Here is a 265,309-nt window from a genome sequence, read left to right on the forward strand (position 1 = left end):
CAGAAGCGAATGAATGTCTTTGTCCCCAAGAGGGAAATCCCAGAAGCCCCAGGGTGTCCTTGGGGAAGTGTTCCTGAGTTCTGCTTCTGTTTATTATTAATGCTAAGGTTGGTGTTGTTTGTTAACCTGTGTATAAACACCAGAAAGGAACTATTATTATAGTCCCATATCTTCACCTGAGAGCTCCCTAATTTTCAAAATTACAATAATTCAGAGGGAGAGAGTTGGAATTCTTCATTCCAAGGGTGGCTCCAGCCTTCCCTGGCAGACACCTGTCTTTCAGACAAAGACAGGACCATTTTTTTGTTATCATTTAGAACTTAGTTATAATATACTCATAACCGCATTTTAACATTGTGCAGCTTGTATTCCAAGATTTTGTTAAAACCTATGATCAATTTAATATGCTGCCATTTCTGTCGGCTATATGGTGCACACACAGATCGATTATGTTGTGCCAAAATATTATTCAAAGGAATTATAAATTGCACCATATCAAAACTGTTGTGATTAATATCTCTAACTCCAAAATGAGAAGGTCCTTTTCAGGTATTGCTGGCACTGAGGCTGCGATCTGGACCAGGGAACGAGGGTGGATCCATGCCAGCAGAATCAAAGGACCTGTGGAAAAGCCTAAGGAGTGGACAATATCATCGGAACCGGGTGATACGAAATTAACCCTAAAACGGGAATGAGAGGTGATGAACTGGGGAGATCCACATGATCCAGGAAACATACACAGGATCACACCAGACTGGGAAGCTAGACCGAGTTTGCACCAGTGGTTTCAAATACCACCTGGGAAAACTTTGAGACACCTCCGGTACCCTCCCTGGGGAGGAATACTTCCACCACAGACAGGAGGATCGGGATTGTTTCGGACAGAAAACCCCTGTGTTTTTGCCTTAGCCTGTGATTTATATAAAGAGGAGGGGGAATTACAACCTCATACATTGCCAAGCCAAATACCCTGTTTGATTCCCCCAAATACTGGACATGCTGGTTGGTGTAAATGTAAGTGTTTGAGCTGTGGGAAAATTGGTACTGTAATTCACACAAACGACGCTCTCGTTGCATGAAGTGTAGAGTGTCATCTGAGCCCCCTATCCAAGAAGAATTTGAAACAACTAAAATAATAACTTTGTTGTGTGGATGGGAATTATTAGTGCCTGTTGAACGAGAGGTGGCTGAGGAAAAGTGGGAGACCACGGTTAAGGAGTGTCAAGAACGATTTGCCTGGAAATTAGCTAAGAGAAAGTGACAATAGAGGAGAGGGCAAGACCAGATTGGCCTCTATAATCGCCACTGAGAAGATCACATACACCTGCTGTGGGCTGCAACCCCATAGGCATGGGAGGTGGGACTATAAGCCATACTGGACCTCTCCTGGTTCTGTCACTCATTTTCTGGCTCTTCCCTTTTGGGATGCCGACCAGGCCATGCTACAGGTGTTACCTAAAACTGTGTATGGAAAGACACCGAGGCTCCTTCTTTATTTCTCACACTCATATCAACAATCACTGTTATAACCCTTCCAGATTAGGAAACTGCATGTACAATTGGAAAAGTATTGGATTGCAGAGAATTTAGGGGGAAGTGAATATGCAAAAGGGGAGAAATGGATGTGTTTCACCCACATTACTGAGAGTAAAGCAAATGTTTTGGTAAAAGAACAATTGATAGACAAAAAAAAAAAAAAAAAAAAAAAAAAAAAAAAAAAAAAAAAAAAAAAAAAAAAAAAAAATTAGGCCAACACCACCACCTAAACCTGTACCAATTTCACTTGACGGTTTGTATAAGAAATTGGAACAACAATTAGAAAAAGAAATAGATATTTCACGGATGGGTAAAAATCTGTTTGTAGAATTGGGAGAAAGAATAATTAAGGAACTTAACGTAACCAATTGTTGGGTCTGTGGAGGGGCTTTGATGTTAAAAGAATGGCCATGGAAAGGCAGCAGCTTAGGCCCAATCGAGCTCCTTAAGTGGAACCAAACAAGTATAAGGGGGAGAAAATCGGCCAAGAGGATGGATTTTAAGTTCAGTAGTCATAGGGGAGGAATGTCTTTGGTGTGAAGGAAAAAAGTTCCTTCATGAAGTAGGAAAAACCCCTTGTAAAAGATACAAGGTTAGTAATAGAACCTCTGTATGGTGGATCCCAGAAGAACCTACCATGTACTGGACCCAGAAAAAAGAAAAAAAACGGAAATTGTGAAAATAATAATAAAATCAGGTTTTTTTCAATGTAATGATACAGAAAAAAATCCTTATGTTGGCATCCCAGAGATTTCTAAATTTTGGGAGAATATGGATAAGCAAAAATTGGACTATGGGAAAGCTCCAGACGGTTTGTTCTGGATATGTGGGAAAAGGGCATATCCAAAACTTCCCTCTCAGTGGAAAGAGAGCTGTATTCTGAGAATCATACAGCCAGGAATTTTTCTTTTTTGCCTAGACCTGAAGGGGATCAGTTTATGAATATTTCCCCCTTGTTTGATCCCTTGTTTTATCAGATTAATTACTAGTGTAGTTCAAGGTATGCAATTAGTAACCTTGGATTAAAAGATGGATACAACAAAAACGGTACAAAAGATTATAGTATTAAGGAAACAAAACAGAGTAGAAGACCCCCTCCAGGAAGCTAGACTGATTTATGAAGAAAATGAACATAGAAGAGATGCAAGAGAGCAGTAAATATCCGCTCGAGCCAATTTTATTATAAAAAGAAAGAGGAGGGATTGTGAAAAAGGCATATTGTGTGTGTGGCTCTACGCAGATATTTACTATATGTAATATGCTAGGTAGAAAAGTTATGCAATATTAACATTTTAAATAATATAGTAAATGTAGTTTTTAACATTGAATCTAAGTAAGAAGTGTGTGTAAGGTATTGTCCTTAGCTCAAGAGCAAAGAGAAGATAACCCAGAGGTTTCTACACAGAGAGAACAATTACAACAAGCCAGACTAAAAACCCCTCTTGGATGTTTCAGAGGGAAAGATACATATCTCCTCGAAACCACCCTGGTCAAGCCAGACCATGCATATCTCCTTGAATCCACAAAGCTATCTGGTTAAGCCAGACTCCAGGACGCCAGGGGTTTTGCAAAAGGCTCGTGGCAAACGGGCTTTTCTTAGATAAAGTATGCATAATCATTAAAGTTGGTCCTCAAAAATAGAGAGGCTTCTCTCTAACGGGGCCCTTCTCCTTCTCAGCCTTTGTCTGGGAGGGAGGGGGGACGGTAGACCCGGGCTACCTACTTTGCTCTTATTTGCCTCATTATTTGTCCTGTCTCTGAAAACTTTTTAAACTTTTATTATTGTATTAATTTTTGTAACCAATTTTTATTCTTTAATAAATTTTCATAAATTTCAAAAAGCGAGTTATTGGCATTTATCACATACTGTAATAGATTTTGTTCATTTTTTAAAAAATTGATAAATGAAACATTGCATTTCTTCTGTTTTTTGTTGTCAGTAACTTTTATATTTGAATGTATTTCCTGATCAGTCCTACATGATCTGTTATATTTAAGCAATCATCATTTTCTGAATTTGACTTTGTTGCTCATTTTCCTGCTGGTGACAATCTTTCTTGCTGGATATTGTGTTGAGGAGGATTATTAATTCCATTCATATCTGAAATCTATGTTTTGTGAGAATGAGTTATAAAAAAATGGGGATTTTTTTGTGTATACCATATATGTGTAATGTGTCATTACCTGAGGTGATGCATTACTGTGAGAAAGTCCAAGTAGTGTTTCCTTGTCTTTGTTTTAATTGTTCTTTTCATTTTTAATGCTGATTATTTTCCACAGGAAGAGAATCTTGCTCTTTCCAGGTAAGCTCATTGTATGTTTTTAGGTATCTAGAATTAAGACATTTTACTAAAGAAAAATTTGGGGCAAAATGCAACAAAATACTTGGAATTTATTAGATCATATCCTCTGCTTCAGTTGCTGTCCAAAGTTCTATTCAGTTGAATTCTTAACTTTTTCTAAGTATTTCTCAGCTGAATTTATAACTCTTTCTAGAAGAAAAGAGCCTGTCCTGACTTGCCATTCAGTGCTTGTTCTCGTTCTTGAATGTCTGCTGCACATTTGCATCCAAGAGTAGACATGGCACCTTAACTCGTCTTCAACCTGCCATCATCATTCTGACTGTAATTAGCCATATTCATTTCATTAGTGATTTATAGCTCAGTAAGAATTGCTTATATGCTAAAGATATGTTGGTATTTGCTGCCATAAGTATAATTTTTTAAGATTTTTTTTAACTTTGTCCTTATTGTGAATATATGAGCCCAAATATAAATCATTTATTCAAATATTGTAGCAAATGTTTTAAAGTAGTCTTAGTTTTTTATATGTTGATGTTGATATTTGTGTGTGATTACACTGAATACAGTTCTAATATATGGTTTTTCCAGGCAGTTTGGAAAAGGTTGTTTTTTGTTTTTTTTCTTGGTATAACACTGCTGAACACTGGAATGCATCTTACATGATAGTCTTTTAAATCCATATTGATATAAAATACTGTATTTTTTTTCTTCTATATGTGTCTTTATTAAGAATATGATTTAAAAACTGTTTGAGAGCTTTGTTAAAAGGAGAGTCTTGCCTTATGTGTATTTTTGCAGAAATAAAACAATGTTTTAGCTATCATTTAATATTTCACAGTATTATTTTAGCATAATTTTCTATAAATTCTTGAAGGGTGGTGTCATGTTTGTTAATGGTATCTTTTAACATACATCTTACTGAATGTTGCCAGCAATTTAATTTTGACTGAGACGTGCTTCTTTTAGCCCACTGTGTCATGACTTCCTGTGAATCCATTCAGGAGGAGTGTTTGTGACACTCTGTGCTCTTCTGGTCTGAAACCCCACCCTGCCCCGACCCAGGGGTGTGGGGAGCACCTGGGTATCAATGGCAGGTTACAGTGTGGGCTGTGGGTGTGAAACACTGCAGGAGCTGGGAATAGCTGTCATTTACAATGGATCAAAGACCTGAACAGAGCTCACAAGCAATTGCTGTAGATGATGGATAACGTGTTTCTCTGCCCTTTCTGCAGATTCATATAATAAAACTGAGTCGTTTCACCAGTTTTCAGGACACTTTATTTCTATCAAGTTTTTTTGTCAATTTTGCCCTTTTCTTAATGTTAACATGCAACATGATGAAAATTTTATGCCATTAGGTAACAAATTGATCATTCATCATCTAGGGACAGTGTTCTTCCAGACTGGTGTAAAAGCACTCGCTGAGAAGTCATGTGAAACTAGTGAAACCATCACGTGCCTGTGCCTTGGAATCCCCCTAGGGAGAGAAGTGCTGTCCTTTTCCATCCCTTTTCCGAAATGATGGTAATGTCTTCTGTGGATAGCAGGTAGTAGTACGCATTCACTTGCTATAGAGGGTTGAACACTGCAGGTGTTTAGATGTAACAGACCATTCTTGTTTCTCTTCCTCAGGAGTTTGTGTTAAATACTCTTAATATAGGATTAATGTTATGTTAATATATCAGTTAAATAATGTTAGAGCAGATTCTGTTGGGGCTTGTGTAGGTCAGTGGAGTTTAATATTTGAGAACATGTATCTGGCTGAAATTCATGACAGCAACAGCACGTTTATTCTACATTCTCATTTATTTGAGTTTATTCTACATTCTCATTTATTTGAATCATCTGCTTTGTCTACATGAGCAAACTTGATACTTAAACACATTTATTTTGAGATAATGACATCAATAACAGATGTTGGTCTAATATGAAGATGTGGATAGAAAACCATCTTGTCACCTAGTTACCAAATGACTTTGCTAACACTGTAGTTGTGTTGACCTTTTAAGTGAGTCCCTTACCTGTTACATACATGTCTGTGTGTGACTTTGCCACCAAATGTAACAGCGCTCTGAGGAATAGACTTGAAACTATGTCAACATTTTATGACCCCTCTCCTTTTCAAGTAGAAGCAGGTCAGACTTGTCAAATACTTCATGTGACAGCCTAATACTTGTAACAAATGGCTGATAATAGCCAACATCCCAGACCCGCTGGATGCACACTTTGTTTCATGAGCTGGAGTCTGCGTGTCTTTGTCTCACCGTGACTAGATCTGTTTATCTGAGTAGGGCTGTGCTTCAGTACGTTCCAGATTTCTTAAGAGGTGCATTATGATGAGATAAGAGGTGCTTGATCTTAAGGCTAAGGGTTTAACTTAAGCCCACACGACCTTAAGTGGTGAGTGACACTTGTTTGGTAACACGGTGAGAGCTGCAGTCTGCACCTCAGGGATGAGTTCCACTGTGGGTAGGGACAATGAGCTGCTCATGTGTAGCTGAGGCTTTGGGGGAAACAGGGATGTGACAGGAGCTGGGGAGATGGCGATAAGCAGCAGCAGGGCTGAAGGGTGGAGGACTAAGAACACAGAGAGCAGACTGATCTGTGGGTACAGCCATGGGGACTTGTGTCTGTATCGTGAATGTAATAGTACCGCATGGACAGTTGTTGCTCCTTAGTGGTGCCAGACATCAACAGCAGATGAATTTATAAGCCACAGAAAACAGAATAATGCCAGCAATATGTTTCTAAAAGATTTTCTTCGCTGATTGGCTTGCTGCTGTGGGGAAGCTGATCCTTGTTATCTTGTTACTTGCAGGTGCTGTGGTGAATCAGAACCTGGGATGACCTACCCGTTTGAAGGTGGGGGAGCTTTCATAAACTAAGCTTACAACTTGATGGAAAGGAGAATATCTGTCTCCAAGCTGGATCTTTAGGCTGGATTATATCTGTGTTGGTGTACTCTGGCTCTAGGAATGTCAGGTATATCCCGTACGAAATGCCTTCCTTCGTTCCTTTTTCGCGGGCGCCTCAGCAGCTCCGGGAGGGAAGAAGCGGGGCCGGGTGTTTCGATTCGGGTGGGAGACGCGGCTGATGCTTCGGGGGCCGGATCAGAACCTGAGGCTCCCGCGGGGCCCGTTCGGTGCTTTAGCCCGTGGCGTTTTCTGGGGGTGCCGAGCGGCGGGGGTGTCCCGGCAGTGCTGCCCGCCCTTCCTGGCGCGGCGGGGCCGGGCGGGGCCGCCCCGCGCACGTGACGGCGCGCGGCCAATGGCGCGATCGCGTGATGCGCAGCGCCGGCTGCGCGCGCGGTGGGGCTGCGCAAGATGGCGGCGGGCGCGTGAGGGGTGGCGGCGGCCGCGGCGGAGGGACGGAGGGAGCCGAGGCCCGAAGGGAGCCGGGAGGGGCCGCTGGTGCCGCCCCCGGGGTGCGATGGTAAAATGACCCAGGCGGGAAAGAAGAAGAAGCGCGCCGTGAACCGCAGCATCATGCTGGCCAAGAAGATCATCATTAAGGACGGCGGGACGGTGAGGCCTGGGGCGCGGGGCGGTCCGGGGGCCGGCTGGCGGCGGCGGGGGGCCCCGGGGGGCCCCGGGCTCCGTGGCTGTGCCGGGGCCGGCCCCGGACGGGTAGGGGCCGGTAGGCAGGGGCCGGTGGGCCTGTGGGCCTGTGGACCTCGGGCGGCCGCGCCTATGTCAGTCGCGGTGCCCTCACGGCCGCCGCAGCCCCGATGGCCGCGCTGGGCAGCCCGGGCCGGGGTCCGCGGGGCGGCTGCCTGTGAGCGAGTGAAGCTGCTTTGCTCCTCCCGTGAACGCAGTTTGTTCCTCGCGTGGGCCGGGTCCGGGGGCGCGGGAGCAAGTGCGGCCTCCGGCGCCGGGCCTGGGGCACGGCGGGGGGTTAGGGCCGCCCGAGGTGAGCGGAGCATGGCCGAGCCCGCCTCAGCGAGCGCGCCTCCCGTGAGCGGGGCTGCGGAGCGCGGCTCGGGTGCGGGGCTGGCGGCGGGCAGGGACCGCTGTCCCCGCGGTGCCCTGGTCAGACAGAAGGGGCCCGCAGGGACAGACGCCACCGCCTGAGCAGTTCCGCAGAGGGCGCCTGGCAGAAAGGGTTTGCGGTTCTTTCTTCTGTTTTGCTTCCTCGTAAATACATAAATTTGAAAAAGAAAGGAAGTTAAGTGTTTTGGCTGCTGGAGCTTGGAGTTGGTTTGGGTGGGGCTTTTGGTTGTTGTTTTTATTTTTTTTTATATATATTGATGAGCGCCATTACTTCCAGTGTATCATTGCCCCTGGATTTTTTCCACTGTGTAACTTCGATGTGCCTTGATTTAAATATAGTGCCATTATTTCAAATAAAGAGACATCTTGACAGACTAAATTGCTGATGGCCCTTCATTTTGTCTTTTTGGAACAGTAATGGAGAAGAGACAGGTATCAGTCACTATACTTGTTCATTGCAGTGGCCAGCTGGCTGGATTGCTGAAGTGTTAGGAAGCAAAACGAAGTCTGGTAACGGTTCTTGGTGTTTTCCAGGATGTGTTCCCGCTGTTTGTAAAGATAGAAATGTATGAGATTACCTTGGACAAGTGTTAAATGCAAGTACTTTAGATTGAGTAGTACAAGCGGAGTAAATGTTGTTGCTCAGGGGACATGGTGTTGTATTGTTTCATTCTGGAGTATCATTGATTAAGATACAGTGTGCTTCCAAGCATCCCTAACCTCTCAACTTTGACTTCCTTTTGCCAAGAGAGGAGAGAGTCTGTTACAATTAACTGCATTCCGTGATACTTGTAGCACATCATTCACTGCCTGCCAGCAGTTTCGAAAGCTGAGTGCAAACTCCTGTGAGTTCTTATTAATTTAATTTTTGGAAAACACGGAAAAATGAGCCATAAACATTAAGATCAAGATATGTAGATGTTTAGGCAACAAAAACTTTTGCCTGCTTGTAATACTTTCTGCCTTCAAATAAATGGTCGGTAATTCATTTGTTTTAAATATGTATTTTTAAGTTATGAAGTCTGATATAAGAGTGTTCTTTGTAGCAAAAGCTACATGGATTTTTTAAATATTTGCTAAAATGTTAAGTTGGCCTTCAGTGCTCAGCATCCTCAGGGTGACACTTGTTACCCAGGGTGGTGTGTGACATTGTGGGAAACAGATACCTGAAAATGGCCCCCAGGTCTTCAGTGTCTCCACTGGCAAACCAGTAATTAATCAAGCATCTTTGCTTGCCTGATTGGTTTATTTTGGAACTGTTTGACATCGGAGAAAATTGTGAGCCAGAATGAATGCACAGATGGTTAATGAGGTAGTGGCACAGGCAGAAAGAGTTTCTGATTAGAAACAAAAGAAAAACCCAAGCAAACCAAAAGGAAAACCCACCCATTGTTTCTGCAAAGCCTCTCCTCCCACCGTGTGTTCTGCTGGGTCTCCTTGACAGGGCAGTGGGTGGTGCAGGAGCTTGGGTTGGTGCGTGGTGGTATTTTTGTGTTTTACTATTTGCAGCTTGAGTGGCTGTGAATTAGAAGGGATGTGTAATAGTGTGTTGTACTCAAGTTTGTGTTGTCAGATATCACCAAAGGAGAGGCAGTAACACCAGTGATGTGGTTGCATAGAATCACAAATGGTTTGGGTTGGAAGAGACCTTAAAGATCTATTTCCATCCCCCTCTGCCTGGGCGGGGACACCTCCCATGGACCAGATTGCTTAAAATCCCATCTAGCCTGTCACTGAACGCTTCCAGGGGTGGGGCAACCACAACATCTGTTTCAACACTTTTTTTTCCCCCAACAAATTTAATTTTTTCCATCCTTTATGTATTCATCTCATGAAGCAGTCATGAGATGAATTAGAGATTAGGACTTCACTCGGTGCCTTTTTCTTTCCAGCAGAGAAGCTGTGGTCTTACATGTCATGCCTTTGTCACTTTGATAGTTATTCTGTTGTTGTCAGATGTGTTCTTAGGCTTGCCTGGCATGAACACTTTTTATCAGTGGCACGACTGACAGTACAAAGTGTTTGATTAACGCCATCTCTGTAACCAGAGGAAAAGGCATTCTCGGAGCCCTGTCGGTGCCACAGGTTTAGCCGGGTGCAAACGGGCTCTGCTCTGGCTGCTGGTAACAGAGGAGGGTTGTTGTTGTTCTGATCGGAACATCTCAGCTCCAGCTTGTTCTCACCAGGGCTCTGTCACTTTTCTCTCCAGGTCTAGCGCCTTCCGATTCGGTTGCCCTGAGGCCGTTGCCTTACAGTGTGTTAGCCCGCTGGGGAAGCACAGCGCCGGTCTGTGGGTACGGCAGGGCTGCACCCAGCACCTGCACTGCCCCTGTGGGCCGGTGCTGAAACCTGCTGGGCTGAATGCTCGTAATGGCTCTGAATACACTGCAGTGCAACTGCTTGTCCTTCCCTTGCTCTCACCTCACAAGCATCCTTGCTACTTGGTAGTTACTGCCACCTTTAGACATGGCTATAGAGGTGATGACCTAAATGTGACTGAATACCTTCTTTTTAATAGATAAGAACAAATAACAGTCAGTACCCATGATAAGTGAGCACTAATAATAAGAAAGCAGGGGAGTTGCACCGTAGTGATCTAAATGTCACTTCTGTTTTTTGTCAGCGTGTTGGAAAGCTCTGTTGATGTTGCTTACAGGGTGACATGGCAGAGGGCAGCAGTGACCGCCTCTAAAGCCAGCAGCAGTTCCCCTGTGCAGAACAGCCCCTGCTTTCCTGCTGCTGTTTCGCTTTGTGCGCGTGGCCTCGGGGCTGCCTGGAGCTGGACGAGGGCAGCACGGGCACAGAGGCCTTTGAGCTCACTCCTGTTTGCTGTGAATGGAGGTGCTCTTGCCCCCCATGCTGGGAGGGGTGGCCTGGTTTGTGACACCTCCCTCACTGTCAGACAAGCCAGACACGTGACAGGAGTCTGGGGGCTATCAGAATGCACCTGGTTTTATGAGACTGAGTCAAACAGCTAACAGTGATACTTGCAGTTTGTGCAGAGCTGGGTACATTTTTAACCCAAAGCTAAAATAAGGACTGTGGGTGGAAAGAGAAAGGAATTGTGGGAAGAGAGGATAATTATAGCCACTCTCTGTACCTACAATGACTGTTAATTTACATCCTTGGGAGAGTAGGCAGAAAAATAGCAGAAATATCTGTATGGTATGTCTGTATTTACTGAAGAGGGCTTGGGAAAGAAAAAGGACACTGCTGAGGTACTTTTGTAATTCACCTTTTACAGACTGATATGGTTGCTTTTGAAAAGTATGATCTTTTCTAGCAGTAGGAGTGAGTAGGCAGTGAGGCTTTCTGTATTTATTTCCTGCATTTGTTCAGTAAGCTTTTTTTTTCTATGTTGGAAATGTGGGAATCTGGAAAGAAAAGCTAGATATGGCTTGCATAAATCTTGCCAGTATTACTTAACAGCAACGTAAAATTGTGTAGTATTTGAGGTGGAAGGCACCTGCAACATCACTAATCCAACTACCCCAGTCTCTCACCCCAGACAGGGTCAGCTGGAGCAGTTTGCTCAGAGCTGTGTCTAGTGGGGTTTGGAGGATGGCAATTCCACACTTAACTGAGCAGCCTTTTTCAGGAAGGGTTGCTTTTTAAAGGTGCAAGTGTAATTTGTTGTATTTCAGTATGTGCCTCCAGTCCTGTCACTGACAGCTCTGAGAAGAGTCTGGTTCTTGTATTTACTCTTCCATCAGCTACTTGCTCACACTGATAAGATCCCAGTGAGCCTTCTTGGGACCCAGCTGAGGTCCTTAGGTGTGTGTGCTCAGTGTAAATGCCAGGTCTGACCACATCAGGGCCGCTCTGTTAGTAACTCGCCTGTGCACAAAACTGGCAAAGTAGGTGTTAAGGGAGCATTTCTGAGCTGAAAGAATGCATATGAGATTTCTGAGGAGTTATTCACGATGCTTTCATATGAGAATAATTAGCGAACCCTGTCCTTAATTTGCAAATACTGAACTGTGGCATGCTGTTGGACAGCATTTACCGAGTCTACGAGATGAGCAGGTTTTCCCACCCATGCTCTTTTTGTTCTCTTCAAAAGCTACTTCTGATTCTACCAAATCACTGAAGAATTTCAAGTTCCTTTTGTCAACTCTTTTATCCCATCTCTTCCTGCATTTGAAGCACACTGTAACTGATAGGCCTGCACTCAGTGTTTGGGCAGTGATCAGTGCTGTTCCTGAGATTTGCTTCTGGTGTTCATTATTCTTGTTTCTTTCCTGGTTTAGAGCCATGTTTTGTATGGAGCACTGGTGCCTTTCAGTAAGAGAAGAGCTGTTTGATAGACCGGGTAGTGAGACCTGGGGATAGCTGAGTGTGAGCACTGCTGTATTCTGAAACCATGGAAACCTGGTTCTATGTGGCTTTGTGTAGACTTCAGCACCTTTCTCAAGGAAAACAAACTAGTTGTCAGAAGAAGAGTCTGTTTTCCCTGTAGCATCCTTGTTTCCCAGACTGGCAGTGTAAGTGGTTTATATTTTGAGATGGCAGTGAAGGATTCTGCAGAGTAAGAGTACGACACTTCAGGACATTAGCATCAAAGGGTTAAAAAAAGGAGTTTCATTCCATACCGGTTAGTTGGGTAACTGTTCCCAAGTTTTGAGTCCTGTTTCATTATTAACCGTTCTGTTTGTAGTATTCAGATGCATTTCCCATGACTGATAGCAGATCAGCTGTTTGAATCACCTGTCTTTTCTCCTGTTTCAGCCTCAAGGAATAGGTTCACCCAGTGTCTACCACGCTGTTATTGTGATCTTCTTGGAGTTTTTTGCCTGGGGACTCCTGACAGCTCCCACTCTAGTGGTAGGTGATCCTGGGGAACTTTTTCTCGCTGTATTGGAGGTGGGGCAATTACTGCAAAGGCACTGAGCATCTTCTGAATTACATGAAATGAAAACTGCATATCACTGAGCTGCACTGTTGTGCAATTGCAAAGTGATTGTATTTTTAGATGGTATCAGAAATTTCATTTATTTCGTTATAGCAGTGTAATGGTGTAGCACAGCTACATGCAAGTCTGCTAACACTCAAGCTTGTGTGTAAATAGTTTCTGATTGAAACCAGTAAGATGGTAATGAAATTATCTTTAATTTCAAGATGCCATAAAACATTGGCATATTACTAATGTAAGGGCAAAAATACACTTGAGATGTGGTAACATTACACAAGCATGTGTGTAAGTAGGGAGGTCTTTGCTGACCTGGCTGTGTTTCAAGCAGAAGCTCCAGAGCACAGACCCTGTTACACCCATCACAGCATCCCTGCGATCAGTGAAACAGTCATACCAATGTATTTGTACCAAGGTACTTTCTCATGTAGTTGATTGGTTTTAATTTGGATTTAATTCGTGAATGATACATGGTGAGAAAAGGAGTGAAGGCTTAAAAATCTCCCAAGCCAACTCCACTTTAAAAGCAGTTTTGGTGCTGCTCTGCAAGCTGATGTTACCCTTCAGCAGTCTCTTGGGTATGAACTGCACATCGGCACTGAATGGAATCCCTCTCATCTAAACAAATCAGACTGAGACAGCTGCATTCCTGGACTCTGCTCACCAAACAGAGCCACTCCAGCATGGTGACGTCTCTCCTCTCTCTCTCCCCAGTCCCCAGCAGATGACACAGTAACATTTGGAGAACCTGGTCAGACAGAATTTTCTGGGTTCTCTGTGGTTTATTTATATTTCAGGCACTGAAATCTCAAAATGCCTTCCACGCAAATTAACGCTTAGTCACATTATTTGTGGCTTGCCCTTTTTTCTTCTATTTTTTCCTCTGTATTCTGTGAAAATAAAAAAAAACCTGCTGTGCATCGTGAAGTTGGATGTATCATGAGGAATATTTGTAGTTCATATTGAGTAAGAGACTGTATTCATATTTCCTCTCCAGGTTTTGCATGAAACCTTCCCAAAACATACATTTCTAATGAATGGTCTAATTCAAGGAGTAAAGGTAAGTTGACAGAAGTTTATCACAAGTAAAATTTGAAGTGAGTGGTGGGAGGAATATAGAAATAACTGCCAACTGAAACAGTCAAGTGGTTTTTCAATATGGCTTTCACAGAATGAATCAAATGGGAATAAATTACTGCTGAAAGTGCAAATGTGCATCTTTTTACTTTTAGTAAGGTATTGTTTGGTCTGTATCTTCTGTTTGTGTTCAGCAAATAAAAGGGTAGTTGCTTAATCTCAAATGATGCACATGGTACTAAAAGTGGATAATTTTTCACTTGGAGTTTGTTGCTCCAGTAGACTGTAAAACACAGTTCATGAAACTGCTTGTATGACAGGTCATCTGCATTTTGAATTTTGTGTAGCTCTGAGATAACAGATCTCTAGCTTTATGTAACCAGACATGGGACGCTTGGCTTTTGGTGCATTGCACTGTAGCCATTGGCTTGAATGAAACCAGAACCCGGGCTGGTCTCAGGCTGTGTTGTGGTCAGCTATCACGAGTCTGCCCTCTTAGTCCTAACTTCAAATGTTTTGTTTCACTTAGGGCTTATTGTCGTTCCTCAGTGCCCCGCTCATAGGTGCCCTGTCTGATGTGTGGGGACGAAAGTCCTTCTTGCTGCTAACAGTGTTTTTCACCTGTGCACCAATACCACTAATGAAGATCAGCCCATGGTTAGTAAATTGTTTCATGCCAGATTGGCCGTTGTTTTTCAAGGTTACTGTCTAATGCTCATGTGTGTAGCATTGCTGATAAAATGCTGTTTGTGCTTCATGGAGGGCTGGGGGAACAGTCAGCCTGAAGCAGCTGCCATGAGGCCAAAGGCCTTGTTCAGAATTTCAGCACCTGCTGATTTTGATCAGTGTGCTGTAAGCTCTGTGTCCAGCACATCTGCCAGACCTGAGGAACGCTGTCCAGTGAGCTCTGCAGGCCTGGGGTGTGGCCACAGTTCTCACTCAGATACCAGCCCACAACACTGAGATCAAAACCTTACCTAATGCGGGTGCCTGCCTAAGCAGCTGTAAGCTACAGTGTTGCAGCACTGTTACACTTTCGTTTCTCAAACTCTGCAATGGGCTGCCTTTGGTGCTGTGTGTGCACCTCACTGACTGCCTGACTGGCTGCAACATTGCCCGGGCAGGGCAGGAGTCAGCCCTGGGCTTGCTCCTGAGGGTGCAGCAGCAGTGGCACAGCCTGCGCTGCACAGGCTGCTCAGGCAGCTCCATCAGCCTTTCCCATTTCCTCTCTGCTCACACAGGCTGCTCAGCCCTCTTCAGAAGGAGCTTGTTTTCTAAGTGTTCATGAAGGTTTCCAATGCTAAGTGCTAGTGTCTATGGCATAAAGACATGGCTAATGTGGAGGCCTTTCAGTGACCAGGTTCTCAAAATACTGATGTTCCTAATTTGCTTTGGGTCACAGACCAGTTAAGTTTATTAGCTGAACACCTTGTTTCTGAGCAGTACTTAATCAACAGCAGCTTTTTGTAGATGTTTCAAAATCATGCTGCTTGTCCTTGGTGCACACAGGAGTTACACAATTCTATCAAGACACAGTCGCACTGGCATTATCCAAGATTATCTCAATAAATTGTCAGGATAAGTTGGACAAGGTGATTTACTGTTTAACTGCACTTGGATTGAATAGACTTTTTGTTTCTCTTTAGCTGTTCTAATTTTTTTGTCGTGTTCCTAGGTGGTACTTCGCTGTAATCTCCGTGTCCGGAGTTTTTGCAGTGACATTTTCTGTAGTTTTTGCATATGTAGCAGACATAACCCAAGAACACGAGAGGAGCATGGCCTATGGTTTGGTAGGTATTGTTTGGCTCTTTTCCTGTGGTATTCAGCACTAAGCCCTTCAGTTTGTAATGCTTTTCAAAGCTGTGTCTTTGTTTCTTCTGTGGGAAGTTGATTTTAATTTGGAGTCAGGTTTTTCTGTTTAATTGTTCCTGTCATCCAGTCTTGTATCTCTTGAACATTCTGCTTCCCAATGAAACAAAACATGGCCATGTTAAAAGCTGTTGTGCCTGTCTGTTTCCAGGGCTGTTGTAATCTGAGAAGCGTTAGTTATTCCTGCACTGTTGCCCATACTGGTACTGCTCTGTCATCTTTTCAGAAATCTCACCTTTTGTTCTGAACTGCCACTGTGTGATTCTTTACTGCCTCTCCCTGTGTCTCCAGCCACTCTGCTGAGGTGCAGTTCAGAGCAAACATAGCTGAGTTGTCTGTCTGAAGTTCTTACAACTCTCCTCTGTTATCTCCTGATAACCTGCCCGGTCCCAGGAGCCCTGACAGCCTCATGTTATTGTGGATTAGCAGAATTATTTGTTGTGTTTAAGTTACAGAACCCATTGCCATTCAGCAGGAAGAGCTGAAAGCAATGGATATGAACTAAATATAGGGTTTTTTGTGCCTGTAAACATCAGGGACTGAGATATGCTGAGAAAGTTCTTTCAGTTTTTAAGTGACTATCTTTCACAAGGCTAGCTGATTAACTGACAACTACTGAGTTGGATTAACCAGCATATTACATTTAATATACCCTTTATACATGTGGGCTTTTTTTAACAGACATTGCCCGTTTCGCTAGTATGAAGATTAAATACAGCTCATTGTTTCCCAGGGGTATCAGAGGAATCTATAGTTAATTAAACCTAATTATATCAGTACATGCAAGACTGCCATGAGCCTCACATTGCTGTCCAGATATCAGAAAAAAAATTCTTGAAAAGTGGTGATTGTCTAAAATACCCAGCTGCTACCATACAGGCATAGGAAAAAGGTTACTTTTAATCACGATGTGATTATAATGGTTAGGCTTCTGAAACGGAGGGAATGTGGGTAATAACACTGCTGACTTGCCTCACTGAAAATCTCACCAGCTGTTATTTATTTCAGGTTTCTGCAACTTTTGCAGCAAGTCTGGTCACCAGCCCTGCTATCGGTGCCTACCTTGGCCGAGCGTACGGCGACAGCCTGGTGGTGGTGCTGGCGACAGCGATAGCCTTGTTGGACATTTGCTTCATCCTTGTTGCTGTGCCAGAATCGCTGCCAGAGAAGATGAGGCCAGCGTCCTGGGGAGCACCCATTTCGTGGGAACAGGCTGACCCCTTTGCAGTAAGCTACTTCAGTAGGGAATGTTTCGTTATTTGGAAATACTGAGCTTTGGCTACAGGGAAGAGATGAATTTACAATAGCTCAGGCTTGAAAAAAAAAGCCTTGAGTTTCTTCAAGCTTGACCTTGTTTCACTGTGATACTTTTGCCAATAGTCTTGCTGAACATACAGAGAATGCTTTGGTGGTGCCACGTAACAACTTTGTTAGTTGTCAGGATTTTCAGAGCCCAGCTGGGGATGCTTTTTGGAAATGAAGGTGGAATGTTTTGTAATTCTTTTTTCTTGCCTAGTCCCTGAAGAAAGTCGGCCAGGACTCCATTGTGCTGCTAATCTGCATAACAGTGTTTCTTTCCTACCTCCCAGAGGCAGGCCAATACTCCAGCTTCTTCCTATACCTCAGACAGGTAAGGTAACATTTTGGTATGAATTTGAACAAAAGTAAATTTACAGGATTTAAGAAAGCTGAACTAATATGGAAAATACAGATAACTCATGTAATTTAGAAGCTCCCAGCAATTTATTAATGTCTCCTTGTTCTGATTTTCTCCTTTAGATAGGCAAAAAGCGAGGGGACTGATGAATGAGTTATAAAACAATTTCTTGTACTTATTTGCTTTGTTCTTTGACTACTTGTTATTTTTTGAGGGAGCAATTTGGGGTTTTTTTATGCCCCTATTTTAATTTACTTGTTTGATGTAATGGAAAAAAGATGAAGAGCTGAATACTTTTCTTCTGCATTACATGTTCCCTCAGTGAGGTTTGTGACATCATGACACGTTTTATGGTTAATAATCAAATTGCCTTTTTTTTAATATAGATAATGGGATTTTCATCTGAAAGTGTTGCAGCATTTATAGCAGTCCTTGGGATTCTTTCCATTATTGCACAGGTGAGTTACTGCTCTGTGTGTCATTGATTTGGGAAGCATTTACTTGCTAAATGACTGCTTTTTTTGGTAGAGGCAAATACTGCTTTTGAAGAACACTACTTTGAAATAATTCTTCTGCATGTATTTGACATTGAGAATAAAATGTTTTCAGATTTTTTGTTTTTTGAATTCATTAACTCATCAGCTTACCTGTGTTTAACATTTAGAATGAAATGTTATTTTTCTGACATTTTACTTTTGCTGTCTCTGTTAGACAGTAGTGTTGAGTTTACTGATGAGGTCCATTGGAAATAAGAACACCATCCTGCTGGGCCTGGGCTTCCAGATACTGCAGCTGGCCTGGTACGGCTTTGGGTCAGAGCCATGGTATGCACTTTTCCCTTTGGTCTGCACTCTGTCCCCTCTCTGAAGGATGCACTGCAGCACCCTGTGCTCGCAGGGCAGAGCTGCAGCCCCAGAGCAGTCACTGCAGCGTGTGTTTTGCAGGATGATGTGGGCAGCGGGCGCCGTGGCCGCCATGTCCAGCATCACCTTCCCAGCTGTCAGCGCCCTGGTGTCACGAACTGCTGATGCCGACCAGCAGGGTATGTTTGCTCCTGGTTCTTGCAGTTCTAGTTGAGGAATGCTCACAGACATGCTGGGGGCTGGGCTTAGTGCTTGTCAGCCAGGTGAGTCTTGGCAGGGGGCCCAGAAACCTGAGCTTGGGGCACCATGGTAAATCCAGGTTGCTTGGAAGCTGCACTGTGCGTGCACCACGTGCTTCTGTGCAGAGAGAAAACTCAACAAGGCCCTGCAGCTGCAGAGCATTCAGCAAACTCAGTGCACTGTTCCTCACTGTGGCATGCCGTGCTCTCTGCTGTGTGAGACAGCGACAGCAGGGACAGTGTCCATGTCCTCTGAGAGCTCAGCGTGGTGGCACTGCCCTCTGCTAGAGGCAGACGGAAAAAGCACTCGAATATGTGATAATGACAGGCTCTTTGTGCCCCTTGTTTACTGTGACCCGTAGGGCTTGCCTCAGTTTGAAGTCAGTAAAGTCATCAGAAACAGTTAATTATATAACTACAGATAGATAAGAACTTGTATTTTGCTTTTCCCAGGTGTTGTTCAAGGGATGATTACAGGAATTCGAGGCCTGTGTAATGGTTTGGGACCGGCTCTTTATGGTTTTATATTCTATATATTTCACGTTGAATTGAATGAACTGCCCATGCCCGAATCATCATCTGGAGGTAGTGTGGTTGCACAGTACCATCTACAACAGGTAGGTTTCTTAATTGCTGCTTCTGAAAGGAGTTAGGAAGGGCTCCTGTGCTCTCCAGTGTGATGCTGTGGTACATTTTGTGACACTGACTGTAAATGGAGGATATAGAAAGAGGTTTCTAAGTCCCTCTAGGGGAGGGTTGTTTACCTGATCTGTGTAATTACATGCACTAGTTTAGTTTAATTTTCAAATAGGGACAGCTGACAGTCATAGACAACTGTGACCCTTGTGAGGAGAATACCTTTAGGGAGGGATGGACAGATAGCAATGGTGAATGGTTTTGTTGTCCTTTTACCAACTTTTTTTTTTTTAATTAAGTTTTTGGGGAAACTCAGCAAAAGGAACTTGCACTAGAAGAGGAAGTTGGCAAGAATTAATAAGAATCATGTGGCCCTTTGTCCTAAATTTTAGGATGTAATGTTCTTTCACATTCCTTCTCAAAGCCTGCACTGTATTCACTAGTGTGTCAGGCAACAGCTCTTCAAGTGGGTAATTAGAAATTTTAGGCTGTTCATGTGTCAAAATCTCGGTAACACTGTGTTGTTGTTGTTTTCAGAATTCCATCATTCCTGGACCCCCATTCTTATTTGGAGCATGCTCCGTGCTGTTGGCTCTACTTGTTGCCTTGTTTATTCCTGAACACACAAACCTGAACGTAAGATCCAGCAACTGGAAGAAGCACTGTGGCAGCCACGGCCATCCCCACAGCCCACAGGCTCCTGGTGAAGCTAAAGAACCCTTACTGCAAGATACAAATGTATGACAAAAATCCAGGAAGACTGTTCGGACTCTACTTTCATCAGCAGTTTGGGATACACCTTCCAACTCCATCAAAATGTAATTTCTTAAGGTAATCTTAAGAAGCATCTTTTTGCATGAAATCTGTAGGAATTGAAACAGGAACTTTCTCCAAAGATGTTGCCATTGAACGAAAAACTTACTTGCTTTTATAAACAAACTGTTACATACTTGTCTCTTGCCATGAAATACTGTTACTGCTAAACTTTACATTCTAGTTCAGAGACAAACGATAGAGTCGAGGCATGAGCATGTGTCCTTCTGTTTCCTTACGGTGGTGAGCTTTAATTCTAGTCACGCTAAGTCTCAATGAGACAGACCGGCATCCGTGTGGACCCATTTGTTTTAATGTTGTAAAATCTTGGGTCAGATGATTCAAAGCCTTAATGTAAATGTACTTCAGTAGGGAGGTGAATTGGTATCATTTCTTTTAAAAGTCACATGGCAGGTTTTTTTAAGTTTGTACTAATATAAAAATCACACGAGCACGCTTGCTGAACAGTAAAAGTTATTTTTTGTAAGTGCATTTACTCTTTCTATTTTTGAAGAAACGGTCGTATCAAACACTTGGTGAAATACGAAGTAGGTGTTTCGGGCCTACAGATTTTAACAGCGGCTCCAAACCTCTGCTTTCCTCTGTACCGTTTATTAAACCACTCTCTTGCTGATGTTTGCGAATCATAAAGGACCTCAACACTTGAATACACAGATGAACTCTATAAGCTGATAGCCTTGAATCTGTCCATGTGCTATATAGTGGCCTTTGAGGACTGTCACAAGAACCCTTTTGCATTACAGAGCTAAAGTTTTAGTCCTAAATTTTCAGGACCCTTAGTACAGAAGAGAGCTTTATACAATTACTGATGTGAATTTCTCTAAAAGTGTATATTTTTGTGTCCAGTTGTATTATTTAAGTGTTCCTTTGTATAAATTTGTGTATAAAGTATTGTATAGGTTTAAAATGTTTTCATCTTGTGGTTATTGCTTAATGCTTTTTTACCTTTGAACATTCACCATGGTTGACCAAGAGCAGGAAAATAATGTAAATATACTGTTAATAAAGTTGAATATTTTAATGAATTTTTAAATAATTGTGGATGTCTCTTCAGGCCTTTAGTGCAGTTCAGTAGTTGCAGGTGTGTTGTACTTCTGCAGGTGGCAAAAGGCAGCTGGAGCAGAGATCCAGCACGGAGCTTTTATGGCTGCTGGAGCTGCTCCTGCTCTCCTGGGGCTCCAGCCTGCCCCGCTGCCCCTGGGGTTCGTTCCACTGCAGTCACCCCTGTGCCAGCAGAGCCTCTGCAGGGCAGGATGAGCACAGCCTCAGGCACTGCCCCTAACACAGCCGAGGACAGGAGCGCCGTGGGGCCAGGCCCAGGCAGCAACGAGTGCCATGGACAGCTGCAGGAAAGGTAAAGAACACAGAGCTGTGCTGGTGCTTACCTCAGCTGGGCAGGACAGGGCACTGGAGAGGGTGGTGAGTACTCCTGAAACATTAACTCCTCGGCTTTTGACAAAAACCATTTAATATTTCCATTAAAATGTACACGTTACAAAACGAGGCACTATACATTAACATGGTGCTAATTTATAAACAAATGTACACATTTCACACAGCAGAACAAACCACTGGAATGTACACTCCTCTTGAGTAAGGTGCACTTGAGTAACTAAGGTAAAAGGAATGAGATGTCTGTACCAAAAGTAAGGAACAGCCATCGTAAGGGTCCTTTGCCTGCTCGTTCTGCAGGGGACACCAAGTAAGGTGGCACAGAAGGAGCTGTGAGATGATCCTACCATTTGAACTCAGACAGTAGAACAAGATGCACAGATGTGAGAGTATCTAAAATTTCTGTAGACTTACAGTTGTAAAGTATGATTATAAAAATGAAGGAACCTCTAGGTGTTGGTAACAGTTAACTATTCAGCTACTTCACCTTTTAATGGTTATGCATGGTGGTCTGTGGAATGTAAAACTGAGAGCTTAACAGAAAAGGTAATGGGAACCAAGACTGAGAATTTTACTTTTTATTTTATAACTTTGGTGAATTAATTTACCATTTTTAGTATGAGATTATTTGGAAGTCTATATGCAATTCAAATAAGCTGCTTCCAAAATTAAGCAAGTTTTTAAAACTAAACTGTGAGGGAAGGTTAGTGAGGCAGTCATGCCCCCATATGAGCCTGACCATTACTAAAATGTACAGCACAGTGCAGTTCTCCTATGCTTTCCCTTCACCTCATCCTTTCTCTGAAAGGAGTCCAGAAACAGAAATTCAGGTAATTAATTGTTCTCAGGGAATGTACACTTTACCTGTTATAAAAAAGTCAGAGCACTTTGGTGAGTTTTTAGGAGGATTTACAGGGTAACAATAGACTCCAGAAAATTCTGCACAGCCCTGGTGAGGTCAGTGTTGGTTCCCACTGAGGCTCCTTAAGGCTTTGTCTTCTCCTTAGGCTCAAGCACCCTGAAACATCACCCAAGCCAGTCAAGATCCCCTCAAAGAAAAGTGGCTCATAATTTTATGTCAGTTCACATTGATACTTCACTAACACATGCTAGCAGGACACTCAAAAATCCCCCCATGGTTAAAAGAGGCCTCTTACTGGAAGAACCCTGTCTATGATCCAGGAAAATAGGCCGAGGCCGGTGTTCCAGCAGCTTTTGGGGACGGCTGGGCTTTGGCTGGCACGTAGGGCCTCAGGTACTCTGCAGAGGAGCACAGGACACTGCATTGAACCACGGCTGTCCTCGCCCTTCAAGCACGTTCCAAACAAGGCCTTGGTCTGTTTGGTACTTACCCGAGTTCAGTGTGTTTTGACTAAGCCCTCGTAAAGGAATGCTGTCATCTTTTTTCTTGAAGTACTTTGGTTCCAGCCCCAGCTGATCACCACTAGAAATAGAAGGCAACTTAACATTTAAGGCAAATGCACTTTGTCATCAGTGCACTAGAATGAGGGCAGCTACAGACTTGCTCAGGAAAACCTTCACTAGAAGTGCAACTACTGCATTTCTCTGACCTTACCAGGTAGAGTTAAACCAGCCCTGAGAAGGTTAAGAACAGCCTGGAACTCATTTTTTCCGTGACCCAGCACCCGATGGCCTGGATGTGGCAGCAGGAGCAACACTGAACTCTTGTTCTTTGGGCCCGCTCCTGCAAGCACCGCTCTGCCTTTGGTTTCAACAAACCAACACAGAATTCATCAGCATGGTAATGAAGAAAGGCAGATCACAGACCCAGGCTAATACCAGAACTGTCAGTTCCAAACACAAGATGACAAAAAGCTTTTTAAGTAAAATAATAAAAATCCTAAATTGCAGTAGCTGACACTCACTTCTCCTTGTTTGCTGCGGGACCAGCTGCAGGCATGCTGTGAGCTTCGGAACATCGGCTCAGTTTTGAAAGCTGTGAGTTCAGCTGACCCTGCAGAGACAAAGAGCTGCAGGTTCAGAGTTACTCCAGGTTTGAGTCCCCTCCCTGAGGGCACTCACAGAGCCAAGCACCCGGGGGTTCCATTTCTACCCCTCCCTGGCCCTGCTGTGCAGCAAAGCCTGTGGGAACAAGCACCTGAAGACAAGCATTAGCTGTGAATAAGGCATAATGCTCAAGGCAGGGAGCCTAGGAGTAAATACAGGAAATGTTTATGCACTTTAAGAAATAGTCAAAACATTGTGCTTTGATATACTGTCACATTCTGAATCAAAAAAAAGTCGAAGTGCTTGCCTTTGGTACTGGATATTGGGAACTCCCATTTTTGATGTGTGTGGGTTCCAGAAAGTTCTGGAAGGCATAGAGAGGAGAAATGGGATGACCGATTCCTGAGCTGTGAAAGAAGGGTCGGTCAGGCTGTAAAGGAAATAGAAACACATCCATAAATGAGAAACAATATTTCAAGTAACTGTAGAGACTTAAAATTCCTGAACTAACAAGTCACTGCCATTACAGCGCTAACACTTATGTGAGTCTTCCTGATGGGAAGAAAACATCACTGTTCCAAGGTTCGCACTCAGAAAGGATTTAAGGAAAACGTAACTTTAAAAACATAGATGAGGTGAGCTCTCTTAGCTAGTAATAAGCTACGCACTCTGTCATTGATTAAGGTAATTAATGTATCCAGCTACAAATCCAGAGACCTCTCTGTATGAACATGCCCTTCTGCTGTGAACCAGCAGCTCCTCAATTCCTGCAGCCGCTGTGACAGCAGCGATCTGAGCAGCACAGAGTGAGAGGCAGCAAGTGACAGCATTCAGCAATAGCTGCAGGCAGCGTTCCTTAGCCCCTGGCCTTCCTGTTTCTAAAGAGCACTAGTTAGAGTATTCAGGCAGTACACTTTAGGTCTTAACCTTTAGAAAGAGCACTAGTAAGGTAACATCTCAACACAAAAATGCCTTCTTTTCTTTCCTTCACTCAGCATTTCATCTTTTCCAAGCTAAATCTGTATTGCACGTAAGCAAGAGCCTAGAAGGTCTCACCTACAAGGCCCAGGATATCAGGAAGCACCCCACAGGGTTTCCTATTGTTGAAAAACAAAGAAACAATGCCGAACCACACCCACCCAGAGCTTTAAGGTCAGAAGATGAAAACACCTTGTTTCTTTTTTAAGCAACTGCAGCCCACCTCACCAGCCTGTATTGACAGCTCTGCCTTACCATGCCGAGAGGTGAGGCAGCAGCCCTCCCAGCAGCATGGGCACTGGCAGGAGTGTCCAGCTTCTTGGCCATCTGAACTTCACTCAGCTGTCTGTTCAGCCATGTGATAACTGCAGAGAGGAAGAAAAGCTCAGGCTGGTTGAAGTGGCAGCAGCCCTTCCTCACAGAAAGTGGCAGTCACTGGCTATTTGTCCTCCCCAGTCCCATACAGAGCCAGTTGTTGAAGCTTCCAGCCCAGCTCCAGGCCTCTGAGCAGCCAGCCCACCCCTCAGCCCGGGGGGAAGCTTCCCTCCGTGCAGCTCCTGGCTGTGGCACGCCCACAGCAGCCAGAGGCTCACTTTCCATACATGACAGCTCTTCACAAAAACCCCAAAAGCTGCTTCTATCAATTTCAGTAGCAGTGAGATCACTGGGTCATTTTTACAGAGGGAAAAACAAAACTGTATAAACCTACCATTTTCATTGGTTTTCAGTAACTGCTTACTCTCTTCAAGTTTTTGTATTGTACTTTCCAGCTGTTCTTGTAGCTTGCAAACCTGTAATTTCCATAACAATTGTAAAACCAGCAGCAGTGTTCTACTACGACTAACTACAAACAACAACAAAAAGATTTATGAGGTTACTCTAAAATTAAAGAAGTTGGAACTCAGTTTGTCACAAAACCAACACAGTAATTCTTTCAAAGGAAGCCCTATTTTCAGCTAGGATTTTGACAAGGGGACAGCCAGAATCCCTTCTGACCTGTATTCTTCTACGATAAAATAGCACAAGGACTCTAAACAGGGGAATGTCCTGTCTAATGGAAGAAAAGAAGTTTCATTTTGTTCCTGTTCTTGTTCCCTTCACCAACTTACACATGAATGTGCCTTCTAAAGGGTGCTGATTCATCCATTACATTGCTTTGTTCTCTTAAAACAATTTTGGTTGCCTTCCATATAAATGGATGGCTTTTACAAATCAGGTGAACTTTAAAAACCCTGAAAGTTGATGACACATTTAAATGAACTATTTAAATAAACACGTTAAATTAGTAGAAGAGTATATTCTATTGCACAGAAAGATTTAAGACCTTATTGCTGTAACCAAGTTAAACCCACAAAACCCAACACAGTCCATACAACAGCATTTCCAGCACACAAGGTGAACCCATCAGTACCTCCTGCTCCTTCATTCGAAGGGATTGTCCCATCTCCTGCAACTCCTTCTGCTCTTTCTGAAGTTTCTCTTCTTTTTCTGCCAGTAGTTTTTCTTGCTGAATTGTTACTGTATTTTTCAATTTTAATTTACTCATTAGAGTTTTCAAATCTCCTTGTAACTTCTTGATAATTTCATTAGCCTGTTAAAAAAACCCAAACCATATATTACAAAAACAAACAGCTAAGAATAAGGGAGATGCTGCACACGGGAAGTGCCATGTTCAAACAAACCTTAAGGAGTTCAGCTGACAGTGACTTAATTGTTGTCTCTAGTTTTTCAATATGCCTTTGTTTTTCCTCGGTACTCTCTTCCAGTATCACCTTGAACAGAATTTTACAAGAGATCATAAGGCTGTGAGACACATTGTTTATGATTTCAAGTATAATGTTCTCTATCCTTACAAGAAACCAGTCAGTGCTTTCCAGCCAAATTTTATAGGATCTGGATTAATCCTTTTTTTTTTTTCTACCAAAAATACCATAAGTATCACAACATTAAATCTGAACTCAGTACACTTTTGATGCCATAATTTAGAATCTTAACTACATTTGAAAGCTGACTGGTTGTATTCATAAAAATTGTTCAGTAGCTACTCTATAGAAACCACAATTAGGAAGGTTAAAAATTTTATGAAGAAACCTTTTGCTCCTGTGTTGCATCCAAGACTTCTTTTGTTCTGGTGACGAGCTGATCTTTGTCTTTGATCTCTTGTTCCAAGACAGCAACTCGTGTCTGCAGCTGATTTATGAGCTTCTCTTTTTCGTGACATTCAGCATCCAGAGTTGTGTTCTCCCGGCGCAGGGACAGCACCTCCTGCTTTGCTCTTTGGCATTCCTAAATGTTGGGAAGGAATTCAGTGTTATTCTTCAAGAAAACCCATAACAGTAATTTAAACAGACATATTTAAATAGTAAGCAGAATATGGAATGAAGAGGAAATAAATTAACTAAATATGCTGTATTTCCTATGACGTGCCCAGGCAGGCACTGTTAATGCTCTAACAGAGGTAAGCTTGATTTTGGGTATTGGGAAGCCATACCTCTTCCAATCCAGAAAGCTTTGCTTTCAGCTCTCTGACTGTGGAGTCTCCTTTGTATCTCCTCTCTGTGAGGTCTTTATTGATGACCTCGAGTTCCGAGAGCCTGTTCTGCAACTGCTGAATACTCTTCTGATGCAAATTTTCCAGTTCCTTTTTCTGCTGCTCGTGCTGTTGCTGGTACTGAGTTTGTGCCTGTGAGAAGCACAGAAGTGAAGCAGTTATTCCATGAATGTGACTATCCCAACCAAGAGCTGTTCCTTCTTCCCAGCCACTGTACCTGCAGAGCTCTTTCCTTCTCACTCGTCAGCTCCTGCGAGTGTTTGTTGCTCAGAGCTGTGGTGTAGGACGTCCATTCGTTTTTCAGCTTGTCAAGCTCACGGCTCTTCTCTGACAAGGTCTGTTTAAGTTTGACAAAGCACACAGAGTTAAAAAATGTAAGCATTTCACCCGATACTGAGTGATTCTTTACTGTTACTTACTAAAAGGACATGGAGTTATTTTAAAATAAGTCCAAATTTCAGCACCAGATGCTGAAATATATTAATTCTGTAACCAGGAAAAATAAGGCACTGAGAAGCTGAAGAGCACTGTTCTCATGTTGTGGATAAAATAATTAATTTCCAATTGCATTTTCTTCCCAACCACTACTTAAGAGTGAAAAAACAGCCTGCTGATGCTCCCTACCCTTTTAACACAGAGCACCCTACTAGGGGAAAAAAAAGAAATAAAGCTCTCCAGCAGCATCTTTTTGATTTGTAATTCTGCATTCCAATTCAGCAAACACATTCCAGTAACTCAAACTGAAGCTGCAGACATGAGGCAAACAAGTATTCCATGCAAAAAATATTCTTAACAGTTTTTAAGGAATTGTTCTGTTTCATTATGGTCAAAAAAGTCACCTTGGGCATTCCAGAATCTGACCCAAATCATTCTCTTGAAATACAGAAGTGAAGTGATTATTATGCTGACTGGAAAAATCAAAAAGGAGTAATTGAAGTCCAAGATTTCCAATTTATTTACCATAGTTTCACAATTTTTCCAAATAAAAGGATTTCCAACAATTCATGAAATATATAAAATATATAATCATTTATCTTCACATGACCATATATTTAGTATTCAATTTGTGTGTGCATACACAGACCTCTGCACAAAATGAAGTAAAACTCTGCTTGAGTACTGCAAGAACTCAATTCTTCAGCTGCAGACTTTACTCACTCTCTAGCAAAACTACAGTAGACTGTTCTCTTCCCTCAGTCTCCAGTCAATTATCTTGGCTAACCAACCAGCCTATAAAAAGGGACATTTTTCCATAAATCAAAAAAAAGCACAACACACAAAAGTTAAAAATTTATGTTACCTGTTGAGTGTAGCTCAGTTGCCTGGTAAGATTCTCTTCAGTGTTTTTAAGTTTTTCTTCCAACATCATTTTGTCCTCCTATGTACAAATTGACATCAAGTCAAATCCTTAGCTCCCAAAACACAAGTAGCATTTAGCCCCCATTCAATCAGCACAGCCTGCCTAAGCACCCATACACTCGCTGTACTTGTGAAAAGATCACCTTGTTAAATAAGTGTCATACTGAGTAAGATATCGTTAGTGAATTCAAAAGAAAAGGCGTTATCCCACAATGTAAAAATTTCAAATTAAATTCTTACCAAATTTCTACAAAGAAACAGTATCTCATTTACAAGACTTGTGTACAAAGGAGGTACATAAACAAGAGATCAACTCAAATACTGTAAATCTGTATTATTAAAATGGCTTATTAGGTGCCTAGAAACACAACAGCACAGTAGGAGAGACAAATCCCAGGCTACAAAACTGAGACAGACAACAGTCAAATGATGAGAACTTTAATTTCTCCTGAAATCAAACCTAGCGTGCTGCCAAACTGCATCAGCATTCCGCCTTTATTGGCTATTTATAGCTGTTGGTCCTTTGAAGCCCCCCAGCCCCAAATCCCCAGCAGCCCCTTCCTTCCTACAGCCAAGTGCACACCAGGCACCGAGAGGCTGCAGGGAGCTGTGCAGCGGCTGTGGCCTGCAGCACAGGCCGAGGGCAGGGCAGGGCAGCAGCACAGGCCGAGGGCAGGGCAGGGCAGCAGCACAGGCCGAGGGCAGGGCAGGGCAGCAGCACAGGCCGAGGGCAGGGCAGGGCAGCAGCAGCACAGGCCGAGGGCAGGGCAGGGCAGCAGCACAGGCCGAGGGCAGGGCAGGGCAGCAGCACAGGCCGAGGGCAGGGCAGGGCAGCAGCACAGGCCGAGGGCAGGGCAGGGCAGCAGCACAGGCCGAGGGCAGGGCAGCAGCACAGGCTGAGGGCAGGGCAGGGCAGCAGCACAGGCTGAGGGCAGGGCAGCAGCACAGGCCGAGGGCAGGGCAGGGCAGCAGCACAGGCCGAGGGCAGGGCAGCAGCACAGGCCGAGGGCAGGGCAGCAGCACAGGCCGAGGGCAGGGCAGGGCAGGAGCACAGGCCGAGGGCAGGGCGGCAGCAGCACAGGCTGAGGGCAGGGCGGCAGCAGCACAGGCTGAGGGCAGGGCGGCAGCAGCACAGGCCGAGGGCAGGGCAGGGCAGCGGCTGCACAGGCTGAGGGCAGGGCAGGGCAGCAGGCAGAGCACTCAGCAGCTGCACACCCAGCGGCTGCACACCCAGCGGCTGCAGTGCGTGTCCAGCACCGCCGCTCCTGCCCCACACACAGAACACGCGGCCACTGCAGGGGCAGGAACCGTTCAGGACCTGCACCCAATGACACCCCCGGGCTAAAAGGGAAAATAAACCACAGCACACAGCTCCGTACACACCGCTGAATTATTCAGAAGGAAAAAAATGCCTAAGTATATACAGCATTGAGGCTTAGCTGCACTTATGAGAAACTTTCATTTTACCTTAAGACATTTCAAACAGTTGGCTAAAAACTTCTTTATTTCTGCATCAGTTCCTGGCAGGAATTTCAGAGAAAGATGGGTAAGGTGCTTGAAAGGGTTGGTCTCAACTACATTTAAGGAGACAGGTGTGTGATCTAGAGCAGGTGCTGAAGAAACTAACTGCAGCAAAAATCTAGGGGAAAAAACAAAATAATCAAATGTTTAGCATTTTTTCTGAAACTACCTGTAGAACCTAAGCTATTTCTCAATAAAAAGCATTTCTATATGTGGAGTAAAAGACTGTCCAGTTTTTGCTCAAGAAAGCTCTCCCCAAGATTCAGGTTTTGCCAATTACATCCACCAACTTATATTCAGGTCAGGGTAGCTCAGATTATCCTTTTCTACTGATTCTTCTCAGTCTGAGTGACTGACAAGCATTTTAAGAACTCAACAGGTACACACAGACTAACGTGGCACACACTTGTGACCTACCTTGGGATATCTTTGTTCTGCTCCTGAATGCATTGCTGAAGCAGATCTATAAATTTCTGTGGGAAAGCAGAGAAGTCCACCAAGAGACCTTGCTGGGATTTCAAACTGTATAAACACAGGAAAAAAATGTTAACAATAAAGAGAATTGTAACTTATTTGCTATAAAATATTTTGTCTACACTAGTAGAAAGAACAGTTCTGACCATGTCACAGAAGTTTCCTAGCATGTTATTTCATTTAGAAGTGTGTCCAGCTATCACAAAGTCACAGAAGTGGTCAGGTCAGGGACCACAGTGGGTCAGCTGGTCTAACCCCTCTGAGCAGGGTCACCCTGGAGCACATCTTGGGTAACAACCCCCAGAGGATGCTTCTGATCACAGGAGTCCTTGCAAATGGGCTGCACTCATTAAAAACCAGAAGGTGCTGTGGGGTGACAAATGGGGACAGGCAGAGAACAAGCACAGCACAAGGAGGGGAGCCTCACCATCACCTCCATGCCCTGCTCGCCCATGCCTCTGCCCCCTGCCCCACAGACACAGCAGGCTCAGGCAGGAACATCCCACAGGGCACACACAGAGCTGGGCCTCCGTGCTGCAGAACACTTCTGCACATCTCTTGCAAACACTAATTTGCTTTTGCCTTTTGACCCACACACTGATCACACCTCCCTTTTTAAAAACAACACCAGAGCCACTCCTCCCATCCCACCAAAACCCCAAATAAATAATAAACAAAATCACAACAAAAAAAAACCCACAACAAAAAAAAAGCAAAAAATAAAATAAATAAATGCCCGAAGAAAGCAGAAAACTGAACTGTTCATCTGTTCATGCCTGGAATCCAAATTTGATGATTTACTCAAATTCTGAGCAAGCAATTGAGAGCCAACAGTACCATTATGCAAGAAACCCCTCAGATACAGGCTGAGGTCTGTTAAACCATGTCCATGCACACAGACTTTCTTCTCATAATTACTTCCTGAACTAGTTCACACACACACACAATAGTCTGTAAGAAGCAGTTAGGATAAACAGAAGATACCAGCAGAAATATGAACTGTGTCCCTGCAGGGAACTGGGATCCCAACATTCCTCTGTGTAACCTGAGCTGGTCACCCTCCCGAACCGGCCTGTTTCACTGACTGGTCACTGACAAAACCCTCAACTGAAAACGGCCAAAACCTGAAAGCTAACATAGATCACTCTAAGCTAAAAATAATCCCTTGTTCTATTTTGCCATTTAGAAATGTTTCCCAGAGAAAATACTAATTTCACTTACCTTTGAAAATCTTCCTCTGATATGACAAGGTTATAAAGGAAAAAAGGATCAGTATCATCAGTCAATCGAACAGCTAAGTCCTGAAAAGATGGACAGTTAAATATTATTAAAATACTATAAGCCACTCAGGAGTCTTTAAATATTTAAACCAGCATTGCAAAGTATTGACAGTTCAACAGTATTGAATGTTCTTATTGTTTAGTCAAAAATACAATAGAACTGTGGCAACTCATTCAGAAGGTGTTCAGCATTACCATTTAACACAGCTTCAAGTCTTACAGCAGGAAAACAAGGAAAACTCTTTCAGAAAAACAAACCAACTCAAAACCTTAAACTCTGAGCAGCAAAAGTTTTGAAATTCAGTGTGTATCCATCACTTCTCAGAAAAAAAGCTATTTGCTATTTTTTCTCATGAAATAAGTGTAGCACTAGCATTCCACTGTCATGGCTTACAAACTCCTCACTCCAATACTGGAAGTCTTTCTGAGCACACTGCTCCTGCAGTTTATGAAACCACCAGCTGATTTTATACACTTTAACACAGCTCTGCAGATTGGATCCAGCTGCAGTCCAGGAATGCCATATGGCAAACTGCAGCATTATGCTGCTTAGCCTTTAAACAGACACTCATTTGTTCACTGGGGGTCTACAGAGTGCTTTGGAAAGGCTTCCTTCTCCATGAGCACTAAGCCTTGCATTCCAGGGATGGGGTTATGCAGTACACTAGGCCCAGGCTCCCTGTAACAAGGCTCGCCCCTGTGGCAAGGATACTCCCAAGCAGAGGCACAAAAGTAAAACACAAACGTGGCAGCTGTTCCAACCTACTGAGGTGTGACACAGCACTGCACACAACTGAAACTAGTTCCAGTAATTCAGGTGCCAGTAACACAAACAACTCTCAGCTGGACACATAAACAAACTCGGGGATTTACACACAGACAGTTAAAGTTAAAATCGATGCTACCCAAGGCAGCTGGGTGGACTGAGGGGTGAGATAACAATGCCTGCTTGCTCTGGTGGCCCATTAGCTGAGCAAGCACGGGCAGTTCTGTTTAGACTGATCGCTCCCTGATGGACTCAGTGCAGTTCCAGTCCCCAGGCTCCCCCGGACCCAGGCTGCAGCTCAGCACACGCTTCTAACTGAAGAGCTGCTGCTTGGAGGGAGTTACCACTGCCACCAGAACAGCATCTGACCAAAAACTGCTGAATTCCTTTAAAAACAAATCCTTACTATAACCAACCCATGACTAACATTAACATCATGCTGGGGGCATGAACACTGGGGACAAGTTGGACATACAACAGAAGAGATTACAAAATCTCCAGTGGTGGTCACATTGCTCTTTTCCCTGAGAAAGATTATGGTTTTTACTCCCAATTTAGTACCTTGAACTAAAGGTACCCTTAAGCTCTCGTGTTGCCCTGAGCATCTCTAAACACTTCTAGTATGCAAGTTTGCTAAGACTCATCAACAGCCAAACTAAAATAGAGGGCTAAAAAAGGCTGAGGGAGAGGGGGCAGGGGTGGAAAAACACAATGTCAAACCAACTAAGCTACTCAAAAATTAAATAAAGTGAAATGGAAAACACTTGAATCCCACTTTGCTTTTCCTATTTATCCTTTTATACAATGAAATTCAGGTAACAGCCAATGAATGACAAAGATATGATTAATTTACAAACCTTTTTATGAACAGGATTAGAAATTGACAGTAGTTCAATATTCACTCGAATATTTAATGTCCTGTGTACAAAAAGATGAAATTCAATAATAAATCAAGAAAACATTCTCCAAATAACACGTGTTCACCGGTGCACCACAGCAATCAGTGACATTTCAAAAATAAAAATTTAGGCAGAAACATCAAGTTCCCACCGATTACTACACCTAAGATAAGAGCTTCAGTCATTGCAGCACCTCAGTCAGAGCTGGCTTTTTGCTGCTTGCTTTTCTGCTTGTTATCCACCAGACTTTAAACAGCAAGGCAGAAGTTTTGAAACTTTCTCCAGAAACTAGAATTTTTGCAAAAGCCTGTTGAAATTTATTAACGATTGCTCAAACTCCTGATACTCATTTATACAGTGCTACCTTGTCTTCAATGATTTCTTGTCGAGTTCTAAGTCACTTATATTACAACGCACACCACAGACATCAGCCTCTCCGCGCCTCTCACACAGGTGAGTCGGGTACACACTAATTCAGACAGGGCCCATAGTGCCGAAATTCATTATTTTGAAGAGACGCTTCACATACAGAATGTCTGGGCTTCCCCAGACACCACTGCCCTGCGCAGCCTCGCACAGGTGGCTCAAACCCACGGGTCCCTGGGTCGCTGAGGAGGAGCCGCGCCTGAGGAGGCCGCGGTCCGGGGCTGAGGCGGGAGCGAGGCGGGAGGGCCCGCGGGCGAGGCTGCGGCCCGGGACACGCCGAACCCCGCGCGGGGCCGGCAGCCGCCCGGCCCTCGGATCGCCTCAGCCCCGGGCACAGCGGCGCCTCCGCCGAGCCACTGCGAGCTCGCCCCGCTGCCGGAGCCCCGCCGGCTTCACTCCCTTGGCGAGGCATCCACGGCGACCGCCGGCCCTCACCGGCCGCCCCGGGCCTCGTCAGACCCGGCCCCGCCCTCAGCCGGAGGGTGCCCGCAGCAACCCCCAAGCGCAGCACAGCAGAGCTCTGAGCAGCAGCCCTCAGAGCACGGGGCAGGCAGGAGAGCCTGCGGCTCGCAGCCCCCCTGACGAGCGCAGCCAGACCCCCGCCCAGCGGCCCCACTCACCGCTCCTCGCAGCCGCAGCCGCGCACTCGCACCGACACCGCCCGGTCGAAGATCCGCTCCGCCGCCATCTTGCTCCCGCCCGCGGGGAGGGGCCGCAACATGGCGGCGCGGGGGCCGCCGGGAGCCGCGATGGCGGCGATGGCGGGGCCGGGGCCGGAGCCGGAGCCGGAGCCGGGGCGGTGCGCGCACTTCGTGCTGAGGAAGGGGCGCTTCTGCAGGATGGTGCCCGCGGCCGGCAGGCGCTTCTGCGGGGAGCACGGGCACGAGGAGGTGCAGGGACCCTTCTCCGGCCGGAGGGAGGGCGGGCGGGCTCGGGGTGGCCCCGCTCTGGCGGCACGGGTGGGAGAGGCAGCGCCCGTGCCTTCCCTTGAGCCTGTGTGCGCCGAGCATTCGCTTCAGACCAGCAGTAGCGCTGCCCTTGCATTAGGGGCTTATTCTTTTAGGATCCAGTCAAGTAAGTTAAGTTCTCGCCTCAGTTTCTCCGTTCCGATTAACTCAGCTATTCTGAATAGATGTTTTATGAGGCTGATGCCCCTCAACAGCTTCTTTAAAACACAACACTGAATGCAGGCTGAAGTGTTTTCTAAAACTTTTCTAACTAGGAACAAAATGACAGAAAAAGAATTCCGTGCCCTCTTGATCCAAAACAGTGAGTATGTGTAAATGCTTCTCCCGTTCTTTGTCAGTATGCACATGATACTTACTTTTCTCTCCATTTGGCTTTTAGCACTGTATATGAAGACCAACTACAAAAGCATTTAAAGAAATGTAACTCAAGAGAGAAGCCAAAGCCTGTAAGTGCAGTGTAGTCTCAGCACTTCCTCTCAGATTTAAGACCTTGAACATTACAGCCCTGCAGAGAATTTTCTGTGCTGACAGTAGCTGGGAGCTGCAGGGCAGTATTCTCTGTCCTCCTCGTTGTAATTTGGTACCTTTTTTCACTTCTTTACAAATAAAAATGTTGAATTCATTTTTTCTCAGAAACACACCCAGGGAACAGGCTCTCAATATGCCATTCATTTCAGAGGCCGGGTGAGAGCCTGTCCTGGCAAAGCAAAACCTGCAGGGAGGCTCTGGGTGCTGCAGCCCAGTGCGGCCAGGCTGGCAGCGAGCCCGGAACGCTTGGCTGGCAGCTGAGGGAAGGGACAGCACACGTGTTAAACAGCCCTGCCAAGAAAGCAGAGCATGGCTCCTTCACTGCCTGCCTTCTCTGCCTTGTTAGAATTGCACCTTGCATATTCCCTGGGAAACCTGAAAATGGTCTCTGGAATCTGTCTAGCAAGCACTGACTGCTTAACTCTCACGAACACGTTCAGTCTTGTAAAGCTGTGTCAGAAGAGTCACTTCTGGCTGGGATTCAGGATCAGACTATAGGAAACAAAATTACTTGGAAGATCTTACTTTGCAGTGGATTGCTATTGCTACATACCTTACCATAAGAACACTGAAGAATTTAGCTATTGCTTCCTGGTAATTACCTGAATCAAATTTATTTTCTTTTGGTTTTTTTTGGTTTTTTTTTTAAGGTCTACTTTGTTCAAGATATTAATGCTGGTTTAAAAGACATAGAAGAAATACCAGAAAAACAAGTGAGTACATTACTTGGTTTGGGGTTCAGTTCTTACATGACATGTTGCAATTTATGACTACCAAGATACAGAAAATTTCAAAGGTCTCATATTTGTTGGTGTCACTTTCTTTTTTCCTTAAAAAGGTTCCTCTATCTTCTCTATCTATCGAAGAGCTGCAGAACTTAATTAGCAAGTTGAAAAAAGCAAGTAATGGTGAGCTTAATACTAAATACTTAAGATGCTTTAAATTGAATTGATTAAATATTTCATTGTTATTTTTGTTGTTAGATACCTGTAAAAATATGAGATAGGTGCCATAAAACACATCGGAAATAATTATCAGGCAGACCTCCAATAGCTGAATTTTACTCCAAAAAGAAATCTAAATTGAAAGAATGATAAAACTCTAATCCTGTGTTGCCTTTCTTTTGTTTTTCTTTTTTCCCTCTCTCAAATATGACTACAGATAACAATACAGCTCTGTTATAAACATACGAGGATAGAATTAAATTCCCAGCAGACTCTTTTGTTGGTGCTACAAAATTGTAATAATGTGTGTTACAAACTAGGAACTCTTGGAAACTCGAAAGCTATACCTGAAAGTTTTGCATTTGCCTCCAGGCGTGGAACTTCATCTTAAGGAACAAATACTGTCCCACCAGGCTTTACAAGAAGCCTTAAATGACCCAAAGAATGGGGAATCTGCTTTCAAACACCTGAAACAACAGGTTTGGTCTCATTTACTATTAACTGTGGAAGGCTTTAGACATGGAATAGTGCTGCTGTAAATTTGAGTGACTGGGTGCATAATGCCAGTTCCTTCCCACAGAGGAAATCTGATATGGTAAAACAGGAGATATAATCCTTTTCCTCTGGACACACATCATGTTTTCCTTGATCCCTCACTGAAAGGAAGGCTTACAAAAGCCTTCTGCAGTTTGGTGAAGGAGTGATTTTTCTATAAGGCATTACAAAACACAGGGTATATATTTTCTTGGTTCACAAACAATCTTTTGATGTTTCTAGGCTTCTATTTTAGGTAACATGGAAAAATTGCATTTACTTGGTCCAGGAAGGTGTTTTGTTGAGTTTGGAGCTGGGCGAGGAAAGCTGTCTCATTGGGTTGATATTGCCTTAGAGAACGTTGAAAGTGTTCAGTTTTTGCTTGTGGAAAGAGCAACCACAAGATTCAAGGTAAGAGGATATTGTTATATCAGTAAAGTATCATTTTTAAACCATTGCTATTGAAGCTGTTAGTATTTATTTTTTATCCTCAATAAATTTAAATTTTACAGGTTATACATTCCATATATCACCAATAGCAAATTTATTAGAAAAAAATCCTGATAATTCACGTTGGAAATGCACAGATGTTGACATGACAAGAAAAAAGTCTGATATTAATACCTGAAGCAAAATTATAATTATTAGTGGCCAGCCCTATGTAATCTTCTGTTCTATTTAAACAGGTGGATGGAAAACACAAAAGGAGAGATTCTGTATTTGAGAGGCTTCAAGTAGACATTCAGCACTTATGTTTAAGTAAGTTCCTTCTTGACCTGAGTCATTCTGAAATAGAGGTTTATTTCTTATTTTTAAATTTTGAATTCGAGTTCCAGTCAGTTTGTGTGTAACATGCTCAGATGTACTTGGTTCTGAAGATTATTCTCAGTGGTTGCTTGGACATGTTGATGCTGTGTTTATACACATATATACACACAGGTATATGTGAATATACATAGAGACGCATATACATATATTTTAAATGGGGTTTTAAAGTTTTCTACTTTTTTTGTACTCATAGGACATCAGGACAGGTGAGAAGTACCAAAACAAATACATTTTGAAGGTTTTTTAGCACTTGCAGAATTATACACGTTTGCATTGTTTGTTTTATGTGTAGAATGATGCAATTAAGCAATGCACCATCAATGCTTCAGAATTTTTGGGAGCACCTGTCAGCAGGAGATGCATTAATGTCATGTTTACCTTTCATAGGCAGCACAGAAAGGCTGAAATGGTTAAATGTGCTTCCCAGCCACAATATCCTATTCTTTTGTCTTAAAAAAGACTCCTTCCTTTGAATATCTTATAACAGAATGTGCCAATCACTGTATTTTTAGGAGTAGCAAACATTTCTTTCTAAGTGTGCTGGAATTATATTATTCAGAAAATACAGAGGTGCTGGGGTAGTTGTGGATTGGATGAGGTTTTGATGGTTGGTTTGGTTTTTTTCCCTCCAGATAAGGTACCTATTTTGGAGAAGAAAAAGCTACCAGTGGTAGGAATTGGGAAGCATTTGTGTGGTGCTGCGACAGGTATGAATTACAGACGTGTGAACTGCAGAACGGCAGGACACTAAACCTTACAGTCTGAATGGACTGATCTTCCAAACTGGCCTTTTAAGCTGTTCTTGCCCTCAAACCCTTTGTTGGTGTATAGAGTAATTAATAGTAATTAATAGAGGTAAGGATACTTTAGGCAGAAGTGAAGCCCTTCTTGGCTTTAATAGATTAGAACAGAGGATAGTGTGTGGTGGTATGGGTCCTGTATTTGAAAGTACCTTTTTTAGCATAGTTGCCTCGTCTTTGAAACGATTTTCTTTCTGAATTTTTATTGGCTGCCTGAATAATGTATCCCAAACACAAATAAGATTGTGTTTCTGTCCTGATAACTTTAATACAATAATTAATAAATTAATACAGTGTTTCTAATGTTACTATGTGGAGAAAGACATCTCAAATGTGACGCCTTTATAGGTAGCGTGACAAAGATGACACAGTTAAGCATTTAAGAAACACATGTACATATTAAATAGATTGTGTCCTAGATATCAAACTTTTAGAGCAAATACTTGTATGTTTTACAGGGAGGAGATTCTCCTACAATATGCCAATCTGTTAACCAAACTACTTTAAATTCACTTTTGCAGAACAAATATTTCAGACGATAAGCTCTTAGAAGCTTCAGGGAAACCATATTTAGGGTTTTCATGTTTTCAAAGCATGTTTGTAATTTTTAGTTATCACTGAACTTGCTTTCTGGCTTAGTTTGTGATGTGTAATTTTCTTTTTCTTTGTGGGAAGCACATTCCCAACCACAATATAGCCTATATAAATAATGGCATGGCATTTATGGATATTTTTTGTTGGGGGTATGTATTTGTTCATTCCCAGATCTTGCTCTGAGATGCTTGGTTGAAAGTTACACCACGTGCTGTGATGGAGAAGATGAAGAGCCTGCACCAAAACGCTGCAGGGCTGCTCAGACAGAGGTGGCTCCTCACAAAGCTGCTGGTAATGAAAGCACCATAGAAGACCATCATAAGCCTGTAGCTGGAATTGTTATTGCGCTGTGCTGCCATCACAAGTGTGACTGGACACATTATGTAGGCAGAGATTTCTTTAAATCAGTAGGACTGGGACCAGTAGAATTCCATTATTTTCAGAGAATGAGTAGTTGGGCCACTTGTGGCATGCAAGAAACCACAAGCAAAGCTTCTCCAAGTGAAGACACCAAAGATCAAACTAATGACCCAGAAGAAAATGAGCAAACGCTCAGCAGGACAGAGAGTGGTTCTGATACTTTACAAGGGTATGTACATTTTTTTCCTAGCAAATTGACTCCAGCAAGAAAGCTATGTATAGTGGCACATTTAATTGTCTTGGGTCCTCCACAGGACTCACTTTGCAGAAACATTTAATTACTAAACTTACAGAAATATTTTACTTTAAAAATACAGTTTTCATGGACATAAATTTCAAACTATTTCAGCAGTCATGCTTGGTAGTTTTTCTAAGCTTAACTACTAATGTTAATTACCAAACCTGTTTTCTGGCAGCTGTTCATTCCTTCCTTCCCTCCCTTCTCTGGAACTAGGGTCCTGAGTGTTGAGGAGCGGAAGGAGATCGGTTGCCTGTGCAAACGGCTGATAGATCATGGCCGGATCGAGTACTTACACCAGCAAGGGTACACGGCTGCACTGCAGTACTACACAGAGCCTGCTGTGTCCTTGGAGAATGTCCTGCTGACAGCTGTCCCAAATCCTCCTTTGATACCAGAGCCAACTACGTGATAGGACATAGATTTGGAATTGGTAGGGAAAAAAACAAACCCTATAAAACTCATCTGAGCTTTTTTTTTAAAGCTAATTAATTTCTTACAAAAAAACCCTTTTTATCATCTTTCCTGTACTCAAGAAAAAGTTTTACATTTTCCAGTTTCACTGGGAATTACAAATATGTCAACCAGTTCTCATCAGTGGAAAAATAAAATCCCTAAGAAAATTTGAAACCTGTTGTAGCCTCTTTGCTGTGAAGAAGTGTACTTGATCTTTTCTTTAATCACAGTTACATTCTTTATTCATCAGGATTCATGACAGGAGGAGAACCAGAAGTACAACTTTCCACGTTTCCTGAAAGACAATAGGTTAAAGTAAGAGAAATTGACATACTTTATTTTCACTTTGAAGTTCAGAACAGTTTTGTATTTCCTCTAAATATTTAATGTTTAAACATTTCCTAAAAATCTTTAAGTAGGCCTAAGTACTTTCATCAGCCTGTGCTGCTAGGGAATCTATTCAGAAATAAAACCTATGTCTAAGGTGTCATCTTGGTATATTTTTGCTAATTTGCTTATTCATTCATGAAATATTGATAAGAAAAAAGCTGGCTTAGTGTTCTAAATCAAGAGCATGTTGTTCTTTTTTTAAGCCTTCACAAAACACAGACTGAAGATCAGAGAGAACATTTTATATCTACAGTGAAGTGCTCTCTGCAAGTAGCAGCTGCCAACTGAACATCTGTTCAAAAGTGCTTATTTGGCTCTTACTGCAACATTGAAACTGTTACTCTGGAGACAAGGAACAGCAAATTTTTGTCATGTTTTAGAAATGGGATGAAACTGGAGGTATTTTTTTTAAGTGACTCTATTTTATGTCAGGGAAAGCAAGTTGTGAAAAACATCTATTTATCTGGTGTTGATAGTTCATTGCTAAAAGATGGATCTTGGGAACATAGCTTTTGTCCCTTAATCTTCCTCTGGAAGTACCATCTGGATACCATCCAAAAATAGGAAAAGTTGAGCTTCATGAATTAAAGGATGCTAGAAGACCTTTACTATGTAAACTGATTAAATTGCAAATACAAAAAACAGTCATCAGCTACTAGTTATCCATGGTGTAGGTAACTCAGGCACATTTATTACAGTGCTCCATGGTTCCAGTGTGTTCCCACCAGAATCTCTGCTGTTTGTAGGGAGACCTTACTGTGCCAACTCCTGTTGAAAGTGCCCCTGCCCTCAGCAAAAGCCTGTTTACAGGTTTTTTGGAAAACATTACTTATTTATTAAGAAGGTTATTCATGTTTCATTTCTATACATATCCTAGATTTTATTTATCCAGTTTATCCCTCTCTTCCTCACTGTATTGTGGAGAGATGAGAATTGATAAAAAAGCCATGCCTGTTTTCTTGAGTGACTCCTGGATGTACATGTGCATAAAGTCAATACCAAACATTTCTTGTTGCTCCTCCTCATCTGTGTTCTCACACGGAGGGAGTGTTACCTCTAGCTCCAGTGGGTTGTCTCTGAAGTTGACAAATCTAGGAATTCACCAGAAAAGGTTACTCTTGCAGTAAGTTTTGTCCAGAGAAAATAATTCTTTTGAAACTGAGTTAAGATTTCTCAAACACTATTTTAAGCAAAAGGAAATTAAGTTCTTGTTACACTAAACTCACCATGCTATCACCAGTATTAGGAAAAAGTAAGCTAAGAAGATGCCTTTGAACACTAATTCAGCATTTTGTTTCAGTTTCTGACCCCGCTGTCAGAGGTATTGAGCTTTCACAAAGAGGTGAGTGGATGAGAACAGTGCAAGTGGCTCCTCCCAGCTTTGCAAGGCAGGTGCCAGTCCTGTCTCTATTCCTGGGCCATCCTCGGGCCTATGCTTGTATGTATTTAGTTAAGGAGGAGCTTCCAGAAGAGCTGAGAACAGGAATTGTCTTTTTGGTTGGTTTACGCAGACTAGCATCTTTTCCTTTAAGATGGCCAACATCCAGTAATCCAAATGAAAATGCTAACAACAGCAAAGTTTCTGTCACAGTATACTAAGGAGTAGTTCAAATTTTACCAATTAAGAATTTTCATTTTTTATTTTACATATCAAGTACATGAGAGTTTCATCCATGTCCTTAAGCCTAATCTTTTTTTTTTAATTCTGAATGCTTGATTTCTCAATGGCAAAGTTCTGCTTTTTGTCATTTTTATGCCTGCAAGCTCTTGCCTTTAGAGACTGATATGAAAGGGCAAATATAGGGGAGGGCTATGAAATGAGGAAATGTATTATAGTCTACTTTTCCACGTGAGACTATCAGAATTTACTTCTTTAGCTAAGTTCCACTACACAAAGCTTGCATGACCAGATCCTTAATTGTTGTGAATCTGTGTAATTATGCTGATTTATTGTGTCCACCTGTACAACTGTGATAATACCTTTTCCTCTTCCTTGCTATCTATGATACACAACTCAAGGGAGGCTTTAAAAAATATCTTCTGGTATTTTCATTTATATTTCTGGTGCTTTTTCTTACCTCAGATTTGTCATGTCCTTCATACAAGCTGGAATATCCTTAAGTTTGTTGTTGCTAAGAACAAGAGTACTAAGATTTTTCATATTACCAATGGTTTCTGGCAAAGAGTTTATTTCATTCCTTTGGAGCCATAAAGTGTGGAGGTTTTCCATTCTGAAAAATAGGTATTTGTGCAATAAATCAAGATTTAGGATATTAACCTTATCAGTCATTACTATAAAATAATTTTTCAGCCACATAAAGGACTCATAATGTAACAAGTCTCAAAGGAAACCCCATATCCAAGATAATCACCCAGTCTCTGTTGAAAAATGTCATTGACACTAAATATTTAACCTTATAGTTGACACTGAATGTATTGTTAATTGAATGGATTATTCCAGCTTATCCAAAACATCACATTAAGGCTGATAAAATCTTGACTTTGGAGTGAGGTTAACATAACAATTATCTTTTGAAGTAGTATTTACTAATTAGAATTTCAATGTAATGGCATGGCAGTAGGATGAGCTTTGAGCTTTATTTACCTGTCAATTGCATCAGGAAGCTCCTGGAGTTTGTTCCCCCCCATATCTAACCATTCCAGATTTGGCATGTTGAGGAGAGCTGGAGGGATGGCCGTGAACTGATTCATGCACAGATCTATGTGTGACAGCTTCTTCAGGTCACTGAGCTGAAAAGAAGGGGAGATTTAATTCAGCTTTGTGTGGCTGTTGCAGCAGTACAGCAGTAATCCAATAATGTTGAGAAACATTACAACACATTTTGGAGCCAGTAGCACAGAACAGTTTTGAGTTCCAACAGCTGATAGTACCTAACAGTAACAGTTTTGCCTGGAAGAGAGATAGGTTGGGAACTGGTAAGACAGCAGAACTTTACCTCCCACACAGCAGCAAGTGCCCTAACTGCTGACTACAATGCAAATATGCCCCAAGCCTCAAGAAAAAGAATTTTAAAGACAGCACTGTCCTAAGTATTTCATACTTCATGCAATGTGCTATTTTTCTTTAATCAAATATTTAGATTTTTATGTATCAAATTGCATGGACTGTATTTTGGAGTGAACCACTACACCTTCCATGCTGTGAAGTTTACTACCCTGGCAAGACATTCTAAAAATGCAACACAGAATCACAGCACCTAAGTGCCTTGGTGAACCCTGCCTTCAGGTGCTCTAGCAATGTTCAAGTGATACAAAGAAGTTTTATAGCAGACCTGGTGCAATTGTCTCAAAACTGAATGCCACTCAAGCATACATAACCAAAACTTCCCAGTGTTCACATCACTGCAGTCTCCATGGGAAGAACTATGAATTTTCTACATTACACCCTGCAACCTCTATCCACATAGATTTTGTAAAGTCTGGATTTTGATTAATAGTGTATATTTCTATTTGAAGATTCTATGTTGGCTGTTGCTGTTTGGACTCACTCAATTTTGCAAGGCACTGATTGCTGTCAACTGTCGCCAATAAATTAAAACAAATAAATGTGAATGTCATCTCTATCTAAGAGACTACTAGTTATAGATTCAGGTCTCTCACATTTGTCTGTTCAAATTAAAGTTCAATAGTAGGTGAGTAGCTGTTTTGATTCTCATAGTTGTTTTCAACATTTGAGAGCAATTGTTCACCTCTGCACAGGCAGTTGTATAAATCACACAACCCCTTTTCAGATCCAGCTGTTCTGGTGAAGATGCTGACAGCTGTGTCCTGGCATATGGTATAAATTTGGATTCTCAGCCATAAAAGGGAGCTTCTCTGTGCTGAGGCATTGGATTCTTAGTGAGGTAAATCAGTGATGATATCCAGGCTAAACAAATTGATATGGAGTGTGTCACTGCCCGCTGTGCATGGCCAGGTCATTTATCTGGCCAGAATAAAGACTGGCTCCTTCAGCTACTCGGGTGTATGTGCCTCTCATGCAGCTTCAGTTTGACCACTCATAGTAAGGTTGTTCACATCAGGGTTTCTGTGGAGTGCTGTGAAATCACAGCACCACAGCAAATCTGAAAACAGAAATGCAACACGTAACAATAATTGGCTTTGGATAAGTTCAAAATCTGCATTAAATAAAACTAAACAGTCTGTCAAAACCTGAGGAGGAAGATCACAGATATTTCTGTTGACAGCCAGTTCCAATCTTTCCAGACTGATGCAGTTACTTATTTCCTTAGGAACAGATTTTATTCTGTTGTAACTGAGAAGCAGCTCTTGGAGGCTGGTCAGCTGGCCTGCAGAGAGCACAAATGAGAAATGGTCATGTTTACTCTATGTGAGGCACAATATTACTTCTTTTGTCTTATCCTTTTACTGTTAAATAAATGCTCTGTGTTCTCACAAAACAAAAAGAAATCACTGAACTGCAAATAATAGCACTTTAGGACTCTTTAGTAAAGGACTGCACTCTAGTTGAGTGCTTCAAGGAAAAACCCAAAAGCAGAGAATTCTGACTTAAGTTGCTCATGCTGTGGACTGAGAACATGAAGTGTGTTTTTCAGTACCACTGCTAGATGCATTCTGGTGTCTAGTCCCTGCTGTGCAAACAGGTCCCTTTTTTTGTCATGGGGAGCTTTCATAGAGATGTCTCTTCCATCCAGCCCCATTTTTAGTTTATTTGGTATCTACAGTTTGGAGATCTCTATGTCACTATCAGATTTAAATCATCTGTTTTCTTATTGCCCAATAGGATTATTAGACAGGCAAAGGGCACAAAATGGTACATTTGTGAGAGACCAATTTTCTTAGAAAAGCAGCTTAAAACAAAAGAAAGCACAGCTCACCAATTTCTTTAGGTACACTTTCAATTGAGTTCCGGGATAGATCCAGAACAACAAGGCTGTGAAATCTTCCAATAAACTGAGGGATCTTCTGCAAACTAGTTCTGTGAAGCTGCCATTCCTGGAGATGGATTAGTTTCAATAAGCATGAAGGTAATGTCTACAACAAGAAATACAAACCAGAAGAAATTCAGCTTAGAATACAGGCTGAGGCAGAAGTTTTATTTAAAACAGCAGCACTCTGTCTGTCCTTTTTCTTAAGCTATACTGTAATATATAGGTTAAAAATGAATCCTAATAACTCTTTTCTAAAATATGCTAGAAATAGCAAACATAACTGATACGATTTTAACATCATACATGTTAGGAAAGGTTTACATTTTATATAGGTTTACGTCAATATATTAGGAAAAGGTTCTTTCCCCATGAGGTGTCTGGGCACTGGAACAGCTCCCCAGGGCATTGGTCACAGCACCAAGCCTGACAGAGTTCAAGTGTTTGGACAATGCTCTCAGGCACATGATGTGACTCTTGGAGATGGTACTGTGCAAAGCTGGGAGTTCAACTCAATGAACGCAGCATATTCCATGATCCTGAAGTGAACACCAGTGTGGTTGTCATTCTGATCACAGATTTAACCTGCCTGCTTTTGGCTCCCAAGATTTAGATACCTGCACTATTGTCATTGAAAAGTTTCAGGCTTGTTTTTGTTTCTTTCTCTCTTTTTTAAAAAAATTCAATATAACTGAAGATGAAACTGCTCTATATAGATACTTGCACATAAAGGGAGATGTAAATTCTATTTCTTATTCTGTCAATAAAAACAGTGAGCAGCTGAGAGCAGAAGAGCTGAGGGATAAAAAAACTACAGTGTCTCTATGCAAAGAGTTCTGAACAAGGACCACTGGCCTGCAGACCACTGGAGTATGGCTGGGTCTGGCAGTCCTCACTGGCCTCAACATGAACCAATACTCATCCCTTTCTAGGAGCTGGTCTGTGCATTTCTGCATGGCTCAGAGCCCTGCTGGCCTTCACTCTGCCACCACCAACAGCACATCACCTCTGTGCATGAGAAACAACAAAAATAGTGTTCTGGGAATCTACTGGCTCATTTTCACTATTAGACAACAAACAATAAGAAAAACCTTCATGCACCCAAACGGGGGGTTTTCACCTTGATACATTTCAGTAGTTCTGGTGTGTGGATCTTAAATGAGACCTTACATAATGAAAATCCTACTTCGCAGTGTAAATAATTTCTAATGCAGAAAAGCCTTTTGGACTTTGTTTTTGCAGAGTAATGCTTAATATTCAGGACTAAAAACATCCAGCTTGCTTTTACACTAACAACAGTGTGTCCCAATTCACTGTTAGCAAAGCACAGTGAGTAGCTAATGGAACAAATATAGTACCACTGTAAGTGTAAAGTTGTAAATAGTAGTTTTCTAATGCATCAGTCATTCAATACAAGCAGCATTTATTCCTATCAACACTACCTTCCATTCTTCTTCCTCTATCCTTAAAATTGCTCTTCCACCTTCATTAATAACTTTTTCTTTGAGCTTTGCTAAAGCAGCTCTCTCCTCCCAGACAAGCAGTAGCCTACAAGGGAAAGAAGATCTGCCAGTGGTGCCACAATGAATACAGCCAATAATTACTATCCTATCTATTTTCTGGAAAAAGACACAATTGCCTTATTGTCAAATATTAATTATATCTGGATGTTAATATACTGTCAGTTGGAGAGAAGACAAGCCCTTAATGATCAGCTGTTCTAATTTATAGGAATTGAATTTTACAGTTCTTCAAATTTACATTCAGAAGGAGGATATAATTCACTTTCAGCATGTTACAGCAGGGCCACAGAATATAATGTCACATGGAATAAGTTCCAAAGCACATTTTGAAGCAGTCTCCTAAAATGAAAGCCTTCCATTCCACTACATACAAGTGCAAGAAAATAGACCAATCAGCTTCTTTTAGCTTGATTTCCAAAGGAGACCTAAACAAGAATTATGACAAGGTAATTCTCTTTCTTTTCTGTTTTTATTTTCCATGAGTAACTTTTGAATTTGTTTTTCCATTTCAAACACATGTGATAAATTAGGAGTACCATATATAGAATCCTAAATTTCTTAAAATTTCATAAAATTACTGGCCAGACAGAAGACCGAGCAACTCTGTTAATACCTCAATGGAGAAGAAAGCATAACAAATCTTCATAGGTTAGAATATTTACTGAGCAGAGGATTTTAGTATCTGAGTTCAGGGGATTTAATCTATATACCAATATTTTTACACCGACACTAGATAAATTCCAATAAGTGGGAATCCTGCTGGAGTAACAACTAAAGAATAAGAGTTTGCATGAGCTTGAAGAAACCAATTACAGTCTGCTGAAATGTAACATATGGTCCAGCTTTTCACATTAATACTTAAAGAGCTACAATTTACCTACCTTCCTGCAGACCTCTGCCTGAATTCCTTTTCTTTCTGCAATTCTTCATTTATCTTGTGTATTCTCACTTCCCAGAGTGTCTTCACAGCAGTGAATGTTCCCAGGCAAACTGCAGTTTCAGCCATGATCCCTTACATGTTCAGATTTGCTTGCAGGAATCTGACTGAATTTCAGGCTCAATGCACCACTTCAGGTGTGGCTTACCAGATGGGGACAGTGACGTGAAAACTAAAATACTGCAATACTCACTTCATTATATTATGAAATTAGTTCATGTAAAGAACTGGCAGCATTTTATCAAATGCTTTCTCTTTACAAGAATAGATAATTGCACCTAGTTAAATTTTACTATAATAAGAAATGTTATTTTTGCAGTCCCTGCATTCTTATTCAGTGAACAACTGCTTCTCTCAGTTCCTCCCAATGGTAGGCTAAGTATGGACCATAACTATTAAATGCAGATTTGAGCAATCATTCCCATCCCAGGAATTCTGCAATCTAAGGCAGGTCAATTCTGACAGCTGCATTCTGGCACCAACCTGATATAAATACTTGTCACTAAATGAGTTTTGCACTTTACAAAAACTGAAGTGTTCCTAGAAATCAATTAGTATATTTTATGTGCATTCATTTTCTTCATAGCTTAACTCATTACAATGTATTTAATAGTTAGTAATGCATTACCTTTGGGAAAATGCATTTAAAGCCTTCTGATTTCTCTTTGAATGTTTTTGTATCCCTACTGAGTATCAGAATTCACATTTCAAATTAAATTCAGTCTAAAATTTTCAAGTTATCTATCCTTTAGTGAGATAATTAAAACATACTGTCCTGAAGAGCAGCAAAATAGAATAGTCATCCTAGCCAGTCCACCCCTCTAAAAATCATTCTTATTGCCACTACTAGACCCAAGATACTGATACTCAGATAAGCTGGCAGGGCTAAACTTCACGCCAGCAGCAGTGTACTCTGAACACTGAGGATCTGAACACTCCCTTTCTAACTTTTTACTGATACCTGGAGTGCCAAGTAAGAAAAATATCCTATATATGCTTCAAACTGAAAAAAGTAAGGATAACTTTCTTCCAAACAAGCAGGTACGTAACAACAAAGGAAGAATTTCATGTCTTTTCTGACATATATTTCCCTACAATAATTGCTGCAGGTCTGTCTTTTAGAACCAACCTTTTCTTTCATAATTTTTCTGTTAAAATTTCATGTGGCCTGGATAAGCCACAATTGCCTAGTGACCATTTTTGGCACCATTTTGACCAGTGTTCAAACTGTCAACCATTCTACTTCATGTTTACTATACCTTTTGCCTACCTACTTATTTGTAAAGTCTGCTTATACTGAAATCAAATTAAAATGTGTAGGCAAATAAAATGTAAAATGTCAGGATTGCCTCCTGTTGTAAAGACAGCACAAAATCAAATTATAAAACTTGAATTAAGAATGATCTAATACATTAGTATTTATGATTCTCACGTGTTCTCTGTTTGTTATGCAAAAGTGGCAGGATTTGACAAGTGACACAAATGGCAACCCCAGCGTGGCACAGTGCAGTCTGGCCTTTGGCTTCCTACAGAGGGACTGGATTTTTTCCTGTAAAGAGAGGACTGGATACTTTTTCCCTCCCCCACATAAATGTGATCACATTTACTAGTTTGAAGGATTAGCTTCTCTTTCAGTGGTCATCAGAATAACTACCCTTCCCAATCCCCATCCCAATATACAACAGTAATGCTATGCATGCATGAGGTTTTTTTCTCCAGACAGTGGTTACAATTCAATTTGCCTGATTTTTTCAAGATTAAATTTCTATTGAGATTGAGTGATTAACTAATCTAGCATTTCTTGTTGTTTAGAGACATGTTTTGAACCAGAAGCCCTTTTAGGTAGAAAACTAGAAATCTTTTAATACAAATTGTGCGGAAAAGACACATTTGTTAATAGTTGTACTACCAAACCTAGTCTCATATTATACGCAGTCAAACCAATACTTATTTCTAGTAAACAAGTATTTGCTAAAATTATAAGTTACTCTAGGCAACTCTCTTTTGCATATTATTCAACAAGTACTGCCTTAGAACCATGAAATATCAAAGGACCTAAGTATGTGACAGTTTTCAGGATAATTTCATTATATAACAGAATTCTGTCAAAAAGGTCTTGTTCTTAGATCTTCTTATTCATCAAGAAAATAAAAACCGTAATAATTTTGCCATCACAGCCAACAATTCAGCAGTGAATTCCCAAGTGTGGCTGTAAAACAACAGCAAATTCACTCCCAACTAATCAGATATCCCAACAACTTCATCTCCAAGCATCAGAAAGAGTTTAACAACAACTTACCTCAATTATTTGGTGTTTTCAAGGATTTTCTGTGACTCATTGCTTTCTGGACGAGAGCAGAGACAAATTATGAATCTTGTCTGCATTACCAAAGCCATCTAAAACTCTCACTCAGACTCAATGCAATGTCAGTCTAGTTCTAATTTTAACTATGCTGAGAATAGAAGGCATCACATGAGGCACTGTTGCAACCCCCCCAAGCATTTACCCCTATTAAAGTCCTCCCAGTTTGCTGGGTGTGACTGGGCTCCCCTAAATTGGACTCCCATTAACAGAAATTGTGAACAAGAAGAACAAAGAATATTTGCTATGATACACAATAAGTTTGTTTTGAATTAAAAATTACAATTAGAAATTAAAAAGGCCAGTCTTGAATTAAAAATGACTGCTTTCTTTAGTAATATTTCTCTGCAAGGTAACTGAGCTTCAGAGTGCTATTGAACAGCAACATTGATTGAAGAGACTAAAAAAGGTATTCCTAAGTATTTTACTCAGTACTTTTGCCCATGCTGAAGAATTCTCTTGCTAAAGAATTTTACTCCAAATTAGCAAAGTCCAGACAGAAATGTAATCTTTACCAGGATGTGCAGAGGGGTTATTACTCACCCCTTTTCATGGTTCCAATCATGAAACATATTTAACATTCTATTTCTTCAAATAGCCCTTGGAGAAGATAAAAGGAGAACGAGTCTGTCAGAATCTTTTTCTTCAGTCAAATGGGAAGAGAAAGACAACAATAATCACAGGTCACTATATTTGAGGCAGAAGCCATAAAACTGGCTAGTTCTAACCAATTGCACTGGAGTATAAAATGTGAAGATGAAATTTTAAAAGTATCATTAATTTGGCCATAACTCTACCACACAGGACTTTACAACAAAAACCCCCAACCCTCTTCAGTCACAAACAACTAAATACATGAATACCAATACATACTTAAAAAGACACTAAGTACTTTGGCTTTCAATCTTCTCCTTGTTTAAGTAAAATTATTCTGTCTTAAGTATTTCAAAGTAATTTTATTGCTTTCTTTCATACACTTCTATTTCCTCAATTTATTATCTCAATGGTCATCAGATTAAAAAATATCCTAAGCCTTTACACTAAGCCCTTACCACAGCAATATACTTGTAGGAAAGTAGACATTTGGCTGTGTTCTTTTGGTAGCCTTGAGTACAGGATATTCTTTAAGGGAAGAAGAAAGAGTTTAAGTCACCCATACAGGACTGCCTGCATAAAATTCACAAATCAAAACGATACTTTGTGGCTTTATTTTTTTTATTAGGAATAAATAAATCTGATAAAAATGAAATAAGTGATAAGCATGATATATTAGTCAAACTTTGCAAGAAATGACCTTTATATAAAAGACCCTTATACCACAATAGAAATATTAATAGCACCTTACATGGATGCGCCACACTCCCCTTCGTACATTACCAGCTTTCCTCTTAATCAGTCTCAGCATCATGGATAGCAGGGACTCTACCTCTGGTAGCCTGTCTCACATCTTCACAGCTAAATGCAACACACAACTTTGGTCTACAATTTTGAAGAATGCTCCTGGTTTTGATCTATCTAAAAAAAGGAGAAAATGTCCATTTTGTGCATTACAAATTCATTTTTAAGGCTATGTAACTGTCTTTCCTTGTGTCTGTGTGAAACCTATGTGTTTAGAAGGCATTTATTTCCAATAGTTTTCTTTATATCTCCCATTAAATCAGCAGTGCAATCCTCATGATCTGTTTAATTTACCTTAAAGCTGCATAAGTTTTCTGTTCTAAAGGCATTAGGTTGAACCTATTCCTTATGTGCCTTGTATCTGAGTTTAAGAAGTCCTTATCTCACAGTATTAACATTCATTCTTTGTTGAATCTGATTAATCTATCAGATTCTAGTATCTGAATATCAATAACAGAATGCAAGCTTTTAGGTCATGATCAACTTATTGTCAGGTTTATCTAGTGACAGAATAATAAAACTGACAAATGCTTTCTAAATGAATCAAAAATACTGGAAAACACTAAGGGCTGAAACTGCTTTCAGCCTTTAAAAATACAGGATATTCTAGAGAGTATTAAGGCCTTGATAGTTATCAATCAGTGTTGTCAGTAAGCATTTGAATACATACAGCCTCTTCATTTATAGTCTGATAAAGAGTACCTGTGCAAGTAATTGCCAGAAAAAGTGGACTAGTAAAAGACTTAAGAGGTTTACTCAGTTAAACAACAAAAAGCTCTCTGGACATCTTACAGCAGAAGCATTAAAGGCATTTTATTTGGATATGATTTTTGCATAATCCCTCTTAGGAATTCAGTTATTATTTGTTAAAATAAATTTACGTGTCCAAAATGGAAGAACTCTGAGTATTCCCCTCCAAAATTTCCCTTCAGATTATAAATACTGTAGGTGTAGAGAAGTGGCACTCAGTCACACCAGCCTTACAATCATTATTATAAAAGGCAAAATAAAGACATTCCACCACCATATTCAGAAGCTGTGACCTATTCAGTTTGACAGTCTGCTGTAGAAGAAATTACAGCAATACTAAATGAAAGAAGTAACAACTAACTGAGACTGGTATCAGCTGCTGAGAGCTTTCAACCACATAACATTATTATATAATGCACGTAGCAAAAGGGCACATGTTAGCAGAGACAGCTTTTATAACTATTCAGTCTAATCCACAGAGTTTAAAGGCATATTCTAGCCATGGTTTCCTTCATTTAAGGTCCAGCAGCATTGAAGCAGGGTTCTCCAAGTAAGATTTCCACAAGTTAGAGAACCGGGCCATCGTAGCTCCATCAATGATGCGATGATCAGCTGACCAACTCACATTCATTATTTGTGCTTTAAATACTTCACCTTTGCCATTAAACCGAGGAAGAACCTAAAAATCAGAGGAAGGACAAAACCAGAATTATTAAATTAAATACTTTCATTAGCACATACGTGGTTTTTTTGTTCTTGCTAATTTCTTGATCTAAATTAAAACGTTTTGCTGAATTAGACAGCCAGCAGTAGCACCATGAGAAAAACCAAGACCTTTCCATTATTGTTTGTGCTGTGGATTAGAATATATTGCAAGCCTGCATAATAAACAGTCATAGCCTGTTTCCACCACCATGGAAATACTGAAGTAGTAAAAGCCTTTCCTGACTCAAAAGTTTCTTCCTTAATAGCTTTTTGCACTGTTAGTTCTCAAAGTGGCAGCTTCCTTAAAGCACCTCTAAAAAAATGTTCAGAGGAAGAATATAGAAGCAATTTCAGCTAACACTAATTTCATTTCCAGCACTGAGCTCAAATGTCTATATTAAAGAATTAAAGCCCGAGATTCAGAAAATATACAACTGCCTTCACATTCAAAATTCTGCATGGATTCAGCTACCTGGCTCATGAAATTAAACTGCATTATTTAGAATACTTCTCAAGTTTTCTCCCTGATAGCAAAATTGCTATTGCCATGTTGCAAAACTTGTAAAACTGTATTTACATTGTTTCTTAGTAACCAGAAGGTTTAACATAGATGCGAGTGAAATATAACAGGATTCTGAAAAATAAATGTGAACTTTTGGTGTAAGAAACTTCTAATTAAACATTTGGTGTGTGCATAGTCATCTAAAAACACCACAAACTTCTCAGCCATGAGCTATGCATTTTGTCTGCAAAGGCAGACTCCATGATCCATTTTCATTACAGATGACCTTAGCTAACACTCTCATCACTGCAATACAGTTAATATACCTGTATCTTTCCAAGTGCTCCAATAGCTACTTCAGGAGGTAGTATCACTGGTTTGGCATAAGTGCCACCAATCTAGAAAAGAAAAAGGTGGGGATATTATTGAACAACTTTTTTTAAGCAGACTGCCTCTTGAATTAATTGCTACAGATTTTGTTCTTTGTATATTAAACTTCAGTAAAGCTTGCATTTCAGAAGCAGATGTCATTTTCCCTGTACTTACTGTGCCAATATTTGAAAGGGTGAATGTTCCCCCAGTGAGGTCACTTGTTCCCAGCTGGCCTGCAGAGCCCAAGGACTGGAGGCGATTTAATTCCACAGCAATGTCAAACACACTGCAGACTTGAACATTTTTCACATTTGGGACAATTAAACCTTGCTCTGTGTCCATTGCTACTCCAATGTTGTGTGAAGCCTGCAGCAAGTGCCATTAACCAGACATTAATATAAGCTGTCAATATAAAATGTATTTTACGTAAAAAGCCACTTCAGTCACATTTTCCTTATTTATCTTTTTAACCTGGAAAGTGCTGTATTTAGTAAGCAACTCCTGCACACAACTTTGAGGCAAGAAAAGGATGTAATTGTTTTTAAATTAGCCTCACATCTGCAAACTATAAATTGATGTTGACAATTTCATCTTCAGAGAATACAAAGTCCTGGAGTCAGCTTCACTCTGAAAACACTGCACTTTGGCACGATTGTATGTGTAACAAAACATAAATAGGAGATTTTAAAGAGAACACTAACACTAAAAAACCCCCCAAAAAAATTGGTGTGTGCACAGTCATCTAAAAACACCACAAACTTTTCAATCATGAGCTATTCAGTTTCCCTGCAACAAAGGGAGACTCCACGTTCCATTTCCATTACAGATGACCTTAGCTAACACTCACATCAGTGAGATCACTTGGTTTTCATTTTTTGGAAGGAATGTAAAGATTCTAACAGATATTTATAAAATAGCACAATAGAAGTTTGTACTGGAAGGAGTAAGTACACATCACTTAAGGACAGAAATTCTTGCTGCCCAGAAGTAGCAATCCAGCATCTTGTATAAAAACTACATAACTTTTTTCAAGACTGTACTCTAATATATAAGGGTTGAGTGTTGAAACAGTTGAACCACCATGCCATTACTTAAAAATTGTTGTATTAGATTTGAAATGTTCTCATTTTAAAATCTGGACCCATATTCAGGTGAAAAATAGGAAATTAATATATTAATATATTAATATGCATCTTTGAAACAAGTCTGAATTACAAAAATGACTCTTATCTAACAAACTACTGAATAAGACCAACAATAAATCAAATCTAGATCTCAATATCACACAAATTATTTTCCTGCACAACACCATAATTTTGGCTGCTATAATGAGCTCAGACATTCTGAGAAGCCCCTGTTAGATGCTACTTCTCACTTTCTGCTCACAATGTTCACCCATAGTTTACAGACCTTGTATGTGACATTTTGACAGTTCTCATCCAAAGAAGCATTAAGAATGGGATACTGCAGCAATCCCAGAGAGGCTGCCTGTTAAATAACAAAAGAAAACAAAATAGATTTTTATATTTTATAAGCAGAGAGCTCCATGGAAAAGAAGTAATGGTAGGACAAAATTTAGATTAATAACAATATAGAATGAGTGTTTAGGCAGCACTCTGAGTGCAGCAGCATTAACAAAAGTTTCAGACTAAGCTGTACATCCACTGCACATGGGTGCAACTGTCTGCGCTTTTGAACAATAGAAGGAACAGTCAGAACAGAAGAACAACAGTCAGTGACCTAAGGGATTCATTAGTAATACAAAGATTACAATAATAACATCAACAACAACGATAATGCACTTCATATGAGGTTCATTTTCAAGGAGCTCAAAAACACTGACAATTTCAAAAACTTCTTTTGTGCGATTCAAACACCTGGTGATGCTTCCCTCCACATTAAATGATGCTGAAGGCACTCTATACTTTCCTATTAATATTTCAAAAATTTTCAATGATATTACATAACTCTAGCTGCAATTCCAACTGTAAATTGATTAGTGACTCAATAGAAAAACACCAGTTGAAAGTTCTCCTGTGATAACTATCCAGATGATGAAGTGGTGCTCCAAACTTAAACAATCATTGAACAGATTTTGGCAAAAATGTGTAAGTACTCCACACAGGGCTCTGCTGCATGCCTCACCTTTATGAAGAAAGGCATGAAGGAAAGCTTAACTCCCCGGATTTCAGCAAGAGGCTTCAGCTCTTCTCGCAGCTGGACAAGTTGAGTCAAATCAATATCATCAGAATAACCAAAGTGGGGAATCTTCAGGGCTGCACTCATAGTCTTCACCATGGCCTTCTGGAAGCCTGTAAAATATTCACTGTCTCCTTAAACCAACAAAACGAGCTCCTGTGAAGTTATGGTGAAATTTCATCTGTTTCCATTAACCAAGTTACAAAACTTACAAAAACAAAACCAAAGCCAAACTATAACCAAGACAGAACAGGCTAAAGAGCACTTGCTGAGTTATTCAGTTCATAGAACTCAATTCTGATGACTGTAATATTTCAGATTATATTACTGCATCTCTCTCCTATGTAGGTATGAATTTGAAATCATAATATGATAATCTGCATTACACTTTCCAGCCTCTCCAAATAAACACTGCTTGAAAGGCAAGCAAAAAACTTTAATCTTCCCCTTTTAATGTGATGTTTTGTTACCATAGTGTATTTCATGGCACTGTTCTCCAGAATAAGTATGAATGCTACCCACATAATAGTGCAGTATGCTATTATTAAGCACTGATAAACCCTTGAATTCACTGCACTTTGCCACTAATTGCCTAAGGATTCCTATCATGACAAATCCACGTTTAGAATTCCTACCTGTTTCAACATATGCTTGAAGAATCAGCAAGTGCAATCTGCAGCCCAACTCCATCCAACCAAAACATGAACAAGTATTTCATAAAATAGCTTTAGCAGAGATGCTTCTTACAGAGAATGTTTTCCTACATGCTCACTTGCATAACAATAACATCAAACACACTCCCATCAAAAGGAATCAGCTACTCACAGAGAAACAGCTACTGGTAATCTACTGTGACCACGGCCTCAAGACTTTATATTTTCTGATTTACCTGTTACAGGTTCAGTTTTATCTTTTCCTGAAAATGCAATGGGCCTGGAAACAGGTACAGGGATTCTGCGTGCTTTGTCCTTTGGAGCAGCTGGCACAGCCTCTGCTTTCCTCGGAGGTGGGACAATTTCAGCCTTCGGCGATGGAGGCAAAATAGCTCCTGTTTGTTTGGCCAAGTAGTTGAGTATATCTTCTTTAAGGATTCTGTTATCCTTCCCTGTCCCAACAACTTCACTCAATTTAATCTGAAAAGTATGTAATAAGCTGTGACACTCGTTTTACAGCAACATAAAAATATCTTATATTGGGAGCTATGGTTAGAAATTATTCCCATTTCCAGTCCAACATTTTTGCAGTTTTCTTTTCCTTTCTATAATTTATTAGGTATTCAATATAGTTCAAATCATCCAAAAGTCCCACAAGGTATTTGACTGCATACTTCAAGGAGGAACTATGAATACCATTAACCTCCTAATTACCTCACAAGATCAATAATGCAATATTAATTTGAGAAAAACTATTTGTCACTTAATTGTCTCCTAAAAAATGCATCATGAGCTTTCAAAACCAATGGAATATTCACAGGGAAGAAAAGGCATTAGAAAGGCATGTAAAATGTCACCTAGTATATCCTCTGCTCTAATATAAATCTGAAAAGCAAAACAAGGAGGTTTTTTTATTTTTCCCTCCTACTTTTTCTGTAGAAATTTTCAGGAATCTCCTCTGACAGTATCTTATTTTTATTCTAGAAAGGTTTTCTCAGTCATTAGCCTAAAGCCTCCCAGCTGTGTTTTTAAGCCCAGTAATTCATTTTCTATCCACCATAATCATCAGAAAGCACAATCCCCTTCATTTTTACAACACTTTTCACACATTTAAAATGCATTTGAAAACAAGTGTTTCCTCTAGATCAGTGTTCTTCTAGTCAGTCAAACGGCCATATAAAAGCTGGGTACAATGCAGCAGGACCTTATTCAGCAAACCTACATTGTTCTCCATGGCCAGGCGACGAACTGCAGGGGTTGCTAATGTTTTGTGACCTTTTATCTCTTGGTGAGTGTGCTCTTCATGAGACATAGGGGGTGTTTCAACAACATCTTCTTCTGGGGCAACACCTGCAAACAAAAAGAAAAAAATTAACCTTACTACATTATAAGCATTTGTTAAATTCTAACCTCAACCATTCTGTGACAGCTGAAGTTTTTACGATTTACTTTGAGTTAATGTGGATAGGAACACAGCTTGCTAAAGGCTGCTGCTTAAGCTAAATATTCAACAGGAAATGTCTAGGAGATTTTAAACTCTAATAAATATCACAACTTTCTCTAATCAAATTTCTTGACTTTACAAAGGGAAAAAATCTTTGAAGACTTTCAGGAGGAAAAAAGTAAGCTTCTCTGTCACTGACTGTTTTATGACAACAAATAGAAAACATGCATGAGAAAAAAAATGGCTTACAATACCTTTTGAAGCATCAATTTCAATGTCTACTAGTGGTTTTCCAACAAAAGCAATATCATCTATGCTGTAATGCAGTTTTCTGATGACACCATCATAACGACTGGTGATAGTAACAGAGGCTTTATCACTCTGTACCTCACAGATGCTGTCGAACTGAGACACACTGTCACCCTCCTTTATGTACCTGGGAGGAGAGACAAGGTACTGGGAAACACAGGCAGTGTACAAACCTGCTCTGTGCATTCCTTAGGTAAGTTCAGTAATATACACCCCACAACGTGGACGTGCATTCCAGATGAGAAGACAAATTCTATGTCCCAGATATGTTTGCTACGTGCATTTGGCCTGACTGCCACAGAAGTCTTTGTTGAGTGAAATGACAACATGATTATGAATATCATTACACACTTATTACATTAACTTTGGAAAAGCAGTTTTCCTGTCAGATTATAAAGCATCTAAAAATAAGAATGAGCCCAGCTTCATCTGAATGCAAGGAAGTTCTTAGTTTCAACTTGTCAATACACCATCAGTTTCAGATAGTAGGGAACACCATCTTCCATGCAAAGAGAGGTATTTGTACAAAGAATAAGGCCTTTCAACATTGCCTTCCTCCACTGTACACTTTGATTTTGTTAATCCATTGGCTTTTTACAATTTTTAAGTTCAAATCTTTTACTAAAAGCAATAGAGAAGGGGTATAGGATAAAATTATGTTGATTCTCTAGACCAGTCATTTGCTTGTAAAGCTCAGTCTAAGTAAACATAACAAAAGACAGACCTCCCGAACCCCAAAAACATTAATCACTGATGGAAAAGCCTATATACAGGTGCATCCCATTTCTTCCACTTTCTCCACTCACAAATATATCAGACTGCAAAGAAACAAAATGTAAAGCTCAGTATCCACAAGGTTTTAAAATGTGCAAAATGAAACCTGAAAAACTTCACTAGTAACCCAGAAAATATTCTCAGATAACTCACTGATCATACAGCTAAAGCTGCTAAACTACCTGCTGATTTCTTAGTGTATTTCCAGGAAAGCAGAGCTTACCATTCTTTTACAGTCACCTCTGTAATTCCTTCTCCAATGTCAGAAAGCTTAAACTGGACAATTTGGCCACATGAAACTTGAAACAGAGAATAAGAAAATACAGCATGTTTAATATTAAATACAAGCTACCAGACAGAAAATCTGAATGCATCAGAAACAGTCTACACACCAGCCATATGCAAACCTCTAACATAACACTCATAAAACAGCAAAATTAAATAAATTATTTTATTATGAAAAAGATTACCAGGAGATGTTCTGAATAATCGCTGTTGATGACTAAACTTGAGGGCAGATTTGTCAAACACGCACACATATTTTGATTTTATAAAGCGAATGCTGCTGCACGATCTAACCCGATGAGTGCAAACCTGGGGAGAAAAGTCTCAAGGGTTAATACAATGGACTGAGGATGTAGAGCTCATTTCATATTCCTAATGTAACACTCATACTAAAATAGTTTCATTCTAGTCTATATAAGAGAAGTTCTTATGGAAACACAATTACACTGAATACATTATTGAATATACAATAACCTGTACATTAGCAAAAGCTTTGCCAGTTCTTTAATTTCTTTCATTAACACAACACACGGGGAGATCAAAGGCACAGTGACATAACCAATTAACAAAAATCATGACAGGATTTGGTGAGTGATTCATTGCTATTGTTTCTCTCAGGAATTAGCTTAATCAGGACAGGCACACAAAAAGCAAACATACTGTTAACTACGTCAGATATCTGAAATATTCCTTGCCAGGATGAATGCTGGAAGGTTTCCCCAGACTGCAAGGAAAACCAGCACATTTGTCTCCACCAGTTCTTATTCTCATCAGAAGCTGGGAGTCAGTACTGACTAAGTACTAATCAGAAGGGAAATTCATACCAGAAGGCCCAGAGAGTTGCCCTTTCTTTTTTGTTCCTTTATAGGAGGCAATCATCTTCAGGTAAACATCATCTCAAAATCACCTTCATATTTTGTAAGAACTGGCCATGAGATGGTTTTCTTTTATGGTTACAATTATATTTATCCAGAAATCAACCTAAAAGGGTCTACAGACTTTTCTGAAAGATTCTTCAGACAAAACTTTATGCTGTAAAGCCTCTTGTAATCAGTCATGATTGTGATCAGAAGCAAAGGTGGTAGTGCTTGCATTGACATAAACAGATATTTTATTAATCTCAACACAAGTTAGTTTAAACACGTTCCTATCCAGCAAAATTTATTAAATTTAATGTAATTTTGGTGTTATGTTGCTTAAGAGTGCTGTAAAATTTATAAAATAATTTCTCTGTAGATACTATCTCTAACTAATTTAGAGATATGAAAAAAAATCAGGTGCTACAATGTACCTCAAGTAGCTCAAAACTGTAAAATTTAGAAATTATCTTCTTAGAGGACCCAGAAAACAGCACACCTGCATGGGAAAGCTCATTTTAACTTCTTGTTTAAAAAATCCTTTCAGTAATTACAGAGTGTATGAAACTTCTTGTTTCCCTCCCCATACCCCAAACTATTCAACTATTTGCTATCACACTTCACTCCTTAAAAAGTACATTATTCAGCAGGCCACGCAATTCTGAACTGACAATGTACTCACTTTCTGTATTATTTAACCTAGCACTGCAAGATATATTTAATATCCCCTTTCTTTAAGAAACAAACATTTATACAACACAATCTATCAGAATGGACACAACAAAGTTATATCATTTGAGTCACCTTTCAGTTGCCTGCCACTAAGATGGTACCTACTGATCTAGAATGAGTCTTTGTCTAATTCCTATAAGAAGCAAATAGAAAGTCTTCTCATTAGTCCTCCAAACTTTCCATACTCAACAATTAGGTAATACGGCAATTTTAAGCTATGAAAAATTATATTTTAGGAATACATTTAAATTCTTATTAAATTACAAAACTGGTATATAATGTACATCTTCACAATCCTATTTTCTTCTATTTTTAATTCTGGGTTTCTTCCCAGTTGAAGGCTACATGTTTACATAACAATTTACAATTTACTTAAAAAATTGTTCAACTAGACCTTTTTGTCAGAAACTTGCAAAAACCCTCTTTTCTCTTTATATGACCCTAAATAAAAAATATTCATTATTTACCTGTGAAGATGATCACAAGGAGCACATCAAATCTCTGAACTATTTCTAAATGTGAAGTTTCACAATGATTTCCATGTGTTTTTAACCTTTGGTTACCAATGCAGGTAATGAATTAGTAATGTCACTGCCAAAAAAAGAGACTGGTGTTGTTATTGAAGAGTGACCATGCTCTTTCATATTATATCTGTAGGAATACTGCATTTCTGAAAATGAAATCTTCCTGGTTTTCAGTTTTGCACATTCTCTACCAAAAGGTTGGTGTGCTAGTATGCTAAAGTAATAATACAGGACACAATGTCTTCTCACAGCAGTGTTCCTTACTAACAAGGAAGAATTAAAATTCATTAAACAAAGCGACTGTGCATACAATGTCAGCACTTAATTGCCATAATACTGGTGTAAGGCCAAACAAGGAAATAAATATGGCACATAAATGACAAAATTAGCTCTAATATCCATAGCATACCCCTCTACATATTTTGACATCTGGAAAAATCTATCAGTAAACCCCAAACATAACTGCTAGTACTGAGCTTGTTAACGTGGCTACTATTACATTGAACAGCAACTTAAAGGCAATAATGGCACAGCAGGGTAACACCTTTCCTCTGCAAGTCTCCCATGTGTGGGGTGACTCTGGCAAAAAGGAACTGAGGCCACACGGGCCTGGCTGACAGAGCCACGGTTTGACTGAGCCAAGAGGGGAGCTGAGTGCACTCAGGGGGAGAACTGCCCTGCCCCTCAGCTTCAGCTTTGGTTGTTTCCTTAAAAACAAGCCAACTCCGGTTTTCTAAATTACCACTGATCCTGAAAAGGTATGCTGGCCTCAGGCCAAAACATTTTTCAGCAGCCTGCAGAGAACTGATTACCTGATGGAGTATCACTAAATTTTCAAGTCAAATCAAAGAGTTCATGCTCACAGGCAATGACTTTGCATTCAAGGATACTGCCCTGCTGAACTCTCTCGACTTCTGTTCCACTGAGTCATTTTAATGAACATTTCCTCACATTGGATGTATTTTGTAGACACAGTCCACATTTCCAAGGATATGGTTACCTGTATACTAAAGCAACATCCCTGGCAATGTGCTTTAACCCAGTGTCATCCCTCATCTAAAGAGCTGGCACCTGTCCCAGTGGCCAGGTAACTGCCAGGCCCTACCACTCAACACAAAGGGCCCTGGCTCACACTCAGATGTGCCCGCAGGAAATACACACTATAAACCAGCCAATTCTACAGTTCAGCATGCACATAGATAAGATGAACATTTTCATCTTATCAGAATCTCCCTCTGGATTTAACAGCAGATGGCTAGAAATACAACTTAAAAGAAGGTGCTATTTTCAATGCTCTTAATTAGTAAAATTATTTATAAATACTTATAAGTTACTAGCTGAAAACTGGATTACAAAAGTATAATTTAAAAATCCCTCATCATTATGCTTTAAAACTACAGTATGAATTATTAAGAGAAAAAAAATACTAGAAACTGGAACTGATCCTTAATTTTGTTTCTAAATTTCAAAAGTTATTTCTTCTCTGACATCCCACAAAATAGGGGTGACATAATAGGAAACCAACACTCTTCACAACAGCAAGAAAACTATAATACAAGAAGACAGAAGAAAGCATGAACTAAGTATGTTCACGAAATTTTAAGTATTCCAAAAAGGCAACCAAGGAGATTCACTTCTTACGGTAAAGTATCTCAACTACTTTTCAAGTATCAAGGCTCCTGGGATTCAAAGAAACTCGTTTTCCTTTTTTGTACGTGTAGCCACACCGTCTCCGTGCAGATGCGGTATGCAAAGGGAGATGATGGGTGGGCGGAGAAGCGGTGATGGCAGAGCAACGCACAGGCAAAGCAATCATGGGATGCCTTAGAAATAACAGGAGGATGTCACTGGCTCACTACAGAAGGGCACACGTTTCTTCCTCAGGGTGGGCAAGGGCAGGGCACTCCGGGGCCGCGCGGGGCGGAGGGTGCCAGTCCCGGGGCTCCCTGTGCAGCGCGGGCCGGGCAGTGCCAGGCACTGCCGGGGACTCGGGCACCTGTGCGGAGCACCGGGAGAGCGCCGGGGACGGAGCTGAGGCGCTGCCCGCCCGCGGGCACTGTTTGCATAGGGGCGGCGCTCGCTGCGTGCCCGCCGGACGGCAGGAACAGAGGAACAGGGCTCGGGGCTGCCGCGCGTTATTCCTCACCCCCGGCTGGCCGGGAGCGCCGCCGCCAGCGGGGTCCCCGCTCCCCTTACCAGGCGCCCCGCGGCTCGGCAGCTGCTCCTCAGCGCGGTCACGGCCGCCATCTTACCCCGGGCAGAGCGGCCCGGCACACACCCCCGGCACAGCCAACCGGCGGCGGCCGCGCCGCCACAGCCAACCAGCAGCGGCCGGGGCCGCGGCCCGGGCGGCGCTCGGGGCACACACGCCCACGGGGGCACCGCCAGGGCGTCCCCTGGGCGGGGGGCCCGACCGGAGCCGAGCGTGCCGGTGCTGGGCGTGCGGCTTCCCCGGGGCGCAGTAGCGGGAAGGGCAGCGCGAAGAGCCCGGCCATTCCCCATAAATGTGTAATAAAGTCCAGAGCGCGCCTGCCAGACCAACACGCCCGTGTCTGTTCTACCTGAAAGGTGATTGTAGCGAGGTAGGGGTCCACCTCTTCTGCCAGGTGATGAGCGACAGGGCATAGTCTTAAGATGCGCCAGGGGAGGCTTACGTTGAACTTTAGGAAGAGTCTGTTCGCAGGAAGGGTGATTAGACATTGAACGGGCTGCTGAGGGACGTGGCGGAGATACCATCCCCAGAGGTGTTTAAGGAAAAGACTGGACCTGGTACTTGGTGTCATGGTCTGGTTGACATGGTGGTATTCGCTTATAGGCTGGGCTTGATAATCTCAGAGGTCTTTTACAACCTATTTCATTCTGTGATTCTGAGGGAAACTAGCTTGTAACGAGGACGGCAGCAGTCCCGCGCTGTGCCCATGGCTCTGACCGCCCAGGTGCCGCGGTTATTGCCGATCGGGCGCTCAGGACAGGGGAAAGGCACTGCCTCCTGCGGGACTCCGGGACGCGGTCAGTGCCGCGGGGACAATGGAGCTACCCCTGCTCCCTGCCTGGCGCCGGGCCCGCCGGCTGCTCCTCCCCGCCGCGGAGCCGCCCCGGCGGGCGGGCAGGGAGGCGCCTCCGCTCTGCGCCTGCCCGGCACCGCCGCCCGCCCCCAGCACCGGCACCGGCACCAGCACCGCAGCATCCCGGCCGCGCCTCCGCCGCGAAACGCTCCTGGCCCCGGGGCTGCTGCGCAGAGGGCTCGCCGTGTTTAGGGCCCCGCCGGGATCCCATCGGCGCGGCTTCTGCGAAAGACACCGCTCATCGCCGGCCATGGACGGGGACAGGGTGGAGATAGACGGCGGGATCATGGAGGGGGTGAGCGCCGGCGGGCCGCGGCTTACCTAGCCCCGGGCAGCGGTGAGGGCTGGCCGGGTGGGCGGGAAGCGTCGTAGCGCCTGACGAGCGCCGTTTCTCCGTGCAGGGTGGGCAGATCCTGCGGGTGTCCACGGCGCTGAGCTGCGTGCTGGGGCTGCCGCTGCGGGTGCGCCGGATCCGCGCCGGGCGGAGCCAGCCCGGCCTCAGGTGAGACCCTCCCCGGGCGGGCCCGGGGCGCTCAGCCGGTCACTTACGGCGTGTGGGGCCCTCCCGGGCTGGTGCAAGGCCTTGGCTGCCCTAGTCAGAAATGTTTGTGTTTCCATTGCTTTAAAAGAGCCTTTTTACCAGGAAATCCCGTCTGTGGCTCACTGGGAGTGAGGGGGAACGCTGGGGCATGAACCGGGCTCGGTTCCCTCGCCGGAGCTCAGGGCGGGTCCCGCCCCGGGCCGCTGCCGGGCAGGTGAGGGCGCGGCCCGGCCGCTGCCTCAGAAGCGTGTCTGCAGGCGGTAAGCGGAACAGGCTTTGAAACAGGGAACACACTCGGGTAATGCCTGAGCAAAACATAGCTAACCGAGCGTACAGTGTTAAGAACAGTTAGTGCATATCCTACTGTTGCTACAGTTGGTGTATTTACTATTTAAATTACCCTGACAAACGGAAACAAACAGAAGGCAGGTACACAGCAAACCTGTTAACTCTCTTGTAGCACTGCAGCCGGTTCTGGCTCAGCCAGTATTGCCATCATTAGCCCACACCATTTCTCTCCAAGCATTTATCACATTAGGACAAGTGACTGCACTTGCATCTCGTCTATCTGAACCCATTCTAGTGGAAAAGATACCAGAATCCTCCATATCCCAGTACGGCCTGAATGCTGCTCCTTTGGCTAGTGTGAACTCAGAAGTACTGTAGCAACCAGAGTGAATTTCTGATCCTTGTCTGATTCAAAATTTGCAATTGTAGTTTTTTAGTTGGTGTTTAATGGTTCTCTTAATATAACATGAGCATGTAGTCTACTTGTATATGTCTCTAACTGTATATTGTCACTCTCAGACCTCAGCATCTGTCTGGATTGGAGATTGTTCGAGATCTGTGTGATGGGAAGCTGGGCGGTGGAGAAATTGGCTCAACAGAAATAACCTTCACTCCTGGGAAGATCAAAGGTGGAACCCACATAGCAGACACAAAAACAGCAGGGTGTGTCTTTGTGCACCAGCTTCTGATAACTTTTAAATTATCACAATAGATTGGGGGAGAAAAAAGAACATTTGTAGTTTGGTAATGACCCAGGATATGTGCTGCCTGAGCTAGATTATGTGAGCAAAGAACCTGTAGTATAGGCAGGATATTCATGAAATACACTCAAAGTACACGCAAATATAAAAGCTGAATACTTGGTTCATGCTATGCAAAAAGCAACTGCCCATGTATTTAAAACTTTAGGCGTTATTTTCTTACATTACATACCAAACTTTCTTACTGTTACATACCAGACCAAATGCATTAAATTAGATAAGTATCTTACATCCATGAGGTCTGAAATAATCACCATACAATAAGGTAAATGTTGACATTTTGCTTACACTCATAGAGGCACAGTATGTCATACTAGTCTTTTGGAACTGGGAACATATTCCATCCATGTATTAAAATGCTGCCTAAACCTTTTCTGCTACCTAAACCCAGAGTTCTGATGGCCCTCAGTATACTAAAATGCATAATATTTACTTCAAACAGAGCTATTAAAGTTGAAATTATCGTGAAATGAAAACTTTGATATTTAGGCTTTCTAAGGATGAATTTTTAAATTGGTATTTTTTTAAGACTAGTAAGTTTATAGATAATTTAAAAAATAAAATACAAAAGTAAATGCTCCGGAAAGTCATTTGCCTTTGCTATATAATGATTCTGTGGTATTTTATGGATTATGACATTTGAGTATCTTACAATTGCCTTCAGGAGTGTGTGCCTACTGATGCAGGTAGCAATGCCCTGCGTGCTGTTTGCTGCTTCCCCATCAGAGCTCCATTTAAAAGGTGGCACTAATGCGGAGATGGCTCCCCAGATAGACTACACAGTCATGGTAGGGAGAAATTCCTTGGCCTTGGTGCATCTTCCCTAAATGTGTGTGCAATGTAGCTGCTGTTCCTCTGTTGCTCTTACTGCAAGTCTATTTGTGATTATGGAATTAGGCATGGGAATATAACACCATTAGTGTGCTGGATGTAGAGAGCAACCAGTGTTTCATGGCATTTCCTGAAAAAGCAAATGGTCTCTTTGGTTTTAATTACTACAGAAAATTTCACTTAAAATGTCTTCTTTATTCTAGAAGTGCTGTGCATTACTCTTCCTTTTTTTCCATAGGAAAATCCTTTTACACAAATTGACATTGAGAATGAAGTATGACGAATGTCAAATAAGCTATATGGATGAGACTGGCTTTTTTTTTTAATAATGCAACTGAAATTTTTATGTTGAGCTTTTTTTTTTCTTTTAAGATTGCATAAAATAGTGGGAAATTATCAATGCAAAATCAATTCACTCTGTGTTTTTATATGTTTATTTTTCAGGTTTTCAAGCCAATAGTTGAAAAGTTCAATTTCAAATTTAATTGTGACATAAAAAGGAGGTGAGTCGTGGAGCTGTGCAGCAGACCTGGGCCTTACTGAACCCATGGGTGAGCAGAGGCACACACAAGGGGCTCTCAATCAAACTGAGGGATGAATTTATAATACATGAACTAATCTGGATTAGCTGCCTCTGTGTGTACTGTCACCATATGATGAATTGCTGGCTTTTTTTTTCCTTGCTGAGTCTACAGCTGCTGTGTAATGGTTCCTGTTGGCTGAGGGGAGCACATGCTGGACAGACAGTGCATTACTGAGCTTTTTCCATGGTGCCAGTTAGCTTGGTGTTAGCAAGTTAATAAGATGTGCATTACAGAGGATTACTGTTAGAGAACCTAATTGCATTATAAGGGTTTCTAAGGCACACATAAGAAAATTTGTATATATGGTAAAAAGGAACATAAAAATGTATACTGAAATATATGAACAGCCTCCTGGCCCTTTTTTTGGTTTCCTTGTGATCATTGCATTTAATTATATCCAATTACTGTTTCTAAATAGGGGCTACTATCCTCAAGGAGGTGGTGAAGTTGTAGTCCAGATGTCTCCAGTCAAAGAGCTGAGCCCAATAAACTTAACAGAACGTGGCACAGTGACAAAGATTTATGGAAGGGCCTTTGTTGCTGGAGCACTGCCTATCAAAGTAAGTGCTCATGGCTCTGGTAGTGTCCAACTTTATACAGCTGTATAAAATTGCATGCAATCTGCTTAACATCCCTCTACTCTCCTGTCTTTTGTAGTTTTACACAAGCTAAGCAACCTTATTAAATGGTTTCAATTATTCAGGCCGTAGAATATTACATTGGACATACCTCAAATTCATTCATTGCACAGCACTGTAAAGCTAAAACAGGAAATGAGAAAAGTATCCTCATCCTTCACTGGACTAATCAAAAGTCTTTAGCATACATTGAGGGATATCTTACACCAGATTTATGTATTCTTCATGTGGATTATTTTAAAACTGAAATTAGGGCCCTTGTTCATAAATTTATGAGCAATGTAATAGGAGGAGGCCAGACTACAATAAGTTTTTCAACCATTTCTAAGGGTATTAGAACAAGTTAAGGGTAGGTTTAGCTAAAAATAAAAAGGAAAGAAATTTGCTCCTTTATATCTCCCTCTTTCTATCCTTCCTGTCCTGAGTGCTGGGATCTCCTTAAGGTTCCTTCTTGTATACAGGCTAGGAATTAGTAGAGGAAGGAAGAGGAGAGGCTGAGTTACTTTTTGAAAAGCTGTAGACTGCTAGTTTTGGTCTTAAAATCTCCAAACCTATGTTTAGATTACAGGAATGGGGTAAATTTCGTATGTTCCTATTTGCTTGTGATGTAAAATTGTTATTTTATGTATTCTCTCTTACAGAGTGTATTCTGTACATAATAATTGTGGGGTGGGATTTTTGCACTTGGTTTTGGGGTGGATTATTATTAATGTTTTGCAAGCAGACTAAAATCAGTTCTCTTTCTCTGTGAAGAAAAGTTCTTGAATTTCTATTGATATTGAAGTTTCTACATACATTTCTATAACTGTCATTGGTACAGCACTTAATGTTACCTTAATTTTGTAAGAAAAGCTTTCAGAAACAATCATGTTCAGTTCTTGCTTGTAGGGGTTTATGACAATCTTTTGTTTTTCTAGTTAATAAAGTAGCCCCTTTATTTGGGGATTAACTGTAACAATTAGATTTATGAGGAAAACATACTGCTGTATAACATAATTTAATTATTTGGTTTATGTCTTGTCTTGTCAGCTGGCAAAAGACATGTCAGCAGCAGCAGTGAGATGCATCAGAAGAGAAATCAGAGATCTTTACATTAACATTCAGCCTGTCAGAGAACCTGATGATCAAGCTGTTGGGACTGGCAGTGGAATAATGTAAGATGAGGCCAAGCTTTCTATTGTTACCTCTAATCTTGTTGGTTAGTTACCTTAATTTTAATTACTTTGGTTTTTCTGCTTAGCATTGTTGCAGAGACCTCAACAGGTTGTTTGTTAGCTGGGTCATCACTTGGCAAGAGAGGTAAGAATTCCATGAATTCTTTGAGACTTAACTGAATATACCAATAACAAATAGGAATCTGAAGTATCATCTGTTTAAAGATCTGATACTTTGAGTGTTTCATTTTTAAATGTTTGTTTTTAGAAATACAGGACAGTAGAAATTAGCAGATTTAAAACATAGTAAGTGGAACTTCACAAAAATTACAGAACTGTTAACTTTACCTTGTATCAGAATGGATAATGATGGGAAATATTTCTGAACTTTAGGAACATAGACTTCATGTTTTATATGTGAAGCTTTTGCCCAAGAATGAATCAAGATTAAAATGAATGGAAGTGAACTTGGTTTTAAATGATTTGAATCAAATGTTTTTCTGACTAAATGAGGCTAGTGTCTTTGCTCAGGAAGTATAAACTGTATATGAGCATAAGATTTTTAAGCAGACATTTGAGACAAGAGCATAAGGTTTAAAGAAAATAAGGTTTAAAAATTTGATAATTTCTTGGGGGTTTTTGGTGTGGTTGGGTTTTTGTTTGTTTGTTTACTTTTAAAACTTTAAATGTAATTTTCAGCTTTCTGATTTCTCTCTTAGGAAAGAATGCTGACAAGGTTGGCATTGAAGCAGCTGAGATGCTGCTTCAGAATCTTAAGCATGGTGGAACTGTGGATGATTCTCTGCAAGACCAAGTGAGTTCCTTATGTGTTTACATGAAGTTGAAGTAGCAAGAACATGCAGGCACTACTTGTAAACAATATGGATCTGAACAGGGAAGGAGTAAGATGTTATATTTTTATATCTACAGATATTTTGCATGTTTTGGTTGTGTTTTTTTTTTAATCAACAAACTCCTAGAATCTGAAGAATGATTTAATAGTTACCTTTCCCTCCCTTTCAGCTGATCATTTTCATGGCACTAGCAAAGGGAGTGTCTAGAGTGAAAAGTGGACCAATTACACTTCATACTCAAACAGCTATACACTTTGCAGAGCAGCTAACAAAGGTGGGTCCAAACATGCAGGAAGTTTTACCTGTCAGTTTTCTTCCAGTAACTTGGCAATGTACAGTTCATCAGGCACTGTGAGCTGAACGTGATCATGCAGGACAAGCATTGATAAAACAATTGCTATAATATTTACCTGGGAGTTTTCCAGTAGAAAGTGAGCATACTCTAGAGTTAAAGGCTTTTAGAATGGATAGATACTTTTCCCTCCTTTATTTAAATGGTTTTTTGAATTAAACCTTTCAAAGCTGTAATATACATAAACACGTGGCAATACAATTATTGGACATCAGATACTGAATATTTAAACTCTGCATGTGATAGCTTAATTAGTGATGTATTTCTAATCCTCTTTTAGGCCAAATTTACTGTGACAAAATCAGAAGAGGAAGACCCTGGTAATGATACCTACATCATTGAGTGCCAAGGAATGGGGATGATTAACTCAAACTTAGAGAGTTAAAAAAAAAAAGGCAGCAAGCTTCCAAAAGCAACACTCAACATACCTCAGTGATGTATTGCACTACACTTCATTGGATTATAATCTGCCTGAAGAGGAGGAGCCTTCTCTCACATCAGGGTGATTTAACTTGAAGGTTGATGTCAAGCTTTTCCTTGGTATGGTGATAATCTGTCATGAAAAACAAAAACTACTGTTTTTTTCTAACTATTGGCAGCAAAATGAGTAGCAACAAAACAGCAAATAGAATATACTGTATGTACGCAAGAGCTTCAGTTGGGAGCTTTGAACTTTACCTAAGTAGAAAATAACTATTTTAGTTCAGTATTTCTTGCCCTTTTAAAAAATTTAAGTTTTATTCTCTGGAAGCCTTTATGTTATGAGGTACATGGACTACAATGCACCATTAGATCTGTATTGCTGTTCTTCCTTAGCCATTTGCTAAATAATAAAGCAGTATCACCCTATAAAAGGCTGGTATTTATATGTGCTGTTATCTCAGCAGATTGTGCTTAGGAAAGGTGGATATGAAATAACTTTTCAGTAGCATAGTTTCTTCTTCTCCGTACAGAAAGAAGACTCAATGCATAAGAAAGTCTTTTAAATCTTTTTTCATGTATTTTATAAAGCCTTCTCAGGCAAGCTAAGTTAACATTGCAGCCCAGACAACAAGTATTAACTCCATGATATGGATGCCCATTCACAAAAAGGGTTGGAAGGAGGATCCTGGTAATTACAGGCCAGTGAGCCTGACCTCAGTGCCTAATAAGATAAAGGAACAGTTTCTATTGAGGGTCATCATGCAGCACTTACAGGATGCCAGGCTATCAGACCCAGCCAGCACGGCTTTAGGTCGTGTTTGACCAGCCTGGTCTCCTTCCATGACCAGGTGACCCTCCTGGTGGATGCAGGAAAGGCTGTGGGTGTTTTTTCTGCTTGGACTTCAGCAAGGCCCTGGACACTGCCTCCCTCAGCACACTCCTGGCAAAGCTGCAGCCCAGGCTGGGACAGGAACTCTGTGCTGGCTCAGGAACTGCTGCATGGCCGGGCCCAGAGAGTGGTGGGGAAGGTTCTGCGTCCAGCTGGGGGCCAGGCACCAGGGGTGTCCCTCAGGGGTCTGTGCTGGGGCCAGCTCTGTTCAGTATTTTCATTGATGACATGGATGAGGGGATTGAGTCTTTCATTAGTAAATTTGCAGATGACACCAAGCTGGGAGTGTGTGTCCATCCCTGAATGTGTTTAAAAAAAGACTGGATGTGGCACTGGGTGCCATGGTTTAGTTGAGGTGTTAGGGCTGGGTTGGACTTGATGATCTTGAAGGTCTTTTCCAACTTAGGGATTCTGTGATACAATTGTATTTTCTAGCTACAGTTGTGCTTGTCACTTAGCATATTAACTGAGGCTGCATTTTCACTGAGGTGGTGTTCTTTTTTAGGGAGTACTTGATTGGGGTGGTGCTGAACACACCTATAGCCACAGTATCTATGTGTATGGACACGGAGCACTGTAAATACACACAGTGTGCAGCAATATAAAATCCAGATGTGTTATCCCCCAGCTGGGGATTAATAAAGAAGAGCTTCTACCAGCCTGGTGTTGATCATGCTACAAAAACTTTTTCTGAAGTAGAAAGAAGGTGCAGGGAGGGATAGGCACAATTTTGCATGCGAAGACCCCATCACAGAGTTGGAATCATTTAACCAAGACTGTATAAATGCACTCTGGAAGCTTGAATTGATTTCCAAGTTTCCCAGTCCATCCTGCAGACATTGCTCTAAGATTTTTTTCCCTCAGTCATGACTATTGAACCTAACTGCTGAAGATGTAACTTAAGGTATTTGCCATACTAATTAAGATAATTACTTAATGCATTCCTGTACATTTGTACTAAGAAAACCCTTGGCTAATATCCAAAAAAGTTCACCAACTATTTACTCAACAATACCTTTTTTCTTAGGGTTTTGCCCTTAGTGCAAAGGAATGCTATTAATTTCCAACTACTTATTTTTTCGCTAGTACTGGGAATAGTCTGAAGGGGGCAATAGACACCTGCTAAAGTATTTTTGGGACACAGACTTGACATCTTTTGAAGAGCACCTCTCTGAGTTACTCGGCTGTGCTGTTAATTATTTTGAGTGTTTCCTTTTTGAAGAATTGTGAATATTAAAAAAAAAACTTGAAAGAAAATCCCAAAGAAGTTGCCGTCTGTGCTTAAGAAAAAAAGCTCTTATAAACTACATTTGAATGGATCTTTACCTGTTTTCAGTATCGAAAAACTAATATACTTGACTTGGTTTTTAAATGTGCAGACTTTGTTACCAATCAAAGTTAAACAGATATTTTTAAAAATATCAGTTAAATAAAATTCAGTTGAACAAAAAAATCCCATTGAAAAACTGAAGTGCAATTTTTATCTTCCACACATGGAAAAGCATGTAAATGCTCAGCCAACACATTTAACAGAGATTACCAAACCCAGGTTACCAGAAATAAACCTGCTCTTGGTAAAGGTGCAGTAAAGTTGAGCTCAGCAGCCCTGCCCCCTCGTGCTGCTGCCCCTGAGTCTGTCCCAAGGAGCAGCTGTCCTGACTGACTGCAGTCCTGGGTGGTTCCTGGCACGCCTGGTCCAGCAGCCAGCCCTCGCTCTGTGACCCGGCCTCGGGCCAGCAGGGGCAGGAGAGGCTGCACAGCTGCCCCTCCTTGCTTGCCTTGTCCCTAATGCCATCCCTGCTGTGCTTCCTGCAGGGGAGGGAGCTGGAGCTGAGTGGACAAGGATTTCCATGCAACCCTTTTCTCCTCGGGATTAGAAAAGCTTTAGATGGGAGTCATCCACAACAGGTTTTTCTCCTTAGTGGGATTAAATTCCCCAAATAATTGTTACCCCCTGCTACACATACACACACAGAATTTTGTTACCCAGGCCCAATTCACACCCTGTCACCACATGGTAACCTCTTACCAGGAAATGTTTGTTGTAATTCCTCTTTTTTTTCTATATGTCATAATTGCTCTTCATTACATATATACTTAAATAAATTTTAACTGAGATGATAAAAACCATAAAAGTAATTTGGGGCTACTGGTATCATTCATATTCTACCAGGTTCCTACCTCTTCTTTTCAATGGGGTTCTGCACCATAAAACTTATATTCTCCAGGCTTACATTTACCTTCAGTTCACTTGATTTTAAATCTACAAGTCAAAACATGAGCTGCAGACCTTGTTACATCACATTCCTACGCTGCACATGCTGTATGTACTTAAGCTTAAATTTTACAGCATAAATAATTAATGCAGTGTGTACAAATTAGTTGTTGGTAGTTAGTGGTGTAACTTTTCTCTTTTTTTAAACATCCTGTCCTTTTCGAATATTAACTGATATTTACAGGGCATTACTTGAAGCTTTTTAACTTTCATCTTTATCCATTTACAATCACATAATTTTTAACTATAAGGTTGGATTAAGTCACTTGTGAGAATGTATTAACCTTTTGTTCAGGAAGAAATGAGACATTGCTTGCATCTGCTCCACAAATATGCACAGGGTTTTCTTATGTTAATCAGGCACATTTGAATCTTATATAAAAACTTCAGTGTGGGTGTACAGATACAACTAAGATGCTTACATTTAGTACTGCTCAAACAAGGAGTGGCAATGACTCAGAAGTTCTATGTACCAAGGAAATGGGATAAATCCTCTCCAACTGTGTGTTTCTGGTGTACTTGCATGAGAGAATTGTGTTTGGATGAACGCAGTGATCAGAGGTATGTGGGGACTGGAGTTGCAATACCAATAATATGATCATTATGTGCAGCCAGTTACAAAACTTTCTGCAGGAAATACTGCACTCTGGTTCTGACAGAACTCTGTTCCTCTCAAAAAGGGTATTTTTGAACCTTTTCTCCTTTTGTGCCCTTAGATCGACTGGTGGCTGTTCTTCTCCTGAGCCCAGGCGTTTCATTCTGGTCACTGAAGTGTTAGTGACACATTCACTGTTTCCTAGCCCATGTTGGGAACACTGCATCCAGTTTGGGGCCCCTCCAGCCAAGGACGACACCAGTGGTGAAGCTGGGCTGGAGCTCTGTGAGGAGGGGCTGAGGGAAGGGGCTCGCTCAGCCTGGGGAGGGGATGGGCTCAACACTACCAGCAAATGGCAGCGCCTGCTCAGAGGTGAGGGAAGAGACAGAGTCAGGCCCAGGGTGCGTGGCAGAGGGTGGGAAACAGAAATGAGAGGTGCTCAGGCAGGCTGGACCCCTGACTGACCCAGCTGCAGCTCAGACTCACCCTGCACTGGGCAGCAGCTTTGACCAGAGCCCACCTGTGATCCCCTCATCCTATGATCCTAAACCCCTATCCAGCAACTAATGATCATCCAAACATAGTGCGGAAGAATTGTCTAAAATATTCCAGCACAGGTTATCTGTAACTGACAATGCTGAAATCAACCAGAGGTTAAATAAAGCACTCTACTAAACAAAGGTGCATATAGGAAAAAAATGCCAACACAAATTCTTTAAAATGGGAACAGTGAAATTTTAGAATTCGAGTTAATCTTGGATTCAAAAGAAGTGACTGCAAACATCAAATCTGCTGGTGACTGGAGAGAATAAAAGTAATATCAATACCTAATAATCAAGTAAAATAGGTCAGCTGAAAATTGCTTCCCTAAATTTGCCTGCAGGAAGGTCAGTAAAGACAGGTAAAACAAGTGAGAACACAGTCCTGTGTAAACTTGGGCAGAAGCAGATCTTTTATTTTAATCTCAGATTTTCTATTGCCTTGAAGACCAAAGTTCAAGGCTTAGGAAGCCTACTGATAAGGGCACTTAAAAGCTAAAAGCTCTTGTGGAGTGTGCACATGGAGAATATCCCACCGCAAGCTGGGTGACTTTGAATTTTTGTCCCACCCAACAGTGTCTCCTCTGCCCAGGATGCTTTTTATGCAATGCTTTCCAAATGCAAAGTATTTGGGATCCCATAATGATAGGATATCTCCTAGAACAAGGAGCTCTTGTTTGAAAATCACACTTTCAGATAGTAACTAAATCTTTTTCTTCACATAAAACTTTTTTAGGATTAAGTTCTAGACTTTTTATGTCACACCATACAAGTTTTCAAAGATCCATAAAAAGAACAAATATTAGCTCAGAAAACATCTAATGTTATTTTTCTTTCTCTCCTTCCAGAGATATTTTTCTAGCTACTTAAGACTTTCATTACCAGATAAATTATTGCTATATAAAAAGACAATTTGTGAAATGGTTTAATGATTTTTTCATATGGAACCTCTCTATAAACAGAAATTTACATGCATTGCAATCTTCTAGTTTATACAATGCCAGCTGACTTGAAGTTTATCTAACCCTTGTAATCCAGAAATGTTCATAGTAGACCTTTAAAAAAAAGTGATGAATAAAGCATTCACTTTTTAATAAAATGGGTTTTATACAAAATGTCTGTGCAGACTAAGACAAAATCCAGTATGCTGTGTTTTAGAAACAGAAGTCAAAGCTTCATTATAATATAATAGGAAACATTTGTTTTTAATATGATGAAACCATGACTATGGGAACTTACATTTGTTTAACTGAAGATGGAACTTGAGCTGTAGACATAAATTCAGATGATTATTAGATTATGTCATTTGGAAAGGAAGGGAGAGTAAGCAGTGAGTCTAAACATCATTTCCATCACTTTTATTCTACCACCATCTCTCACAAAATCTCCACAGACAACTATGATTTTGAATTCTGCTTTGCTGAAATGGCTTGCTAAGAAATACTTTGCAGCAAATGCTTTATGATATATACCTTTCAGCCATGAAAATTTACCAGTTATATTGCCTTTTACAAAAGCTGGTCCTTTGCCTGCTCCGTTTCTCAAGATTCCTTAGATTTTTCTTTTCTCCTTGATCAAGGAGAGGTTAAAAGTTAGTTCTCTATCAGCACCTCTTTATTCTAAGCTTCAAGCACAAAGAAAGAGTCTCAATTCACAGCAATTAAGTTCACAGAATATCCAAGTAAGTCCAAATTGTTGCTCTGAAGCAGCACTGAAAAGCGCTGGCCCTGACTGAACAGGGAATATCAACATGTGCTGACAAACCTTAGATAGCTACAGGGGGCTCGTCGTCAGAAATGAGGAGAAGCACATGGCCCCTTTATGTTTAAGTGATTTGGTGGTGCTGTATAAATATCTCTTATCAGAACAGGATTACTAGCATTCTCTGCTATGTGAGAGAGTTCATTTTCATAATCAAATTACCAGATGTAAAACTATAAAGACAGAGTCTGTAAGCTAAGCTGAACTGTATGAACTCAAAATAGGACTTAAAAATTAATTACATTTCGTAAAGACCAGCAAATCTTGGGGCTTCTATCTATTCCAGCCTTTCATCTTTTTATCCCCACGTATTCCCCACATCATAGCTCTGGGCTTTGAACTTCAGCTCCTCAGTTTTAACAGTGATCTTGCTACACACTGTTGAGCTCTCAGCTGAAGCATTCTTAACATTACCACTGCTGGGGTTTTTACATCTTTCCATTCCAAAATGTAGAAGTTTCTGCTCTCAAAAGAGAGTTATTTGAAAATAACTCTTAATTCTGTTGGGTTTTTTTCTTTACCTCTTTTTCAGTTCTAAAATGGAATTATTTCCATAAGCAACTACAAAAAATAATCTGTCTAAGCTGTTGATTTTGTTGAAAGGAAGGGAAAAGTCCTATGCAGCAATTTCATGGAAACATTCAAATGTGCTGATTTCTTTCACCTTATTAATTACAACTGGAAAAATATTTTCAAACTTGATAGACTTCTGGAGAAAAACTGATTTAGAAGTTAACTGATTTAGAACTTTATCTCTTCCAACAGGACAGAGCCTCTGCCAGGTAAAGTTGAGAATATTTACATACCTCTATGAAGTCTTGATTCCAAAAGTGGCTTGTTGTATTCCCACTGGAGTTTACAGTTGTTGCAGTGTGCTTAGCTCCTCTGAAATTGAGAATATATTTAAGTTTTCTTGCCTTTTTTTAATCAGCTGTAAAACTGCACAGCTGAAGACAGATTTAATTAGTAACAATAAAAACTATTTAGAATGGGTTAAGATAGTACAAAAGCCATATACTAAACTAAAGTACTTTATATGTTAACCCTTTGTGCTTGAAGTGAGAAATTAGGGTAACAGAATCAATGATAGCCATCTTCACAGAGGAAAAGGTCAATGTGGTGGTGAACTAACTTCCTTTTAACATAGCTTGGTCAGTCAGCAAAAAAAGTTTTTAAACTGTGCTTTTAGATAGAATTGTTTGCTTCCGTCTCATAGGATGGTGACCTCTAGGACAAGATTTATGTCCTCTGACTGCAAGCCAGATTCCTGTATCCTGTTTATTATTTAATATGTGCCCTGTAAAATAAGCACAATTTAAATGCTTTGCCATTCAGTTAAGAGTCAAGCCCAAGCCCGTATTTAGACAGAATTTAGGTGTTTTATCCAATGATTATTTAATGATCCCGAAACAGAACCAATGAAACTTTCTTCCATATGGACACTCCAGTCATCTAGGTTATCGTGCAGGAAGAAAGGAGAGGCTCTGTCCCAGGGCAAACTGCACAGCTAGTGATTGTTGCAGTTTGGATGGGGAGGTAGTTCAATCCATTCTGGCAGAGGAAGAAGTAAACACGTGGATCTTTTACTTCCTGGGAGATGCTTTAATGCACATATTGTGAAAAGAAGAAAACCCTACCATGTCTTGTTCTGACTGTTAAATGACTACTGTGGCTTTCTGATCAAAAGGCTGTTGGTCCCCCACAACACAAGATCACAAATGGAAGGAATGACATTCCTGCAGGGTGAGCTGAGTTTTGAACTCACACACTGCTCAGGCTCAGTAGAAACCACGGAGGGTTCGGGTGGTTCCCTGCTCCACTGCTCATGGGCTGCACAGCCAGCCTGGGAGCACAAACTCTGCTCCCACTGTGCAGGAATTTGAGTCTCAGAGCCAGCCACCACAACCTAACCTTTTAAAGCCTCTTCTCCCACATGTGAGTGCATGAAATTCAAGTTCCCAGTAAATAATGAGCAAACTACTTCCAAGATCCACTACTCCCCTGGATGTGTAGTATGGGTAAGAGAAATAAGGACAAAATTCAGCAGAAGAAAGTAAGAAAACCTCAGCAAAATGTGCACAAATTTCTATAGGATCTCATGACATCTTACAAAATTTCTGACACTTAGCACATTTAAATTACCCTATTTATCTAAACTTCTCTTTCTTTCGTTCATTTGTTGTAGCATGTGAGCCTGTGAAGAAGTGAGCAATGCCCATTTCCTGCACTGCAGACTATCAGTGTCTCCATCTTGCAGACTCAGTTGCAGTTGAGCCAAGTACTTATGACAAATAGAATAATTTTTTTAATTGTCTCTTTTACTTCTTGGTCTTTTTTAAATTTCCTTTTCTGCTTCTATTTTTATTTTCTATGTTCTGCTTTCAAGTTAATTTCTTTCCTGTTTCATGTGCATTTCTCACCTTCTCTCCAGCTTTCCAGTTCCCTCATTTCCCTTTTCCCCCTTCCTCTCACATTCACATTTACTTAGAGAAACATTACATTATCAAAGTATTGTTAAACTACAGAGTTAGAAGTACAGTCTGGCTCCAGCTAACCTTGGTCCTTGTAAAACCACTTTACTTCCTGAAAACCACAATTGGAGATGCAGAAAACATTCAAGGACATCCTTGGAAGCCCTTCCTACAGAGTAAGTGAGCAGAGGCTCAGTTCTGGTGACTGCAGCACCAGCCTCTGTCTGCAGAGACAGCTGCAGAAATGGTGGTTCATGACATCTGTGAAATAGAAAGAATACTGGATTATAGGGTTCACACTTTTTTCTGCATAAATAGAGGACTGACATCTCCTCCTACAGAGCTTGGTTGCGGTTTTCTGCATCAAACAATTTGTTACTTAAACCACATGAAACTGAGGCAAATTAGGCTTGTGCATATAATGCTGAATGTGAGCTTATGTTTAAGTTCCTGGAGCCAGCTGCACCCACAGAGCCTGGAGGGACAGACTTCCATGGGAACCAGGCTATCCCCATGCCTGAGTCACTCCTCCTGGCAAGTTCTTGGCTCACCAGACTCAGACAAAGTGAGATTTAATGTGTAGGCAGCATGAATTATCTGGGAATTCTGGCTCAAGGAAGCTAAAAAGTGAAGTCAGTCAAATACCATTCTAGCAAAAATGGATCCCCATTGTATACATGGAGATTTGTGAGGGCTTGCAATTACCTCTCAGCCCTTAGCAAAATAAGTTATTGGCCCATAGACAACAGACATCTTTGAAAGAAGGGTGTTTTTCTTTTAGTAGTCCTTGTTTAGGTGGCAGAATATTCTTCAGAGTATGACTGAGACTGCACCTAAACTGCTGAGAAGCTGGGATGGAAATTTCACAAAATTACTTGCATGAGATTGCTGAGGTTTCCCAACTTCATCCAGGAAAAGAACAAGACTGATTTTTCTCACATGAATGCATGACTGACCTCAGTTAAACCAAGATACACAACATCCACAAAAAGCCCAGAAATAAGAGATTAAAGAAAATGTGTTCAAATTTTAGAATAGTCTCTTTCCCAGCATTTTACTTTTACATATGCTTTATCTACCCTCCACTAGAATTACCACCATATGAGGAAGAGCACTCTTCTGCCTCAGCAGAAGTAATAAACAGAGTGAAACCTACTCTGGCACAGCTTTACAACTGCATGCAGATAGAGACATTATTTCCCCCTTGAATCTTAGAAGCAAATAGTAGTAGTGTTGGTGGTGGTGACAAACACCCAAATTTAGGTCAGGGGATGAAATAGCTGCAAGGATGGCTGACAGACCACACTGTAGTTATGCTCCTCTAAAAAGGCACTGCTGTTGGTTGACATGAATTTTGATGTTACACAGATATGTGTGTAAAGCAGCTGACTCTAGAATATCATGGAAAGTTATTTCCTAAGCAATTTCTTTATGAGAAGAGACCAGGAAGACAAAGAGCAACTATTTGCAGACTTATGTGCTCAACTCATGGATTTTGACATAAGGTTTTAGGGGTTTGGGCATTTTCTGCTGTTGAGCAAGTGAGTGATAATACAAGACAACTTGTATTACCAAGGAACAAAATGTGTTCTGAACAAACTTGCTGTTTCAAAACAATGCTGAGAAGATGCTGACATACCAACATGTACAGCAAAACTGCTGAAAGCATCCCAGGGCACCCATTCACCTACAGCGCTGTGTCTGCTCCCTGGGTTCCACAGCAAAAGTCCTGGTTCCACACTGCTCCTTTCTGCAGAGGCAGTGGCCACTGAGCCCCCAGGATGCAGCTCACAGCCCTGGGTTTGAGCTGGGGTCCTGTTGTTCCACCCAGCTGGCCTCTTGGCTAAAACAGTGGCTGAGGTGCTACACCAGTAACACAAGGAAGCACTGGAGTTCATGGGATGTGACTGAAATGGTCACACGACTGTAATCCAGAGCGGATGTACAAGTGAGAATTTTCAAACAGGAAAGGAGCAGAAGAGGTGTTTTCTATAACTAATACTGAACAAGAAGTGAAAACTTCTCTTTTACTCAAAGCTTATTTATTAAAACCAGAATATTCTGACCTTGCCCTACAGCAAAGCTTCTTAGAACTTTTCATGGTGAGAAAATCTATGTTTTCATGGGCTTTTGATGATATTGGTGATTTATGGATGGCTGATCCTAAATGCCATTTGCAATAAGCTGGAAAGGTATATGGCTGCAAAGCACTGCAGGGCAACTGTAGGAGAGATATAGTCCATCATCACATCTTCCTTTGTAGGGGCTGAATTCTGTATCCTGCGTGATCTCTGACAGTCTCATTAATCTTTACAGTACAGATCTTCACACTTAAAAGAATGTTAAGGCAATCTTAAACTCTTTCTGGGAATACAGATTTACCTGCATATGCTTTTCAATCGGGGATACTCTAAAGGAAGTCCTAAATGTGGTTATCAAATACACTGAAACTGTTCTGGGAAATGGAAAATGGAAAATATTTTTAAGTCAGCTTAGCAGGAAAATCCAGGTCAGGCTTTATAAATATCAAAGACTTCCGAGAGCAGGCAACCACTTTCCACAGGAAATTTTTGCTGACATGTTGACAATGATCAATTAGATGAAGTTATTAGTAAGTGGGCAATTAAAAATCACTGTTCTAGGTGCAGTAAAAGTCTCTGCTGAGTGTTCTTCTGTGGTTAAGAAAACAGCAGCTAGCAGGGGTAACTGGTCACAGACACCTTCAACTGATGCCAGAGTGGAAGAGATGGCTCTGTCTTCATCCTGTTGGTCACCACCTCTGCCTTGGTTGCACTAGCCTAAATAAGTGCAAGGCCCTAGAGCAATTTCAATTCAGGACCTGATCTAGTCAAAAATGAACCCAGAAGAAAAGAAAAAAGGGAGAGGTGGATGAGAAATTAGTTTTCTGTAAAGAGCAGACTCTCTTTTTGGCTTACTATGGGTGATTTGGATTGGAAACTCTGGCTATCTGCCAGACTGTGCCAGCTTCAGACCACAATATCCCCAAAAGATTCCAGTGCAAGGAATGAGATAAAGAATAATCCAAGAAACATTGTAGCTCCTTTAAGGTAAGTAAGTAATGAAGCTTCTTTTGGAATAGAAAGTACCACACTAATAAGTGTTTATGAAAGGTGACACTGCGCTAGAGGTTTTAGAGAGGGTTACATTATTCAGAAACTAGAGGACAAAAAGCAGAAGTATTTTAAATGTATCAAAAGAAATACTCTTCACAAAATGTGTTAATAAACTCTGAAACTCTTTTCCACAGGAAGTATTTGGGAGAGCACTTAAGAAGGAGTCATGAAATGACTGGAATTTTAGACTTATGACTATGCCATGGATTTGGAAGATATACTGAGTCTTATGCCTGCATTTAGGCAATATATATCAGATAAAAAACACAAACCTCTTAATACTGCAGAAGCAGCTGGTCCTAAGTCTACTTCAGGGATGTTTCTTACATCCTCCTGTGAAACTGCGGTTGCTGCTTATTGCCAAAATCAGTGTCTGTTTGAATATTTTTCATCTGATCTTGTATGGGAATTATATTGCCTCTTATCAAAAAATAATGGTATCTCATGGAAGCTTCTGGCATGCATAGTTGCAGAAAAATGTTGGCAGGGATGATCACAGGAGAACATGAAGTCTGTTGTTTCACTGAAAGCAGGGCAAACCTTACAGTTAGATTAGATTGATCATGGTATTTTCCTGCAGAATTGCAAAAAACCCCAAGGGCAGAGGTCCTACAGGTGCTGAGGTCCTTTTTTGGCTGCTGAACCACCCTCACCATGTATTTGTTACTAACCTACAACTGGAACTTCCCTTATCACATGTTTTGGCCACATCCCCTTGTCTTTTCACTGTTCACCTCTGAGAAGGGACTGGCTCTGTTCTCTCTAATCTCTGATGACTGGAGCAATATTGAAAAGCTTTGGTCAGTCCAGAAACACACTTCTCCCTTCTAAGATGATTTTTTTTAACCTAGCCTCAGTAGTTAGACATATCTGTATCTTAAAAACTTCAAATTGCAAAACAGATTAAACAGCATGGAAAAGCAGGCCTGCATTTGCCACAGAATTTCTCATACTTTGCTCTTTAAACCTGCCATCAGTGTATTTTTGAAAAAGTCATCCTTTCAACTCAGTCTATTTGTGACCTCTTGACTGTTCGGAAATCAAATGATCAAGAATTAGATTGGTCAAGCATATTAAATGAAATACAAGGTTCTTCTTTGTACAATCTGTGTTTGGCCCATAATCTCAGGGTGACCTAGGAGGTGCACTGCACATTCTTTTAAACTGCAGACTTCTGTCTCTTTCCATCCAAGGATGGCTCTTTTAAGACACTCAAAAAACATTCTTTCAAGATGTCTGTTCTTGACAGTTCAACTGCAGGAAAGATAACTGAAAAGAGGTATTCATCTTTTAAGTACAAGCAAGGATGTTAATCTGGTGGTTCAGAACTGACAGTTTTTCTTTTCAAGTGTCATAGACTTGAGCTCTGATTACACACTCTTCAGAGGCTCCAACAAAAGAAGCTCTTGTTTCATCTGTGCTTCACGCTATTGGTCTATTGTTTCACATATTCATTTTGATAAATCATACAAAATGCTATCTTGAAATTAAATTTTTGTCATTAACAGTGGAAAAAAAACCTATGTAAACAATCTTTTAAAAAATTCTATAAGGTTTTAAAAATACTCTACCAATTCAGTAAGATTCCAGATATTTCTCTATTACCTGTGTTACAGTCTTTACCATGTTTTATTATTACTCTTCTTAAAATAAGAGTAGGACATTTAACAGTGCATCAGTAATTCCTTAATACTCTCTGGTCCAGATTTCTACATACCAAAAACATTAGTCTCTCCTATAATCCAAGTAACCTATCTCAAAAATTTTCCCAGGGTTTTGTGGAAGGGATAGGGAAGGCTTTCATTTTGTTTGTAAAGAACAGCAGCAAGGGTGGTGGCTGGGCTTGCTCGTGCTAGTCCTGAACATGGCTGTCACAGCCATCCCCTGCTTCATTGTACTTGAGTATTAAATATCTAAGTGAGAGTTCTTCAAATGTGAGGGTAATTGATTACTCACCTGTACCGTGTTAAATACAGTAATCGGCAATACAAATTGCATGCAGAATTACTCCTTAATGCGTCTTGAACATTCAGCTCTCCAGCTAGGTTGTAGGATCACTGCCAGATCCCTCTCTCCTGCTGTTGACAGCTTGTGGCAATGCTGTGCAGAGTTCTTCACACTACACTCTCTTGTGTCCCAGACATTATCTGGAAATCTAGATAGCTCAGTGTTGAAAGATGGCTCAAACTTTCTCCCGCTTTCTTCCATTTTGAAAAGAACACAAACCAAAACAGTGTAAGGCAGAAATTTCAAAAGCTCCCAAATACACCACTATAACATCTCAAACTCACCAAAGCAATTTTTCTTCTCTTGAAAAAAAGGATTTTGTGTGTGCTATGGATTTACAAAATTTCAAGTGATAAAACAAACAGAAAATAACCCCCTTGCAAGTTACTAAATGCAGTGAAGAAAACCCCGACTCGGGAAACTCCTGAGCTTCAAAGCAGCTGGAGGTTGGGAGTACGTTTAGAGAGCATATTACCATGCTTGTTGATTTTACAGCATTTTTTAGGCGTTCAGTTTTACCTGCTGCTGGTTAAAAACCTTGGCTTGACATTGTGTGGTCATTCTTACTCTCTACATTATAATGAATGTCATTTCCCTTTCACTGAGTCTTTCTACAATTACCTCGTTACCTTCTTAATTTGGTCTCATTCAAAAATTATGCATATGCATCTGTAAAAGACTGCAGAAACCTTGTGGGTGATTCAGCAGTAATCTCACACAGAATTTATCTGCTCTTCCCTATTAAATCAAGCCCAAGGCTAAATAGGTGCCTTGATCATAACTCAGATCCACTCACCTGTCTCTCATTTTTGCAGCAAGAGGACTTTGCTAATTAAAAAGCACAACAGCTTTTGTAAAGTAGATTTCCACGTTTGAAGAAGTGAATATTGGAGGTTTATACCTTCTCATTTTGTTTAATCAACAGTGAGCTAGACACAGGAAGGAAAACAGGAATAATCACTCATACAGCCCACAGGCAGAGTGTGCTCTTCAACTGCTTGCTACCAGAGACATTACTAAACAGCAAACGAGAGAGAAGAATTAAGTTCTGGCAAAAAGTTTACACATACAATAAAATAAATGGGATATTTCAGTACACCTGTGTTTTGAATACAGAATTTCAGCCTAGGAATTTACCTTTAGATGTGGGAATACATTCTCCTGCATTCTATTAATTTCTTTATCTGATTCTACAGATATACCACTTTTTTGGCTGTCAGATAAAGCAAGCAGAGCCTCATTCTGCTATGTTCTTGCTTTTTACTTCCCTTCAGACAACTTGGGAAAAGTGACTTATGCCAACATTGTCACAATTTCTCAAAAGAAGTGATCTTTAATCAATACAAATAAAATCTTGCTATCTGCTCCATGTCTGCTCTGTTATCAGCACCAAGACCATTGTGATTATGAACCAGAACAAAAGCCTCAACAACAATGTGGTGCTAGAACTTCACTTTGTTTGTAAGAAGGAAATTTTCTTTCCTTTTTCCCAGAGCTTATCTACAAAGCCTAAATTAGCTCACTAAAATATTTATTTCTGCATGGTTTTCAGATATGAGTGCCTGAATGATTATTCAACAGTGAAGAATCATGCTGTCTTACCCCACTCAACTGTTTTGATGCTTGGGGGACAAAATATTCAATTTTAGTTGAATGGGAAATCAACAGAAAAAATAGTAGATATATTTTCAGTGTCATTTTAAAAGCTGAATGTAGTTGTGTTTTAACTCTATTTTATATGTATTCCTGATATTGAAGCAAGCAAATGAATGCACCATTTGTGGTAACATTTTGTTGTTTGAGCCCATTAGCTGGAAGTCAAGTAAATATCACAGCCCCATGCTCTGAAGTTCTCTATACTCAGCTGCAATGTTAGCAGTGGTGCCAAAGGGCCAAGTGCTGTTTCCTGCCCTGTATACCACGTGCCTGGGAATGTAAAGAGCTAGTTTAAGTTTAATCTACCAGGTTTGACTAGCAAAGAGACTCTATGGCTCAACTGGTAGCAGTGTCTCAAAGTTACATCACTGTGAAAACTGGTAGTCTCCATCACTGGAAATCTCCAATAACTATGAAAGAACAACATGAAATATAGCAGTTGGAAATACGTGGGAGTGTTCAAGACATGACATCTGTGTTGGAACATCGTATGCCACCATTTCTTTCAGCTGCTGAGAGCAGATGTCCCATATCTGCCTCTTATTCAAAAGGAAAGGAAAAATATTTAAGAGAAAAAACCAGCAGCATTAGGACAGAACATTTTCGTTTCTGCAATATGCACAGCAAAGAGGGTTAAAGTCAAATAATCTTACTTTACTCATATGCTCCTGTCTCTTTTAACACATATGAATATAGTGTTTACTTATGCAATTAAAAAGAAGTAAAGTAGTTGTTGTCCTCCTTCAAGTCACATGAGCACCAAGTCACAACCCCCCTATCACATCTATTTATTAAATATATATTTGACTTTTGAAGAAATAAATCTTCCGATTTAAATGTCCCAATTTCTTCACAATGCAAAAAGTAAAAGGTGCCTTTAAAGGGTAAATTTTCAACCAGTCAAAAAAGTGCTTCTCTTGTTTCATTTGAAATGAATCTTAAACATAGCAAAACCACTGAGAGGAATCAAGGACCTCGTAAACAAGCGGAACTTCCCAGCCCTGTATCTCAGAGCCGCACATTTGACATTCCATGTACTTCAGCTCACCAGAAGGACTCCTCATGTGAGAAGGGCAGAGGGACAGGCAGGAGATTCCCTGCTTTTGTACCTGGCAGGTACACAGGTGCTTGGAACAAAACACTACTAAGATGCTGGGGAACTAACAGCAAAGCACACCACTCTTTTCACAAGCATCTCCATATTTCTGGTAACATAACTTGCACTGATTTGGTGGCAGGATATGTAGCATGTGGATCCCAAAAGATTATGAGGCTTAAAGTCTGTTGAGCTGCACAACAGACAATGGAACAAGAGAGGGAATTTCCCTAATATAACCACTTCTCTCACTTCTTTCTTAAATGTGAAGTGGCCTTCAAACTGAGTATAGTGTCAAAAACTAGGTCTGGTTTTGATTGCTAAGCTGAATGATCCAGATAAAATTCAGACTGGTTGGTTTGACAGAGTTTTCTTGCCTCATGTTAACAGGTATGTGTAGTGCTGGAGGAGATTTAGAAGAAACTACAAGGATTATTTACTGCTGTAGAAAAGGCCTGATAAATGTAGGCTTCCAACAGCCCTACATCTTCAGCTTATCAAAGAAATAAGAGATGACTTGATTACAGCATGCAATTATCATTTGGGGAGAATGGTGTAAAAGGACAGAAAAATTGGATTAGGAGGTGGGCCATGTATATATGAGAGGAAGGCCACCACTAATAATCAAGGACAACTGCATACTCCTTGTTTGTGAGGAATTTCCAGATCAGATCCCTTCCAGGGGAACACACTCTGCTTAAAGAAGTTCTGTGGTCCAGCACAGCAGCAAGTCCATGAAGCTGAATGGCCTACCCCATTCAGAGACACCAGATCATCATTTGGCCTTAAATATCCTGACCAGGCCCTGCCAGTCCTGAAAACAGGGGGAGCCTGCCCCTCCAAATACAAGGCCACCAGTGTTATCTCCAGCAGATAACAGCATCTCTCTCATGGGATACATTAACTGTCCCCTTCAATATACCTAAAAATTTATTTGAAAGCATTCTTGGAGACATTTAAAATATGTATCTTTTCCTGTTTGAGCTTTACATGAAAGAATACATCCTGAACTGACTTCAGGGAGTGAGATTTTGCAATCACCTGTTAAAATCCAGACTCATATGAACATTGCCCTGTGGTATTTTTGGGCGAAACTCCTGAAGACAAAAAGACAAAGCTATGCTTGAGCACAGATCAGACAGGGGAAAATGCAAATCTGTACCTTGTGAAGTGACTTTACAGAGAAAACCTGTGAGGACCTGTCCCAGCTGTTTGCTTTACAGACCACTTTCTTGATCATAAAGGCAGGCCCTGTGGCAGGGATTCTTACCTAGACCTCCCGGCAGCTCTGAAACCACTTGCTGGGCTGGAGCTGCTGTTCATGATTTTTGCCAGAGCAGAGGCTCAGCAAGTTGCTTGATGAGAAACTGTAAGGAGAAGTAATATTCCTTCTGTAATTTTGAATAAAAAGAGAAGTTATTTGACTGTGAACTTTCAATCTCCATAGGACAAGCTTGTACCGATATCCTTAAGTTCCCTGGAAAATACCGAGAATCAGACAGCAGAGCAGGAAATCCCCTGGCAAGACCTTTCTCAGTGATTTCACTGCTAGGAAACTCACTGCCCACACAAGAGCAACCTCTCCTAAAATGGGCAGTAGTTCTATCTATTCACTTAATGTTTCTGGGGGAAAGCTGGCCCTGTTGAAATCAAGGGCCAAACCCTATTGACTTAAGTCACTTAATACCTTAATGGAGGTCCTGAGAGGGCAGATAAGCCACGTGGACATTAACATCTGTACCTGTATCAGAAATACTGACAAAACCAACAGCTGAAAGAATACTGGGAACTCGTGGAGGAATTTCCAGTAAAGATTACTCAAGTGCCAAAGCACTGTTGCAAGAAGGCTCCTATTTCTTTCCCACTTATGTTTCATCTTGTCAGTCCACAGGAGAGGGAAAAACAGCAGAGGAACTTTTATGCCCCTTCTGCAAGGTCTGAACCAAGGCTGCTCAGAGGAGGAGTAGGAAGGCAAGGCATACGTTGGTGGGTCTCACCAGGAGCCCACCAACCCCAGGATGTCTCCAGCAGTGAAAGACACTATTTCAGGATATCATACACTGGCCACTTTCTCTCTCAGGTATACATCCTGAGGCTTGCCCAGCATCAATGGCCATTGAATTAGGGATGTTGTACAGTACATTTCTGTCTACTCCCTTTTGGTTTTGTTTATGGACCTTTAGCCCATTATTTTTTCCATTCTGCTTTTGCACCAATTGATACTGTTATCCCCCTAACCCTTCTGCAGCAGCTCCCAGTAGACTAACATTCACGCCGTAAAAAAGTACTGTTCTATTTTTTTGTTAAACCACTTTCTCCTTAGTTTGCATATCCTGTCGTTCTGGAATTGCATAATTCAGCAAATAGTTTTGCATCTGTTGTTTGCTATCAACTGCCTTCACAATCTGGAAAACATCAGCCAGAACCCCTCCTCCTTCAGCATTCTCTCTTGAAACTGGAAAGTCCCAGCCATTTTCATTTGTCCTGTTTTCCAGTTCTCCTTCTCTGTATCTTTCCTAGCTATCCTTCCTGCAATACAGACACCAGAACCTCATTGATTAGGCAAAGTGTGTGTGCACCAAAGTTTTGCACAGTGGAAAAATCATGCTTTCTGGTTTATTTGCAAGACAGCACTGAGACAGGCCTGACATTATTCTGAATAAATATGCCTGGCACCACCTCCAAGAAATCTATGTCATGGGCCTGTCAAAGCTCTCCTCCTCCTCTGTCTTCAATCTTTTCTTCACCCTCCTACTGCATGCTCACATTCCTCCAAGCCAAGTCCACACTGCTCTCCCATTTTTCTGCTACACCCCCACTTTCCAAGCCTCCCTTTCCAATCTAGATAGACATCCTGCATGAACTGACTTATTGTGCACAAAACACTGCTGAACGCACGATGAAAAAATATGGGAGATGTGCACCACTGCCTCATCCCAGAGCTAGCCTCATCCCAGAGCTCGCACCCACATTTGCATTGCTGTTGCCAGCAGTTTTTACCAAGTGTATAATGTAAAGACATATTCTTTTCACATATCTCTGCTTGAGCTTCTTGTACACAAGTTTGGAGGGGCCAGGCCCACCTTCCTGTGCCTAGCACAGTGGATCAGGCCACAGTGCATCAGGATGCATTTCACCATCTCAGCCACACAGCCTGCACCTCCCACAGCTTTGCCTTCAGTGCCAAACATCAGCACCCAGATGAATCAAAGCACCACTGCTAGTCAGGAGAAGGAGGTAAGGAGGAATGCTATCATATCTACCTCTCCTTCCCTCCATCTTTGCTTCTGCACTGGAAATCCACTATTTTCACAGCCATTTTTCCAGCACTGGAAAATGTGTGGTGAAAGAGGCACTAACCAGAGTGAAGCATGCAGACACCAGTTCTCTGTTAAAAGGAAAATTGTCAAGCAAGTGGCTTAGATTTCCACAGTGAGGAGCTTGGGAAGGGCATTTCTTCAGGAAACAATTCAGGAAACAATTGTTCACCCACCATTGCCAAGGTGCACGGATTTTGCCTCTGCCCCTGCCTATGCCTTGAGGCTGCTGCTGGCCTTGCTTGTGCCTTTTCCAAGACACCCACTACTGCTGCTCCCAAGGACAATTTCCTTCCACAGTAATGTGTATTCTGGCATAATCTTAAACAAGCATCACTAGAGGGATTTAGTCAAAGAAATCTACTGGTAGTTTTATTTTGCAGTGGAAATCTGTAAAGATTATTTACAATCCGTTTATATTTTACAAGAAGGGTCTGATTTGGCTCATCACAAAATAACATAATTCTGATATTGATCTGAGAATGATTGAAGCCCGCAAGAAAACCTTAGCAGTCCTAGAATTTACTAGATTATAACCCCAAACATTTTAAAATAATATTTAAAATAAAATGTTTCACAAATGAGCCTCAAAGGCTTAAATCAGTTTAAATTTGTTAGAAATGCATAGCCCAGTGATTGCGTAACTTCACTGAAGGTACAGAGTTTATGGCAACATCAGTGAAAAGAGAACATTTTCCAAACATTACCACAACCAGACAAATGATATAAAAAACATTCATGCTGTGGAGTAATACAAAATAAAAATCACCTGATCAGCTCAAGCAATATTGATTTATATCTTTGAATTAACAAAATTTCTCTGTACAGTTGCAAAAAGACTTCAGTTTTACAAACTGATATTTAGTTGAACATATTTATAACACAAATTATACACTATGTACAAACCTAGTTCTCCATAGAACTCTTTGTTCAGAATGCTTCAACACAGAAGTGATTTACCAATTTCTAGGTCAGGATTCTAGCTCTTCCTTTAATTTACATACCAAGACACTTATCAAAACATGAAAATAAGCCCATTTGCTACCACATGGTGCTGTTCTTAAGTCACTTGTTTGTTACCATATGTTACAGAAGAGTAGAACCAGTCACAGCAATAAATAAATGTGCTTATTATCAACCAAAGACTTATATTCACATGATCAAACTTTCAACCTGAGTGCTTTTACAAGACTGTAGGATCCATTGATCTTTGCCTGTCTTGACACGTAGATCAAAATTGCAACTGCAGGTACCGCCACTGCTGCTACAGATGAGAATGCAATAACCAGTGGTATCATCTGATCTGGTTCTGCCAATCCTGCTGCAAATGGAGACAAAAGGAGAAAACAGAGTGTAAATATTGTTTGAAACAGATATATGTGCATCACTGTAAAAGCAGTGTTATTAATGACCTTCATTTGGAACATATTTCTGTTTTCTTGCACAAAGCATACTTTTTGTATTTTCCTTACATTTTTTCTTTAGTAACTTCGTATTACATACTTTTAATCCTAGCCCCTATCTTTTTCTTGAATTTGCTATGCAAGTTCAAACCTGATATAATCTACAATGGAGAATACCATGAAATTCACAAAGAATACAAGAGGAATAACACATATTATACCCAGGAAACATTTGGGTACATTTCAACCTCCTGAAATTCATCATTCAAGGGAAAGAGCATGTTTTAAAAGCTCAATATTCAGACTTTTTGTGAAACACAAACTTGTCTGGATTAGTCTCACTGTCCATGCGTGTGGACAGAAATACAGCTGGGAATCACCTTTTTGTGGCCCTATCCTTAAAGCTACCACACCAACTCAGGTAAGAGAGACAATGACAGCAACACTGAAAGGAGTTAAAATCCAGCATATTCTGACCAGGTTGTTCGGTCTGATTTTGGGTGAGGGGTTCTTTTTAGGTTAACCACAGTACTGTCATGCAAGGATTAGCCATGAACTAGTTGTGCTCACCTTGACACAAATTTCACTAAAAAGTACTAATAAAATAGGTTTAAGCCAATAGACCCAGCTACCTACAACAGCTCTCTCAATCTCTGTAACGTTGTTCCAACCTTACTGAAAATATGAAGAACACATATGCTTGTATAAGTTTTGGTGACACTGCAGAGTATAAAGTTTCCATTCACTGATGGCAGAATAATTTCTCCTGATGGGCTTTTTTCAGGACCATCTCTGAGGGTGTATGTGCTACATATAAAAGTGATATTTTGTATTTCTTTAACATTTTCTGATGTATATACTAACAGCAATATTTTGGAGAGGAACTGAAAAGAAATGCAAGGTAGGATTTAGCAACAATAGAGGCAAAACTCATGAGGCATCAGCAGCTTTTGCATGCAAAACACTAATCCAGTTAATGGGCCCACTGTAGTAGTTGAGCATGTAGCTTTAGACTGCTCTGTCACCAGCTATCCTTCACCACTGAAGCCAACAGCAGCTGACAAAAAGAACATTTTATCAATTAGTAGAGTATGTTGCATAACTTTTATGTCATATGGAGTCTCTTTTTATTTTCTTATTTCAAATTCACTCTTTATTTGTTTGAGTTCATGAAAGGGCACAGACCAACAAACCTAGAGGCTGATGTCCTCTTTCAAAACAGAAACAGAAAAGGCAAAGGAAGGAGCCCTAGAACTGCATTTTTTTTTCAGAAGGTTCCACAATTTTATATCCTGTTTTGAAAAGATGAAGTGGAAATACAAAAAATTTTGAAGCAGCAATTATTTTATGCTTCTGCTATTTTGGACAGAAGTTTTCATTAGCATTAAGACCCTATCACTTATGACAAGAACCTGTGCAACTCATGTCAGTTTTGTTAAAGACAATTCATTCTTAATGAAACTGATGATGTCGTTCTGTATAAAACAAATTCTAATATGAACTCTACACAGCATTTATATTTACTAACCTTTGACATAGCTACTATGTGCTGACACTGCTCCCCAGTTCATTAAAGGTATGCATGTGTATTTTCCTGCAGCCCTTAGCTGAGCCCTGTCTGTGCTATATTTGCTATCTACTGTTTCAAGGCTTGTGAACCCATCACCAACTTTCTTCTACAGAGTACTCCTAAGAGATGTAACATCTGCAGATACGTGAGGAATGGTAACACTTTGTCCTTGTTTCGCTTTGCTTGAAGGGGAAATCAAAAGTGTATTTCTTGGAGCAGCTATAAAAATAGTAAAGTACAGGGAAGAGCTGAATTGGTGGCAGAAGTGATCCCTTCGCAAGACACTGTTGCTATGCAATAGGCAGAAGCAGCAGAGCTAAAGCAGAGAAGTCTGACTGCTATTGAAAATGAAACTTTGCTAGCATTCCATCTAAGATGAGGAATCAGCATTTCTTGTAGCTTAAATGCAGCTTGTAAGAGCAGGAAACAGAGCTGTAGCTTAGGGAAGAAGCAAGGAGCTGTAACACAGTGCTGCCACAGAGCAGCTTCAGCATGTATTTCTCCTTGAATCTTCCCTATGCAGATTCCACTGAGGCCTGCTTGGAAGGATATTTCCTTCCAGGCACTTTTCTTTACCTCATGCATACACTTGTCAGTTGGAAGGAGTGATGGAAGCCCAGCTGACTTAACTTTTCATAAGCTATCTAGGGCAGACTTCATGCTTCATTGCTTAAAACTTCCTAAATCACTTAGTGACTTTAGGGCCACCTTTTAACTCCATTGACATCAAAGCCACATGAGCCAATCATTACCTCATTCTTTACAAAGAAGATCTGGACCTAAAATACATAGACCAAAAAACTTGTTTTCTGTCTTGTTCTACAAACCTTGAATATATAATTTCACAGCTTTTTCTTCCTTGCCAAATTGGTTATAAGCTTCACATTCATAAAGCCCCAGATCTTGACTTTTCAAGTTCTGTATGGTTAAAGTCGCATTTTTAGAAATTTTCTCAGACTCCCCAGAGGCGTTCTTCTTCTTCCAGGAGATCACAGGAGCTGGATTACCAGAGCTAGTGCATTTCATTGTCACAGTTTCTCCTTCTTTAAGAGTAGCAGTAGGGATAACAGTGATCATTGTATTCTTTGGTCCATCTGAAAGGAAGAGTCCTATAGTTAATCATCACTAGATTTTTAACAGATGGATCCAATGTGTCCTATTGGATACTAGATTGTCACACCCCCAAAGCTGATTTCTTTTTCACTCTCAAAACAAAAGCAAAGCACAGGATATCAGAGTTTCCATAAAAACCCTCTGTAGCCTAAACATTCTAACCAAATACTTCTAAACATGTAGATCAGTTTCTCACTCATTCAGATCTGCACTAAAGACTGCCCTCACATTAAAGATTTCATGACTTTGTTTTCTTCATCAACACTGCTCCTTTCTTAGGGAAAAGCAGAGGACTGTGATGAATTTTATTCTTCACAGGGTTTTGTTTAATTTGATGATTATATTTATCACTGAAGAACTAACTAATTATTTTTAAATGACTGGGAAAACTTTACACATACTTACATTTCACATTAAGTGTGATTTCCCTTTTACTGTTACCAAACTTATTTTCTGCTACACATTCATAGTCTCCTCCACTTTGAAACATCACAGATGGAAGAAGAATACTCCTGGCACTGTAAGGCTCCATGTTTGCATTGTCAGATTTTCTCCTTAAAGTAATCTTGGGAGGAGGGTTACTTTCAGCAGAACATTGTATGGAAACATTTTCTCCTTCTTGAACTGTTGTAGAAGGTTCAATGGAGAATTCTGTAATGACTGGAGCACCTGCACAACAAAAGAAAAAGCTGTTAGAATAATGCAAAGGTACTAAAGCCAGAGGGTTTTAAGAAAGCAGGAATTTCTTGCTCAAGGATCTGTTTATTTTGGTTTTGATCCCAGACTCATAATCTAAATCTAAGACTTAGGGCTCTGTCAAAATAGTAGTAATCAATCAATCATAAAATATTATAACAACAATAATATTATGTCCAAAACAGTTTTACCATTAAACATCTATTAATTTTATTACTAATGACTAAAACTACTAGTTCAAAGAAGGAGACTGTGATGTCCCTGTGAAACTGGTACACACATTATATTTCAAAGGAAATAACAGTGTGTGTCCCCCCACCACCTTCTCAGATTCTTTTATGACTTTTAGTGCTACATTGCAGGAAATGTATAGAAGTGTGCACGTACAACAGCAGAACAGAGAGAACTAGCTAAAAATTAATATAGAAATAAAAAGTACAGCCCATGAGGAGCAGCCTTAAATTGAAGCTGAATCCTGGATAGGTTACAAGGAAGGCTCCATATTTTCCGAATTTTCAGAGTTTCAGCATCCTCTAACATTACAGAGATCAGCCAGTCAGGTACTGGATAATACAAGTGAAACTCAAGCAGAGTGGTACCTTGTATAGTAATGTTCACAGTTGCTTTCTCTGTTTTATTAGTTACCAGATTAATTACTTCACAGATGTACAGTCCTGAATCATTGAAATGGACGTGGGGAATAGAAAGAACATTGTTTTTTATCAGATGCTGAATGCTTTCTTCAGCCAAATCTTTCCTCCAAACTGTTTGTGCTGGCGGGTTACTCTGAGTCACACAAGTGAGGGTCAGAGAGTCTCCTTCCATTGGCGAGTTGCCTGGAGAGGCAGTAATGACAGTATTTTGTGGACCAACTGTAAGAGAACAAAAGGAAGACAAGGTCAGTATGTAAATAGAGAATGACATGCACATCTCTAACACTAGCTTTTCTACAGGTATGGGTCACAGAATACCAAGAAAAAAATTAATTATGAGTATCCCAGTAGCACAATGGAACAATTTTTCCAGACTTAGTAAGATGCTTTGCTTACAGTTTTGAAAGCTAACTAGCCAAAGCCCTTGTACAAAAATACTTACAATTTGCATTAAGTTTCTGAGAAGATGTTCTTTCTTTGGGTTCAAAGTCCATTTCAGCAACTGCTAACCTAGCCAGACAGGTAATCTCTTTGCCAATATCTTCAGCCGTGGGATAAAATGTATATGTCACAATTTTGGTCTCTGTATTTGTGCTGTCATCTTCAAAAAAATCTTTCTCATGAAGGACATGTTCATCTTTCTTTAGGAGAACTTCCAGGTGATCAGAAGGATACACATCAGGGATTTTACAGATGACAGTGGCTGGTTCTCCAGCAACCAAGGATGGGCTGATCTCAATAATAGGATCACTTGGGAAAGCTAGAAGAATAAAATCAATTTCTTTAGACTCGCAGAGATGAATAGTAGGGTCAACATAAGAGCAAGATCCAGACACCAAATATCTTGAGTTTAGATGACATTCTAGCAACATCATTACAAGACATATCTTGATCTGAAGACCTACAGGTCCTTTATAAGCAGTTAATATACTAACAGGAATTTTATTTGTGCTATTGCTGAAACATGATCACATAAGATCTAGTAAGATTCAGCATGACATCTAGGCAGTGTTATAGATGCCTAACTGTAGGCAGTCAGAGCAATCCATACACTAGTGTTATCCTGTTTTCTGTGCTGGTAAGCTTAGACATCTGAATTACTCTCCTGCAAATTACAAAGGCTTGGATTTTTTTCTCCCCCAGCTCTGGGAATGCATACCGGCTGTGTATTTTTTGGCTTTCAAGAATTATCAAAAATAAGAATAAATAATACTAGTACATACAATCTTCAATGCAGAAAGCTAAGCAGACAGGGGATAAGAAAGTGTCCTGAACAGCCATACAAAAGAATTTTAGAAGGAAGTATATGTTGAACTATAACAGACTCATTATCTTAGAATTAAAAGTTAACTGGTAACCACAAGATCTAAAACAATTATTGAGTTTTCTATCAACATGTACTATTTAAGGAGAATTTTACTATTTTACTTACAGTAAAGTTCAACTTGGACACTCTTCTCCTTTTTCTCTCCCTCATCACATACGACAGTACAAAGATAAGAATGAGAATTCACGATGCTAACTGGATTCATAGTCAATGTAGAATGTGTCCTGTGGTTGCTGACTTTTCCTCCAAGGGGGCTGTCCATCTGTGTTCTCCAGGAAAAACTTGGTGATGCACAGCCAGTAGTATTGCATGTGAGTACGAGTGTGCCTCCAATCTGTGCCACAATTCTCTCAGCAGGTGTAATTTCCATTTCAAAAGCTTTAACTACAAAAGGGAAAACACAAATCAATTCAGCAGCTTTCTCGACTTTTATCTTCCTATTTCTTCTCATGTTCTACCTCTCATATGAGGTCTTTATGCTTCAGTTCTTTATGGTTGTGTGGAAGTTAAACTAATAAAGCTCATGCGGTGGTTTACATATTCAAAACACCCCATAAACATTGGTATTTTTGTCAATACAGACTCAGATGACTAACAGACAATTTTCATGTATAAAATGGCATAAACCAAATCTAAATAAAGGCATTGGCACAACTTTTTTGGTAACTTTTTTGTCAGGTGGATTTGGTTTCAAAACTTTGTAACATTTGAGGGGAGAGGTAGCAGGTAGATATAGCAAAGACAACAGCAGAAACACTTTCAACAGGACATTTAGTACCAAACTTGCCTAATACTGTCAGGAATGACAATAAGAAATCAAGCATGCAGTGATAAGCTGCAGTTGTCTCCTAGACTGTCTTTTAGCAAACTCAAAAGGAAAACGACTGAGTCATTGCAGAGCACAGAAAAGCTCAAAGTAAATGTCAAAAAAGCTTCCTGACATTTTGACAGAGCTACTTAATTGACAGTTGTATTCACTGAAAGAAAAGGTAACTGGAGAAAAGAGAAATAAAGATCAAACAGTAAATTTTAGGTCATTTCACACTTCACAAAGTTAAAACAAATCAAACAAGCACCACCAACCCCCATCTCCTCCAACTTACCAGTCCTTAACACACAAAAAATTACTAGCACAGCCTGGCTTGTTCTTCCCATCTCTTTAAACATTTGTAATCGCTCCTACTGGGCAAAGAAGGTAAATCCAAAAGTTTACTTTCTATTTTCTGTGAAGAAGCACTGTGAGAACTTTCTGCTCTGCAAGAGTTTATTACAAGAGCTCAGCGTGCTCTTTATAAAGGCTCTCCTCGAGGCAGAGTGGGAAATCCCTGGACGGGGAAATCCAGAGCAGGGAGGAAGAGACCCACACCGGGCGGTGTCCGCTGGCTCAGCGCCCTCTGCTGCTTTTGTGAAAACCCAGGAAAAGAAAGAGGAACACTGGTAAATACAGTGCCTACATTTGAAAAAACCTGCTTCAGATCTGATCCTGCAAACAACTGATAAAATGAAAGAATGTGCATAAGTCCAAGTAATTGAATGCAACTATATCTCAGATGAAAAAGTTATTCAAATTTGCTTTTAAGGAAAATATTTTTGTGGGACTGAGTCTTCAAAACACTTTTAACAATGCTTGGCTCTGTAAATAACATTACATGACTCAGTATTTCCTTTGAAAACTGTGCTACTGGCTCAAGAGGTCTTGTTACTCATATTCCTAAGTATTTTTGATCTCCAAAACTGAAGAAATACATCAGATAACAGAAGTCTAGAGATCTGACTTCACCACCTTGAATCAGGCTCATACTGTTCAAATTAACTGAATGACCTAATATTCCCAATGCCACTTTGTAGTGGACATACAAATCCAGTTTGGAATATTTCTGAGGACAACTCTTACTGGCTAATATGACAGTAATGCTAGGAAAAAAAGTAAAATAACATTTTCAATGTTTAATTTTCAGTTGGAAAATGCTGTGAATGCAAAGAATGGATAAAGGTTTCTAAATCTCAGTTGTTTATTTATTTAACTACTTAAGTAATTTCGGTACTACAAAGGGATCTGGACAGACTGGATCAATTTGCTGAGGCAAACTGGATGAGATTCAATCCTGGTGAAGTGCCAGGTCCTGCTCTTGGCTCACAACAACCCCTTACAGCACTACAGACTGGGGGAAGAGTGTCTGGAAAGCTGCACAGTGGAAAAGGACCTGGGGTGTTGGTTGACAGCAGCTGACCATGAGCCAGCTGTGCCCAGGGGCCAGGAAGGCCATCCTGGCCCGGGTCAGGAATGGTGTGGCCAGCAGGACCAGGGCAGGGATTGTCCCCTTATGCTCAGCACTGGTGAGGCCACGCCTTGAGTGCTGTGTCCAGCTGTGGGCCATCACCTCAGGTAGGCACTGAAATGCGGAGAGTATCACGCTAGCTCCAAAATACCATGCTCAGGTGAGAGCTGTATCAGCAGACATAGGGGTCCTGCTGTCCTACAGGCAGTGTGTCTTCCTCAGGAACTATTTTTATTGCTTTTTACCTGACTGCAGCTGCTGCCGTATCTTTGCATCCTCACCAAAGGTTAGCTGGGCAGTACAAGCTGCCACAGAAACACACAGGGTAAAATAAGAAGCATCAAGGACTTTTTTAATGCACTTATTATAAACTCATAAATATAAATGGGATGAAAGACAATGAAAAGATAAATCTGTGATCTCAGGTAGAAAGTATGTAATAATAATAATAGTAATAACAACAACAATAATAAACAAAAAAACCAGGGAAATCCGAAGCACCTAGAAATTCCTAACCAAAAGTCACTAGAACTAAAATCCAATGAAATTGCTATAGTGGATTCTACAATAATACTTTATTATCACCATCCTAATTTTTTTGGAGGTTTTTTTGGGGTTTTTTTGGTGTTTTTTTTTTTTTTTTTTTTTTTGTGGTTTTTTTTGTTTGTTTGGTGTTTTTTTTGGTTTTTTTTGTTTTGTTTTGGTGGTTTTTTTGTTTGTTTGTTTTTGTTTTTGTTTTTTTTTTTTTTTTTTTTTTTTTGTTAGAGAAGAAGGCAAAGGAGGAGGAGGTGGAGAAGGAAGTGGAGAAAGAGGAAGAGGAGGAGAAAGAATAAAACACTCCTAAGTGTCACATAATGCAAGCAGAGTACTGTTCCGGAAGTACTCCTATCAAATCCAAAAATCTAAAAGCTATCCAGGATAGGAAACAACACATCTACACAATGTGATTTTACTGCAGAGAAAATGGTTTTGTTGAAGAAAAGTGTACTCTCCCGCTTAATTTGCAAATCATTTCTTTGAAACCATAGTCAGAGATAAGCAAGAAATGAAACTCTTCAGCTTGGACTGCTTAAATAATCATCAGAAGCCAAGCTAAAAGAGAAAGGGCAATATTTCCTTGTTTCTGGGAAATCAGTCTCTAGACAGAAAAAAACCCTAAACACAGGAGACCATATCTGCATACTGGAAAAGTTTTAATCAAGTCTTTTATCAGATAAGATGAAATAGGAAATAACTTTGATCCAGCTCTCAGTTAATTAAACTGGACAGCTGCCATTAACTTTACTGGAGCTGGATCCGTACCAGAGGGACGACCATACTGAGTGATTGGACAAATTCAACTCCGTTTAGGTAAGAGAGAGTTAGCCAACAAGTATTACTAAAGGAAGTACAAATCTGACAAAAATTTTAAATGTTTTCTAAAACGTTCTCTTTACACAACTTCACATGTGAGCCTTCTATGTATTTTAAAAAGAATATGTACATTACTGGTGCTCCTACTACCCTCAGCATCAACCTCTAAACAGGAAAATAGGCACCAAGTTAATTTCAGAACTGTCTGTTCTGTCTGTAAATAAACAGAGACCAGTTGACAAGTTTTAGCACTTGACCTTGAGAGTTCAGATAATCTAGCTTTTTATTCAAACAGCACAGAGGAGGATGCTGGGGGTAAAAATGGAGGATGCATCTACATCCACAGAGAGATAAGTATTATAGGACCCACTTGAAGAAATTTGACACATGCAGAGTTTAATGAGGACTGGGATGAAACAACTATTACAAGAGTATTCCTAAAGGCAAAAAAGATTGAAAGAATTAAGCACTGGGATGTAACTTCATGTTTTTCAATACATGTAGTAATCAAAAGAGACTTCTAAGGCTTTGATGGACAAACAAAGATAAAACAATTATGTGTTGCAAAAGGGAGTTTGGAAATACCGAGCACAATTTTTGGCCTGGCATAAGAAAACACAAGTGTCCTTCAGGAAATTAAAATTTACATCTGACTTGTCTGGAATTTAAGGAAAATAAACAATTTCACAACTGTGCTAAGCATTTGCTTTAACTCATACTTCTACAATCCTGTTAAATACTTACATGACGCATTTATTAGTTTCGCCTAAGCAAAAGAGAGAACAAGTTCTTGAAATCTTAATGAATTATTTGAACAAAATGCACGTTATCCAACATGTTAGTTATCCAACATTTATACACCTCTCCTTGCATTTTTAGTACTGCACTGTGTCGTAGAGGCTATTGGGGAAAGCTGAAAGGCTAACCTTTTGCAGAATTTGGACTCTTGAAACCTTCACTGCTGGTTTTGTGATTTATGGCCAAGGATCTATGGGGAAGAGAGATTATCCTTTTAACAGAGGAAATTTAAGAAAAAAGAAGGTAGAAGGAAACTCATCTAATCTGATATTCTGTTTCCTGTGTCAGCAATAAAATTCTTCATGGCACTTCATTCCTGTATTTGCATCTACAGGCATGATTTGGGACTTCTGCCAAAAATACTCTGTGCTGGACTCTAACTTCGGTAGAGGACCCCAACACAGAATCATATCCCTAAAGATCTCTGTGTCCTGTCAACTTGAGAGGTCAGAATCCTTCTGTGGAAGGCTTCACATTCTGGTGAGAGGATGCAGCAAAATCTGACTCAACAGTTCTTTAGCCTCATATCAAAGAGGTGCTACAGCAAGTCCATACTTAGGGCCCCCATTCAAACTGCAGCCCTCACACATCTCAGGAAAGATATTCCTGGGATGTGCACTGAGGGTCTGGGTAAAGAAAGCCTTTGGCAGAGTTTTGGATGCTTTACAGAAGCAGTTGGGTTGCAGAGCTTGAACCCCAAAGAGTGTCTGATACCTCTGCAGGATGATGGTGACTAAAGAAAAAGAGCCAGAGGACTGTGCTGTAACTCAAATGAGAACTAATCTTGGAGGGAAAACTCACGTGCATCAGCAAAGAAGGAATGCCCTTCAGGCACCACATGCAAGGCAGTACCTTTAATATGGTCATATCGTGATAAGGTAACTGAAAAATCTAGAAGCTGGAGGACATGTATGAAGACTGCTAATTACATGGCTAATAAATCAGGAAATCATCTGCCAGCCTCAACATTTTCAGTTCTCAGCAACCTCAATAGCCTGCTCTATGGGTTATACACTGTCCTTCCACAGAGCACTTGGATTTTTGGTTCCCAAAGCTTCCCCAACACCTTGCTTCTCCTGACTCCCTCCACCTGCTTTCTCACCATCTGACAATAATACAACCTCTGTATAGCCGCAAGAGGGGGAGGAGAGCATCACTGACTCCCTATAATTTTCATCTCCGGATGGGAAGAATGAGATCTACAGGCAGATCTATTTAAAGGGTTGTGTCTGTTTCAGGAATTGTAACTTTGTACCTAACTACAAAAAGAACACCAACGCATCGCCCTGTAACCCACATCACACCTCACAATTGTACTCCACATCTAACTTGTCATCTACTGCAAGATGGAAAAGAAAAAGAAACATCTTCAGAAAGTTTTATCATCTGCTTCTTTTCCTTTTCTGGAATTTCTTAAATACTGTATGTAAAAATAAATGTGTCTACTTCCTGCATTATCATTCTCAGGCACCAGCTTCTCAGTTAGGACACTTCCTGTCTGGTTAGCCTGAAGGCAACCAGAATGCACAAAGTTGCCAGATAAAACAATTCAGAAATGTGATAACTTGCGAAGACTACAGAACACCTAATTTCTTATTTTCTTCTATTCAGAGACATTGTTCATTTCACAGAAAGAACAAAAACTTCATCTAATAATAAATAAGAGCCACTAGGGAAAAAAGTCCCTACATTTATCTTAGTCTTTTGTTACTGGCAAAAAACGTGCTGTGGAAATTCCAAACATTATTTCTAAAAAAACCAAAAGTATGATTTTAGTGGTGTTTGATCTAAAAATGAAACTGTTGGATAGCCTTAAAATCCACATACTTAAAGGGCCAAGTGCTGTATTCCAAGCCAAACTTTATTAGCTTGGATAGCTGAGCTCCTGTTATCTTTATAGTGACATAGGTAAAAAAAAGTTTCCCTCTTGAAATATTATCTAATGTATAACAAGAGTCAAATTCAAATATGAACCTTGGACTATTGAAAATCTCTTTGAGAATTCTGAAGTAAGACTTCAGATCTATTTTCTTTTGATCTGAATATACCAAGGCATATCAAAATAATTTGTTCTCACTGGAGAAAACAACCAAAATGTCCAGACAAAACTCATTCAAAATGGACAGAGTCAAAAAATAGAGTGGAGTTTGGGTCGACATGCAGATGATAGCTAGAACTTAAGATATGGCGAGGTAAAGTCAAATAAAACATTTAAGAAGGAATATGAGCAAGTTACTTAATTACCCCAACATTCCACAGGAAATTCCAATATTATTAAATCTTGTCGTGTATGTTGTCAAGGCTAGTATTTCACCTGGTCAGAAGAAGTTTATCAAGACAGTGGTGGAGAACTTGACCGAGCTTTTTTATTACTCACCAGCAGCAGTTCTCCAATACACCTGTAGATCAGTCTCTTCCCTCTTTCCCATGTCCTTCCTGCTCTTCAGTCATGAGGTACATGGATGTTCCCATGGCCCAAGAAAGAAAAAGGGGAACTGTGAGAGCAAGATCTATAACAGACCATTCCACCTGCAAGAAATACAGGACTTGGATTCTCCTAGACAGGCTACTGAAAACTTCACTGCTACTAATTGATTATCCTTCAACTTATCTTCCAGAATATATTCTTTTTTATTCTCTTACAATGGTTCATATTCTGAAATACTGCTCTTGGCTGTGTATTTTTGCTGCCTTGTGTTATAGAAAAGTTACCTTTGTTGTCCCACAGCAGACTGGCTCATTAACAGGTAGAAATATTACACAGATGTCAGAAAGAAATTAAATGGCTTAACTTTGCAGGATTCAAGATTCCTAATTTTTAAATCTTCCATATAGGTAAAAATTACAGGGATTGCTCAGTTAATTTTATTTATTTTTTTAAAGATACATATGAAGGAAATCTTTCTTTTACCTAGATTTTCCCTCTCTGGAAATGGACTGGAAGTCCTGAAGAAACTGACCTTCCAAATAGAAACAATCAGGCATGAACCAATTTTTACTTCCATCAAGCCAAAATGACAAGTATCCAAGAGGAAGCATTTTGCAGTAGTAAAATATGTATGCTTGTGTGTCTGTACACGTACTGATAAATCAACTGACGCTTGAAACCAGCTGCAACTCCGTTAAGGATCTGCCACCTTGCTTTTTTCTCTTGAATGTGCTCTACCCTAAATAAAAACGATGTTTTTTTGTTACTTGGACTATTTCTCTCTTTCCTTTTTTCCTCCAGACAGCTAGGTATCATCTTAACTGTTTTGTTTGTTAACACTTCCAATGGAATATGCCAAAGCAGGAGCGGCTAAGTGATAAAACCAGCTGAATTCTTCTCAACAGGCAAGGGTAAGAAAGATGCGAATTACTGGAATTTATTTCCCCTTCCCAGACAATTACTTGGCTAGGCATCAAAGCCCAGCCCTTGTAGTCTGATATAGACAGCTGGGCAAGAATGACTTTCATAGCTGTGTCACCTTTTATCACAGACCATGTTACTCTCTAGTGATAAGAGAGGCAACTTGAGAAATGTGTCACATGTTTGAAATTGCTCTCAGGCAGGATAAAAGTCTGTGCTGAATTAGTATGAGAAATACCTGACTTTCAACATTCCAATACTTCTCAGCCAAGGATCTCTCCTGAAATTTCCCAAGAATTGTATGTGAATATCAAATCATAAGCAACAGATGGTTTAACGACCCTCTTGGTTGGATAAACATTGACTTAATTTCTTTCTATAGCTAGCTCCACAGCATGAGGAACAGATATTGGTAGCTCTCTTTCAAGGGCTCAGCTCCAGGCAAACCTACATGGTTCACTTGCACCTGAATGAAATCTCTGTTGACTAAGTGAGGTGAGCACGCACCTACAGCCAGGGCCATCCTCATGAGAAAGGGAGTAATTCTGTGCAACCACAGATTCCAACAGATAAAGAAGACATAAACATTTCATAAGCAGTGTTGAATCCTTTTGTGGATCAAGCATCAACCAGTTAAGTTCTCATAGGCTCATGAATCTTACCTCTGTAGCACCTTTCAGTACTCAGGATCTCAGCAGCACGGTGACTTGGATCTGCAAGACCATCAGGATCCAGGCACAGGGACTTCCCGAGATGGATGAGGGTGAAGTCATTAAGATTTTAAGCAAATCATCTTACAAATAATCTTAGATTATTTAAATGAATGTAATACAAACATCTCACACTAAAAACAAATACACTCTAGGAATTCTGTATTATTGATTTAAAGTGTTTGATATAAACCCATCAGCCTGTAAGTGATTTATTATTACATTTTATTATACTGATTCATCTGCTATGGCACCAAGACCCAGCTGCTGGCTTTGCTTTTCTTGCACTCTCAGGTGTGCCATGTCTATTGAATTTTTGTGGCATGAAGAGATTTTCATTCTAAGGTCAGCATATGGATCCTGCTTAGCTCATGGTTTCACAAAATGTGCTTTTACATAGCAAATATAGTCTATCAACAATTTAGAACTTCAGACAATTTAAGAAAAACTGTTTCCCTTTATCCTGCATATTGTATTTCTTAATCAGAATATTTATTTTTAAATTATTTTTCTAATTCATTAATTTGAAAATTAATAAATAGAAATTATATTTAAAGATTACTACAAGATTTGCACATTTACATAAAGGAGAACAATTTTTCAGGTCAAGTCTATACTACAGAATGATTACAAGAATGAAGAGAAATCACAAGACTGAAAAATAAGCAGTGTATATGTTCAAAGCTCCATAACTACCCAGGAGGAAAGCAATTACGAAATTAATCTGCACTATTTACTAGTTCCTACTAGCTCACCATATTCCTTTTTTAATAAAAGAAACAGCTGCTAAGTTTTTGAAAGGATTGTACAGTTGATAAATGCTACTAATTTAGACTAAACTGCAGATGGTTATAAAGATGAATAAATGGAGAGATGACAAACCTGCACAACATTCCTTGTGAAGTTAGTTTTGGTTTTGTGAATCACCTGTAAACTTACCTTGATCTTTTATTTTCTTACTCTTCCTAATAAAATCTAATGTTTCAATGAATGCATTTCATATTATGGCACCATGCAGTTTTTATAAGGATTTCTATAATGTGCCATTTAAGATCCAGTTTATCCTTCCAAGGCTGATTTAGACAGACAATTAAAGCAAAAACTCAAATACAACCAATTAGTATTTTGACTAATATTGGCAAACACAGTTACCTATGGGACTTGAATGTGAATAGCACTTTTCTGGCACATAGCTGTAAAGCAAACCATTGTGAATAACTGGAAATCCTGTCAGGCTCTAATTAGAAGAAATAGAACATAAAACCAAGTGAGAAGTCCTCTGTGACTTCTTGGTAATCTCATGATTACAGAGTGGCATCAGTTGCAACAATTTCATAGGAACTCCTTAAAGTCACTGAAGGTTAAACACAGTGCAAGCCTAACTTGATATGTGACTGGAACTTCAGTTTCACCTTGGCTATAATTGCTGGCTGTGCCTCTACATTATTCAGAGAGCTCTCTGGAGCTCGTGGAATGTCAAGAGCCTGCAAGGAAGGCGAGTGTAGCCTGGTTTGTCACGTCTGGGTTTACAACACACACAAGTGATCACCAACAGTGAGAGCAGCTTGATGCTTCCCATACGAATATGCAGGAACTACCCAGGAGCCCAAGGCAGCTTTAAAATCTTGCTGTTAAAGAGAAATCTGCTATTCCTGTCAATGTAACAGTGCTTTACATGGAGATAAATTTCACAGGTTCTTCTCTGACAAACTTACTACTCAATGAATGGCATGAATGTCAGGCTCCACCACAAACTTCTTCGTAAAATTTCCAGGGTCCACGTGTTGAGAGGCTATTTGAAAGAGTGTTAAAACAATTTCTTTTAAATATCATACATTCTTCCTATGCTAAAACTTAAAATCTTTCTTGAAAAGCCAGGAATTACTTACCATTGCTCCACAAAACACAATAAATAATGCAAACAGATAAAAGAACAAAACCCGGAAAGAATGGAAAACGGGAAGTAGGTATTAAGGAAAATTCTGAAAACATTATTAAATAGTGTTGTTTCACTATCTCATGTATTTCAGGAAAACTTTTTTTCTTATGAAGTAGCTCAAATGAAAGGACAAATGATTCTAGCACAGAGAGTTAAGATAAAAAGTATTACAGAGAATATTTCTATTCTCTTATTATTTCCACATATTACAAAATGCATTACATGTTTTGTGTTGGAGGTTACACTTTTTAACTTCTTTTGCCAAAAGGAAACTTTTTCATAATTAAGTGCTGCTGCTGTTTCTCCCTCACATTTAGAAGTATTTGCTTATTATCTTTTCCAGCGTATATTAAGAGAAACACAACTGTACACCAAAGACAAAAGGGTATGCTTTTGCAAGAGATTTTTCTAGTTAATTCAATATTCGGCTAAACCTTGGTAAGACTCATGGAAAGTAGGCCAGAAGCTGGCTAGCACCTGAGATCTCACTCCTATTCCCCCATTTCCAGTCTTCTGGAACTGAAATCCTGTTTGGATGTGCTCATCAGTGTAGTTGTTACAAGGACACAGAGATGGACAGAATGTACTTACAGTGGATCAGTCAGAATTTTTTCAAGTCACAATTTTTTCAAGAATCCCATCCCTGACACAGGCCAAAAGCAGGTGAAAAGATAAAATCTTGAGAATGGTGGAAGCACAAGTGATACAGTTGCTTACACAGGGACTCAGAGAGAAATGGTCTCTGCAGTGACTCTGTGTTTTTGAGAGCATAATTCAATACAGGAAAAATCGTATGAGAATATGAAATTTGAGAACTATCTAAGAGATTTGGAAATATAAGCTTACTGAAGTATTTCTAAAGCTTGCAGCCTTTTAAAATTTATACTAAACAGCACAGAAAAACAGAATTTAATATTAACTAACTATTTCAGTTAGAACTAGGAATCACCTGCTCTGTTCTGCCACTCTAAACCCAGTGCTGCTGTTTTACTGAAGACTGCAAGGCTGAGGAGCTACTTTGCTTGCTTCTTTGTAACAAGGATTGGTATAATTGAAGTAATGAGGAACATGATAATTTATAGGCCTCCTGCTATGCGGGGCCACTCAGCCTAGGGCTCAAGCAGGAAGCATGGATGTAGCTCAGAAGGCTGTCTTTGCCACAGAACAAAAATTGCAACCTTTATCACAAGAATACATATCTTTACTTGAAGAGTGGAAGCTGGCTTTGCAAAACAGCTTGAAAATCATGTCAAAAGTGATCTCAAAGTGCAAAGATGTTTCAAATGAAATATATGAAAGAGTAAATCTCTAATGCATATAATCAAAATCACTTTTCTTTCTGTAGTGTTTCTTTCCATTCTCCTCTTGGGAGAAAGTTGGCTTTTACCATTATAGTAGCATCTATCATCTCTCTTTAAACATTTCTCAATTTTAGCAGAGAAGCCTCCATCTTCTCCCAATAAACAATAGAAGAAACCTTTCTAAGGCTTCAGCTCTTTTCAAAATCCCAAAGTCACACATGGGATAAAGAAAGAAACAGGATGTTCAAGTAAATTATACAAAAATAGGAAGAAGGTTGTTTATGAAATGGCAACCAGAGTCCTGACAGATACAATTTCTCATTGTTTTTTCCTTTGCCATAAGTTTTCTGACCCTTCTGGTTTTTTGTTTTATTTTGTTTTCTGGCTGATTTACTCATCAGCTTTTTCTATCACTATGGCAAAGGCAAATATCCTCTGGAAGGAAGACTTTTTCCCTCCTCCACGCTTCCTCTGGGACAGAGAAGAAAGAACATTAATTTATTATCCTGCCAAAGTTGGCCACCTGGAGAGAGACACCCATCATTCTCAGAACAGAAGTGCAAGCCTAGAGTGTGTTCTGGCAAAATCTGCCTGAGGAACAGATCATACCCACATTTGTCTTTACTGTAGGTCCAATGTCTAATTTACAGCAATAGTCAAGGGCAGTGGCTTCAGCAGGAGATGAAGACTGCTCATAACTAGCAAAGTTCATTGTGCAGTTCTTTAAATAATGTCCTTACTTGCTGAGATTATGTCTCCTTATTTGAGGTATGACTTCCTTTTTTAGCTTGTCTTACTTCACTGCAATTAATTATTTCTTCAACAGCAAAAAACCGTAAAATTGTTTTAAAAGTCGAAATCCATTCAGAGTGAACAATGCATACAAACGCTGGTAAATACTGGTGCATATATATTTGTCTAATTTGAACATTTTATCTCTGGAGATAGGAAGAAACTTCCTGAAAGTTTCCCACCTACAAATGATTGTACAATCAGACAGTATCAGTTTCAGAAATCACAACATACTTAAATCAAGGAAATGCAAAACACTGACTGGAAATGAGAGGAATTCTCACTGATTAAATCACAGTTTATACTAATCTTCAGATTTAAAAAGTAATCTTCCTCATTTCATCTATGCTGCGATATTTACAACATTTGAACTGCTATATTTAGTCTGTGACCTTTACATTAGATATTAAAAAAAAAAAGGAATTTAAGGTTATAAAGGAATTAATGATGTATGTATATACTGCAGATTACTCCTGAAAATGTCTTCTGTATACTAACTTTATTAAAGGTACACAAACACAAATTTGTTTTCTAGTGCCACTAAAATGCTATATTTGCATCTATTTTGTAAGGATTAAGACTCATTTTAGCAACAAACTCATTAGTCCTATTCTCCATACAACAGGGAATTTATAACTCAAATAATCTCAGATATATTTGAATCTCAATTAACTAAAAATGTTTTTCTCAATTTGCAGGTGGATGCCAATATCACCAAGTTGTTTGCATGCATACAAGTGGAGGCCAAGGACTCCTCTTTCTGATGGGAACTGTCATTTGATGTCCAATAAGCTCAGAGGAAATGGAAAACACTGTGAATGTACTACACAGGAAAGTTTAAGACTTATCAGTAGTAGCAAAAGGAGGGAAAATGTGTCAGTATTCCAAGTTCTATAGGAGTCATTCTAGGCCACTCAAATGTTGAACCAATGTATCTATATGCTGAATTACATCAATATTCAAAAGTACTGTACTCCCTACAGGGCACATAAAATCCATATCCAAGCAATCAGGGAAGTCATTCTCAATTTCAGTTTTCTTTAAAAAATGGCTGAAAAACATTTTAATTGAAAACCAATAAATATTCACCCATCTCTTCTTTTGATTTTGATGTAATTTTCATGTGTGTTCTCCAACAGAACACAGAATTCATCTCCCTGATGCAGGTACCCAATTGCTTTCAATATCCTGGCTGACTTTTTTCCTTGTGTAAAACATTCTATTCCTTATCCTATTATTATAGTTGGGGTATTTTAGTTTATGCTCTAGTCATATTTTTATAAATGTCTATCGGCATTGTCACGTAATAAAGCATCAGAGATGGAGATGATGATGATGATGATGATGATGATGATGATGATGATGATGATGATGATAATAATAATAATAATAATAATAATAATAGTATTAACTTGGGAGGAAAGTTAAGGCAGCTGAGAGGCACTAAAATGTCTTATTTGGTTCTCTATGGAGAAAGGTGTGACCAGAATTATTTGGCCATACAAACATCCATGAGTTTTTCTTAATGAGGGCCCTGTAAATTGTGCCATCAATCAGGAATTGCAAGTTCTTTATCTGCAATAACTTCAGAAAATAATTGGCAAGTATTAGCACTAGCCACTGAATTTTGATTCTTTTGGACCAATTCAAAGAGCCTTGTCTTCCTTTGGAAGGACTTCAAAATTATGAATGACTGCCGAGAAAAGCAGCCTTTGCTCGGAAAAAACAAAACAATGCAATAGGTCAGTGGAGGTTTCCCTCTACATTTTTTTACATGTAGCCTTTTAGGGTGCAAAGGGAAGGAGGGAGGGCCATCCATTTGAAATAATAAACCCCAGCTATGTTACAGAAACCTATGGCTACAGAAACACGGGCATTCACACAATTATGTTAAAGAACATTAGGTGCTTCTGGAGTCTCCACCCTGAAATGATTTCCTGTTTGTCAAAACCTCAGCTACGGCTGCTAAATGTTAAAAGATTTGCTTTAATGCAGCTCAATCTCATTACAGCCTCTACATCCTGTTTGTAAATCCATCACTGAAATTAAGCTTTCATCCAGCTGTGAAGTCTATCCAAACTGACCACTGTTACATGCCAAACTAGAGCCTGCTGTGAACTTTCTTGAGTTAAGAACCTGTCTTCTCATTTTCACTGTGGGATACCTCATGTTTCTGAGCTACAGGAATAATTAAAAGTCTTAAAAATACACACAAAGGAAAATTGAACCGCTGAACTGAACTCATCTTCTAGGCCTTGAAGAATTTGTTCGTACTGCTATAGGGTTAGCTATAGACTTTTAAAACACTCATTAAAACCATAAAGATACCTTTACAGAAACACAGCTTCACAGGATAAAAGCAATTAGTCACGGATCAAATACTGTTAATAAAATGGAACTGCTTTGTACTTCCAAACTTGTTCTAGTGAAGATGACTATTGATCAAAACACTTTCTTAGAAACTCCCACATCAATAGCTATATGTAGAAACAAAAAAAATTACATAGTCAAATCTGTATTGACATCATTTGATTAAACAAAATCCATCTCAGGGTCCCTTCCAAGGCATATCTCTGTTCTAGCCCGTTTTTTTCTCTTTGATAAAAAAGTGACTGAATCAGGCTTGTAAGAAAGCTGGAGAATAGATGTTTAGGAAGTACTGCCCTTCTAGGTTATGCCAAAGATCTTAGAAGACTTACAAATTACCTCAGATTTTTTTTTCTTGTAAAATATGAATTCTCTAAATAAAGGTGTAAAACCAGAATTTCACTAGACTCTCTTAATTTGCTTAGTGTATTATTGCTTCCCTGACATCTCAAGCAATACTTTTCAAAGTCCAGGCTGCAACGACATGAAATTCTCTTAGACATGCACTCCTGTGTTACTGAACTGATCTGATTTTTAGATTTTGATGAAACCTTCATGCTTCCTAAAAAAAAAATTAATCAGAAAATACAAAGCCTTACTCACATCTTTACAGTTCATGAGGTAAAGCACATTGATGGGAATTACTGTATTTTTCCTATAAAGGCTTTTTGGCTTTGAGATATACTCTAGCAATTTAGATTATTTTTAAATTGTCTGCGCTCTTAACTCCACTTGATTATATAAATTTTCCACACTAACATTCTTAAAAATCACTACAGAATCATGTCCTAGATAAAATCTGAAAATACTTGACATCCCTTTTGATTTTTTAAATTTTTTTCAATATGTTCAGCATTGAATCATAATAATTTCCTACACATATTAATGCCTGTGTACATCCATACTTTACAAATACAGCAGAAAATGTGTTTTACAGTTCTTGCTCATTTAACCATATTGGAGCTTAAAACTATATCCCCAGTATTTTAGCAAATTTCATGAAAAACAGACTGGTCACAGCAAAGTCCCCAGTAGATGTCATGGTACAAATGCTACTCTTACAAAATAATTTTTAATATCCTGCATCCAAAAACATACAGTTGTTCACAATCCTTATTTTAAGATGTTCCTTAAAACACTCACAACTCTGCGAATTTTTGCTGTTTTAATTTTTTTTTTTTACCAGAAAACTTCAGTTATCCAAGTATGGTGTATACATACACACACCCCCCCCATCAATCCTTCAGAGCAAATAAACCCGTCTCAGCTCTTGCTTGCAGGTGCCCAGAACAGTCCTAAATGCACCCACACTGCAGCTCAACAGCACAGCTGCTCTGCTGGAGCTGCATTCCCATGGTCGCTGTCAGTATGGCGCGCTATGAAGGAATCTCTGCAGTGAGGTATTTTATTTAAAATTGCTGCTAAGGTTGCAAGTCCACCTGCTATAAAATGGGAAAGAAGAGAATTTAAGTTTGTATGTTTGTATGTTCGCACATACTTTTTTTTTTTTTCCCCAGGAAACCTTCTGTTTCTATACTAGAAGAGAGAAATTGACTGTGGTAATGAGTGAGGGGCTGGACTAAAACAGAGGCTCTTTGTATCTGCACTTTGTCTCATTTAGCCACACTTAAAGTTAGTGGACACTGTCATTTGCCTAATTAAAGTAGTAAGGAATGTTCATTACTCTGAAAATTCAGGTGTTTAACTTAGGCAAAGTTAATAGAGTTGAGGTACTCCAGAAAAGGGAGTAGAAAACACCAATAAATTAATCAGCAGCAGGTATCTTTCATGTTTTGGTGATCTACATCAAATATGTTGGCCTAGGTACAATATAAACACACATGTTCAATTCAGTACATCTATTATCCTCTGAATAAGCTGCAAGGGAGGAGAAGGTTTTTAAATCCTGTTACTGATAGGAATTGCTGTAATATCCTCATGATTATGAGGAAATGCTTTGAGATTACAGACTAAAAAAAGAAGACATAATAACAGAGCTACAAAGAAAAACAGCTTTAGGCCATATCCAGCTTCTAAATATTTTTTAAATGAGAAGTAACACACATTTTACCCCATTTCCTACATCCACAACCACTTCTATGCTTGGGGCATAGTGATCATGAAATTAAGAGTTCTCAGTATTTGGTGAAATCAGAAGGAACATCAATAAGACTTTTACATTGGACTTCCGGAGGGCAGACTTTGGCCCATTTAGGAGTCTTATTCAGAGAGTTCCTTGGGAAGCAGTCTGCAAAAACAAAGGAGTCCAGGAAAGGTGGGTGTGCTTTAAAACAGAGAGATCTTGAGGGCACAGGAACAGACTGTCCCTGTGTGCCGAAAGATGAGTCGACGAGGCAAACGTCTAGCCTGGATGGGCACCGAGGTTTTGAAGGAATTTAGGAATAAAAAGATGATGTATCATCTTTGGAAAGAGAGTCAGGCGTCTCAGGAAGTATTTAAGGGGGTTGCTAGGGCATGTAGGAAAAAAATTAGGGAGGCCAAAGCTCAGTTCCAACTTAATTTGGGAACTTTTATAAAGGATAATAAAATACATTTTTACAATTATGTTAATGGTAAAATGAAGTGTAAGACTAACCTTTGTTGTCTATTGGATGTGGGAGGGAACTTGGTAACTGCAGATGAGGAGAGGGCAGAGGTGCTTAACGCCTTCTTTGCCTCAGTCTTTAGTGGGAAGATGGCTTGTCCTCAGGACAAGTGTCCTGCTGGGCTGGTAGATGGTGTCAGGGAGCAGAATGGTCCCCCTGTAACCCAGGAGGAGGCAGTCAGAGAAATGCTGAGACCTTGGATATTCATGAATCTGTGGGCCCAGATGGGATCCAGCCCAGGGTGATGAACGAGCTGGTAGAGGAGCTTGTGAAGCCACTCTCTGTCATTTACCAACAGTCCTGGCTCACTGGTGAGGTTCTAGATGACTGAAAGCTGGCCAGTGTGATGGTCATTCACAAAAAGGGTTGGAAGGAGGATCCTGGTAATTACAGGCCAGTGAGCCTGACCTCAGTGCCTGATAAGATAAAGGAACAGTTTCTATTAAGGGTCATCATGCAGCACTTACAGGATGCCAGGCTATCAGACCCAGCCAGCACGGCTTTAGGTCGTGTTTGACCAGCCTGGTCTCCTTCCATGACCAGGTGACCCTCCTGGTGGATGCAGGAAAGGCTGTGGGTGTTTTTTCTGCTTGGACTTCAGCAAGGCCCTGGACACTGCCTCCCTCAGCACACTCCTGGCAAAGCTGCAGCCCAGGCTGGGACAGGAACTCTGTGCTGGCTCAGGAACTGCTGCATGGCCGGGCACAGAGAGTGGTGGGGAAGGTTCTGCGTCCAGCTGGGGGCCAGGCACCAGGGGTGTCCCTCAGGGGTCTGTGCTGGGGCCAGCTCTGTTCAGTATTTTCATGATGACATGTATATGATGAGGGGATTGAGTCTTTCATTAGTAAATTTGCAGATGACACCAAGCTGGGAATGTGTCAGTCTGCTGGAAGGGGAGAGGGCTCTGCAGAGAGACCTGGAATGGTTGGATGGATGGGCAGAGTCCAACAGGATGAAGTTTAATAAGTCCAAGTGCTGAGTCCTGCATTTTGGCCACAGTAACCCCTGCAATGTTACAGGCCGAGGACAGTGTGGCTGAACAGCTTTCTTGCAGTATCATCTCTTAAGTGCCTGCGCTCTCCTCTTTCAATTTCTTTTCAGCTATCAGTAAATTAAGAGTTATTTTGAAATTCTTCTTTCTCGTAATTAGTTTTTAATCTTTTTTTTGGTAGTGCAGCTTGACTATCTTTCTACTTAATTATGAAATCACCTGTGCCTTTATACACTAAAGGTATAAAGTGGGTGTGCAGCACACTCACTTCTCTTTTGCATATTTATTTTCTCTTCCCAGTTAATCAGAGGGTAACTTCAAAACTGCTTTTATTTTCTTTAAAGACTCTCTTCTACACTGACAGGTCTCACATTTCCTATCACCATAATTGCTCTTGGGACTTTTTCCAGTCCTCTCAAAATCACATGCTAAATGTTCTCATTTCCTTTCCAATATGCCTTTCCAAAAGTCAGTTTCTTACACTTTGAATTACAGCCAATCTCTCGTTCACTGTGCTGAACACCTCTCTTATGCCTTTGCAAACATTTCCTCACCAGTACCTGGAAAAAGTTAGCAATATCACCCAGATGACTGCATTTTCACAAGCCATTCATGGTTCCAGGCATTACTGAATGTAGCCTCTTTGCCCTGATAGTTAAAATTAGCAGAACTGTAAGATATTTTATAGCAGGCATATTTGCAGGCACTCAACCTCTTTACATGTCCTATAACTTCCAATACTAGCTAAATTCTCTAACTCCTTGCTTCCAAATACTTCCCTAATCTAGCCCTATATTACTTCTTAGTATTGTGTGCTCACACTATTATTCTTTTTCCACCTATTTCCTGCTCTGTCAGTCAGTTACTTCATTTGTACAAAATTAGTACAATTAATTAAGATTTCCTACTATTCTTTCTTTCTTTCAGTTATCCTGTTGGAATGTCCCCACCTACTTAGAAACATGGAAAAAAAATCTGAGATATTGAAACTGAAACTTCTTTGGGAGAATAAAGAAAAATAAAAAAATGGATAAAATGTGGTACTTGTGAAATGAAACAAAACAAGATAGGATTAAAAAAATACTCTTGATACTAAGTTCAGTGTAGGCTCTCAGCACATCACACAATCTCAAAACTGAAAAAAAAATTAGATGTTACTTCACAGGTCTGTATTTCTGGTTATTAGTTATGTAAAATACTAAAGTATATACATAACATCACTAGAGGGTATTAGTTCCAGTTAACTATGTAACAGAAGCTTCATACATGCTTAAATGTTTTGCTAAAAGAATCCTTACTGTCATTAAATAAGAATTGTAAATGGAGATATAAAAATGCAAGAAACCATCCCTTTAGTTGGTAGAGCATTCAGCAATGAACTCAGAGGCTCACAAGCTTCATGTAAAAAATCTCTGACAAACTTTTACTACAGCAATCACATCTTAATAGCTCTGAACATCTTTTGTACATATACTCTAGAGCAGACACTGTTTAATGAGAGTTTGAAATCTGTGGAAATACCCTTGTAAAAGTGAGGAAATGGAAATCCCCTTCGCATCCATTATTATTTCAAAATATTTTATATAAAATTAATATCATAGTCATGGATGGAGTTCAACGTTTAGGAATGTGGAAAAATCCTCTTGCATTCTGGATATTTTGTGAGGATCTGAAGCGGTCCTTATACTTCCACAATCTCCTGCTTGTAACTATTTTTTCTCAGGAAAAACTTAATCTCTATTGGTCCCTTCTTTAACTTATGTTGGAATAATTCTTGTATTTTGCAAGACTAGACTAGAACTGAAAGAAAAAGGAATGTACATGGTCAAAATAACTCCTGCTTCAAGCAAATGCTGCAGACAGACCAGGCACAGGGAGACAATTCCTCTGGCTTGTTATGAATTGGTTATGAACGTTCTTATCCTTTTCTTTAGCCCTCACCTGTGCTGGAGCAAGTTGCTTTTTGACATTCCTGCTGATAATAAAAATACTGCAGCTTAGAACTTCAGTACTGGTCAAACCTTACACTCAGAGAGAAAACAGAAGAAAAGCAAAAAAAAAAAAAAGAGTGAGGGGCAATGGGGAATCTGTCCTTCCCTCACACCGTGGGTCCTGGAAGGAAGGCTGCTGCTCCCAGGGAGGCAGCTCATGGCTGAGGAACTCTGGGGAAGCTGCATTCAGTCCTTGGGCTACCACATAAACTATCACAGCAGTATTAACAGTTGCAGCAGCAGATAAAAAGGAGGATGTGTGTCTTTCCACAAGCTGTCCCTTAATTGCAAATGCAGTAGCAGGCTTGAGTTTGAATGCCAAAGTGAGGCAAGCAGCAAAATGGTCTTTCAGCCTCAGCTCTCAGCCTGTGCTCCAGGCTGCCTTCCTCAGCCTGGGACACCGTACCTAAATTAGGGCAACTCACTCAGGGTGTGTCTGAAACACTGAGCCAGCACGGGGAATTTGTCATGTAACTGCCAATGGAATACAGCAGCACATATTTACAGATGATTGAAATAAATATAATTAATTTGGCACCTTCCAAGGATGTTAAACTAATTAATTTACCAGAAATTAATTTTTATGGCAGAAGAGTGATTTTCAAGTGACTATTGCAGTATAAATGTATTCATAATAATCATCTGAAATTCTGATATGCTCTTCAAATCAGTACGCTGTAAAATGCCATGTCAATAAAGAGCCTATTCAACATCCCATTAGAATGCTGTAAATTTCTAAAGCACTCCTGGTATTTCCAAGAAACAATCTCTATTGTAACAAATAATAGTTGATTTATTCAGAGCAATTAACAACTTCAAGAAATGTTAATGTTTTCAGGTACTGTCTGTGTCTTCTGCTAGAAGACTCACAAGGTTCTAGGCCTATTTCACAGACCTTGCTTGGACTTCCTGTGAACAGTCACCAGCCAAAATTTAACTATCCTGGTACTTTTAGCATTTTATAAACAGATGGCCCTTAAAATACACTGCTTTGATGAACCATTTTGTGAATAAATTCACATAAGGATAGTGAAGTAAAATAAGCAGTTTCAATGTGTGATAAGCAACTTAAAAATATGAATGTTTAGAACTCCTTTTTAAACACATTCGTAGATCCAAAGTACATTAAATTTATCAACTCATGCTATCTTCAGTTCACCTATGACACTAAATCAAAAAAGAGTCATGCTGGATTTCTTGCTGAGTGTGCCTATTTTATGGCTGTTGTTGCAATCCAAAATTAGTACTTCATTTAGTATCAGCACTTTCTTGAAAACAAATACAAAGTTGACAGTTATTTTTAAGAATGTGCTGCATCACACATTTAGAAAATACAAATAATGCCAGCAAACATGAAGGAGATGTACCTTATAGAGTGTCACAGGAAACAGAAATCTCACAGAACACAAAGATCTTCCTATCACTAATAGCTAGAATTTGGACCTGCTATTGTTTATTTAAAACATAGGGAAAACTCTGCTTCCTCTCACTATACATGTATTTTGCTCCATATACAACATGACCCTTGACTTATAATAGACATTAGAGAACTCCTTGGCTTCCATTCAGTTTAGCTATAACAGAGTGATCCTGCAGAAGGTTCAGCCAACATCCACACTACTTTAAAAGGATTTGACGCATCATCAGAAAAAAACCAAAATATGAGTTTCCTTGAATTCTAGGGGCAAACACTTGAATGGCAAAAAAGAAAAAAAAGAAAAGGACAGAAATGCTGTCAGGTCAGACAGTTCTGTTCCTTGTTGCTGAGGCAGCACAAAGCAAAACTCCCAGCTGTACAAGTACTGTATTAGCTCTGCCATATCTCTTAGAACTTTTGAAGGCTGAAACCTGCAGTCAGCTCTCTGAAGTCCAGAACCAAGTGCAAACTGCATGGTACAGTTCCCACTAAAGAAAAAAATGCATGATTCCTAAAGAAATTAATAAAAAAAATTAAAAATTAAAGCCAGTTTTTAATAAAGCAGCAGGAATGCATGGTTAACTAAGGCCAAGGCTCATGATCTGCCATGTCTGAATACAAGTTGGAGGAATGGCAGTACTCACTGGGTGGTGCTGCCCTTCCTGGGTAGTCTGCAGCATCTCTGAATTTGATACAAATGGGCAGAGCAGCAAGTAGGTGTTGTCTCTAAAAGGTGTTAACAGGAATGAGAGTTTTTCACATGTTGTTGATAGAAGGGAAAGATTTAGTAACTGGTTATAATTTCCTCTGAATTTTATTTCTAAATCCCACTTCTTCACCATTTTGGTGATGGAGGCCCTTACGTTTTCCATCTCTGGGGAAGCATCATTTTTCCCATTTAAATTCAAGTACGTCCTTCTAGTATACTAAGTACAGGAGTTAAAAAGGACTCTGGAATGACCAAATATACAATAAAGCAGGAGTTAGTAAATTCAGTGTATCTTGAAATGGGAGGAAGACGTAAAAAAAACTGCTGTGAAATTAATTCCTTTTTTTTCCCCTTATTTTTAAACAGACTGCCATGCTAAAAGTAACTGATTTATTGCTCATTGCTAACCTAAAAGATAGTTGTCTTTCTACTACTGGTTGTTCTAATAGCATTAGGTTTTTCAAATTTGCAATTTCACTGCCTAAATTAATATGTATCTACCTCTCTGCACACTTACTACAAACTTTTGAACTTCCTCCACTGTGCTCTCTGTCCACAGATCATTCCTTCTCTCTTTCCCCTCCTGAACGTGCTTTGACAAACTTCCTGTTTTCTTGACAGTGTTGACTATGTCCTTATCTCATTTTCAGTTCCAAGGTGGTGTCTTGCTCTCCCATTCCTTCTGATCCCATTTTCTCCTCTTTGTTCCTACTTCTTTGCTCAGTTTGTTTTCCTCCTTGTTCCTTAACACTGTCCTTGTAGCACTGCAGTTCTATGAATTTGTTTCATTGACCTTCATATGCTGTCTTGCAAATGTGTGAGCATTAAAATTCTGTAACTATATTTGGCTTTTATAGTCATCTTGCTCATCCTTTTTTTGCAGGATTTGCAGAAGTTCTGCAAGTGTCTTCCTAGCAACTACTAACCATGACGCTTTCCTAGAATTTCCAAAGTAGCTACATGCTCATCCATACCTCTTACCATCACATGAAGGACATACTGAACTCTGAAGGAACACTATGGTATTTTTTGTTACCTTCTGCCACAATAAAATCCTACTAAATCAGTTATTTTTTGCATCTTTTTCATGACAGATGCGCATTTGTGTCATTTATACAGCAATACCTCACCTCAAAGACAGCAACTATTGAACTCCTCTAAAAAAAAAGGACTCTGTTTCACAAAAGACCTTGGTTCAAACAGGGCCTGCAGCAGTGCAGACCCCTTCACTGCATAAGCAAAAGATACAAATGAAAAAGCCAGAGGCTGGCTTTACTACACATGCAAAGTTCTTTCTCCGACACGGTTCTATTTACTTTCAAATGTTGAGACTTGAAAGTAATTATAAATTAAGACCTCCCCAGACTTCCAAAGCTCCCAGATGTTTTTGTTTATTTGTTTTGTGTTTTAACAACTTTGACATTCTCCTTAGGAATTCTTGAGTTTAAACTGCCAACTTGTGCAGATTTCCAGATGTTTTTGTTTATTTTTTTTTGTGTTTTAATATCTTTGACATTTTTCTAAGGAGTTCTTAAGCTTAAGCTGCCTACTTGTGTTCAAATAGCAATTACTGGTTAGGTAAAGGCTTTAGTTTGCCTTACAATTCTAATAAAAACTATATTAATGTATTCTTGTCTGACTTTCATTTCTAATAAAAATACAAATGGATTAATACATATATTCGTTAACTACAAAATAATAAAAAGCAGAGACTAGAGAAACTGTCATATCATAGTGAAAATATATGTATATGAAGACACCTTAATGAGTCTTACAATAGCTACCCCAGATATATGCCTGAAGGAAATGTATACTTTGCTAGTGTAGGTCTCTTTACCTCTATCCTTAAAGTCATTAAAGGAAGGTTTACTGAGGGCTTCAGGGTGGATTATTTTCCCCTCTAGGTTGACAGACCAAATCAGACGAGTGTGTTGGTTTCCTGTAATTGCACTCATGTGGTATATAGCTTTTCTACTCCCATAAATAAAAATGTATACAAACAGAAATAACTGAGCATATGTTTAAAAATCACAAATATGTTTAAGTTATGTTAAGGCAATGATACATAAACTATTTCTCACAGCTTTATCCGTGTAGGCAATTTAAAGTCATTTTACATCTGCTTTCTTCTTCACATCAATATGCTTAAACTTAAGCCTGTTTGTGTTATAAAACCCAAAGGTAACTAATGGTATCAGCCTGTTCTATCCCTAATTCCACGCCAAAAATTCTGACCCTGTTTTTGCCGATATTTTTTGAATTCTAGAGGCATTTTAGACCAGATAACTCACACAGCTTCACCGTTTTCACCAGCAGCACATGATCCCTTTGGACCATAGTGCCACCTAGCTTCTCTTTTCCTGACCTCAGTAATTCCACGTGTGGAACACAGTTGGGTGATGTAGCAAAAGAAGGGCCAGGGAACAACCATTAATAGAATTGTCAAGTTAATTGACTATTTATCTAGACATAAAGCTGAATTCGGGGAGCCTGACAATAAACCCCTCTTTGATAATGTGTGACAAAAGCAGGTAAGGACAATAAACAGGTCTTATTGCTTCCCTTCAAAATGGGAAAATCAAGATCCTTACTGATGCTCTAGGCAAGCTAGCAATGTCTTTGGAAAAGCTCTGGCACCATACCAATACTAATACACACTTCACAGGACAGCAAGGACAACATGGCTAAATCCTCACATATTGCTGAAGGCGTTTGTCTCTTCTACAAAAATCTCTGCTTTCAAAGGAGCAAAATTTGAAGGACTTGGAATGTTCCTTGAGGTGCCTATAAAGGAAGAATGCTAGAAAAAAGTATCTTTCAAGATCTTCACATGATGTGGTGGGAGGGTAATGGACTTCCTTGCATATACATGGAATCTGAGATCCACTCAAAGATGCCCGGGTTTCATTTGCCTTTGCAATGTCTGCAGGACCTAACTCTACACAAGCATACCACAAATACAGTCCCTTTAATGAGGGTATAACTTCAGAACACGAGCTGCAGTGGTGGAACAGAAAAAGTCTTTTCCAGGTCTGCGTCTGACTCATGTCCTGGGCATCTTCTGGTGAGCCAGGTGTACACCAGATCCAACCCAGTTTGCTCAATCTTTCTCTAGTTCACTGCTGTGCTCGTTACTACCAGGAGGTGCAGATCTTTCCTGCTGTGTGCCAAGTCCCTCCACTGGCACCATTACATGAACTTCTTACGACTGAAATGCCAAGTACTTAATGCTGCTAATGCCTTTGAGGAAAACAGCTGAATCCTCACTTATTTCAGAAGGAATGTCAAGATCTTCCATTAAATTCTACGAATCAACTAAACTTCTTAAATGATCAGGGTATATTAAGGCCTTAATCCCTAAATAATTAACAAATTAATTGAGATTCCACGGCTCTTATTCCTTTCCACATAAACCACCTTAAGTATGCAAAGAGATGCGGATAATGCGCTACTGAACACGTAAAGGTGGCATAAATGTGCAGCTCTCAGAGAGATGCAGGAGTTGTGGCCTTTTGCAATGGGCTTGTATGAGGGAGAACAACTCAGATCAGTGTCTGGCCCCTGTAAACAGCAGCTGCAGCTCAGCAGCCTTCTCGTTCCCTTAGAGCCAAGAGACACAGCTGTCTGCACTGGGACAGCTTCCACCAGCCTCAGACACCCCTGAGCTATGGACAACCTTGGCATCACTGCATCTTTTTATGGACATTCTTGCCAAAAACTTGTCCATACACTATCTGAATAATTTTTATTATACAATTGGTACCTCTGCCAGCCTAAGGATGGCTGGCACATAAACAGCTTTGTACACTTCTGTTTGAACCCAAATATTGATGTCAAAATATTACCAAATACATACGACAGCAGTTCACCAACTTTGTTCTCAAAATCGATTAATAGAAAACAGCATTTCAGTATAGTACTGTGTAAGTGATGAGAATAAGAAACAAAAGAACACTTCAGTATTTCTATAGGTATCTCATTTATAGATATAAACCTGTATGGGCCATTCTTCCCTGATTAAGTTGATCGCAATTACTTTCAGATTACAGATAAGAATAACATATAATCAGCTATTTTATCCAGTAGGTTAACATAATATTTATAGTGATTATTTATTTAGATGTTACTAAATGAGACAATGTTTACAGTATTCTTCATTTTACACGTAGTGGGGTTTTATTCTGAATTACTTGCTCCACAAGTTGCGTTCACACAGATTCCTTAATATGCTTTTCCTAGAACCTTTTTTACATTTGGGAAGAGATTGTTTATACATTTGTATACTTATGAGAGAATATTTTTTCTTTTTAATTAAACTAAAATTGTCTCTGAAGTCTAAAAGAAAATGGGCCAACTGCATTAATAAAATCTGAAGAAGCTGCCAGATAATGACTTAATTTTTGTTTTCTCAGAGTTCTGCCATACAGTCTACAGAAAGCAGACCTGTTTTATCCTCTGGGAAGCCACACTCTCTCTGCCACCCACAACCTTGTGTGGTCTTCTGAACATGTGTCTCCTAGGAGTGCTGATCTCCAGACCAGCTTCTGACAGGACAGAGACCTTGGGAGGAGCAGCCACAACACCTGGGGCACCACGTGCTCTGCTGCAAAAGGGGATGGGCTCATCCACCACTCTGACACAGGCTGCCAAACAAACAAGACTTCTCTGAGCAATAACTCCGTTTTAAAAATATTCCTAAATTCCCAAACTCAGCCAAAGGGATGCTCATCAAGGGACATGAAATTCTGACAAGTTTTGTCTGTCTCAAATGAAATAAAGCCATAGTCCAAAAGGCTACATATTTTGTAATTACATACACATGTATGTACACGTAAGTACATAATTCTTGAATGTTAGTAACAAAATATCTTCCCCTCAACAGTCTCAAAAGGTATTTGTGTTTGGGCTGATACCAAGCATCGGACACTATCATCTCAAGGATTTTTTTAGCATAGTATGACTACATTGCAGAAGGGACTATAATTATAATCTTGACATTACCATAACGACCGTGGTTGCTATCAGGTGACAGGTATTATATAGATAATCAGTAGACAGCAATATTTAATGATGCATGAGATAAAAGAAAATTAATTCATGCCTTTAATTCAGCTCAGAGCCATCATTTGTTAAATCTGCATGTGACCTAATCCTGTTCATATGAACATAACAGTTACATTAAACAACAAAGAGCCAAGCAAGATATCTGCTGTGAAATTCAGAGAGCTTATATTTACTCTTTATATACAATGAATAATTTTTGTGTTTCTATTTATCTCTATTTTTAACACAATAGAGTTCTACTGCCTTGATTTCATTAGCATACAAAAAAAAAGAAAGCAAGCTTGTAGCCACAGTAAAAGGTATAAAAATGTCATTCTTGAAATCAAATAGAAGTAGTAGTGAGGCTGGCTATTTTTTTTCCATGTTGCAATCTACCAACTCTTTCATTTAATCTGTCCAAGAGAAATAATGCCACAAACTGAGAAAAACTAATCTAGAGGAAGGGGAGATGCTCTGTTGAATCAAAGAGGGACACTTATGCTAACTGAAGGAGCGAATATGACTGAACATTTCAAATCCTGCAAGATTTTATCACTACCTTTATAAAACAGGATTAATTGAAAGGGATCTTTTTATGGATAAGGACACTCCTGAAATGAAGCTGTTCCAGTATGTGTAGATGGCCATGGGTGACACAGAAGAGAAGACAGAGGAGTAAGTAATACTCAAACATAGATATGAAGAAGCACTACTCACATATCTTCACAATAGTTCTGGTTACCAACTCTGTTCAAACCTTGCTGCTCCTGTCTCCACAGCGACAACACTGCTACAGCCATCTCACTGAACCTTAGGATGGAAGATGCAAAGTTCATAGAGAATCACAGGAACAGTGTTCAATGAAATCGCATCAAACTCAGGGTCAGAGTTCCAGGCTGAGAAGAACCTGGCTATCTCAGCACTGTGCTACAGAGGCAAGGCAGAAAAAAGGGCTCAGAAGAAAACATAGAGGATATGGAACACACATGAAGCAAAGTAAGCACAATGTTTTATAAAAGTGACTATTTTTCAGTCATCATCTTTGTCTCTCAAGCTCTCCCTTTCACAGTTTTCCTCTGTTGCTAATGCTCACTTTGTTGCTTTGTGACTGACATTACACCTCCATCACATCTTCAGCTTCAGAACAGATCAGGAGGGATGCAGCTCTCGCCTGAAGCATAGCTGTGTTTTTAATTCTGCCCTGAGACTGTCACACAGCATGTGAAGACAGCCTAAACAAAAGGCATCTTTGGTTTGAAGTGAAGCTTTTCAATAACAGCAGCTCTGTTCCTGTTCTGTGTGCCTTGGCTATTGAACCACCAGAGCTGACTCTGTCCAGTAAGGATGAGATTTATTCTTCCTTCTTTTGTGTTTCTTTAGTAATTAATACTAATTATGCTTTTTGTCAGTTGTCAATTCTAGAGCAGCAGGAAAACATTGGAAGCAGGAGTGAATCTCACAGAAGTACAGAAAAAAGAGACATTTAAAGAATGCTGAAAAATTTTGGCAGAGGCACATTTTTATTATTCATTATTTCAACCCATTGTCTTACAAGAAGATAAGTTCAGCATGGTGAAGTCTAAGGTGCTACACAGCTCCCTTGATTGGCTTGAGCTCCCCTTCCAGCTGGCACTTTGCTTTCCTTCTGAACAACTCACAAAAGCTTGGCTCTAAACTGATAACAAGCCTGATGTGTGGGGTTGCAGGTTAGACATCCTAGTTTTCCCTGAACACCAGTTAACCTTCCTGGAGTGGTTATTATGCCTCTTCAGAAACCCAAAGCTTCAGCAAGAAAGCAGCCACAAGTGCTTTTTTCTTGGGATTGTTTCCAGTTCTTTATTTTCATGAATCTCCTTTCAGACTCGGTATAGGGCAGGCTGCACAGGGACCCCTACCATACTGAGCTCCTTGACAATAAACACACAAGGTGCCCATGCTCTTCAAGCAGAGCTGGTTTTCTGTAAGGTCATGTTTTCCATACCAAAAGAGATTATTAGATCACCATGGCTGGTGATCATCTAACAGATGTTATATCACCTAACAGACTGGTTTGAATACCTGCATAAATGTGCTTATTCTGTAATGATGTCACTTTTGTTAAGTTCCTATGATTGAACTCTTCAGCCAAAAAGGTTTTTTCTCCAGCCTTCAAACTATTTTTGGATTTTTTTTCATATTACCCTTTTTTTACACAGCCTTATTCAAATGCAAGTATCTGTAAATATAGATAAAAAATTTCTCCACTGCTCTGTGCAGTAAAAGCCCAAGTTCAATACCTACTCACTCCTTAAATAGAAATTTAAGTATGTGGGATTCGTCCATCACTTCTTTAGTCTTAGTTTACAATTATCTCCCAAAGCTTACCCTGCTCAAGCAGTTGTGCCCTGATCAGCAGAATCAAGAACTTTTCCCTTAGTGAAGAAAATTACAGAAGATACTGAAGAAAGGGAAAGAGAAGGAAAGAAAATAGACTATTACCCTGGTAAAATGATGACAGTGCATGGGAAGGATTGACATAAAAGAGAAAAAAAAGTAGCTTTCTTAGAACTTAAACAGTCACGAGAAAAGCTATTTTCGCTGCCATTTGAGAAAGGGACTTCTGAATTTAAAGAATATTCCAATAATTTAGTTATGTGATTTAAGATGAAATAGAAAGCTAAAGTATATGTTGTCACTTTTTTCTTTAATGAAATGCTACACTTAAATGTCTTCATTTGAAAATAATCTGTATGTGGGTTTTTTTAAAAATAGCATCAACTTGGTAGTTACAAAAAAAAGGTTCACAGTGTGCTTATGGCTGACTGAATCTGCAGGTTAGCTAAGATGTTATCTCTGCTTGTCAGTCCAGCACTGCTGCTGAATGCAGCCTCCACAAGACTGCTAATGCAACTCATACCATTTTTGATTTCACAGTTTAAAGAAAATTTAGTGGCATATGAAATGCTTTGTTAAAGGCAGAAATTGAGAATACAAGTGCATGCTTTTATTTATTAAGAAAAGCAGAGAATTCTATTTCCTCACATACAAAGAATCAAAGAATTTGAGATGGGTAATTTCATCATAATCCCGGGCCTCTTTTGGCTATCACATTTTTCTCAGTGTTGTTTCTCAGGATCAAAGTGCTAGTGCCCCTGTCCTGTGTTCTTCATCTCCCCTTGTCATAATTTCCCAGCTTTACCTTGCTGCCTGTACCTTTTTACACACCTTTTTTGAGATCAATGATTGCCCAGTTTTGGTGGAGACTCATATTGTTATAGCTACCTAATTCCACAAAGCATCTCTACAGCTTTTTATAACTATTTTGAATTAAGGGTGACTTCAAAAGACTGAATCCAAACCCTAACTTCAGGAACACCCTCTACAAGCAATTTTCACAAATAACCCAGGCCTCAGGGTGTTATTTTGAGGCATCACAATTTTACTTTCAAAAAGCAGGTCCCACTCGTATTTCTCCATGGGCAACCCACAATGTGAGTGGCAGATTTATTTGGGCCATAATACACCAAATGGCACTTTTCAAGCACATCAGAGCAACTGGCCACAATTCATCCAGACCATTACTAACTCCCACCTGGTCTTGTTTGCAGAAGCCCTGAGAAAAAAGCCAAGGAATAGGCAACTACCGCACAAGAGAAACGTGGCTGATATCACTGTATCACTACTGCATTGTAAATTCAATGCTTTAATGAGCTCTCACCTCCCATCTACAGCACACGAAGGCAGCTAAAACAGTCAGTGCCAGCCAATCGAGGAAGGGCAGCTCCAGGCCATGCTCAGACAACTTGCTTGGCACAACACCAGAGGAAAGGAGCAACTCAGTTTAAGGAAACTTCATTTGAATTGCTGACACGATTTTCCATCATCTTCATTTACACCTCTTGAAAGAGTGTTTGGTTGAGACATTTTAAAGGACAATCGGCAACTTATCCCTTGTGTCTGTTAATTAGTTGTTTGAGCATGACAGAAATTCACATTGAAGAAAAGTCACCATTAAACTACCAGAGGACACATATAAATCATCTGTAAATTAAAGCATAGAATGACAAAAACTAAGAATGAAATCCATTTCCTTAACCAAGAAGCAGCACCACAGAGCCAGGAGAACTTGAGCCAAGCCGAGCTTCCATTGCAATTTACCATGGAGTATTTACAATGGGGAAATGCAAACATTATGGCTGTAGAACAAGGCATACGGGACTTTTCAGAGCAGTAATTTCTCAGAAAATTGATCTTGAGATAAATACTCTTTCTTAATTACTTTAAATTAATCTTTTTTTCTGTGTAATGTTATTTAGGTCCCCTGAGTATATTACAACAGTCAAAAATTTACAGTCAGATGTAATTACATCAAACTTTCCAAGGGATTTCCAGTTGTTTTCTGGAATTGATGCATAGCATAAGGACAGCTGTCTAGAGTTTTGTACATCGTAGCATTTTTATACATGTCTGCATTTAAAACGTGGTCTATATAAAATACAGGCATTTCAGATTCAATTTGCATGCTATTTAACAAGGGAAGAAGCCCAGAAGTTCCAGTTATCTGATGGTCTGGACACTGAATTCTGAAACATGTTATTGCTTTAATTCCACACTAACGTGTTCCATAGCCAAAAACAGGGGAGAGGCATTGTCTAATTTTTTATTTCAGAGTTTGATTTTTTGCTTATGGGCTCAGTATTGAGCTTTACCAAGTGTCTCGAGTTCCTTTAGACATGGTGGGATGGCAATATGCATTCTTCTGTGGGTTCCAGCCCAAGGATTACTTTGCAGTTGAATAGGGTATTACCCTCAGGTGGCCCTTGGTTGAACTTTATTTTGGAAGTGAACCAGAATATTTTCCAATATTGGGATTGGTGAGGTTGAATCAGTTGTCCTTCTCCTCTTGCTACACAAAGACAGCTAAAGCACAGCCACTGTGATTAGGATGAGATATTACAACAAGGATATAGTGGCTCTGTCACTCTCCGAGATATGTGCACAGTGTTAATAAAATAAATCTTGCATATCTTATATGTTCAATGTTTCCTTGCTGGCCCTCCCCATCTTTCTGATGCCATCACTCAGAGGAACACTGTCTCCAAGATGAAGGAAGAAGCTTTCTGTAAGGCTCAGACTCAAGGAAATTTATTTTACTTTTTAACAGGTCCTTGCAAGTGGCTAAAGCTGTTTTGAAGATGTTCTTACATTTTCAGGATGTCAATTAAAAAAAAAAAACCAAAAAAAACCCCAAAAAAACCTTTTGAGGCCTTCAATCTTTGTGTTTTTCAAACCCTGACCTTAATAAGTATCTCTTCTGTGATGACAGAGATTTTTGTTTAATGCAGGGAAACAAAATATTGGTATGGGGCTTTTAGATACCTTATTGTATCACAGATATCTAACAGGTCTCAGTCTTGGGAAAAATACTATTCACTTTCTCTTAAAGCATTTTCTGTGGAAACTCAAACTCTATCAGGTAAAGCAAGGAAAGTGTGGGGGGCATTATGAAATATGGCTGAAGGGCCTTTTATGCTATTACCTATCATGCATGTCTTTTCCTTGTTATTAAAATCATTAAAATCATTAAAATAGCCTCATGGGAGCTCTAAGTTTGTGTCACCCAATGCAACAAACTCTTGTGACAGTTTCCTATGTTCCCATGAGTGCCTTCGCTTCTAGAGACAGCACAATTTAGGTGACACTGCTGGTAGATGCCCACGGATTCAGAAAACAACTACCTTCTTCCAGAAGTTTGTGCCAAAAGGCAAACACAGCACTAAGTATCATCACCATGAGAACAGCAGCAACTGTGTTGGAAAAGAAGGAGGAAGTCAAGCAACAGAAGGAAATACAAGGATTTTAAGACCATTCCTGGGAGGAATGGGCCTGCGGCACTCACCACCGCAGTTTTGGTGTGAGGAGCTGTCCCCTTTCCAAATGCCACACAGAATCTGTTATTTTGTATCTGGCAGAGGCTGTGAAATCATACTTCTGTGATAATATATTTAAGAGAAACACAACAAACTGGTAACTGACAGGTGACAAGCTTAGATGGACAACACCAGTCTTCATATTGCATTCATCGAGTGCCCACGGGAAGAGGCCTTTGTTAAAGAAGGCCTTTGAAGAGCATTCAAAACAAAATATCCAAACCAGATCACTACAAAGGTGCGCACGTTTTTGTTTTTAACAGTTTCCACAGCTGGCACATCCTGATATTTGCCAGAGAAAGCTGAAGGAGGGTCTTGCATGGAGCACAGAGATCAGATATACCGGGGGAGAGGGAGCAGCTCCCGGTGTCTGTGTGCGTGTGTAATGAGACACCTGCCAGTTCTTCACAAGCGAACCTTGTGTTCAGGGAGCTCACTTCAAAGAACTACTTTAAATGCTGCAAGAATTACATCGATTGTATAAAAACAAACTTGCATATGTCTCAGAAAGAGCTGTCTAGGTGCCTGTCTCATACTGAAATCTTTAGAGCATAACAACAGTTACGTGCGTTGCCATATTTACCGCTTATCCCAGATTCCTAAATCCTCGGCTTTGGCTGGAGTCCTGGCCGGCTCCCGGGGGCGGGCAGCAGCCGTGCGGGGAGCGGGGCTGAGGGGCGGCGGGAGATCCCGCCCCGGTGTCCGTCCCGCGCCCTCGGGACAGCCCCCGGCGCCGCCCGGCCGCGCGGTGGAAGAGGGAGCGGGCAAGAAGTGCGTGGGTCACAAAGGAGCAACAGGCGATTGTGTAGAGGAGGAAGCGCTACCGGGCGCGGGCCGGGGCGGCTCGGCTGCCCGACGGGCGGTGGCGGCCGGCGGGGCGGCGCAGCGGAGCGGCCTGAGGGGCCGCGCCCGTTCCCGCGCGCTGCCCCGGCCCCTCAGCGCGGCGCGGCCGCGGCGCTGGCGCCGCTCCCCGTGCCCCGGCGCCGCGGCAGCTGCGGGCAGGGCGGGGCGCCGGCGGCGCCCGCAGCGGCGGCGGGGCGCGGGGCGGCGGCCGGGCCCTCGCCGCGGGGCAGGACGGAGCGGGCCGCCCGGCGGAACTCCTCGCTGCGCCACGTGTAGAGCAGCGGGTTGAGGGCCGAGAGCGAGCAGAGCAGCAGCCAGCTGGCGGCCTGCAGCGCCGGCGGCGCCGGGCGCAGGAAGAAGCCCAGGAGGCTCACCCAGACCAGGGGCTGGGTGCCCAGCAGGAACACGCAGCAGAGCAGCAGGACGGAGACGCTGCTGAGGCGGCGCTGGGCGCGGCGAGGCGGCGGCGGCGCGGCGGGGAAGGGCAGCTGGTGCAGCAGGTGGAAGTTGAGGACGCTGACCCGCTTGGCGCTGCCCCGCACCCGCCGCACGATGCCGAGGTAGCAGTGGAGCAGCAGCGCGGTCTGGCCCAGCACGGCCAGGGCGAGGAGCAGGGCGGTGTAGCGAGAGCTGCCGTCCGACTGGGCAGAGCCCAGGGTCCAGAGGCCGGGCAGCAGCGGGACCGGGAGCAGGGCGAGGGCCCAGGAGAGCCCGATCATGCAGCCCGTGTGTCTCCGCTGGTAGAGGGCCTGGTACACGCTGGGCAGCTTGGTGATGAGCACGTACCTGTTGAAAGCCACCAGCAGGTGCGAGGCCAGGGAGACGGTGAGGCCGAGGCCCAGGAGCCCCCCTCGGAGCAGCCGGTACTCCGCCGAGCGCAGGGAGGAGGAATTGGGGGGCAGCAGCCCCAGCACAGCCTCCTGGGGCATCCACAGCGCGCACACGCTCAGGTCTGCCGCACAGCCGTTCACGATGAAGGCATTGCTAGTTGTCTGCAGCTTCTTGAAGGAGAAGACTAAATAGATGACCATCACATTGGATAAAGTCCCTGAGATAGCTAAGACTGCATAGAGCAGCGACACAAAGATGCGGGTCCCGGAGGAGTCCTCCCAGAGCAGCAGCAGAGGCGAGCTAGCACTCCAGGAAGAGGCGTTGGGCATCTCGCTGAATGCAGCTCAGTTTTGACTTTGCCCTGTAAATCCCATCCTTGTCGGTGTCAGGAATTCTGCTGCAGGAGTCCTCACCAAGCACACAGGAGGCTGTGAAGCTGAGGGACTCTAAGGCAGGTTTCAGTCATACAAGCTGTGAGATCCAGAAAATGCTGTTTGCAGTAATGATCCAAAAACCAGCAGTGTCCAAGGCAGGTAGGCAGCAAGAGTCCACAGACTGTAGCTGGTGAAGGTTGGTCCATAGGGAGGCAAATGGCTGTTGGCAGAGCAGAGCACGACTGAGGTTTCTGTAGCTGTGAAAACAGCAAAAGCAGCAGCACCTTGCAATCGGCAGCAGAAACGGCAGCAACTGATACAAAGCTTTGCAGTTTCTCCTGTGCCACAGTACGTACACTGTATATCATTCCAGGAAGATTCAGCCCTTCCACTCTTCATGAATTATTCAGCAGATTTTCAACTTGTTAAATGAAGGAAGAAAAAAAAAAAAAAGCCAAAACCTATCATGCTCCAGAAATACGCCAACTACACAGTCTGACTCTTCTCCCTGCCTTACCAGTCTTCTGGGTCTAACCCATTTACAAAACTTTCATTTGAAGCAAAGTTTTAAACCAGAACCAGACCCTTCTGTCTGAAATTCAGTCCATAAACTGTAGAAATTCCTCTGCTGGATACTCACTTTTTAACAGATTTTTTTTTGATCTTATTTTTGTTAAAAGAAAGCTCAGTATGCTTCTGCAATTTTAGTTAATTTTAGAACTGGTCTATAATAACAATATACTTTCCAAATTAAATCTTTCAAACACAATAGATACAATCCTTGTAAGATAGTACTTATTTGAGGAAGCTGGTTCTCAATCTGAACATTTTACATCTCTTCAAAAACCTCAGCCTGTCTCAATTCACAGGAAATCCTGCATTGCCACCCTGCCAGAGGTGAACACTGGTGATGGTGAGCACACAGATAACACAGAATTGGTGTAGTATTTGAATCGGTCTCACCCCAAAATTAGTTCCTGGAGAGATGAATAACAGCTCCTGAGGTGGCCTAAAAACTGATTGAAGAGTAGGCATTAACAATCCATTGCCAGACAGAGAATGATTAATTAGTCATGGGATTCTCCCAGGAACTCTACCTTGCTTTACTCAAACAGGGACAAAATGGTAACTGTCCGTAACCTGGACAAGACTTAGTAAGAAACTCAGTAAGAGAACTTATATTTATTTGGTAAGCTTTTGAGATACGGAACGCTGGGTAATTTTGTGATAAGCTTAAGAAAGGAGCTACCTGCTTTTGCAGGTAGGTTAGATATAGGCTACCAAAGCAAGCAATTGCAGCTCGTAAGGTATTATCTGTACCAGAGACCTTCATAAGGCATTTTTACATATTGTTAATTCCTGATGCTAACAAATGGCAATACCAAAATAATATATTAGGAGGTATAGTTGCAGGACACATCTTTTCAAGTTAAAAAAGCTAACTTGTGTGGGTTAATGGATGTTGCAATACAGCACATCTTTTATTTGACAAAAAGGTTCATGTTAACAATTGACAGAAATATTGATCCATAGGTGGATTTGTTACAAACATGAATATCTATGTTCACTTTTAATTAATTAGATGGCTCATGTGCTTAAGGTTAAAGACATACCTCAGTGATTTACTTGATCAGGCCCTTAATTACCATATTTTTTTGCCTGCTGCACTTTACAGTGTAGATCTAATCAAGTGTCAAACCTTTTGAGGCCTTTCATTGTTTAGCTGTCAGTAAAGAAGAGTTATTATAGAAACTAAAATCCTCCTCTTTCTGCAGTACTGTAATTGAAAAATAGTCTCTGAATTTGTAACAAGAAATACCTCCCTAACTGAAAAGCTTCATAAAGCATACTTTAGAAGAGAGGGTGATGATCAGCTGTTTCATAAGATGTTAGCCATAGAATAATATGCCCAGTAGAGACCTTTGGATTTATTTAATCCATCCACTCATGTTTTTAGACATCTTGTGTGCTACAGCTTTTTCTCCCAGAACCAGATATATTCATATTTGAAGGAACAGAAATGGTAAAGTTCAAGGACAAGTGAACACTGGATATGAAATGAATTTCAGGCTGTTTCTTAAAAGCGTCAAAGTTCTGGAAGACCTTCCTGACCTTTTATGGTTCCATTTTTTTTTTGTTAAGAGGTTGATTGTTGCAGAATACTAACTTATTTATGAATAAATAAAAAAAGTTGTACATAAGCTGGTATTTATGTGTTTCATCTAATAAATCAATAAAAGTCTAGAAAAAGGCCAAGGGAGAAGTTGATTCCTATGTACTAGAAACCTTCTAATTAGCTGTCCTTCCTCTATATTATTTATTTTGCACATCCAAATCACCATCTATTATTCACCCAAATGCAGTGGCAGAAGCCTTTTATCTTTTTAGATCAGACTGTCACCAGAATTTTGGGGCAACTTGGAAAGCATCTGCTCTGTTCCCAGCTTTCCCATTCCTTCAGAGTGGCTGTGACACACTGTCCACATCTAGTGCAAGAGAGGCTGATGGCAATATTAAGCACTAATAAATAACCATGTAATGCAACAAATTTGCTTAAAAACAGCAACAGACTTAAATGTTAGAACCATTTGTGACTAGTTTTAAATTGAAGGATGGACAAAAAGCTAAAGAAAGCTAAGTCGTTTGGATTCTTATGCACAAAGAACCTGCTGTTGGTGGGACCTGTTGCACATGCAAAAAAGTCAAGGTATCTTATGCCTGTAACAAGGGGCCTCACCCAGGAAGGATTCCTCAGTCCAGACTCAGCTTTGAAATTACTGTATTTTGAAACATAACCCCATCACCATGTTGATTAAATACCTGGCATTATACAAAGCAAATACAAGAAGGTTGAGAGAGATTGTTAAAGAAGATTAGATTGTCATGCTAATGGCGTTTTGCAATGTCATCCTACTTTAGTGTAGATTACATGGTTTACAGGAAATAAGGTGATTTTGAAGAGTTATCTTCGATTAGAGATCAAGTCATCAAAAGATCTAACAAAAAAACCAAGAAACAAGGAAGCTGGCTTATACAGGCATTTTATTATCAATTAGCTGCATGTATATTTATATATCTACATTTCAAAATTAATCAGTATTTTAATTAAGGAAAACTATTTATAACAAAGTACATGAGAAAATTCTTTGAGAGGTAGAATTCCCTTACCATTAATCTACAATTCATATACAGTATATTGTATATATATGCACACACATATGCTACTTTGTATGTGTATATGTTACATATACACAGTTGCAAAAATGTACATTATTGCATGTAAATTTTATTCAGTGATTTTGATTTTTACAGCTGCTCTCAGTATCGCTTTTTAACACTTTCAGTACAACTTTCCATAGCAATTTGTGATCTAATTCTTTTAAAAAATGATGTAGCACTTAACTTTCAGTTGTAAAGCAAATGCAGGGTGTTCACAGGTCTTCCCGAACAACTGACAATCCAACTTTTATTTTCAAGTTTCTGCAGATATTGGAAAAACAAACAGGTAACGAATCTGTTTTGGTTTTGTCTTGTACAGGAGGGGCAAATCAAATCCTCACAGCTGCTTATATTCTTTTCCTTACCATGCACTGGTAAGTTCTGAACATTTTCCACATGATCTTTAGAGCCTCCCTGTAACACCATTTCATCCTAAGCCTCGTTCCTGATCACATCTGTCTGACCTGTACTTCCACAGAGTAAAGAGAATTTTTACTGTGACAAAAGCCTTCAACAATACAGGAAGCTACCTCAGCCATATGCTTAACAACAAATGTAAAGGTTTACAAAGCATCCAACTGACAGATAAAAATTTAATTTATGTCCAACATTTACTGTGTGTTGCTAAGGAAACTGTACACATACTGCCAAATGTAGGTTAAAAGCCTGCAAGTATGCAGTGCCACCTAATTCACTGTACATTTGTACCAACTTCAGTTTGGTCTGCCTTCATTTTTGCAGCATATATTGCATAGCAAAAGTTAACATTCTACACAGAAAACAAAAATCCTTTAAGACAAATTGAAAGAGTGTTAATTGTACAACTGAGTCACCACATAAATTACTTTTTTTTTTTTTTGCAGTAGAAGACGTAATTACATCACATCTCAACAACTATTTTCCCTTTCTTTTTCTTTCATAGTGTTTCCTTAAGAAACATTAGCAGCCAGAAGTGGAAAGCAGACTATGTATCGAGTGCTTTTAGTAGAGACTGTAATAACAAATCTCTCACTAGTAAGACTTCCATCAAATTACCAGAAGACCAATTAGTAAAAAAGTAAATTACATTAGGCTCTAAGCAATAATGATGGACCCATAAAACAAACAAAATCTCTTGTCCATAAAAAAATGTATATCTTTGATAAACATGTACAAATTCTTTAAAATACACATTTCTGTAGCAAAGTAGACACTAAATTAAAATATATTCTAGTTTTTACATAATTTTTATATATAGCTTACCAAAATATTCTCTTAATACATATTTTAACACTGTACACAAGTTAATAAATGTCTTAATGAAATTCATTAGAAATATATTCAAGCTGTCTCAGCATAAAAAATTTAAATTTGTATATAATATGGGTAGTAACTTCCATAAATTCAACTTCAGTGCATCTCCAGTAGTCATTAACAATAAATTTCTGCCTGTTAAGAAGTATCCTCTTGGTGTTAAGGTTTTGATACATCTTTCATTGAAGGTTCCTCCTTTTAATGAGCAGCTTTTTTTCTTCAGTTCTTCTCCACCATGAAGGACGTCGATTTGAAGAGTTCAGCAGGTTTCACCAAAGCAGCAAGGCTTTAGTACTGAACATACTCAGACTGAAGGGACTGTGCAGAGAAGAAAAACTGATTAAAACTCACTGGAGAGGTTTTATTTATATATAACATGTATTTTTCACTTAAAGATTAGAGGAAGGACAGAAAGGAGAAAAATAACAAGAGTTGGAGGGGGACCTGAATCTCTACATAGGTAAAGATCAGTAAAATAGAAGAAATTATAATCTGAGTAAAGCCCATCAACTTTCCTGTATCTACACTTACTTTTCCAAACCAGTTTCCTGAGATTCCTAAAGAAAATCTTACAAGTCCTTTCAAATACCACTGCTACTGTAATTCAATTGTTTCCATTTATCCTGAATGAGAATCGAACTGCTACTGTAAAAGTCAACTTACTTTAGCTGTTGATTCAGATAATGTTATAGGAAACACGTGATGTAGCTCACTGAGGAAAGAAGCTACATCAGTAATTACAGACAGACCCTCACCATCTTCTCTTCCATTTTCCCACTATTCCTAACAAGCTATTTTAAAAAATACTCTTTGGCACCCACAGTGAAACCTCTTAGTAGAAGTGCATAATACATTTATATATACTTTTAGTTATACAGTTATAGCTCTAATTAATATCACACAACTACTTGCCCCCTATATTTTAAGTCTCAGTGTGTATTTTCAAAGTTGTCTTTTAAATGCATTTTCACGTCTCGAAGATTTGAGACCATCTGGATATTCTTCCTTAGGTAGAAAAAGTGCTGTCAGCATAGAGATTTGAATACCACTGACTAAAAAAGGTCTGGTTTTAGTAAGAGGAAGGCAGAAGGAATAGCCCTTCATTAATGAGCACTTGAAACTTCTCCTCTCTTAATGATCCTCAAAGGCTTCTCATTTTCAGAAGTGTATTTTAACAACTGGAAAGATGGTTACACTTAATTAGTGCAGTATTTGAAATGGATCCATCAAAACTGAATCCTGAGTAAAGCTGACTCCAAAACTTCAAAACAAACACTTCAAAAAGGCATGAAATGTAGTTATATACTGCCCTATGTTAGACTGCTTTAAGCTTGGACAGGTGAAAGATGATCAGAAAGCACTGTACACTCTTAAAACCAGCAAGTGTTAGTTACAAAGAACTGAGAACACTAGCCCTTGACTCAGCAGCCAGCAACAACCAGGAATTCTACATCATGAGTTCAATTAACAAAATCAACTATAAATTTAGGATTCTGAAGTTTGAACTGTAGTTCTAAAAATTGTTAGTAATTTGCAGTTACAAAGTTACAAAAATATGGGGAAAAAAATCAAGAAAACATAGAAAAAAGCCCCCAAATATCCAGCAGCATATATTGTTTGGAAACAGGATAGCATATTTTGGTAATTTGTTACCAATGGGCAGGTAGAGTTTATTTACTTTCAAATGGAGAAATATGTTTTTCAGTGTTCCCATACTCATCATAACTCTACTTTAAATCTCTATGATGTCTTCCTAATGTCTCAAAGTCTTTTCTGAATAAAGGGTAATAGTTAAATCTAAACAGCACTTTTTTTCAGATTAATCTATGTGTCTTCACATAAATTTCTATCACTAAAAACATGGTGATAGTTGTAGCAACTGAGCTATTGTAAAGTACACAGACTCGCATTGGATTTTGAAAAATTTAAATATAGCAGGAGAGGCTTGTTTTGATTTTTTTTTTGTGTTTTCAGAGAAGTAATTTGCACTCTTAAATCTCTTCACATGTCTGAAGAGATTGACTGTAAAGTTTCAAAGCCTGTAATTGTGGGGGTTTTTTTCTTTCTTCTTTTCAATCTTTTGAGGAGTTTTCTATTTTAAAATTTACATTTGCCATGACTCAAATATGGCCTATGCTTCTGAAATCTTTATTAAAAACAAAAAACCCCAATCCATTTTCACAAGTAATTTGCTGAATTTAACAGAATCTTCTGTAATACAGAGTTACAAATAGAAGAAAAAAAAGCCAAAGAAAACTGACTGCTGAATTGCAAAGATGAGAGCATAAATCAGTTAATGGAGAAGAATCTCAGTGTGTTTTCCTACAGTGGACTCATGCCGTGTCAAGCTTGCCATTTTATACCCAAGTAACAGACATTCAAACTAAGAATTAGAGTTTCACTGCAGTTAAGGATATCTAATGAAGTTTATGCTCTTAGATCACTTTCATGTTTCTTCTTCAAGAGGAGGCACAGAAAGCCTCCTGGAAGAGAAAATAAGCACCAGATCCTCTGAGGTACTAGAACTGTATTTGCAGACGTGTGACTGCAGGACCAAGTCACCCTGAATTTGAATTCTGTTTCAAGACACAATAACCCTATGGCATTTAGGCCTATCTGTTAGGACTTGAACACGTCCTTTCCCCAGATAACTGCAAAAATGTAACTTCAGTTTTTTGAATTGTCCATCAACTCTCCCACAACACTGTTTTAATAGGAGTGTTGCTGCAGGCAAGAACTACTGGGAATACACAAGAGCCACTGAACTAACTCAGGATGCGTTAGAGAAAATGCACACACACGTGAAGTGATCCAGTGGGCCTGCTGAATTTACATCAGCAAGATGAACTGCTGTTGGTCTGGTCTTTGCAGAGCCTGTCCTATCTTCATTAGTGGTAAGCTCTTACTAAGAAAAAACATGCCACAGGTAAAGACGATGTATATGAATTTTAAAACACTGCCAACACTTCTCAATTTTTTGGCAATGTTTCCATCTTGCCAGTTTCCATGACAGCTATAGAAGCAAAAGGTGACTCATCTTAAGACTACCCAGTTACATATTCTCCAAAAAAAAAAAAACATTTTAAAGAGAATTTTTTGGATTTAGAACTATTGTAAGAACAAAGCAAAAATCTTACAGCAGTACCTTAAGTGTGATTACAGTTGAAGAGAGTAATTCTGCAAATTGTTATTGTGAGAGATTCTGTTTAATCAAAACATGCACTTTGTAAAATAAAGTTTTTATTCTATTTTACTGGAACAGCAGTTTTTCTTTTCTTTGAAAATCAACCTTTTTTCCTAGCTCATCAGCATAAACACAATAAAGTGGATTATAAGAAGGACAAAAACCATTAGAGAAAAATCCATGTCTGACAACCATAGTTATAGTCATGGTTATTTTTTATTCTTCCTTTTTGTTAAGTGGAATGAGGAACAGCAGTATTAATGCTGTTTCATTGCAAAACATTGGAAAAAAAAGATCAGTGAATAACCTTCTCTTCCATACTGTGGGAAAAACTCACTAATGACTTTAGTGAACATAAACTAGAACTGAAAAACTGCTGTCCTAGCCATCTCAAAATGCTCCTGAATCACTCATGTTAACAAAGATAGACAAGTAAGAGTGATAGGTGATTTTCTAAAATAAAAGTACTGCATGATTATAGGTGGTTACCTTGATATCTAACTCAGGGAAGGGAGATTTTGGCAATTAAAAGAAATTAATCAGTACCATTCAAGAGTCCTTTGATGAGCTAAGGGAATAAACAAAGCACCAGGACATGTAATAGACTTCTGTCAGGTACATCACCTGATGTGCTCCAATTAGAAAGAACACAAACACTGCAACAAGCCTAGGCTGGGCTGTCACGATTTCCAAGTGATTTCAGCATCTAAAGCAGTGAAGTGGAAATGATTAAACAGAATTCTGTTTTTAAAAGCATTCTGCCAGAACTGGTAGCTTGATACTACTCTGTATTTTGCTGATGAGCTTCAGACCACTGGTAAGAGTCACCAAAGCAAAACAGCTGCATGTCAGAGGCTGAAGTGGTCAGGAAAATCCAGTCCTCCTTGGTGGATTAATTGGTCTCAGAAGAAGAGGAGAGGGGAAGGAGAAAAACAAACCAAACCAACCAACCAAATAAAAAGAAATGAGATGGTTTTTCACAGAGTTCCACATCAAAAAAAAAAAAATCCTGAACCAAACCAAACATCCTTCAAGGAATGCAGGACATGGGACTTAAATACAAGAAATGAAGCCACGATCATCAATGGCAGGAACTTTATTTTTCCCCCCTATCCCTCAGCTCCCACTGCATTACAGTCAAAGAAAATAAAAGAAGCTATGTATTTATAAGCAGGATAGCACTGAGTAGCAGCTTTCTGGACCAGAATGATTTTAAAAAACAAAAAACTTGAACACTTTCCAAAGGGAATTCTGAGCTAACTCAGCTTACCAAAAGAAAATCAAGTTGAGATGAGTAGTATGAGATATCTCCACAAGAAGAAAATAAGATAACAAAGGGCTAAAACACTGACAAAATAAAGGGATATAGAAAGCTTCAGGTTAAAAGTGAAATAGTTTTAAGCATAACTGTTCAATCAGTGGGACTGATCTTTCAGAAAAATTATGCTGTCCTCAAAATAAACCATCTGTATTTGCCAGTGAGTTGCTCACTACCAAAGCATTCAGAGATTAAATGATTGAAAAACCTACTCTTGTCTTAAACCTCAGGACACCCCAGTAACTGTCCATTAGTCCATCAGTCCATTGTGCATAAAATGGGTAACAACTTAGTGCACTCCTCTGTGACTGGGAGAGATGCACAGGGCTACAGGGTACATTTAGAAGCAAATGCATTAATCAGAACATATTTGAAAAACATTCCAAACAGGAACACTTTCTAGCCATTAAATTCTACCTATTGTGAATGATGTCAGCTTATTTTCATGACTAAGTCATATTACATTTACAAGGAGTTTCTTCCCCTTAGGGTGCTGCATGCACATTTACATGCATATACTTTATGCATAATATATAAGTAAGTAAAATATGGAAAAAACCTCTAAAATGCTGCTGGCAGCATATAATTTACTAAAGAAACTACTGAAAAGAATGGGAATGGGCTGTCTCTCCAAAGAATTATTGTTCAATACATTAAATATCAGACAGTACTGAAAGTGAGACATTAAAAAAAATCCAATTAGTTGATTTACCACTTATTATTCAGATGAGTGATTGCTCTCACCCACTTTTGGTATACTGACTTTCAGTTCCAGTATACTCAAAAGGAGGAGAGAACTGAACTCCTGAGGACTAAATTTCTGTAAGCTTGTTGGATTAAAGACTGGGAATACCTAAAAAGAATTATTTTCCAGAGAAATCTGAATGCATGAACAAATGAAAGACTCCTCCATGTATCTCAAACAAACATTCCTAGCTTGCTACACAGCTTTTCACCTCTCCCCTCATCTCTATGCCTGAAGAAACTAAACAATTAGTTAAACAGCAACAGTCCTCTTGTTCTAGAACTTGTTCCATCATAGAAAAATTATTATGGTTTCTATATCCCACTTGAAAAATCTCAATTATATATAATTTATTACACTCCCATGTAGTAGGGAAAAATAGAGTCAGAGATGAAGATGTGACAACATTTAAGAACTCCCCTGCAAACAAGTTACTGCTGCTGTTGAATGTAAAGTTTAAACTCAATTTTAAACTCAATGAAGAGCAGTGATTCTAAGATCATGGAGTATCAGCATTTATTTCCAGATAAACTGTAGTGGATAAGAAGCTGGTTTTTTTTTAAACAAGGAGTCTGAAAGCATCAAGTATTCCAAAGAGCCACTGTAGGTCAAGCAGCTCCTACCACAGCAGGGAGAACACAATGAGTTAGAGAGTACAGACTCATGTTCTCTCAACTAACTTCAATGTTCTGTTTATACAGATTAGGTTTCACTCACACATGCAATTTAATTCACAATGGACAATGAGATTTTATTTCCTACTCTTTATCTATTCTCAGAAATAGCAATTCATCCTCCCAAGCTACAAAGATGTGGCTTCTGAAGGGGGAGTGGTGCCACACTAACCACACTAACAGGAGGGGAGCTCCTCCACTTCTGCAGGGAGAGCACAGCCCATGAATGACCCTTCTCAGGACATCCTAGTTACATGCAATGTTTGTTATTAGCTGTTTTAAGAGAGACTCACCACACTCAAAACCACTAGCAGGTATAACACAATTTATCAGTGGTAAGGAAATAGAAGAGTGATGTGCAATACTCTGAAGTTAATTTTACACAAAAGCCCATTTTATTTCCACCCAGTGAAAAAAAAAGTCCTAAGTGTCAGAACTAGTCAAGAGAGGCTGACATGCTCCCTTAATCATAGAGAAAATCTATTATAAACAGTGTACTACTTTTTGTAATTAGTAGGCTATCAAATCCTTGGAAACAAGGTTTTTAAAATTGGTTTTAGATTTATAGTAGTAGATATGATTATTTTTTCCCTAGAATAGATTAAGCTATTTCTGATTTCATAAATGAAGTTTCTCTAGTCTCTCTTCTCTGCATTTTGGATAGAAACACTTCCAAGTTGCACTAGTTTATCTGTACATCCTCTTTATACAGACTCTTTTACACAGAAAAAGAGCACAAAAGAAGCCCAAGGCAGCGAAGTTGTTGAGGAATGAAAGCTGCAATGTGAGACCATTAGAAATACCTTACTTGTATCATACTTACTACATACTTTCACATTTGGTGTTAGAAAAGGAGTGGGTTTCAAGTCAAGAGCACTAATTGTTCAAAGCCCTATCTTTAAGGATGTTCTGCCTTCTGTTTACATTCTTTGAATGATACATTCAAAGGCTTCTTAAAATCTGTTACTGCACAAAGATGAAGACACAATTAACTTACAGACTGTGTTATGGATAATTTGAAATAAAATCTAAAGGGTAAGAAGGCCCATTAAAAAAGTTATCAGAAAAGATGTAAAGTTTAGGCACAATTTATCTTCATGAAGCTTCCATGTAATAGATGCTTAGAAGAGACAGAAAAAAAAGCAGCTGAAATGATAGGTAACAGACAAAGGTGCTGTTCAGAAACAGAGGAAGCTGGAGAATTATGCTGAGTTAAGATTTTTTTGCAACTCTTTTGCTCACAGAAGCAAAGAAGAAAAGCATCAGTGAGCTGCCTGGAAGTGCTGTTGTGGTGACTTACAGGAATGGACTCTGGTAGGGTGCTGGAGGAGCTGTAAGGCCCATAAAGGAAGGCTGGCGCGTACTCATCTGCCACGGCGCTGTGAAAACTGCTTGGGCTGCCCAGGTTGGTGCCACTACTGCTGTTTCTGTTGTATAAGTTGTTGTTCAGTTCATGGTTTTTTCTGTGTGGCAGCTGCAAGCTGCTATTCAGGTGACTGGAGATATGGCTTACAGAAAAACCTGTCCTAGAGGACAGTGATGTCATTTTGCTCTCATCATCATCTGAAGCAGCATACAGGTTCCCTAGAGAACTGGCTAGTCTGGAGTTTATGGAAACGCTGAATGGAAAACACATGCAGGGAAAAAAATATTCACAAGGTGTGTAGAGATATAGACAAAAATGTAACAGACAATTAGAACACATTAGGTGAATAACACAGACCATTCTGAAATAATCTGTGTTTGCACACAGGTTCATTTTCTAGCTCCTAAGTAATGCAAAGCAGAATTCTTTGTAAGGACTTCTCAAGTTTTGCTTACTCAAGCACTACAACATGGCCAGCTTTCACCTCTGTCAAACCAGACACCATGCAGCAGATGGTGTTAAAAGGTTATGGCAGTATCTGATTTACACTGAAGTACTTTGTGGACATGGAACAGTTTCAGACCTCCTCCCCTGTTTCCTGCAGTCACTTCTGTGATACAAGCCTTCAAGTAACCAAGAAGTAATAGGACAAAATCTGAGATGGAAATAGGGTGTCCTGAGATACCTCAAGCTGGGTACTCTGTTCAGGCAACTATTTGTGCACACAGTTATTAAAAATGCATCAATCATTCAGTGTCATTTAATATATGTAATTACTTAGGACAATAGCAATAATGGAGCTAAATAGTAATAAACCAAGGGTTCATAAAAAATTAATTATCACTCAGTATTTTGAGAGTAACAGTATATAGAGTTGTGGGAATACCTGCAAAACATCTATGAACTAAGTGAAAGAAACCTTAACAACCCAGAGTACTGCTTCTGATGACACAATCTCAATAAAACTCTCAGACCAGTACGATAGATTTTGGGTTTTGCTTGTTTTTTAAATCTGTAAGCTACTGAATTTTGGCTAGTGGAACAGCAAATCACTGTAAGTAAATTTAAATTCTCTTATACCCAGAACAGCAAGCACTTCATGTCCTGACAGCCACTGTAGGATACTGTAAGCATTTGTACCAAATGAGAAGAAGGAAAAAAACCTTTTAAGATTAGAGCCTGAGGACATGGAAAGTCTGCTTATTCTTTCTGCAGATGGTGAAGTAACTGCTACCACTCTGGAGGCCTTCAGAGGAGATATGGATCCTTCTGTGCTACCTGAAGTATTCAGTCTAAAAAGAGTGCAGAGTTCCAGTGAGAAGCAAGATTTTATAATGAAAATATACATCTCCAACACATATAGTCTTTCAGTACACAGGCTAGTATTTTACAAAGCATGAATTCTCAAGTCTGAGAACTCAACACCAAAAACCCAAGTTTGCCTGTTTAAACATATTTTTAAAAAAAACTTTCCAGATATCCACTCCCAAGTACTTCCCCTGCTGCACCTTATTAAAAAGTTACAGGCTACTTTTCACCTTGATAATTTATGAAGGCCAAGTGTCCATTTTTTATAGATTTATTGCAAATTTTATCATAAATTTTAGAACTCTAAATGTAAATTTGATTAAGAGTACTTTTTGAGCTTATAGAGCAAGTATGAGTAGAAAAACTTTCTACTTAGAAGTAGAAGACCTGTAGCTTTCATAAGGTCAGCAGCATTTCCAAATGAAGATTTTCACAGAGTTGCATAGAATATGCAGCTCTTTCTTGGCTGGGATTCTTAATAACAAAATTCTTCATGTGTTGACAATGAGCTGTATGATGGTACACTGGACTACTCAAATTGTTACTGTTATGGCAGTCCACTTTAATTAATTAAAAAAATTAATTTCTCTAACCCTAGATCAGGGGATACAACAATCAGGCCTTAAAGGATGAAAATACTTGGGTACTTCAACTACAAGCACAGAAGAAAAATGACATTGAGCAGCTTTAATTACACACCAAGAAAGGGTAAAACATTCATTTCCAATGCCAGCCATCTGGAGAAATCCAACTCAAAAAATCAAAACTGAAACAAATGTGCTCTTTTCAGTATTAATGCTAGATAATGATAGAAATTTTGTCTTACATATTGCATTTTAGATTCAATGGGGTAAGGCATGCAATTTGCAGATGTTTAAAAAGGTTTGCTACCTGCCTATGCTCAGAAGTCTGAAATAGCGATCACATCAGTTCATTAGCAATGATCCAAAACACTGAAAATTAAGACCCTAATCAAGTGATATAGATTTAGAACTAGAATTTTCAAGTCAGTACCTGAAAGGTTGTGAAAATGACCTGGTGTGCAGTTTCATGTCTTGCAGCCTAAAGAAACAAAAGCAGCAATCTTTATCCAAGGATAAAAATCCTTTCCCCTCTGCCAAATCATATCTGTGTGTCTCAGGTTGGCTTCAAACATAAAAATAAGAATTATTGACAATCAGTGTTTTATTTTACAGTTAGAGAATAGAAAGCTACTTCAGGTTTAATTTTAAAGTTCACATTTTTAGTGGTTCAGAAAAATTCTAAATTTCTATAAGGAGTATAGAAAAGTAATTATAGAAAGGCAACTAAGTTAGATTAAGAATATTTTGTTCAAGTCATAAGTTATAAAATACTAGATATAAATTTGAAAGTTTTGAAGTATTTTTTACAATATCTTTTACTGCTATACAGTAAGAAGGCATCCCTAAACAGAGAGACAGAGGGCATAAAAGGAGAGAAGAAAAAGATTAACAAACCAAATCTGCAACTAACAGATGCATACCTGGAGAAGTTTCTACCACAGAAGGTGGCACAGGTAGTACCACTGCCTTAAACAAGATCATGTAGCTGCCACACAAATCTGATAGCATGGACTGAATTTAAAACTGCAAGTGACTTCAGACTGGTATTGTTACCTCAGAGCTCCAGTTGTAAGGGAACAAGGCTGTCTCCGACTTTTTAAGGCATTCAGCTTATCTCCCTGTGTCATCCCATTCTGAGCGTCCACATCTTTGTCATCAGAATCATTCTGGGAAACAAAAGTATGCAAGTGAGGCAATCTATCAAATCCTAGGAGCAGTGCCTTTCCAAGCACTGAGCATCTCCTTCACAAAGAGGAGAATCCAGCAGGCTGAACTACTGTCTCCTGCAGACATGGCACTGCCCTTTGCATAGTTCTGCTACATGAAATGTGCCTCCGTACAAACACTCACAAAGGGCTTCTGCAGAACCTGACCTCAAAGTCAGTTCATAATGCTCAGGCCCAATGCCATCATTTATTTACTTCAAGGAAGTCTGTTGGATATTTATACACACCTGCATTATTAGTTAAAAACTTGGAATAAGCAGATTTTTTGTTTCCTGGAAGAAAGCTGACTTTATGCTTTCCTTCATTCTCAAGAAAACAAAATCCTGAGAGAATTACTTGAAATAATGCAAAGCTTTTGAAGCTTGAAAAATTACCTGTAACAGTTTTAAATATTATTTGATCTTTATTTTTCAAGTGGAGATTTGTTCTAATTATGACCTATAAAAAGGTTAATCTGAGAAAAATCAATCTAATACTAATACAAGCTCAAAAAAGCCAAAAATCTAGCAGTTATCTATAGCTAGTTACCAAAAGCTCAGCTTCAGTCTGTGTGGAATTCTTCCTAAGAACACTCACCTCCTTGCACTGATCCAAGTCTTGTGCTTTATTCAGACTGTCACTGATGGAAATGTCATTCAAGCCACAAAGAACTCTGTTAATGTTTCCATCAACCCCTCGCTGTTTCTGCTTTGATCGGATGAGATCTCCCTCCCGCCACAACATTGCTTGCTTCCTTCAGGATACAAAACCAAAGCCACTCAGATCAACAAATTTGCATACATATAAAAAACCATATGAAAACATGCCATGCTTACAGACTGCCAGCATTTGAATCTTCTATACATCGTTATCTCAAAAAAAACCAAAACCAACATGTCTATCACAAAAAATTTTAAAACCTCAATACTTAAAAACAACAAGAACAACAACACACCCTCCAGAATAACCACATCAGTCTGTAGTGGTCACAGTACTCAATTTACAGTATTTACACACCGTATCTAGCAGAGCTGATGAGTTATCTTTTTCCTACTTGTAGTGGATTTTCTAAAACGTTTTGTCCCATAAAAGTGAAAATGCCTCCAAGTAAGCATCATCATGCCATCAACTCGAATATATCAGCATAAGCACAACACAGCAAATGCACAACACAGAAACCACTATGACATTAAACTTACTGTCTGCATCACTGCCATTCATTTCCAGTCAGGATCAAATCTGAAGCTAAACTAAAACCACACCTTTTTTGGCTACAACCACTAGCTCCAAATGAGAAATGTTTCATACATCGTGCTGAGGAATTCGATGGAGATCATAAGCTTTCTACCAAGTACTTATTTACTCTTCAGTTACAATGAAGAAAAACCATACAAATGATACATTAAGTGCCACAGATGGTATATAAAGTATTGAAAGACTATTCTTTTGATGCTAATATTTCATATATCCTATTTGTTGATTTAATCTTTTGTCCACATCTGTCCACTTCCATCACATTTGTCTAACTCCTGAATTCCCCAGAACAGAAACATGCACTCCTGGGGCCCTGTGCCTCCTTAAGGAGACGAAATGCACAAAACTCCAGAGAAGCTGACTGCTTCTGAGTAACTCAGATCTCAATCCCCTATTAAAACTAACCTTAAAAATATTGAACAGGCAACGACTTACAAATGTTGGGAGACAAATTAGATCCTATAAACAGTGCAAGATGGATAGGGATGGGGAGGAGCAAAGGAGGTATATAATATATGTACATACTCTTCCAAGAAGTGTTGCTGGGGTCCTATAATAGAGCCCGGGCGACATATTCGTATCCAAGCAATGGCTTCAGCGTGTGTGAACTTGTAGTGCTTCATTATGTAACAGGCAATCAGCGTTCCTGTTCTCCCCAGGCCAGCTACAGAAACACAAGCATCAACAGCCACACATGAGCCTTCCAGAGTCATCAAATAAAAGTATGGGATGTAAGAAAACTTCCATGCAATGTTATTCACCATATTTGAAGAAATGATTTCTGACTCAGTGTCCCATTTATCACGTAATTCAATTTGAATGCTGTATATGTAGGGACAAATCTTACATACTTAGGAAAAGTTAATGTGTACAAGAACACCTGCAACAGCCATCACTCATGGCACTTGAAAAATTCTACCCAAACTTTGCTTAAAAAAGGCCAATATTTTTTTAAAAGCCATGATCAAGCTGGATACCAATTTTGTATTTATAATACCAGCAAAAAAACATAATCAAAATACCTTTGAGAGGCCAACACCAAAAAACCATGGTGCAAATATATGTCACATCTCAACAGTGCAAGTCAGTGGGTTTTTCTTTTTGAATCAGTTTTGTTGTGAAACCAGCACATAAAACTGTTCACTGCTGTCTGTATAAACAGCAATGACTGTTGACCACTGTATAATTTTAGATATCCCTAGATAAAAAAAAAATTAACCCATTGCCCAACAAATGCCAAACTAATCCTGTTTTCAAGAGGACAGAGACACAGGAAAAATTAGTTTTTACTATCAGTAAAATCTCAAACTATGCAGTGAGAATTAATCTCTTTCTAGCTCTGTGTCTCATCTACTAGTAAAATGTTTCCCCATTTAAATCTTATTTCCCACAAATACAGTATTTGCAATTTACAGTCTCACAGTAGCCTACTATCGTTTATGCACCAACAACTATCCAAATGGAAACTCTCCAAGCAGCCACACACCTCTGCTGACAATTCTACACATGAGTGCAAGCTCTTTACATTTAACCAATAACTAACTGACTTTTTTGGAAGGGAAGGTGATTTAGGTAGGATGAAGGTAGAAGTTCACACATAGTGAGGTGCCATAATTGTAGCTTGGAAGACAAGCTCTGAAGACTTATTTAAAAGGTGAAGTATTGATTTCAGTTCTTCCCTCCAATGTTCTACTAATGTACAAACTTTCCATCACAATCCTTTGCAATTAACTGTTCTGTCTCATCTGAGACAAGCAGTTTCTAGTGTAATAGCTGTGCTCCCAAACAACTCTGCAATATAACTATGCCTGAGTCAGGCCTGAGTTAACTGTTGATTTAACACTGTAGAGGATTATTTAGGCTGGTGTAAAAACTAAAAAGAACAAGACTGTTCATTTGCTTACTAAATGGTCAGACAAAAGACCAAAAATACTTCAGTGTAGAAAGCACATCTCTAACTCACTACTGAGTATGTTATAGTCTTTATAGGAATATACAGTTAAGCCTGGAGAACAACTTACTAACAACCTCCTGCTAATCAATAGTTTATACTCTTATTTAGCCAATTAATGGATATCCAGCATATCAGTGCCAGAACTACTGGGTTCTAGCAACAGTAACAACTTGCTGGCAAATAAACCTATTTATCTTTGATATGCATATTTATTGTTCATGGGAAAATTATGAATAGTATTATTCTTGCTTCTGATCAGGCAAGACATTCATCTCCACAATGTCCTTACACAACTCTAAACATAAATCAAGCTGAACTCTTAAAAGCCTTTGTTAATCTCTCTTGACTAAGCATGTTTTGTGCATTTTCTGGCTGGTTTGAAATGCTGGCATCACAATAACTTGAAATGTGGAATTCATACTCCACAGAAAAATGTAGAACAGTCAAAAAGCACAAAGAAAACCTTCTCGTGTTTTGCATTTCCTAGGCAATTATCATAATGCTGTGAAAGCATAATGCAAAAAAGAAACCTGCATCGACTAAATCTCAAGTTTTCAAGTCATACTAAAAAACCCCCACAGAAGAATGAACAACAGATTGTCAGTTCCAGCAAGTAACAGTGTAGGATGTAAGGACTTCATATACACAGGAAAATAACAAATATTTGGCATATATTTAGTCAAGCACTATAAAGCCTTATTACTCTCACAATCTGAAAGTGTTCTTAAACGCTGTATTTCTGGGATAAACTCTAGAGATTTCTATTTATTTTGAATTCCAGTCTGAAAAATGAATAGGTGCACGTACCTTTACAATGTACTGCAATGGCACCATCAGCATTTTCACAGATGTTCAGGAACCTCTGCACTATACTGTCACTTGGTGTGCTGCCATCGATGAAGAACAGATCATAATGTTCAAAACCAGCATCAGTGAAGCGTTTTGCCTCATAAATCTTTTTGTTTAGTCTTATGATTGATGTGACGTTATGCTTCTTGAAATAGGGAAAGTAGGCTTCAGGTGCATGAAGAGGATAACCTATAAAAAATAAAGCCACAATCATTTAATGTCCTAGGTTCATGAAGTTCATACTCCCACTAATCAAAATTGCACCCAAAATTTTTTGAATGATAAACATGCTAATACCATAAATGCTTTAATACTTTATTCAAAATAGATATGTTAAGTGATAAAAAAAAGGTCCAAAAAATGTTCATTAAGATCACTTTTATTATAAAATGTATTGGAAGGTATAAAGTTAAAACAGAGTCAATATGAAACACTGTACTGCCTCCCATCAAGCCCCCATGTCTCTCTGAAAAGGATTTATATAGAAAGCTGGGGACATACAAGAATTCAGCATTTCACAACGGCGGTTTATCTAGAGTCAAGCTGCAGATCAAAGAATAAAAGCATGCTTGAAGAGGAAACACTGTTTATCAAGAAAATACCTTGCTCATCTATATTATGGGCAAGAGAAACAGTCAAAGGATCAACTGCAGTACCAAAATTATTCCTGTCCCACTGGGAAGGGAGCTTCACTGCCTTGATTCTCAGCTGAGAGACAAAAGGATCCTCTAATGAAGATGGGGGGACAGGGAAGGAGGTCAATGATCAACCACAAGACAGCTGTTCAGGACAAGTCATATACACATCAATAAATGCAATTCGAGTCACAACACAATGGGGAAAATGTAGCTCTGTAATGTGTACTCACAATCATCTGGGGGAGGGTTATTTATAGTTTCATAACTGGATTTTAAGTGTGTTAATTTAATAATTTTCAGTTATACATGTTACAAATAAAACACAGGTTTTCCAAATTCCATGGAACAATTAAAAAGTGAATTTAGAAAAAACTCTGCAAGAAAGGGCTGCAACAATGAATGGAGAAGAAACCCAAACCAAGCAAAACATTTTCTTCTTGGATTTTGTTTGAATTTTCAGTGGACACTACGTAACTGACAGCAGTTCAGTCATAAAGGAAACATGAGAGAGCACGAGAAGGGGATGGGGAGGGAAGGTAGACACTAAGAAAATATGCTCACATAAACAGCAGGCCATGGCACAAATAATATAGTCAAATTTGGGAAAAACCTGATGGTAGTATTTAAATGACTGATTTTCCTTTTAGCTGGACCAAATCTCTACTTTCCCTCTGTCCGTCAAGCAATCAAGTTTCTCTTTTTTTTTTTACTCTACTAGAATCACATTCCCTACGTTCTTCACGTTATCCCAAGGATCATCAGTAGGAAAGACAAGCTTCTTTTAAAAATCTTTCCTGGTCTGTGTCACAAAACTCTAACACAGTCTCGTGGGTTTGATGCAACTCACCTTTAATTCTGCACAATTACTCTATCACGTGTCAGGTTCCAGGAGAACAGAAAGCCACCTGAGTCTCTCAGGCACTTTGTCACACGATGAAGTCACTGACTGTTAAGAGAATTGAAATTCTCCTGGCAAAGAAGAATTCCAAAACTTTTGGAATTAAATTCTATGAGCGTATATGAAATGCTCACTGGATGAATATTTCTGAAGATTAAAACTGATCTATAACCCTCTATTATCTTCTGCTCATTTGCTGTAATGGTTTTACATGCTGGAAAAATAAGATCATAGCACAGCATTAAAACATACACCATACCATTTTCAAGTTTGCTTTTTGGGTGTGGTCCACTAAAAGCCAAAAATTTTCCTGGAATAATCCAGTTGAAGTCACCATTTTCCACTCGCTACAAAAATTTCAGAAGAGAAAAACATTTTAGTATCTGTATATACAAGGTAAAAAAATTACTCAAGATTTTATTTTACTCTTTACTATGTTCTTCTTGCATTAAAATGAAACACTTCAAATGTAATTAGCTAGCTTAACTATATGGAGCAAATTAATCATAAGCTGCTTCTTAGATCTATCTTGGTACAATTAAATGTAAACAAAATTTGCTATAGTTTTCCAATAAAAGCAGAAAGATCCTTTATGTAAGATATTTCTCCTTGAGAGGGTTCAGTGTTTTAGGGCACCCTTTAACAACACTAACAAACACCAACATTCTTCTATGTTTTAATCAAAAATTATGGAAAAGTGCTTCCTCGTGAAGCACTAGCTAAAACCCCAATTCACAGAAAACAAATTAAAAACCAATTAGCTTTCAAAACAATTACCCTTTCCCTGTAGAAACTGAAATTTACATATTGGCATAAGCTCTGATGAGCCAGTAATCACAGAAGAAAAGTGTAAATTAAATAAAGAGACTCAATCTTAATAAACTTTCAAACGATGACATTTTGCATTTCTTGCTCACTTTTAAATGAAAACCTAAGAAGGCTCTTCAAATTCTGTCAGTGCTGAAAATGAAAGCTTCTTTGGAAATAGATAACATGAGCTGTAGTTCTAAACTGCCTTCTTTTCTTTCTTTAATTGAAGACTGCTCATTCTTTGGCAATGCAGTTATTCTCAGCATGACTTTTGAGGACACGGCACTTGGTTCAGCTGCATTATTAAGCTTGTATTTTGTGCTCTCAGCTCATCAGAACATCCTAATGAGTGAAAGGTTCTGATAATGGACATCACTGTAATCAATTCAGCAACTGTTTGCTCAGCTGAGCCCATTAGGCTTGCTCCCAGTGTCCCTGCCCATGGAAGCTCCTGGAAGTTACCCAGGTTGTGTAAGGACCAGAGAACCAACCTCGGTGCCCAGCCAAGAGCCTGCCCCCACTGGTACCACAGCCTGACTTCAGCACTGCAGCACCCCTACTGCCTTCAGGGAGCAAGTCCTGTTCAGGAAGTGAAAAATATTTTTGTATTTGTATCACCAATTTTATTTGTGGATTACGTTTTTTACAGTTACAGGAGTCATGGTGAATAATTTCAATTTTTATCAATATGAACTACAGGTATCTCTGTATATGTGTGTATATATATGCTTGACACTACATGCAAACATCATTATTACTAAAAAATCCAATCAGTAATTTACTTCCAGTCCAACAAAAGGGGAATTAGCTGCCTTGATAACATAGTATGACGAAAGAACTATAAACTTGAAGTAAAATCTCCTTTCAGCCTGCTCCATTTAAGTTGTATGCAACTTTTTCTACATAACCACACATTTGAAGACCTAACATAGCAAAAACCTGTAACATTTAAAGTTTTTGAAATATAGCACAGGACATAACTAAACACGAAGCTGACCACAATGGGTGAAAAAAAAAAGAAGACGTACCAAAAATGGACAAAAGATTAAAGATGATTCCAAATTCTTGCTTCTTAAACTCAGCAAACAACATACTTTATAAACATCATTTACATATATGTACTTTTCACACTCTAAAAGAATGTTAAGCCTTAAACAAGATAATGGGATAGCTTTAGTCAATTATTTTAAGACTTTTTCAAGCAGACTAATGCCTACTATACATACAGAATTCCAAACTACCATTTGTTTTTAGAACACGTTTTTCTTTTTGTACATAGAGTAAGCAAAAACCAATAATTTCATATTTAAAATTTTAGTTCCTGTTCATTTAATGTTGGTAATTCTGCAAAGGCTATACCATTTTTTTTAACCTAATCATTATGGAACATGGTAGGATACAGAAATCCTCCTACAAATGCTTTCAAGTTTAGTGAAATAGGCAGATTTGTGTTATAGACTGCCTACTGCAGACATTTACTGTATAGATGTGCTGTCAATTAACTTTCTCCATTGTTTATTCCTCACTTTCTTGAACATTTATGAAGCATCTCAGTATGTACCTGAAATACATACAGCTATAGGAATTGCTTTTAAAATGGAGATTTTCAAACTTAGCAACTTTATTCTCCTTACTTCCAGGTTTTCTGAAAATTGCAATACAAGGGAAGAATATGAGAAGAATGCTTGCTACAGTAAAGCAACACAAGTTTAAAAAGAGTTAAATTTATATTCAAGTATTAAGTACACCTCTAGTTTATATATCTTTCTCCTTAACCAATACAAGTACAGGAATTTATAGGTGTTCCAAAGACAATGTCAAATAAACTAAATGATTGTCACTGACTTCAGTGAAAACCCTTTGCCTTCCTTGGAGTGAGACCCGGTAGACACAGACCCGCAACCCTCTTGGACCAGATGTGTGTTCTGTGCCTGAGAGCTCCTCTGCACTCAGCCCAGCCCACAGTACAGCATGGAATATTCTAAAGCTTCTCTAAAGCAATGGAGCTTGAGATGACTTTCTACTACCAGATAAAGGTGTGCATGATACAAAGTCCTAGAAGCATCTAGAGCCAACCAGGGTATCTATACCTAGGTTGTAAGAAAGTTGGCAGAACAGTGAATGATACCTGTTAGCTTTCTGGGACTTCATTAGGGAAATACTTTGGATATATTTCCTTTATTAGAATTCCACATAATGCATCCTTGCTGAAAAAGAATCCCCAAATCTGCATAATCTATGTGGCTATAAAAAATTGGTCATATATTTGGGACTTATAGGAATGGAAGGAGAAGCTGACAAGTGCAAAAAGAAAACATATTCTGTGGGTCAGCTGAGAGACCTTGGATCCTATCCTGGGAGAAGGTTGGGAAAGCACGAGAGAGGTCCCAGAAGCCAGAAAAGCTACAAGAAAGCAGTAGATTTATGATATGATGCACTGAAATGGCAAGGATAGTAATCCTGCATGTTATTCACAAAAAGCAGACAGGTTTCCATGTACATACCTTGCATATGAACACTGGGTTTCACTTGAATTAAAATGTGTTTTCAGTATGTTTTAAGTTGGGGGATACTGTATACTCTTATTTTAGGTAGCCCAAACACATCCAATGCATTATTAAATGTACAAACCTCATAGTGTTCATATTCATCCACATCAAATGTCTTAAAGTCAAAAAATCCATGCTGCACGGCCTAAAAGGCAACAAGGTGTCAGTTTACACTGAAATACAATATATAATCCCATTTTATAATACTTTTTTGAGCAAAACTAAATCCCTAAGTGTTTGTGGTTGTGGCTAATTGAAGCTTTTACATTAAGACAACGTTACATTTCGCACAGAATAAAAACACAGACAACAAAAACTCCAACAATGTCACTGGAACATGTTAGGCTCATTACTTCCCCCCCAAAGACATGAGGATGGGACACAAGGTTGTTGCATATCACTTAAATTGTTACATTGATTCTCCACAGCCCACCACGTGGGGTTTTCTCTGTAAGGCAGATGACAAGTTAAAAAGCAATTCCCTTTTTGTCATACACTCATTTAATGATTCCTGTACCAAATGTATTTTCATGCAGTTGGATGTAATAAAACATCGAACACTGAGAGCTTATTGATTTTCTGCACTTAGTATGATACTCTGGTTCTACCACCATAATACCAAGGCAAAATGGCATGGACACAATGCAGTGCCATGTATAAGCTCTATTTTATTATTTCTTTTAATACTCATTTCACAGGTATAATGAAGTTCACTGGACTATATTAGACAGCATTTGTTACAGGATTGAAAGAAGTTTTGTATTTGATTACTGTACTGTTATTAATTATGCCACTTTTGTACTAAAAAATTGTATATAATAACCACATTGAAAACAAGTCTATGAATATGAACTTCATAGCCAATATTTATTCCAAATTGGTGGAAGACATTTCTGCAGCATCTATTTACACTGAGCCTATTGCGTTCTGAGAAATATAGATACTGCACAACACTCAAGAATTAAGGTGTGATAAGAACACATCACAGATTTGTGATTCAAACCAATAATGCTCAGACTGCCATTATTTGCTACATACAGAGCACCTTTCTAGGACAAATGAAAAATAGCTTTGTTATAGACAACACAGGCTCAGTGAATGGACCTGTAATGAAACCTAAGGTACTGAGAGGTTTTTCTGAAGAGCTGATTTTGAAAAATGTATTTCATTGAAACATGGCTGGCTGGCTGCACTCCAGAACCTGCAGGCCCCCTGAACTACATGTATATGACATACACACGTACAAACACCAAATTTATCCAGGTAAACCAAGAGTACTTTCAATTAAGGCATACATTTTCTGCCCAAAGTGTTTTAACCTCTGGGAGCTAGACAAAAATGTAATAATAAATTTTATGAGAACAAAGGAAGAAAAACTGATTCTCACCGTCCTTTTGATGCATTAGCTGTAGATAAATTACAGTGACTGCACTGACTACTTCAGATCTTCAGGATCTGTAGAGTGCCTCACAAATTACAGTCTTGCTGGGAACTGACAGCTCCTTTCCCACCCCCACAGAACTAAAAATATTAAGCTTGATCTCTCTTTTTCCAATTTTTAAAAAATACATGTTTTGCCATGCTTTTAAGAACTACAAGTGGTCTATAAAGTGTCTGTACAGAACTGTTCCTATAGCTTGCTCTCTTCATCAAGACCAATGGGATACGAACAAAATTTATAGGTGCCCAATTAAGAACGGATGGAAATTTTTTTTTAAAGAAACAATACTGGAGCTTAGTATTTCAGTACTACTTAAAATGACCCATCAAACCACTAGGAAGATACATTACTTTTCATTGGTTGAAAACAATTTTGAAAATATCAGAGTCAAACACTGAACCAAGTGTTTTGGGGAAAGCTAGGCCCAAGTACCTGCAAAAACAGTTCTGATTAAATCACAGTATACCCAGCTATCTGTTTCACTTGACTTCATCAGCCTGTCATTCCCTCTCATGGCTATAAATGATCTTTTAGAAGACCTAACACAGTGCCTTGCATTAAGAGCTGTCCCCACCCAGGTCTGGTGCCTTTTCATGTTCCAATTCATGAGGTGAAGTTCAAAGTCCAGACAGGTCAAAGTGCAACCTTCCTCTGCCATCAGTACTCAAACACAGTCCTCAGTAACTCAGGCTTCATCACCGCTCCTTCACCTGAAACCAGGTTTTATAATCTATTTTAGCAGTATTTTTCTTCATGTTTTAAAAAGCAATTTAAACCTGTTTTGTAAAGAAAAAAATGTTATTACCTTATTTACTCCCTGTAAACAGTCCAAGATCGTAAGATTGTATGTGCAGTTCCCAAATGAAGCATCCCTATAGATTTAATACAAATGAATTTAATATACACAGAATTATTTTAAGAACTGGGGAAAAGGCAGAACACAACACAATACATTCAAGCTATTAAATCCACTTTGAAAACTCTGAATTAAAGTTCAAAGACATCTGTTTTGAAGCTCGTTCAGGCAAAAGTACTCCCCTATGCAAGATGTAGCTCAGACTAAATGCAGTTAGATATTGCAAGCTACTTTAGGTGCATATTTTACGTCAGGTAAATGTATGCTCTTTACATGCTCTTTACAAAATTATGTATGCTATCCTGGAACAGGAAGGTTTGCATACTCTCTGGATTGTGTAAAGATAGTAGCAAAAAAGCAAAGATTGCTTTAACCATTAGTCAAGTCTTAACTGAGTTACATTTACAGGGGCAGGCAAATCAGACTACTAGCTTGGAATTAATTTATAGGCTTTCATTTTGATGCCTGATTACAGATGTGATTAAAAGTTATCCCAATATAATTAACTTTAAAATTACTTAACCTCAGTTTACCACATGAAAATTACAACTTGTCTATAAAGGATGACGTGAGACAGACCACCAAACACACACCACCAGCAAGTGCATTGTGGAAAAATGAAAAAGTACTTTTTGAAATGTGCTTCAGACAACTTTAACAAAACTCTGCTTGAGCACATTATTTCCTTATCACTTATTAGGGAAATAATTTATAGCTTTTCTCTTAGCGATCTTAGACAGAGTCCTAAGAATAGCAAAATTTTAGGTTCAGACAGATATATTTAATCTGTAAGCAATTCAAAATTTCAATCTTTCATTGAAAACTTTTAGTTTTTGGTAGAACTTGCTATAAGTAGTATGAAGTTTGTGATATGCTTGTTCAATCTCAAGTACTTTAAGAGTAGAAAATTCTGCCCTATTCTTTAAGAGCAGAATAAATTTCGCAGTTTTGAGCAGGCAGCGTTTGCAGAAAATGCTTTTAAGAAAATTAAAAGATACTATTTTGGTAGTGTGATATTGCAGGCAGGCCAATCTAAAAATGCTTTCAAATTACCAGATTATTAAAACACACTTAGCCAAAATGTTTTGGAATGGAAATTCCAAGTGTGTATGAATCTTCCATATCCAAATCCAACAGAGAAATTTTAAAATGAGAAGCCATAAAGTATTTTCATTACGTTGAATAAGCAGAACATATAAAATCTTAACATATTAATTTTGCAGACAATACACTTTTGACAGACTTATTAATGGACTAACATTAATATTTCACATGATAACAGATCATTTTAGCACAATATTATTTTAGCAAACAAAATGGTCTTGTGAGCAAAAAAAAAACTAAGGGCCCCAATGGGAACATGTACATAGAAGAAAGGGTTTAAAAGCTGTACCACTTTTCTGAAGGGGCTGACAAAATAAAATCCAAACAAATGTAAACCACAAAATTAAATTTTTAGAGAAATGTGAACAGAAGATATGGTTGTAGAAGACAAGTGGTACTTTATATGTTATTTTGCTGTAACAAGAATATAACTTTTATTTTATCTATATGTATATAATTACTTCTTTGACTGATAAGGCATCTGATAGTGCTGTACATAAGAACTATGCTAGGGAAAAACCCCACATAATCCCTAATCCATGAATAAGAAATACTATGAAAGAGGGAGGGCGGGGTGAAGCTGACCCAGATGTCCAATTGCAGGTGTACAGGATCTCAGCTCCAGCTCCTAAGCCAGCTGTCACCAGTGACCTGCACACAGATGCTGGCAGCAGACAGGGATTGCCTCCAGTACCCATGTCTCAAAGGTCTCATTTCTGCTGATATGCACCTGACATTAAAGCTGGTTGCTGATCACATGTTTCATTACAGTACTTTTACATTCTTTTATGCCCAAATGAATAGCCACCTTACTTTTCAAACGGTGACAGAACTCTATTTGCTTTCAAAATGAGAAAAAACGTGAGTATTTCTAGGAGATACAGATTGAGTATGAATCTGAGTTGGCATTACAGAGCTGCATATCCCACATCTGATTTCCCAGTTGCTGTAGCTGACCTCAATACTGCATAATGCTTTCCCTTTCACCAAACCGCTAAAAAACAAAACAGTTTGTTTCCCCAGCACTTGCCACTAAAGAAACAAACCCCAGCAGCTATAAATCAAAATCCATCTCTGAAATTCATGTCATTATTTAGAGACTGAACATAAGATTAAAATATATTTGTTTTTTCATCAATACAGAGTAGTTTGAAGTAAAAATCTGAAATTCCTTCTCAGTAGACAACTGGTATTCATGACAATTTTAAATGGTGTTAGCACTGTTTTTTAAATGGAAGTGAGAAGAGAGAGTATAATATCTTCAAGAGACTAGAGCGTCACCAAGTGACAGTGAATCAGCCAAAAATAAGACAAAAGTGTCTCAAAGACAGTAGAGTGCCTTATCCTGCCAAGTTATCTTTAGGTTTTCTATTATAAAAAACAAAACAAAACAAATTTCCACGAATTCAGTAAGAGGAGTGATCTGATTTTTTTCCACCCCTGAACTGTATTTGCTGAAGCTGTCTTTAAATGACACACCAGCTGAGGACCTAAGCCGATTAGGGCTTTTTGAGGTCACTCAGCTACATGAAAGTAGATCAGTTTCCCAGTGATCACTTCATGTAAACCTACCTCAGTACTCCACAAAGAATCTGACAATGCTGCAGCTTCTTCCTATTCAAAGTTGTCTAGTTTTTTTTCAAATAGAGGACATGTCACATATCAAAGTAACAAACTTGTTAAATAATCCAGTTGTAACACTTAACTGATCACTGCTCACTGATAAACAATTCAAACAGAGATGGCCTATACACAGAAGTTATGTAATATCTAAGTTCCAGCCTGCAAGAATAAATTCAAGTCAATAAACACTGAACAGCAAGGATTAGTATCTCCAAATTATTTCCGTAGAACATAAGGAAAGGGGCAAGGCATTTGGGTTATATTTTTAATTGTACATAAGAATTATTTTAGTCCTTTTCAAGGCACTAAAGGTGTGTAAAGAATGCAAACTTCCTCATAACACCAACTTCTTTCTTCATAGTACAGCCTGATGCCAAGCAGACCCAGTACCTAGGGCAGAGCTGCTCTCCCAGCACAGTTCAATTGCCTGAGCCTCTGTGCTCTGCCACGTTCTGCAACAGAGAGGGTCCAAATGGCCTGGAGCTGGTGGGGGGAGACACAGCTCTGCAGCTATGGGCCCTGGGGAGATGTCACCAGGGCCCTGGGGAACTGGCTGGAGCTGTTGTAAAGCCACTCTCCATCACATTTGAAAAGTCATGGCACACAGGCCCAGTCTGCCCAGAACTGCAGGCTGGTGAGCACCTCCTCTGTGCCTGGGAAGAAGATCATGGAGCAAATCCTCATGGAAGCAATGCTAAGGCATATGCAAGACATTATTTAATGCAGATTGTGACCCCTGTATCTCATACAGAATTTGGACATGTTAAAAACCAGGCATGTTTAAAAAATGTGATTTTTTAAAAATGCATTGTACCAAGTATCTTTTATAATTAGCTGAAAAAATATGGATACCAGTAACTCAGTAAACTTCTTGGGCTCTGAAGAGCTATCAATGACCAGGTCAATGTATAAATTCCCTGTCAATAAAAGCTATCACTTATTAAATACCTTTTTTTTTAAATGTAGCTGATGGTTTAAGATTTTGTAGTCAAACTGGTGTTGACATAAAAAAATCTACCACCCCAACAGTTTATACTGCATCTAGCTTCTGTGCAAAGTATGAGAAGAGACTATCTGATCTCCCCTTGCTGAGTGGCTGAAGAATCAGAGGAATTTGATATAGACAGGGTAGGTCTAAATTTACAAATTCATTGGCTGACCGAGAACACTACCTGCAAAATGCTGATTCTCCTAAAAGAGAGGATATTGACCTTCTTGCAGTTGCCTTTTATTGCCAGTGTTTGAATAAGAATACCATGAGGTATTCTCACTCATAAAGCATAAGAGCATTTCAGAGTCCACACCACAAAAAATATTTGGAAGTCTCTCTATTAGATAGGCATGATAGCAAAAATTCCTTAGATTCAGGCCTCAATGTGATCTCAATGTGATGAATAAACACAGATTGATAGGAACTATCTATGATGCACTGAAAACATTCCATAACCTTAATATCAGCACCTATTCTGTAAAATATAGAAAATACAACAGCATAAAACCCCCTTCAATCCTGTAAGTCTCACTAGCCAGGGACTAGGTTATTTCAAATATTTTGATGGCTTTCAAATAGTAAAACACAATGCATTACAAAGAAAAGGTTTAAGTGCTAAATCACAAACGTGCTAAGAACTGTTTTCAAAAACCTCACAGTTTGCTAGACTGAGTCTCATTAAAGACTTATATCAATCTAAATGATTTATTATTCCCACAAACAGCAAGTACTTACACAAGATGTAAAACATTTTTTCTGGAGATCAGTCATTTTGATACAATACCTGTATTAGACATGAAATTCCTTTTTGGGAGGTAATCTAAACCCCAAACTTTTAGCAAATTTCAAAATAGAGAAGGTAGTCTCATTTCTTGTGTTCACATACCTAAATGGAAGATATGGTGGATTAGATCCAGATACAAGTGTCCTGTAAGCTTCTTCTGGTGTTTTCTTCAAGTATATAACCTAGAAGGGATGAGGGAAGAGGGAAAACCATGAGCCTGAGAAGTCTTTAACCAGACAGTAACTTCCTCCAGCCACTAGGAATGCATGTTATACTCCTTCATGACATACAGAGATCAGAGAAAGGCATGCCTATACAGAGAAAAGATTCAGATATCAACAAAAATGTTCTGTTTGGTGTCTATCCCTTACTCTAAAAAAAGAAAATTGGAAAAATATCGCATACTGCTGCAACTGAGAGACTTCAATGATGCATGAATTACTGTAAAATAGCTTACATTTAAAGCCTAAATTCCTGCTTAGAGACAAAAGAGCCTTAGAGGGTAGTTCAGAGAACTTCAGGAAAAAAAGATGAGTTTCCATCTTGTCAAGGAATTGGGAATCTGAAGTAGGGGCAAATTCTGGCCCTTCAAAGCTGTGTGTGCTCAAAGCCATGCACACAGGACACTTTGAACTAACGCTGGTCATTGTCTGTCCACACAGCTCATAAAGGCTCGTAATAAAAACTCCAGGAGGAAACAGAAAAAAGATATTAGGAACACAAAAGAAAAGAGGAGAGGGAAAGAAACACTGAACAAGCTCCTGAAAAAATCAGAAGTATCTCAGATGTCAAGAGCAATGCAATAACTGAAGGAGGAAGGATAATGAAATGAAGAGGAAAACATTACAGTACGTCTTCAGCAGCTAAAAAGTAGTGAATTCCATTAAGAAAAATCAAGGAGACATTTTCTGACTCATCTGTATCAATGAAAAGTCAGTAACCAAAACCTAGCTTCATTTTTAAGCTAATATGATGAATCTTCAGAGTGCTTTCATTCTGCAATGCACAGAAATTTAAAAAAAACCCTAACAACACAAAATGCCCATTGTGAATAGTTTGGATAACCTGAACTGATATCTAAAAAGCAATGTAAAAGCTTAAAAAAATTACGTTATAGATAGTAACTTTTCTCTTCCAGGAGTTTTTTTTACATGGGACAAGGTTTTCTTCCCTTTTCCACACTATCAAGGCTGTAACTCTAACCGTGTGGCTCTGCTACTTGTAAATCCCAGATTCAATAAGTACTGTACATTTGATTTTTTTTCTCTGACATTTTCATTTTTATGCTCTCAATCTTCTGAGTGATGATGCTGTTAAAAGTTAGGCCATTACACAGGCACATGACATGCAGCAATACTGGCCCCATGTACCCACTGTCAAGAAAACTCATATCTCCTAAAAAGCTTGCAGAACAAAAAGGAAATCAGTATATTCCAAGTCCACCTCAACACTTCTCCACAGTATTTCAAATGCAATTTGGATTCATGTTTTTCCCACCTGCCATTTACAAATTAGAAGTATACAGAACACATCCCCTCTAGAGGTACTTAGATTACCAGCAAACAAATCCTTCATGTTTCAGGTAGGGCTGAGATGTATAATTTTAATTTTTAAATCTGGAAAAAACACTCCTGCAAGCAAATAACTGGGCATGCCATAGTAGTTAGCTATTGCCTGGTCATTTGCTGCATAAAGGCTACCTACTTAAGAACTTAACAGCTTTTTTTCTCACTGACATTACAGAAATATAATACAAGATAATACTACCAAAATACACAATCAGAGGAATCATGACAAAGAAATATGTCCAATCCATCTGCTACCTATAAGGAAAAGGAAGAGGGACTAGGACAAATAAACCAAACCTCCTCAATTAACTTTCAAACACCAGTAGAGCTGTGGCACGCTATTACTCTGAGTAGGCTATGAAATTAAATGAGAAAAGAAATCAATTCAATAACCACTATGCCTCTGGTCTAGTAACTTTAAGAAGGCTGTGGGAAAAATCTTTTCTCCTTCCCAGTTTGACTCTCGATAATGACAGGAACTGCAATTCATCCTAACGGGGTCAATTAGAGGCAAGTGATTTGGATTTTCAACATTCAGGAAAATGGAATCTCACAGAAAAGCATGCAGGGGATCTGCCAAAGCCATTCCCTATGTGGTAAAATAAATGGAGATAAGGGATGATGACTGGCTTTCCCTAGAACTCATACAACCGAGATTTCAAAGACAGCTGAGAGACAAATGAAACGACCATCTGCCCACCTCCCTAAAGGAGCACCCCTTCAGAAGCCATTTTACAGCAGAAATCTCTTCAGGAAGGTTAAAGTATTCATGTGATCAAGAATACTTACAGCATATGCACCTATTAAAAATGCTGCATTCGCTCGCTTCCGCTGGTCAAAAGTGGTGTAGTACACAATCTTCTTTCTTGATAGACTGAAATACTGTTTAGAAGAAAATAAACAAAACAGCATATTTACTAAGAAAAGAGTATGCTTTAAGAATACTTGAGCAAAATCACTTCTCCAAAGCTGTAAAACAGGTCAGAGAACATTCTTATCAAGAGGTTTCTAAAATTAAAGGAGAAAAAATTACTGATGCTCTGAACAATCTTTTTATATCACAGATAAATAAGAGTGCAGGGAAATAGCCACTGTTAGCTGTACAAAAACATGTTATAAAGTGGAGCAGAACCAAAATCTTCATTATAAAAAACTGGATACCCCCCCACCCCGAAGTTTAAATATGTGAAACACTAGCTTATGAACACTGATTAAAGACATTGAAATTTTCAAACTAAAACATCCTCCTGTATGTTAAACCTCTTTAGCACATAATTCTGTAGAGAAGACAAAAGAAAAATTCAAGCAATCAACCTTACAGTCATTTTATAAGCTAAACACTTCCATCTATACTATCTTAAAATGAGGTGATGGACATCTTTAGAAACCTTCAGAGGCAAGAATTTACTTAAAAAGGTAAGAAAAGAAAAAATTATATAAGAGAAAAGCCTGAAGAAAGGCTAGCAAAGACAAAACCGGTAACACTTGCAATTCTTGTTTCTTTATGAAGAAAAGAAGCCTGTGTCAGAATCCTGTGGACAAATGTCCCATTGAAAACAAAATCAACAAGCACCAGAAAAGAACAATAATGACAAGCTGCAGCAAAACTATTTAAAGCCAGAGAGAGACAATATTGTCACTTAAAAATAGCAAGGTGAACAATTTACCACACTAATAATTTTTACAACTTCATGAATTGCCATGCTTCCATTATACTCTGCTACACCACTGCATGTTTTTCCAGACTGATTTTTACAGTACTCTTATAGTTCTGAGGAAGTCATCAACAGATACCCTAGATTCTGTTTCTAATTATTTGATGCATTTTTCTATTTTTAAAAGTTGCGTGTTCTATAAAATGCCCTAATACCAGTGCTGTTGTTACCCAACTTCAGGTTTTCAACTCTTGACGCTTGGGAAGGGGAGATAAGGAAACTGCTGCAGAACAGTTTCATTTGTAGTGCCAACTGTATTTCACTTCCAGAAATCTGTCAGTGTCGACTCTCATCTCAAAACATCTTGCAAATTTTAGAACAGTTTTAACCACAGAATCAAATTAAAAAAAAAAAGAAAAATCAAATAGCTGATCATCTCAGGAGAAAACTGATGTAGGTACCACAGTGAGTTTCCTACTCCTGCCTCGCAGAGAAACAGCACCTTTAGCCACAGTTCTAACTGCACCTTCCAGCCTGGAAGTCACAACTTCCAGAGATGGAAGGAACAAGAATTAATGCAACTGGGTGTAAATAGGAGTGTAATTCCTGGAATAGCTGGTTGCTGCTGATTGGAAGAGGTTGTATCTTGAGGCCAACAGCAACATCTCTCGCAGTGTATATGCAAACATACAAAGTACAAGTCGTTACTTAATTAGTGAAGCATTCAATTATTGTTAAAACTTGACAAAATGAATCCCGGTACTTTAAGATTCCTCCCTTCTTCCCCCTCCTCAATTTTTTAATTTTAGTGTTCTCTAACTGCAATTCCACCCATGATGTGTAGGTGGGATAAGATTACAGTAGTTATGCAACAGTGACAGAACTTCAATTATAACTTATTGACTACTACTTATTTTAAAGCAAAGTTCTTTGCAGCAGTTTACAGTTCACCTAAAACACTATTTTAAACTGCAAAGCTAGCTAGTGAGAAGTAAGTTCTACGTAGTAATACCGTATTTCCCATTTTATTTTACAGAATGGATTTTTTAATCATATGGGTATACCAAGTCATTCCAATTTTGAGACACTTTTGTACCCAAAGTAGCCATAACCTGAAGTTTCCAGACTATTTAGATGAATACAATGGATCAGTTTTATTGCATCATTTTCAAAATATAAGGGTTTAATCTTTGTTATTTAAAATATTAAGGTGTTTTGAATCCCGACTAAAGCTTTAACACAAAATTGAAAACTGACATTAACGGCTTATAGCACAGCAAGCAATAGAACACAGCAGCACAATTTAAGTTTTCAGAAGCCTATAAAAGAACTGTTTGTATTTGCACACTAGTTACAGAAAATACAGTTTTACAGTAGGTGTTTTCTGAACCGTCAGTGCAATGCATCTGTTAACATGAACGTGCAATTTGTCAACGCAGTGCACTTCCATTATCAAAACTAAGCTATATGATCTATTTTTAAAAAATACTGATTTCCTGACCATACTTAATAAGCTACATCTACTCCTCTGGCCAGGTTCAATGCTGAGCTTTCACAACAGTTCTGGGAGGGCCACCTGAATGGATTAGGGCTTGAGTTCCCTTAGCACTGTACAACTCTGAAGAAGCAGGGATGTTTCAACAAGGACTTTTTCAATTTCATCTAGGGAATAACTATAGCTACAGATAACATAGTTGGCAATAATCTTTTTTTTCCACAACAAAACTAAGGGGCACACACTATGAAGCACTAAAAATATTCTTTACCAGTGAGAAGATTTATCAATTTCACATATCATTAAAAGATAAATTTTAACAGAATAACATAATGGTGTCTGTCAAGATATATCCCAGAGCAACATACTGAAAGAATCTTGTGAATTAAAAGCAGAGATTACACGGAAAGTGTAGCAGTTTTTGCTTTAGGTAATCAAACAAATTCATAAGGTGTATGACAGGGTTACAGAATATTTACTTTCACTGTAAGATTACATTTTTTTCTTTTTTTAAAAGTTCCCTGTAGATCTCAAGGAAGATTTACTTGCAGAGAATTGATGACAGGATTAGAGAGTGCCGTGGTGGACAATTACCAGATTGATAGCTGTGTAAAATCAATGTACTATTTGACAGTATTTTATAATATGGATATAGTTTAACTCAGTTGCACTGCTCAAGCAAGAAATTACTTCAATGTGTTTAATGAGCCTAGATCTATGCAAATTCTACCTTTACATATATACAGGGGCATATAGAGATAATATACACTTGTAAATAGAAGTGAATACAAGAATGGCAAACTTAATACAAAACAATTTAAACATGTGCATGCAACACTGCCTCAACATCTAGGCTGTCCTAAATGAGATGTTTTGCAATTACTATAGTTCTGTGTGTATGCCCAGCAGTTTATTCATATTGAAACAAAAAAATAAGCCAAATCCCTCTATGATTCAGCAGCACTTCAGTTAGCATGCACAAAGTGAACCCCATAGTTTATAAGCCTGCCTTTGATCTTCAATACTTGTGTCATTTGTATCAGCAACACTCCCTGATTACTTCTGCTCCTTAATTTACTGAGAATGTGTAAGGCTATGCACAGATAAACACAAGTTTTTTAAAAGCAGTTTTCATGAAATCAGACTAAAAAACAAGAAAAGTTTCTTTCAAGCTGGCTAATTTTATTTCAATTTGAAAATACAAAAATATAGGAACATTGTTTTTAAATGAAGCTTACCTTTAATTTCTTATTTAGTTTACAGCAGTATCTGTATAACATTGCCAAATTTAAAGGTCCAAAATCTCCATAGAAACTGGGAAAGAAAAAAACAGTATTATTTATACAAAAGAGCTAAGCAAATTTCAACATGCATATTGTTGATAATTAAAGCTGGAAATTGAGGATACTGAGTAGCCAATACACATGGAACAACAGATAAGTCCTTTATTGATTAATTTAAAAGGACAATAGTAACAATTAATTCAAACTTATTTATAGCTTCAGGTTAAGATAGTCAAGTAACTACTTTTCCCATTATATATACACACACTAACTAAAGATTTTCTTTTCTTCATCCCATGATATCTAGTCTGGTTTTGGCCAAAACCACAGAAAGAAGAACTTGAAGACATGATATATATGTAAACCATGCTGATGTCATCCTAAAGATTCTACAACTGTTTAAGATGAAAATATATCATTACCTATTGTCAAGAATAAGCTAAATAGAATCTCTTATTGTTGATAAAATTAATTTAATAACATTTAGTCTGGATCTCTGAAATTTAAACTCATTTCTCTACATCCCTTCCTTCACTATTCCAGAGATTGGATATTACATACACACTTTACATCTAATTATGTTTCCTTTTGTCCCCCAAATGCTCTTGCCTCTAGGCTTATTATTTATTCATGTTCTAAATATCAACTTCTCATTGTTCTTGTTTCTCTCTTCTACACTTTTAAACTCTTATCTTTGAACAACAATCTCTGACCTTAAGGTAAGAGCTGGTAGCAGTAATCTGTACAGGAAAAGTATTGCACAACAGGAATTCCTTGTAGTGATTCACAGGGCTCTTCCTAGCAAACTCTCTACATAGGGTTTACAAACCTTTACAACCAACAGCAGCCCTTATGCAAGCAACTTACACCAACCTCTTCTAGAGCTGCCTCTCCATCAATTGTGCAAAATTGGTCAAAATTTAAAATTTAAGCTGTAAACTTCCTCCAGTAATCCTTCTGTTGTGTATAAAAATCTTAATCTTGATGGTCTATGCAAATTTGTTAAAGCACACGTTATGAATTACAGTGAGAAAGGACTACTACTTAAACTGCTTTAATCTGATCTGCCTGAAGGCTTTTTGATAAAAAGACAGGAAGCTTCTTGCCTACTGACAAAACAAGCCATGGGCATCTGAATGCACTCCATTTGGAGAATCACAAAGGAAAAGGCCGTTTTGGACTTACAGTGTTTGAGGGAGTAAAAAGGTACTGAAATTACATGATAGAATAGATGGCAGTACCTATCAAGCTTTATGCCCCCTGGCAAAGGGTTTATTTTCAGGAAAATGAATTAGATTCCAGTTGAACATAAAAAGAAAACTTCCACTTTGAGGGCAATTAAACACTGAGAAGCAATTGCACAGAGGGGTTGTACAGTCACAACCAAAGTGCACAAGGATCTGAACGACCTGCTCTTGCCAGCTTAGCTTTGAGCCCATGGGTTGTGTTACATATCTGCAGAGGTGCCTTCTGCTTCACCCATTCTGCGTAGACACAAAAACAAATGAGGAGTGCTTCATCTTTTTTCGTGCTTACAACATCATTGATACCCTCCTCCCCACATTCTCTCAAACAAGAAAGCCAAGAGCAGTGCAAAAAGAGACAATCATATTAGTTTGATCACTCTCTAGGACAAGCAGCCTTCCTGCCACCCCAGTGCTGTTTCAGTATCACCTACTTCACAATATCAGGTAACAACACAAGTGTTGGTTAAGATTCAGTTCAGCACAAAACATTAATGATGTAATTACAGAAGCTAATTATCTGGGAAAAAGACCAAGCTGTCCAACTACTAGAACTTAATCTGCAGGTTGGACAGAAGTTAACTAAGTCAAGAGAAAACTGCAGCCCCAGGAAAGCAGGGTTCAACTGCAGAACTCATCATCTTCTCTTAGAGAAGTCTGCCAGGTATGGTCAACAGTCATTTTTAAAACAAAACGCTCCATACACTTTTTCATAGAGATGAAATAAAAAGGTTCCAAGGGCCAGTATGAGTTAAGAGAAACCAGTAGTTAAAACTGGAGCTCTAACAACACTGGAGTGAATGTAGCTACTAGTAAAGTCATATAGAAGGCTTCCTAACATCTCCTCCCATACAGGTGCACTAACACATGAATCAAACACCCCCATCCTATCTTACTCCATCAGCGTTAGAGCATTCTTTCACTTAACGTAAGATGCAAGAGTAAAATGTATAATATTAAAATTATTTTGGAAAAATACTTTTTAAAATATTCTGGGAAAATATTGAATGGGATAGTTACTATAATACAGAATACTTTTTAAAAAAACCATTGTGAGCAAAGCATCTGAAAGATGTAACTGAATACACAGTTCATTAAAGAACTGAAGAAGTACAGCCATGCTTTATGATAAGATTTATTACGATTCATTTGCTAGAAGTACACCAATATGAAGTCATATATCCACTTCTACTTTTCCACTTGATTAGATTTGAACACGAGTATAGGAAAAGTACATGAAAAGCAATTTATCAATTTATCCACAAGACAGATTATTATTTTGGTGGGTATAAAGATAAAATACATTTGAGTCTATCCAGAAAGTAATTGTCTTTCTACAAAATGAAGCCATTCAGCTTCTCTCAACCCTCAAGTTAAAGATGTCACAATCTTTGACTATTTCTCCATCACTGATTACCATTAGGAATCCTGTGCTTCTCTTTTCACAGTGGAGCACGGAGCAGAAGTATCTGTGTTTAAGATTCTGGTACTATCCCTGTTTGTCTATGCTGCAGAAACAAGATATTTGTCAGAATCCAAACACAATGGAAGGAAAGGCACTTTCAGTCCCTGCTGCATCAGCATTACTGCCCATACACGGAACCACTGCCAATTCCCCAGTTACTTCCCTGCTACCACCGAGGCAGTACAAACCAGCTACTGCCTTTGCTGATAAAACAGTGTGGTTGAAATGCGAGGCAGAAAGTTACAATAATGCATGTAACATAACCTTTCTCCATTTTATACTCTAAATTGGAGTAAGTTAATTATCCTTTCTTTGAGAGGGCTAAGTGAAACAAGTGCTTTACAAATCTTCAGATCAAAAGGTTCTTTGAAAGATAATACAAGACTCTGCATTGAAGTCAATGAACTCTGAGCTACAAAATCTTTCTTCAATTTACATCCCCAGACCTCAATACAGCTTTTGACATGTTTAAGCAGCATGTTTATGCATCCTCATTATTTTTTCCACAAAAGGCCATTTTTATACTTGTATTAGTGACACTTGATCCTGATCTACCCAAAGGATTTTCATCTCAAGACCAGAATTTTAAGTAAATGTAAGTGGAACATGGGAAATGGGCGGGGTATAAGGAATGGGGATGAAATGACACACCAAGTCACCGACTGAATAAAGAATTTTATTTGGCAAAAACTGAAGATCAACATAAGAAAAGTCAAATAGTCACTGATAACAATTCATCCAATATTATCTTACTTCCATCTCCTCTAAATCTAGATGTTTTAACTAAGCGTTTAAATACAGTAAGAGAAACTGGAATGCCTCTGAAGCTTAAGCCATTTAAGAGAGACAGTCATTTACAATGCAGGTGGAAACCAGAGGAACGGAAAGCAGGTATGGTATTAATTAACATTTTATTATATTTTGCTTTAATCAAGTACCTAGATGATACCTTAAATTATTCTTCCCCCTCATCCCATGTAGACTTGCTATCTTTATGCTTCTCAAACCAAGTAGCAAAACTCCAGAATATACTAGCTGAACATTTAAATACTATACTTCAAAAATTCTATCATGATGCCACCTGGAAGCAGTAGCATAAGTTTCTGGTATCTGTTTTCTCCTTAGAATAAACTCCTAGAACCATTTCTTCCTACCAGTAATTTGTTGCAATACAATATCTCCGGCACTTGCTGTACTGTATCATAGAAAACATCATCGCCTTAGAAAGGCCAGCCCATGGCTCTACTCTGTCATGCAAACAGTTACTGTCAATTCTTCCAGGGAAATTAATGGTGAAGGAAATGCAACCCCTTTAGTAAGAAGTCGTTTCCAAATGCAGTTCCATGAGGTGGGACATGAAGGTGCCATGAGTCAGTTCAAGCCTGAACCAGCCCTTCTGAATGCAAACACTACTTCTAGTAAGCATTTGAGTATCTCTGACCCTTGTGCTGGAGAGAAATGATAAACAGATTTGCCATCCTGAACGCTTCGATAGTGCCATTCAATGGGGGGATATTATAGCCTAGCAGACTTTTAAGTGAGTTGATAACCTCTGCAGAATCACAGAGTGTGCTGAGGTCCCTTCGTGTGGTGTTGCCCTCCAGCCTCTCCTTCCCCGTCTGCCTCTACATCCAGGATCGCCCAATTCCAGGTACAGAGTCTGGCACTTGCTCTTGTTGAACTACATACAGTTGGTGATTGTCCATCTCCCTAGTTTGTTAAGGTCCACGTTAACCTCAGTCAATCTATCAGGCCAAGATATCATCTTTCAAAGATAAAATGCATTACTTATATTTTACTCCAGGTGCCTGATACTTTTCTCTGCAGAGCAGTAGTTTTATATTTCCATTCACTTCCCATCAGGGCATGATGTTTCTTGTTTGCCACCTTATTCAGTCATTGGTTTAGTAAAGCATTGTTTTGAAGACAGAGGCATCATTTGATAATTTCATTCATTTTTTGGAGTACGTATATCAGAACTGGAGCACGAGTACTCAAAGTATGGAGTTTGCCTTCTTAAAGCCTTCTAATCATATAAAGCCATATACTGCCAAAACAGGAGCCCCCCAGGTTTGCTATTACTTAAGTCAAAAGACAAAACCCAAGACCCTGGTGAAATAACAAAAACACAGCTTCCTAACTGCAAAACTTGACTAATTTTTCAGCATTTTACAAATGTCCAGCTTTGCATTAAAATTAAGCAATGAGACTGTTTCTCTTGCTGTGATTCATTCTTTTCTTGCTCCTCCCTCCCTCTTTCCTACACAGGAACATTCAGGTTACTGTCCTCTAAGGGCCTTGCTGCATCTGTCCTGAGCTGGCCATGAGACAGTGCAAGGCCCAGGTGCTGCACAAGTGGCCAGCTGACTGCTCAGCTACTCCCTTCAAATCATAAGCTGAACACTGCTCCCATGCAACAAAGTCTGGATGAGAGAGGATCAGTCTGCACATTCATTACAGCCTAACTGCTGGTTAGGAGATCTTACCTACTCAGGCTTCTTTTCTCCAGCTCCAGTTTCCTCAAGTGTTTCTCCTCCCCACTTCTCAAGCACATGAAAAGAGGTGAGCTCCGTTTTTGTCCTCTAGTCCACTGACTCCAGTAACACGTGAATTGTTAGGAGCTGTCTTAACAGGGCTGAGATAAAATTCCTAATGCTTAATGCTGCTTAGGGATTGCGTGCTTCTGAACAGACGAAGGATGATACAGCAAATATAACCCTGGAAATAGCTGAAGGTAGGAATAATGCAGAGGCCCTGGACTAGGCAAAAACCCCCAGCTATTAAGTCCATTTCCTCTTGGAAGTTCCAAATCCTCCTCAAGATCCTGATTCTTCAAAATTCACAACTCTCAGATCTAAGCCATAGATAATTAAAATAGTTATTCCAGATACACGTTTTTCTAACCCAGTGCTCCTTGATATTAAAAACAAATTAACGATGAAGAGGTTCTCCCATAAAAAGTTACCCTATAGAAGAACCTTCATGTCATATCAGAAGCCTAGAACCTTTGGAAAAAAGTCACCTTGACAGAGGCCAAGATGCACATAAGGGATTTCTTAGACAAGCTAAATTCCCACCCAACAAAAAACTGGAGCTTAGAAAGCTGCTGTTTTATCCTTTTACTGCAAACAAAACAAAACTCTCCTCAGTACTACTGGCACATGATTTTCTCTTTTACTTACAAAAAAGCAAAGACAGATATGGTAAAGAAATGTATAAAATTAAGTTGGGCCATTTCCTTGTTTTAATTTTGGACTTAATCTTACTAAGTTATCTTGGTCACCCAATAGTCAAGGCTGAGTCTTCAAAATTACTGATGTGAAAAAGGAAATTCCTGCTTTCTGTGTGAAGTGACAGCTCTGATTGTTGTAACAAGGCTAAGTTTAAGTTTTGTTTTTCCTTTCAAATGATTTAAGCCACAGAAAGATCGAGAAGTTCAGGCTTCCTATGCAAGGACTGTTATTGGAGAGCCACAGAAAAGCAGCATTTAACCATGACAAAACCAGATAGGCCAACCTTTACTCTTCTCACAGGAAAGACAAACTGCTTCTTTGCATTTACACATGCAGTAGAAGAAACAGTCCTCATTTAATATTGTTGTAGCTAAGCACTTGAGAGCCTTGCTCTACTACTAACTGAAGCAGCTCTCAGGAAGACTGCTGTGAAATGGGCAAGTAACACACCATAGCTTGAAAGAATGTTTCAGTGTCATTTACAGTGTAATTTACAGCATGATTTACAGAGACGATCATATTTACTACTTCTACAGCTGCTTACACCATGTCAGGGATTAGATATGCAAACACTGTTTATACAAGAGATTCAAAGTCAGAACAAATGACTGAATAAAAAATACTATGATTTATGAAGGCTGCCATTATAATTAATCAGTAAGAGAGTCCTGCTTCACATTATTTAAATTCTGATTTTGTTTGAGAAAACTACTCAGAAATAAAAAGATATTAAAAGTTGCTTTGATAAAACCATGTGAAAGCCAAGTTAACCACTCAAATGTAGTATTCTCAACCCAGATCTGCTTACTGGAAGGTGAAACGTGAAAGATGCTATTCTTAGAGAATAAAAAGCTTCTTACTAGTGCCTAACTCATTAACTGAGGTCTTGCCAAGGCAAGGTTTGTCTATTTGCCAAATGAAAATCTTTATCAAGATGGATTGTTTCTCTTTAATTCCATTTTTCCAAAGTAACAGTTACCTGTACTACACTATCCTGAAACATTGTGTCCCCTTATAAGAAATTGTGCAGATTTTCTCAGGAGGAACCTCAAAGAGTTTCAAAAAGACTCTGAGAAAATCTTACAGAAACAGACCTATTAAAGAACAGATTTCAGAATTGTGTCATTCCATTCAGGTTTCCTGTTCTCTCAACTGAGGCATTTGTACATAATTTCTCTGGCATAATAGGTTCAAGATTAAATTGCAGCCATTTAACTAAAATAATGACAGTTGAGTAGCAAGTTCCTAGTCAGCTAGCGTTTGAGATAGACCTAAATGGTTTTAAGAACGTTTTTATTATCTTTTTAGTGTGAATGTTAGACAGTAATATGAAGTCATTAAAACAGTTCAAAACTTCAAATGTGAACTGAAGGCTAAAGTGCTCAGGATTACATAACCACACTTTGTGTATAATTTAGTGATAATCATGTGACAAGCTACAGGAGCAAGTCAACCCCAAACTTCCCAAACCATTACAGCTAGCACTGCAGCTCTTTTGTTTAATAAATGGGGTATATTTATATTTTACTAATATAAAAATTGCTTCCTTATGTCTCTTCAAGAGTGGGGGGAAAAAAAAAGGGAAGCAAGGCAGTAAGTTTTTAAGTACCATGTGATCCAGTAACAGGCTCTCTGTAATCATGCAACTCCAAATCTACATATTCATGAGGTTTTCAGATCAGATACTGCTTCAGTGAAGCAAACTGACACCTCTGTAAAGTCAGACAAATAAAATTCTGTAACAAGCTAACAGAATAAGAGCCCAAAGAAAAGCAATTTGAACAGAAAAAGAGCTGAAATAAAAGCAGTTTACTTCCAAGCACAATGAAATATCTTTGTCTTGTCACTACAATGATGCATCTAAGCAAAGTTAAATCAATAAACAATTGTATTAATGTAATTACTTACATACTTCACAGGTCCTGAGGAATTCATACTGAGCAGACTTCTCCTATCCCCCTCCTTGGAACTCTCTGAACAAGTCATTTGATTAAAAAGGAAAAGTGGCTGTGGAATTCTGACCACAAGAACCACCCAGGCAGGCCATTTCCATGAAGACTCTGCAAACCACTCCTCTGAGCTACAGCATTTCAAAACTCACTTCCAATTATTTATTTTGCTATCAGGCAACCAACACTTCTAATCACTTTCTCAGAAAAAAGATTACATTTTTGAGGAACTGAGGAGACCACTTGATCTGTTGCACTGAAGTTACATTCTACTACTACTTACAGAGCAGCCCTGTCAGGCCCCTCACTTCATGTGCAGCCTGGGGAACACAACAGACTGAAGCCAAACTTGGTGACAAGCATAAGAGAAGCTATAGCAAAATTAGCATTTCCCCAAGAACTGAGTCTTGTGTTCTATTCCTCAATTTATCTCTAGCCTTCCAAATTCAGAGAGATATTAAAATATACATAACATGATAACCCTACTGACACCTGCTTTTACTTTCCTGAGACAATATAAACTTCCTTAGATATGAGAGGGAAAAAAAATAATTAAGATCAGGCCTGAGTTTATTACCAAATATTGCACACACTGATAAGGATGGGTGCTGCAATACAAATACCAGGGGAAAGTTTAGCAATGACATGTAGAAGTTTATGACACAATTCCTTGGTACCACCTGGTAACTGTCACTTATTTTCATATCACATTTTAGCATTTTATGAGCACAAAAGGGAGAGTATCTTTATGGTATCAGATACAGGATAACAATTTTCAAATGGGCCAAACAGATTAGGAACCATCAATTCAGAACATACACCAGGAGTTACATGTTCAAAGTCTTTAGATGTGTCCTAGAAGATAAAGGAAACTTTGCTTCCCTCCATTACCTGGTAATTATACCTGGTATCAGGTTACACCCTCCTCATATGTAGTTAACACTGGGTTAAGGAATGTACTTACAGAATTTTTCTCTACATGCTATAGAAAATTACTTTCCCCCACCCCCCTCAAATTTCTCAGTACTTTTTTTTGTTTGTTTTTTAATATGACACTGTCCTTACACAAATACCTCAGTTACAGGCCTTGGTTAGTACAACTATCTGTAACTAACAGGACAGAACTGCTCCCCCTTCCTACTCTCAACATCAATTGACACATAAGATTCCTTCACACTTCCTTAAAGCATATTAAGAACTGAAACATAGTACTGAAGTCTGGAAGAGAAACAAGTTTCCCTTCTTAAAGCAAGTGGAAAACTTTCCTACCAGGCAAATTGCTCAGGACCTTCCCCAATTGAGTTTTGCATTCAGTATTAGGTCAACCCTCCCTTGGGATACTCCAAAGGCCCCTCCCAATCAAAATTCCTTAATGGTCATTAAAGAACTTACGCCCAACCTAAGCAGCCCATTACAAAAGTAAACTTTCAGAATGAACTATTGGGAACTCCAGCAGAAGACACACAGCTTAAGATAAGAAAACGTGTAGAAGATACCCTGAAACTACAAGCTGTGCATAGAAAGTAAGCTAAAAATGAAGGAATATTGGTTTATATCTTCACAGAAGCAGTATTGGTACTGGAGAAAGGAGGGAAGAATGGTTGATGCTCACAATTGCTTCAAACCATTTGGAAAGCAAGTTATACTTAAAACAGGAACACAGTTTTTTTTTTTTCACTTCTGCTGCAGCAAACCCCATGTGAAGCAGATAGGTATACACCATCACACAGGAAACAGCCGACCTTGGAATCAGTCCACAGCACCAACTTCTTAGCCACAGCACAGAGTGATTATTTGTTTGATGTTTTTTATGTCCTTAAATAGTATTCCAGCTATAATCAATTTTATTTTTTACCTTCTATGTGAAGTGTCTTACAAGCATGAACCTTTTAATTGACAGAAAATATTTTTTTCTGCTGTTTTAAAGATATAAAAGCCATCAAAAACTGCTATCAGAAAACACTATAGTAAAACCAGAGTTATAAAAGAAGTTGTAGATGCTCTTCAAAAGCACATTTAAACATGGCATTCTTAAAATTCTGTCAACTTCATGCTCTCTATCCAGGAAAATACTGGAAATACAAAACAAACTACTGCTTATCTAGTCGTACCAAATAAGTCTTCTACTTAAGACACCATTCAGTAAAGAGCGATTAATCCTAATAGACTTCTGTGTTTCTTTTAAGAGTCACCTTGTAAAACTAGTTTCAGCTAATAAATAAATACATTCGGACTAACTTCATGCTCATATTCTATGCAAGTACCTCAATGGGGCAAAAATATTCTATAGTCTAGTCTATAGAGGAGTTGTTGAGGAGACTCTCAGGGGATCATTTTGAATATGCAAACCACAACACTTACTTTTCATAGATCAGTTCCTCATCGGTACAGAAGTAATGGGTATTTACGGTACTTTTCGGTTTAGTTCGTAAAGTAGCGAAGTACAACCGATCTGCAAGACAGACGAGAGGCACAGCGTCGGACAGCGAAGGCGGCCGGCCGCCGCCTCGGGGCACGCCTGTCACCGCGGGGCGGAAGAGCCTCCGCCGCTCCTTTTTCTGCTGCGTGAGCGGCGGCAGCGCCGGGCCGGGCCCCCGCGCTGCGGGCGCCCCTCGGCAGCGGCTCCCCCAGCCCGCAGCCCGCAGCAACAGGTGCCGGCCCCGCGCCTCGCTGGGACAGCGGGGAAAGCAGCGCCGGGGGGCCGCGGCAGCCGGGGCGGGCTGCCCTCGAAACCCGCCGGGCAAAGTGGCCAGGGCCGAGCCGGGCAGTCAGCAAAGCCGGGGGAGGGCGGGAGAGAAGGCAGCGGGTTTCCTCTCCGGGGGTGGCTCCGGGACCCCGCGGGCAGGGGATGAGCGGCTCTCACCTTTCACGAACTCCGAGGCTCCCCCCAGCACTTCGGAGGCGGCCGCCGCCGGCTCCATCTTAAAGAGGGCGCGGAGCAGCGAGGCGCGGGGCGGCTCCGAGCTCATGGCGCTCCGGGGCAGCGCCGGCGGGGCCGGGACGCGACCCGCTGCCCGGAGGGGCCGCCCGCCAGGGCCCACGGTGCTGCGAGCGCGGCGGCCGCAGCCCGCATAGGAGCGGCAGCGGAGCCCAGAATGAGCCCCGGGACACGGCGGGCAAGCGCCCACAGGGACTCCAGCTCCACCCCGCCCCCAGCCAGGAGACGCCCCCGGATAAAGCGGCAGCGGGCGGTTACCAGGCGACCGGCGGCGCTCTGGCAACCGCCTCACGGAGCCTTTGTGTCGCCCGGCCCAGGGCTGACGCTGCGAGTGACCGGCCCCCTGCGCTCCCCCTGCTCCCCGGCCCGGCAGCGCCCCTGCTCCGGCAGGCAGCGGCCCTGAGCCCGGCACCGCCCCGCCCTCCGCCCCGCCTGCCCGGGCAGCGCCGCCGCGCCCCGCTGCACTGGGGCTGCTTTTCCCCGCCCGCGGGCGGCCCGTGGCAGAGCGCCCCACGGGCACCGGGCGGGTGTGGCGCACTCGGAGCGGGGCTGAGCCGGGGCGCTGCCTCAGCAGCGCGGGCAGGCTCCGGACGGGGGCGAGCGGAGCAGCGGGGCCGCCTCAGGCACGGGGGAACCGGCGGAGCGCCCAGTGCGCTACCTGGGACACACTTTGTTGTGACAGACAGGCCGGTCGACCAATCAGAGGCCGCCCTGCTACGCCTGCAGCCAATGAGCTGGCGGCGCCCCGCAGAGCGCCCAGGCCCCCCGCGGCCGCCGCTTCCCGCCCGGGCGGTGCCGGCGGCGCCGGGAGCCGCTGGCGGACAGCGAGAGGCGCCCGCGGCCCGGAGCGCTCGCAACGCCCTGGGTCCAGCACCAGGCGCATTCTTCCGCCTCCTCCCTTTAGAGAGAATTGGTAAGTGCCAAACAGGGCAGACTGTCTTAGTTTTGAAACTAAAGCAAAGGTTGCAAAGGAGAAGTTCCTTGAGGAGGTAAAAAAAGGAGTAAAAATGTTTCTCTTCCCTCAAACAAATTCACTCTTGAAACACCTTTAAAAGATGTTGTAATACAAGGCCAATGTAGCCCTGAGGTTCACATTAGTATCACAAGCTTTCGCTACCACTATAAATAACCTACTGTAACCACCAGTTCGTGTAATTAATCCTGGTGTGTCTGCTAATGAAGCTAAACATGAGCGCAAACACTTCTGACGCTTCAGTTTTTAATCTGGTGTCATAAGCACTGGATAATCTTTAAAGCTTTACAAGTAAGGTGAAGGACTACAGAAGACAATGCAGCTGTTTTTGTATTTGCTTATTTAATTTTGTGTTGATTCTAATGCTTTGTACCTATGTTCTTAGACTGCTTTTTTTCAACTTTTTTTTGAAAAGCTCCAAAACTAATGTGCTAAATATGACCCTGTTTGTGCCTGATTCTGAAACCCGAGAAAACCTCATTTTCAGTAGTAAGTACTATTCCATACCGGATGCTTACCAGAATGAGACTGCAGTCTTATATAGCAGCAAATTAAATAAAGGTTGTTGTTTTCATGAAAATCAGTTTGTTTTTGTTTAGAATGTTCTTTATAACTTTCACTTGTGTGTAACCCTTAACAAAATCAAATATTTCACTGGTGGTTTTTTATTTACGAGCAGTTCTCTATGCCGTACTATATCCTGTGTAAGAGACAGGATATTAAGGTATATTGTCCAGAATTGCAGTTTTTTTGATGCCCTTTTTCACTCAGACTTTAACTACAGTTCAGTGTAACACATTTCTTAGTCAGTGCTGCACTCTGCTTAAGGGCAGTTTGAATGAGCATACTGGAAATGGCTTTAGCAAAGCGCTTTGGCAACAGAAGATAGAATGGTCTACAACCAAATATCCAGTATCTAATATCTGTAGGAACAGTTTGTGTTAAAGCCTAAGATACGTAAACCCATCCAGCCAGACTGGTGCATCTTGGAGGCAAATATGACTAGAGACTGAAGCCCAGCTGTCTAATTTTTGTATACTGCTTGTATGTCTTCTGGAAAGCTAAAAATACAATTTTCATTGCACAAGAGTTATCATTTGTGGCAATTAGCTGCGGCCTTTGCAAGCATCAGAAATAAACTTTCTTTTCTTCCCTGTAAAAATACGTGCAAAATAACCTCCATGTTTTTTTAATTCCAGTATTGTTTTGTAGCCATTAGTATGATTATTTAATGAATTTCATTTTGTAAAATGCTAGCTTTAAGAATATTTTCAACTAGTATAACTTAGTTACTCTACAATACTATGTACTTGTTTTAACATTTGAGATCAAATATCAAGGCTGCAGTGACATCTTGTGGCATTTTTTGTAAAGAAGCAATTTTCTTGTGCTGTTGTCTCATTTTAGCACTATATCCTGATTTTTTATCAAGGATTGTTTCCAATATATATTTTAGATACCATGTTTAAAATCCTGTGTTGCATTAACAATAATTTCAACAGAACATTCAGAGGTGGTAATGATTCTGTTTAGACTCTGAAATATTACCAAATGACATACAGATAATCTCTCAAAAGAAATAATCACATGCATATTATTTTGTTTAAAGTAAATTTTTTTGGTAATGTATTTTCAGTAAAGAATATTAAGGCATTTTTATAACTACCAAGGAATTAAAAATCCACTTTTAAAAAATAAGCAAACAACCCCTTTTGGTTCCAAAGTACAATGAATTATGGCTGGAGATTAAGTCTTATCTTTGTATTTTCTTTGCTGGCTAAGACTAAATGATTAAGGTTGTTTGTTTATGTCTTTTCTTCCTTCATAAGGAGGCCTTACCTAAATTAAATGCATGTATGTGCCAACAAGAACACATTCTTTTTAAAAAAAGAAATCTTGGTGCTGCTCATGAGTATGCAAACTGTGAGCTTATTTTAGACATCTCAACATCATTGTGTCTTTAACCATTACACAGAGGCATGTTATTCAAATATGAAAAATTTGGTCAATAATCTGAAAATAAATATGTCACAAATCTGCATTCTGTATTTTATTTTACAATGGTGCAAAATAAATTTAATAGTATCATTAAAAGCTTGTTCCATTAATTCTTTCACTGATACAGAAGAACAAAAAAACACCCCCAAAACCATAACAACTCCTTCACTCCAACAAAGAGCCCAATATTAAGATTTGACTGACTTGACAGTTCATATCACATCCCAAAAAAAAAGTTAACAACAACTGTGACTCTTCACAACTCTAGTTGATACTGCACAGAACAGAAATCATGGAAGACAAGTAAGTAAATGAAATACAGTAAACTACCACTGGGAAATTTGCATTTCTGGAAAGATCATAGACCTGTTTGTATACTACTTAGCACTACAACACAATAATTAAAAACTACTTTTCACTATTACAACAAAATTAAGCAGAATTTACACTGGCATGTTAAGATTCTGCCCTTTAAATCTTACAAAAGTAGTTTCACTGAACAGAAAGCAAATCTTTTAATACTGATAGAACAAGGCAAAAGAATCCTTCATTCCCCCAAAAGACTCACACCCTGCTGTAAAGAACTTGTCATATTTTTCACTCTTTGTTCAGCTAACTTATTACAAAACATGGTAAAATTAGACATCATTTGTGCAGATGCTATTTGTGTACTAGGTATTAGCTGTGACTGGTTACCCACAGCTACCTTTGAACTGAGTCTAAGAATCAATTAAAAGCTGATGCAGATGAAACTAAATCTGCTTTGCATGCCAAATCTGATTCTGTGATCCAGGAAAATCACTGTCTTTTATTCTCTCCTCTATACCACAAAAAAATCCCAACCCTTCTGCAACTTCATTGGAAAAGGTTTGCCCTGTGTCAATAGGTTTCCAGAACTAGAGTCCCAATCTAACAGAAGCCATTAACAGCAGCTCTGTTTCTTGCTATAAACAAACTCAGGGAATTCAAACTCGTAACAGTCCATCCTGTCAAATATCACTGTACCTCAAAATACTTTTTTTTCCTAATGCTTTACCCATTTATTGTACGTTTTAACTCCGCTGTCAAAGCCACCAAAAACAGACAAAAAATGAATTAAAAATACCTACAAAATTACAAGATGTACACTGTAATAGATGTTGAACACCCTGCTCTTACTAAGAACTGTAAATAAGAAATTTTTAACGAATTGAAGATTTTCCTGGGTGCATGTTTGTAACAACGTATATGCAAAATATCAAAATAAAACAAACTACTAAAGAGAATAATAATAAGTAACATTCCATCCAATTCTTCTGGCTGCTTGTATAAGTTTCGTATTTCATGTATTCTCATTTCTTGTATTTCCAACCATTAGGATTTACCTTTCAGCTGCTTGCAGCGTTTCAGCAACTCCAGGCAAATCAATAATAGAAAAAAAAGCCACATCAGAGATCGTTTTCCATTAACTCAGCAGGAGTAGATATTGTAGGCAATGGTTTAAGGACTGAGAGTAAGGTGAGGTACTCTTCTGGCTTTCATAGCAGCTTCAAGAAGATCTCAGAACACCGAGTAGCTTATATACAAACTTCAGAGGGGTTCTGTACAGGAGGCCAGAAGCCTGGCCAGCAGTTCACTGTAGCTCTTCTACAGCTTCACTGGGAACTGGGTAGGAGCAGGTGAGGAGTGGGAAGGCAAGGAAGCATCTCAACATGTAACTGTCAAAAATATGCCTAGGCCTCATTTGACTGGATATGTATATTCAAGGAAAAAAATTCCAGATGTTAAGACCTGAAGAGTAGGAGTGCATTTTTGTCTGCATGTTTCTGAAGAACTGGCCTAATTAATTAATTAGAGTAGCTTTTCAGGTTTTAAGGAAAGAGGATGATTTTATCACAGCTAAGCATGACTACATATTCTCGAAGTTTTCTCAAAACTTACCTTTGTGAAGTAGTTAGAATGGAAAGAAAATACATAAAAAGCCTAGTGGAGAAAAATCAGAGGCTACAAAGAGGGATGGCCAAGATGCAGTAATTACACCTTCTTCTCTCCTTGAACTCAGTACAATTCACTGAGTATTGTTTAACATTTAACACCTTCAATTCATTAGCTTACATTTTATTTTTGTGATTGGCATAATTAGGAAAACCAAACTGAGAAATCATGATATTAGAGTATTTTAAGGGCATGCCATCATAAATATTAACCAATTTATTTACACAGTAGGATCTCTGTAACAAATGCTCTGCTCGGTGCCACATTCCAGAATAGCCACTGTTAGTGTCTTTTTCTAAATTTCTTATGTCAACAGGCTTCACAAAGACTCCTGAAGGCTTTCCAGTATGCTTGGCTACCAGAAAATTCATGGCAATATCATCACAATTTTGAGTTTCATCTATTAAGGCGTAAACTGCTTCTGGCTGCTGCTGAAAGTCTTCTAAATATCCCCTGTGAAAAAACGCTGCACCAATGAGCACCATAGAATACTGATCTCCATTCCCAAATCCAGGGTTCTGCAACTCAAAGCTGCCATAACTGTACACGCCTGAAGGAGTAGAAATGTGCTTTCTAGGAACAAATCCCACTATATGCTCTGGAAATTGCTGAAAGAAAAAGAAATTCAACACATTTCAGTGTGGGGTTCACTTAAGTGTGTTCATAAGAGAGATTTATGCATTTTTTAAATGAAGGGAGGACAACATTATTGCAAGAAAATAATTAAAATATTGGCATATAGTCCTGTGATCTGCATAAATGTTGCAATTAAATAGTTTCACAAAACTGACAGTCTACCTCATTCCACATCATATAGTGCCAACAACACATCTACCCACAATTGGCAGCTGTGTATTTGGCACTGATTTATAGAAAATTTCTCGTGTTTTGAAAAACAAAACACATAGACTACCACACATTTAAATAAATTTATTAGTTAGCAACTTCATGATCTGGTAAAGTAAGAGTTAAAATTTTAAAGTTATAGATTACAGATATAGACACTGCTTAAGAACAATTTTGCAGTTTCTACTATTCAACACTTCAAACTTCCTAAAATCTAACTTTAAAGCTAGAAAACCAATGGTAAAACAGTATGCTACAGTATTGCTCTAATTAAAACTATTAATTTCAAGTGCAACTCACAAATAGTGCCTGCCAAGATGCAAAACATTACCTGCCAAACGGAAAAGGCAAACGCAAGGTCATGAGCACTGACTAGTGTGTCATCATCCATCATTAAAACAGCTGAAGGGAGGAAAAAACCAGAAAAACTTTGAACTGATCAAAAGGTTAAATCCATGAGCACAGTATGCAGCACAATACTTGAAATATAAAATATAAAATTTCTGCAGCTATTAAGCTGAATTGCAATTCTTTGAAAGTAGATTGATAAAACATGATTAGATTTCAAAGCTAAAGCAAGGTTACAGATTTGTGGTAAGTGGAAGCAAAGCTAAGTTTTAGATTATTTGCCAGGCTGTTACAAACTTGTAGAAATAGGTGTTAGAAAACTTGGCAGTGTTTGGCAAAGCAACTTAAAATTCTACTAATCTTGTGTAAAGATACAACTAGAATAGAGTTAGATACTTTTCTTTAGCATATGAGACTTACTAGGGATTCTTGGTATAAAATTTTACTTATCTCACTACGTGAGCAAGTTAAATTGCTCAGGCAACATTCAGTATTATTAACTAGAGAAGGAAGACTCTCGGCCTTTAGACAAAAGACTACCAGGAAGCAGAAAAGGAAGGATTTTCTTGGATCTGAACTGCAGATGCATTAAAACTTGTAAAATTTACAGCTAGCACAGATCTTACTACAGTAAGTTAAACACTTGGGAAATTAAAGTTTCCAGTGTCTTCCTAGAAATCATGTGTTTGGACTAGCAGGCATGATAGGGAAGGGGCAGTAAATACAATTACCTTTACTAATCATGAGTAAGGTCAGGTCTGTAATGCAACATATGGGGTTTTTTTCCACTTGAAACAAACAGCATTTATTGTTGTACACCTCCTAGAAAGAGCTTAGGAAGAATATTTAGATGAATACCCAAAAGACTGGGAAAGTACTCCTGAATAAAAAGAATGTGTAATTTGAGATAGCCAGACAGCTAGGGAGGGCAGTTGCTCAGAAGAGCAGAACATGCTTGAGAACTTGAGTCCATTCTTAAGAGGAATGGACTAAATCAAGTCTTTACCAGATGACTTAAGTCCAGATTAGTGCAGACACTCAACAAATACATGCATTATGAATTTCAGTTTATGCTACAGAAGGAAGAGAAGCTGAACTACCTATGTCTGCCTCACAAAGGAAATGGAGAACTGTTGCAAAAGACCTTGAAACGCATTTGACATTCCTCTTTCTTTTCCTTTACTCTTCACGGACAGCCTGGTGGTGGTGTGCACCTGATATAACACAGGTTTTCTCTATACTAACCACACTGTATTAAGTGGTCCAAAAGAGCCATTGATTTATTACACAGTGCAACTCAACCACCTCTCTTTTAGCATTCAGATTTCAAGCATGAAAACAGTTTTAGTAATAGTGATATGAACTGCTGATTACCTTTTGTTTCCAGGTCAGGGAAATTCTGCAGTCTGTTTCTCATACGATTTACAGTTTGAACTTTAAAGACAACAGGGACAGGATGAGGCCCCAAGGAATTCCACATTTCCTCTGGTGTCTTCTCACCAATGTTGTTCCACACAACAATTACTTTATGTAGGTGAGGGATTGCTTGATAATGATTCAAAAGCTTTAGCAGTAAGTCAGTTCTATTGTATGTCTGCATGATAAGAGTGAATGAATCCAAGGCAGACTGACTCTGGGTTTTTGGTTCCCTTCTCGAATTGGGCAATTTGTCATCTTTGATAGTGGGAAGCAAAGCTGTTAAAGCACCTGCCACAAGAAGCAAGACGATGATCACCACAGAGGTGAAGCGCAGTAGGCGGATTCCCATAACTCTTCCTGGAAGCTTACAGAAGTGAAAACACCTTTAAAACAAGTAACAGGAAAGGAATTCATTAAACTCATGCACAGTTTTCTTATAAAAATGCACAGAACCACCATGAGGTGAGGCTGCATCAGCCCAGAGCAAGACAATCCTCTCCTTTGCCTGGTGCCCCAGGAGAGGGATGTCCCTCCTGTCCCCAGGGCACTGCTGGCTTGTGTTCAGCTTGCCACTGAGCAGGACCCCCAGGTCCCTTTCTGTGGCACTGCTCTGCAGCCTCTCCTTCCCCAGTGTCTCAGCACATCCACGGTTGCCCCATTCCAGGTGCAGAGTTTGGCACTTTGTTGCACTTCACAGGGTTTTCCTTTTCTCCTTCTTTACTTGCAAGATTAGTATGAACTGAATAGATGAACATTCTAAGCTTGCTACTAACTCATCTATACATATTATTGTAATACCATTAATCATCTATGCATATTATTCATGTTAGTCTCTGAGTAATTTCTAGGTTTTCAGCAGGGAATTCTGATCAAATTCAGTGATCCAGGGCAGCCAAACAAGTACAATTTTTGAGAGAGGATCTGTGTGGGTTTTTTACAGAATTTTGAGTCCTTTTTTTTCCAAAGTGCAAATACCGTGCTTGAAAATATGGATGTAAATTATTTTAATCTAAAATGCCTCGCAACTTACCTCATTGTTGCCACGTAGGATTGTTTTCCAGCTGGTTTTTACAGGGCAGTTATTTGTGATCTTTGAATCTGCTGGGAATAAAAGAGAATCTATACTGGAGATCAGCAGTTATCCACATGCTACCCAGCATTCTTTTACAGGTAAAAGTTCCTCTCAATTATTGACTGATATATGCACTCATGGCAATTATCCCATTCCTTTTCCTATTGCTCAGTTGAATAATTATCTCTGCCTATCAATGAACACTCCAGAAAGAAGTCATTACACCAGATGGTTAAAAAGAAAAGAACAGTCTGTTTCTCTGCTTGTAAAATTGCTGCTTTGTGCCAGTGCAGTGTCTCTATGTTCCATCCTTAAGTTCAGCTATGGAGATACAAGTAGGTCTCCAGAATCTGACAGCTGTTCCTTTGTTCAGCAGGCACCAGTAAAATACATATTTGGCTACCACAGTAATGCAAATGAAATAAAATTTTATCCAAATAATACTTTATTTTCTGGGTCATCCCCTTCACAAATATTATCAGTGGTATCAGAAGTTTAAGACACAGCATTTTGGTCTTCCCATGAGATTTGGCAGCTTGAAAAATATGAGTGCAAGCACATAAAAGAAGGATATGCAGGATGCAGGACAGCAATGTAAGAAAGCTGTGCTCCTAGGTTGTTGGAGATTTTTGTTCCTTTAAAACTGGCTGAACTACCAAAGAGTCGTTGATTTTGATTTGAAAATGGTACTATGAAAGCTTAGAGAACAAGAATTTATGAACTTGTTGAATAGTTGAACCTCTGTGAAATTCTGTAAGAGTAATTTGATATCAATTTGCTTCTTAAAACTGTGTGTATACCAATCTAAATATATCCACATATATAGGTCTTCCTAAATCTGAGATCCAATCTTACTATTATTTTGTGACAAGAGGTCACTGAAATGATTTCATTCAGAAGCTAATTGCTTGTTCTGGTTGCTTCATTTTATAGGAACAATCATGCCTGACTTCTAAAAATTATTAGCAGCAGTGGCAACACAGCACTTATGAGGTCCACTATATCCTCATTAAATGTGCTTTTGAAAAAATGAACTTCAGATCCTCTTTCAGCAATTTGCTACCTAATTGCAACACTTACCAGTGCTATTGTAATGATTAGTTAAACTTTAAAAGCATACTTAAAAGAAAAATATAAATACTGTTCGCTGTTTATGAGGTTTTGCTTGCCATAACTTCTAGTGTTTACATCAGGTGTAGTGATAGGCAATGATGATATTATGATATATTCTCAAAATATACGTCTATTCAGTTTTTTTAAAATAAGCGTCATGGCACCTTTTAACAAGCAAATGCAGATAAGTTCTGCCAATTAAGTTATGAAATTGCAATGCCAGATTGACCTCTTTTAAAAAATCATACAATAGTCCCTGCAGAGAACACGAAATTGACGATAATAAACCCCTACATCAAAGGCCAGTATTTTAATCCTCGTTCCAAGAAAAAGAGTTCTCGAATGGGGCCCCCTCCCTTGGCGGACAGCACCTCTGAACAGCACCCTGCAGTAGATGGGTGCAGCGAGGCAGCAGCACGGCACAGCAGGGTACAGCACGGCACAGCAGGGTACAGCACGGCACAGCAGGGTACAGCACGGCACAGCAGGGTACAGCACGGCACAGCAGGGTACAGCACGGCACAGCAGGGTACAGCTGCACCACGCAGCAGGGTACCGCACGGCGCACCATGGCACAGCAGGGTACAGTATGCACAGCACGGCACTGCAGGGCACTGCAGGGCACAGCACCGCGCAGCAGGGCACGTACCGCTCGCCGCCCCTCGCCCACAGCTTCGCTCACGTTCCGCAGGCGCCGCTATCGCCGCTTCCTCCGGCCGGGCGGTGCTTCCCCAGGGGTCAGCGGCAGCACGGCAGGGCAGGGCGGAGGAGGCACCGGCCCAGCCCCGCCGCTCGGCCCCGCACAAGCCGCTCCGGTGACTCAGGGCCGGCCGTACGGGACGGCGGCAGCGCTACGGCGGCGCCGCCGTGCCGCGCTTCCTGCGGCGCGTCCCTGCTTCCTCCCGGCAGGCTGCGGGTTGTAGTCCAGGCTCCCGCGGCGGGCGGAGCGCTCCGGAGGCTCTGGGTGTCACACAGCGAGCGCGCTGCTCCGCCGCCCCCGCTCCGTGCCGAGCGCTGCCGCAACAGCCGCACCGGGAGCAGCCGGCATCGCAAGCGGGACGCGAGCGAGCGGCTGCCACGGCACGGAGCGGAGTTCACGGTCGGGACGCGTTCTGTTTCATTAGCGGGCGGCGCGGCCCCGCAGCCCCGGCCCGGCCCCCGGCGCGCCCCTCAGCCCCGTGCCCGGCGGCGCAGGCGCGCTGGCGGCCGGAAGCGGCGTGTGGGCCGGCCGGGCAGCGCTCCCGCCCCGCCCGCCCGTCCTGCCGGCCCGGCGCGCCGCGGCCCCGCCGCCGGAAAGATGCTGCCCCTCTCCATCAAAGACGATGAGTACAAGCCGCCCAGGCTCAACCTGCTCAGGAAGGTGTCGGGCTGGTTCAGGTGAGTGGCCCAGGGCGGGCCGGACCGGGCGCTGCGGCGCCGCGGCCGAGCCCCCGCGGAGGGGCTGTGCCGGCTGGTGCCGAGGCGCCCGGGCCGCCCGGCGAGCGGGCCGGCCTCCTGGCGCTGTACCGGCGGCCGCTGACCCGCGGTGTGCTCCGTGCGCAGGTCTATCCTGGCGGACAAGACTTCCCGCAACCTCTTCTCCTTCCTCTGTCTCAACCTCTCCTTCGCCTTCGTGGAGCTCCTCTACGGCATCTGGAGTAACAGGTAAGCGGGGCGGGGGCGCGGCGGGGCGAGCGCGGCCGCAGCGCGCAGGAAGCGGCGCGTCCCGCCCGGCCAGTGCCACGTCTGCTCTCGGCGGGGCCGGGCCTCCCGGCCCGCCGGCCGGAGGAGCCGCTGGGCAGAGCCTTGGAGAGATTTCCCCGGCCGGGACCGCTCCCGTGGGCAGCGACCGGTGCCGCCGTCCCCTCTGCCGGGCTCCGGCGACGCGGGGGAGGCGCTCCGGCGGGGGCCGCGGCTCGGGCGTTGCGGAGGAATGCTTTGGAATTGCTGCTATGCTCGGTGCTTCGCTGAGGAGGAAGCCTGGCCTGGGCCCCATTTACGGGACTCGAGGGCTGTAGCTGCTGCTTGCTACAGAGGTCCTCTGTTGGAGAGTGTGGCTTCATCCGTAGCTTGATACCTGGATATCACTGCCTCAAACATCCTTGTCTCCAGGGAGAAACTGGGTTTGACACTCCTTGTATAGCTGAGTAGTACTTTGCATAGCACAAAAATTCACAAGAGTGGAAAAAATGGAAGAGACTTGACTAAATTGCTACTGAAAAATATGTAGCAAAATATAAGAAGAAATACAGAATAGCTTCAGTACTGGTGTACAGTATAAAGGTAGAGAACAAGCAATGGTACTAGTATTTCTGTAACGCTTCCTGAGTGATAGGGAAGTTGTTTTATCATGATATTTCAGTCTCTGTTAATAGGTCAGTTCAGAGTGCACTGGTGTGGAAATGTCATTTAAGTCCAGCAGTGTCCTTACCAAAAGCTGTAATATGGACACAAATTACTGGAGCTCTGAAAAGCCCTGAATGCAGTGATGTGGATTTGGAAAAGATTGCATCCTAATATTTGCCGTTTTGTTCTGAATCTCTCAAATAACACTATAAAATCCTCAACTTTGATTACAGTAATTGCTGCTGTGGCACCAGTGGGCATGCAGTGCTGTCATAGGCACAGACGATCTTGGCAGCACCCAGACTGTTTTGAGTGTGTTTGGTTTTGGCTTTGATGTTGATTCACTTTGCAGTTGTGTGAGGGTTATTGTATGCATAGTCTATTGGAGTATGGATTTTTTTTCTAATAGCTCAGCAGATGTAAATATTTTTCTTAGCTGTTCTGATACAAAGAGCTTTGTGTTCATGTGACTTTGTTCTGTCGTCTGTCTTTTAAACATAACAAATTTTTTTGGTAGTGCGACTTTAAAAAGTCCTGTATATGAGATAACTAAACTGAAAAATTTAAATGACACTTACAGAACTTTGTCACTGAAGAACATGGTGTACTGGAATTCAGGAGACACTTACTTTTGTTCATACTTGAGATTAAGAATTAGGATTTACTGCATAGCCATTATATTTTGTTTATATTTCAACTCACTAGTTTTGTGTATCTCCAAGTCTAGATTTTGGGCTAGAGCAAAACAGTGTCTTAGCAAGTACTTCTTTAGTCCAGAGGGGTAGCAGAGAATTTGATGAGGAATGTCTTCAGTGACCGCAGACAGGTCATGCCTTGGAAAAGCAAAGAAGGAACCCTATAGGGAGAGTCATTTTGTCATTTTGAAGACACAGTTCCATTGCTCCTCACATGAGAAACTCTCCTGAGCTTCTGTTTGCCATGTTGATTGTTTCCTGAGCTCACAACAGAGTGTTGTCCAAATGTTTCTTGAACTCTGTCAGGCTTGGAGATGTGACTGCTTCTCTTGGGAGCCTGTTCCAGTGTTCAGCCACCCTCTGGGTGAAAAACCTTTTCCTAATGTCTAATCCAAACCTCCTCCAACTCAGCTTCATGCTGTTTCCTTGAGTTCTGTCACTGGTCACGAGTTTGCTGGCTGAGAGCTTGTTTGCTTGTTTAAGGCTGAGATTTGCTACATATGCACATTTGTTTGTTAAACTAAATCAGCTGTGGAGGTGTCTTTATTTAGACACTGTGTTTGAGTACAGGATTTCTACTAGTTTGTACTCTGGATGATGTGTTTGGTTCTGCAGGAGTTCTTGCCACATCCCATGGTGTTGGTGGTTCACTGTGTTGCTGGTTGTTGACTGGATCACTTGATTAGTAATAGCTTTGCACCCATTTTTTCTAAGGTCTTGTTGCTTTACAGGTCACTAAAAAAGCCTCAGATGTAATGAGATTGGTGTCTCACCAGGCTTCCTGCCATTTGTGCAGCTCAGTCACTTGTAGCTGTAGCTATGACACAGAGCACGGTTGTGCCACGAGGTGAATTGCATTGCAGATGCAGTCTGCTGACCCTGCTGATAAATCCACGTGCCTCTGGCCACCTGCAATTGTTAGCTTAGGGCTTGAAAGCAGCACAGCTGCATTGGTGTTGCACCTAAGGTAAGTCTTGCCTTAGTGAGGTTTGCAGGTGTGAGTACAGTGCCATGGTAACTTGCTGCATGATTTCTGGTTATAGAACTTGTATGGATTTTGTTAGAGTAGCAATCCTCATACACTTCTCTTTCCCAGAAGGTGCTATGAAAAACAAGCAAACAAAAGAAAACTCCACCAAACACCTCAGAAAGCAGTAGCTCTCTCTGCTTAGCCATACTTATTCCTTCTATTTCATAATCGGTACATCTTACAGTTACTGTCACTAATTACCTTCTTCCTGAATGTTTGATGTGCTTTGTAGTGGGGTTTTTTCCCTCATTATATCTTCCTAACTGGTCAGAACCAAACCTAAAATAAGCTGTTTCCCTAAAGATATCATCTGGTTTTGAGGAGGGGTAAGATGTCACCAAAATCCTCCAAGAATTCAATAGTGAATTCTATTTTGCTGCTTCATAGGCATCCAGCCTATGGGTCTTGTTTTAAAGTTTGTTGAGAACAGCTTCATCTCTCCTGCTTTGGTGGCTACAGCACTAAGGACAATATACCATGCCATCATCCCCTGCCTTAAATGTTACAGTTGTGTGTATGTATAACTCTGTATGTGTCCATAAAGTATATATATAAATATATAGAGCAAGACACTTGGTCTTTACTCTCCTTCAAACCCACTTCTTCCACTGTTGAGTGTTTCATCTGAAACACTTAAGATTAATCTTGTAATTGTTTTCAGTAAGGCTGAAATGGTTTGTCTTTTCAATTGAAATGGTTGGAACTTTGGCTAATGAACCTTTGTGTTTGAGTTCAAGCTGAATATGTGTCTATCCTCGCTCTAGAACTTGTTAAACCAGTAATTGCTTCTTGTGCTTCAGTTTCCAAGAACTGACTTGTACATATAATTATTCTTAGATAACCAAAGAACTGGGAAAATTGAACTTTTGGTATTGTTCCTTAGCAATTGTTCAACAGTACCTCTCTATCAAATGTCTTTTAAATTATGAAGCATTTTTTTCTGTTTCAATGTATGCACTTCCCTGCAGACTTACAGAACCTGTTTATGAGTAATTTGGTACACTTTGGCAATGCTTGTGTGTGGTGTTAACCCCAGTTTACCTATAGCCTACAAACTGATATGAGTTCTACTGACTGGCTAACTCATGAACTAATTTAAGTTGCATTGAACTTTTTAGCATGCTGGTTTACTTTAACTGTTTCTCAATCAAGATTGACAAACAGTTGTGCATTGGTCTTTGAAATAAGCCATTTAAGATGTGGTCTCTCAGCCTCTGATTTCTTCAGCCTCTAGATCTCAGAGGTGTGTATCTCCTAGTCAGTGCCTTGCCACTGCTAAGGCAAAGATTTAAAGTTGAATCATGCTGATGAGAGATATGACTGTGGGTGCATCTGCTTCGGGGATTTTGGTTTGTATCTGTGGAAATCACCTTTCACTGTCACCAAAATCGTACACTAGGAGGATTTTTTTTGCCAAGCACTCTCCAAAATGCCTTTTCTAAGCTGACAAAAGCAGTTTTGGCATCATATTTGTGTTGGTGACGAAGTGTGGATTTCTCCTCTCTGCTAGCAAAACCATGCCTGAAGCTTAGAAACCCAATGTATTCTGCTAGTTTGTAAAAGATTAATGTCTGTGGGGTTTTTTTCATACTCAACATGTAGCATATGGAACATAACACTTTTTTTCCTGTTCTCTTTCAGTTTAGGTCTAATATCGGATTCTTTTCATATGTTTTTTGACTGTACTGCTCTATTGGCTGGATTAGCAGCTTCAGTTATTTCAAAATGGAGGTCAAACGATGCTTTCTCATATGGGTAAGAAACTTCAGGCTGTTACCTTAATGTATGACACTAAATGCTTAGGTAGTCATTTTTCACTTAAAAATAAAAGCTTTTTGCAGAACGTGGAAAAACTATGTTGAAAGTGAGGGTTTTTTTTAAGGCAAGCTGTGTAAACATCTAAGTTAATAGAAATAATAACAATATAAAGGCATTGCTTTTGGGAAGAAGGTTTATCACTTCCAAGACCTCTCTGATCATACCAGTGGAAACAAGTTAGCGAGCAGAAAGTTGCCCTGTATTAATGCCATGTATTAATGGCAGCAGTGAAGAACAAGCAGCCACATCCTGCATTTGTCCTCACAGTGCAGTGAGGAGCGTTACAGGGACTCCCAGACTGCTGGTGCCCCACTCCTCCTGTGGAACTGAAAGGAGCCAAGTGTCAGTGATGTGCTTTGGAGATTATAAGCCATGACTTTTGGAAGCAGCAGGATTCAGGAGCTGTGAGTGCCTTTAACACAGATCCTCGAGGCTGAGGTGTGTCATCCCATACTGCCCGTGGTGGGGTTACCTGCTGCAGCTGGTGTTTGACAGGCTCTTGGTTCCACTGAGCGTGGCAGTTGTGCCCTATAAAACAGTACTGGTGGCACAATGTTATTAATTACTGATTAATACTGATTAACAGCAAATGAGTTGTAGCATGGGCATTCCACATAGCGTTATTGATCTGTCAGCATTTAGCTACAGCTGCCTTGCTTAAGTGTGAATCATATAATTTGAAACTTAAAGCCCAGTTTAATTTAGGTGGAAGCTCCAGTGTCCATAGAAATCAATTTAGAAGGAATTGTCCCATGAACTAATTGCAGTGAAAGCATGTTCTGTATTAATTACTGCTGAGCATTTAAACAGCTGGTGTTCCATTTATCTGAGAACAGACACACTTTATTAAATCTGATGTTTGCTACATTGAAATTACATACTATTCTAACCTAGCAGTTTGTTATTGTCAAAATTTAATGTGTGAAATAATTAATTTCTACTTAAAACTTTTACTGAAAATCCACCTTCTAGAGGGGAAGCAAATTAATACATGTCTGTTTGATATTAAACATAACACCAGAAAACATTGATTAGATTTCGCATGTTTATCTTAGTTTGTGGCTTCCAAATTACGTTTATACCTTAAATTTGGGTAGACATTATCTTAAATGGAAAGATTTTGACATATTGAAAGATTTCTTTCATCTAGATCAGGGAATGGCTGATGTGGATCAGGTAGTTTCTCTCGAAGTACACATGGTCAGTTTTATATACTCATCCATAATTTATATGCCATTTCCATTTAGCAAATTCCTGTGTTATATAACTGTTTGAGAACTAGAAGATTGCACTTCAGTCTCTTAAGTTCTAGTTTTCAGCATTTAGGTAAAAGTGGTAAAATCTGCTATTACTTTTTTTTTGTTTATTGCAGTTATGTTAGAGCAGAAGTACTTGCTGGTTTCGTAAATGGTTTATTCCTCATCTTTACAGCATTCTTCATTTTTTCTGAAGGTGTTGAGGTATGTTATGAAATCAATTACACTATTACATTTTATAATTAATATGGAGAAACATTTCTGGTTTGAATAGGAATAAACTACTGAAATTAATGAATTGAAAATTTAAATGATGTTCATAATGGATTAAAAATCTGTGATTTGAATAGAGAATAGGGCCATCTGAAATTGCTGTTTCATGACAGAGAAACCCAGCCTTTTCAGTACATCTGTACTAGCTTCTTAGATAGTCTATTTTGTTTATGTGTAAAAATTCTGTGAGATGGAGCCTGTCCTTTTTTCTCAGCCATTGATGGATGTCTTAGAAAGATCTTCACTTCTCATTGTTAAAGAACAAATGAGGCTGAGAAAGAAAGGCCCAAACTAGTTATTCAGAGAAGTTAGTCATAAGTAACATGCTGAGAAGTTGGACCAGCTTATTAAAGAAAGAGCACGGTTCTCCAAATCTTGAAGTCTGATATAAATGGCAAGTAGTAACAGCTTAAACGTTTACAAGGGCTCGTCTTGTATTTTTTTTTTACATGATGGTTCAGGTAATAATTTAAAGATTGAAATTTAGACGTTAATAGCAACATCAAGGATTAAGAGTGAACTGCTCAGCTTGAATTAATGCTTTTACTTTTTATTGGGAAATACACTATAGATTTGTTTAGACTTCTAGTTCAGAGTAAGTCTATTGAGTTTTTCTTTAATTAATAGAGAATTGGGAAGAGCTTTTTCTACACTGAACATTCTTCTACATTTATAGGCTTGTAAATATTTCAAAATCAGTTAAAGCCAGGCTGAAATTGCCTAAAATCCTGGGAAACTTCAAATCTATAAACAGGAGCAAAACTTACTAGAAAAATTAAAAATCATGACAGGGTCAAGGGTGATACTGAAACATAATTCTCTTCCTGCTGATCTGAGCTCCCATGCTAAGCATTCACTTTGCTTGTGATGGGGACCCTTTTTCTCTGTTACTTTAAAATTTCACTGTGCTAATAAATGTTTTATTATCTTGCTATTTACTGCCTGTATTTTTCATCCTTGTGGAGAGAATGTTTTTCTCCTCTGTCAGTAGTAATTTACACTCATCAGCACTTAGCTTCAAATGCAAATTGTATTACGTCTTTAATGTCTCATTGAGAAAAAAAGTCCAGAAAAAGTAGAGTAAAAAAGAACTGAAAAAATCAATCTAGATTTGAGAATTTCTAAAAAATGAAATAATTTGCTCTGAGTCTTTATTTCATTCCCCTCATTGCCTCACCTTTCTAAGGAGAAAGGAGGAAATGGCAATCTAGACTCTTAGGAGTCCTTTAGGTGATTTAAGCAATCCACATACGGGAAAAAACCTGAATGTTTCCAGAGGGTGTTCAGTCACATCCCACAGCATAACCAGATCTTATGATAAAACTGAGCTAGACTCTCAGAATATTCTACTGTACTTTCACAGCTTTAATAATAGAACTTTATTTTCAGACACTGAGACTAGATCTGTGTACCATCCCAAAAACTGGAAGGCCTGAGTAATTTTTAATTATATCTATATATATGTTACGTATGAGCATGTTCCTGTATCTAAGTAGTTTGTGGTGCCTTTTAATAATGTAAAGAGACTGTAATACTCTACATTTGCTTTTGGTTTGTTTCTTTTTTCTTTTTTTAGAGAGCCCTTGAGCCTCCCGATGTGCATCATGAGAGACTTCTTCCTGTTTCTATACTAGGATTCATCGTCAATCTTATAGGAATATTTGTTTTCCAGCATGGAGGTCATGGGCATTCCCACGGCTCTGGTAGGATGTAACTCCAGTATTCCCTTTCTCTGCAGCCTGTGTTCCAGAGCCCTGTGCCCCAGTGAGAACCCCAGTATTGCATTTGATGTCTTGTTAATGGCAATTCTAGCCAAGTGTGTGTGTGTCCTCTTGCTGTGTTGACTTCTATGTTTTATTACCAGCCACTGTTGTACTGCTCATGTTAATATCCATTAACTGGGACACCTAGGAGTGCAGAAGCTGCTTTCTGGAGTTCATGCACTCTCCTGCACCTTATTGAAAGAGATTTGCAGGGCTTCGTTTTGGACAAATTTAGGCTGGGCATAAGCAAGGTTGTGGCTGGAAAATTTAGAAACAGTATTTGAACCAAATTTTGAGCATGAAATGGTTCTGCTTCAGATGCTTCTCAACTTTGTGTCTTTTGAATGGAAGTGCAGACTTTATTTGCCTAAATACACATGGTAAACACTCTGGGTTTTTTTCTCTAAAGCCTGTAAGTCTTTCTTTGAGCTTAACATATAAACTTAACATACAGACTGGTGGAAGAGCATAGTCTTTGGTCTTTAAGCAGCAATCTAAGCTTGAATTTTTAATCTGCTAATGACAGTCAATTTCTGCTTTCTTAAAACAGCTATTTTTAAAGTGCTTATATCTAATGAAATGTACGTTTTTCAAATTGTATTAAAAGTCTAGCACAACAAGTCTCAGAAGTGGGAATGTATAAAAGCACTTGACTTCTCAAACCTGGTATATTTTATCTGTGTCTCTCTCTCTCTCTATATATAAAATATGTCTACATAGCAGAGCTGTAGATGACAAGTTAAGTTTCTTATTTAAAGCTATACCCTAAGATGACCTAAAGGATGAATAGGTGCTGAGTAGCTGAGAAACAAATGTGAGTGTACTTTTATTCATCATTTCTGTACTCATGAATTCACTCTGATGGTGATGTTTGTGTGTAGGGCATGAGCACAGCCATTCTCTGTTTAACGGTGGTCTCAGCCACGGGCACAGTCACGGAGATCACGGGCACAGCCACGAACACAAACATTCCCATGGACACACCCATGCTCACGGCCATGGACACTCTCACGGTCAGGATTATTGTCATGGTAAGTACTGAGCTGATATCATAGACCATCCTGACTCAGTCTAAATCTGCAATTAATAACTTATTGAAAAATAAAAAGAGCGTCTTGTCAGGTTGCTGTGATCATAAATGGAAGTAGCTTCATTAAACGTCTGGGATGCTTTGCTACCACCATGTTTTGTGACTCACGTTGTGTTTCACTTGCAGTAATTTCAATGTTGGTTTTTTAAAGATTTTGCTTTGCCTTTGATTTTTGATGTACACTGTAATGTTGTGTGTTGGCAAAAGATGGAACAGGTGTATGCTATTGCATTATAGTGAAATTAGTTATCAAGTGCCCTTTTCCAATTTTTTCAATAAAATCAACTGACAAAGTTGAGCTGTTTTGCTGCTTTTCTCCATTTAGATAATTTTACAGCTCAAGATATTAGGAAAAATGAACCAGTGAACTCTGGGCACTTATGAATTGTTAGTTGTACCTGGTTTGTGATCTCAAATACGCCTTTACCCATTTTGTGCAGTTGTAATCTGGTTTAAGATGGTTATGGAAAAGATACTTATGTTATGTTAGCTATGCTGAAATCTTTTCTATGAAGGCAAACAATCTGAGAAGAGACATTCATGTAAGGTATGGTCAGTAGCCTTCACTATGGGAGAAGAGCTTGTGTAGGTACCAGCTCTGTGAAACAATGCAAATGAAGGCCTTGTGGTAACACAGGGTCATCAGTCCTTCCTGCCTCAGCCATGAGATCTGACGTGACTCAAAATGTGAACATTCAGAGCAGGAATAGTGTGGGAACTCATGGACAGGAGGTGACAAGGAGTATAAAAATATTTACTCGTCCTTTCCTTGCTATTCTTAGAAAATTGGCTTTTGTTTTCCAGTAGTTCTCCTGGAATTTGGTTGGAAAGCAGGAGCTCCCTGCTTCTGCCTCTTCCTTGCCTTCCATATGGCCCCCACCCTTGTAGTCCAGTGAATGCAGCTATCTGTCTTGAGCAGTTTGATATCCAAATCAGCTGTTGTGTAAATTATTGTGTATCTTCACTAGAAGCCTTTTGCTATCCTTTAACAAGTTTTTCTTAAAATGTCTTTCAGATTAATGCTACAGAGGCATTAATCTGCTTGGATTTTACTTACTTGTTACTTCTCCAAGTCTTATCCTTGTTTTTTTACATTAGGTATAAGTACTTGCTTAAGTGACGTATTTCTGGTTAGCAGATTTATTTGAATCTACTCTTCTTGCTTGCATTCATGGTTTGGGTTCTTGAAGGGTCTTATTTTGCTAGCAAGGTCTTACCTCTCTGTTTGTTTTAATTAAGAACAAATGTAGATAATTTATTTTTGTATATACCTATGTAGAAATCAACGGTGTAAAGCAATGTTATATTTTAAAAATGTATTTTAAGACTTTTAACTTAATTGCTGTATTAAAAAACAATAGCTTGAGTAAAAGCTGGTTGTTGTGAGCAGCCTGTGTGTCCAAGACATTTCAGAAAGGAAGAGTGTAACAGAAGGACCTCTAGAGAGAGCCTTTGTCTAGGTTAATATGTCAATAATTGTCTTCACAGATGACCATTCCCTTGAAGTAATGGGTGGATCCAGCAAACAGATTTTACAAGGTATGATAAGAATAAGTACGATAGTTTATTGGTTTTATCACAGCCTGCCTGCCTGGGTCTGTCTCACATCTGTTTTAGAGGGTTCCTCTGGATAAATGCCATGTTTTTCTCGAAGGAGCTATTTAATGAAGTCCCGTTGCCCCTGTAAACAGCTCTGCTCCATCCTGTGCATGATTAGGTGTTGAGACATTCACAGAAGTCTAAATGTATTGCAGTGTCAACACCATTTAAAAGAGACATCCCAAAAGCTGGGGTTCAGCTTTGTAATTGATGCTGAAAAATTGATGAAAAACTAGGAAAGAGTGGTTAAAAGCAGAAACCTAAGGAGCCTAGTTGCAATATATGTTCTGTAACATGAAGATGCAGATTGTTGATATAATTGTTAAAGAGTACCTGAGCTTAAAACTTGCATTTCATCAAGCTCTTAGAGTTGGTTTAGAGCAGGTGGTAATGCATCTAAATGTCTTGAAGTGGTATTGGAGACCCTGATCTCCTGAGCATTAGTTATGGATAATTTAGATGTTGGTTTTGAGCTTTGGTTGGCTGTTTGTTGGTTTTATTTTGCTTTTTTAAAATGTTCAGAAGTTAAAGGGAGACAATTATGAGATGTAGGAGGTAGTAATTATTTGGCATACCCAAATGTACATAGGGATTTTTTTTATTGGATGATTTTGTGGCTTGTTTGTTATCCTTGAGAAGGAACATTTACAAGTTCTTCCAGAACTTACTGTACACTGTATTGTGTATATGTATCCTGAATACTTCTGTTGAAGATACTTGAAATACCTTTTTGATATCAGTCTTTTTGTGAAAGACTCATTTTAATTGAAGCATATTAAAAATACCTGATTTTATTTCAATTTTTCACTACTGAGGGAAAAACCCCACCAAGTGATGCAGAGACAGTCACTGTCAAGACAGTCACTCACAGGCAATCACCTCCCAGCAGCAGATGAGTGCCTAGGGAAGTCTGAGCTGCAGCTGTTTGGGAAAGACAACGCTCTGGTCTCATAGGGCAGCATGGTGTTGGGTGGTGTGAAATGTCCCCTGGTCTGTCTGGATCAGCTGGCCTGGCTGTGAGCCCTCCCCAGCCTTCCTCCTGTGGGCTCGTGAGAAGCAGAAGGCCTTGATGCAGGTTGCTGTGGAGAATCCCAGCTCTGCCCTAGCCAGGCCCAGTACAAATGGAGACCTGGAGAAATCCTCAGAGAGCTGGTTTATAGAGGTGTGTTGTTTTTACAAGAGGGGATTACCTGTCTGGAGAACTGCATTCAAAAAGCTGCTTCTGAATGACTTCCAGTCACTGCCAGCAGAGAGCTCCAAAGGCTAAACTTTGACTAGCTGCAGAGTATGTGTTTCTTTGTACTTGAAGGCAGTGTTATTCTTCAGAGGCTTTTCATGTCTACAGTATTGTTTAATTCTCAAAACTATTTGCCTTGGATTTCTTTGCCAAATAACTTCTAGAAGCTGTTGTCAATTAAACATTAGCACGTGCCAAAGCTTTACAGAACAGTTTCTGGTAACAGTCTGTCCATCTTATACAGAACTCGCTGCTGTGGGCATCAGGGAATATGAGTTTCTGTACTGTAATAAGTGGGATTGAATGAACAAAGTTTAGCTGCAGCTGTTAATCACTGTTCAAGTTAATAGCCTTGCTGTGAAATACCCATTACTGCTAAGTGCATAACAGAATGTAAATTCTTCAAATGGCCCGTAGTCTACAAATACATTAAAATCTTTGTATGTTTGCCCTAAAGCTGACCACAAATTTAAAAAATATAGATCATATCATCTTTTTGTGAACCATCTCTGAAATGCTCCTTTAGCTTTAAGAATAGCAAGTTGTAATGGTTTCTATCCCTTGATCTCTTCCAGGTGTATTTCTGCACATTGTGGCAGACACGCTGGGAAGCATTGGTGTGATCATATCTGCTATACTGATGCAGAACTATGGTCTAATGATAGCAGATCCTATTTGTTCAATGCTGATAGCACTACTTATAGGTGTAAGGTAAGTGTTGCTATCACTGGTATTTGGTAGGATTTTTGATGCTAGTTACAGCAGAAATTGCAGCTCAGAAGAAAAAGGGGTTTTGTTATGCTAATGACCTACAATATTTGCTTTTCTTCCAAGAGTGGTGTGTTACCTCTGTTCTGTGCAGCATTCTGGTGAGCTCTTACATGAGCTATCCTTCTTTCCTTTTTCTACAGCTACAACTTTCGCTCTTAAATCTGCATATTTTATCTTTCTTTGCATAATACTACAAAAATGTCTTTCAGGTTCAAACTGTAGAAAGCTTCGTCTCTGTATTTAGCACATGCTTATATAAACCAATGTACTCCAGTAAATGGAGCAGAATGGTTTCAGGGCAGCAGAGTTGAGACTGCTGGCACAGGATGTGCCCTTGTCCGTGACAAATCAAGGCTGCTAGGTTTTAATTTTGTTTTCTTATCTCGACAAGAGCTGTCTTTTCCTTTGTATTTGCACTCTGAGACATCCTTACTCCTTTTAAGAGCTGATGGAAATGCTTCACGTACTTCTGGATTTCACAGTTGTTTCTTACCAAGATCACTGTGCATGTGAAGCTATTTGGATTAGACTGGTCAAGCAAATATTTCATTCAGTGGTGTTATGAGGCTTTTTTGGCAGCAGTTTCAATGGTGCCATAGGGCAGTGTGCCACAGCTCCAGTTACAGCCTGATAACTGAGCACCTTTGCCTGTTCAGCAGTGGCCAGTGCCATCTGGTGAGCTGCAGCTACTCGTGCTCACACCATGTGTGGCATGTTTATGGCTTGTGCATGGCAGCATTCACAGGGTTATTGATGTGAATCTCCCTGGTAGTCAAAGCAGGGCAGCAGCTTCAGACACAGCACCCACAGAAATGGCTGGGCTAGAAATCACTAATAAATCAACACTTCAATATAAACTTGGGAGATTTTGACTTCAACACTCTGTAATTTCATAGATAACAAATTATTACAAACTACTTCTAGCACTGAAATCTCAAAAAATGGGAAGAAAATATACAAGTTTCTAAGGGAGAAGAAACTATTGCTGAGGCAGAGATGGTAGCTGAGTAAAACACAGGTTTCAATACACTTAGTATTTTAAAGGTCCAGCTTTGTGTACAGCAAAAAATACCACATGGATGACAATTCATTTTTTTCTTCCATTCGTACAATAGTTGAAATAACTGAATGCCATAATAGAGGTGTCCTAATAATGCTACTTGTAGGTTTTCTAGTACAGAAGGAACGTTTGAGACCCCTGTTCTTTCTGAAAATGCTGGGAGAAGTTTGGATGTGTCTTTTGATCTGATGCCAGACTTCAGCCTATGATGTTATTTTGTTGGTTCACAATGCTATAAATGATCAGTAGAATAATTCTGGTATCAGTGCAGTCAGCTGCATCACAGCTGATAGAAGCAAGCCTGCATTTCTTGCCAACTGACACATCCTGGTACATCAGTGCAGCAAACACTAATTGCAGAGTTGGATGGTTTTGTGTTGGTATTTTATTTGTTTTCTAAGCAGTCCAACAGACTGAACTATTGATGGTTTTGCTTGAAATGCACTTTAAGATCATAAATAGATTACTGGCATTTTTAGATGGCTGTTGAGAACTTGAGTTCCTTTTTGTGGTATTTGACTTTAGTCATCTTCATTTACACTTCTGCTCATAAAACCACTGTTAATTTTGCCTTGTTCTTCACTGTGCTGGGTTTGAAGTGTCCTTTAAGAATTAGTGCAAAAGGATTTTCAGATTTTCCCATAGAGTGGTCTTCTGTAACAGCAATATGGGAGCCCAGGTGATGCTTGCTAGGATATATAATAGTTTTGTACTTAATCTTTTAAAGTTACCTAGATCTAACCCAAGGAAAAAAGCTACTGAAGTTCTGTGAAATTTAAATTTGAGGGGAATAACATTGCAAAAATATTTTAAATTGGTAATGGCAAGAGCTGTACCTGGTTCAGGGTGTATGTGGGGGTGTGGATATTTGGGGTTTGGAGTTTGTTTTAGTTTTTTAATTGTCTGTCCACTCATGGGATACTTGTGGGTTTGAGGTGGGAAGGACTGGGATGTTCAGTTTCTGGTACAGGAGTTGCTGTCAATTTCTGTGGGCCAATTTGAAACCTTGAAAATAATTTTTGGGGTAAATTTGGCTTCAGATTAAACTTTGCCACACTTGCCGAAGAAATCACAAAAATACCTGTATAAGATGACTAAAAAACTCACTGGTGCAGTGTAAAGCTCTACAGACTCCACTTTGTAACCTGTTTTGCCCTGTGCATGTGCAGAAGGGTTGAGCAATGCTTCCTCAGAGAAGTCCAGCAGTGCTTTTAATCAAATGGTTGAGCCTTCTTGTAGACAACATCTCTAATTAGTGCCAATTGTCAGTTGCTTGCTCTGTTGCTCCTGTGATCCTTTGCTCAGGGTGCTATAGGGTGACAGTCTCTACCTAACTCCTCATGAGTTAGCACAGAACATTCTGACTGCACAGTGAACATCCTGTGTGGGATTGAATTTTCCTGGGTGCAAGCACTAATATCTAATGACTCTTTCCCCAATTACTCTGTGCTATCTCATGCAAGTAAAGCATAAATAGGACATGCTTAAAATAGACAAGTCTGTCTTACCAGCATTTTAATTTTTTTAACAAAAGCTTGACTATTTCATTGTAATTTAGGCTGACACTCTTAAAGTTTTTTCAAAAGTATTGTCCACATAATTATATGTACCTTGAGTCAGTAAACAATTTCCCAAGTCTCTAAACTGCTTTTAATATTTAAAACTAAATACTCATTTAGTATTCTATGTTGAAGCAATTTTAGTATTTCAGTCAGTTATGTGAAACCAGTCACCACTTAAAAGCCACAGCTCTGGTATAAATCAAGTTTGTCCTGAACCACTATTAGACCCACGTGTTTCAAGAAAGGCACAGTAGACTAAATCTGAAACTAGATTGCACAGAGCATGCAGACTGCATATTAAGTGGTCAAAGAAATGAGGCAATTTACTTCAGTCATTCAGTAATGTTGTTTCCATGGGTTACATAATTTTTTGCATAAAATCTTGAGCTGCTTGAATATGATATAATATGAAAGAGCTTTGGGGGAGGGTGTGCCAGTAACATTTGAGGCCTTTCATGTTTGGGGCATAGCAGTATAAAAAAAAATATATTTTTAAATGAAGTGGTGCATTCATTAAGATTCAGAAGGAATTTTCTATAGCAAAACTCCTCCAAACTAGTGTGTTTGTTGTTGGTGTTATTTTAAGCCATTATTGGTAAATGTCAAGCACTACCTTTATTTACAGGGTAATGGTACTTGCCAGCCTTGCTTGAGAGTCAAGGTACTACATTGTTATGAGAACAAAGAACTCAAAATCAGTAAAGCAAATGTTAAACCTGTGGTCCTTGTCTTGAGCAAAGCTTGCAGTCTGATTAAAATTGCCATTGTCTAATAAAAAAGTTTTATTAAAGTTCTGAAATAGGCCAACAGTCTTCACATTGCAGATAGGGATGGTGGCTGGGATAAAAACCCAGGATCTGGAAAACTGGCTGTAGATTTTTTTGAGCTATGCTATTTGAAGAACCTTAGCTGGTCTTAATCCTTAGCAGTGTTTGTTTCCCTTGCCCAAAACCTGTCACAAATAGCCCCTATTTTCTGCAGTGCTGAGAGCACTGGCTGAATTTCCTGCTGTGCTCAGAGTGCAGTGTCTGTCTGAAGGGTTCTTCACCCGGAGCTGTTTTCAGCTTCACAGTCCAAGATCGTGACAATGCCAGGGGCTTGCTGGCTGTGCCTGCAGAAACAGTGCCATAAACAGGATGGCACTGGAATGGGCCTGAGTATTATCTGAATGTGGTGCAGGTTAAATAAGGGTCTGATGCTTTCACTCTTAATTTTTAATCAATCCATATGTAGTAGTGGCAGGCTGGATTGATCAGATTCCTTTGTTTGAACACCTTTCACTTCTTCTGTAACAGTGTATGTGCAAATGTGATGTACTGTAACATTAGCTGCCTTTGCTTTTCTGGTTTTTGTAGAGGATATGTTTTTATTCCAAATCTTGCTGTGGGTTAGTTCCTCTTTCAAATTTTATTGTCTTGTAAAAGAGTGTAATATTTTAGATTTAAGGCTTGATAATCAGAAAGCAGTGGAATTGTGTCTGCTTTAATAGGAAAGCTTACTGACTGCTTATGCATGAGAAAGCTTTCCACTTGGCGAGGATTCAGTGTTATTTGTTTTCCTCAATAATCTTATAAATTAAAACAAACAAGGGAGGAAGCACCAGTGCAATAGTTGCTGTGGAGGCAGCCACTTTTTTTTTTCCCACTAATGACTAAGCCAAAAAAAAGAGAAAGCTTGGTGAAAATCTCTACCTGGATTTTCAGCCAGCTTGGTTTTGTCATCTTTAAAATGTTTTCAAGGTTTTTCTTCAGTCACATGAAGTGGAACTGATATTTCTGGTGCATCCTAGTGATGAAGTAATACTGGTTTTAGTTAATGTTTGAGAATACTCTGTGGACTTTTGGTTTTTAAATGAAAGGCTTTGTACTTGAGTAGTATGCATGAAACAATGGAAAACATCAGGCATATAAAACTGGATTCTGTTGTTTTTTGTGTCAGGTTAGGTTACAGTAAGATACCATGTGAGTTAGTATGCCATTGGATGCAGAGGGGCATCCATGGCTGCCTTTGCTCTGAACAGCATTTGTGAGGGCCTGTCACATCACTGCAGCTTTTGGCTTTTCAGCTTTGCAAAAGGTAAACTTTGTATCTGAACACTGGCTCTAAGATAAAGAAGAAGGTGTGACCCAGGATATGCTTCAACTTTCATCAACAGTATCAAGCCACATCCTGATTTACCTCTGTTCTTTGGACTTTTAAGATGTTCTTTTTTCATAGCCTGTCTCTTCAAATCTACTTGACAATTAATTTCTCTTCCATCAGATAATGTACATCAGTTTTATTAAATAGTGTAACTAAGTTGTAAAAATTAGACATTTTTGTTAGCTTTCTTTCATGGCTTTTCTCACTTTTAGTGGTATGTTTCAATAAAAAGGCAGATTACTACATTCTCTATCCCTTTAGTTGTTTCCCTGGGAAAAGATATGCAGCCTGTATGTGTGTGGTTTTTGAAACCTTTAGATGCTTATGCTAGAGAGGCCTTGTTAAATTCATGGGCATGGAGTAGTGTTCAAAATTCTTGCATTCACTTTGCATCCTGAACTTGTGTATTGGTCTTTCAGGGTTTTTATCAAGAAGCAAACCTGCATTTTAAATAGGGAGTTAAACTGAAATCAATTCACCAGTGGAGTGTGTTGGCAGCTCCAGCTCCCTTTGATGTAATGCTTGTGACATGGACATTATTTAGTGAGATGGGTCCATTAATAAGAGAACCCTTTTTCCCTAAACTTCTGTAATCCACTGTAGAATGTGACACTCCAATTAAGCTTCCTTTAGACAGATTGACAGTTATTGCATTGCTAAATGTTTGTCTTGGTGACAGGTCTAGTTTAGGCAACTCCTGCTTGCCCCTAATTGCTTCTTCCTATTTCTGAACCGATGCCTTGGTGGCAGTGCAAACGTGGGAGGCCATGTGCTGGAGAGCACCAGGGCAGAGAACTTGGCTGGAACACCATTGTGCCTGCAAGAATACTTAATTTTAGGGTGGTGCTTTTTCCAGGGGTTCATTAGACAGGAGTCACGCAGCCTCTCACTCCCCCCACCCTGGCCAAGGCTTGTCCAGGGAGTGAGCTGAGCAGGCCATCAGCCAGCACTGCCCCGTGTTCAAATGGAAACACTTTAGAAAATGATTAGGCATTTGTTCACATCTGCAAATACACAGCTGGTCTGTGCCACGCATTCCACATCACTTCATGAGATTTTAAACAAAAGTCCTTTAACAAGTGGTCCAGTTATTCTCTTACCAATGTTTCGGGTGTGCTTTAATCCCATAGCTCCATGTGCTGCAGCCGTGGTGCCAGTGCCGAACTCTGCAGCTTACAGTTTCTGAAATGTACAATCACTTTCGGTCTGGAATGTTAGGTGACTTGTATGCTCTTGAAGTTAAATTGCTATTTAAGCTTTACTGTTGGGCTACACATATTTGTCATCCACTTGAGAATTTTAGAATGCTCTACTGAACCAGACATGATGTGCTACTCCTAAACAAAAAAATCACCATGCTGAATACTTAGTAAGAGTATAACCTATTAGTGGGAGCTTCAGGGTATAGGCTTACTGGTCTCCTGGTTTTATTAAAAACAAAAAGTAACAATAATAAAAAAGGGTATTAAATGTCTTCGTAGTTTGCTGATTAAACAAGACCATTTAGCCAGGAGGGAACCTCTAATTGCTTCCAAATGTTTAACCCTTGAGCTTGGATGAGACCCTACACTTAGTGCACTTCAAGAATATGCCAAGTTGTCTGTTTCTGACAAAATAACTGTTGTAGCTGGACTGTTCCACGCTAATTTTGTTTTATGATTACCCCATTATTATCGTAGTTCATAAGAAAAATATGCCTTAAACCAAACACAAAAGCAAGCCCAGTTTCAGTTGAGTATTTTTATGGTTGCTTGTGAATGATTTGCCATTGAAGTTGGTTTTGAGCTATACAGCTGCTTTGTTGTATAGATTCCAAGACACCAAGAGATTTCATCTCAAATCCCGTGATGAAACCATTAATCCTTTGTGACTGACCACCAGTTGACTCTGGAAACCATGGGGGAGAAATAATCTTGTCTTTGATAGGACACCATAGCAAGTTTGTCAATCCTTTTTATTTCTGTACTGAGTTTTCATGGTGACTTTCTCAGCTTCTGGTGGAAGAACTCAAGAAAAGTTTCTCAGCATTAAGGAATCTTAGGTTGCTCCTTGCACCTTCTGAAAATGTAACATTAGCAAATTTGCTTTTTTCTTTCTAGTATTGTTCCACTTCTAAAAGAGTCCATTGGGATTTTGATGCAGCGAACTCCTCCTTCCCTGGAGAACGCCCTGCCTCAGTGCTACCAGAGGGTGAGCTCCTAAGCTGTGTTTGCTCTGATCAAGCTGCTGACTGACTGAGCCTCAGCTGTGTGTATCAGGATATTTTATGATGTTTTTCCAGTAATGCCAGTCAAAGGTAACTTAGAATACACAAATGGAGGTACCAGTTTAATTAATTTCCCAGAGTCTTAAATTGTATGTAGCTTCACCTCAGTTTGTGTTTTAAAAATTTGCTGTTAGTTCAGGAAAACAGATCCTGAAGCTATTCCTCCCAAAGTTCATGCTTATACATAACTTTGGAAGTGTATTTATAAGAATACAAAGATTACTCTGGATTTGACCTGTTCTGTTACTAAATTTTTCTATTAGTATGCCATGAAGTGCCTTTGCCAAGTTGATACAAAGCACTTGAAGGACTGCTGCCTTTCCTCGGGAGTTACAGGTTGTGATCATCACAGGGAGGGTTTGCTGAAAGTGGAAAGAGGAAAAAACAAAGGGACTGGCAGGACACATCTAAGCCCTCACAAAAACAAAAGTGTAAATGATATATGAATATATTTGTTCAAGTTAGAATCTCACAAATTGTTTCATGACAAAATTTGCCCATTTGCAGAAAAGGCAGTTTTAACTGGATGCCATCTTAAATCCAATAACAGTGACTTTTCTCTCGTGAACACCTCTATTTCCAGAAATGGTTTCAGTAAAATATATGTAGAATGTAAATGCAGCAAGGGTACACAATCACAACACATATAGAAAATTGCAACAGGGACACAAATCCATGTTTTCATCTTCCTTACAGTAACTGAGATAGTAATAAGAAGTTCTGATAAAAGATGACAAAATGCACAGTGAACTAGAAGAATGCATTGGCTTTTATAATACTTTCTGTAAAAACCCATAGTACAAATATTTTCTGAACTACACTTTCTAAAATTTGCCTCTATTTTTAGGTGCAGCAGTTGCAAGGGGTCTACAGTTTACATGATCCACATTTCTGGACCCTCTGTACTGATGTTTACATAGGGACTTTGAAGTTATTAGTAGCTCCTGATGCTGATGGAAGGTGGATTCTAAGCCAGACGCACAATATTTTTACTCAGGTATGTCTTATCATGGAAATCACATCTCCAAGTGTAAATTGCTTGTTATCTGATGTGACATTGCAATTCTTATCAAGAAAGGTTAAATATTTCTGAGTTTGGTATCTGTTTTGAAAAGCTTCCCTGCTCCAGCTGTATAGAACAATTTCAAAATACTCAAATGTGTAGATGGAATTACTGTGTCTCTCCGCAGTAGTTTTATGCCATTTTATGGAAATAACAGATGTAATTGTCTCAGGTGTATCAAATGGGGTTGATCTATATTGACCTATAAGGAACTAAGAAACCAGATGAGGCTTCTCTTAGGATAGAGTTTCTCACCATAAACTAGACCCACTCAGGCTTTTCACTGCACTGGCAGCTTGCACACGTGATGGCTTCCTGGATAGATTCATGATGTAGAACTGGTTTGAACAACAAGTGCCATGTTACGCTCTCGTGCTTAGCTCCATTTTAAACTGACACTTCTTCAAGCAGCTTGCTTTTCAGGAAGTTAAACTGGCACAAAAGAAAATAAGAATTGCTTTTGTGCAGCTTCACATGTGGCAGTTATTTAGGATGAATCAGAAGAGGTAATGTGGCAAAGCTAATGTTAATACATCATTATGTGTGTGCACTTGACTGTGTGAAGAACTCCTTACTCATCTGGTGTTCTCTGAGTGATGTGCTAAATGTGGAGATGAATTACAGAAAAGAAGATGTTGAGGTTTTTTGCTAGGTCACTTACTGATGCGGGCTGATGTTCAGGACAGGACACTGCTTTGGCTTTATGGCGTTTTTAACCCTCCTTCCCTTTTCCACAGGCAGGAGTAAGGCAGCTTTACATACAGATTGATGTTGCAGCCATGTAGTCAATCTCTGGAATGGTGCTGTTGGACCAAAGTTTTCAGTACTGTACTGGTGTAACAACACTTCTTGAGACAGAGCCTGCCTCCACACATCTGGAATCAACTGAATAGATTTCTGCCCTTGGGCTACGGAGGGAGTTCACTTCTAAGGAGTAAATATTGAATGAACGTTATGGACTTTGGGTCTTGTTTTTTTGGGGGCCCCTAAACTTGTAAGTCTTTGAGGGTTTTTACTTAATAAGATTGTGGTACTGGAAACCCTGTCATGTCTTCAGTAAAGCTGCTGAAACCACTGCTCATTCCCATAAAACCAGTGTTACCGGCAATTGGAAACTTGTTTTGTAGACAATGTCACAATGGCTGACATGCTTCAATATAATTGTATGTTTGTACAATTGTTTGTACTTTGCAAACTTAATGAACCAAACCATATTGGGTTTTCAAAGTGCCTTTTATATCAGGGGACCTATTTGCCAGCATAAATACGGAGCATCAGAGGGTTTTATTACTTTTACAAATAATCTTGTATTCAGTCTGATTATTTACTAGTGATGTTTGTGGGGGGGTTGTGTACTTACAGAACTGTAGATGTTAGACTTCCATTATATTTGCATCTTACCAGACAGAAAAATTCTAAATGTAAAAGACAAAGCTGTTGTGAAGAGACTTGCTTCTGAAACAAGCTGGGTATTTTGTTGCACATATCTTGTGAAAATTATTTGAGTCCAAATATAGATTTTAGTTAAATCCAATAGATTTAACTCCAGTTCTTAGTCTCTTCATACTCATGTTGAGAGCAATGAGATGTTACATGATGCTGCTCGTGTTCAGTCACTTGAACAATGGGCAGTTGAAGGAAGATGCTGGTGATGGAAGCAATGCTTGAAGTTTTTTATTTTCCAAATTATGTGATGGAAAAAACAAAATCCTGAAATTGTGAAAGCGTAAGTCTCCTTGATTTTAATAGGTTGTTATAATTTTTATTAAAGTGATCAAGTTCAAATTTTGCCTTTCCAAATATTGAAAATAGTTGTTTCTGGTAGTTATATCCAAAATGGAAATAAGGACTGCTTTTCATGCTGTTTTAGCTTACGCTTTTCCCAGGTTGACAAATCTTACATCTTCGACTATTTTACTGTAGCCATGTGTGTTTTCATAGGGGAGAAAGTTCTCAGTGCAGTAAGGGTTGTTGGACTGGGTTTTTTTCCAGAAACATTCTTCTGTCATATACTTTCTAGCATTTGTAATCATTTAACTCAGATATCTGAGTGTCACTTTCAAAAGCAATCTGCTATGTTTGGTATTACAGATGACAGATCCACTATGCTGCAGTAGTTCACTTAGTAATGGAAGACTTTTTAAGAGACATTTTACAAACAGAACATTGTGAAGTAAAAAGCAAAATGGGCATTTTTTGAGAAATCATAGCTGCCACTGATTGGTATGGATTTTGTTTATTTTGGTACCTGTCAGAGGTAATACTAAAGTCAAGGCCCTGAGAAGCTGACAATGTCTGTGTAGTAAGTGCTAGGCACTATGAAATTACTGGAGATTGATTTGCAGAATTTTTTTTTTTGCCACTGATATTGTTGAATCACAGATACGAAGAGTTTCTTGCATTCATTCTGTTGTTCCTGTATAGCACCTGATTTCATGTGAAAACATAACACAACACAAATTTGCTGGTGGTTCCTGAATCTTCCAGTCAAGATAGTGAAACATGAATGTTGATTTTGCCCAGATCTTGGGGGTGTACTTTTGTGCTTGGAACTGGAAATAGGGTGCAGATACAATGGCAGTACAAAGGCAGCTCTCATACTGGTTTTAATCTTTGCTGTCTGTCCCATTGCGGTTTGGGACCCTGTTTGCTGTCCCTGGGGACGCAGGGGCAGAGTGCCCTCCCAGCAGGCTGCATGTCCCCATGTCCCTCCCTGCCCTCCTGCCCCCTCTGCCAGGCTCTCCCTGTGCCCCTGCAGGTGCTGTGGCAGGCCCAGGGTTCCTGCTGGAAGATGGAAGGTGCACGGTGCAGGGGTCCGGGAGAGGTTTGAGCGCTGCAGTTTGGGATCCCGTGTGCATGGATGTTCACAGACAGGGGGATGGAAATCCCTTTGATTGTGGGTGGAGGTGTTTTGTAGTGTGGTGCACACAGACTGCTGCTTGCTGGCTGCCAGCAGGACTTCCTCATTTTTTAATACTTACTATTACTGCTAATTGAGGCTAGGGAAGATCAGCTGATATCACTTTAAAGGCAAGCACCAGACAGATTGATTGCAATTGTGTTGTGATCCAAGAGCAGGCTTTGGTTTAAGTCTTTACACCAGCTTGTTTCAGGACTGATTGTCCCAGGACTTGTTGAAATACTGTAGTGCTGCCCAAGTTGCTGAGCTTGGCTGCTATTTCAGTTTCTTAATGAAAAGACAACTGCTACTATTTGTTTCCAAGTGAGAACTTGGCAGAGTGGCTGTTTGTTTGATGGTGATCTTTTAAATGTACATCTACCAAATTTTTAATATGGGAAATTGAGTGAAAAGGCCTATAAACCTGTTATAATCATACAACAATTTGAATAACTTTTGATAATTTTTTTTTGCTTATGATTTAGCTGATTCTTGGATGCATATGTACAAGTCTGAGTTTTCTAGCCAAGCAAGATAGACCTTCATTATGTTTAAGCTTTTATAGTAAGAAATGTATCATTTGTTTGTCAAATATAATTGGGGATAATGTCGGGAAGTCAGATTCAAAACAGAGTTTAGCCTTTCTGAAAAAGGATAAGCATCACAAAATTCTACAAACACAGTGTATGGCATGTTCAGTCAGTAGCTGCAGTCACATGTATGTCAGTAAACGAGGGACATCTGATTTTTTTCTCACCTCCTAAGGGGATACTCGTTCAGGTTTTAGGAGAGTACAAACCATGCAGTTGAAAGCAAAAGCGCAGCTTTCCTTACCCTGAGAGCCAAAACACCATTATTTGTGTTTTGCTAATTACGTAACACTGGCTGCTTATGTAACACTTTGCTATTGACACTTTATAGGAGATGCAAGGCACGATTTAAGTCTTAACAAAGACTTGTGTGAATGACCGACATCCAGAGGTGGGTCAATGTGTGTAGATCACGTGCTAAAACTCAGCTTTCTGGTGTCCACTTCTGAATTTTGAACAAGTTTTTAAAGTGTGGCTTTCTCACATTTTCATGTAGCTGATATTTACTGGTCTGTCTTTGTGGGTTATTTTTTTCTGTGACTGAAACCAGTAACTTAAAACCCTATTGTTCCAAAGACCGAGCCTGCAAAATACATGAGTTTTACCACACCTCCAGCAAAATAAGAAGATAAAACAAGTGTTACAGAGTGTCTGTATTAAAATGGTCAATGCTTTTTGTGCTAAATAACTACGGAAGAAAACTCCTCTTATGCATATGCACAGTAAGGACTGGTCCTTTCTAGGCTAACCTGGTAAGTGTATAGCTCTGGATAGACTGGCTCCTTTCATCAGGAGGGCCTACACAGAGCTGAGTTACTCGTGTGATTTGCTAAGCTAAGATGAAAAGTAAATAAACGGCTCTGCTTTTTATGTAATAATGCCTACTAAGCAATGGTTTAGTTGCATCATTCGTAAGAGCTGCTGCCACCAGTTTTACACAAAAATTGAAGCTGCTACTACTGATAAAATGGACCTTAGTGACTTAACATTCTTAATTTACGTTTTTTAAAGTAAAGCTGGGTTTAAAGGTGAAGGAAAACGGTTTCTCTTTTTAACTGTTGTAAGTGAACCTGTTCTGGGAATTTAAACAAGATACGAGAGAATCTGCTGCTGAACTGCAGTTTTCCATCTTCTGCACATAGTGTGCAAACAAATTGTGAAGTCCATGGCTTTTCTTTCACAGTGCAGATTTTCAGTTGCATGCTTTTATAAAATGCAAACCCTTATCTTTCTTCATGACATGAAGTCTTTAAATACCAGTTCAGAGCAACAATTTTAATTAATAATTAAACCCTGTCCTGTTTTTTCCAGCAGCCATCAGATTGCTGATTCTTGATTATCCCACCCCTTTAAGCAGGACTTTTTTTCTTTTTTTTTTTTTTTTTAATAATCTCTCTGATCCTCAACACTAAGTAGTTAATTCCTCCTTTACACTATCTGCAGCTTGCTGGGTTCCCTTTTGGATTTGTCCCCCGTTCAGGCTTTGTTGCAGTGCCCATCCCTGTGGGGACTTCCTTGGCCAGACACTGCTATAATGTGAAACGATGCCAACCATGCTATGCCTGGCACACGAGGACTGAGCCTTGCTGGGTGCAAATCCTGCTCAACCTACTTGTCTGTTCCAGTGAGCCACAAAAGGTTCCTGCCTATGTGGTAATTTGGCGGAAATAATGTGTAAAAAGAGCTGGGTATTTCACCTCCCATGTGCATTGGAGCCTCTCACATGTGTGCTGGGATCTGGTACAAGAGTTAAGTGAACGCTGCAGTATCTTGGCTGAAGTGTGAAATAATGTGAATGAAGCAATTGCCAAATCATTCCTGGTAGCATACAGCATATTGCTTGCCTTTACCTTGACATTACAGGAATTGCTCTTAGCAGTGAGCCTCAGCTGAATGGCAAAGTGTGTCAAAGGTGCCTGTGAAGAAATCTTGCAGGTAACACGAGGCAGCTCACTATAATTCTGAAGACTATGATTTTGTTCTGGAATGCTAATGTTAGTAGCTTAGCCCACGGCTTGTCCCAAGTGCAATATTAAGAAATTTTTAATGTAATCTTTTCTACTTGAATACAGTCTATATAAAATGTTAAATATCCTATATTACTGAAAAGATATAGGATCAAATTTCTTTCCAATAAATCTTCAGTTTTAAAAAAATATGCATACAGGTCTGCTTTGTTTTCATCATACTGTGAAGAATAGTTGAAATAGCAACCACCATCATCTACAAGCGGATTTTAAAGAGAATTCTTGCAGTCTGTTTGCTAAGACTTGGCTTGAGGTTAATTGTGGTTGCTGCAGTTGAGTCTAGCCCTTCATAGATGCTAGCACTAACATATGAAGAAATCTAGTTCTAATTTAAGTTACAGTCTTCTGAACTAAGAATTTCTGTGCAGCTTCTCTCCCTCTTTCACCAGCTGTCCAAAGGGAAGCTGGTTTACAGCATTCTCACCTGTCTGTATTTACTCTCCCAAGGCAAAGATGGACACAGACCTAACAGGTTTTGCACACTAAGGTTTTCTGTTGGTAAGAGAACTCCTAAGTTTCTGTGAAGTTGAAAGGCAAAATTTACCATCTAATGCACTTACAACCATCTGTGCAGTGGGTTTGGTTAATGCACTGCAGCAAGTGATGCCCCACAGACACCTGGCACTCATCCTGGTCAGCAGCCCAAGGCTGGTGTGGATGTCAGCGACCTGAGTCCAAGGTTTAGAAGTTTCTGGAGGTGTCTGCAGGGCAGAAGCTGATAGCGGCAGGTGCAGTCTGCAGCCTCAGGTGAGAGCAGGTCCATCTTCCTGCAGCGTTGTCCTCTGAAGCAATATAGAGTCTAACTACAGTTAGACTATGCTGGTATGCAATTAAAGATGGAATAACAATGTAAATGCCTCATTTTTATTTAAGTAGTCCTTTGACATGCATTATTTTCAAAACTGGAACTATCTACAGAGAAAAGTTTAAGCATTTCCAATTCCAGAGGATGCATAGTGCCTGTAACAATCAAGGAATGTAGTGGAGCACCCAGTTCCACAGTGGACATCTGCTGTAGTGTGCCTGAAGCAATCTTCTCATCCAGAGCACCCACACGAGCAAGGCCAACACAAATTGTGTTTTCAGTAATTCCTGTAAGAGAGAAGATTAAATGTTTAATTTGTTGACTGACAGTCCTATCATAAGGGAAAAAGTACTCAAAATGTACTTAAACCTTAACACTGCTTTCTTAAACCTCCAATTATTAATTATTGGAGAGGCCCAGAAAGAAACTTGCTCTTAAAAGAAAAGCTTAAGGATGTTGATAAAGAATAATTCATTCAGGAACTGCATTCACTGTGAGGAAACTGCTGCTTCTGATTCATTCTATGTAAAGGATAAAATTAAGGGATTTTCTTTTTAACAGTATGGAAGGAATAAACTTTTTAAATGAGGAGGAGACCTAGCTCAGTTTGTTAGAAAAAAAATTTGTGACACAACTGCATCATCTTTATTACCTTTTGCTCTTCATCAGATTTACTGCCCTTTTACCCTTGTGATTTTACCCTTGGTCTCAGTAAGTATTTCACAGTTTGCTCTTGACTAGTGTTAGGAGTTCAAGGTGAAAATCACAGTTCTGCATCTTTGGGTTAACCCAGATTCCTGCTGGTGTTCACACGGAGCAGAGTGACCAGTCTAAGTAAAACAGAGCTGAGACGTTTTTGAAGCTTGACTGATCTAAAATCTCAGAATCCTTCTGCCTCCTGCAGCTCTAGTGGCTCAAAGACCTTACAGTTCCACATGGATAGACACAGTGCAAGGTTTCCAGACTGAGGCTTTGGCTGGAGCCACCAGTGCCCCTTCATGGATGCTCACTGAACTGTGCTGTGCTTGGCCAAAGCGGGCTCATGAGCAGGATTCAAGGCAGCCCAAACCCACTGTGGAGCAGAATTCTGGGAGCCAGAGGGAGGGAGTGGAGTTGAGAGGCTCCTCCAGAGGTGTGACTGGACAGGGGTGGTAGCAGGCAAAAGCAGTGCACTCATACCTGGTTTTTCTCCTTGGAGCCTTCTGTTTTGAATAATGGCAAGAAGCTGTTCTGCAGCTTGATTCACGCTCATGTAGCGTGGTGGCTCATAAATCTTTCTTCCTCTGCAGGGAAGGAAAGCAGAGAAATTTCACATATAACCCATTCTGTTATCCCCAGCAATCTTACAGCTTTCAAGAGACCTTTAGACCAGCAGGTTGAACTTAAACAGGCCTAGGCTCTCAGCCTGGGTCTTTTAGACAAGAGTGGAACTTTAAAAGAATACAGAAATATGTTGTGCTCTCACCACACCTGTGAAAGAGCTGGGCTCCAGCTGCCAGATCATTTAGATCCTAAAAGCAAATTCAGCTGCTAGAAGCAAGATGCAGGTTTTGCAGCTATTCTTGAAGGATGCATTAGACTTAAATCCAAGGGCATACAACTGTTTTTCTGTTAAATGCCCTCTAGACAGATGATTACAGACTAGAAATATACTCTTAAATGAAATGCTGCTTTCTTTGCCAACTGTGGATTCAGTCAAACAGATTTTATTTTGAAACTCCAGAATAAACAAACCTCAATGATACTGTGAGACTTCACAAATGTTAATTTAGGCCAGTTACAGCATGTGTATAAAGGAGCCATTTCTATTCACCACTGTCAAAACATACAGATTGCAGAGATGAGTAAGATGTGGCAAAAGCTTTTTGAATACAGTTAAATGAGCATAAGAGCATTTTCTGTATGTTGCTTATTTAACTCTTTCAGAAGGGTGTTATATATTCTGCACTCTGCACGGTTCCAGCCAGTGTACAGAAGAATAAATTTCGAACACTGTTTCAGATATTAATCTGCTTCAGCAGGTGACAGAACAATAACACCTCATTCACCAAGAGGAAAGCCCACCTCTTTCTGACTTAGTGCTTCTCACAGGAACAGTTACAGAAAAGATCATGTTCTGCTGCAACTCTGTTCAGTTACTGTAAATAAAGCCAGGCCCTTTTGCAAGGAACAAAAGAGTTTCACTGCTTGTAAGAAACAAAAGACAGTGAAAAGCAAGAGAGGAGAAGGCAGGTGAGTTCAGTATTAGACTACAGGCAAAGAGCCTTTGTTCCTTGTGTAAAAAGCCTTTGTAGGGGCACTGAGTGTTTCTATGTATTTTCAAAATGGTGACTCACTTCATGAGGTTCTCCAGAGACTGCTCCTTCACTTTAATATCTGTAGAACAAAACACATTAACACACAGGTTCCCTACAAGTTTCCTACTTAGTTTTCTATGTAGGTAAAGCTTTAACAACATTTTAGCTATTATTAATATTATAGTATTATTATATTTAGCTATTAGAATATTGAAAACACTGCACTGTTTCATCTGTTAGTTAATCTCAAAATCCTGTGACTTTATGCATGTGATTTTACCCAACAACAGATTTCGGAGCAACACAGCCAAATAAAATCCTGGTAAATATACAAATAGGCATATTTACCACAAGATAATTAAATACTAGCACATTTGAGCATACCAGTTCATTGGGACTACCCTTAAATTATGAGCACTTTATGTCACAGAAGGTAAAGCAGTCTGACTGCTCGACAGTGATTACATCACTCCATGCAGGAACCTTTCATTAGCACTTCCTTCCTGTCCCAATCAGAATTTAGAACAAGCTTCTGTTTTGGGAAAAAAAAAGGATTTGGGCAAAACTGAAATAGAGAAGGGGTCAGGTAGGTAAGGCTCTGCATAGCTGCAATTTTATGAAACAAATTGACCCTAATCTTTCCAAGAGGAATTCAAATGTTACCTGTACTCAAATGCCAAGCCCCCCGAAGTATCATACTGAAAGCTGGAGACATTTTGAACCTTCAATAAGTATTCCTTGTTACATAATCAGCTTCTGAACCAAAGTGACTCAGATAAAAGGGATTAAAATACAAAACCCCAAGATTTTAAGTGCCCCGTTTACCAAATTGCTCCTACATCCATGAAGTCACTTGCAGTTCAAAAGTTTATCAGCACTAACCTCTTCAGTGTCACATTTGCTTATCTGGTGATCTAGTCAGTTGGGTAAGCACTCAATACATAGAATAAAAGGCAGGAGAGTGGCTGCTGCTCACCGAGTAAGCACAGGGTGTGCATTCCATTCTGCCTGTTCTTCTCGATCTTGTCAAAGAAGCTCTCTGGCTTCCATGTATCTGTCCAGAACACTATGGAAACTGTTTCTCCAAAACTGTACAACTGTAAAACAGCAAATGCAGTAACACACATGTGCAATAAGAAAAAATAAGAGCATGCAATAATGTTAAAGGCCAAGTCATGAACTATCTGTAAAGCTTTTACTGCATTCACCTTACCAATGCATAATTAGTAACTTTTAATAGACTTTCTATTGCTACTTAATTCTGAAGTCCTTTTAAAGACAGAAACTTTGTAAGATCAGAACCAAAATTATTATTTGTTATTTCTTAATTTTGGTTAAGGTTAGACAGCTTTGAATAATGCCATAAGTCAATGTTTTGATTCTACTGATACAGCAGTGTTTATATTAAAGTGCTGCAGATGGAAGCTCTAGCAGACAAAAGAAGTTACAGTCTAAGGAGACAGTGGCTATGAAGATCTGGACAGATTGTGCAGGAAGCAGAGAGGTACAACATGGTTTGTGCACGTTTGGTAAGAACAGTGCTAGCAGAAGACTGCTGGCAGATTCTGTGTCAAGCACACTCACAGCCTCTATTCTCAGTCTTAACACATTCATTACTGTAAGTCCCTCATCGCGGTGGAGACATTTGAAGCAATAGTCTTGCCAATCATCCCTGGTGATGCAGAAGTGACAGTCATGTGTAACTTAAGGCAGTATTTGGCTTGGAAGTAGTTTTTGCCCTGAAATACAGGGAAATCATGCATCAGTTTTGGTCTGTTTAGCTCTGGAATGGGGCCACCCCAGATGGATTTTACAGCTTGCCAATATTCTGTCTGCTCAAGCCCACCAGAGAAACAATAGCTACATGGACTACCCTTCCCACTTTCTGTGTACTCCTGGAAGGAAAAGCTGCCTTTCCAAGCCCACAACAGGAGACAAAGGCACTGTGTGTGCTTTGGCAGAGGACCCTGTGTAGAAGCAGGGATTCCCCTATACACACTTCTGTTACTGTGGCATTAGGCTGTGGCTTTAACTCCTTTACGGTGGTGGAGCAGAACTTGAATCACAGCAGAAACATGTTTATTTTCAAAAGCTCAAATTTTAACCATTCATGCTGATAAAATTTATTCAAAGATTCCTGGAATATAACTGAAAACATTTCCTCTTTTAAGTATTTCATTCTAGCACAAGGACAAGAACATACTGTGTACATTTCACAACCTAAAGGTTCTTCCAGTAAAGTAAATACAGGTTGAACCAAGTAAGTTGCTCCTGATGTAACTTGTTAGCTATTTCAAGGCTGTGTTCTAGAAAATGAAAAAAAAAAAAAAAGAAACTATTCTTTGTCTATTTTTCATGTGGCTGACTAGAACTCGTTCTTATTTTGTACCACATCTGTAAAAAACTATCAGTACAAGAATTTTCTCTTTCTCCCCTTCACTGTTAGAACATCTGGGAGCAAGATACCTTTAATGTCCCTGGTAGCATTCCTGCAATCTTCCACAAGTGCTGCAATGTCTGACACCAACCTAAGTGCTTCCCATCAGCACCTGAAACCACTGCAGCCACTCCCCAAAGCAGCAGTCCTTGCTCAGGACAGAAAGTGGCCTCAGTTAACCTTCAATCTTACCTTGTCCCTCTGGCATTTTGATAACCAAAGGAAAAAGAAACTTCCCTCTGCCCTTTAGGAAAGTAAAGGATGTGCAGAAATGGGAAAAAACGTTATTATCTGAGAGGTATTTTGTTGGGAATCAGAACTCCTAAACTCTGCCATATGTTAAGAATGAGGTGGACATGCAACTTTATACCCTACAGTGCTTGTTCTGATGGTTATCGTTCTCTTTTCCATTACTCATTACAAAGATTCTCCATCCTCTTTGCCAACAAGAAGTTAAGCAAGTTATCCTTTTTTGTACAAGCCCTGCCAGTCATTCACTGATCTGTCCTTTGTTTACTGGGTTTTGCATTAATACTGAAGCCTGGATACCAAAAAAGGGTAAAACATTTCTATTGGAAATTGCCTGTCTATTAAGTAGAAATACCGTCAGAACACCTTCAAGAAGTATTGATATCACAGAAAACTGTACTTACAATCTCAAAAAAATATATACCTGTTTTCTCAGCACCTGGAAAGCACAGAAGTAATTTCTACACCAATAAGATAGAGGGAACATATTTTAATAACCTCCTAGAAATGCTTTTGCAGTTTATACCTGTCTACTAACTGAACTTGTAAAGAACAGATTTCTTAGGATTAATGCACACATATTTTAACTTAAAATTACAGAGGGAGGAATTCTACTTTGGAAAGTCCCTGGTACACCATCAATCTGAATGCTGAAGAACTGAAGTAGTAAGATGATATCTCTGTTGTGCTTAAATACTTCTAACCAATTACCTTACAAACATTTCTACAGGCACAAAACAGTATTTCTTTCTCATCCAGTATTTGATCTCTGCAGATGTATAACATTTAAGCAAACATAGGAACTGCTCTTCATCAGGGCAAGCTTGCATTAAAGAAGGAACACAGCTCTATCAGAACTTACACTTTAAATGCTCTCCCTGTATCTTACACAGAATTCAATTTGTTCCTAATTTAGTTTCCTCTGCTGTGTTCTAATTGCAACCTCTTGAACTCGTGCATGAAGTATTTGCCTTTCAAAAAAAGCCTTGCAGCACAGAGAGCAGTAAATGCCAAAAATCGCACTACTGTCCTAAGGGTTCAGGAGTCACAGAAGACAGCAGGTCCACTAAAGACAAAACCCACTGAAATGAAAAAGCATTCTTTCCATCAACTGTAAAAGGCTGCAAATTTTGCAAAATTTGCAGGAATTTTGCAAAATTTCAGGAATCATGCTTTCCACTGAAATAGAACTGTCTGATATGTTTGTTAACCAAGGAGTGTTACAAGACAACTAAGGATTACTGCCCTGCCTTCAGGCTGTTCACAGGTTCAGTAAGACCTGAGCTGTGTGTATTTGCAGAGACAGGATCAGGCTGTGCAGAGGCTGGCACAGCTCTAAAGAGAGGCAACAGCAAATGAAATTTCACAGCCAACTTGTGTGTGCTGCACTCTCGGAGTTTAGGAGTGGGCAATGTGTGTTCTGCACAAGCCCAAACATCTCAGGCATCACCCTTGCACATTTGTTAGAGATTTACATTCTGCTCAAGCACAAAACTGCCAGAGTTTCAAAGGGGCGCAGTGAAATGGTTGGATGGATATTTTGTGTTTTCAGCTTGGAAAGCAAACTTCTTACCTTCTCCTCAATGCCCAAAAACTTCACAGAAAAGTTTCAAAAGGTCATTTTGAAAGAACTCAGTCTTAGGAAATCCCCCTTTCTCCGCACCCTCCCCCCAAGTAGTAGCTGGCTTAAGCAAAACTTTGTGCACTCAAATTTTGCAATGCAATAGCTCAGCTCAGCAAAGGAAGCCAGAACTCTCTACTCTGAGGCAATGCCCTGCTGCTAGAGTTTTCTGCCTCACAAAATGTTGCAGAGCTGTTCTTCAACTTAGTTACATCACCTCAGAAGAAGATATAACTTCCTATTTTATTTACACACAATATATGAAAGAATGATTGATAACTTTGGGTGCTTGATTTCTGTTAGTATTCTAACCCTTCTATTAATGCTATTTCTTATTTTACTTCTTGTTTATACAAGCAGAATTGATTGCAAATTGAGAAGCCAGAATGAACTGTGAGAGAAAAAGTGCTGTACCATGATCTCACCTTAGAAAGTCTTTATGGGAATGGAATTCCAATGAAACTGCTGAGCTACGTTGTTAAAGACCACTCTCGATGATATCAGATACCTGAAACTGTCCTGATCAATGGTCCTCACTTGAAATAGTGGTGTGGTCAATCACCACAAAAATTTGGGGCATAACAGACGGAACAAGCTGAGACTAAACAGGGAAATTAAAAAAGGAAGATCCACCATCCCCTCTAAAAAGTACTAAAGCAAGCAGGAGACAAGACACAAAATAATATTAAAGGTCAGTTGGCCAACATCTGCAGAGAAACCAAGAAGTAAACATTTCAAAACACAGACATCTATTTTTACAGCATCTTTCCCAGAATTATTGCTGTATCAGCTTCAGTGGTGACACAGCAACTTTTCACTTATGAACCTACCTCCCTTCCTAAAATTTCAAATAGCTTCAGAACTGGTCACCTGTCTGGGGTTCCTCTCAAAAAAAGGAGTTACTGCCTTACTCAGACCTGCCACCACACACAGCCAAATACCTGAGACCCCGTAGGGCTGAAATGCTGCAGAGCTGTGTTCAGGTTACACTGCAGATGGCTCTCACACACAGGTGAATTATGGAAATAAAGACTCTTCTCAGCCTAATCACAACCCACTGGTAGGAACTAGGAGGCTTTTTCTCCTAAGACTATTCCTCAATGGATTTAGAGGCTGCAGAGCACCTTGCATTATCCCAGGTTACCTCCCAAGAGATCCCAGTGAGCATACCCAGAAAAGCTAAGACATTCTTTATCTTTGTCACAGGGGTTCTGATGTGATCTTCATCCTCAAAGATAAGGAACCTGAGTCAGGATCTTCCCTTTATTGTCCCTAACCTGTGAACAACTCTCCAGACCATATACATCAAATTAAAGGGTTCCTACTGTTCTTTGTATTATATATTGTTGCTTGATAGCAGCTTAAGAAGTGTGATCACCAAAAAAGAGGTAGCAAGAATCACTCAATCTTTGTTTTTGCCTGGAATTGGTCATATGAAACAACCACAAGCCTACCTCTAGCCCTTTATACTGCCTTATTTAGTACCACAGACTTTTAGTAACTTCGAATACCTCTCATGAGAACCTTCACCTGAAACTGAAATGTTTTACCACTCATACATGTGTGGTTTTGACTCCTTTTTGTACGGCAAGCCAAGAGATTGCCCCAGCTGTCCTAAAAACTGCCAGTGCCCTTAGTACATGCCAGAGAGAAAGGACCTGTGAAGAAAACTGAGGGAAACCCGCTCCATGTAATTGCAGTCTGCAGAAGGCAGCAGAGGCAAATCACATACAATCAGTTGAAGGGACAAGCCCATTTTGCTTTGTCTGCCTTTTGGATCTGCTTAGGAAACAGCCACTGCACAAGCAGAACAAAATTCAGCTATCAAAATACTGAGAAAGCAAACTTGAACAGGAGAGGATTCATTCCTCAAGGTAATGTCATCTTATCTTTAAAAACCTTCTAAGATTCTTTCCATCAATATCAAGCAATGTTTCCTTCCTGCCCTGAAGGTGACTTAGGTTACTAATATGAAATGAACATATCTAAAAGAAAAAAAAACCAACCAAACCTGAATTAATAGATCTTTCTTGGGCCTTGTTTGCTGGTGACAAATGGCACTAAGCTGGACAGCAATTGTGAATAATGAAGAAGTGTGATTAGCACTGATTTAACCTTTAATTGTCTTGAGAAATAAATGCCAACTTCTTAAAGGCTCAGAAGCTGGCAGTAACTGAAAAAACAATCAGTAACAGTTTAACAGTCAATCATTTTGTGTAAAGTGCCTCCTATGAGAGCAGAGTGTTTTTGAAGATTAAAGCACACAGAGCGGGTGGGACTCAGAGCAGCTACTACAGGGTTTCTATTTGAGTATACTATGAGCAAGGAACTAATGATAGCATCCTTCAGCTTCAAGTAGTATTTTTCAACTTGACACTGGAAATGTTCTCACCTATTCAGTAAAAACTCAAAAATAACACAGTAAGCATTGCTTTTGCATTTAAGTGATCAGCAAATAGCAAAAACGCTATCTGTTTTTATAACTGTAATGGTCTTACAAGAATTGCAAACAAAAGACCTGAGATGTGTCACTGAAAGAAACAAGGGCACATGCAGATGTTTGTTCTGAAGCTATTCAGGTGGAAAGTGGGTACATCTGAAGAGAAAGGCAACTCTTTGCTAGAACATGTTTTTTTTCCTAGCTACCCAGTCAAATGCTTTCAAAATGAGTGCCACTCAGAAATGAGCATCTCATTTTAGCCTTTTATCTCACCCTGTGACTTGCCTCCAGCTTTGCACTTCAGTTCTCAGTCCTTTTTCTTATGTTATTGCCACTATCTCAAGCCATTTCAAGTTGCATCCCTTCACCACAGGTCAGCATGATGCAGATTCTTCTGGATGTGTTTGACCAGCAATAATTCTACCTCAAGGACACATTACCAGCACTGGGTCAGAGAGGATTCTGTCCTGAGAGCACCACTCTGACCAGTGACCTTCCCAAACCTACCCAGATGTATTGTATGTATCATGCAGATTAGAAAGGAAGGAGAAATACGCAAATTAGAGATGCTCAGTTTCCTGCCTCTTTATTCTAGGGATAAAAGCCTTGACAATCAGCCCTATTCTGAAAAACTGGGAGTGGGCACAGGTCAAGCTTGTGCTTCCCTGGCAGTGTGTGCAGGTACCAAAGTGCCTGTGTGTCCTCACTGCTGGTTGCTCCCCACTCCAGCAGGAGTCAGAGTGACAAACACACCCACGAGGCAGACTGCAGATAAGGGAGGTGAGCCTGCAGAACATGCTCAGAGGCACTGACAGGAGCACTTTTCCTGGCTTCTCTCCCATAACCATAGTCATTTGTTTTTAAGGGAAAACAGCTTCTTCAGCCTTGGAAAGAAAAAATCTGGTACAGTGAAGCACAGCAAATACAGTGTAAAGGAGAGAGGCACAGAGCCTTATGCACAGTCAGACTACCACTTGGCTAAGTTATACGGTCCCAGCTCAGTTTATCAATCTGTGAGAGCTTCCAAGAAGTTTAATTTCCAAAATTGAAACCCCACTATCTTCTTCGGTAGTCCAAAACAGCTTCACTAATTCTGTTACATGAGTAAGACAGTCCAAAACAAGTATTTGAAAATAGATATGCACCCTCTTTATTATTTGACAACTACAGCTATGGAATGAAGGTAACAAACCACCACTGATGCTCCACCAACTTCACTAAATCACTGTGCAGGAAAACTGCACAGCACCAGGACGCTGTTGGCTGCACAGAAGCACTGCTCTGATGACCAGGGACGTTCTTTTGTGCCCAGACTGTGCTGGAGCTGCAGTTCACTGAGGGCCTAATCAGCAGTTCCAGCTCACTACGCACATGGCTCTCTGAACGGCGTACAAAGGTGTTTCCTGTTTTTCTCTACCAAGACAGAGAGAGGGCTTGTATCACAATCAGATTAAAACAAGAAAAAAAGAAAAGCCTTTCTGTGGTGAAGCAAAAGAGGAATCCCTCCTATACTTGACAGGAACTTTACAATTTGAGACACAATAACTCCAAAACTAAATTGATGGCAGGAGACAGCCATGAATGTAAAGGCTTTTGAAAGAAATTATAAACACAACTCAGGTTAATCAAAGGCTGCTTTTTTTGTAAGATACACTTCACTTGCTGTTTATGCCAGTAAGGAGCAACCAAGAGTTAAACATACAACTGGTTATATTCTGCCTGGTAACATAATCACTATTTCCTAAAATGCCTTATATGACAACAGGAATGTTGACTTAGGAGAAGGCAGCCCCTCCCAAGCCAGAATGGAAAAGGGGACTAATGCCAGAGTTAATAACATCACATTTCCTTTCTGGTCTGCTCCCTTCAGCAAGGGATAAGGAAATAGCAATCTAATCTTTAAAACTCTGCATATGTGAATAGCCTTATGGACTGTTTATAGTATACTCATGTTAGGTTTCCAGTTAACCTAAATCTCTATACTCCCCCTTCCTGTGCCTGGCTGAATTGTGGGGGAAGCAAACTTTCAGAAAATTTAAAAAACTGTCAGGGCCTTGCATATTCCTTCCTATTGAATGTAAGAGAACAGTAAAAAAAGACAGCAAGTAGTAGAAACTATTTGTCAATAGCCTGACAGCAGAGGCAAACTTTGCACCACCATCAAGCCAAAAGGGGAAGGGTGAGCCCCACCTACAACTCTTGTTTTACCCACCCAGTAGGTGCAGTCATGCACCACCTGCTATCTGTCTGTTGAACATATGGATTTTAGACACCAAAAAATCTATTTCCTTCCTAACAGATAATTTTGCCCAAGTCTTGCAGCAATAGGCAGGTTTCACTAAGAAAGTGCTCACAAGAAGAATTGTAAAGAGTGTGAATGATGTGCAGCATTCCCTTTAGCATCAGCTAGTGGGACAGGTGTCACTGCATCAGTTTTGAGGTCAGACAGGGCACTCAGGTTTCTAATCAAAACCAAAAACAATACCCAAACTCATTGCAACAGATTTTCTGCTGTTGGCCAGCATTATTGTTTGAATGGAGTTTGGAGTATTGGAGTTAGTCAGTGGAAATTTGAAGGTACCAGGTGTTTGCTGAAATTAAAATAAATTGTGTTCTTTTGTGTACTGCTAGGAAGGAATTCCTCCTTCAGTGATAGAAAGTTATTGTTCCAACACCCAACTTGTCTGTAGTACATTTACATTCCTGTGCTTGCTTTTGGCTTTCATAAAGGGGGAACTTGGTTTAGGGGTCCCATACACAGGGAACCATTCTGAACCTTGAGAGGACAGGTTCTAAAGTGATGAATGAAAACAAGAGGGGGAAGTGTCATCTAATTGATATGTGATTAGTTATGATTTATACTAATTTATACTGCCAGAATATCTTTCATGCAGTAAAAGGAATAATGGACCTATACATGTGTAAAAGGAAGTATTTTCTTGGGGAACACTAGACCTTTTCTACTTTAGTCATTCAAGATGCACAAAAACTGTCACTTGTTTTACTAGTCCTTGGCTGGACAATCCCTCCTCCCTCATCAGAAGGGCAGCAAGTGGAGACAGATCAAATTTATCAGAGAAAGGGAGCATCATATTCAAGACTTTGGAACTAGTTATGATCTGAGTTGGACATATATCAGGCTTGTGCATGTATTTCTTACATGACAAGATCAGCATAGCTCTCTACAGGATAACAACCTTGTTTAAGAATAAACTTACCAGGTATTACCTGATACCTGATGCTACTATCAGTAGTAGAAGAAAACCAACATGAGCAAAGCTTTATCTGTAAAATATCTTTAAGTGCCAAAGGCTCCTCGGGCAGAGGGAAGTTAGAAAGCAGAGAAGAACAGAAGTGTTACTATTCATTTTCATATGAGCTCATCAAAAGGGGCTTTTGCTGACATGGGGCATGCTGAAAGGAAGTGTTTAAAAACTCTAACATGAAGTGTACAGTTGGTACAGATCTTCAAAGTTGGGATTGCAACATGCACTGCCACAGCAGTAGAAGAGCTCACCAATTCTAAGCTTAGCAGTTGTGAACATATATGCATATACAAAAATATTACCTGTAAACCACAGCAGCCCACTGCATTCATTATTGAAGCATTATGAATGACCTTGTAAGGAATCCCCAGTTTTACTGCACGTAACACTAAATCACTGTGTGTTGTGGCCCTGTGGTAAGAAAAGGAAGGAATTAAACATTGAAAACATGATGTTACCAAGTCTTACTAGCACTATAGTTTGTTTTGAAATAAAATTAAACCCTTCACAACACGGACAATGCAGAGGTGGCAAAATGGCAACAATTCCTAGTGGTTACAGGAAAATAAAAACTCAGGTAAGGCTTCCATATGTCATCCTCCTCAGCTGAAATGCCAGGCATCCTCAGTATGGTACAGGCTCTTTGCAGCTTTCTGGCATTATTAAAACTGTAACACTATAACAACTATTACTTTATAAAGTAGCCTTGGCAAGTCCTTGAAAAGGAAAGTTCCTTGTATCCTTTGTCTTCTGCAGGTGTCTGTTGAACATGCCTTGACCTGCCAGTTCTGTTTGGCACAAAGTTCCACAAAACTCCAGGATTTCTTTAGTGGCTGCACAGCCAGGCCCTCTCCCATCTGCCCCAGAGGGTGCCAGGAAAGCCCCACGCTCAGACAAGAACTGAACAGACAGAGGTGAACTGCACGTTTACTTAGAAAAAACATCCTTAGACTGATTACTCAGATTACTCAAATTAACAACGCCTGAATCTGAGTGATCAAGTTTATTCTGAAAGAGTTAAGAATATTGTAGTTTCAAACAGAGCTAAATTTGGCTCCAGGTCTAAGGCTCAATAAACACCCTGCAGTGATTGACTGCTGCAAGAACTACTGTGTTTGCAGTTAAGCAGTCGAGATTAGAGCCTTTAAAATGGTCAGTACACACAGATTGAGCAAATCTTTCTATATTTGCATGTGTATTGTGCTTGTATGTATGCTTGTATGTATGTGAAACAAGAAAATGCACCTACCCCTTGCCTAAATTTATGAAACCTGATCAATGACCTTAGACATCTCATTCCCAAGATGTACCACACACTTCTGTGTAGTCATTCCAAAGAAGGAAGGAAAGAAATAACATATGGCCATCAGAATAATGAACTGGGAAAACTGCTTTCACCCTGGCCGTGTTCAGTTACCCTGACAGAATTCCCCTGGTTCTGGCCTGATCATTTCGGTGCTCTGTGTCTGACCAGCACCCAGTCAGCAGATCGGGTGCTTCAGACTGGAACACAAATGTGGCAGCAGTTGGCAAGGCGGTCAAGATCAATATTTAAAAAAAGAAATCAATTTCAGTGGAAGAAAAAAAAAGAGGAATGTGAATTTGGGAAATCTGAAACTCTTATACAAACAGGCCCCCAGACCTAGGAGAAGGCAGCTAAGTGATCTGAACCAATACTTTGGTTACTACACAAACATTGCTCCTGACTTCCAGCAGCAAAGGTGATTTGTCTGCTCTAAGAGAAGAGGAGACTGGTTTTCCAGCCTTGTGTTATTTCCTGCACATACAAAGGACAAGGAGCACTGGAGGATTTTGTGGTTATGCTAATACTGACCAAGGGATCAGCTGGCTTTATTCACTGAAATTTGCTCCAGCCAGTATTTTTCCTCCCACTAGATCTGTCTATAATGACTGTAGCTAAAGGCAGAAGTGCCCTTATGAGCACTCAGCTAACCCCAGGAAAAGTTTCATGGAGTCATCCCTCCTCAGCCACAACTACAGCAGTATTTTCTGTCACTGATACAGACATTAAGTTTTATGGGTAGCAATAATATGAATGTTAACACTAGCCCAGGGTGGTGGACTCTCCACTGTATTACTGAAGTTGTCAGGTTCTTGTAGCACATCCATGGGTGTTACCACATACACAGACAAAAACTTGCAGAGAACAGTGAGGCTGCCAGGGCACAGCCTGCTTTATTGCTTTAACCGTCAGCCACCAACACCTGGCATCTCCTGTGCTGCCAAGCACTCTGCTCACCTCAAATACACTTGAAATTTTGTGAGCAGCTGCAAGTGGCTCCATCCTCCTCCCCTCTGGCCTCTCTCAGGACAGAAACATTCAGTACTCTGTCCTAGGAACCTCACAAGCCCCAAATCCTTAGGGTTCTTTGTGAGCATAGAAGCAGTTCTAGCTGCAATAGTAAGAGCTAAGAACATAAACATTTAGAGAGAAACAACTAATTTAAAAAAAGGGTAATTTTTAAAAATTACGTAGTATGTTAACCAGAACTGAAGTATTTTGACATTGAAAGGAATGATAACTGAGGCAGATCAGAATACAGCTCACAAGTAGCAGCTACATTTTAATCCATGTCGTTTGTTTTTTTCATCTTGTGTACTTGTATCAGTCACTGGATCAGAACACAAAGGTACAGGTAACATGGCTTTACACTCTGCACAAATCCTAGTTTTAACGTAAACACGGACTGCAAATATAATTAATATTTCTGAAATACAGGGGCATCTGCCCATAATTAGTTTAATATAATATTATCTTGTCAATTGTCTTGAAGCTGTATTTACATAAACTATCCACTTTTGACAGATGTGGACATTGCTCCTTTTTTCATAATCTCCATTTTTTCCCCTCACAAATAAGGTGCTCAGATTTCATTTTTCTTGTGCCCCTTAACACTGTGGTATAAATCCTGCATCACCAGCTGGAAATGAAAAGCTCTTCTGCATGGCTTGACATTACAGATTGATGATGCCTGACCAAAGAGACCAAGGAGAGCCTTCTGGTCATAGAAAAAGACTATATTTTCCAGCAGGAATAAAAAGTGGAAACAAAAGACCCAATAAACCAACATGAGAAGAGATTTATAATGACATAAGGGATTTTAAAAACTAGCATATATTAAAGCAGATGATACAACCAATAATCTGTATTGATTCTAAAGCAACTGGGTATAAAAGCTGCAGTTTATAAGTACAAAAAGGAACTAAAAGAATATTTCCCCGAAACAGCACATTTCTTATTTATGTGATAACCTAGAATTTCTTCTGTTAGCAGACAAATCATGAGGCAAAGCATTTGTTTTAAGAGGTAGCACAGAGAATAAAATGAGAAATGAAATTATAAGTATTTGCATAAGGAGAGATTCATACATCCTGGAGGGTCCACATTACTATAATGGACATGTGGGCTAGGAAACTCCAAAGCAAGATGAAGTGTGGACAACTGTATGTATATTTTTAATACAGACATAAAAAGTGTTTCTGGTCTGAAAATCAGTCTCCTAATAAAGAACTACAGTTACACAGTTGACTTCCTATTGAAAAAAAGAGTGGTGAAGCTACAGCAATAACTAAAACGTTGCTCTGTCTTACCCAAAAGGATCGCCAACCACAAGAAATGCGACATCACAAACATCAGCGTCTTTTAAAAGGCTATCTGCTTCTTGTTCCACCATTTCTCGGTCAGCCAAAATCAATTCTTTTCCATAAAATTCTTCCTAGAAATCGAAATTAATAATAAACATCAAAATAAGACACTTGGGAATGTTTTTGTATCTCTCTGGGAGCTCACTCAGGAACACGGGCAATGGACACTGGAACAGGTAACCTCATTATTCTCCACAGCAGCCTGCCCCATGTCTTGGAGAACCTCACCTCTGCTTGCAAGAACACTTGAGCTTCCCATAAAGCAGCTCCTGAGCTGACAAAAACTAGTGAATGTGAATTTATCCTGCTACTGACTTGGTTTTCCATGCTTTCTGTGTCACTTGAGGAGCTGCACATAAAGCAGCTCAGTCACACCTGCATGCTGAGGGTCCCTGGGTGGGCTCCAGGCAGAGCTACTTTAGCCTGCTGCTGTAATCCCCTCTCACAGCCTGAGCCCAGCTCTTAGGCTGCTCACAACACTGGCACCAAACCACACACAAATACCTCACTAGCTACACCACAACCTGTTCTCTCAGATTTTTCCTTAGTACGTTTTAGCTAACCACATCTAAGGAATGACTTCATATTAATTCTTCATCTTGAGTTCTCTTTAAGAAGTACTTTACCAAGTATACAGGTAAACATGTATTTGATCGTGTCCTTAATTTTTCTTCAGCAGCTCAGTAATCATTGTGTCTCTTTGTACATTTTAAATGCCTTTATTTCCAGAATCAACTTCACACATGTAAACGAACCTTCAGCTAGTTCTAGAACATGTTTTCTGATCATACTGAAAACATCTGCCATGTTGTGTCACCGTGCATTTTACATGCTCTTGACACGATTAAAGTTTTTTTCCAGGGCAAAGACCAAGAAAGGTATTTTTGTTCTAAGTAGCAGTCAGCAAATTTGTGTGGTATTACAAATATTAATAAACTGATAAAACTATTAAGCTCAGTTATCGCCAGAAAGGTTTTCCTCTGACTTCTGTGACTTCTTTGCCCAGTGAATTGACGAGAGTAACTATCATACCTGTACAGGAGCAGAGTGGTGCTTCCATAAAAAAATCCATCCCATAGTAAGAGTAATAGGTATGGGTCTTCTGTTACCAGGTCCCTTTTATGAATACCAAGTTCCTTCCCATTTTTGGGTAGATTTTTCTAACTCTGTAAAATCAGGGTATTGTTTTCTTGGTGAAACAGACTGCAACCCATACAGATTCAACTGAGAGGGGACCAAATAAACGTGTAAGCAAATCCTGCATCTGTGATTTGGAGCCACTGACAGTCACCCTGGAGTAATGCTGAGATCTGTACTAAACCAACTACAGCACATTTTGAGACCCCACTAGTGTTCCCTAGGTACCCCAGATGCACATCAGCCCAAGGGGAGCTGGTCTGCAAAGCAGAGCACTCCACACCAACACCACTCATCCCTTTCCTGGGCTGCCATTGCACCAGGCTGGCTTTGGCCCAACACTGTGAGCAAACACGTGCTCCAGAACAGACTGAGTGCAGCCCCAGGAACACACGGTTTGGCTGCATCCAAGGGAATGCATTTGCACACTTTCAGACTGCTCCACAATGCCCATCAAAGCAGGCCAAGTACAGAATATACAGGCAGTAATATGTAAACTCAATGGGAGGTCACTGGGTCCAAACACTTCCTTCACCAGTCTCAGGGCCAATTTGGATGGTCAACATCAAGTAACTTTTAACAAAATTTGAGGCCAATAAACAAGCAAGCCTTGTCATTTGAATTTTATGGCCTGATTTTAATACCATCAACACAGGAGGATTTCTGGGAAGTCTCTGCAAGCAAAGATGTGCTCTTTACTTCTTGAAAGTTTTCCTCTTAACTATTAGTGGTGCTTAGGAGAGACTGACTTTCAGATTAGTAAATAAACTATTCAACATTGTCACTTGTATGTAAACCAGGCTGTATTATAAACACTTGGTTATTAACTCCTATATTCGCTCTTAGGTGTTTCAGGTAAGACAACATTTTTACTTTTTTATTGATCTTTCTTCCCAGTTATCTCATCTCTGGCATTTCAAGATTTGCAAAAGACTCAAAACAGTAAGAAATATAAGACAAGAAAACCCAAAATAACCACATCATAAATCATCAGCATTTTCCTGTTATTCAGTGGTTTATTTTCAGATGGATACGAATCCATTAATTTTTCTTTTGATAGAAAACACTCATTTTGAAAAGTAAAAATCTCCAAGTAAGCCTTTCCATTTAGCAGTTTTCCAACTATCAAAAACCACAAAGAAGAACCTTTTGTTTTGAATGGACTGACTACAATTTAGACTGCTTCAGTGTACTGAAAAGAAACATAAACCACAGAGCATATCTTCATACAGCAGATAAACTAGAGATGCTCCACATAGTCTAGCCTACCCTCTATATGGAAACCATGCCGATGACAAGCTCAAAGTCTCCCATGCTCTGTGTACATGCAGCTCTGCACACAGGCACCCCGTGGCCATACAGCACCCAAGACCCAGACTGCATCAGCTCACTCAGAGGCAAGATCTCTGATCTGTGGGCAGCTATGCGATTTTTTGGTATTATTTCAGCATTAAACTTCACCTTTCTATGACCATCTAAGAACTCCTCAGTTACGATTTGCACATTTTTACTACTCTTCTCTTCCATGAGGTGTGTTTACTAAAGAAAACTTTATCTCCAAAAGCCCATCTCTGACCGAAGTGTGCCTGTTCTGGGAATCGCGGCATGATTCAGCTTGGCCCGCGTGGAAACGTGAGATAATCACAGTGCTATTCCCAGCAGGCGTGCCATAACACCTCAGGCTGACACAGAGCTGCAGGGCTTCGGAACATGTGTTTTTCTGGAATGATTTTGGGGTGGGTTTTTTTGTTTGTTTGGGTTTTTTGTTTGTTTTTAAACAGATTAGACGCTTTCTAACCAAGTCCTCCAGTATCCCAGGTCTGCACATATTGGTAGGTTTTGAGATGAAAACTAGTGCCAACAGTTGCAGGAAGGAACATTTTATTTTTGCTGCAGTCTTCTTGCATGGCAGCAAAACAATTTGTCCTATAAAACACAGTAGGTGAAGGTCCCGTACATTCTCCTCCCGAGAGCGAGCACCGCTGCTCTCTCGCACGGACCCACCAGCCCCAGCACGCCCCCGGCACGGCAGGCCTCGGGCCCTGCGGCCAGACCTACCAGCGCTTCCTTGCCCACGGTGAGCACGGACGTGTAGGCCTCCAGGTACACCCTGCGGCAGCGCCGCACCGCCTCCAGCCCCTTCACCGTGATGTCCTGGGCATCCCCCAGGCCCAGCCCCACCAGGTACAGCATGCTCGGGGAGCGCCCGGGCCGCCACCTGCCCCACGAGGGAAACGGAAGCGGGGTCAGCCGGGGCGCCGCACGCCCCTCCGCTCGCCGGGACCCTGCCGCAGGTCCGGGCACAGCCTGGCTCCCAGCTACGCGTTTCCCCGCTCCTCGGTTCCTCGGTTCCCGGCTCCTCGGCTCCCGGCTCCCGGCTCCCAGCCGCTCGTTTCCCGGCTCCCGGCTGCCCGCGGCGCGGTTGCGGCGCAGGGGCCGCCGGGAGTTGTAGTCCCGGGCCGCAGCCGGGTAATGGCAGCGGCGGGCAGGCCCGGTCCGGGCGGCGTCCCCGCGGTGCGGGTCGCCAGCGGCCACAGCATCCCGGTGCTGGGGCTCGGTAAGTGGCGGGCCCGCCCGGAGCCCGCCTCCCTGCCAGAGGCGTTGTGAGAGGGCGGGGGTCACCCCGGGCCCCGGCCTGGCCGGCTGGGCAGGTTCGGCGCTGCCCTTGGCCCGCGGCCGGACTCGCCTCAGGGCAGCCCCGAGCGGAGGCTCCTGCCGAGCTGCCCGCGCCGGGCCGGGCCCGGGGCTCCTCCGAGAGCCCCTGTGTTCCCGGGGAAGCTGCGTGCTCCTGCCAGATGCTACCAGTCAGGCCTGCTGGGGAGCGGTGTGCTCGCAGCACAACAGCAGCGCTCCCCTCCCACTGACCCGGGCCATGTGCGCTGGTTTGGCGGTTTGGGTGTGTTCTTACAGGCTTAGGAGCAGACGTCTCTGCAGAGCAGACTCTCATGATAGAATTAACCTTACTGCACCTGTTGAACTGACATCCTGTGTAGGAATCTCAGCATCTCTGAGGCACAGGGGAGTGGTGGTTGATGATGATGAATATTTGATGCAGCTGTCTCTTACACAGTGAGCAAAATTGTTTGTTCACAAAGCCACAAAAAGGCTTGTGTTGTTTAAAGACTACTATTTTTTTGCTTTTGCTGCTTTTGGTTGATTATTTTAACCTGTAACACTTACTGCCAGTTTACTTTTCTTGGAGTTTTTTATCAAATTAAAGAAAACATCATGTAACTAGTCTTTTTTAGAGAATGGACTTGGTTGTCCTATGCCCATTGTTTCAGTATATGCTGAACTGTGCTTCAGACTGTATACAGAATAATCTTTTTTATTGGAGGGTGTAACACATTTCTTGGGTTATGGGAAGAATAAACTGACTAGAAAGCAGACATGCAGAAAGGCTCCTTTGTGCTCTCTACCCGATAGCTGCTCCCTGTCCCTTTTGCTGTGTTGGAAAGTTCTGAGTAGTCTATTGTTACACCTGAACTCATACCACAGTAGATGGATAGTGGCATACAGGAAAATCAAGTTTGATTTTTTCTGGCCCAGTAACTTTTGCCAGCTATGGCTTTCCAGGAGCTTCTCAGCTTTCAAAGAACTTCTCTTGACTTACAGTGGCGTTGTCATGAGCAGGATTTGCTTCTTTGATTTCACTTACGTGTCTTGCTAAAGTAACACTTTAAATATTGCTTTATACAGTGTGTAGATCTTTGAGGATTGTGTAATAGTCAGGTCATTTTAAGAAGCCCTCGAAATCTGCTGCAAAATGCTGAGAATTTAAGAAGGGAGGGGAAAAAAAGGTGAAGACTTGCCTCGCTTGCATTTGTGGTCAAGCTATAAATACCACAATAGGCAACCCAACACAATGGGATCTTTATGGTAGCTGTTCTCACTTAACTTTTCCACATTAGTGGCTTATTTTTGTTATAGTCTGACTGCATTAACTAATATTTGCAGTGCAAAAAATTTACTTGGATATGATGTAGAGGCAAACTTTCTTAAATGAGAATGCATTTTCTGCAGGATTTAAGATTTCTTTGTCATTTCTTATCCCTCTAAACATGCAGGCCTAATTGTTATTTGGTCCCTCAAAGGCAACTTTTAATAACTACGAATATTGCATCTGTTGCTAGATAATCTTTCTAAAAGCTTCAGAGAGATAAATATGCTAAATATGCATAAAGGTGGTTTCAACTATCCAGTTGTGTCACCTAGAAGGCAGCTCAGATAGCTTTGCAAGTTATTTCAAAGTGATGAAACGCTTTTTGTAGTATCTGACAGCTGAGTTAGAAGATAGCTAATGTGTTTCTTGGCCATAACATGTTACTCAAGAGCGTGCAACAACACCCTGGAATAGCATTCTATCAAAAATATCTCTTCTTCCTGTACAAGTTTCAGTTATCAAAAGGTATTTATGGTGGTGTTTTTTTGGTGTGGTTTCCTTTTTTTTTAATGGGTTTAAATGCCACAAGTTATTTATCATTTGTATAGAAGTTCACTAAGTTGGTCAAGGTTTGATGCAAAAGGGAAGATGGATGGAAGGAGGTTAAGTCTTTCCTTAGATTACCATTCTCTTTCTGGGGCTTATGCAAAATTTGTGTTCAGTCTGAAGGGTTACTTGGAATGACATGCCAAATTGTGTACATCCAAAATTTCACATCTACTTAGAGGCATATTCTTAGTGTCTTGTGTCTGGCAAAAAGACCAGTCTACTATGGTAAATGTTGGGCGTGTTTATGGTCAATTTTCAGTACAAAGGCTGCCTTCTACTCTAGTAGGCTGAAGTCTAAAATGAATTGGCATTTTGGCCCTAATACTTGTCTCAAGTGTAAATCTATGCCCCAGAGAGTACATTACCTCAGAGTGGCTGTAATTGCACTAGAAAAAGGATACATTCCCTCTCTTGCTAATAAGATTCGTGTTTTAGAAGTGCCTGGCAAATAACTGAAAGAAAACGTGACACTGTTTAGAAGCTACAGATGTAGTTACACTTTGCCATAGGAGCTATGTGTCTGAGAATCTGTTGGTGAGATGTTGTACTGTAGTAGAAAATTATATTCTTACAGTTTCTGAACTGCAGAATACTTGGTGCTTACTTAAAGCAGCATCCTCAAAAATTTATCACTTCTCAAAGTGGCATACACATAATCATCCTTGTCAGGTTTTGGAAGAAAAATGCCTAAGTTGAACTGTTCCTGCTTCCTTCTGTTGAGTAGGAAGCTCTCACATAGACGGTTGTCGCTTCCTTTTTTTTTTAAAGTCTGAGGAGTGCAAATGCCACTCTCTCTAGCATTTGATTATAATTCAGGAGCACAAGGGCTTTTCTTCCTATAACTGAAATATTAGGACCTTTGTCAAGGTCATGTGCCTAATGGTTGACATCTCTTCAGGATTGTTTTGGTACTTACTGTTGAAACTCTCTTCAGACCCTTTATATGCTAGTTATATTCCCATTAGAGCAGGGTTTTGTGTGTGTGTGTGTTTTTCTTTGTTAATTTGTATTTGTTGTTTTGTTTGGGGTTTTTTTTAGGGATGGTAATAATTAAATTCAGGTGGCTTGGTCAAGTAGCCAGTGATTTCTTAAAAAGATGTGCTGGTGATACCAAAAATACATAGACTCTTTTTTGAGTTATGTTGCTGTCTGTGTAATTTTTGGGGCAGCTAGAATTAATACCAACTTTAGAGATAAAAAAGTCTCTAATGATACCCTCCTATTAAAGAATAAAATTAATTGCATGCTCTTTTGGAAAGGGGCATCAGGACACGCAATTACTAAACAAGATAATCAAGTCTTTATACTCATTTTGCCTTTCTCAGGTCAAACACAGTGAGTATTTTATCAGTAGGAATAATGTTCTTTACAGAAGGTCATTCACAAATGCTCAGCATCATTCTTGTGGGTGCTGTAGCTGGAAAAGCAGTCAGGTACTGCTCTGAGCAGCTTCTGGTCAAACAGCCAAAGCCTGAGGAAGGTAACACACACACACAATTCCTCCAGACTCAAGGGAAACCAGTAAAATATCCCTGTCCTCATTTCAGGTGTTTCACAGATAACGTTCCTGATACTCTGCTGTACCCTTGTCTAAGTAAATAAATTGTAAAAGTAAGTTTTGACTCATCTTTATTTTACTGATTGCATGAAGACATTGCATCATTTGCATTGCAGCCACTCAGGACTTCTTGTATTGTTCCCAGTTCTTTTCACAACAAATGGCAAAACACACAGAATCAGATTGCTCTGCTTTCATTGCATCAGGTTGTGTTGGGTTTCTTTTCATCAAAATGCTACATAAACTTAAATCCTAATGTTGAATGGAAGTATTTTAATATTCCATTATGTATTACTAACCCAGTTACCTACTTAATTATTAAACCTAGAGTTTCTTATTCTTATTCTGAAACTTAGCTGTGATCAAAAAAAGACCCAGTCCTGCTGGACTGGAATAAAATGAGATTTTTCTTTTCAATTCAATGGCAATAGAGTCAAGCCTTCACTTTTTTTTCATTTTCTACTGTTAGTGCCTCTTTTTAAAATTCATGGCTCCTGTTTCTTAATGGCTTTGGTTCTTAAGGAAATTTATGGAACAGTGGTCCTGGTACCAAGACCTATGGCACTCCCTGCTATTAATCTTATCCTGCAGTAAGAATTGGCTGTTTATTTCTTCCCTTTGTTTTATGTCTCAACCATTTTTTTATTCTCGTGAGGCTCTGCTTCTCACCCATGGTTACCAAGTTGCCTTAATAGCCTCTTGTGATGAACAAAATGCCACCTTTATAAATCTTTCTGTCTCAATTCATCCAGTTTTTTGGTAGATCTGACCTTGAGAAGTTGTACTTGATCTTTGATGGCCTGCAGATATTTAACTTCTCTCCTGTGTGGAATGTGGCCATATCCCAGGGTGTTTGTAGACAGTGGAACAAAGCCGTGTTCTCCCCAGCCTGACTAAACCTGGTGAGCTCCTACCTCCCTTCCTTGCTTCCAGCTTCACCTCCTTCCAGCCTGGTGCTGTTTTACTCCTTAAAAAAGACTAAATGCTATACAAGTGTTGTTTTATGGGTACGAATAAATGCATCTGGGGCAAAATGGTAGGCCAGCTTTTGCTTACATCAGCGTCTACACAGTACAGAAATATTCTCTCTTTTTTTTTTTTTTTTTTTTTTCTGAGGGAAGGTGCTGCTTTGTCTCTGCTCTCTTGTACACCTACAAATCTATGAGATCAGATTTTTATGTTTGCTGGGGATTTTACCTTATATTGGGCATATGAACTGTGATTTAATAGCAGAAAAATAGCTTCCTTTCTCATACTGGGTTCTCTTTGGTAATTACTGTATTGCTGATTTGATACAGATGTATTTTAGATGTCCTTCACTACGTCTAACTAATAAATCCATTTAGGTTTCTACCACTGTTTTAAATTAAAACTTATACCAGTATAAGCGGAGGCAGTTCATGTGTATGCTTTTAACTTTCCTGTGCCATTAAGACTTTTAAATGGTACAAGCCTAATTGCCCAAGAGAGGAACAAATTATTTATAAGCAGTTTGAAATTAACATAGAAGCAAGGTCCAGTATATATAATTGTTGTATTTCAGCATTTTTCTTTAGTGTAAAAACATTATACCCAATTTTGGGGGCGTGGGGGGTAGGAGGGGGAAGAGAAAGCTAAGCTTTTATCTTTCAACCTTCATTCAGCAGATTTTAGTCATCAAAACTTTTTTCTTTGCCAGAGCTTGCTAGCATAGTTTTGGCAGCATTGAATGGTGATGTCACATGCTGCTGTAACCTGAATTGCAGTAGTTCCTCATGCCACCAAATGGGGAGAAGAGAGGTACTCATTCCTGAACTCTTCAGTTCTAATGTTTATGCAAAGTACAGCACAGAGTGATACAAATCCTTGTTAAAGGGGAAGGAGGGAGAGAAGGGGGAAAGCCTCTTTGTGGCTTTGCAGCGGTTTCATAACTTGAAGGTCTGTTTGGCATTCTTAGTGCCTGAGTGGAGGTGCTTTGCATTCTAATGGGTAAAGTTCTGAGGCTGAATGGGCAGTGTGAGAGGAGGGGATAGAGAAGATGATGTCTCAGAAACTTTCAGAAAATGCATTTTAAACGCTTAGGATGATGTGGGGGAAAATAAGCATTTGATCAGGAGTGTTTAACTGTTCGGTTTAGTTTGCAGTGTGGGTAGCTGGTTGTGGCTGTCCCTGCAGCTCATGAACACAATTAGTTAGCTGCTCTCAGCCCTGGCAGTGTCACAGTGCAGGAGGAGCATCTGTCATCATGCACTTTGCAAGTAAAGGGCACTGGTGTGATGTCAGAAATTACCCATCAGCTTGAATTAGGATGTCACGGTGGTAATTGCTGTACATACATTTTCAGTGTGTAAAGCTATGAGTCAGTACAAATCATGGTTCTCTTTATATTTTTTCCTGTAATATTATCTTTACAGTATTTTAAGTGGCTTTGAATTATTGGTCTCATGTTCAACTACACATCTTAAATTTACTGTCCCTCTACATAATGTTGGCTATGTGTAATCATAAATTATTTAAATAATTTATTTTTAAGTCAACCTTTCATAGCAGGAATGGTTTTGGTAATGTTCTAATGAAGTACAGAATATGGGCTTAGTATTTTATTTTCTTTTGATCATTCTTTTTTGTGGAACTTTTATAGAGGAGAAAAAATTTGTCATGGGTTTGTCTCATTTGTAGTATTTGTCTCATTTGTAAAGTATCTCCAAATGTCTAAAGTTAATTAATTAATGACATCCTTATCAGATAGAGTAGTCTAAAGGACATGTTTTAAAAGGGAAGGAAAATAATATTTTTGTTCAGTCTGTTTATTTGCTGCACATAATAAATATCCTTAATAGTTATGAAGTTAAAAGTTCTATCAAGGTATGGTAAGTATTGGAAGTAATTTCAATTGAGTCAAGAAGGGAATAGAATGAAAATAATTTAAAACTGGTTCACACCAGCAATTCTTTGCGCACTATTAACTGCTAAGATCTAGTCACAAAACATTATTCTGAGGAGAAAAGGTTTAGTGAACCCTAGAAATTGGATTTGATTTATGCCAGAAAATCTGCCTTTTCACTGCTTGAGATTTCTATGGAAGGAAGCCACAGTCTTTTACCAAATGGTTTCTAAGGTAACATCTTATAGCAGAGCATCTGAAACCAATTTGGTTGTTAATGAGAAATAGTTCTCACGGTGGTGGGAAAGTGTGGAGTGAAAGAAAGCCTTCAAGATTTGGCAGTCTGTCTGTAAAGGCATTTAAATAAATGTGTGCTGCTGCTCTGCTTATGAAATTTCTACATGAATTACACATTCATAATTACCTTCCAAATGTTCAGGTCTCTTTCCAGATTTTATTGATAGATTCTGCATGATTAAATATTTGACTATTACAGATGAATAATTTAAGTAGCTGGCACTTTTCCAGTGGAAATCTCTTTACTATTGCTGAAAAAAAATTTGAATTTTTGGGGTGATAGTTATTTCTGCTGGCAGAAATCCATTAGTGAATTGGTGCCATATCAGAGCAATAGCATCCCACTGGTATCAGATGCCACTTGCAGATTTCCCGGGATTGCCATGAGACACATTCTGAGAATTACTCTTGCACCTACTCTCTGTCTAAGGTTCTGAGGAGATAAATGGTGACTCAGTGAACAGAAATGTGTGGTCATTTTACAGTAGATGATCTGAATATCCTTTGCAGTCAGAGCCTCTTTGGGATGGAGGGAATAGAATGCTTCTGTCAACAATGGCTCGTTGCCATTTCTTCCTTCCTCTCAGGAAGAGAGAAAACCAGCAATTCTGGCTTCCCTTTCCCTGGATACATAATGAACACGTAATGGCTGTCTCCTGCCCTCTTGCCTGCAGGCAAGGCTGTATTCCTGCATTTTGTATCTTGGTGCTTGTGGAGACTTGCCTGAGTTGAATTGCAGAGTTTGAAATCATGCTTGCTTACTTTTTTTTTGCGCGTGTTACTGAATTCTGTTAGTGTGTTCTGAGTCACACAGGGGGAGAACAGTCCCAGAGTGACACCTTTGCACTAAGCAATGGGTCATATTTAGCAGACAAACAAGCAAACAAAACAATAGGAAAGAGAAGCATTTCCAAAGTAAAACTTACATACTAAAAAACTTAAACCATTCATAATCTGAGTAACTTTTACAGAGGCAAAAGAAACTTGCCTTAAATGACTGGGTTTTAAATAAACCTGTGTGCTGCTTTCGTTCTGACCAATTATAAACCATTGATTATATAATGGGAGTCTGCTTAGTGTCTTTCAATTATTGTTGATGGTGTTCTACCAGTTTTTCCAGAAGCCCATTGTCTTCATATGCTCCATTCCCTCAGGAGTAGCTGCCCTATTTTATATACATATTGGGTGCCAGTCTTGTACTCTGAATAAAATATCCAAGTTATTTTGTAAAAATAATTGTTATTAAATTTGGATCTGTTACCTTGAAATAGTCTCTAGTTGCCTCATGAAAACTGTAGAGTGTGGTAACTTCATAGTGAGCCTGACTTTGGTTTCACCTGCTGCACAGGGAAGCCCTGCACTCTAGAAAGAGAGAGGATCCTTGAATACTTTGTCACCAGATGCTGCATAGGATTTTCAGAGTAACTGCCCCTGTTAGGATAAAACTCTGCCAAATAGTTACTGCGGCAGTAAGAACACTTGGGTTCCAGTGCTGTGGTAATAGAGAGTTAGTGTGACATTATCGGCTTGTGTGAGAGCAGCTGTAGGGATGGTGTTGGGAAATACAACAGAAAGAAGGGCTCCAGGAGAAAAGTTCATGGAGAAAGTCTTTCTGATCCTTTGGTGATTGGCTAGGACACAACTGTGATTTTTAATTTGGACAAAAGCATTTCTTAAATCAAATTATTTCACTGCTGCTGAGGAACTTGTTTTGCTCCATCCCTTGTTCAAAATTTAGTGGGTTTTCTTCTCTGAGGAGTTATTCAGGTTCATGAATAATTCTGAAACTGTACTCTCTTTTTTTGGCCATTTAACAATCTGAGTCAGCTTGTCAGAAGATCATATGAATACAAAATCAGAAGGAGGATATAAGACAGACAGCAAGGACAGCAAGTAAGGATTGTCTGTCCTTGAGCCTTTCCATAGAAGAGGCATGTGGCTTTGTGAATGCATTAACAATTAACCTTGAAGTGTGTTATATGTTGTTTTGCATTATGTATGGCCATTTTATGTTTTATCATCATATTTTTTCATGAAATAATCAGGAAAGTAAACCATGTGAACACCAAAAAAATCAATATATTCATTAGATGTGTTATATTGATGTAGTATGAAAATCATAGAAATAAAACTAATAGAATCAGGTATTTCAATACAATACCGTGTATATACAATGAGTGTGTAAAAGGTGAGAAAAGAATGTTTGAGCTTTTGCTTTTGAGAGTTTTTAAGTGATTCCTTGGAGATTAAAAAATCAGCAAGGAATGGTATTTTTACAGGTGTTTTCTTTGTCAACTCTTTAAATTTAGTACTGATGTCAGAAGATCATTCATCTCTGATGTGATCTCTAAATATTCTGGCTGGGGTTTCACCAGCAGGAACTTTCCTAATGTTATTCCACTGAATTCAATTAGCCAAAGTTATTCATGTCACTGGCATTTCTATATATGCAAATGAATAATCATTTCACATTTCACAAAGAACATGACGCTTTGCCACGAGGGGAGGGAGAAAGCAGGGAGAGAAAGCAGATCCTGGTTCTGTTTTGAAAAACTGTTGGTGCTTTGGCTCTCTCTCTGTAGTTGTACAGTTTGGTGAGGGAGAACAGAACGTTTAATGAGGCTGAGAGCTGAGATTGTCCTTAAATCTGGGAGGGGGGATAGTGGGTGGTTTGTTACTTGTTTTACATATTTGGTAGGGTCAGGGGTGGAGATGTTGATGATTTTCTGGTTTTGAGGGGTTGCTGATTGGCATGTCAGGGTTTTTTCCCCTGTAGCAACTGCATTGTGAACAGGAGTCTGCCTTTCTAATAATCTTTGTATCGTGTTATGGGTTGTCAGAGCATTTTCTCACTCCAGTTTTGATGGCAGTGTTCTTCAGGGTACCGAGAAAGTGATGAGTAACTGTGACAAAATAACAGTGTAACCAATTAAGCTTACTTTCCATGGACTTGTCCTCTGACCTATCCATATTTTCCCTGCAGTATCCTTGTCCCTTACAACAGCCAGTTTTTCACAAAATCCATGGGAATCTAATTGTCTTGCACGTCTTGCAGTCTGTCACATTTGGCTTAGTTCAGTCAGTGAAGTAACAGTGCTGTTTCCCTAGGAAAGAAGTTAAAATATTAGCTAAAAAATAGGAAGTTTTTTCAGACTTACTTATGTTTGACATAGTTTCTTGAAAAGAATTCCTATTTCTTATCAGCAAATTCTGGGGGAAAATGTATTAAATATTTTTAGAAACAGGAAGGGGATGGAAAGGATGCAGGTTCATACTAGTTTTAAATGCATGATTGGGTTCGGTCTTTAAATATATATGTACAGTGTGAATTACATCTCTGTGAGCAAAGGGGAATCCCAAACCTGTAAGAATGTTTTGTGTTCAAATAGCATAGTTTGAATTTCTAAAAAAAAATAATTTGAAAGTTCAGTCACTTCACTTTTGTTATCGTTCTGCATCTATGACTTGGAACTTCTTTAATCACATGTGTAAATACAAGAAAAGTTTCTGTGGTTTCTGAAGTCTAGAAGTGTTATATTAGTAGCATAATTAACTTATCAACCTATTGTTCATGATTAAGTTGGCTTGCAAAGTGGTAATATTAAATAATTGTTGATTTCTTTTTAATTACTGTGTAGTGCACCAGGAATGTTGTAGTTCATTTTTAGAGATAGAAATTGAGATAATTTCCTCCAGATTGATCTTGCTGTCTTTATTTCTTGTGTAACAAGTGTGCATGCCATCACTGAATGAGGAACAATAACAAAATTATTCAGATTTTCATTCTTAACCACTCTCTCCCTTTAACTTAAAGGGTTAAAAAAAAAAAAAGTTGTTTGTCCTAAATGTTCTTACTGAAATCCATTATGCATGAAAAGAGTCTGAGTCCATTTGCAAGACCTCTAAATGAACTCCATTCATTCTGTGCTTAGAAATGTCCATTCAGCCAGAAACAGACACAATAGTTACAACCTCATTTATTTTGCACCAGTACCAGCATATTAAAACTGAAGGGTTTGTTGTGTAGAAGTATAGTAATTTTTCTGTGCTAGTTATATAATTCTGTAATAAAATTCCTTTAGGATTTGAATAATATAAAATTGCATACAAAGATACTCTTTGCCCAAAATTCAAGTGTAGTAGCATTGCAGTCATCTAAAATTTTTAAACATTCATGACAATTTTGAAATAGCTATTTTGAAAACCAGATTGACTTAGCTGAAGTTATTTTGATATAAAACAAGTTGTAGAGACATGCATTTCTAGTTGGCTCAGAAATTAAGCCAATTAGTAATCATAAGTAGTGGCTATAAGAAAATATTGAAGGTTTCGTCTTTTAGAACATTAAAACTTTGTTTATGTTTGGGAAGTAAATTACTTATGATATACATGTCAAAATTGTAGGAATGTAGTATTATAGCTTCATCACTTTAAAATCCATGAAGGTATGTCAAGAATTCACTACTCCACATTTTGTTGGCTTCAAATGTCAAGTGGAAATTTTCCTTTTGTGATCAGCAGGATGTTGTGATCCTGATGTGTATGAGAGATCAGACCACATTATATCTTAGATTAAATGACTGTGAGCATTGAGCAAGACTCACTGGCTTTCCTTCTAAGATCAGGAACGAGCAGAAATGATAAGCATTTAGGAAAACCTGGTTTGCCTTCCATGCAAGTCGAATTTTTCTCAGTTCTCCTCACTGATGTGTGCTGTTAAAAACCTGTGTGAAAGTGGTGCAGCCTCGTCTGGGCGTTGTCTTCCTCTTCTGAGGAAGAGCACCTGTGGTACATTCGGTTGGGCTTTTCCTGCCACTGGGTCATCTCATAACGTGCAGGTAGTGTTTGGGATAGACATGAGTACCATGCTTGTAGGGAAAGGGGAGGGTAGGACCAGGTACAAATTTCGCTTTAAATAATTCTTTAAGCTGGAGTCCTTTATTCATTTATTTCAATTTAGCACTGGCTGAAGCCCTGTTGCTGTGGGCTGTGCAGGGCTGTGCAGGGCCGTGTCCCAAGCCGGTGACGGAGCCATTTCGTGCTGCCTGTGTTTATGGCGTGAGGGCCTTTAAGTGCCAATCGTCAGCTTGGAAGGAGGCGACCCTGGGAGCTGACTGGAACTGACTGAGCATTTCCTCCAACAAACTGTAGAAAATACTGTTTGTGGGAAGTGTGTGGACTGAGGGTGAATGGGTGAGGGGCTCATGGCAGGAAAAACAACTAACAGGAAAGGGTAAGTAGAAACATCATCCTCCTTGCTCTCAACCAGTTCTTTATCTGAAGTCCTCCTGCTGGTTGCTCTTCCTGCTGAGTCTCCTCCTCCTTCCGTCCCCTTGACATGCAAAATACAGTCCAGTGAATCCCTGCACAATGACAGTAACAGGATTTTGTTACTGAAAGTCCCTGCATGCCCATTCTGTAACTCTTTTGTAGGATTCCATTGTTTTGGTTACTGCTGAATTTGACATTATGTGAATGGCACCTGCAGTATGGCCTAGCTTGGGATTGTACAATGCAATAATGATTTCAAGCTACCAGGAGTTCAACAGTTGAACAGGTGTAAAGGTTTCAGGATAGGCTTTCTGCAAAGTAGGTGGTTTTAAAAGTTGCTCAGGTTTTTGGGATTTTAAAAATATTTTGATCTGTAAATGTTACGCTTCTGTATGAAAATTAAGAGACATATAAAGTATGTGTTTTGTCTTTAATGATTTGCAGCCTAGCTCCTTGAATCACTTCTATACGGTTAAATGCTGTTGATAGTTGATTTTGATGGAGTTGCTTCTGATCAGCACCAACTTCTCTCACTCCATATATTTTCCAAGGCTTAAGATCAGTCAGTTCCCTTTTCTTTACTACTAGGAAATGAAAATTCAATAAGAAGGTTTTGTGACAATATATCAAAAACAACAAAGGCAAAATTGAAAACAGTGATAAAATGTACCCCTCATAATTCACTGCTGACAATTCACTTCTGCTTTCGTGTGTTTAGGTACTTCCCACTGGGGTGGCTATTCCCATGGCGCCGTGGTCCATGCCCTGCAGAAGTGTGGCATTCGTCACATTGACACAGCCAAGAGATACGGCTGTGAGCCCCTCCTCCAAAGGGCCATCAGGGAGAGTGGTGTGAGGCGAGAGGACCTCTGGATAACTACCAAACTGTGGCACAGTGACTATGGCTATGAGAACACAAAAAAGGCCTGCTTGGAGTCCTGTCAAAGACTTGGTGTTGAATATCTTGGTATGAATCTTTACATGTAGCTCATTTATTGTGCTTTCCATGGGAGTACTTGCAAAGATGAATGAATTCTGAAAAAAAATTACATAGTACAGATGGGTCACAGAAACCAAATTCTGCCTTTGTTTACACTTTTACAGGTTTCTTGCTCTCTTTGTTCTCTAGAAAGTTCACGTGCACACAATTGAGAGTACAGAGTTTTTTTCTTGTTGCAAATGTCTTGTGAAGTTCTTTTTTTTGCTGTTAAATTATTTGAGGAACAACTATATCAGTTTTCTATATTTTGCTGAAAATAGCCAAAACCTATGAAACAAGGATTCATAAACTTTACAATAATTTATTGGCAATAGGATGACAAAGATGCCTGGTTTCTTCTGTGATCTGTTTTCTTTTTCCCAAGGAGTGTGTGTCCTTTCTAAAACTTACTTTGTGGATCTTTTAATTTTTAAAAATTCTGAATACTGGCTTTGGTTTGGTCTTTTTGTTGGAATATTCTTTGGAGAAAATGTTAGAAGTATCTATAAGAATTTAGAAAACTAAAGTTAAAGCTTAAACTAGCACTGCATTTGTAAATTTACCCCTGTTGTAAACTCCTTGTTGTCTAAGATGTGATATTGTTACTCCCTTATTAGACAGGCAGAGTTGCAGTAATGATGCCAATTAATCCTTTGCAACGGGTCATAGAAGAGGAGATACCTGAAAGTAAACACGATATTTACTTATTTTAGCAATAAACTAACTTCAATGAGGAAATGAATTTTGCTGAATTAATAATGCATAATATCAGTGGCAGCTGTGTGCTTTATTCACTGCCTTTTTTTGCTTGAGTACTTTACAAGGTGAACAGGGAAAAAATTATATTTGGTAAAGACAGAGATACTTGTATGCACATCTTTGGCTCCATTCTTTTTGGAAATGTATCCCTTAACGTCCTCCATGGGTACAGAATAATGCAAAATGAATGAAAATCCCTCTTTGTTCTGTGCAAATGCAGGTCACTGCAGTGAGACTTTCATAACCAAAGTTTCAAGCCCTGACTTTCTCCTTTAAACTGAGAAATAACTTTATTCCTCCCCTCTGCTTTCTGCTTGTTATATTTTGTGTTTGCTTTCTTTTTTCTTCTGCTTGCTTTGGCACTGGTGCTGAATGTTGATGAGAGGAAAACTTGACTCCCTTCCAAGAAGTCATTTGCAGTGATTCCTTCTAGTACTGTAAGTTGTTCTTATTATCTCAGGTAGTAGATTGGACTAGATGCTCACACAAATACTGAGTTCCTGCTAAGCAGAAATGCCTGAAAGAAGAAAAAGAGTATCTGAAAACAAGAAATGTGCTAATGCTGTCTCCATGTGAGTGAAGCCTTGGAATGGCATAAACAGAACTTGTTTGTCAGATGTGTCCAGAGCTGAGACTTCTTGTGCACATGTTACTAAGACCAATTTAGGAGGGTTACAGCTGCCTGCACAATTAGTCTCCATATTGGATTTTTCCTCAGTTTTTATATTTTTGTTTTAGTTCTGTAATACCCTCATCTGTCTTCCCTCCTTCTTCACCTTTCTTCTAATGATGTGGAGATGTCTGAAAAATTTATAAAGCTATTCCTGAACCACTTAGTCTGCCATAGAGACCCAAATCATTGGTGATCAGAATAAATCAGAATTCCCTGATTTCATTCTATGGTATTAACCAAGAATGTGGGGGTTCACATCTTCTGTAAAGATACAGGGTTCATAAAGAGAACTGAAAGATCCTAAATAATGCATCTGTGATGTTAGATCTTTATGTTGGAGGGAAAGTTAGTAATTCAGAAGAGTGCAAAAAGAAAAAGCTAAGGAGCCCTGGCAGCTAAATGTGCACTTAAGATATTTGTTCATGTTAATTTTCTTGAGAGTCTTTGTGAGTTACCCAGTCCATCCATAAAGACTGAATAAGAAACCTGAGAAATAATCTAACAGGAATTAATTAATCTGTGCATTATCAGTATATGGAATGCAAGCTGTTGAAAGCAGTCACAGCTTTTTAAGAGAAAAAGTGCTCCATGTAAAATACTTGTTATGAAGCTTTTTCAGTGAATGCTTTTCAGACAAATGGTACTAGGAGAGCAGTGTTGCAGGATTTTTATTTGAGCTGGTAGATTATATATCCATGACATGATGGAAATTTGTGTTATTTGTGGGCAGTGGTTGTAACAGATACTCTGCTCCTTGCATTTTCTAAATGTGATCTCAACTAGCAGTCACAGTAAACCAATATGGAATGGCAGCAGATTTTACAGGTTTGGCAGTAGCAGAATACATTCCTTGGGATTTAGATCTAACCTCTAAAGTAACTTCTTGAATGCTGCTTTGGGGGTTACTGAATTCATAAACATTTTTATTTTCCTTTTGACTGTTCTGAGTTTGTCCCATTCAGGCAAATCCTCCCTATCACAAATCCCCAACTGGAACTGGGCAAAAACATCTTCAGTGTAATAAATGGAACCACATGGAATGAGTGCATTATCCTAATTCAGATTCTGTATTGCTTCAAAACACTTTGCAGATTGTTTCACATTGATCCTTGTTCAATAGGAGGAAACACAAAACAAAACAAAAAGGATTGAGTGAGAAAGAAAAATACATCATATCAATATTAAGTGCAGTGGCTGTTGAGAAAAGCAAGGAAATTTGATTCCCAGCATTAAGCCAGCTGGGAAACATTGCAGAGTATACTTTTGCTTTCAGGCTTGACAGAAGGCCTGGCTTGTTTTTCATATGACTGGGTTTGTTTCAATCAAATTTGACTTTTTAAAAATATTATATTAGGGGCTTGCATAGAGTTGCAAACTTTTATTTCCACAGCAACATCATGGTGGCTTTTAAATGTATAAAATGCCCCTGTACTTTTCAGTTAAGATGAAGTGTTTTGATTGTAGGTGCTGCAACCACTAAGAATTAATAAGCCATTCTATTTTAGATGTCTCTGAGAAAGCAACTGAGGTGTTAGTTTTAGTTTTCCTGCATCGCTGTGCATTGACATTTAATGACCTTAAGGCCACTGCTCACTGCTGCACCATTACAGCCTGAAAGCCTGCAAAGGATGTTTTAAAAAGCTGTTAAATACAAAAGTGGATTGTGAATGTTTGGAGGTTTTTTCCTTCTTTCTCAAGTGCATCTTGATACTGTGACTCAAGGTAGATTTTTTGATTTAAGATTGTTTTTAAAAAATACATTGTTGGAAGGCATCTCAAGATACTGATTAATCTTTCCCATGCTACAAGGCACAACCTCATTCTCAACAAAAATATAGTCTGTTTTTAAAAACCTCCAATAATAAAGTTATATATTTCTTGATTACTAGAACTTTAAGCTATTTCATCAACGATTTAAAGCTAACTTCTTGCCTCTGAAAGGAATTTATGAGTGTTTGTCTTCTCATAGTACCCCAGGAGGGAAAATATTTTAACCAAAAGAAAATGTGTGTGGGGGTGTAGGGTGTGAATGTGTGTATAAAGATGAAATCGTAGGCCTTGGTTTGTGAGGTGCTTGTTGTTTTTATTGGCCTGCAGGTGTGATGGAATTTTTTCTTACAGCTGCAGTAGAGGTAAGGTCCTGGCTGTGCTGGGGTGCTTTACTCAGGGCTGGCAGGAGCATTCTACTCCTTGTCTATGAGATAAGGCACCTTTGCCCCACAGCTTTCATGAACACTGCAGTCAGGAAGACTCTACTTGGTGATCCAGTAGATGCTCTCTAGCCCTAAATGCCAATATTTTGAAATGTGAAGTAATTTTTATTTCAAGGGAAAAGCCTAAATTGAAAGAAACATAATAGGATGACATGAGCATGGTGTACCTGGTAACAAAATCTCTCTGCAATAAAGGACCAACAGCTAATCTTGTTCACATCAGAGGCCTCAGACACTAATGCAGAGAAAGGGAATGTGTTGCATTTTTTTGGATGTCCAAGGCCAGAGATCTTTCAGTTATCAAATCTCTTAGAAGTCTTTCTTTGGAGAATGTTTCAGTTTCCTAAGCTGAGTACAATGCATCTGTCTGTGGAAATCCATGATGTAACTATTTCTGTGAGCATTTGCAGACTGTGGTGTCTAACTGAATAGTCAGGCTTTTGGAGAAGTAACTGGTGGTGAAATTCTGCTGAAGTTTGGTTATTTTTGCTCAATGACTTTTTTTGCATAGTTAAGCAGTTCTTATTAGGTTGGTTTAGAGAACACAGCAAGCAGCAATTAAAAATACGTAATTCTTCTATTTTTCTGGGAGGTAGGTATCTGATCCCAGTAACTTACACCTACTTATATATGACGCTTTGTACAAGCAGAAAAGTTTAAATACAAACATGGCAGTCTCTATGCAGTAAGTAGCCCCAGTAGTATATATAATTTTGGATCAAAATGAACCCTTGGTATTAGCAATTCCTAAAGCTAATCCTTTGGGTTTATGTCTAATATAAATCAATGGAAATTTTATTGGCAACAGAATGTGAGTAGTTCTGAGTTTTGAACATAACTTCACCAAATGCTTTAATCAATATCCCAATACTAGTTTTTAGTTAAATGTCACAGAATTGGTTCTTATTCCAATACATGTATTGGCATTTACTTTTAATAAATACAAATTCATTTCTCAGAGAAATTAGTAAGAAGTAACTATTGATAGATTGGTGATCAATAAGGTTGCATGTGGAATTGGAAGTGGATTTTATGGATAAAAAGGGAAAGAGTGAGCAACTTTCTCCTTAAATGTGATGCAAAACCAGATGCTGCAGATGGTTATGTATGAGCGATTATTGGCTTGTCTGAGCTATTGTATTTAAAAGTCTAAGAGTTTAAAATTGAATTTAAATGGATTTTTGATATCAGGAAGTGAAAATGTAGCTTGTGGATTTTGTGACGCATCCAAAATAATGTTTTCCTTGCTACATCTCTAATGTATTTAACGGAACAGAAATCTGTACTGTTCTAATTAGATTCTTCAGGTAAGTAAAGCACTTACTTGTTGCAATGATGTATCAAAATTGGAGCTGGTGTATTGTAATAAATTTCATGTTACATTTTTGTCTTAAATCGAGGTTGAATTTGTACTTTTTGAGGGGGAAACATACCAGTCTACAGATATAGTAATCATTAGTGTAGTTCTTAAATTGTAAATAAGAGGGTTTTTTTCCTCTTTTTATTCTCCATTTTTTCATGATTCCCAAAGCAGAGGATCTATATTTTCACAAAGAAGTGCTGTAAATGAATGATGTGATGTATGCAAAGAACAAAACACTCTTCTCGTTGCAAACAAGTTTGGTCTCTTTATTTCATAACTCTGTTTGAACTGCCAGAAAAGGAATATCATAAAACACAAAAAAAGGTACACATCTCAGTCATCTATTTATTTTCTTTTCCTGTTTTTCATCAGACTAATATATGCAGCAAAGGCCAAAACCTGTTTGACTGGGATTCCTGCAGTTACCTGTTTAATCTGCAGTTAGAATTTGAATAGAAATGTAATTGTTTTCCACGTATCTCTAAATTTCTCCTTCAGAACATCCATCAGTGTCTACAAACTTGTAAAGGAGTTACAGATCAGTCATTTTTTCAATTTCAGTCTGGTTTGGAACTCCTGAGTGCAGTCCATGTACATTTCTCAGTTTCTGCTGAAGTGCCTCCTTTTCCAAGGAGGGAAGCCTTTTGCAGGAAGGCAGCGCACAGCGCGGTTCTGCTGGAGGGGCAGCACGGGGCAGTGTCACGGAAGGTTTGGGTTGGATGTGAGGAAAAGCTGCTATGATTCTATGATAATTTCATCAGCAGTAAATCTTAATTGTGTTTGAAATCATGCTGACATTCCAAAAAATGCAATAAAGCATATTCTTGTTCCCTTAAAATATTATTTTTAAAAATTTCTTTTTAAAAAAATCACAAAGGCTGATGTGAAACTGAGACAAAAAATCTACATAAAAAGTGTGCTCTAGTTTCCAACAGAAATTCATAAGTGGAAGTGTTCTTGAGAAAAGAAAAAGACAAGCCCACTGCTGAGGCTGTATGAAATACCTGCAGAACTGTCAAACATGTTTATCTTCCATGAAATAGAAGACCTGCAGCACTTCATAAGTAGTAGTCCACTCATAATTCCAGTGACCAAAGTCCTTTTGATTTAAATAGGGCTTGTTATGTGTGGAAAGTTTATTAACTGCATATGTGACCATGAAATTCTGATTACAGTGACATAAACATGTGGAACATGTGCAGGTTCTGCTACCCCTAGCTGTTAATGTGATGTTATAGAATTCATTTATTACAGCTAACTGAATATGTCCAGTAATGTTCACTGGGTTGTAATTGGAACTATTATGATGGTAATGTGTTAGGATCCACCATGGAGGGAAAGTGCTGTCTCATGTGGTTTGATATATTTATTTTTGGACACTTTTAATAAGCAGTCTGGTTCTGTTTCTTTTTTAGATCTTTATTTGATTCACTGGCCCGATGCACAAGTTCCAGGTAAAAGCAATCGAGAGGTCCGAGCTGAAACCTGGAGAGCGATGGAAGAGCTCTATGAGAAAGGTGATTTAATAACAAAGCCTATCTTAGAGGAAGGAATTAGAGTATGCTTTGGGATCAGGAAACTCACAGTGAGGGATGTTCAAAAACTTGAACAGGATGCTCGTATTCCAGGGGAATTAAGTTTCAAAAATCTCTTTGAAATTTGTAGCATTAGCAATTTGGTCCTGCTTGTAAACAATATGTTGTCAGATTTTGTCCATGAGATTAATAATGGAGTGCATTTCCATTGAGGAAACCTACTGATTCATTGAAATCTCTATGTCACCACACAACACCATTGAACACCACAGAACATCTTTGTAGTTACCTCCTCTTTAAGTATAAATTATACCAAGTTTAGTCTCCTTTAGATTTTTTTTATAATTGTATGATGCCATTTTCCAATTATCATATGTTGTGGTATTTTATAACTGCATTTGTGTCTTAAAAGTTAACAAAATAAAATGGCTAGATGAGGAACAAATTCTGAACTGCATATTCTTTGGTACTAACTTTTGGGAAGAATTTTCAAAGAATGGAACTGCTCTCTCAAGTTCAGAGAACTCACTTTGATTTTCAGTGCACAGCAAACTTCAGTTTATGTTCATAGCTATGGGAAGAGTAGACTGTAGATTTAAGAGGAGGATTTTGTTCCTGAAGCATTCAGAATTATTAGAAATTATGTGAGAGAAGATCCTGTCATGCCATTCTTGGGCCATGTGGTTCACCCTGTTTACAGCTTCAGAGAAATTCCACAAGTGGGGAGAAGACTTCTTGCATAAAGTGATGTATCCACTGACCCAGAGCTGCAGAGAGAGTGCTGGTAGCAGGGGAGTTGTACCAAGGCAGTTACAGGCTCTGTGTCACTGCAGCTTTACCAGAGCCTCTTACGCTTCAGTCCTTTGTTTACTTTTGCTGTGCCTCTGCCAACACAGAAGTAAATTATCCTTGATACATCTTTTATTGAGCATAAGGGAAGTTGATAAAGGTGTTTTCTGCCATGTAAGACATTACAACATGCAGTTTTTAAAGAAGTGACCTAGTATTTCAAAGCGTGAATAACACTTGCATCCAAAGATGGATTATTCCACAATGTTTTTCTGCTGTGAAGGTTTTTTCTGAGGAGTATTTAAGTTACTTCATGCTATTTGTGTGTAGATATGCCATCCTAATTTGCTGCAAACAGGTTGTATTTTCCACATTCTATAGTTATTCCTATCCTATGGGATTTAGTCTGCTTTCTTGTGCATCTTTGTGATCCTTTCTGTCTTACAGGATTCTTCTTTCTCTGTATCTTCCTAATGCAAAAGACTGTGAGCAATTCAGTGGTCTTTTAACAAGTCACTGGAAATACTATTGCTGTTCTCACAAATAGAGGGGAATATTACTTTTCATTTTTTCCCTATGCATGATACCTCTTTAAAGACATCTCATGCTAGATTTATTTTTCCTGTGGTTGCATTTCTTCAATGTTTTTTTCAATTTCCATGTTGCTACTGTCAGTCTTTTTCTGAATTTAAGCATTCTGTACACTCATGATTCATTTAGCTGAGGATAAAATTTCCAGCTCTGGTTGTTGAAATTACCTCAGATCATTTACAGGGGAAGGAAAATTGAATGGTCTGGTTGAGTCAAGTGCCTTAGAGCCTTAACTTCCACACTTCTGTTTTAGGGGATCCAGACTCTGGATGTCCTGACCATAACTATGTGTTCCTAAAATGACACACAGATGTTAACCACTCTGGAGTTGGAAATGCAATGATTCCTGAGCAAAACTTTAAATAATTTGTTTGCCTAGTTAACCACTCGACTTTCCACTGAAGACTCAGCACTTGCTGCATATCTTTGTGACTTGCTATGTGTTATGTGAGCAACATGGTAGCCTTGGTTTGAATTGAATGGAGGATTTGGTTAAAATCCTTACTTGAGGAAAATAATAAAATCTTCATTGATTAGGGGAAGAAATTACAAGTTCTGTGAACAAGGGAGTTCTTTGTCTTCTCTGAACTTGACATTAGTTCAGGTAGTCATTGGTTCAGTTTTTTGGAAATGTTTTTTTCTGAAAGTTATAAACGAAATGCTTCATCTTCAAAGATTGACATTTTAAACAAATAATTTACTTCTGCAGTCAATTCAAAAAGGTAATATTGAAATGATTCAGTTTGGTAGTGGGTTTAGTAGCTGGCTGTGTCCATCCTGAAGAGCATCTGAAAGTGCAGAGGCAATAACCACTGTCCTCTGTAGAAAGCAAATTGGTGTTGTGGAACTGTCTGCAAGAGTCGTGCAAGATGGTTAAAAGATGTCAGTATTGACCTAAATCTTTGATCTGGCTGAAGTTACCAAGAATTTCTTTATTCACTTCTCTGTATTCACAGGTAGTTTGAATGCAGGTATCTGTAAATCTCATTCTTCAGTTTAAATCCAGGCTAGTATTTACTCTGCAAAATTCCACCTGCCTGGGGTAGGAAACATTTTTTAAAGTAATGTAAATTATTAATTATCAATTATTATTATTAGCAATTACACTAGTAGGAGAGTAAATTAACTGTTAGTACTCAAGACTGTAAAAGTCTTTAATGGGATTTTTTAGAAAAGATTATATAAATTTTTAGATTGGTCACACTGGTCAAAAGTTGACACAAGCAAAATACAAACTCCATCTATATTCATAGCTCTGAGAGAATTTATTTAAAGTTATGTCTACAAAGATTGGTTCAGGTTCATCTGAGAGGCCACACAGGGCTGCTGTAACACGACTTGCAGGGCTCTGGCCTCAGGTGTCTTCCCTCCCAGCTGCCTGAGGAGAGACAGAGCTTCTGAGTCTCTGCCCAGTCCAGGTCAGTGTGCACTAATTTGTAAGATCATGTCCCCAAATAATATAAACTTTGTGCAACAAACTTTTGAAAATCTGAATATTTGTCAGAATTATTAAATATTTTAGGAAGCAGAAAACTTGCATAAAGAATTAAACAAAACTCACACTATCTTGAGTCTTTCATAAACTCCCAAGTACCTCTGGCTATAGAGGATTTATTGTTTGCAGGCTTGTTGCTATTTGAAGGCAGCAGGTGCCAATGAACTTGGTGTGGAATTGGTTTATGTTCTTTCCTTGAGATGTATGGGCATCCTTAAGTTTACTGTTTCTTAATCCATAGTTGCTTAGTAATGCTTCTTATATGTACTGCTAATGCAGGTTTGGAGTTGAGCTGTAACATGAGAATATTATCATAAATACAAAGTAGTAGTTTCAAGTGATGAGAGACATCCTTTGCTATCACTGAAAAATCCCCTCTCTGGCTTACCACTGTTCCTGTATTTCATCAAAAGGGATTTGAGGTTAGCGTTTTGTGAAAGACTCTTTTGTCTTGAAATGATGTAAACTGGAATTATGAACGATTTAAAATGAGAATCTGAGCAGTGTTTGTTGGCGATCTGGTTACCCTCTCCAGCTGATTGCTCACCGTACTGGAGTTTTGGGCTGCACTGCTTGGATCCAGCATGCTTTGGAAACTAAATGGAATGTGGTTATGCCCCAAGGCTGGAGTCTCAAGAGCGTTTGAAAGAAGGTTTCATGTTTTAGCACTCTCCCCTGCGCTTGAATCCCCTGTTCAACTGCCTAAGGCAACTGAGCAGCTATCTCAAGATCGAACTTCAGCTTAAAAGCAATTTCCCAGACTCCTCAGGGATGCCATAACAGAGAGGAGAGCATGCCCAAAAACACTCCTAGGGATTCAAAAGCCAGTGTTGTCTTTTACTGTAATAGTGTGACATATTACAGTAATTATCTGTGTTAAAATAACACACCCTGGAAGTTTTACTTTCTTCAGGTGTTTTAATCCCTCTGAATTGCATGTGGAACATGGTCCTGTGTCTTTCTGGTTTGCCCTTGAGCTAGAGAGTCTTTGGCCAAACATACTGCTCTTTTTTTCCTGGCTAAATCCTTCAGTAGTTTCTTAGAGTCCATTAAATGTTCTACTGGCATCTTTCCCTCTTTAACCTGAAATTTATATATTTATACCCTCTATCTTATCTTTGCTCCACAGGAAAGACTATACTTTTAGTTTGTTTTTGTACTATTCCTATTGTATAGACGGAGCCAAGTCATTAAGTTTGCTGGTTTCCATTAATATCTTTCCAGAGAAAAATGTGATAGAGTTCTGGTCAGCAAAGGTAGATAGATATTTATGGTGGTATCCAAACCTGTAGCAGTTGTATCATTCCATACCATGAATCAGACAAATTTTATGCACATTTCCCCAAATCATACAGAAAGTGTTGGAGTGCTTATTTCTCCTAGTGATGAATTACAACACTGCTTTATTCACGAGACCTTCATGTGCTGATTAAGAAAGAATTCAGTGCAGAGATTTCTGTTTTGTCTTACAGTCTGGTGTCTTCTATATGTCTTCAGACCTGGGATTTGCATGCAGTTAGGCCTGACCTTGCTTCCAGAGGGAATTGTGCCAACTCTTACAGTAGCTCAGTACCTCGGGGATCAGAATTCTGCACCTGGTCTTGGTATTCAGCCCCAGTGATCAGAAGATTTTTTAATGAACAACCTCATGAGGAGCTTCTACTGATCAGCTATTGCAACTCCTTCATGTTGAGAGTTAAGAACAAGTGAATGGCAAAGGAGAATTATTTTCTTTACTGGTTTTCGAATTTTAGGAGGTACCTTGAAAGTATAAAATAAAGGATTTGGAATGGAATTCAGGATAGTGGTTACCTGCGCTAAAAACTGCCATTAAAATGTCCTGTGTGATTTCTGATAGACCAAACTGATAGCTCTCCATTCATAGCAGAAAAGATCTTGTTGCTAAACTGACTTCTGCTAGCTCAGGAAAACATAGTTTTAATAATCAGTTCATTTAAATGCTGTTAAATTCTTCTTTATTGTTGTTATCTTCCCTGACTTGTTAATCTGCTCCAGTTTGATTGGAGCTGTTTCACAGGAGCCAGATGACTCAGGTCACAGTCAGAGTTAAGAAGACTCTATCTGTACTACAGTGCTGAGAGACAGAAAATTCTAGACCTCTGTCCAATAGCCTACATTTGTGTTTTCCTTTAAAGAGTTATGGGATAAACAGTGCTGAGGGAGAAGGGAGGAAAAAATTCTAAAACTTGGTCAGTGCAACATTTGTGCATAATAACTGGTTATTTCTGTTGTAGCAGCTGAAATCAACTAGAATACTTGTAATATCAAGGCTGTGGTTTAAATTTTTGTGGTCTCAAAATTGTCCTTTTGTGGAATTATCTTCTCCAGTACCTCAGAACAGAGGCCAGGCTGCCTACAGGATCCATTCCAAGATACATACATTGAGTCATATATTCCCTTGAGAGCTGCAGCATTCCTCTGTAGGCATTTATTGGCTGGCAGATGAAAGCAGGGTGGCAGACTCCTCTGACATGGGGAACAGTTGCTGTATGTGCTCACTGTAATTGGGCTGTTCCTAGCAAAGTGACCCTTTCCATAAGCAATGTCTTTGATGACCTTGACTTTGGCATTGTGGCTAGCCCATCATCTCAGCAAGCTTTTCATACACACATGCACATGATTACTTGTCCCTCATCTAAAAATTCTGGGAAGAATGAGGGCTTGCAGCCAGGGCTTTTGCCTGAAGTTGGCGAGAGCAGTACTGTGGTGGTGGTTGTGGGTTCAGATCCCACTAGAGCTCACTGCCATTTTACAAAAACTGTTTGCTTATCTTCTTAATGTTTAGCAGAGCAGCTTATGCTGACATGAAATATTCTTACTTGCCTTGAAAATTCCTTGATGTGTCTTGACATACGTTTTTGTTATGATTATGTGTGTGATTTGAAGAATCTCATAAAGTAACAGAAATCGTTTAGCCCAGTAATTAAAGCCATGTATGCTTTCTTCTTGAAAAAAAGTTGGGTTTCTTTGATTCCAGGTGAGAGAAGATATCTAACCAACCTTAGTATTCTTACCATCTTCATTGTTAGGTGTCGACCAGTTCAGTCATCATATTTTCTTCCTCCATTTTCTCTCTGTTCTTAAAAGTAGGAGGGCAAAAGGTTCAGTGAACCAAATACAGTTTTTGTGCAGGTGGCACAAATTTCTAGCACATCCTTTGCTAGGTGGCATATTCTGCTTTAAGCCTATACAATGAACACCTGACAATTCAAACTGTTGTGTCACAGCTTCACAAAACATTTACCTCAAGTGTATTTATGGTGGTAGAAGTCATATGTGAATGTGTGTTCATAAGCTGCACTGCAGTTTTAATAAGCAAAAGCATGTCACTTGCCTAGAAACAGTTCTTTTTCATGTTCATAATATTCTGTCTGCGTAAATGAGGATGCCTTGTGGGTTGTTATTATGAGAAGCACAGTTGAGTGATGTGTTTTTATGGGGGGTGGTTGCAGATTGGGGAGGATTTTGGTTTTGCACCACACCCTTTTCATCAGATAAGACAGCAATAAAGACATAGATAAAAAATTGCACACATTTGTGTTAAAGAGCATAAAGAAACCGTCATAATTTTAGTATCTTATTTAAAAATAAGTTACCATAGAAAAGATTATTTTGGTGCAGATGTAAAAGTGAGAATGAATCTAAACTTGCATTAACATCTGTGCTCATTTGTTTTGCTCATTTTTCTTTCTTATTGTCAAGGACTTCATGGGTCATTTTAAGTGTAAAAATAAACCTTCAGGAGACCTTGTTTCATGACTTACTGTAGTGTATGGTTTATACCTTTTCTGCTAGCAAGTGAATTCTTTTTGTCAAAACTGTAAATAAGCAAGCTAAATAAAAAGGTTTAAAGCAAGGTTCAGCAAAGGTTCAGAGCTGTGTACCCCTATAGATGTGCCAAGAGATCACAGTGTGAATACAAGAACTCTTGTGAAAAAGGCAATGTTGAAATATCTTTCAAAGGAAAGTCCTTGTCCAAAATAACTTTTTTTCTCAATAAATAATGTACATGATTTGTGGAAAAGGCATAATTTATCTGTTTTGCATATGTTGAAGTAAAAGCCTTAGATTCTTAACTCTTTTAAATCAGTATTGATTCATTAGCATCAGTTAGGTTGCTGTTATTCATACCACTTGGGAATCATTATCTTTTCTGATAAGTCCAAAAAGTATTCCAGTTCAGGAAAATGTGCCATCATAGTTATAGGGGAAAGAAACTATTTAGAATCTTACCTATATGCAGTCTGTAATACCTCCAAAGTGCTACTTTGAGGGGTACATATTCTGTTAGCCTCTGGGCATGTAGCTGAGTTGCTGATAATTTTGATCACATTTTCATGTCACAGTGGGTGTGGCATTATTATTATGGGTATGGTGGGATTGATTTTGTCCCATGTAGTGGATTGGGTTTTTTAATCTGGTCTGGTTTGTAATGTCAAAGGATGAGGCTAAAAAGGATAAAAAATACGTCAACATAACTGAAATAACATTGCATTGAAGTAGTGAGAATGAGCAGCCAGGGTCAGAGACAGTGTGCATTAAGCCAGTTGTGGAAACTGCTTGCATTGGGTTTTCAGTCAGGAGTTAACCACTGGACTCCTACTGATGCCTGCTCTCCTGTTGTCCTCACTGTTTATCATGGTTCACAGGTGATGTGTAGCAGGTGTAATGGTCACAGAATTGCAGACAAGCACCTGTGCTGTGGCAGAGAATAGACTAAAAAGAAGTCCTTTGGAGGAGGAAGTATGA

The 265,309-nt window shown here is 39.6% G+C and overlaps 12 protein-coding genes across 23 annotated transcripts; 4 read left to right on the forward strand and 8 right to left on the reverse strand.

The window, feature by feature from the left end:
* Positions 1-7,125: 7,125 nt before the first annotated feature.
* On the forward strand, positions 7,126-20,948 carry MFSD14A (major facilitator superfamily domain containing 14A). Its single transcript, XM_063407601.1, has 12 exons — positions 7,126-7,363; positions 12,557-12,652; positions 13,735-13,797; positions 14,344-14,471; positions 15,490-15,604; positions 16,692-16,910; positions 17,200-17,313; positions 17,727-17,798; positions 18,052-18,164; positions 18,285-18,382; positions 18,896-19,059; positions 19,616-20,948. The coding sequence occupies exons 1-12, from the start codon at positions 7,277-7,279 to the stop codon at positions 19,820-19,822; spliced, it is 1,476 nt and encodes a 491-aa protein (XP_063263671.1). The 5' UTR covers positions 7,126-7,276; the 3' UTR covers positions 19,823-20,948.
* Positions 20,910-34,247, reverse strand: SASS6 (SAS-6 centriolar assembly protein). 2 transcript variants are annotated; one of them, XM_063407599.1, is made up of 18 exons: positions 34,147-34,247; positions 33,059-33,119; positions 31,377-31,456; positions 30,099-30,203; positions 29,628-29,799; positions 28,102-28,179; positions 27,019-27,138; positions 26,742-26,933; positions 26,342-26,536; positions 25,933-26,022; positions 25,662-25,841; positions 24,960-25,041; positions 24,506-24,615; positions 23,580-23,702; positions 23,191-23,279; positions 22,657-22,748; positions 22,462-22,564; positions 20,910-21,255 (listed from the first exon to the last, which is right to left on the reverse strand). In XM_063407599.1, exons 1-17 carry the CDS (start codon positions 34,245-34,247, stop codon positions 22,476-22,478), a joined length of 1,959 nt encoding a protein of 652 aa, XP_063263669.1. In that variant the 3' UTR covers positions 20,910-21,255; positions 22,462-22,475. The 2 variants fall into 2 exon arrangements, with proteins under 2 accessions (XP_063263669.1, XP_063263670.1); XM_063407600.1 differs by having other exon boundaries at positions 20,910-22,322.
* On the forward strand, positions 34,246-40,010 carry TRMT13 (tRNA methyltransferase 13 homolog). The gene is made up of 11 exons (XM_063407602.1): positions 34,246-34,416; positions 34,749-34,795; positions 34,874-34,940; positions 35,673-35,735; positions 35,861-35,930; positions 36,339-36,445; positions 36,744-36,911; positions 37,187-37,259; positions 37,961-38,035; positions 38,894-39,311; positions 39,597-40,010. Exons 1-11 carry the CDS (start codon positions 34,246-34,248, stop codon positions 39,790-39,792), a joined length of 1,455 nt encoding a protein of 484 aa, XP_063263672.1. The 3' UTR covers positions 39,793-40,010.
* LRRC39 (leucine rich repeat containing 39) lies at positions 39,999-50,998 on the reverse strand. 3 transcript variants are annotated; one of them, XM_063407604.1, is made up of 9 exons: positions 50,502-50,998; positions 47,541-49,941; positions 46,579-46,684; positions 45,086-45,242; positions 44,400-44,536; positions 42,832-42,977; positions 42,305-42,457; positions 41,178-41,317; positions 39,999-40,131 (listed from the first exon to the last, which is right to left on the reverse strand). In XM_063407604.1, exons 2-9 carry the CDS (start codon positions 47,663-47,665, stop codon positions 40,076-40,078), a joined length of 1,020 nt encoding a protein of 339 aa, XP_063263674.1. In that variant the 5' UTR covers positions 47,666-49,941; positions 50,502-50,998; the 3' UTR covers positions 39,999-40,075. The 3 variants fall into 3 exon arrangements, with proteins under 3 accessions (XP_063263674.1, XP_063263676.1, XP_063263675.1); XM_063407606.1 differs by lacking the exon at positions 50,502-50,998 and having other exon boundaries at positions 47,541-47,727; positions 49,896-50,472; XM_063407605.1 differs by lacking the exon at positions 50,502-50,998 and having other exon boundaries at positions 47,541-47,739; positions 49,896-50,472.
* Positions 50,999-51,143: 145 nt separating this feature from the next.
* DBT (dihydrolipoamide branched chain transacylase E2) lies at positions 51,144-63,794 on the reverse strand. The gene is made up of 11 exons (XM_063407598.1): positions 63,659-63,794; positions 59,535-59,658; positions 59,288-59,363; positions 58,236-58,417; positions 57,760-57,887; positions 56,774-57,017; positions 55,831-55,997; positions 55,096-55,173; positions 53,860-54,051; positions 53,640-53,711; positions 51,144-52,785 (listed from the first exon to the last, which is right to left on the reverse strand). The coding sequence occupies exons 1-11, from the start codon at positions 63,707-63,709 to the stop codon at positions 52,618-52,620; spliced, it is 1,482 nt and encodes a 493-aa protein (XP_063263668.1). The 5' UTR covers positions 63,710-63,794; the 3' UTR covers positions 51,144-52,617.
* Positions 63,795-64,335: 541 nt separating this feature from the next.
* On the forward strand, positions 64,336-71,384 carry RTCA (RNA 3'-terminal phosphate cyclase). Its single transcript, XM_063407603.1, has 11 exons — positions 64,336-64,822; positions 64,929-65,029; positions 65,876-66,019; positions 66,782-66,905; positions 67,393-67,451; positions 67,951-68,092; positions 69,200-69,324; positions 69,411-69,469; positions 70,044-70,138; positions 70,348-70,452; positions 70,811-71,384. The coding sequence occupies exons 1-11, from the start codon at positions 64,490-64,492 to the stop codon at positions 70,913-70,915; spliced, it is 1,392 nt and encodes a 463-aa protein (XP_063263673.1). The 5' UTR covers positions 64,336-64,489; the 3' UTR covers positions 70,916-71,384.
* A 19,654-nt stretch (positions 71,385-91,038) lies between these two features.
* VCAM1 (vascular cell adhesion molecule 1) lies at positions 91,039-105,796 on the reverse strand. 3 transcript variants are annotated; one of them, XM_063407614.1, is made up of 7 exons: positions 104,263-105,796; positions 97,561-97,839; positions 96,571-96,888; positions 96,075-96,347; positions 95,185-95,448; positions 94,494-94,760; positions 91,039-92,014 (listed from the first exon to the last, which is right to left on the reverse strand). In XM_063407614.1, the coding sequence occupies exons 1-7, from the start codon at positions 104,312-104,314 to the stop codon at positions 91,854-91,856; spliced, it is 1,614 nt and encodes a 537-aa protein (XP_063263684.1). In that variant the 5' UTR covers positions 104,315-105,796; the 3' UTR covers positions 91,039-91,853. The 3 variants fall into 3 exon arrangements, with proteins under 3 accessions (XP_063263684.1, XP_063263683.1, XP_063263682.1); XM_063407613.1 differs by lacking the exon at positions 104,263-105,796 and adding an exon at positions 98,559-98,844 and having other exon boundaries at positions 91,039-92,011; XM_063407612.1 differs by lacking the exon at positions 104,263-105,796 and adding an exon at positions 98,559-98,834.
* Positions 105,797-105,890: 94 nt separating this feature from the next.
* GPR88 (G protein-coupled receptor 88) lies at positions 105,891-135,302 on the reverse strand. Its single transcript, XM_063407615.1, has 3 exons — positions 131,593-135,302; positions 125,818-125,910; positions 105,891-105,978 (listed from the first exon to the last, which is right to left on the reverse strand). The coding sequence occupies exon 1, from the start codon at positions 133,010-133,012 to the stop codon at positions 131,945-131,947; it is 1,068 nt and encodes a 355-aa protein (XP_063263685.1). The 5' UTR covers positions 133,013-135,302; the 3' UTR covers positions 105,891-105,978; positions 125,818-125,910; positions 131,593-131,944.
* A 780-nt stretch (positions 135,303-136,082) lies between these two features.
* Positions 136,083-180,701, reverse strand: CDC14A (cell division cycle 14A). Of its 2 annotated transcripts, none has more exons than XM_063407617.1 (16): positions 180,460-180,701; positions 179,958-180,048; positions 169,661-169,736; positions 166,062-166,154; positions 163,807-163,886; positions 159,152-159,218; positions 156,988-157,050; positions 153,806-153,893; positions 151,969-152,199; positions 149,733-149,871; positions 148,551-148,707; positions 147,802-147,914; positions 147,179-147,226; positions 146,020-146,148; positions 144,791-145,109; positions 136,083-137,887 (listed from the first exon to the last, which is right to left on the reverse strand). In XM_063407617.1, exons 1-16 carry the CDS (start codon positions 180,563-180,565, stop codon positions 137,858-137,860), a joined length of 1,830 nt encoding a protein of 609 aa, XP_063263687.1. In that variant the 5' UTR covers positions 180,566-180,701; the 3' UTR covers positions 136,083-137,857. The 2 variants fall into 2 exon arrangements, with proteins under 2 accessions (XP_063263687.1, XP_063263686.1); XM_063407616.1 differs by having other exon boundaries at positions 147,179-147,310.
* Positions 180,702-183,535: 2,834 nt separating this feature from the next.
* On the reverse strand, positions 183,536-191,093 carry EXTL2 (exostosin like glycosyltransferase 2). Of its 6 annotated transcripts, XR_010081478.1 has the most exons (6): positions 190,927-191,066; positions 189,123-189,190; positions 188,048-188,475; positions 187,405-187,505; positions 186,657-186,727; positions 186,020-186,087 (listed from the first exon to the last, which is right to left on the reverse strand). XR_010081478.1 is itself a non-coding variant. In XM_063407626.1 (5 exons), the coding sequence occupies exons 2-5, from the start codon at positions 189,125-189,127 to the stop codon at positions 185,596-185,598; spliced, it is 996 nt and encodes a 331-aa protein (XP_063263696.1). In that variant the 5' UTR covers positions 189,128-189,190; positions 190,960-191,093; the 3' UTR covers positions 183,536-185,595. The 6 variants fall into 6 exon arrangements, 5 of the variants coding, with proteins under 5 accessions (XP_063263696.1, XP_063263697.1, XP_063263693.1 ...); XM_063407626.1 differs by lacking the exon at positions 187,405-187,505 and having other exon boundaries at positions 183,536-186,087; positions 190,960-191,093; XM_063407627.1 differs by lacking the exon at positions 187,405-187,505 and having other exon boundaries at positions 183,536-186,087; positions 189,123-189,193; positions 190,960-191,093.
* Positions 191,094-191,521: 428 nt separating this feature from the next.
* On the forward strand, positions 191,522-217,872 carry SLC30A7 (solute carrier family 30 member 7). Its single transcript, XM_063407619.1, has 11 exons — positions 191,522-191,654; positions 191,820-191,921; positions 195,969-196,082; positions 197,518-197,605; positions 199,251-199,377; positions 200,319-200,468; positions 202,016-202,066; positions 203,939-204,074; positions 210,998-211,088; positions 212,012-212,161; positions 212,965-217,872. Exons 1-11 carry the CDS (start codon positions 191,575-191,577, stop codon positions 213,010-213,012), a joined length of 1,137 nt encoding a protein of 378 aa, XP_063263689.1. The 5' UTR covers positions 191,522-191,574; the 3' UTR covers positions 213,013-217,872.
* Positions 217,079-238,215, reverse strand: DPH5 (diphthamide biosynthesis 5). The gene is given in 9 exon segments (XM_063407618.1): positions 217,079-218,835; positions 219,728-219,831; positions 220,885-220,924; positions 221,822-221,942; positions 231,161-231,269; positions 234,471-234,595; positions 237,720-237,867; positions 237,869-238,066; positions 238,068-238,215. Coding segments are annotated over 9 exon segments (1,203 nt in total). The 5' UTR covers positions 238,202-238,215; the 3' UTR covers positions 217,079-218,611.
* Between the last annotated feature and the right edge of the window lie 27,094 nt (positions 238,216-265,309).

This window comes from Prinia subflava, chromosome 10 (genome assembly GCF_021018805.1).
Source record: "Prinia subflava isolate CZ2003 ecotype Zambia chromosome 10, Cam_Psub_1.2, whole genome shotgun sequence".
Classification (NCBI taxonomy): domain Eukaryota; kingdom Metazoa; phylum Chordata; class Aves; order Passeriformes; family Cisticolidae; genus Prinia; species Prinia subflava.

Bases quoted from the DNA above. Each gene is read 5' to 3' on its own strand.
- RTCA (XM_063407603.1), top strand. From the start codon at position 64,490: ATGGAGCTACCCCTGCTCCCTGCCTGGCGCCGGGCCCGCCGGCTGCTC. The intron at 64,823-64,928 runs GTGAGCGCCGGC...TTCTCCGTGCAG, and splicing joins ACGGCGGGATCATGGAGGGG to GGTGGGCAGATCCTGCGGGT. The intron at 69,470-70,043 runs GTAAGAATTCCA...TTTCTCTCTTAG, and splicing joins GTCATCACTTGGCAAGAGAG to GAAAGAATGCTGACAAGGTT.
- SASS6 (XM_063407599.1), bottom strand. From the start codon at position 34,247: ATGTTGCGGCCCCTCCCCGCGGGCGGGAGCAAGATGGCGGCGGAGCGG. The intron at 33,120-34,146 runs GTGAGTGGGGCC...TTTTGTACACAG, and splicing joins GGCTGCGGCTGCGAGGAGCG to GACATTAAATATTCGAGTGA. The intron at 26,934-27,018 runs GTACAGTGGCTG...TGCTTCTCACAG, and splicing joins AGAAGGAAAGAGCTCTGCAG to GCACAAACTCAGTACCAGCA.
- MFSD14A (XM_063407601.1), top strand. From the start codon at position 7,277: ATGACCCAGGCGGGAAAGAAGAAGAAGCGCGCCGTGAACCGCAGCATC. The intron at 14,472-15,489 runs GTTAGTAAATTG...TCGTGTTCCTAG, and splicing joins CTAATGAAGATCAGCCCATG to GTGGTACTTCGCTGTAATCT. The intron at 18,383-18,895 runs GTATGTTTGCTC...TGCTTTTCCCAG, and splicing joins TGCTGATGCCGACCAGCAGG to GTGTTGTTCAAGGGATGATT.
- TRMT13 (XM_063407602.1), top strand. From the start codon at position 34,246: ATGGCGGCGCGGGGGCCGCCGGGAGCCGCGATGGCGGCGATGGCGGGG. The intron at 34,941-35,672 runs GTAAGTGCAGTG...TTTTTTTTTAAG, and splicing joins CAAGAGAGAAGCCAAAGCCT to GTCTACTTTGTTCAAGATAT. The intron at 35,931-36,338 runs GTGAGCTTAATA...ATTTGCCTCCAG, and splicing joins GTTGAAAAAAGCAAGTAATG to GCGTGGAACTTCATCTTAAG.
- LRRC39 (XM_063407604.1), bottom strand. From the start codon at position 47,665: ATGGCTGAAACTGCAGTTTGCCTGGGAACATTCACTGCTGTGAAGACA. The intron at 41,318-42,304 runs GTAAGAAAAAGC...GTGAATTCCTAG, and splicing joins AAGGACATGACAAATCTGAG to ATTTGTCAACTTCAGAGACA. The intron at 40,132-41,177 runs GCATGGCTTTTT...ATTGTCTTTCAG, and splicing joins GGAGTCACTCAAGAAAACAG to GAAACGTGGAAAGTTGTACT.
- GPR88 (XM_063407615.1), bottom strand. From the start codon at position 133,012: ATGCCCAACGCCTCTTCCTGGAGTGCTAGCTCGCCTCTGCTGCTGCTC.
- DBT (XM_063407598.1), bottom strand. From the start codon at position 63,709: ATGGCGGCCGTGACCGCGCTGAGGAGCAGCTGCCGAGCCGCGGGGCGC. The intron at 58,418-59,287 runs GTAAGCTCTGCT...CTCTCCTCCCAG, and splicing joins GAGGTGACTGTAAAAGAATG to GTACATAAAGGAGGGTGACA. The intron at 57,018-57,759 runs GTAGGTTTGCTG...CATACTTTTCAG, and splicing joins GCCTGGCCATGGAGAACAAT to ATTAAATTGAGTGAAGTTGT.
- EXTL2 (XM_063407626.1), bottom strand. The intron at 186,728-188,047 runs GTAATCAGCAGT...TCCTCCCTTCAG, and splicing joins CCCTGACCTGGAAACAAAAG to CTGTTTTAATGATGGATGAT. The intron at 186,088-186,656 runs GTAATGTTTTGC...TTTTTCTTTCAG, and splicing joins TTGCCTTTTCCGTTTGGCAG to CAATTTCCAGAGCATATAGT.
- SLC30A7 (XM_063407619.1), top strand. From the start codon at position 191,575: ATGCTGCCCCTCTCCATCAAAGACGATGAGTACAAGCCGCCCAGGCTC. The intron at 196,083-197,517 runs GTAAGAAACTTC...TGTTTATTGCAG, and splicing joins AACGATGCTTTCTCATATGG to TTATGTTAGAGCAGAAGTAC. The intron at 200,469-202,015 runs GTAAGTACTGAG...TTGTCTTCACAG, and splicing joins CGGTCAGGATTATTGTCATG to ATGACCATTCCCTTGAAGTA.
- CDC14A (XM_063407616.1), bottom strand. From the start codon at position 180,565: ATGAGCTCGGAGCCGCCCCGCGCCTCGCTGCTCCGCGCCCTCTTTAAG. The intron at 153,894-156,987 runs GTTTGTACATTT...AAATTTTTGTAG, and splicing joins ATGAATATGAACACTATGAG to CGAGTGGAAAATGGTGACTT. The intron at 145,110-146,019 runs GTTTTTTTCCTT...TTTTCCATTCAG, and splicing joins TCAGGCTCTAATCTTAAAAG to CGTTTCCATAAACTCCAGAC.
- VCAM1 (XM_063407612.1), bottom strand. From the start codon at position 98,622: ATGTTTAAAGAGATGGGAAGAACAAGCCAGGCTGTGCTAGTAATTTTT. The intron at 97,840-98,558 runs GTAAGTTGGAGG...TCCCTTTTGTAG, and splicing joins TTTTTGTGTGTTAAGGACTG to TTAAAGCTTTTGAAATGGAA. The intron at 96,348-96,570 runs GTAAGTATTTTT...GTTCTCTTACAG, and splicing joins TCAGAAACTTAATGCAAATT to TTGGTCCACAAAATACTGTC.